Here is a 219,678-nt window from a genome sequence, read left to right as displayed (position 1 = left end):
TTTTAACTGTGTTTACCCTAGCTCTTACTTAGAAACCCAACCAGTTAATTTTTACCCCAGGGACAAGAATCTAGTAAGAGAACCATAACTGAATTAGGTACCCTGAATTAATCAGAAGTCACTACAGAAAAGGAGAGCATGTGCCCAACACACCTGCCACCTGCCCAGCGTGGCACCTGCCCTGCCACCTCCTCTGCTGAAGACAGAGAGCGGCCCACAGGCGCCTGCCAGGCCATCTGTCCTGTGACTGAGGGCTGAGCCAAGCCGAGAGGTGGGCACCCCAGGCTGAGCTCCGGTACAACTTCGCCCTCAGCAACCCTGTACCCACTGGCCTGGCACCAACATGTTACTGTTCAATAAATACGCTGAATGCAGAACATGAAGACACGCTGGTGCTCTCTGTCTTATCACTAGGCCAGCGGGCACCTCTGCTGCATTAACAGTTCGGTGTGAATTACTGTGTGACAAGGGGGTGGCCTGTAGGAATTTTAGATAATACTCTTTAGAGAGGGCAGAGGTTTCAACTGGGGTGATCGGGGATGTCATCCAAGGAGGTGCAAACCGTGTGCAGGACAAGCCCCCCAAAAGTGGGCAGTGTGAGACTGAGAAACTGAGCTACAGTAACCACCTGGGTAATCTAAGTTGTTATTACCCTAAATCCTTTAACAGAGCGGAGCACCTACCTTAGTCTGTGTCCTTCAGACTCATCTGTAAGAATCAACACTCAGACCGAGAGAACAGTCACAATGTCCTCATTCCTCTGATGTAGTAACAACATAAAGTGAGGCTCGAACTATCCAGAGGAAAGGGGGTACCACTGAAACTGTGCAGCTGCAATCTGAAATAAATGGAAGTATTAAAGCACCTACTCCACTTGGCAGGGTCCACTACTCTCTCGTGGAAGAGTCTGTTTCTAAACCACTACTTGGGATTCCTAGGAGGGTCTAATAAGCATTGTGTCAGGATGTAATTCAGGGTCTACTCACAGTGCAGCCTGATGGCGGCGCTCCACCGTCTACGGGGGGTCTTCGGCGCTCGTCCCCACGTCTGATTCCAGCTCTAGTGAAGGAGATGAGCAGCTTGTCAGGCCAGTGCAGTACTCACTAGCTCTGAGTCGTCAGGACACAAAAGACCGACAAGAGGGAGATGGTTTCCAGAGTTTGGCTTTATTTGCAGTACAGAAATCATTTGGAGACATCACTGAAGCAGAGGTTCTGTCAAATCAATACTGCGCTGCAGCTTGGTCCGTTGAAGAAGCCACACCTGGGATACAGAAGAAGCTCCTACATTTACCTGCTTTATGATGGGTTTCTTTCCCCTCTGCGCTCATCAGTTTTAATAGGTTAAAACACCGCACACAGGCTTCCTCCAAAAGACTCTCCAAGTCTGGAGTTTGGTTAGAACTGGAGGCCCACGTAAAACCAAGCTTGTGGGCTGGGCTGGGTGGGCACTGTCCTGACACATGACGTGAATGGAAAGGGGTGGAGAGGCGTGAGGGACGCTGTCCCCGGTTACAGACATTCAGTTCTGAACCTCCTTACCGTCAAGAGGACAAGATGGCACGCAAGCTGCACTGACCCAGCTCTTGAGCAGCGGAAGCTCATAACTGCAAAGGCTACACTGATTAAAAGATACAAATACTGTATCAAGTTCTCTGTATCAGTATCACAAGGTTTTAAAACTGATCCTTCACTAGAAAACACAAGCCAGTATTGGTTAAATTGAACAGAACATGGGAACCTGCCAATTCGGAAGAGCCACTCCATGAAAACAAGTTAATACATGATATTAGAAAGGGGAGGAATATTTACTGGTACAGTGTTCTGCAATCTCTCAGTTTTGATTACAAAAGCAGGCCTTACAATACTGATTTCATACAATATGCATCATTTGCCAAATTTTAAGTTTGTCCTAATTAGATGATAACATGTACTGCTGTTAGTCTTCCCCATAGATGTCATTTTTCTTGCGCTTCATTTCCTCAAAGTCAAACTCAGATCCCGTCATCCTCTTATAGATGTCCTTAATGTCATCACAGGTCGTCTCAAAGTGAGTTGTTGCATCATAGGTACGGGATATAAAGATCTGGAAATGAAAATCACAGAGACTTGAGACTTATCTGGTGACATCGCCCAATGAAGCCTGGTAATTACCCTTTTCAGATAGCCACTCACCTGGCTTTCTGTTCCCAAGTCTTTTGGTACAAGGAGGTCACTGATGCTAACGAATCTGGAGGGGAAGAGAGAACTCAATCAGCAAGGGAGCTGACACGCCCCTCACTGCTGGGCCTGACACTCAAAGCCCAGGCAAGGAGGCTGGGAAGAGCCGACGGCTGCACTCACTGTTCTCAAGGGTTCAGTTCACCAGAGAGCCAGGCGGTCCTGGGTGTGAGCTGGCATAAATAAACCCAGCACTTACTTCTGCTCAATTGGTTCCAAGAGCTCCAGGGCTGGTCTGATTTCCTTCTCGGGTTCCTTGGTCTCCACCGTTGTGCTGGCGATGGCAATGTACTTGCCCTGTGCGGCCACGTTGTGTGCTGAAGAGATCATGCAGACGTAGATATCTGGAAGCAAGCAAAGCCACTACTGTCAGGCCCTGTGGACATGGGGCCTGGGTGTGCACTCAGTTTCACCCCAACTTTAGCAAGCTGTGAGTTAACATTACTTGGGACAGACTATCTTCTGAGACAAGTTCTATATGGAGGCAAACACAGTCAGTTGTACACAGAGGATGCAAGTATTCAGCCACTTTGAGCCTGCTGGAGATGAAGGAAGGGGTCACGTGGCGGGGAGTGGTGGACGTGAACATGAGTCTGCCCGGCTGCCACAGCTCACTGTGGAAACCTGTCTCTCCTCTCTGAACCCTGCATTTAGAAAGGTTCTGACTAGCTAAGGTGGGGTTTAACTGATTTCTCATTTTTTTTAAGCAATATAAAACTGCAAACAGCATAAGCTACTCTTATGTTGACATAAGCTCATAATAATTCCATACTTGTCTGTGTAACACTAAAGTAACTACATAATTTCCAATACAGAGAACAATTACTAGGCTCCCCTTACTCTTTTTTTCTTATTTATTCTTTTGGCTGTGCTGGATCTTCACTGCTGTGCTCAGCCTTCTCAGAGGCTTCTCTTGTTGCTGAGCATGGGCTCAGTTGCTCTGCAGTATGTGGAATCTTCCCAGAGCAGGGATCAAACCCATGCCCCTGCATTGGCAGGGGGATTCTTAACCACTGCGCCAACACCAGGGAAGTCCTCGCCTTGACTCTCTCCCAGACCCTGAGATTTACTGGGAACCCTTGAAAGATTACTTTAATCCAAGTCCCTTTGTTTTAGTAATTAATAACCTGTGATTTGATTTCTTATATGGAAAAAAAGAATACAGTTGGCCATTTAAAGGTTAACAGTTCCTTTTAAGTTGAAGTTTTTATAAATAAAAGCTTCAGGGCTCTAACTGAAAGGAAGACGGGAAAAGCTACTAGATGAAAACAAATGGCTAAAGCAAACAGATGCAGAATTATGATTTCAGAGCTAAGCTGTGATCTTAGAGAAATCAAAGTTGTTTTCTAGCACACTGCTAAAGGCAAATACAAGTATAGATATTGACAAATCATGACATAAAAGTAGTGCTGTCATCAGCCTAAAAGTTACAGTGAAATCAGGTCAACTAATAAGCATAAACTCCCACAAGCATACAACGCTCAGACAAGAGTGACAGCACACTCATAGGGTCCAGCTCTCGATTCTACAGAGGAGGGAAGGGAGGCCCCAAGAGGTGGGTCCAAGTCAAGGCGGGGCTCCTGGCCTAACATATCCATTTCAAAGTGATGGTTTAGGAGTTCTATGAGCTAAAAGGGATCCATCACATTTTCCATGTGTAAACTAAAGTTTCTTCACTCTAATAGAACAGATAAAAGCTGCAATTTATGCAGACATTGCCTGACCGCCATAACGTACCTGACTTCCGGTTGACTTGGTTCTGTGGAATAATGATCTGGCAGGAGTTGGCATCGTTGGTGTTTTTGATGGGGTGGCTGAGGATACAGATGACTCTGATCACCTGGCCCACTTTTTCTACTCGATCTTTCACATAGCTGGGATCACAGATGAGCTGCTTACAGCGGGCAATCTGCAACAAAACATATTGAAGACTTTCTAATACTCAGTGTTCACCACTGTTTTTAGAAGGTATAATGATGCCACTATTCTCTGAACATCATCTGTTATCTTCATCAAGTTAACCACAGGTAATTAGTGAATTAGAGATAACTATTAAAACTAGCTTTGCTAACAATCCCTAAGTTCTCCTGGAGCAAATCTATGAATTTTAAATCTTATTCAAATAGAGAAAATGTGTTGCATGGTGTTCAGACATATAAGCTTTAGAACTAGGCAGAAGAGGGCTCACATACTGCTAGAATTAAATGAAACTGTTCAAGGAATGTCATTTTATGTGAATGGACCCAGTGAGAAATAAATGCTTTATAAATGGTACTAATATTACAAACAGACCATAATCACTCTCATTTTAAGACTGTAATTCCTAAGTAACATTTAAGTTGCAAGATAATTTATTATATTGCATTATTATATTACTGCATAATAACAGTATTGTATTATTATAGTTTTCCTCTTCATATCAAAGCACTGAAATGTCCTAAGAGGAAGCAGTTGCCTAAAACAAAGTAGAATGAATAAAAAGAACCTGAGATATCAGATTAAAATACTCACCCCTATTTCCTAAACATCTATGATGTGTATGCTGAAAGCACAAGATAGTTACAAAAGCTCTGCAACAATGAAGGGTCAGAGGGTCAACAGTGAGTACAGATTATATGGTCTGAACCCATGGAACACCATCAGGAATCCCAAAATATTTTTTTTAAACATAGTTTGAGTTTTTTTAATAATTCTATTTGTAAAAGTTGATGGTTCATGCAATATGGTCTGGTTTGCAGATCAACAGCAATGGCACCCCCTGAAAACTTGGAAGAAAATGAAAACCCACCACAGAACTACTGAAAAAGAAATGTACTTTAACGAAATTAACAATTTATATTCAAATTTGAGAAACACTGTTCAAAACTCCTGGCCAGTTCCATGGCTAAACCCCAAATAATAAATGTTCATGGTAATTATTATTGACATTATTAATTGTATTAATAATAAAACAATAAAACAGTATTGGCCAAGCCCCATTTAAACCAATAAATTGTAAGTGGCACAAATAAAGCTAAATTTAAATGAAAATTTGGGAGATAGGCCCCAACCCACACCATATAAATAAAACTTACCATTTAGAGTGCATTTGTAATTTCTGTTTTAGTATTAAGCAACAATCCACACAATAGAAAAAAATTTTTTTAAACAAAAGCACACCTGTAATTAGTTTTCAGTCATTATGAACACCCAGTTACCATAAAGAAAACATATGTGGTCTGAAATCCGGGATCAATGTCCATACCAAGTTAAGTACTTACTAGACAATAAAGTTTTCTTTATAAGAATATGATATTTTTTTAAATTGTAAAAGCTACTTACCTCTCCTTCAGATTTTACACCAATCACCTTTCCATTCTGCATAATTATTTCTTCAATTGGTTTATTCAGCATGTAGGTACCTCCATAAATAGCACTTAGCCTAGGGGGAAGAAAGTATTTACAATTAGTAATTTATAACTGTTTAAACTACTAGTCTCCTTTCTTAGACTTTCATGAATAATAGGCAATATTTGTTCAATTTCCTTCCAAAAAGCATTCGTTTAAGTCATTAAAGCATCACTTCTAAAACAGTCAAAACCATGTAAATGGTGTCTCACATTCAGTTATGAATGTAATAAAAAAAAATTAAAAAACCCACACTGACCAGTAACAAGAGAACAGCTTTATAAGTCTATTCCTCTTGCATATAAATAAAACTCTGAACAACCAAAAAACGATCAGGAAGCACTGGATACTGACTAAAAACAGGCAGAAACTAGACAAGAGACTTGAAAGGAAGCAACTGCATGAGATCTTCATGTGGTCTGTATGGCTCTTCCCCTGAAAGAACCAACCTCCCAGTCCACAGGCTTACTGATTTAAGTTGCCATAGACAGAATGTGGCCTGCACGAGGAGATAAAAATTGTGGGGAAAAAATCTTCCAAAATGGGAAGCAGCCAAATTACAAAATCTCTTCAAATCCTTAAGTAACTCCAGAAATGCTTATACACATGACAGACTCCCAAGGAATCCATTAAAAGCAACAGCTGAAAAGCAAAAAGACCTGAGCAGAGACCACAGCTACAGGCCATAAGGATAAATGAGTTTGATAATGCCATATTAGAAGAACTTGGTACATTTCTTGCACTTTCCAATGACATCACGAAAGGACCACAACTAACTATGTTAGGACTAAGGATTCAGCCAGATAAAAGATCCCCCCACCAACAAAGTATAAAATCAAGCCTCCAAAAGTTCAAGATGAATGGTCAATAATTTAACTGCAACTCAAAATCAACTCATCACAGAAAGAATACAGCATCTCTACAATGTATACCAATCAGTATGTGAAATATACATATTATAAAATATAACTTTTTTATATAAAGATTACTATACGCATGGAAAAAAGCAATCAAAACAGATGCCCAAAAAAAAAAAAAAAACAGATGCCCAAATTACCGATGTTAAAACATGCAGGGAGTTAAATGCAGCTACTTTAAAAATGTACAGGGACAAATATCCTTGTTCAAAGATCTGTTCAAGAATATTACATATTCATGAGTCAAAATAAATAAACAGAAAACCTCACCATAAAAATGAAAACTGTATTTTAAACATGGAAATTCTAGATCTATTGAAAAAACTTTAAAAAAATTTTTAAAATTCACTGTGATTAACAGCTAATCAGAAATAACAAGATGTGCAAAACAAATGAACCCACCACAAAATTACACAAAACAAGCTCATGAAAAAGTGATCAACATTAGTCCTCAGAAAATGCAAATTAAAATTATAATAAGATAGCATTTCACACCTGCTGAAAAAGACTGACAATACTGAACGCTGGCAGGGGTGTGGAGCAACCAGGACTCTCACACCGCTAAGTGTAAGCAAAGTGCTACAACCCCTCTGGAAAGTTGTTAGCAGTGTCTCATCAAATGAAACATATATATGCCATATCAACCAGCAATTCCACGCCTGGACATGTATGTACCCAGAAGTGGCAACTGAGGTCCACACACACAGTTACACAAAAGTTCATAGTAGTTTCATTCGTAACACCCCAAAGCTTTTTGAAAACTACGCAGACGTCCATTGACAGGACAATGTGGTACCTTCACACAGTTCACATAATGGAATACTACTCAGTATTTTTTAAACAACTACCAGCACATGCATCAATATGGATGAATCTCAAAAATACTGTTAAGCAAAAGCCAGGTAAAAGTGAGCACATATTCCTTTTATATAAACTAAAAGGAGACAAAAGCAATCCTTGGTGATAAAAATTACAAATGCAGCTGTTACAGTGGGGGTTGGGGTGACTATGAGGAGATACAAAGGAACCTCCTGAAGTCCCACACCTTGATGGGAGTTTCGGTTACACAGGTCTATGTATATGTCCAACTCTTTTTTTTTAAACCACAGATCTGTGGTTTCATTGTATTAAGTTTTACTGCACTAAAAATAAAAAGCACCTCCCTACCCACAGATACCTTGTCTCATTACTCACAACCATGTCTCGTAAGCTACCATTTAAGTTTAAGAGGCAGTTCAGGCTCAGAGGGGTTTCAGCACAAGGTTCTCTCACCGTGCAAATCCCTGTGGCAGTTCTCCAAGGCCGTAGAGTGGATAAAGGTATGGGCTTTTGCCATATCTTGCCAAAGATTCGCTGTAAAGTTTAATCCTATTAATGGTTTCACAACATGGCTGATCTAAATAGCTAGACAAAAGGAAATGAACGTTAGAAAAGTGCTCTGGTTTGCATTCCTCTGCTCAATTTAAAATCATTTTCTGAAAGGATTTCAATTCAATACTTCCATATTTTACTTAAAAGGCTCTAACACTAAACTGAAGTTAAAACTTCTTTTTCATAGTATAATATAGCTACGTACTTGTTTTGTTAGAATTTCCACTCTGCAGAATTGGGAAATTCAGTGAAAACTTTCAAGAAAAATATAAATCTAAAAACCAGAAGACTTACTCATCAGTTCTGTAAAGTGCCAGGGCATGACCAGTAAAATCTATAACATCTTGGCCCAAGTCGAATTTCTTATACACCTCTCGCATGGATGTCTTCTTAGGATCAATGCCCTCAAAAGTTCGAGGATCGTTCTCATCAAAGTTGGCAACATATACCAGGAATTTTCGGAATCGACGTTTTTCAAACAGCCCCATGAGGCCTAAAAAAGAATTTTTCAAAAAGACACACTCACAACAGGACACTGAGGAAAAGAAAGTGTGAGAGCAAAGTCTAAATATCCTATGTTGCTATCTTAGGCTCTTGCAATGCAATGTGTAATTTAAAATACAGGAGTTTGGAACCTTTAAAATAAACTGACAGTTTCATAACACTAAACTGTCATAATTAGTCCCTAAACTGTGTCCAACTCTTTTGTGACCCCATGGACTGTAGCCCACTGGGCTCCTCTGTCCATGGGATTCTTCAGGAAAGAATACTGGAGTGGGTAGCCATTTCCTCTTCCAGGGACTCTTCCCGACCCAGGGATAGAACTAGAGTCTCCTGCATTGGTGAGCGGATTCTTTACCACTGAGGCACCTGGGCTTCCCAAAATTACAACAGATCAGCTATTAAGTTTTCAATTCTACAATACAATTACAAGTAATTATAACCCATAATTAATTAAATGTAACAAGTTTAATTATATTTATTAGATACAAATACAACTTTGAAAAACTATTACTCGTGAAGTAATCTACCTGAATGTTCTTTTCCACAACTCTGATCTGTACTCCAACTGCCTAAAATTCTAAATGCTCATTTTTTTCTTTTTCTGTATGCTAAGATACACTCTGGCATTTAATAGAAAAGCAGCTTAGATACTGAGAACAAAATGACCTCAAAGAAATTCAGATGTTGGTTACACTTCCAGTCACTTTAATGAAGTCCTAGATAGATAGGCAGCTCACTGCTTTTTACACTAAAAAAGGTGAGGAGATAGCTATGAGCCACCATGTAAGAAGCCCTCAGCTCCTCCTACCAGTCAGGATTCCCACTGCTGTGAACAGCTGTTAGAAAGACAAGGTCAAAACAGAAGAAAGTTTCCTGGGTCCCTCTCCTGCTGCCCCTTTCTTAAACCATACAGCTACTTTAAAAACAACTGGAGCTTTACATAAAAATTCTTAACCATTTCTTTTATATCCACTGACAGTTGAATATTTTGATACTTTAAACATTTTCCCCCCAAGACAATAGTTGAAATCAACAAACCTGAAAATTAAAATGATCATGAGACAATTTATGACACCTGACTACATTTAACCTTTTTAATTAATACTTATAACTTAGCTTTTAAATTTTAAAAAATGGACAGAATGCATACACAGTAAAAAGCATAAGGCTAAAAAGAAATAGTCTATTAAGCTACTTAAGACACAAGTATAGCCGTCAGGGGAAGGCGTGAGAGCCAAAGAAAACACACGTCACCACGCCAACGCACTTACAACTCAGGAGTCACTCTGGTGGACGCATCTGTTGGAATCTAGAGCTCTTACCAATAGCTAACTGTGGAGTTACCGCACAGCATCTTTTAAAATAAAAATGAAAATCTACTGTGTTTCCCTCAGTTCCCCATTCTTTTCTTTTCTCTTCTTTCCTCTTGATTCCTCTCCCCGCCTCCTCCAAGCCTTGAGCCTGACAGGACCCTCTCCCAACACAAAGGAGCCTCTCTAAGCTGCTCCTCCAGTCCTCACGTCAGAACCAAATCCCCGTGTGATCGCCAACATCTGAGAGACCCGAGGCTCACTCTGAAAAGGTCCTAATTTAAAAGATTCATGTACTGTTTCCTACAATGTAATTTTTATAACAGCTCCTTCTATATGATGACGCCTTCACTGGTCACCCTATTTAAAACAGCAGACCTGCCCACACCCTCTCCTTTCATCTCCACCACCATCTGATACGCTTTTATATCTGATTATATCACCAGCTGAAATGCTTTTCCTTATCATGCACAGCCAGCCTCCCACTAATGGAAGCACAAACGGGAAAGCACTTGTTTACTTTATCTTCTCTGCTGCACCTTCCCTACCCCGGACCTTCTTAGTCAGGTACCTGCTGTGTAACAAGTGCCCAATAAATATTGACTCCAACTAACGTATGTCCAATGAGAGTGAATATAAAAGAAGTTGACATTCATATACTGGACACACAATATATAAAGAAAATACTCAAATTATATGATAAAGAGACTACAAAAACTCTTTTTCACAATTAGTCTGTTGAGTTGTGCATTCACTTCATTTCAAATGGGTTTACCTTCTCTCATGCACTTGCACACTGAGATTTATTTACCAAAACAGACAGCTATGTCAAGACAAAAGCTACAAAAATCTAGAGCAGTTAGTTTCAGTAAGAGAAAAGGAAAAAGCATTCCAATTAACAGGTGTAACATTTGACAAGAGAATTAAAAAATGGAGTAGAATGAATGTCACAGGAAAAGCACCGAGACACAGCACACGATGCGTCGTTCCAACGGTGGACTTCCACAGCTTCACCCCAGGTTGCAGCTGGCCCTGCGGCAGGCGTACCTCCTGACCACCAGGAGCCCCCAGTCACTTGGATCTGTGCTGTCAAAGGTGCCCCCGACAAACAGATGCCTCACAGCAGGAAGAGTGAGAATAAGCAAGCTAAAGATTCAACTGTGGACACGAGTTTCTGCTGGGCACATTTCAAAGCTATTCAGGAAAAAAATGTCTCAAACTTTTCTAAGTATCTGTGTTCAACATTACTCTAGAGGCCAAATATCTTTCTCGTTTACTTGATTAAAACATTTGACCAATGAACAAATACTTATTGGAACCTTGAGGTTTTAGTTGGCATCATGACCTACCACAAGAACCAACATTATATACAGCTCCTTAAAAACCCAACAAAAACTGAGGCTTCTTGTTGTTGTTCAGTCGCTCAGTCCTCCTTGACTCTCTGCAACCCCATGGACTACAGCATACCAGACTCCTCATCCTCCATTATCTCCACCTAGGCTATGTTAATGGAAATATATTGGCCAAGGAAAGTAAAAGTTCCACTGAAACTGAGTCGGCATACAACATTTGAAGCATCAGGTCTGGTCTGGCTCAATTCTGTCATATATATGGTAATCTTGGCAAGTCAGAATTTTCAAAGAAAAGTGGCCAAGAGAACTAGACAGCATATTATATGAGAAACAACCACAGGCACTGGAAATGTGCAGCACAGTGCAAAAAAGAATTCGAGGGTGTGTGCCAGTTATTAAAATATCTGAGAAACTATGTATTTACAAACTACATGGACTTCCCTGGTGGCTCAGATGGTAAAGAATGTGCCTGCAATGTGGGAGACCTGGGTTCAGTCCCTGGATCAAGCAGATTCCCTGGAGAAGGGCATGGCTACCTACTCCAACATTCTGGCCTGGAGAATTCCATGGACAGAGGGAGCCTGGCAGGCTACAGTCCATGGGGTCATACAGTCCATGGAGTGCAACACAGAGGAAAAAGAGAATTAAGAGGTTGAGCGGCAGCTGTTAAGATATCTGAAAAGCTATGTATTTACATACTACATAGTTCAGTGGTTAACTGTGGGGTTCCCGAGTCAGACAAATGTGGCTTCAAACTAGTTCTCACTAGTCATGAGCTATGAGATTCATGGGTTCTTTCACACCTGTATACCTCAGTGTCCCCTCATGTATATGCCAAGGATAGCACATCTCAGAGGGCTGCTATGAAAGGCTATGTAAAATCAACTTTGACAATACCCACAAATAATTAGTGCACAAGTGCCTGTACATAATGTTAGCTATTATTAAAGGATAAACAATGGTTTTATCTTTCTCTTCAACTTCCCACCATCTACACGTTTCCTATCCTGTTTATTCATTCTGCCTAGAACTGTCCTTCCTGTCATTCCACCTTCAAAATCCTATCCATTAATACAAACAGTTGACAAATAAGACAGCGATTTAGCAAAAATTCATAATAATCTATGTTGAAACAGGTAAATCCTAATTGTACGTAAATTAAACCTCAACAAATCTAACCTTAAAAATACACAGATGAAATAAAAAAACATATATATAGATGAAATACATTTGCTTATTTTTGCAAAAAGAAACACAAGGATAAGTCAGAATTAAGTAAAAATGACCACCTAACAAAGTGGAAAGAATGGAATAGCAAAGCTAATAACAAGACTCTAAATTTATCTTTTAATATAACTTTGACTTTCAAGTCATGTAATTGTTTTACATATTTGAAAATATTAAATCAAAAGGGAAAAATAAAACTCAAAAGGTTAAATCCTTCAACCTTTTTTAAATTAAGGAGGTGGCTGAAGCTATTAATATAGGTAAGAGCTCAAGAGAGTGTAAAACTTTTAAATAAAAAATCTTACCATAAACGGTGTTTAAAAGAATCTTCAAAGTCTTGGTCTGTGATTTCTATGAGGACAGTTTATTTACATCAGATGCGCGTCACTGACAAGACTGATTTCTAACCCAGGCTCACAGCAAGGACTCCGTCCACTCAACCAGGAGCCGCTCCTTCCTCACCACCTGTCACTCTCAACCCAGCTACCATCCTTAGTGCTAGTTTCTACTTTCTAGCTAGAGTGTCTTTCAACACTTTAAGCCCAATATTTTCTCCCCTAATAGTAAGAAGTAAATAAATGGAGTTAGAGGAACTGCCAAAAAAACAAGGTTTTTTAGGTGAGAAATCTTTCCCACTCTTAATGCCAAAATAATTCATGGAGAATTTACTGGCACTTTTCCTGTTCTCCAAATCTTTCCCTCCTCTGAACTCCTACAGCACTTAGAAAATTTATCTGCCCTTTAGTTATACACATTTATCCTTCCTCAAACTGCTCATTTCTCATGGCAACAAAATCACCTTAAAAGGACAGAAGGTCTTTTCTAGGGGTGTTTGCTATTTAATAAGACTCAGAACAGAAGATGTTAACTCGGAGTCTTTCAAGAGCCAGCAGAAGAAGTGATTTGGGGCAAGAAACAAAATCACTCCATCCTCACTGGGAACTCCTAGGAACAGAGGTGCTGGAAGAGGGGGCACAGTACCAGGGACGAGACATGCCCCCAGGACAGCAGGCGGGACAGCGGCACTGGCAGCCAGCACAGACAGCCATCAGCTCACGGGCTCTGCAGCATCCCACCAGGGTCCCTGTGCCTTTGGGCCTCTCACTTCCTACGTCACTTCAGGCCTGAGGTTTCTCACCTATAAACTGGAAACTCTACCTCACGAAGGCTTCACAAATCAATAAGAATGTGAAGTGTCTCCCACAGAGCCTAGCACACGGGAAACACTGCCAGCGATGCGTATGAACTCTTCATCTGAAGAAAGACCCTAAACCCAGGAAGGCCCAACTTCACCAGCAACAGGCTCCCAGATAAAAGCTCTCCAGGCTTCAAAGGAGAAGGCACTTTTGAACATCTTGTTTACGGACATATTGTCAACTGCTGAGAACAACATCTGGCACGTAACAGACATCCAATGACTGTGCTGACTGGGCGAGTGAGGGCATGGCCAATGCAGGAGACTGAATTTTCTCCCTAAGATCCCTTTCCATTATAAAGTCTTAATATTCTGTGAATATGAAATTACTTACTAGATGCCAGGGCTTCTGCTTCAGTGGAAGGAACCTTGTAGATCTTTCCTCCCTTATAAACAAAGCTCCCTTCAGTCACTTTGAAATCCAGATAGCGAGTGACCTCTGTAAAAAGCAGCATCTTAACCAGCTGACCTGTAGGAGTCACATAATTCAAACTGTTACTTACATCTTACTACTTTCAAAAGTTAGCAGAAAGAAAAGTAGTTTACTGATACTAATGGCTTTCCAATTTTTTCTTAGCATCGTCCATTAGCTCCTACAAAAGTCCCCAAAGCCATTTCTAATAGGACAATCAGAATGCAGACCTACTGTTTGGCAAATTTAGCCTTTTTTTTAAATGTTACAACTTCAAGATGAATAACTTTATCAACTTGCTTTTGTAAAAATTATACAATAATTATTAGAAGTATGAGGTTTAGAATTACAGTACTATTACAATTAGGTCTGGGTTTCTTTAAGGTTCCTACTGCATATTAGAGAGAGGCAACTCAGGCAAAGTTTTCCAGGAATTTGTGTTTTTCAGTTTCTAAGTCAATTTATATTTATTAAAATGAACACTAGTTTTGGATCAAGAAAAATCTAGGATAAACCAAAAAACATTTTGGTATACTAGAAGTAGTAAACTTCTTTGAGAAACCAAACAAAATTATTTTTAAACTCATTTGAAAGGATAAACACATAAGGACAATCAGAAAAATTTATTTGAGAATAAAAAAGAGTAATGAGGAGAACTTTATGCAGTCAGATGTTTCAATATACTGTAAATTAATTAGTCCATAAATCAGTATAAAACAGAGACTCAAATGTAAGAATTTAATACATGATGAACATTTCCTAATCAGAGTAGAAAAGATATATGATGCTGAGCGACAACTGATCAGTCAATTTGAAAAACAAATTTCTATCCCTACTTCTCAAATAACGGGGTAATAAATTTATTCATTCAGTAAAATAGATGAACTTATACAGTGGAAAAAAGAAACCATAATACCATTAGAAGTAGCTATCCAAATTTGAAATTTTAAAGATAGCCTTTCAAATCAAAACCAGTAACAGAATGATCAACCAATGACTGCATGAAAACTAAAAGATTTTGTACAGAAGTAAAACACAAGACTTATATGTAAGGCCAATGACAAACTGGAAAAGATACTTTCAACATACTTTAAAAGGGCATTTAACAACCTTTATAATGAGCTATTTTATGACATTAATAAAGAAAAACACAAAAATATCTATAGAAAAATGTGCAAAGCAGAAAGCACTAAAGGGCATGAAAGCCAATGAACTCTAGAAATCATTTTACTCTCCAGTAAGCAGATATATATTAAAAATCCATTATTCCATCTTTTAGTATGACAAAATTCACAAACCTAAAATGAATCACATCTGGGCATGGTAAAGGTACTGGAGAAGCGGCAGTCACAGTCTACCAGCGAAAAGTAAAATTTGGCAATATAAAGGAAATGTCTTAAAAGAGCCCTGCCTGAATCCCCATGCTATACTTCCTAGAGTGGACAATGAGACTTCTCTCTTTCATCCCCCCCACCATCCCACCCCACTTCCATCCCTCCCTCCCTCCCTCTCTCTCAAATATTCACAGTATAATGATTGAAAAAGATGTTAACTGGGAAAGGGGGAAAAAAAACTGGTGGATTATACACCAAAATATTAACCATGTTTCAAGATGATAAGATTTTGCTTATGCAAATTTTATTTCCTTTCTGCTAATCTGTGTTTTCTAATTTTAATTATTTAAGTAATAAACTTTTTGTATTTACAATTAACCTCAAGAAAATATTCAATTATTTAACTTTAAATTCAAGATTAAATTCAAATAAGATCTTTCCACTGAAACAAACTATAGAACACAAATTCCAAGGGGGAAAGGGTGGCACAAACATTTTCATGGGACATAGACTACAATTTGGCTTTTCAACCTCTTAGAAAAAGATGCTAAAATCACAGCAATTTATATATACTTAGCTGCTCTAATTAAAAATATCAACAATTAAAATGAAAAAATAACAGTGAAAGCCTACAAACTAGAAAAATATTAAAATGGATGTTTCTGAAGGCCCAGTTATCTAAGACTGTCACCAAGTATCAAAGGAAAGTCTGTTATAAACACAATTTTGACGGGTATGATGCCAGAGCATAATTTTGTTTCTCCAAAACGAATTACTGGTAAGTCAGTGCCTCCTCCCTCCATTCTTAACGTACTGACCCTTGAAGTCTTTAACAGCCCCTATTACTCACCATACTGTTCCATTCAACAAAATCCACTTCCACCTACCCGGAATAATACTCTCTTAAAGAGTCAACAGCTACTTTCTACTTTCAAATCAGAGCCAATGTCCTGTCACAAATTTAAGTTGGAATTCTTTACCATTTGCCATAAGGAACTTGGGGATTAAGTCAACATTCCAGTCTCTTCCTCTGCCCATGGATGCTGGTGGAGCTCCGGGTATCTTAAATCTTTTGTATAACTAAAACCAAAACAAAAACACCCATAATGTGACAAAATTTAGCTTTCATTATGCAATTATTTTTGATGAAGTGATTCTGATATAGCTAAATACCACCAACATGAGGTAAAGGACAACAAGGGCATTTCATTTTTAATCAGGCCACGTAGCCTGATTATTCTAACACATCCATAAATTAAATACATTACTAAACTAATAAATGGTAAAATAAATATTGCAGAGCTGGTGTGTGTCTGCTTTTTACTGGCAAGAATACAGAACAAACTGTTACTGAAGTATTGGTTCTGCAAAGTTTGAGGCTCTAGATAAAAAGCAGCTTGCAACTTAAAATTTAATATTCACTCAAACTCATGAATCCTATTGCTAAGGTGGAACAAAATAAACAAAAAAGTTTCACTCAATAAAAACCCCAAGTGAGGGTGGCGGGGCGGGGGGGAACCCAAGTTCTCACATGTATTACAAAAGAGAACAACTCAATCAAAAAATGGACAGAGGATATGAACAGACATTTCTCCAAAGACACAGATGGTCAAAATGTACATGATAAGATGTTCAACAATCAGAGAAATGCAAATCAAACCTACATGAGGTATCATCTCACACTGGTCAGAATGGCCATTATCAGTAAGTCTACAAACAATAAATGCTGGAGAGGGTGTGGAGAAAACAGATTCCTCCTACACTGCTGGTCAGACTGTAAATTGGTAAGGCCACTAGGGAGAACAGTATGGAAGTTCCTTAAAAAACTAAAAATAACTACCACAAGGTTCAACAATCCCGTTCCTGCCTTTTCTAAATCCAGCTTGTACATCTGAAGTTCTAGATTCTCGTACTATTGAAGCATAGAAAAATGTGGTTAGAAAGGATACATTCACCCCAAAGTTCCTTATACCATGACTTACAATAGCCAGGACCTGGAAACAAATGTCCATCAACAGAGGAAAGGATAAAGAAGATGTTTTACATATACCTGATGGGGTATTATGCAGCCATAAAAAATGTTGTTGCTAACTGTTTAGTCATTAAGCCATATCTGACTCTTTGCAACCCTATGAACTGCAGTAAGCCAGGCTTCCCTGTTCTTTACTATCTCCCAGAGTTTGTTCAAACTCATGTCCAATGAGTCAGGGATGCTATTGAACCATATTCTACCACCCGCTTCTGTTCTTGCCCTCAATCTTTTCCAGCATCAGGGTCTTTTCCAATGAGTCAGCTCTTCACATCAGGTGGCCAAAGTACTGGAGCTTCAGCTTCAGCGTCAGTTCTTCCAGAGTTGATTTCCTTTAGGATTACTGGTTTGATCTCCCTGCTGTCCAAGGGACTCTCTAGCATCACAACTGAAAAAGAATCAATTGTTTGGCACTCAGCCTTCTTTACAGTCCAACTCTCACATCCATACATGATTACTGGAAAAATCATAGCTTTGACTATATGGTCCTTTATCAGCAAAGTGATGGCTCTGATTTTAATATGCTGTCTAGGTTCATCATAGTTTTTCATCCAAGGAGCAAGCATCTTAATTATGTGGCTGCAGTCACCGTCCCCAGTGATTTTGGAGCCCAAGAAAATAAAATCTGTCATTATTTCCACTTTTTCCCCATCTATTCGCCATGAAGTTAGGACCAGATGCCATGATCTCACTTTCTGCATGTTGAGTATTAAGTCAGCTTTTTTATTCTCCTCTTTCACCTTCATCAAGAGGTTCTTTAGGGCCTCTTTGTTTTTATCATCAAGGTGATGTCATCTGCGTATCTAATGTTATTGATATTTCTCCCAGCAATCTTGATTCCAGTTTGTGCTTCATCTAGCCCAGCATTTTGCATGATGTACTCTGCACATAAATTACATAAGGCAGGTGATAACATACAGCCTTGAGTACTCCTTCCCCAATTTGGAATGTCGTTCTGTGTCTAGTTCTAACTGTTGTTTCTTGTCCTGCACACAGGTTTCTCAGGAGGCAGGTAAAGTAGTCTGGTATTCCCATCTCTAAGAATTTTCCAGTTTGTTGCGATCCACACAGTCTAAGGTTTTAGCGTAGTCAATGAAGCAGAAATAGATATTTTTCTGGAATTCTCTTGCTTTTTCTATGGTCCAATGGATGTTTGCAATTTGATCTCTGGTTTCTCTGCCTTTTCTAAATCCAGCTTGTACATCTGGAAGTTTTTGATTCTCGTACTGTTGAAGCGCAGTTTGAAGGATTTTGAGTATTACCTTGCTAGTATGTGAAATGAGGGCAATTATACAGTAGTTTGAATATTCTTTGGCATTGCCTTTCATTGGGACTGGAATGAAAACTGACCGTTTCCAGTCCCACGGCCACTGCTAAGTTTTCCAAATTGCTGGCACACTGAGTGCAGCATTTTAACAGCATCATCTTTTAGGATTTTAAATAGCTCAGCTGAAATTTAATGAAATTTGCAACAACATGGGATCAGCCAAAAAATAAAATAAAGAAAATATGAAAAAGAATATGTGCCTATGGATATAAACATATGTGTAACTGAATCATTCTGCTGTACAACATAAATTAACACAACATTGTAGATCAACTATATTTCAATAAAATAAAAGGGCACTAAGCTTTGGAGTCATATAACCTGGGTTCTCTCAGCCCAGCTCTGTGATTGAAAACCCACAGAAACTATTTGCCATCTGAAAACACAAGGATAAAATCTTTTGAGTGGCTGTGATCAGCACTGGTGTGTGTCAGGTCTTCATCAAGTAGTAGCCCCCATGCATCCCATCCAGTCTATACTCTATTACCTCCAAGAGACAACAGGTACCTGCTCTGACTGACAACAGAGGTGACTATGGAACATTTCTTCTACAAGCCCCAAATAAGGAGCTCCCAGAAATTATGACGCTACAGATAATCTATTAAAAAAACAGAACTGAAATCATCCATAGAAAGTAGAGATTCACGAGGAAAAGGCTCAAAGCGCAAAAGGCACCTTCATTCACTCTAGTACTTACATCTTCCAGCGGTGTTATAGATGCACTCTCTCCTCCATAATACGGGTTTCTATCCATGTGAAGAACTTTCTTCCCATTAACTGACATTATACCTGACAGGATACATTCCTACAGGGAAAGGATAAACATCTTCAAAGGAAGGAAAAGTGCTGTAGCATGTTTCAAACATAGTTTTTTTAATAACCCTGTCATTAAACATTCTTTTAGTAATTAATGCTTTTTGTACAGGCAATGTCTGATGTAACTTTAAGGACAAACCCCTAAAACAACCAGACTTCAAAGTGTGGTCAGTGGACTCCTCTGGGTCCCAAGGTTAAAACTACTTTCTTAGCAACACTAAGACATTATGCAGTTTTTCCCGCTGGGTTACATTTGCAAGAGCAATGGTGGATAAAATGAAGGCAGTGGCTCCAACTGCACTAGTCATTATATTCTTCACCACAAGGTACTCACAGTTTAAAAAAACAAAGTCTGTTTCACTTAAGACTATCCTTAAAAAAAAAAAACAAAAAAACAAAACTATCCTTGATGAAGCATAAAAAGTCACCTCTGTTAAACAACACCCTCAAACACCCATCTTTTAAATATCCTGTGTAGCAAAATGGGAAGTATATATAAAGCAATGCTGGGTCTAGGAAAGCCTTTTGGGTGACTGATTTATAAGTTGAACTAGCTATGTTTTTCATGGATCATCATTTTTACTTGGACAAATAACTGACTGACAAACTATGATTACTCAGACTTAAGTACTGGGCAGACATTTTCACAAAAATGAATGTCAAAGAAAATTAACTGATCATGTTTGCTGTCAAAAACAAAAGTCAAAAATCTTTATTGAAAATTTGAATTTTGGGAAACTTATATCCATACCACGGGCACGTCAGACCCTTTCAGACAACATCAGTGACACTGCATGCATCCATGCTAAGTCACTTCAGCCGTGTCTGACTCTTTGCGACCCCACGGACTATAGCCCACAAGGCTCATCTGTCCATGGGATTCTCCAGGTAAGAATACTGGAGTAGGTTGCCATGCCCTTCTCCAGGGTCAGTGACATTAACAAATATGAATTTTTGATATTGCACAATGAAATGTGTCAACAATTCAGAAGATCTGCAATACTTAGTAAACTAGTACTTTTCAAGTGACCAATGATGTTACAAAATCAAACAGTGGGCTAAAAGTGGAATTCAAAGTTCAAGCTAGATTAATGTATTTTAATCTAATAGAGTATACAATGTTCACTGATGTGGTTTCAAATTTCATATTGCAAATTAATCTTTAAAAAACTTGCCTCTCATGTTTTGGTATAAATCAAAGCATAGCCACAACAATCTGAATGGCTATTAAAATACTCCTCCTTCCAACAACACATCTGTCTAAAGCCTGATTCTGTTCATGTCTGTGAATGTTTAAGTCACTTCTGTTATGTCAGACTCTTTGTGACACCATGAACAAAAGCCCACCAGGCTCCTCTATCCATGGGATTCTCCAGGCAAGAATACTGAAGTGGGTTGCCATGCCCTCCTCCAGGTGATCTTCCTGACCCAGGGATTGAACCTGTGTCTCCCTGCATTGCAGGCAGATTCTTTACCACTGAGCCACCAGGGAGGCCAAATTTTCTTCCTATACTTTAACTAAGACAAAAACCATGAAAAGACTGAACACCGAAGCAGGTAAGACGTTTTTTTGTTTTAGAAAAGTTATACTTCAAAATACTGTTTTTCACATTAACATATGATGAGTTTATCTTTGCTATCTTTAAGTGAATTAATAAAAATTTTTTAACTTCTCAGCACTGATTTCTAATAGGATAAATACTGAGAGATACTCTTACAAACAAAAGCTCATCAGGGTCCTCAATTTTTAAGAGTAAGTAGATCCTGAGACCAAGAGTTTGAAAACTAGAGCTCTAAATGAAGCATCCAGGAACCATCCGATTGATTAAACGATCACTCTCAGAAAAAAAGGTAAATAAAGCATGAGTATACTGAGACATATCAAATCAAGATGGGGGGAGATAGATTGAGAAAGAATCCAATTAATGGATTAATGAGAAGAAACAGAGATGGGATACACATTCACTCAAAACCATTATACCAGAGTTTAGGTGACAATAGCTTTTTTTTTTTTTTTAAAGGACAAAGGTAATCCCCTGTAACTTTATAAATCCTAGTGCTTCTCAAATTTATCCAAGACTCCAGACAACAGGGAACAGTCTCTTCCCCCTAGAAGCCTGATTCAGAAACCTTTACCTTAAAAAAGTCATACACATTTCAAATTTTCCTCCATAATGTACTATTCATTTTACTATTTTTAAATATTTTAAATTAGTTACTATCAGGTTCAAATTTTACTCCAGGAGAGTGCATCTTTTTATATTTGGATCAAGAACCAATACATTTTGAGTACCGCAGTAGGCCACCTCTAGCCACAATCACTTCTCAGCCTCAGCCATGCTCATGACTTTTAAGAGCAAAGATTTGTTTTTCCAGAGTTTCTGAACTCTGAATAAATGAAATCTTGTAGTATACATCTTTTAGTCAACATCCATGATTTACCTGCAGTCTAAGTTTTCTTACTCTTGCTATACAGCAGGGGTCCCCCAGGACAGGAGCCAAACCCAGCCTGCAGGCTGTGTTTGTAAGTGAAGTCTTCCTTACACCCGCGGCCATTCCTTTATGTACTGGTTGCTTTCAGTGTACCACAACAGCACTGTAGTTGTGTTGAAAACCACAGGGCCAGATAACCTACAATTTGACTTTGTGGACTTACACAGGTTTGCCTAACTCCACCAGCAGGGGATCTCACAGCGTGCTCCTGACTTGGTCATCACCCGTGAATTTGTTAGAAATGTAAATTTGAAGCAGATTCTGAAAGTTCACTTTGCACCCATATCACCCTAAAGCTTGTTAAAAGACTGCAAGGCCCCCCACCCCCGCAGAGCTTCTGAGCCAGCAGGTCCTCATGGAGCCTGAGAATCTGCATTTCTCACCAGCTCCCAGGTAAGGTTAATACTGCTGCTCCAGGATCAATGTCAAGAATCCCGAGGAAAGCACTGCTGCTCAAACTTCATTATTAAACACCCAGGGATCATGTTAAACTATAGATTTTGAATCTATGTATTTCGGGTGAGGCCTAACCTTCTGCATCTCTAGTAAGTTCTCAGGGGCTGCAGCACGGAGCACGCTACGGTAACAGTCAGAGGATCTACTGAACGACTACTCCTCACAGACACGCTGCAACTACTCCTCCAGGCTACTACTGATGGACACTGGGACAGTTTCCAGTTTGGGGCTGTTACAAATAATGCTCTATCAACATTCTCAGTGTCTTTCTTATGCATGCACTTGTTGGATATGTATCAAGCAGAGTACAAATACTGCCAAACAGTTTTTCAAAATGGTTCTACTTGTGCAAACAACATATGAAAGTTCCTGTTGTTTCATATCTTGCCCAACACTTGTGTTAAGTGTCTATTCATATTATTTGCCCATTTTTAAAATGGGCTCTTTTTTACTGTTATATAAAAATTCCTTATATACTCTAGATAGTTATAAATGCTTTATTGGCTGCATGTACTGCAGATACCTTCATCCACAGATTGACTTTTAACTTTCTTAACTGAGGTCTTGATAAACAGAACTGAAGGTATTTTAACTGTAAAATTTAACTCCAGCATTATCCAAACCAAGTCCCTTGCTTAAAAATCGAAAGAAGCACTAAAATATGATTCAACATATTATATGAAAGTAGATGTAATATTTACAATCTCAGAAACAGATAGTAGCATCAACAGAGGAAAACCAAATAGTCACATTTCCAGTTGACAAAAGCAGACTTCATGGTTCAACTTTCGGAAGCAAAATCACAGCAGCAACTTTGAGAGTTGCAGAGCTTCTATATATAACTTTTCACACTCCACTGCAAGTAAGCATGACCCACTACCTGCACCATGGCTCTAAAACAACCTCCGGAGACTGAGGCCTAATAAAGAACCCAATAATATAAAGATTCCACAGTCCAAAGAGCTGATACTAATTACCTTTAAAGAGCCTTGGAGCAAACATGATAAAAGCTAATTAATAAATTTGCAGGTTCACTGATTCTACTAAACCATCAATAAAAGACTGCTTTACACTGCCAAGAGAATACATAGTAGCACAAATGTAATACTTTAAATTTTACAACATGGAATGAAATCATTAACTCATTGATAAAACATGAATCATATCTGAGTATAGGGTATATATTCAGTTCAGTTCAGTCGCTCAGTCGTGTCCGACTCTTTGCGACCCCATGAACTATACAGTCCATGAAATTCTCCAGGCCAGAATACTGGAGTGGGTAGCCTTTCCCTTCTCCAGGGGATCTTCCCCACTCAGGGATCAAACCAGGAGAATATACAGAGACTCATCCAAAATAACCAGAACTAAAAACCATCTTCAGAATCCAAGTTTTTGTTTTTTTGGTTTATTTGTTTTTTGCTATCATGCCTTGTTTATCTTTTACTTTTAGGGCTGAGAGCATGTCAAGTACTCAATATGCATAAGTGAATGAATGAAAGCATGCATGCACTAATGAGATGCACACGGCAATCTCAGGCAAGGTTATTCATCCAAACTGGGCTCAGGCCCAGAATCCAAGTTCTTTATGATAATGGCATCTTCATGCTGTCCTACATAAAGAAGTAACCAGATTAAACAAAATGGTTAAAGTTCAGCTGCAGCAAAATTCTAGTCTCTGTAGATGTGTGGGTGTGGTGATGGCCAAGAAGGACCAATTAGTTATACTGCACGCAACCCCCACCCCGGCCGCTTCCTACTTAAGGGCAACCTAGGCTTGAAGAGAATAGAGCCAGAATACATAATATTTTGATACAACTTCCAAGTGACCAAACTAAGCTCCATGAACACTCTAAATCCTCCTGCATTTTAAATTTCTGGTATAATTAAAGGGGAAAAAAAAAACAGAAAGTAAAAGCAAACAAAAATGTGACCTGGAAAACAAGGTACCTAACAACTCATGTTAAAGAAAAGTGCCTTTTGAAAACTACTTGTCTAGAAATACAAGGAAAATGTACTAACCAGAAAACTTAAATCAGTTCATCTCAGTGGTATGTATCTTACAGCAATAACATAATAAAAATGAATGCCAGTGTTTAACAGAATGTTTCTTCAAATGTCTGTAAAAAGTTAATTTATCTTGAAATTTGGTTCTAATTATATCATTCCTGCTCAAATCCTGTCTTACTGGCTAGAGGATGAAATTCAAACTTCTGAGCCTACTGTCTTCAACATCCTTGGTGACATGCCTTCTTCCCAACTCCCTCATCCCCTAAACATAGATTCTCTTCTAATACTGACTTACGCTGCTCTCTGCCTAGAAAAATCATTCCTTGTGTTCAAAGCTTACCAGTATTTTTAATTTTCCAGTATTGCTCTAATTGATTTACGACACTGTAAAGATATAAAGCATAATGCTCTAAATTACAAACATCTTGAATTGAATACCACAGTAGGCTTAGTGAACATCCATCACCTCATGTAGATACAACATCAAATAGAAAAAAATTTTTCCTTGTGATTAGAATGCTTAAAGATTTACTCTAACAGCTTTCACTTAACATGTACAGCTGTGGTCTCTTTATCATGTTACCCATTACATCCCTAATACTTAATTATCTTATAACTAAGTTTGTACCTTTTGATTACCTTCATCTAAACCCCCTCCCCACTCTGCTTATTATGTTTTAAAGTCAGTTTAAATACCTCCTTCTTTATGCAAGTTTTTTATTCCAGTATCAGTATTCTCCCACATTTGAACTCTCTTAACAGCACTTTCTCACATTAACTCGTATTATAGCTACCTCCCATATGACAAGAAGCTACTCACAGACAGGTGTGTTTGCCTTTATATTGACCAGAAATGAGCACAATGGTCATAGACATGTGAGCCACAGGTTTACCCAGCGGTCTTTCCAACCAATGTCTCACTACTGCCTCAAAATGCTGATATATGTCTGATTTACTTCTACTCTACTGGACCAGTATGCTTAAGGCTGATTTAAAATACAAACTGCCTACACAGTATTTATACCTTTCAAAAATAAGACAACTGCATATATTGGTCCTGTGATCATTACTGCAGTGGACAAAATGTCCTTTGTCCACAGAACTCTAACAGCAATGGCAAAGATTTTCAAGGAGCAAATACAAAACGGCAATTCAAGATTTTTTTTAAATCAGGTACAAAAACTCTTTGACATCACAAATTTTAACACAGAGGAAAGAGGAAAAGTATGTCTGGGATATAAAACAATGTTTTAAACAAATAATTCTGAGAATAACCTGGTTAGAGATCACTAAAGTGTCTTCTTTGATTCACAGGTCCTTACGAAAATTACCATGCAGAACAAAACACAAAATAGCGCTGGGAAGCACAAGCAGCTGTGGAGCTAGCTGCCCTTGTTTTATTATGTGTTACTATTTCTAAGACTAAGCACACAATTTCTAAGATTCATGAATTCATTGCCAAGCCCAAAGTCAATCAGATACAGCAAATTAGTGGTCAGAGGATATCCATGGTCCCCAGTCTACCCACCAAAGTAAGCAAAGAGGGGAAAAAAGGAAAAGCAGACTGTAGAACTAACTACCAAAGCCCAGCCATCTAAGAGGACTTAGTAAGAAGGCCAAAGTTCCCACAGAGCTCAGGAGGCCTCAATGGCTCCATTGTGTTACAGCAGTACTCAGTAATTAACCCTCCCGGTGTGAAATCTTGTTATCAGGTGTTCATTACATTCCCTAGTCTGTTAAAGAAGCTGTGATATCATTTGAAAGCTTTTTTCTAAAAATTATGGTTCAAGCACCTTCTTAGCGCAGTGGGCAGCGCATCAGTCTCATAATCTAAAAATTATGGTTCTTTTAATTTATCTTTAATCCCCAGATCAATTCAACTTTTCCACTGTGCTGTCTTTAAACTGCTTCGGCTGATTGGGGAAAGTGGTATTTCCCAACTGTTTTATGGACTCTGGTTCTGAAAAGGCGCTTCTATGATTCAGTACATTTACAAATAACATTCCTCACTTACTATACCTCAAAAAAAATAGTTACGGGTCTTTAAAGGGAAAATCATCAATTACTTAAAAAATTCAACTATATAAAACATTGCATTTCTTGAAGATTTTGCTCTAGTTTATAGCAAACTGTTTTAACCCTTCTTTAAAGTTACTGTCAATATTGGTGCACTAATATGACCTCATTTTAGACATAATCCATAAAAAACAATGGCCACATTAGAAAACCCCAAAACTTCCTTACACTTTAAAAATAACAAGTTAATTGCACTAAAAGTAATTAACACACAAGAATCACATAATATTTGGTATCCATAACTGATAACATACGCCTGTTTTCAGGTTCTTAAATCTCAGGCACTAAATATAAGTCTAAAATTAAGTAAATAAATGTTATGTTCACACCAAATACTCAAATTATAAATTGAGGGTTTTTAACGTTGGTGGTCTCAAGTAATCAAAGTTCTCCTATCAATAAAAATGAAGGTAAAAGATTTATCATTATTAAAATCATCCCATCATCACTACTACCAACGACTGTAATACAACAGTAATAATATGACTGCTCCGAATTGATACAATTCTCAAAGAATATCTCGCAACAACACTCTAGGAAGGTTCACAGGAAATATAGCTATCACAGCTATACAAATGACAACAGAAATTGCTCTGATTTCTAAGTATGCACCGACCATTCATCAAAAAGGTGACAATTAATCCAAATGAAAATGTAAATAAGGTGCAACTTGGTTGTTATACAGTAAGACTGTCTGCTTTGATACAAAGTGATCCTTCTGAGCTAGGTATGTAGAAACCAGCAGGAGGGGAAAAAAAGGAAGAGGAGAAAAAAAAAAAGAAACAAACCTGCATGAGGAAGGATTTGCACTCATTTGTCCATATTTAACTGACCTAATCAAGAGCAAATCTGAAAGACCAGCAGTTACGGTAGAAACACAGTGGAACTAACTGGCTCTAACAAAAGGCTGGTAGCAACAGTGCCCATTCCAATCGGCAAACTAAACTACTAAGCTCAGCTCAGAATCCCAATTAAGCACTTCGGAAGTGAGGGGGAGGGGGCGGGCGGGGAAACCAACCCTGCAGTGGGTAGGCCTACTCATTTAGGCATCCAACGCTCACCAAAGAAAGTCAACCCAATATCTCACATTCCATCACTCTCATCTACTTTGTACAATTTCCCAGCCAGTCCCGTCTTTTTCTGGACTGGTCAAACATAGTGAAGCATTCAGAAATGAGTATTACCCAACAATCATCATAAGTCACCATAAACAGAAAATAACATGCCAGCAAAGTATCACTGTAAGTTTCCAACAATTTTTTCATAAAAATACTAGCCAAATGCAAGTTTCACAATTTTCTCTTGTCCAGAGAAATCTAAAATAGTTATTCTGGAATGCTACCTGAAAAAAATTTTTAAATCCTGAGAGATTACAAAGCATTTCAACACATTTACATCAAATGACTCAGGACTTTGAGATCAGTTCATACGGAAAACACAAGATCAAAATCAGGGTTCATCTTCTAAAACGAAGCAGCCAGCCCATGTCAGTATTTCAAATTTCCAAAAACTTTTCATAAATGGAAAAACTTTTGATAAATGGAAGACATTTCCTGTCTTCAAATGGAATTCTTTTGCAAGATGAGCTGTCTTCATTTTCTTTTAAAAAGCACAGAAAAGAAGTACAACTCCTGCCTGCGTTATCTGCGGAATATCACCTGAAGTCCTCTGAGCAGACAGCTAGGAAAATACATTTACCACGGTGACAGGAACACCTGGCCTCTAGCAACCAACCAACTCATCACCAACTCCTTTTCTCAGGGGAAAAGGTTCAGAAGAGCCGAGGCGGGCAAGGACAGACCACACATAAGGCTGGCGAAAGCCAGGTGAGACCCATTTGAAGGAAAACTCATTTCCAATCCCGTGGTCGTTCAAGTGGGATTGGGAGAGTGATTACACAGGAATGGACAATGCTTCTCACTTGGGGTGGGGGAGGAAGCTAAGAAAACCAGTTTTCTAAAAAAAAAAAAAAAGTTTAAATTCACTGACATGAATTACCTACCTAACAGCGGTTACCTGTGACTGGTCACCGAAACTGACTAGCAGCGGGGCCTGGAGACTGAGGAGGAAACGCCACCGAGCTAGGCTTCACCCTCCCCCACTCCTTTCCGTCTCCAGAGGAGAGAGGCCCTCGACCGGCAAGGGAGGCACAGCGACGCCGCAACCGGGGCTTTCGCGGCCTCGCCTTCCCCAGCGACACTTGCTCGGCCGCCCCAACCCGTCCCGGCACCGGCCCGGGCCGGGCTTTTGCACACCGCGGTGTCCCCTCCCCGCAGGCCCCGCTGCAGGCCCGGCCCGCCCGGAAAGACCCCTCCGGGTGGAGACCCCCAGCCTCGCGGCGCGCGGCGGGGGGGGGGGGGCGGGAAGGACGAGGCTGAGCAGGGCGAGCGGCCGGCCCCCTCCCGGCTCCAGGCCTCCCGGCCCTCCCCGCCCCGGCCGCCGCCCCTCCTCACCGTCAGGCCAGTGCCCAGCACGATCACGTCGTACTCCTCATTCATGGCGGGGCCGGGCGCGGACGGAGACCCAGAGAAGGCTCAGAGCTCTAGGGATCTGGAGCTGCGGCTGCCCCGAGGAGGAGACGGAGGACAGGGGGGCGAGCGCTCAGGCCGGAAGGAGCCCGAGGGAAAAGGGAAGCGGGGGCAGAGGATACACGGAGCTGGCGAGCGGAGAGCCGGCCGCCACCTCAGACGGGAAGAGAAGAACGGAGCGGGGAGGGTAGGGAACGCTGCGAGGGAGAGAGAGGCGGGCTGCGACCGCGGCCTCCGCAGCCGGGGCGAGGCCGGGAGGAAGCCGTCGATCACGCCCTTCCCGCTCGCTCATTGGCTACGTCTCCGTCGCCCACCCGACCCGCTTCCCCTCCCACCTCTCGCGAGAAAAGGGCGGGCCGAGCCCCTGGTGGATTTCGGATCCGTTCCCAGAGTGCTGCCGCCGTGGTTGGGGGTGGGGGGGGCGGCCGCGCGCGGGCCTTCGAGGGCGGGGGCGGGGTCGAGCCTGTGGCCGACGCGGGGGCAGTTGTCCGGTTTTTCACTCCCGCTCTCCAGAGGGCTCTGGGGCGCGCCTGCCGCTGCCCTTGGACTTTGGGCCCGCAGCGACCACGTGGCTGGGACTGCCCCCCCCCCCACCCTGCCCCGGGACCGCGGGCGGCCTCCCGCAGCCCCGCAGACCCGGAGCTGACGCCATGCGGCCCAACTCCGGCTGCGTCTCGGCCCTCTGCTCGCCTAGCTGGTCCTCTGCAACTTGTCTTGGTTTTCTTTTTATTCAACCTCCATTTTCTGAAGGAAAAAAGACCCAGTGAATTTTAAGGAGTTCAACTTCCCTCCCAATGTCATTCTTGCTTGATGCATTGCCCCATGTGCAGCCTTTGGAAATAAGAATTAAAAAAAAAAAAAAGAAGACCTCTCCTTTTGAAAAGGAAACTTCAGCATATAGGGGAAGGGCAGATTTGATCGGAAGCAGGTCTGCGCCTACTGAGAGCTATAATCTAAAACAGCTGTAAAGATAGCTGACCAGCACGTGAACGGATTTAGGCCACAGAGTGTAGGAAAAGAAAAAGATTCCCTGGTTTTTGCCTTCCATACCCAAGCCGGCCCAGCCCTGCAAACACAGGTTTTTTCAGGTTTCTATTTGGCAATCTCCAGCCCTGGTGGCTTATGTTCTCAACCGAAAAGAGCAGATCCGGTGTTTTCAGCCTGAGTATGCAGACAAAAGAGTTGGTGTTTCCTTGAAGATTTATTCTCAAATAAGAGGTATTTAAAGTGAATCGTGGGAGACAGACCTACCTTCCTTCACGTTTAAATCACTCTGATTCATGACAGAATGCAACAGTTTTTTACAATGTTTCTTCATCCCTACAAAGAGTTTAAGAGGGTATATTATATAAGACAATGGGCCGTTTGGGGGGAGGGAAGAAGAAAACTGTTTCAATGTACATCAGTCTTAACTGGATTTGTATACATTAGTGGCTAAATGAGTTTCTGTTGTTCAGTGGCTAAGTTGCCTAGGTCTCTTTGTGACCCCAGGGACTGCAGCACTCCAGGCTCCTGTGTCTTCCACTATCTCCCAGAGTTTGCTTTAATTCAGAATGAATTTTTACAAGTAGACAAAAATCGAGTGCAAAGTTACCAGACTAGTGAACAGATTGTATAACCAACCATGTTAACTGACTTTGGCTAAACAGGTGATGCCTTAAGAAAGTCCTGCTGTTGCTAAGTAATTCAGTGTCATATATATCTAGTATGTTTACAAACAACAGAAATATATGTCTTACAGTTCTGGAATCTAGAAAATATAAGGTCAAAGTTTGTCTGTTGACAAACTTCCTGGTTCACCCTGTCTTTTCACTGTGCCCTCACATTAGGAAGGAGACAGGGATCTCTCTGGGGATGCTTTTATCAGTCGGTAAAGAATCTGCTTGCAATGGGAAGATCCTCTGGAGAAGGAAATGGCAACCCACTCCAGTATTCTCACCTGGAGAAGCCCATGTTCAGAGGAACCTAGCAGGCTACAGTCCATGGGATCGCAAGAGTCGGACACAACTTAGCAACTAAACCACCACCGCCACCACGTCTTTGAACTGACCAAAAATATTGACTCATTAAAAAACGAAAGAAAGAAAGAAAATGAAATCGCTCAGTCGTGTCCAACTCTTTGTGACCCCATGGACTGTAGATTGCCAGGCTCCTCTGTCCATGGGATTCTCCAGGCAATAATACTGGAGTGGGTTGCCATTTCCTTCTCCAGGAGATCTTCCCAACCCAGGGATCAAACCTGGGTCTCCCGCATTGCAGGCAGAAGCTTTATCCTCTGATCCACCAGGGAAGCCCCCTAGAACCTTTTTCATATATTGCCATCAGCCTCTACATATTGAAGAAGATTTTACACATATCTGCTGACTTGTGTTGCCATGCCTTATGTGAAGGAAAATTTATTGATATTCACATGGAGTTACTGAAAGACTCAAAGGTATTGGAGAAGGAAACAGTATTTAAGGCTAATAAGGTTCCTCAGTCTGATCCCTTATACTTTAGTTTTGTTGGTAGATAAGTCCTGTGGCCCTGCAGAAGACAAAAAGAAAAAGAAAAAAATGCTAACCTTCAACAGACTGAGTCCATTCAGATTCCACCTCACCTAATCCAGTTGCCAAGGAATTTGGGAGACAACAAATATCTATGGTGAAGTGGTTTAAAAGCCACTAATTGGTTCAGTGTCTCAGAGACCACAGTCGGCAGTTCCTGATGGCAGGAAACCTTAGGTTGGGGGAAGCAGGTTAGTGGAGAGGAGTGGAAAACACCATCAACCTTGAAAGTGTTTTCAAATCTTTACCCAAAGCAAGAGGAGTCCGGAGACAGTCTTATTTATTTATACTTGGTGCTTGGGAATCATTGTTTGCTGATTTCTGGTTCTGTTTCTCCAAGAAACAGAAACATTTTCATCATCTGTTTCTCCAAGCCCCTGCCTACACTTTGCAAAGGAAGAGATAAGAGTCCAAGGAAAGGAAAATTATAGAGTGAACCTTAGTCCAGGTCATCTTTCTCTGTCCAAAACCACAACAGTTTCTCACTCACTTTTCCCCCTCCTGAATATTCTGACGTTTACCTTCTTAAGACATGAATCAGCATGTCCATGCTTCTGCCTGTCTTTTGTACTTAGAATAAAATGCAAATCCTTGAATCGAACTAAAAGGTATCCTTTAATCTGCCTCTCACCTCTGTCCAACTGCATCTTGCTGTACTTCAGGCTCACTTCACTCCAAACACACTTGTCTTTCAGTTCCTAGAATCTGGGGTAGCTTTTAACCACCCGAGGGCCTTGCACTCTTGGCGGTCCTGTGGTTACCGACCCTCACTTCCCCCTCCTGCACCTCTTCCCATGGCTGTTCTTTCCACTTCCTTAAGTTTCAGCTTAAAAATCTTCCCTCGCCACTTTATTTAAAGCAGGTTCCCCTCAACTTTTATTCTCTATTGTCACTCTGCTTATTTCTTTCATTCCTTTTTTAAAATCAAATTGGTGACCATTTTCTTGTTTTTTGCCTGCCTGTCACTCAGAATGTAAACTCCATGAAGATGGGGACGTTATCTGTCTCGTGCGCAAGAGAATAGTGCTGAGTCCCTGGCAGGATAGGTAAATATTTGGCGAATGAATAGAGAGACCTGGAAGTCGATCCCTACATCTACAAGGACTAAATGTGATGAAATAGGTACAAGTTCCTCTTGAGACTTTTGAGAAGCACAGCTTTTCTTACAGCAGAAGATGCTAAAGTTCATGTTTTAGAGGGTCTTAAAGGTAGGGATCAGTAAAATATAAATCTATTTGAAGTCTGGATGGCTAATGGTGACGATAAAACACATCAGGGTCTAGAAAAAAAGAATTTCCTAAAATATATATTTTCTAGTATATGAGAGATCATTTACTCCCCCACCCCCACCCCCTACCCCCCAAACTGTTCATCTGCCCATGGTCTCCGTCTCAGCAGTGATGCCTCCACCTTGGCCCCAAACCAGAATTCTAGATTTTATCCTCATTCTGTCTTCTTTCTCCCCTTCCACACCTACTCCTGTTTTCTTTGGCTGTGTAACAAACCACCCTAAAATTTAGTGGCTATAAAACAAATAAACCTAGTAGCTTAAAGCAGCAATGTATTGATACTGTTATCTCTTATGGTTCTGTGGGTTGAATGGGCTCAGACATGTGAGAGTTGTTTGGGCCTGGGGCTGGGGTCATCTGAAGGCTCGAGTGTCCTGGACATCCACAATGGCACTCATGTGACTGACTGTTGACACCAGCTGCTGGCTGGGGGCTTAGCTGGAGCTGTCAACCAGAGCAGCATCATATGTGTGACTTCTCCATTTGGCTTGCACTTCTCAAAGTATGGCAGTTGCATTCTAAGAGTAGAAATTCCAAGAAGCTAGAAATTAAAAAGTAGAAGCTGCCGGCCTCTTAAGATCTGGACCTGGAAGCTGCCACCGTGTTCCTTCTGTTCAATTCTTTGGTCACAGTCATTATGGAGCACACCCAAATTCAAGAGGAGCAGCTAGAACCCAGCTGTAAGTGTCAATGAATCTGCAGCCACCTTTAGTTGGCACAATGCCCCATTATGTTCTGGCCATTCCACTTCATAAAGAGCCTTCCAGGAACTTCCCTGGTGGCTAAGTGGTTAAGACTCCATGCTCCCATTGCAGAGGGCCTGGGTTCAATCCCTGATCAGGGAGCAAGATCCCACATGCTCTAACCAAGAACCCGCCCTTGGCAACTGAGACCCGGCACAGCCAAATAATTGTTTAAAGTAATTTATTTATTTTAGCTGTGCTGGGTCTTCCTTGCTGCACGGGCTTTACTCTAGTTGTGGCAAGCAGGGGCTCCTCTCTAGTTGTAGTTCATGGACATCTCATTGCAGCGGCTTCTTTTGTTGCAGAGCACACAGGCTCTAGGGCACACGGGCTTCAGTATTTGCGACATGTAGGCTCTAGAGCACAGGCTCACTAGTTAGGTGCATGGGCCTAGTTTCTCCATGGCCTGTGAGATCTTCCCGGATCAGGGAAGATCTGTCTTCTACTTTGGCAGGCAGATTCTTTACCACCAAGCCACCAGGGAAGCCCCCCGAATGAAACTTTAGAAAAAACAAAGCCTTCCAGTCCCTTCTCTTCATCCTCATGGCCACTACCCTAGTACCAGCCACCATCAAATTCTCTCCTAGATAAATGCAAAAGCTTCCTTCAGTTCAGTGGTTTCTGTGTTATAACTCAAGTGATCTTCTTGGAAAGTGACTGAGTCAACCATGACTTCAAAATCTTTCACAGATCTCCATGGCTCTTAGCATAAAGTTCAAATGCCTGGTCATTTCCTAAGAGGAGGAGCCTGAGTAGCCTGGCCCTCAATTACCTGGTCAACCAAGTCATCACCCCAGCTCTCCTCAACCATCTTTTCTGCCCCATGGCTGTATCGGTCAGTTTCCAGTCACAAAGACAGAGTTGCTCTAGGTATTTTGAACAGAGGCAGTTAAATGTAGGGAACTAGTTTCAAAACTTATACAGACTGAAGGAGCAAAAAAAGGTTACCCAGAGGTGAGGAAGCGCCTGGAGCACTAGGCCGGAGCAGGAGGGGAGTGTGTCACCTGAGCCTGGCTCACGGTGGCCAGGCCATCTGGCTGACCCGCCACAGTTACTGATTATGACCGCTGCAGAGTCACTTTGCCACCTCTGCCCCAGGAGCCCAGGAGTCCTCTCCACTCACCGGTGCTGCTGCTGCCCTCCCCGCAACCAGAGATGCTCTAAATTCAGGGAACATGGCTCCTCCCTCCCTCCCTCCTGCCTCCAGTCTTCCCGCAGGCATCCCACGGCAGCACCTCCCCAGAAGCGCCAGAAGTGAGCTGGCACAGGGATCTGGTTGGTGTGATCAGTTGACTCAGCCTTTGGCAACACAGAGAAAAACAGACATACAGCTGGGAACCGAGAGATGGGGGTCAGAGCTGCTCTAAACACTTCCGCATTTCACGAGCTCATCAGGCTTTTTCCCTTCTGGACAAACATCCAGGCATTCCTTCTGTCTAGAATGTTCCTCCCTTCTCCTCCTACTTGACCTTGCTTGTTAGGATCCTCAGTGCAGATGTCACCTGCTCCAGGAATCCTTTCTTAATGCTCCTCTGGATTAAACTCCTCTATTCTGAGCTACCATGGTGTTATCACTTTCTCTTGGCACTTGTCACCTGGTCATAGATGGGTGTTTACTGCTCTGTGGTCCATGTTGTGTTCCTCTCAAGAGTACAACTCTCTCTTTTCATTCTCTCATTCCTTACATCTGAATCGTGTGTGTGTGTGTGTGTGTGTGTGTGTGCGCGCACATGTGTGTGTTACTCGCTCAGTCATGTCCAACTCTTTGCAACCCCAAGGACGGTATCATAGTAGGCACTAAATAAATATATAAGGCAGGTCTCATGATCTGAGGGGTAAGTATGAAGGCCTCTCAGTGGTCTGTGAACCCTCACATTTGTATGTAAAATATAGTGCCCATGTGCATTTTTCCAGAAAGAGGATCCACCATCAGATTTCCACAGGGGTCAATGATGCCTAAGAAACTGTATATGTGGATAAATGAATGAATTCATAGCTTTCCTAAAACATAAAGAAAAATATAGCTTCCAGGAAGAAACAGTTTCAAAGACCATCTCAGTGATTTAACCTAAATCATAATTTTTATTGAATTCCTATAGATAGAGAAGTAAAAATCAGTCCCAAGACTGATGATGGGCATGGAGATAACAAAAAAATATGCAAAATAGACCTCATTAGCAAGTGTAATCAGTAGCAGCTCTATGGAGCTGCTCCATGTACAGTGACTGGGAGTTGGTGGAACTGGGTGGGGCTCAGGGTGGGGCTCAGGTGTGGTGGCAGAGCAGGTAAGCCAGGTGTCCTGGTTCCCAAAAGACTCACAAGTACAGGGAAGGCACGTTGTAAATGCCATTGCCCTTTAGAAAGACTCACTGTAGCACCTAACTGTAGAAACCTCATGGGATGAAGTAATGATAGTTAGCCATTTCACTTTACATATTTGTTTCATTCTAAAAGACTGGAAAGATCTTTAAGCTACCCAAGCTTCAATGTTGCTTAGAGCATTTTAAAACCATTCACTTGAATGTTTCTTCTATTAACTTAAATTACTTTGATTTCAAGTATCAAAAACCATGTCAAGCTACCTTACGTATAAAAGGAGAATATATTGGGACTTCTGTGGTAGTCCAGTGGTTAAGACCGAGTTTCCAATGAAAGGGGGTGTGGGTTCAATCCCTGGTCAGGGAATTATGATCCCACACGCCACACAGCGTGGTGAGATATATATATATATATATATATATATATTTTTTTTTTAAAGGAGAATATATTAGAAAGACAAAGGGGCAAAAATGTAGTTAGGAGTCTGGAAGGAGCAGGAATCAGTAACTGGAAGGCTGTCTCTGAGCTCAGCTGCTCTCTGTCTGGCCTCTCTGCTGTCCTCTCCCGGTGGGTCGCCTCTCCCCTGGGATGTGCAAGGGAGATGCTGGCTGGCAGCCCTGGTCTCCTCAGTTGCCTGCTGCCTGTTCAGAGGTCATGGGAACAAGAGTTCTCCGCTACACGGTGTGGACTTTAGGCAGCTGATTCTTTGTGTTGGGGGTGGTTCTGGGCACTGGAGCATGTTTAGCTGCATCCCTGGCCTCTATGCCCTTGATGCTGGCAACATCCACCCTCTCCCCCAACCCCAGCTGTGACATCAGAATGTCTCCAGATATTGTCAGTGTTCCCAGGGGGTGAAAAACCGATGTGAGTGAGAACCTCCAAACCAACTAGACTATCTAGTTTTTCATAATTCAGTATCAGATTTCCAGAAGTAGAGAATCTGGTTGGCTCAGCTTGGGTCTCGGTCCAATTCGATCCAATTAACTATAGCCAGGGCTTCAGGTCACATGGCAGAATCTGGCTGCCAGGAGGAGGGGGTACATCCTGCTTCCAGATAAGAGGGATGGACAGATATTATAGGAGGGTCTTTCCACTTCCTTAACCCCAGCAAGCTATTCTGGTCTGACTCTCTGTACTGTATTTGTAGGAGGTTTAGGGGGAATTTTTCTCAGAGATATGTTTATGATATCTCTATACCTTTCATATTAACCCCAAATCTTCTACTAGAAGGCCTTTGAAATAAAAATACCTTAATTGTTTTCAATTTTCTCCTCTGAGGCAGGCGCTGTGTGAGGCCTCAGTGAGCTTAGATTGGTCCTGTCTACCCAGAGGTATATTTTAATTCCAGACTGATGTAATAGTAATAATAGTAGTAGTATAGTCCTACTTTGGCTTAGTATTGCTTTTTTTTTCAAAGCCGTTTAACCTTTGATATCTAATTATTATTTTAAATGTTAACATTTTAAAATCAGTTCTCTTCTTTATATGACTAGGGATTATCTGCATGTCAGACTGGAACATTGGACTGGGTCTTCTCAACAGGCATTCATGAACAGATGCCTGTGTTTTACTGGAATACTCACAGTTTGTCACAGTTTGACCACTGACTCTCAGATGCTCATCGTCCTGGGAAAAAATTCTGAGGTCAGTCTTGACTGCTACCAAAAGGAAAAAAAAAAAAAAAACTCTTAGGAAGAACAACTTGTTTTTTCTTAGATAACAGAAAAAGCAATTATTGGGTTATCTGGCAAATAAAGATCCACTATGCAGTGATAGCTATGTAGAGTAACTCTGTTAAGATTAAAAGTGAGCTGAGCTTACAGCTATTAATCTCTCCCCATCTCCCCAAACAGTGTACTGCTCCCCCAGTCCCTCCCAGTCTACATCAGCATCTCCCAATGATGCTGGAAACTCAAGATGCTTTCCCCGGAGAGAGGTCCTTATAAGTTAGAGAAGCACTGCCTTCATACCCTCTTTCAGGAGGGCTCAGAAGTTCTCACTGCCATAGCCATTTAGGAAAGAATACAACAGTATTTAATAAATTCAACATGCGGAAACACTATGTCCCAGCTTTCTACTCCTGAGTACATATCAAAAAGAAATATTCTGGTGTATGTGTCAAAATGTTCCTTGAATTCTAATATGTGGCAACAAAGAGTTAAAGGTAAGCTCCCAGCAGCAATCAGAAGGATTAAACTACAATGTAGCCAAGCCAAGGAGGCCAAAGACAGACTGAGCATCCCAGTACTATGCCTTGACTGTATTGTAAAATTGTAGAATATATGCATCTTATACATTGTTCCAAATATACTTGGGTTTAAATACTTGGATTGGAATTGTATGCATTGGAGAGCAGGTACATGTCAGAGATGTCACCCAGTCCAATCTCATGCTTCTCAGCGCATAAGAAGCCAAGACAAGAGAGACAATGTTTTGGGGCGAGGAACAGCGACTTTATTCGGAAAGCCAGCTGACAGAGAAAATGGTAGGCTAGCATCCCAAAGAATCATCTTCTTGTTGTTTTTCAGTCGATAAGTTGTGTTTGACTCTTTGCAGCCCCATGGACTGCAGCATGCCAGGCTCCTCTGTCCTTCACTATCTCCTGGAGTTTGCTCAAATTCATGTCCCTTGAGTCAGTGATGCTATCCAACCATTTCATCTTCTGCCTTCCCATCTTGTTTTGCCTTCAATCTTTACCAGCAGCAGGGTCTTTTCCAATGAGTTGACTCTTCACATCAAGTGGCCAAAGTATTGGAGATTCAGCTTTAGCATCAGTCCTTCCAGTGAGTATTCAAGGTTGATTTCCTTTAGGACCGGTTCGATCTCCTTGCAGTCCAAGGGACTCTCAAGAGTCTTCTCTAGTAACTTACTATCTTAGCCAAGTTAGAATTCATCCAGGGCTCCTTTTATACTAAAAAGGGCAGGGGACTTGCTGTGACTGGTTGTTGCTAACATCTTAGAGCCAGAATCCTTTGTTCTTGGAGCTGTCCATGTAGGTCTTGGTCACAATGTTGCTATAAACCTCCAATAAGACAAATGTTACTGTCTGTTCTGCAACTTCTTATCTATGAAAGGGAAGTGTTACACCTTTAAATGTCAGGACCTTGAGAATGAGCTATCCTACAAATTTCTGGCTACAGGCAACATCCTCTTAGCATCATGGACTCAATACACATGAATTTTGAGCAAACTCCTGGGAGACAGTGGAGGACAGAGGAGCCTGGCATGCTATAGTCCATGAAGTCGCAGAGTCAGACACGACTTAGCAAACGAGCAACAACAACAGGCAATGTTCTTTTACAAAGATGCAGAGCCAACATGGCTAAGTTCAGGCAACAAAGCACAGAGCTGGAGCTAAAGGAATAGATCTAATATGGAGTCAGGCTTGTTCTCTGTTACAGGGGAGCAGAGTGGGGGACACAATAATAAAATAGAAGGAGGAACCTGAGATGATATTTCACAGATTGAACACATGCCTTTAATTTGACTCCTTCCTCAAAGTTTGCTAAAAGGGCATTAAAGGAATAAAAAAGGATATAAACCCATAAGTTCAAAGAGAATAGAAAAAGAGATCAGCCATTGAAAGAAGCTGATGGAATTTTTGAAGAATGGAAAGCAGATGGGCAAACCTGACTGACTTAACAGTCCAGAGGAAGCCGAAGCTCTGTGTGTTAGGGACTGCACAGAGTTAAGGCATTAAGAAGCAAATTCATTCAGGCTAGAAGACTCCAGAAAAGACAAGAAGTTAGGGGAACCTCAAAGGCCAGGTTGTGAGCAGGGGTGAAAGCACAGCTGGCTGGAGGTCTCCCCGCTCCGTTGCACAAAGGCAGGCAGTTGAGTCAGAAAGGCCCTGGTTCTGGCACACCAGGCATACAAACATGCCACAGTCAAACAAAAGGGATTCTGGGCACGGTGCCCAGAGTGGGGGAAGTGAGGGGTATATGGGAAATCCCTGTATCTTCCACCCAATTTTTAAAAATTAATTATTTAAAAAAAAAAAAAGAAAAAAAAATGGATGGAACAGCAGATGGAACTGGGTAAGGTAATAAATCGGGTAACTAAGTTTGTACAAGAAAGGGTGCCGTTCCCCCTTGGGGAACAGATTCATGAGTTTACACTTGGTGACCAAGTATGGGTCAAAGATTGGGAACATGATTTGCTAGCCCTTTGGTGAAAGGGCCCTTATGTTATTCTAACTACCCCTACTGCAGTTAAAGTTGCAGGTATTGTCCCTTGATCCATCACACCAGAGCGAAGAAGGCATACCACGCTGACCCGGAAGACGCTGAGTGGACCACCCAGAAGGACCCCACCGACCCACGGGGAACCAAGATCATTCTGAAGAGGAAGAAGAGAAGGAGATCCCGGATGAGCCCTCTACAGGATGGAGCTGGGTAAACGACTCCTGCTGCTCGGCCTCTTCAACGCAATCCTGAACCTGACCAGTGTTCCTGCACAGGACAACGTCTTCATCTCGTGGGCACATTCTTATGCGAACTTCCACAACTCCTCCAACTGTTGGGTATGTGGGGCCATGCCCCTGTCAGTAATGGACGGACTCCCCTTGTGGGTATCGCCACTCCGTTATGGGGACTTTATACCACTGTGTTCCTTCTTAGAGCAACAGAAAGGAACTTTTCTCTCTCTCACCAACCATAACCTTTCTTTGCTCTCCTGGTGTAAGAGGAAGCCATCAATGGGCCAGGGACATAGGGTTACATTTAACATGAACACCAGCCTTATGGAGATAACAAAGGCTTATACCTCATATATGAAAATTAAAGAGGAAAAGGGCTCCCTTAACAAAAGGGGGACAGGCCTCCCGGTACCTTGAGCAATACTACCAGGTCTGGGATGAATATTTCTGGATGACTCCTGAGAAAGGACAGTTGATTACCCCTGCTACTATTTGCTGGGAACAAAAAAGAACAGAAACTTGTATTTGGAGACCACCCCCTAGACCCAAAAGAATTAAAATATATGGGTTATTTGCCCCCTGAACAATGTAAACAAATCTTGGAAGTTACCTATCACCCCAATCAGTCTGTTCAGTGGCCCGGTTCCGACTGGAAATATAATCCTGGAATCTGCTGGGTAGCCCCCAATGGGACCCAGTGGCTCTGTGGGCTTAACTTATGGCCATGGTTACCAGTTGGCTGGGTGGGGCGTTGCACATTAGGATTTGCTTTCGCCCATGGCAGAATTAAGCCTAGCCTACACCAGCCTCCAGTAAACCTGCCTTATATGCATGCAAGATGGACACGATCTGTGTTGCCTTGTTTATACCCTCTGTAGGGACAACGGATATCATGGTTAAGGTAGAGGCCTTAACTAATTTCATTAAACAGGCCCTCTTAGACAGTACTAAAGCCATTCAAGCTTTGAACGAAGAACAGATTCAGATGAGGAAGGCAGTAATTCAAATTAGGATGGCATTAGACATACTCACAGCAGCCCAAGGAGGGACTTTGGCGAATGGTGTGTACATCCCTGACCTGTCTGAAGATGTATCTGCTGCCTTGGAGGATATGCAAAATCAAGTGAAAGCCATGTCTAATGAATTGTTGTTATAGTAATCTCGATCATACTGCTCTGTGGACCTTGCTTCCTACAATGCCTTGTGAATTTTGTAACCCAGAGGTTGATAGCATTCTCTCATGTGGGTGGCAGGAGGGCTAAGGTACAATATATCTCAATAAATGATGCTCGTTATGGAAACTAAGAGCATCAAGAGGGGGGAATGAAGAAGGAATTCATAGGGCCTGGACTCCATCTCAGGCCTGTCTTGTGCTGATCGTGCACGGCCACCTCTCCAGTGGACTCTGAACTCTGTGCTTAGCGCCTGTGGGAATGACGATGGAAGGATAAGACCCCGCTCTGGGCAGGGCAATCTTGAAGAAGAGAAAACAGACACTAATCACCCCTGCCTCCGGACACTATCTATCAGAATGTAAGCACAGGCTTATCAGTTATTAACTGTCTGGAATGTAACTGGCTTATTGATTATTGACTGTTTGAACACATAACACGTGAATGATGGGGTTATTGTAGTTGTATTTACCCTTCCTTTGTTTATGTAAGTCTCAAGGGAATTGGGGTAATGGGTTTGGACACATGGGGTATAAAAGATTTTCACAAATGCTGGTCGGGGCCCTTGGCTAAGAGGAGACTCTGCCTTGGGCCCGCCGGTGTAATAAACTGCACTCCACTAAAAAAAAAAAAAAAGAAAAAAAAAATTAATTATTTATTTGGCTGTTCTGGGTCTTAGCTGTGGCATGTGGGATCTAGTCCCCTGACCAGGGATCAAACCTGAGCCCCCTGCACTGGGAGTATGGAGTCTTAGCCATTGGACCACCAGGGAAGTCCTCTTCCACCCAGTTTTGCTGTGAACCTGAAACTGCCCTAAAACATAAAGTATAATAAAAAACAATAGTAATAATAATAAAAAAGTTTTTTAAATGCTTTGGGATAGAGTATCATTTTACAAAAATAAAATGTAGCCTTTTCACTTTAGAACATAGAAAGAATCCGAACGGCATTTGTTGACTGAGAAAGCTGAGATTCAGGGAGGACCATCTCTTCGGTGATGCTCTGGGGGGATGGTAGATGCTTCCTGGGCCCCTCCCCTGCTCCACACAGCACTGCAGGTTCTAAGTGACCACCAATCACACGTCCTGGCAGCGATGGGGCCTACAGTGGTCTCACTGGTTCCTCTGGCTTTTATGGCCACAGGGGTTTACTGGCTATGGTTGCACATCGAAAAACAACTGGACCTTTCCTCTTCTGTGGAAATAAAAGCAGCTTCCAAACAAGGACAGGGGCCTGTGTTGATGTGTCCATCTGTGGATCTGAGCTGAAGTCATTTCACACTTGATCTTAGCCAAAAGGCCGAGAAGCGATGAAGTCATTTTATTCTTGTCATATTTCACACTCAGATGAGCTTGTCATCATGTTTATCTCATTTCTGTTCCGTCTTAAAGCTTTCAGGTCTCTGATGTTGAAGGCCCCACCCTCCTCAAACATTATAGAGTCGCTGGGTTCTAGAACAGATGCGAAAAGACTTGGGAGGGCCCACGAAAGCTCCCCATTCTATGGATGAAGAAACCCACACCTAAGAAAGTCTAGGTAGCTTGCACCTCTAACCACCATCTGTCAGTTAATTAAGTTAAATTTCTCTGGCAGTGGAATCCCATTAACATTGTGTGTGTGTTTTAATTTTTTTCCCATGAGACAAAAATAATATTATTTTCCTAGCATATGGATATTGATGTTGTATCTCCAAGCTTATTGTTTTTCAGATTTCAGGAGTAATATGGTGGAAGTTTGTAGAGCTGCAAGTAATAAGTGAAGTGTGCTGGGATATTAAAAATAGGGAATGATGAAGGTTAAGAAACTAGAGAGGCAGTGCTTGGCCTACAGGGGATGTGTGTGTTTTAAGCTTTTCTTTTTTTTGAAGTATGGTTAACTGTCTCTCTGTGTCTCTCTGTTTCCATTTCTGTTTCTTTCTCTGTCTCTCTGTCTCTCTCTGTCCTCCTAGCACTATCAGGTGGTGGGTTTCTCAGGGCTCTTCTCTTTGGGGTCTTCGTTCACTTCAAGATGCAGAGTACCAGGGCCTGGGATGTGGATAGAGGCCATGGACACAGAGAGGGAGCCCCTTCCTGTTGCTCACCCAGCTGCATCCTAGAAAACTGCTCTGAAGATAAGCATGTTGGTCAGACAGCTTTATGTGCACATTGAGGTCACAGGCACCAGTCCCCAGGTGGGAGGCACGGGGGGACCCTGTGTTGCACAAGGACTGTCCCTCTCTTCCTGTGACATGTGGACCTGGCCTTGACCAACTCTGCAGCTCAGCTGGTGGGCAGGAGAACTCCTCGGGTGTGGACCTTAGAGCCTAGCGTTTCTGTGGTGTCAGAACACTTACACTGCAGTTCACCCTTAAAAAGCCAGTGGTATATATTTTTATTAATTTTTTATTTAAAGATAACACACATAGTTTAAAAAACAGTCAAATAAGACGAGTATACAATGGAAAGTAGCATCTGTTCTTTCTGCCCCAGACCTCCACGCCCCTCTCTTAACTTTCTTATGCATCTTTCCAGAAACATTCTCTATATATACAGGTGTAAACTCATGTTATATGTTCATGGTAGTTTATTTAAGGTCCAGGAATTAGATAATTTTTTTTAAGGCATAGGCCCTGCTCTTCAGGTTCTCTCTACCTAGCAGAGGAGGCAAACAGGTAAGAGATTGAAATGTGTTAAGAGCAGCAATAAAGACATATGAATGCCTCCAGGGTGTGTAAAGAAATCTCTCCACTCAACAATAAAAAGACAGAAGACTCCGTTTTTAAAAAATGAGCAAAGGACTTACATAGACATTCTTCCAAAGGAGATATACATGGGGTTAACAAGCCCATGAAAAGATGCTTAGCATCACTAGTCATGAGGGCAATGCAAATCAAAATCGTGAGATACCAGAACACACCCCTGAGGATGGTTGCTGCATTGAAAAGCGAAACAACGGGGGTGGAGACACAGGAGCCCTCACACATCGCTGGCAGAAATGTAAGATGGTGCAGCCACTGTGGAAAACAACTTGGCAGGTCCTCAAAATGTAAACAGAATTAACCAGCAATTCTGCTCCCGGGTTTGATCCCTGGTCAGGGAACTAGATCTCACCTGCTGCAACTAAAGATCCCACGTGCTGCAACTAAGACTTGACACAGCCAAATAAACAAATATAAATAAATAAGATGCTTAATTTTACATAATGTGAATTTCACCTCTGTGAAAAACAAAAGAAAAACGCCTATGAAATTGTAGGTAAGTTAAACAACACGTAGAGGACTCAGGCCAGTGGAGGAGGAGGGGTGATTAAGTGTCAGGTAGGGTCTGGAGAGCCGTCTGGGCACAGATTTCCCCTGGGGAGATAGATGCTTTGTCTGAGCAATTGAGCTGAGTGCAGCTGTGTGCAGGGACCCATGGTTCCGTTTCCTTCCAGTTTACAAGAAGGCTGGGGCTGCTCACCAGGCAGACAGGCCTTCACTGCAGGGCCATCCGTGCTGCTGGAGCTGTTTAGAGCTTGCTTGTCCAGAGGCGGGAGGCGGGGCTGTGCTCCAAGGACCCTGCCCCATCAGGGAGGTTGCACAGCATCAGGGGAGGCAGTGCGATTCCTGGACAGGACAAAGCCACCCTTGGTGGGTGAAGCAGAGTGTACAAACTACATTCTCCTCTGGGGGTGAACTGCCACCCTGCGAGGTGTGAGGTTTCTTTCCATTGCACAAGCCACCTCATTTTGTGTCTGAGGGTCCCTGGGCAGTCCTGCTCATCAGGTCTGGGCTGAGTGCTGCAGAGGGTGGGGACGGGGGAGGCGAGGGGCCGCTGCCTGGATGTACCTGATGATGGAATCAAGCAGAACCTGATGGCAGGTGTGGCCCAGGAGTTAATGCAGGTGTGCTCCCTGAAGGTTCAGAACACATACAAAAGGTAAGGCATCGGCACCCCCCATTTCCCCTTGTGTTAGGCTTCCCTCCCCATTTAAGGCCCTTTTCTGAGGCCAACCAACGCCATGTGCTCAGTTGTGTCTGACTCTTTGTGACCCCATGGACTGCAGCCTGCCAGGATCCTCTGTCCATGGGATTCTCCAGGCAAAAATACTGGAGTGGGTTGCCATTTTCTGCTTCAGGGGATCTTCCTGACCCAGGAATTGAACCCACATCTCCTGTGTCTCCTGCATTGCATGCAGATTCTTTTCCCACTAAGCCACTGGAGAAGCCCCCATGCCAACCAGACCTTTCCTTTAATTAATAGCAGACCCCTGCTTCTCTTCCCCATGAATTCTCTTCCACCTGTCCATTCCTTCAAGGTCTCAGACAAAGATTCAAGCCACTGCTTTGTGCTTCTGCTTTGGCAGGGCACTGGCTAGTACTCACCATAAGCTGACTCATTTAGCCCTCATAATTACTACATAATGCAGGAATTACTAGGTCTGCTGTACTAATAAGGAAACAGACTTAGGGAGGTTGGTATTTGGCCAAGGTAAACACCTGGTTAGTGGCAGGATAGGATTCATCAGTTCAGTTCAGTACAGCCACTCAGTCGTGTCCGACTCTTTGCAACCCCATGTACTGCAGCACGCCAGGCCTCCCTGTCCATCACCAACTCCAGGAACTTACTCAAACTCATGTCCGTTGAGTCGGTGATGCCATCCAACCACCTCATCCTCTGTCGTCCTCTTCTCCTCCCGCCTTCAATCTTTCCCAGCATCAGGGTCTTTTCCAATGAGTCATTTCTTCACATCAGGTGGCCAAAGTATTGGAGTTTCAGCTCCAATGAATATTCAGGACTGATTTCCTTTAGGATGGACTAGTTGGATCTCCTTGCTGTCCAGGGGACTCTAAAGAGCCTTCTCCAACACCACAGTTCAAAAGCATCAATTCTTTGGCGCTCAGCTTTCTTTATAGTCCAAGAAAAACTATATATAAACTACACTGGAAAAACCATAGCTTTGACTAGATGGACCTTTGTTGGTAAAGTAACATCTACTTTTTAATATGCTGTCTAGGTTGGTCATAGCTTTTTTTCCAGGGAGTAAGTGTCTTTTAATTTCATGGTTGCAGTCACCATCTGCAGCGATTTTGGAGCCCCCAAAAATAAAGTCTCTCACTGTTTCCATTGTTTCCCCATGTATTTGGCATGAAGTGATGGGAGCGGATGCTATGATCTTGGTTTTTTGAATGTTGAATTTCAAGCCAACTTTTTCACTCTCCTCTTTCACTTTCATCAGGAGGCTCTTTATTTTATTTATTTATTTTTTTAGGAGGCTCTTTAGATCTTCTTTGCTTTCTGCATAAGGGTGGTGTCATCTGGGTATCTGAGGTTATTGATATTTCTCCTGGCAATCTTGATTCCAGCTTGTGCTTCATCCAGCCTGGCATTTTGAATCATGTATTCTGCATATAAGTTAAATAAGCAGGGTGACAATATATAGCCTTGACGTACTCCTTTCCCTATTTGGAACCAGTCTGTTGTTCCATGTCCAGTTCTTTTTTTTGATGTCCAGAAGTACCCCAGTCTGAAGAGGAGGTTGTCCAGTTCTAACTGTTGCTTCTTGACCTGCATACAGATTTCTCAGGAGGGAAGTCAGGTGGTCTGGTATTCCCATCTCTTGAAGAATTTTCCACAGTTTGTTGTGATCTATACAGTCAAAGGCTTCATACTCTAAATTTATTTATTTACTTTTTAGGTTTTAATATATGTTTATTCTTGTAAGATCAACACCCTAGTAACACGGCCATGGCTAAGCTGGTGCTGCTGGAGGCACCACCTAACCTCTGGGCTGCAGACCAGCTATAAAGGCCCCTGGGCCACAGGCCCGACCACCCCAAGGCCAAGAGACAGCAATTTGAATGTCACATGTTGGCAAAGTCTAATCTTTTTTCCTGCACCATGTGGTATGTGGGATCTAAGTTCCCCAACCATGGATTGAACCCATGACCCCTGCGTTGAATGCACAGAGAGTCTTAACCCTGGACCAACAGAAAAGCCTGGAAAAGTCTCATCTTGACCACACTTTCTGGTAGAACTTGATGTCCTTGGAGGGGACCCTAAACTTTTGAAGGCAGGCACCAGGGATGCATGATGCTGTTGATGTGGGTGATGCTATTGACATGCAAGGGTTCAGAAAGAGGAGGAAGGAGGCCACGGAGTCACTCCAGAACATCAGGGTGAGGCCTGTGAGTGTGACCTGGCTCCTGAAAAGGTCAGGAAACTCAGGAGCCCCACGAAGGAGAGGGCAAACGAGACGAGCACGAAGGTGGAGCCCACAGCCCACTTGTGCTGTGACAGGGGATCCCTGCACACCTGGGACACTATGAGGAGCTCCAGGCCAAAGATGGTGACCACCACTGCCAAGGTGGCCGCGATGCAGGCCACCAGCATGCCTGAGACCAGCCTGGGCACGTGGGCCTGACTTGGGTCTCAGAGGCAACGCAGCCCAGAAGTACCCCAGTCTGAAGAGGAGGTCGTCAGCCAGGAGCCACTGCCAGCACAGATGGAGACAAAGCAGAGGACCATGGCCCGGAGGCACACAGGATGATGAAAGCTCGGTGAAGGATTACAAGAAGGACTGGTGGGGCCTCCTTTGGCCAGCAACCTCTGTGTCTGGACACAGGGGGCTTGTCCAGAGGGCTCTTCATTCTATCCTGCCTTGCTGCCTCCATGCCCCCTCGCTCAGATCTGCTGGGTCTAAATTTAATGTTAATAAACTGCCCACTACTATAAACCAGTTATTGAAGAAATGACATATAATGTCATGTAATGAAAAATGACCCTCCTAAATGACGTAATGTCTCAACAGAGTAAAAATGAAATTTTTGCAGTAGCAACAGTGTGTTTACAGAAAGATGGGAGGTATTTGGGTGTGTATTTTCTATGGGGAGGAGATTTCAAATTAAAAAAAAAAAAAGAACATACCAGCAGGTACTTAGATTCAGGAAGGCCATGGCACCAGAGAAGGCAGTCTTAGCATCAAAGAAGGGCCAGCATTAGTCCCAGGAAGACGGGCATTTAATCTTTATTTTTATCATCGGTTGTCTTTATTTCTGATCAGTGTGTCCTTTTCTTTAATAACTAAAGCAGATGTACAATGTCAGTTTGATAGACCATAAGCAGGCTATTTTAGTTAGCATAAAATTCGAATTAACGCAGGGATAAGCCAAAATGACTTCCCCATACCCCAGCAGGTGAACATTTCTTTTATCAATCTGTTCTTGAGTTTTCTAAATATATAAACTATTTAATTCCTTAACATAGGACAAATACTTTCCCACAAAAGAATGAAACTTATTACCTGCTAGGAGTTTCACATCTCTGCTCTCATAATAATCCAAGTCCCTGATTCTATCTTTATTTATTTTTTAAATTAATTTTTACTGGGGTATAGTTGCTTTGGGGGGCTTCCCTGATGGCTCAGCAGGCAAGAATCTGCCTGTCAATGCAGGAGATACAGGTTTGATCGCTGGGTTGGGCAGATTCCCTGGAGAAGGGAATAGCAACCCACTCCAGTATTCTTGTTCTGGAAAATCCCATGGACAGATGAGCCTGGCGGGCTATACAGTCCACGGGGTCGCAGAGAGTTGGGCACAACTTAATGAGCAAACAACAACATAGTTGCTTTATAATATTGTGTTTGTTTCTACTGCACAGCAGTGAATCAGCTATATGTACATGTATTACCTCTTTTGGGGATTTCTTTCCCATCGAGGTCACCACAGAGCACTGAGAAGAGTTTCCTGTGCTATTCAATAGGTTCTCATTAGTTATCTATTTTATACATAGTATCAGTAGCATATATGCGTCGATCCCAATCTCCCAATTCCTCACCCCATCTTTATTTTTAAATAGTGATGTGTTTGTAGCATCTACACCTGACAAGTCTTGTAGGGTAGCAGTATCTCAGATGATCTGCAGGAAAAAACAGTTCACTTCCTGTCGGGCCCCAGAGGAATTGAGAGCACTGTGAGGTAATGTTTAGTTGCTCAATTGTGTCCAGCGCTTTGCAACCCCATGGACTGTACCCCACCAGGCTCCTCTGTCCATGGAGCCCATTCTCCAGGCAAGAATACTGGAATGGGTTGCCATGCCCTTCTCCAGGGGATCTTCCCAATCCAGGGATTGAATTTATGTCTCCTGCATTGTCAGGCAGAGTCTTTACCAGTGAGCCACCAGGAAACCCTGAAGTAAAGTTACCAGTTGGCTAAATGTTGTCACAAACCAACGGACACCACACCCAGCAGAGCCCTCCACACCCTTCCCCTGGGATTCCCAGATGCTGTGACAAAACAGTCCCAGGACAGAGAAAGGGAATTCTGCCTTTATAAAAGTATTTGACAGAAATGAAAGCCTTTTGCTTTTTCAGGAAGGTATTTAAAATGTGTACAAAAGGCCTACTTATATTTAACTGTAAGAGGGTTTTAACAATGACATGTTGTCTTGACACATTTGCTTGTTTAGTCATGCCCATTTCTTAGGACCTGGCAGCCCCCAGCAGCCCTCAGTAGCAAGGATTCCATGGGAAGTTCTGGGTTAAATGAACAAGTGATGAGAAGTGTGTGCAGATGGACAAAGGCAGGAAGGAAACAAGAATAAACGGCAAACACTGTATTTATGTAATGAGAGTACGATGACATTGAAGCCCTTGAAATCGCCTTTTGGTATGACTATAATGCTATTAGATAAATTTAGGGTTAAAGTATTCACCTGCAATTATACCTGCTCAGTGAAACCTTGTGTAGCAGTTATGTAGTATACAGTTTGTCTATAAAGAACTAGTATGAAAAAAAAAAAAAAAAAAAGAACTAGTATGGAAGGATGTCCAAGATGTAGTTATGAGAAAAAAGAAAGTGAATTCCCAAAAGGAAGTATTAAATCATGATCAGATTTTTGTAAAACTCCCCCCGCCCCACAAATGTATACCCTCCCTGGTGGCTCAGTTGGTAAAGAATCTGCCTGCAATGCAAGAGACCTGGGTTCAATCCCTGAGTCAGGAAGATCCCCTGGAGAAGGAAATGGCAACCCACTCTGGTATTCTTGTCCTGGGAAAGAAATCTCATGGACAGAGGAACCTCGTGGGCTACAGGCCATGGTGTCACAAGAGTTGGACATGACTTAGCAACTAAACCACATAAATGTATATATTTGATTTCACATATACAGAGAAAAATCTGGAAAACTGTCCACTAAATCATTTGCTCTGGTTGGTTCCAGGAAGGCTATCCGGGAACTTTCATTTTCTGTGTTTGTAGTTCTGTATTGTTTGCATTATTTCTGTGCATACACTTTATTTTCATAAACATTTAAAATCTTAAGCCTTTTCTTCTCTTTTATGTTTCCCTGCACTTGATCATGTCTTAATTTTGTAGTTAGGAATAAAAAATGCAAATCACCCATTTTATTTTTAGTGTCTTTTTTGAAATATAGTTTTTATTTTATAATAGAGCATAGCTGATTTATAACACTGTGCTAGTTTTAGGGTTTACAGTAAGGGATTCAGTTACACATATACATCCACTCTTTTTAGATTCTTTTCCCATACAGGTTACTACTACAGAGCATTGAGTAGAGTTCCCTGTGATACATAGTAGGTCCTTGTTGAATAAATCACCCATTTTAGCTATACCTTGTTTTTTGGTAACTGAATTAAAAAATAGTCTAACCCTTGGCACTTGGGCTCACGCTGAGGACAGCACAGACTTGATTCTAAACCAGCACTGTATTTAGCTTTTCACAAGTCACTGGGCTCTTGGGTGGGAAGAGCAGCTGTTCTTCCTCCTGCAGTGAAAATGTGGAATCACCAGCTATTTTCATCTGTGGAAGTACTAATTTCCTCCCATAGCTGCCTTCTCTCTCTCCTTTCTCCTTCCTGTTTATCTGGGTGGAAGCTGGCTGTGCTTGTCTAGCATGGACTCAGGAAGGATGGAGACCACCTCAGAGGGGATAAACTAGAGAAACTAGACCTCATCACTGGTCTTATCAACACTTATCTGTGAGATCTCCCTCCTTCTCTTTCTAAAAAATTGTTTTTAATTGAAGGATAATAGCTTTATTACCCAACAATATTGTGCTGTTTTCTGCCATACATCAGCATGAATCAGCCACAGGTATACATGTGTCCGCTCCCTCCCACTTCCCACCCCATCCTGTCCCTCTAGGTTGTCACAGAGCTCTGGTCTGAGTTCCCTGAGTCATATAGCAAATCCCCACTGGCTATTTGACAAGTGGTAGTGTGTACGTTTCCATGCTGCTCTCTCCATCTCTCCCCTCTCTCTTTCGCCTCTCCTCCAACCCGGATCCATATGTCTGTTCTCTATGTCTGCATCTCCATCCCCGCCCTGCAAATAAGTTCATCAGTACCATCCTTATAGATTCCATATACACGTGATTTTCCTCTTCACTGTGAGTCTTTGCTGGTCCAGGAATCCCACAATTCTGAGCCTGGGGGTTTGTTTCTCATCTCACACGCAGGTCAACCCAAAGGAGCCCCTGCCTCCAGCAGCCTCCTCTTCCCTCCTGGAGGCAGTAATGGCTTCTTTCTCGGGGAGCACCCTCTAAATCTCACATGAAACACACTAAATCACAGCCTCAGCATAGCCTCCTCTTACTTCACTCAGAGGTATTTTTCGAGTCTTCCTGCAGAACTGAGTATTTCACTTATAATGCAGCCTTGGACCTATCTACTCTTCAGCTCGCCGGGGGGACCATCTGTCTTGAGATTTGCTCTGGTGAAAATACCTAGAGAACTGAGTCTTGTTACTAATTTGAAAACCACTTGTAAAGAAGAACTGGTTCCAGGTGTTTTGTGGGTTGATCTTTTTTTTTTTCTTTTTCTGTCCCTCCTTTGTCCCTGCCCCTCACACTTCCTCAAGGGCTAATCCTTTCAAAGGATGTTACTTGCCTACAGATCCAGGAGATGAAGGACAGGGAAGCCTGGCGTGCTGCAGTCCATGGGGTCACAGTCAGACAGGACTGAGCGACTGAACAGCAGCTTGCCTACAGAGAGCACCACCCCATCTTTGGATTAAGAGAAGAAGGAAGATTATTGTTTATCCCTGAGCTCTGGGGACCCCTGTCCCATCTCTGGACTCTGGCGAGTGGGTGAACCAGCCCAGGCTGTTGCAGTGGGTTGCAAAGCTGCGACGTTTGAGAAGTGCAGTCACAAGCCGCTGCTTCTCTGCCCCTGCCCCCATGCTACCTTGACATCTGGAAAAAATATGACGAAGATCAATTAACCCCAGCGATGATGCGAGTGGTGGAAGAGTGCCAAGTACACGCCCTCAGGCTCTGCAGCTTCCCCTCCTGTGAGCGCCTTTGATTTGGAGAAATGACACTGAGGTGAAAACCAAAAGGCAAAAGCAGGGGAAGTGTGGCCGGGCTGCTAAACTGTCTTGTTGTTAGCAACCCACTTTCGGTCTAGATTGAAGCCTGGATAGTAAAAGTGTTTGCTTGTTATGTTCTATGTGCTGAAAAAAAAAAAAAAAAAAAAGAGTAAGATCTGTGTGTGTGTGTGAAATTCACCGCACCAGGAAGTCAAGCTCCTTACTGAGGCCAGTGAGAAGAGGTCAGATAATTTCTCAGGTTTTTCTTTCCCTGGATTATATTCAGGCAGCTGAAAGGGAAACTGAAGTTCCTGCCTTGGCACAATTCTCACTGATATTTATTTATTAAAACTTTTTACTTATTTATCTTGGCCGCACCAGGTCTTAGTTGCAGCATACAGGATCTAGTTCCCTGACCAGGGATTGAACTTGGGCCCCTTGCCTTGGGATGCAGTCTCTCAGCCACTGGACCAGCAGGGAAGTCCTTGTCACTGATGTTTAAAAGAGAGAAAACCTCTCGATTATTGGAAAGAAGCAGTGATGCACTCTGATGCCTTCAAGAGCTCGCGTCTGGCTGATTGGACATGCACGGAGCATCAAGCCTGTGACTTAAGAGGGCAGGGGGCCAGCTGGGTTTTCAGATGCTTGGCTGAAGAGCAGATAAGTTATTGAACTTTGCTGAGCCTTGACTGGACTGAATGGACTCTTAGACTTAAAATTCTAAGAAATTTTGATAATACTGTTCTCTGTTGCAATTGGGGAAACTGACACCACATGACAAGCAGTGGCAATGCTTTTAATGACAGGTTACAAAGCAAATAACGGATGTCAGAGAGCCAGGCCTTCACTTAGTGCTTCCAATGTGCCAGGTGCTGTACTCGGACCCTTCTGGCAGGTGGGCATCGTGGCCTTTCTACAGATGAGAACATTGAGTCACTTGGTCTGAATTCTCCTTAACGGGGAGATGCAGGGTTGTTTCTTAAACAGAGTTCTCTGCCGCCAAAGTCTGCTTCCTTCCTTTTATCTTACACACTTGCCCTGACTCAGCAGCGGTGAGCTTGGGGGCACCTGAAGACAGCATCACCAGGGCAGCAATGCCCAGAGGAGCCATGTGACTTTTCACGTGACAGGTCTCTGTCCCTGGCTTGTGAGATGGGAAACAAAGGCACCACTGTTCAGCAGAAACCCACTGGGAGAGGCAAGTATTCTCCATGAACTGGGGTCTCATTTAGGGTCGCCAGACCTGGCAAAATCTGGGACACCCAGTTAAATCTAAACTTCAGATAAGCCACTAATGCTTTTCAGTGGAATTACATCCTGTGAAATATTTGGGATGTATTTATAATAAAAAAGCATTCGTGGTTTATCTGAAATTCAAATGTAACTGCATCTTCTCTGGCAACCCTGACCTCGTTGTATCACATCCTCGCTGTTGACTCTGCTCAGGAAACCCTTGCCCACTGTCTCCAAAAATCAACATGATTTCCGCCTTTCCAGGCCCAGCCCAGATGCCATGTCTTCCAAGAAGCCATCTCCTCGCATGGCCCCACCACACAGAGCCCTGACGTAGTCACAGAACAAGCCCTGCTCCTGTTGCAGATGTCAGCTTCCTGAGGGCACAGTCTGGTCCCCTCTTCGCTGCCCCTCACTGACCCTTCACTCATTCCACAAAGACTTATGTGGGGCCCACCTATGCCACCTGGAGGAGGAAATGGCAACCCTCTCCAGCATTCTTGCCTGGAGAATCCCATGGACAGAGGAGCCTGGCAGGCTATAGTCCATGGGGTTGCAAAGAGTCAAACACAACTGTAGCGACTTAGCATGCATGCATGCACCTATGTCAAGTGCAAAGCAGGCGTGGACCCTGATCTTGTTGGTTTTCATTTTGCAGAAAAGCCTGGTGTTCTCAGGCCAGTTATGAGCAGTTGTGTGAAGAGATGGAACAGAGTGTGGCAGAGGGCTGCTCTGAGGCTGTCGGGGGCCAGGATGAACAGGAGGAACCCACAGGACAAGTCAAGAGAAATTTCCAGGAGACACTGAAGTGTAAGAAAGTCTGGTCAGTTTGGGGAACTGAAGGCAGGGAAGTGGGACCCAGAGAAGGTTTTCTATGTGGTGGGTGGGAGGCAGGGGCCCGCAGGCAGTGTGGGACTGTGAATGCTCCACCCCAAGTGGAGACGATGAGTCTGCAAGCAGGGGAAACCATCAGATGTGTTATCAGCTTTGGGGGCTGCTCATGAGAGTTACGTGAAGGGAAGCATAAAAGTGGAGGAAGCAGGAGCAGCCAGAGGCCGTTATAGGAATTCAGGCCAGATAGATGTAGGGGAGGTGGTGTGGACAGGGGCTCTCACAGCAGTTCCAGGCCCACCTGCTGTCCCACTTGGTCTGGAACTTGTCCACCCTCCCCAAACCCCTTCTCCCGAGGTAGAGGCTGTCTGCCTTGCCCGAAGCTGGGCAAGACTTCCCCAGCCAACCCTGACTGATGACAGATGGGGAAAGGCAGTGTGAACTCTCCCCTCTCTGGACACTCACCTCTGGGACCTCATCCCCCACCCCATGAAGATGCTCACACCAGCCCATAGTAAGAGGCCTCTGAGGGAGGCCCCTGCAAATACCTGAGCCGCCAACCAGCAGCATTGATGCCAGACGATCTCTGACCCACAGCGTCCATTTGACTCTGGCTACACTGCAGCCCTTCCTCAAAGGGGACATGACTCCCTTCATAGGCTGGAGAGCAGGCTTAGGGCCTGGACCACTGGCACCGGGGGTCTGCCTGTCCCCAGCTGTCCTAACTCACCCTGAGCTGGCTTTACCCAGGCTTTTACTTGGGGCAGAAATACATTTGTATGTATGCAACTGTTATTTTGGATCTTAACTGTGGGAGCAGAACTGATATCCTAACTAATGGAGGCAACAAGGGAGGTGTGGATAGAGTGGACGGAAGCTCTGAGAAGGAACAGTGATGTGTATGAACGTTTTATTGATCTGCCTTCCCCACGGGCACGTGTATAAGGTCAGGAAGAGGGAGGGTTTTGAGAGTATATGGGATCCACACTCACGGAGCAAATGGTTCCTTCTTTGCTTTTGGAGGACATGTTTTTCTTGACCTGCAGACTTTTTTTTTTAATTTATATTTTAATTGGAGAATAAATTGCTTTACAGTGCTGTGTTAGTTTCTGCCATACATCAACATGAATCAGCTGTATGAATACATATGTTCCCTCTCTCCTGAACCTCCCTCCTACCTCCCTCCCTAGCCCACCCTCTAGGTTATCACAGAGTACTGGATTTGAGTTCCCTGTGCTATATGGCAAATTCTCACTGGCTATCTATCTTATACATGCTAACATATATGTCTTAATGCTGCTGCTGCTGCTAAGTTGCTTCAGTCTCTCTGCATGTGCCCTGCCCTCTTCTTCACCTGCTGTGTCCACAAGTCTGCCCTGTCAGCTTGCAGACTTTTCTCACTGAGTGATTTTTGTTTCAGTCGGGACTAGATCTGATAGACAGAGAGCCTGATGAACTATGGACAGAGGTTCGTGACATCGTACAAGAGACAGGGATCAAGACCATCCCCATGGAAAAGAAATGCAAAAAGGCAAAATGGTTGCCTGAGCAGGCCTTACAAATAGCTGTGAAATGAAGAGAAGCCAAAAGCAAAGGAGAAAAGGAGAGATATTCCTATTTGAATGCAGAGTTCCAAAGAATAGCAAGGAGAGATAAGAAAGCCTTCCTTAGCAATCAATGCAAAGAAACAGAGGAAAACAACAGGATGGGAAAGACTAGAGATTTCTTTAAGAAAATTAGAGGTACCAAGGGAACATTTCATGCAAAAATGGGCTCAATAAAGGACAGAAATGGTATGGACCTAACAGAAGCAGAAGACATTAAGAAGAGGTGGCAAGAATACACAGAAGAACTGTACAAAAAAGATCTTCACGACTCAGATAATCACAATGGTATGATCACTCAACTAAAGCCAGACATCCTGGAATGTGAAGTCATGTGGGCCTTAGAAAGCATCACTATGAACAAAGCTAGTGGATGTGATGGAATTCCAGTTGAGCTATTTCAAATCCTGAAAGATGATGCTGTGAAAGTGCTGCACTCAATATGCCAGCAAATTTGGAAAACTCAGCAGTGGCCACAAGACTGAAAAAGGTCAGTTTTCATTCCAATCCCTAAGAAAGGCAATCCCAAAGAATGCTCAAACTACCGCACAATTCACTCATCTCACATGCTAGTAAGGGTCAAATTCTCCAAGCCAGGCTTCAGCAAAGTGAACTTCCAGATGTTCAGTTGTTCTTGATGGCTTTTAGAAGAGAGCGAAGATCAAATTGCAACATCTGCTGGATCATATCTAAAAAGCAAAGATCCTATGAAAAATAGTCTATTTTCCTTGCTTTATTGATATGCCAAAGCCTTCGACTTGTGTGGATCACAATAACTGGTGGAAAATTTTCTGAAACGAGATGGAATACCAGACGCTGACCTGCCCGTTGAGAACCTGATATGCAGGTCCGACTAACAGTTAGACGACATTGAAAACAGACTGATTCCAAATTTAGTGGAAAAGGAGTACGTCAAGGCTGTATATGGTCACCCTGCTTATTTAACTTATATGCAGAGTACATCATGAGAAACGCTGGGCTGGGAGAAGCACAAGCTGGAATCAAGATTGCCGGGAGAAATATCAATAACCTCAGATATGCAGATGACACCACCCTTATGGCAGAAAGTGAAGAGGAACTAAAAAGCCTCTGATGAAAGTGAAAGAGGAGAGTGAAAAAGTTGGCTTAAAGCTCAACATTCAGAAAACTAAGATCATGGCATCTGGTCCCATCACTTCATGGAAAATAGATGGGGAGACAGTGGAAACAGTGTCAGACTTCATTTTGGGGGGCTTCTAAATCACATGCAGATTGGTGATGCAGCCATTGAAATAAGAAGACGCATACTCTTGGTGAGGGTGAAGTATGACCAACCTAGATAGCATATTAAAAAGCAGAGACACTACTTTGCCAACAAAGGTCCATCTGGTCAAGGCTATGGTTTTTCCAGTGGTCATGTATGGATGTGAGAGTTGGACTGTGAAGAAAGCTGAGCACTGAAGAATTCATGCTTTTGAACTATGGTGTTGGAGAAGACTCTTGAGAGTCCCTTGGACTGCAAGGAGATCCAACCAGTCCATCCTGAAGGAGATAAGTCCTGGGTGCTCATTGGAAGGACTGATGCTGAAGCTGAAACTCCAATACTTTGGCCACCTCATGAGAAGAGTTGACTCGTTGGAAAAGACCCTGATGCTGAGAGGGATTGGGGGCAGGAGGAGAAGGGGCTGACAGAGGATGAGATAGCTAGATGGCATCACCGACTCGATGGGCATGAGTTTGAGTAAACTCCGGGAGTTGGTGATGGACAGGGAGGCCTGGCGTGCTGCAATTCATGGGTGGCAAAGAGTCGGACACAACTGAGCGACTTAACTGAATGTTAAATGATTAAACTAAGCTAGCTAAGCTCTTATCAGCAGGGAGAGCAGGGAGCATGTGAGAGACCCAGAGCTGTGGACTAAGGGACAAGGTAACCAGCAAGCTGGACTTTGTTCCTAGGTGTTTCATGTTCATCTGAATCTTGGTTGATGATGGATTTTTCAATGAAACGGGGAAAAATAAAGCCCATCCATGCTACAAGCTGGGATAGGAGAGTGCTCTAGAGCTCTGAGAGCTGCTCTGAAGTTATCAGAGACTAATCCAAACAGACATACTCCAGTGCATTCAGGCTGTATCTGTTCACTCAAGGCTTCTAGTTAGTCTCTTAACTGCTGGTGCTGCTGCTGCTGCTAAGTTGCTTCGGTTGTGTCCAACTCTGTGCGACCCCATAGACGGCTGCCCACCAGGCCCCCTGTCCCTGGGATTTCTCCAGGCAAGAACACTGGAGTGGGTTACTATTTCCTTCTCCAATGCATGAAAGTGAAAAGTGAAAGTGAAGTCGCTCAGTCATGTCCGACTCTTAGCAACCCCATGGACTGCAGCCTACCAGGCTTCTCCGTCCATGGGATTTTCCAGGCAAGAGTACTGGAGTGGTGTGCCATTGCCTTCTCTGAGTCTCTTAACCAGTGAACCTTAAAAAATCCTGGGAGAATAAATGCAATATTGCCCTGGCCCGCCACCTTCTGGTGGCTCTAGGAATAGCAAGCTGGATAAACTGCCACGGGCACAGTGCTCTCATTTTCTGGGTGTGAGTTTTGCACTTTCTTTTCCCTGTTGCAATCCCTTTAAACTTTTTTTTTGTTGTAAATACTATCTTGTATATATACATATACATATATATATTTTTACACATATATATGTAAAATGTGTGGAGTCCCGGCTATTTTCAAATGACAAAACTGTACCTCTTCCCAGCCTCCACCCTGAAATTTCACATGGGTCAACTGTGCTCTCAGAAGGACTGCCTGTGGCCTCAGGCTGCTGGTCATTGGTGGGGTGCTGAAAACCCCGGGGCAGGTGGCGGCATAGGGAGAAAAGCATCAGCGGTCAATGCACTGGGTCATGGCAGAGCTCCATGGGTGGGTCTGAGGGACTGTAGCAGCGTCAGTCAGGGTGCAAAGCTGAAGCCGGGACCAGGGAGTCACTGTGAGGTGGAGTCGACCAGACAGCCAGGCCTCCTTTCTAAGGAAGGCCCCAGGGAGGCCAGGGGAGGGGTGGTGTGCCGCCTCTGGAATGAATGTAGGGAGTTTGGGGGAGCACAGGTCTTCTTTTGTTTACTTTTTATGTTATACTGGGGTATAGTTGATTTAAATGTTTTCAAATTTTCTGATTTTATGGGTAGGCTAGGTTTTAAGTGAGCTGGATGTGGGGCCGACTTAGGACATCCATGCAAAAACGTACAGCCAGCAGCAGAGGCTCAGGGCTGGAGGGACTCGTTGGTCAGGGGCAGTGGGATGAGAGTGGGTGAGACATGGCCGTGAAGGACGGAGCAGGGACAGAGCCCTTACAGGTCAGGGCCTGATGGAGACGGGAAAGGAAACAGAGAGCAAAGCCCAGAAGCAGGTTGTTGGAGGTGACAGGAAACCAGCTTCCAGAAGGTGGGAGTGATTGCTCATTGAACTGAAAGCCTCAGGAACAGGAGGGCCAAAGGACGTCACCTGAATTGGCAGTTAGGTCCCTGTGAACTAGAGCAGCAGCTGGAAGCTGGTGGCAGGGACCAGCAGTGCCGATGAGCAGGGGACCAAGGGCAGGTCGGGATGAGAAAGGATGCTTGAGACCGAGGATGGTCAGGAGGGCTGCACTGCGGAAGAGCCAGGGAAGGACAAGGCTGGCTAGGAAGGGTGCTCAGTACAGCATCCAGGATGCAGTGCTCAGGACCATGGGAGTCATCCTCCACTCACTGACCGTATCCAGATCACACGTACCAGGGCTGTTCTGGGCCCTATAGATACAGTGAGTGAGCAAGTCACACAGAAACCTTGGCCAAGGAGCTTACCTTCTAGCTGAGGAGACAGAGGGTAGACAAAAGAAACAACTCAAGTTGTATGGTGTGTTCCTTAGTGGTCAGGGCTATGGAGAAAGCATAAACTAAGGGAAGAAGATATAACGTTAAAGGAGGGAAAGGAATTTTAGATCAGGTGGCCAGGGAAGGGCCTCATTCAGTGAAGACCCAAAGGAAGTGAGAAAAATACCTACAATTAGGAAGTGAGGGAATGATGCCAGTGATCACCACCCCTGTATTAGCATTCTCAGTGCATCACTATTGCAGGAACAGGTGTAATTGTATCATCGCCCTATCTTTGCCAGTGAATGGTACCACTATCACTGTCCTCTCTGGCTCCCCAGTGGTTTTGGCAGCACGTCTGACGGCCTGGGTCCAGCTACAGGGGCCTCTCCGATGGAGAGCCGCGTCCTGGGGAACCAAGTGCAGCCCCACAGACGAGCGTCACGGTGAGTGTGTACATCAGGGGCACAGCCCGGACGGGAAGGCCCCTGCCCCTGCGAGCAGTCACTGCAGAGGAGAAGCTGAGTCACGGGTGCACCGAGGGGTGTCGGGCAGCACCCGGCGGGCTTCCTGTCCCACCTGCAAGTAGGGGTCCTCCTCATAGGCCACCCTCAGACCAGTGTAGGTGACACAGAGACACCTCCGGGGCAACAGGAAAGGTGCAGCTCGAGGAGGTACAGGTGGAGAGTGTGTGACTCAGAGGTCACAGTCGTGTTCCTGTTGTTACTGTGTTAGTCACTCAGTCGTGTCCGACTCCGTGTGACCCCATGGACTGTATCCCGCCAGGCTCCTCTGTCCATGGATTTCCTAGGCAAGAATGCTGGAGTGGGTTGCCATTTCCTTCTCCATGGGATCTTCCATACCCAGGCATCAAAGCCACATCTCCTGCATTGGCAGGTAGATTCCTTACCACTGAGTGACGGGGGAAGCCTGTCATGTTTCTACCAGAGCAGGTATCTGGTTGCTAGAGATAAAAATCAGCCAGTGCCATCTGGGAAGAACGAAGAACTGGACATTCTTGCCACGTCTGTTAAGTTCCCACCACATTTACTCTGAACGAGGGGACTGAGTTGCTTGTGATTGACACATACATTTTTCTTTAACAGATTGGCTGGGACTGATAATTATTCTTTGCATTAAAAAAAAGAAAAAGATTCCAAATGCTGGAGGCCTCCTCCTCTCTTCAATCTAAGTTGCTACAGAATTTCTTAAAGTTATGATGTCAAGTGTCTCATTTATTGGAGACTTACAAATCACTTTCTGTGGGCAGGACACTCGACTTGTGGCTTCAAGAACACCATCCTTCAAACATGGTTATTAAAAAGGTTTGAAAATATCTTCGATGTATTTTTAGATGCATTTATTATCCAAAGCAAGCCACTACAGAATTGTCATTAAAAAAATAATAACCTCAGGATTAAAACATTAAAGTTTAATGTTTTAATTAAACTTTAAATGTTTAATTAAATGCTTTAGTGCACATTAAATGTTTTAATGTTTAACATTAAGAATCAGAGTTTAGAATACAGAAGCGTTTCCATTAACTGCTTGTAAACATCTATGTAAATAGATCCTAACATTTCCTTCCTGGCTTTAAAACCAAAAGCTAAACCGCTGTAATGACCAATGAAAAGCCTGTGAAAGAAGAAAGTAAACAGGCCGGTCATGTTTTGTGGCTCAAGGCAAAGGCAAGTTGCTACATTCTAAATATCATCATGGCCCTTCCACACGTGATTTATTATAAACTATCTCACACATAACAGTCTGCACACTGGATTTTCTTATTTAAAACAACTATTTTATTTTTGGCTGTACCTCGGGGTGGGCAGGGATTGAACCTGGGCCCCTGCAGTGGAAGCGCAGTCTTAACCACTGAACCACCAGGGAAGTCCCCACCCTGTATTTTCATGATTCTCTAAGGATTCCCAGTGCCGACATCATCCCCATCATCGACTCCACTCGAAGGTAGGAAAAGTGAATCAGAGACCCTGAAAAGAGTCCGACTGTGCAATGGGCTGTCATCAAGCCGGGAAGCCAGCCGCCTCATCCCAGAGGGGCAGTCCTCCACCCAAGGGGGCATGCGGAAAACACCGACTCCTGGCCTGTTTCACTGCACCTTCTGGCAACTGAAGTAGCAGCACACGTGTTCCCATGGATTCACTGTCTATCTCTGGAAACGCCCTCAGCCATCGCGCTGTGGTCGAAGCACTGAATGACGTCGGGTCTCCGTGTGAGATGCTGAGCCAGGGCGCCCGAGACGTCCAGAGAGTCCTGGAGCCCGGAGCTCAGGAGGAACTGGACACAGGCCGCATGCTGCCCCGCGCAGGCCAGGTGCAGGGCTGGGTGGGGACAGAGGACCCAGCTCAGGGCTTCACCCACAGCAGTACAGACAGGGGAGCCGGGCACCCCTGATAGAAACTCTGGTTCCTTCAGCTGCACAGATTTCATAGTCTTGTATTCATTCCTATGAGTCTGTCTATTCTAGATCTGAACATTTTTCCTTTTAACCTGATTTGGTCAGAAATGATTTTAAAAGTAACAGAACCAATTGGGGAGGATTTGAGACTTGTCTAAAACACAGAAGTAAGTTCATGAGTCATGTCTGACTCTTTTTCAACCCCACAAACTGTAGCCCGAGTCAGGCTCTCCTGTCCATGGGATTTTCCAGGCAAGAATACTGGAGTGGGGTCCCATATCCTTCTCCAGGGGGATCTTCCCAACCCAGGGATCAAACCTGGTCCTCCCACATTGCAGGCAGATTTTTCACCATGTGAGCCCCCAGGGAGCCCAGGTGGCCTAGTGGTAAAAAGAATCTGCCTGACAATGGAAGACCCACTGGAGACCCGGGTTCGATCCCTGGGTCAGGAAGATCCCCTGGAGGAGGACATGGCACCCCACTCCAGTATTCTTGCCTGGAGAATCCCATGGCCAGAGGAGCCTGGCTCGGGCTACAATCTAGGGGGTCACAAAGAGTCGGACACAATTGACACGCACACAGCAAATTAATGAGAACCAGGAGATTTTAAATGGTACAGAAGGCGTTTTCAAAGTTTTGTGAATTCACTAAGTTAAAAATATCACTATGAGTAAGAAAGATGTAACGGAAAGAAAAACTGCTGACACGCCTTCCCACTCTGGTTAGAAACTGGCACTGAGGGTTTGCAGTCTGCTTCCTGGGGGATGGAAGAGCCCAGGTCCTGCTCTCCTGCCATCAGGAGAAAGTTTGTGTGCCTGGACTCAGTGGCCTCCATCTGCAGCCCTGGAGTGAGGGGCGGGTTACCTGTGAGCCTTGAAGCATCACAGGTCAAACTAAACACTGGCAAGATGGTCAGTGGTGCACAGAATGCTACTGAGAAAATTTATTCCAAATCCCAAGGCTAAGGGGTTAGGTCTAAAAATATCTGAGCCTCAAATCTAAAAAATTACAGTGATTAAGGTTTTAAAACACATTCCAAGAGAGACGGCCTATGAGGAATCCACGTGACACCCTGGGGGCTGGTGTGATCACGGATTAACACAGAAAGTGCTCTGACACAGGGAACTCCGATCAGCGTTGTGCACCAGCCTGGATGGGGGAGGGGGGAGGTTTGGGGGACAATTGATGCATGTGTATGTATGGCTGAGTCCCTTCGCTGTTCACTGAAACCATCACAACATTGTTAATCGGCTATACCCCAAGACAAAACAAAAAGTTGAAAAAGAAAGTGCTTGGATGTCACATATGTTAAGTGGTTTAAGCTACTACGAACACAGTAATACTAGCCGCAGTAAAGTATGATTGCTGCCATGGTAATAGCAATAGTTCTATAGCTTTGCAAATGGATATGTTATTTGAATTAAAAGGTACTGAGCTATTAGAGGAATAATATTAAGACTAATTTTTCAAACATAAAAGTTCACTGTTAATTTTGTTTGGTGGTGGTTTCATCGCTCAGTCGTGACCAACTCTTGCGATCCCATGGACTGTAGCCTGCCAGGCTCCTCCATCCATGGGATTCTCCATGCAAGAAGACTGGAGTGGGTGCCATTTCCTTCTCCAGAGGATATTCCTGACCGAGGAATTGAACCTGGGTCTCCTGCATTGCAGGCAGATTCTTTACCAACTGAGCTGAGGAATAATATTTTAAGACTAATTTTTCTAACATAAAAGTTCACTGTTAATTTTGTTTACATTCAGCTTACTAGCAATTTTCAAAGTCCATGTAAAATGAGATCATACCTGATCGATTTCTTTCGTCCTTGGCGTTGATGTCAGCACCCAAGGATAAGAGCGTCTGGACTGTGCTCACGTGACCTTCCTGAGTGTTGAAATAAACGTGTTACCACTGCAGTGATGACAAAAGCAAGCCTTAAACACAAACTCTACTGCATATTAGGTGCTTTTTCTAAAGTTGTTGTTCAGTTGCTCAGTCATGTCCAATTCTTTGTGACCCATGGACTGCATCATGCCAGGATTCCCTGTCCTTCACTATCTCCTGAAGTTTGTTCAAACTCATGTCCATTGAGTCAGTGATGCCATCCAACCATCTCATCTTCTGTCACCCCCTTCTCCTCCTGCCTTCAATCTTTCCCAGCATCAGGCTGTTTTCCGATGAGTCAGTTCTTCACATCAGGTGGCCAAAGTACTGGAGCTTCAGCTTCAGCCTCAGTCCTTCCAATGAATATTCAGGGTTGATTTCCTTTGGGATTGACTGGTTGGATCTCCTTGCTGTTCAATGGACTCTCAAGAGTCTTCTCCAGCACCACAGTTTGAAAGCATCAAAAGTACTTACCTGCTAAAACTGAATTTTCATATCTAAAGGAAGGCTCATCACATTACTATCAAAATCCAGTGTCAATCATTAAATAAAGATGCAGGTGGTGTTTAGTTATTAGAAGAGAGACGATCACTTTGAAGCCAATTTATTGACCACTATCGTTGGGTTTCTGGGGAAGTAAATGGCAACCCACTCCAGGCTTCTTGCCTGGAGAATCCCATGAACAGAGGATCCTGGTGGGCTACAGTCCAGGGGGTCGCACAAGAATCTGATATGACTGAGCACACACACAGTGGCGCACAGCTGGGTTTCATCTCAGTGTAAGGAGTTCAAATCTTGTGATTTTCTTAGAAGACACAATTCTAAATCTTCCAAGCAAACACGCTCTTTGCTAACCCCTTAGGGGAGAAAATAGACTACACAATGTAACCTCCCCAGACAGGATTCTCACAGCTGGCACCATCCTTTGTGAAGCAACTGACACATCTTACGGCCGGCCAGTCAGCCCATCAGTACCTGCTGAGGTGGAAAGCGAGGCTGCTGGTTCAATCTTCCCACTCGCTTTTGTCCCCTTGTGGCCCCAGACCACACACTCAGCCCACTCTCAACTGTATACCCATGTTGTCAAAGGGGAACATAGGTAGGAGAGTGCAGGCCCCCAGAAGAACATCTGTTCCTGAGGTTAGAAAACAAGGAAAGGCAGGCAGCCAATAATGTTAAAGATTATACACAAAACACTCACACCTTGTGAAAAAAGAGGGTGTAAGCCAACTACTTTCCTAGCAAAAAGTTCTGGACTCCTTTAACACTTCATGCATCAGTTGTGGTTGTTTAGTCATTGTGTCTGACTCTATATGACCCTACGGACTGTAGCCCGCCAGGCTCCTCTGTCCATGGGGATTTCCCAGGCAACGATAATGGAGTGGGTGTCAACTACAAATTGGCACTTACCAAGAGCACTGACAATGAGTGAACAACAAAGACGTTTGCCATCTGTCTCTATGGAGATTGAACCCCATGTTGCTATAGCTATTGACCTTCAACAACCCGAGGGAGTTCAGAGTGGAGTGAGGCACTCTGTGCTCCAGGGAGTCTGGTGGGACAGGTCTTTATAGATAGTTGGATGTTTTTAGGAACAGATTTTATGATCTCAATCCTTGTATCTCCTCATATCTAGAGAAGCACTAAATCCCTTCATGGTGACATCAGATCTTCATGACTAACAGAAAAACCTTTTGTAAAATGAGTATTTTATGGTATGGAACTCCCCCTTCACCAAAACCTTATGTATATATTGGCCTTCCCCCACTGCTGCTCTGGAGCAGTCTCCCAGAGCTATCTGAGATGCTGCCTCCCGGGCTGTAGTCCTCATTTTGGCCCAAATAAAACTTAACTCGAAAGTCTCAAGTTGTACATCTTTTTCAGCTGACAGTAGCCATTTCCTTTCCCAGGGGATCTTCCTGACCCAGGGATTGAACTCGCATCTCCTTCGCTGGCAGGTGGGTTCTTTACCACTGAGTCGCCAGGAAAGCCCTTCATATATCAGAGAGCCCAGTAAATGCAATTCCCTCGCCTTAGCTAAAGAAATCTTCTGAAATCCAGTAAAAGGATAAAGAGCTAGGAATTTTCATACAATGGATTTTTATGGCTTCAAATAACATTATTCCTGAAAACAAAAAGGGTGGGAGGGAACACCTAGCGCGGGCATTACAGGGAGTAGAGGGCTTTTCTTTTTTACCTAGAAACAAATAGAGGCAGGTTTCTATGTAAAGGAACCCAGGGCTTCAGAATCAGGACTATTTCAAGAGTATGTTATGGGCAAATTCTTTCTTCCAAAGAGATGGAGCAGAAGAATCAGGATTACAGGTTACTCATCAACAGGGTTAGGCAAGCCCTTATGGAGCTGGAACACCATTCTGGAAAGAAACAAACCTTAGCTGCAAAGTGAAGTGCCGTAAGATGGGTGGATCCTGCTCTTGCATCAATGTTGACGCCAAGCTCCGAGACCAGGAATCGGATGGCTTCATCCTGCCCAGTGACCGCTGCCCAGTGGATCGCCTGGGCCCCCAGTGAGTCCTCAGCAGACACGCAAGCCTAGGAGGTGAGGAAGGACATGAGCAAAAGAAGCACAGACACTTGGGTCCACAGATCTTCTGACGTTTTGGCAAAACTCTGCCATCTACATATGTTTTTCTGTGTAGGTCATACAGAGCTTTTGTCGGATTCTCAAAGGATGCTCTAACCAAAGAAGTGCTTAAGATTCAAAGCTAAGGTGCCAAAAAAGTAGAGTCAATAGGGAGAGTCTGTTGTTATTATTACTATGACACAGCTGCTGTTTATTGAAGACATTTTGCTAACTGCTTTCTGTATATTTCATTATTTAATCCTTACAATAACCCTGTGAAAAAGTGAAACTTGTCTGTTTTACATATGGAAACACTGATGCTTAAAGAGGTAAAGGGGGCCTACAGTGGGGAAGGTGGCAGAGTTGAGATCTGAACCCACCATCTGAATCACCATGCTTCCTGTTTATCCCCTGGGCTAAAACTTGTAGGAACAACCGAAGGGAAAGAACCAAACCATTTCTCTACCTTGTGCTTTTCGAGGAGCAGCCTGGCCACGTCCGTGTGGCCACACTGAACGGCGTCCATGAAGGGCGTGAGGCCACACCTGTCTCTGCAGTCCGGTTCGTACTGGCACCTGGAGCCCAGACCCAAGGCAACAGCTGAGAACAGTCACCGCTTCAAACCCGACAGCGCTGACTCTGGCCCACCTGCCTTACAGAGGATCCATGAGGACCTGGTGTGCTTGCCCTGTGTCCCCGCCTCAGCGTCTGGGGAGCACGTTGGTGTCCCAGCAAACCTGCTCCTCCCCCAACTTCCCATCCCATTTTAGGGATCATCATCTTTCCAGATTCTTATGCAGAGCTTTATAGTCGCCCCTTATCACTCACAAAACCTCTCAATTCTCCAGCCAGCATGTGAAACAAATTGGTATCCTTCTTTCCAGCTTTGTCTTCACCCCTCAAGATGGAGGCAACAGACAACAACCTCCTACCTGTTTTTCTCTCTTTAGTTCTGCCCCAGCCATTTTGTTCTCACCACCAATGGAGTAATCTTTTCACCACATATTTAGGTTATGGCCACTCCTGGTTAAAATCTTTAACTGCTTCCTAATCACAAAGGACAAAGTCTACAAAGCTCAACATGACCTTGTAGGTCAGGACTACGTGGAACCTACTTACTTCTTCAGGTTCCTCGGGCCTCTCCTCCCTGTGCTTAAGGAGACCGCCTTCAGCCTGGTCTCACTTCTTGGTCCCACAGCCCATCTGTCCTCCTTCCATTCCTACCTTCTCTTCTTGTTTCTACTTTCTTCATGGTCCTACCTATCTCTCCTTCTTCTTGGCCCCACTGCCTACCAGTCCTACCTTCTTCCATTCCTACTTCTCTGCTCCCACCTTTTCTGTGGTCCTTCTTCTTGGCCCCACCTCCTACCTGTTCCACCTTCTTCCATTCCTACCTTCTCCTGTGTTCCTATCTTCGTGGTCCTACCTGTCTCCCTTTTTTCTCAGCCCCACCTCCTAGCTGTCCCATCTTCTTCTGTTCCTACCTTCTACTGTGTTCCTATCTTCTTTGTGGTCCTACCCAGTTCCCCTTTTTCTCAGCCCCATCTCCTACTTGTCCCATCTTCTTCTGTTCCTACCTCCAACAATCCTCCTGTCCCACCTCCTTCTGCTCCTCTAGCTACTGGCTCTTTGCTGCCTTTGCCCTTCCTGGACCCTCTGCCTGGAACATCCCAGTACCATTCTTCACCTTGCCACCTCCGAGGCATCCTTTGAATCGTAGCTTCAAGGAGACCTCACAGAGTTGTCTTCCCCCCAGATCTACAGGGACAACCCATGCTCCTGCACAGAACTGTGGACTTTCCCTTTGCAATATTATCACAATTTGTACTTTTATGACATTTCTGTGATGGTGTGTCTATACTCGGCTTCCGCACTAGCCTGCAGGCAGTCAGGGAAAGGACTGTGTTGGCTGCTTATCGCCTAGCGCCTAACACACAGGAGGCACTTAGAAAGCGCTGGTTGAATGAAGTATTTATGACTGCAGACAACACGTATGTCCCAACATGCAGCAGGTGAGCCCTACACAGCGACGCTCTCAGGGCACTGCATTCGGCCTCCTCTTCTTCACTCACCATCTCCTAGGTAACCTCTTCCATCCTCTGGATTCAATCGTCACTTCTACGCCAAAGAGGCCCACTCCTATATCTCGGCCACACCTATTCTCTGGGCCTAGATCTGTGTCTAACTGCCCGCTGGACAATTCTTCCTGGGTGTCTCACAGGTACATATAACTCAATGCATCCAAAACTGACGTGAAAGTGAGTGAACGACTGTTTGTTGGATGAACAGATAAACGGATAACTTCTCCCCAGGTTTGTTAGCTGTTTTTGCTTCACCTTCTTTATCTGCTTATGTCCTTTCTTCATTTCCCTCTTGGTACCTTAGATTCTTTCTGAACAATTTGCCTGAGCTCTTTATGCAGCAACTCTTTATGATACTCTGTCAGAATTAGCATATATTGTCCTCAATTTGCTGTATTGTTCTTACCTCTGAAGAAGCACCTCTACTGCCTCTAAACATCCATGCATTGCTGGGAGGAGAGAGTTGAGAATGAGAGCTTTTTAGTGCAAAATTAGAATGCCTCTTCCCTCCTGGCACCTCTCTCTGCCCTGGCCCTGTAGCTGCGCCTCCCAGGAAGGAGTATTAGGTTAGGCTTGCTGCTACCGCCCCCAGAAAAGGACAGATTCAGCCGGAGGAGTGGGGAAGAGTCCTATTTTCACCTAACGGGTACAAGGCCACCCCTTTATCATCCTGTCTTTATGAGACTTTCATGGCAAACATTTAACTCTAAACCTCCATCCTCATCCTCATGCTACAAATCCCTAGGGCCAGGCAGTTTTTGCCTGGGAAATGTAAAACATTGTAAGAGTAATCTATGACAAAATAACCAGGAATTTAATTCTGCTCCTAAAAATAACTATCCTCCATAACAAAGATTTTTGACTCTCTGTTCTCCACTGTTTTGTGTGAATGACTGGGTGCTGACTGCTCCTTCACAAGAGCGGGGGAGCTCATCAAACAGTTTATGAGCAGAGAAGCTTTTCCACTCATATGCAAAGTTTTTTTCTTTTTTTGGGGGGGGGTGGGGGGCTGTGTTGCAAGGCATGTGGAATTTTAGCTGTCCAACCAGGGATCGAACCCATGCCCCTTGCAGCGGAAGCATGGAGTCTAAACCACTGGATCATCAGGGAAGCCCCTATGTTCAAAGTTTTAAAAGGATACCTTGGTTCCTAACTGCCCCCAGTGACCAGAACAACTGTGTGCCTACCTCTCAATGATATCATGTCACTGGTCTTGACTTCCGAGAAGTCTAAAAGCCCTGTATTCAAGTTCAAGGTACTGCCCAGTAGGCTACCAATTACGGTCTAAACGTCTTTATTTGGATTCCTGGGCTGCTTAATGCCCCTTTCATCTTACACTGCTACACTTTCACTTTTAACTAATTTAAGATAATCTACAAATATTTAGTCCAGAGTTAAGGATAATTACTCCAAACAATCAAAACAGTGGCCCAGAATTATATTCGACCTTATCACTGGATGAGTCACAATCCACTGGGCTTCGGGATTTAATTATAAGCACCCGTGTGCTTCCCAGGTGGCGCTAGTGGTAGAGTCTGCCTGTCAATGCAGGAGGTGCAAGAGACATGGGTTCAATCCCTGGGTCGGGAAGATCCTCTGGAGGAGGAAACGGCAACCCACTCCAGTACTCTTGCCTGGAGAATCCCATAGACAGGGGAGCCTGGCTACAGTTGATGGGGTGGCAAAGAGTCAGACACGACTGAACAGACTCTCGTTTGTTATTTAAATGGACAGCACCATGGCAGGTGTAGCTGAAGATATGAGGGGACAGTCCCCTTTCCTTCTGCTTTTTTTTTTTCCTTCTGCTTTTAATAATCATCATCATCAAAATGATGTGAAAACAGCAGCTGTAGCCATCCTGAGCTCACTGTGTGTGGAGCGCTATGCTGAGTGATGTGTGTGCACCTTAATCCCCATGACCCTATGATATGGGCTTCATTGCTGCCATTATTCTGTGGCTAAGGAAACCTGCTCGAGAGATTAATTTCCTTGCCCAAGGTCAGAGACATAGTAAGGAACAGAAGCAGCCCACCATCTAACTTGTGGATGGCAATGGAAAGCCACTCCAGTGTTGTTGCCTAGAGAATTCCATGGACAGAGGAGCCTGGTGGGCTACAGTCCCTGGGGATCTCAAGAGTTGGACACAACTTAGTGACTAAACCACCACCACCACCATCACCATCTAACTAACTGGGGAGGAGAAGACAGAAGTGAAAAGTCACCTAAAACAAGAAAGACGTGCAAGCTGAGGACCGAGTGACATTGGCTTTGGAAACTGTTTGCCAAAACACCCCAAAGTAGCTTGTGTTCCCTGCCCCCTACTTCCCCTGTACCACCCCCGCCACAGGGGACATCCTGCAGGTCTGGACCACACCTGCCGTGTGCAGTGGGGTCCTCCCGATCTTGCTCTCTGTCCTCCAGGCAGAGGGGCAAACTGTGAGCAGGTACTGGAGGATCAGAGGGTCGCCTTCGCGGCTGGCGATGTGGAAACTGTTCCAGCCATCTTTGTTCTTCAGGAGCGGATTGGCACCGTGCTCCACGAGATCCCGGATCACCTCGAGGTTTCTCCTTGTGCAGGCCATCATCAGAGGAGTCCTAAGGCCGATGGGACAAGCTGTCAGGTGGAATAGCAGCTGAGACCCTGGAAGCCCGGGACCGGGGCTTCAGAAAAATGCACACCCATGGCGGAGACAGAAGACCTGGAGGACTCAGGGGGTCTGGGAAGCAGGCAAACAGCTTTGGCTGGCAACTTCCCTGCCTGCCGTGAGGAAGCTGGGAGAAATAACCAGGGAAAAACGACTGTGATATGGGTGCCCCTGCAAGTGGGAAACACAGAGCAGGCAAAAGTGCTTCTGAACTAGTTTTTAGTATAGCATTGAACTGGGACAGAACCCATCAAAGTTACAGTTTGTGCTGAATATCTGCAAAAGAGGCACTTTGCAAGATCATCCCATTCACTTCAATCTGTAACCCTTTATTAAACTGTGGTGAAAGAAACTTTAAAAAGAGCATTTGATGGAGAAGGAAATGGCAGGATTCTTGCTTGGTGAATCCCACTGACAGAGAAGCCTGGGGGGCTAAAGTCCATGGTGTTGCAGAGTCGGAAATGACTGAGAGATTAAGTATGCACACACAAGCAGGGCCAAATAAATATTTTAAAAATAAGTAAATAAAAGAAAAAAGGAGCACTTGACACAGCGCCTTGCTGAAAGGAGCCTACACTGGTAGAGCAGGTGGAACAGCGGTATATTTCGGTAAGTTCCTGACTTGATATGTGTCCACACTGGGGAGACTGAACTACATCACTGTTAACTCCTCTCCTCCCACCAAAGTGATTCTGTGCTTCTGCTTCTCATCTGCTCCTGTGTGTGTGCGTGCTCAGTCAGTCATGTCCAACTCTTTGACACCCCGTGGACTGTAGCCCACTGGGCTCCTCTGACCGTGGGATTCCCGGGGCAAGAATACTGGAGTGGGTTGCCATGTCCTCCTCTGGGGGATCTTCCTGACCCAGGAATCAAACTCATGTCTCTTGCATTGTCTGCATTGGCAGGGTATTCCCTGAGTGACCTGGGAACCCTCTCATGCCCATGACCCCTGGAAAGCAGGGTAGACCCTGGTTACCTCCTATCCCCAGGGTCTGGCCCAGCCGGAGCTCAACACAACTAGATGGGTCTCAGCCAGGATTTGTCCTGAGACTGCCTTGGTATTACCTAATCATCGACAATTTTGTTTTCATCTTTTATTTTGTATTGGGGCAGAGCAGATTAACAATGTTGTGATAGTTTTAGGTGAACAGTGAAGGGACTCAGCCATACATATACATGGACGCAATCTTCCCCAAACCTCCGCTCCCATCCAGGCTGCCACATAACATGGAGCAAAGTTCCCTGTTCTATACAGTATGTCCTTATTGGGACAGCTAGGGCATTTGAGATGGTCATGTACACACTGCTACATTTAAAATGTTTCATTTTTTTATTTCTGGTAATGTAGTAATGAGAGTGAATGAAAAATCAAGAGGGAGAAACCTGGATGAATGAAGGCTGGAATCTTCAAGAAGGGGCTTCACAGAGGGAATGACTCCAGGGAAGAAGGGACTTGAGAAAGCCAGCAAGGTGAGAACAGTCAAAAATGTCTCTCTGTAACTGCACTTTCTAAGCCCACAATCAAGTGAAACTTGCCCTTGTGATGGTTGTTTGGGGAGGCTGTTTCTTTATCCACAGTTCAGTTCAGTTCAGAGATCTCTAGTCTTTCCCATTCTATCATTTTCTTCTATTTCTTTGCATTGATCACTGAGGAAGGCTTTCTTATCTCTCCTTGCTATTCTTTATGCACAGAATTGTTTTAAAAGAGGTAATATGCCTCCACTATCTTTAGACCAACTTACTAGCAGCAGAAGAAAATGTCTTGTGCTTGCTGCTGCTAAGTCGCAGCCAAAGCGCAAACCTCAAAACATAAGGATGCCTATTCCCCCATGCCAGTGGGCAAGATGTACTTTATTAAGCTATATGGCTGTCTGATGCAATTCTTTTTTATATAAGATCAGGGATTCCTTGTGGATTCATTCAGGAACTTCATTATGTTATGAACCTTCAGGTGTTCAAACCTCTAAGCCCATGGACAGACATAGTGAGGATGGAAAACCATGTGGATCTATCAAGAGAATGCAACTACTTCATGTGATGGTTACAGGTGTGGTGTTGGAGAACTCTTGAGAGTCCCTTGGACTGCAAGAAGATCAAACCAGTCAATCCTAAAGGAAATCAGTCCTGAATATTCATTGGAAGGACTGATGCTGAAGCTGAAACTCCAATACTTTGGCCACCTGATGTGAAGAACTGACTCACTGGAAAAGACCCTGATGCTGGGAAAGACTGAAGGTGGGAGAAGGGGACGACAGAGGATGAGATGGTTGGATGGCATCACCGACTCAATGGATGTGAGTTTGAGCAAACTTTGGGAGTTGGTGATGGACAGGGAAGCCTGGTGTGCGGCAGTCCATGGGATCCCAAAGACTCGGACACGACTGAGTGACTGAACTGAACTGACAGACTAGAGGTGAGCACTGTGCCTGTGAAGGTGGTCATGTAATAAACCACATAGAGCACCCCACACACTTACCTGTGCTCACCTGTATAACTGTGAAATCTGAGTAAGTGTCCTGATTGTAGCAATGTCAGTTTCTCCTTTTTATTACTGTACTCCCCCTGTAAGATGTTAACTTTGGGGCAAGCCTGAGGGAAGGTGCATGGAATTTCCCACTTGTCTTTGGAAATTTCTGAGAAGCGATAATTAGGAATTTCATAACAGAAAGTTAAAAAGTGTCATGGGTGCAGTAATCATTTAGCTAGATGTTCCCAGAACATCCCATCTGGGGCCCATGCAACACGCAGTACCTACAGGCAAGTCGTAGTTCGAGTCTCTTCTATCTGAGCATGCTCCTTACTGCTCTCTGCTCTATCACGGGAGGCAGTCTGGAGCAGAAGGCTGCAACAGTTAACCTCACAAGGGCAGCAACGATGCTCTGCTCTGTAGGGGAAGGCTGACCGGCTACGGTGTGGAGGCCGACCAAGAGTAGGAATCTGCCATCAGCAGGGAGGGGAGGGAGTCTCTCTGCAAGGCCCACCACTTACCAGTCGGCCTTCTTCAGACAGTCAACCGCGGCCCCCCGGCCCAGCAGGTACCGCACGCAGTCCCGGTGGCCCATGGAGGCAGCCTCGTGCAGAGGCCGCTTGTAGTCCCGGTTGGCGGCTTCGATGTCCAGGTTCCAGGCCTCGACCAGATAGGCCAAGACGTCCCGGCGGCCGTGGCGGGCGGCGCAGTGCAGGAGGGTGTCCCCGGCCGGCCCCGCGCAGCCCGCGTGCCCCGCCGCCAGCAGCTCCCCGCGCAGGGCGCACAGTCGGCCGTCCTGCACCAGCCGGCACAGCCGCCGCGGGTCGGCGGGCGCGGCCATGGCCGCGGGCTCGGGCCAGCCGGGGACCACCCGGGACCCTCCTCCGGGCCCTCCCCGCCTCCGCCGGGGCCCGCCTTCGAGATCCTCCCCCGGGACCGTCTGGACCCTGGGGACCCTCTTCCGGACGACCCCAGCCTCCCAGACCCTCAGGTCTCTGGCTGACTACGCGCCCCGCGAGCCGCCGCGGACGCCGCCGCCCGCACTAGTTTCACTTTGGGGCGAACCCGCTGGACCGCCGCGGAAGGCCTGGGTCACACGCGCCTCCGGCCCGGGCCCCGCCCAGACCCCGCCCAGACCCCGCCCTCTGAATACAACCCCGCCCACAACCTCGACCCCCGCCCACCCGCGCCGGCCGCTGCCCTTCCTTGGGACCCAGAGCCTCGAGGAACTCTGGTAAAGTTTCTGCTCGCCTCTTCCGCGCTAGCGGAAGCTCGGACTGGACGAGGCCCGCTAGCGGGGTTGGGGGAGAGTGAGGATGCGCATTCCCATTGGCTGTTAGAGTCGTCCGTCAGCGCGCCCCCTCCGTATGCGCGCTATGATTGGCCGGGGATGCGTTCCGTCAGTGTCGCCGGCGGGCTCTTCTCCCGGCGGCTGCGGCGGTGGCGGAGGTGGCGGAGCTGGTGAAGGCGGTCGGGGGACTGCTCGGAGGGTAGCTCTTCTCGGGGACGCCTGTTGTGCCCACGGCCCGTGGGAGCGCGGCCCGAAGCGGAGGACGGTGTGCGGCGGCGCTCCGCGCAGCCTGGAGCTCCCGACCAGGAGGTGGAGGACATTGGTCGGGACACCGTTCCTAGCTCTCCCTGCGGGCTCCTTGGGGTCCTGCCCCGAGCCGCATCCGCAGCCCGCTCACATCTTTGCCTTTCCTGCGGGTGGAAGCCCTCTCCCGGAACCTGAGCGTGTGTGCCCCTCTGGAGGAGGGTCGTCAGTGATCCGCTGGTAAGGAGCGCGCTGCTTGTTGTCTGAAAGTGAAAGTGAAGTCGCTCAGTCGTGTCACCAGGCTTCTCCATCCATGGGATTTTCCAGGCAAGAGTACTGGAGTGGGTTGCCATTTCCTTCTCCAAGTTCTCTCTAAAAGTGCCCGGCGCCGCCTCGCTTAAAGCGTGCTCCTGACGGTGGCCTTTCCTCAGAAATTTTCCTCAGAAAATATTTCCTCAGAAATGTTCGTGTCCCGTTGTCCTCCGAAATCAGATCCCAACCCCTGGAAGCACCTGAGATCTTTCTGTGCGCGTCTCAGCGTGTTGTTTATTCTTCCCGACCATCCCTGTATTCTGTCCATGGCAAACGATGTGCTGCCTCCCGGCTGTGAACCGTATGGTACCTTCCTTAGCTTGGTCTGATCTGCACCCCACGTCCAACCAGCCCAAAGGGCCCCCTCATGTCTCTGTGGACGTCTCACCCCTTCCAGGCTCCACTCCCCGAGTAACTCCTCTGCTCCATCCCACGGACTTCACCCTGTCTCTCTTCCTTGTGCCGCTATAGCGATTTACACCTCTGTGGGCTTCCCTCATAACTCAGTTGGTAAAGAATCTGCCTGCAATGCAGGAGACCCCGGCTTGATCTCTGGGTTGGGAAGATCCCCTGGAGAAGGGATAGGCTACCCACTCCAGTATTCTTGGGCTTCCCTTGTGGCTCAGCTGGTAAAGAATCCCCCTGCAATACGGGAGACCTGGGTTCGATCTCTGAGTTGGGAAGATCCCCTGGAGAAGGGAAAGGCTACCCACTCCAGTATTCTGGCCTGGAGAATTACACGGACTGTGTAGTCCATGGGGTCTCAAAGAGTCGGACATGACTGAACGACTTTCACTTTAAAGCCTGTCACTTCAGGTGTGGTCTTAGAGAGGCTTCCTCCTTCATTTGAGCTATTAGAGCATGGCTGGAGGGCTGGTTGTCCTGTTTGTGCATTCTCCATTGGATCTCACGATATTTTGTTGTTAAATCGCTTCAGTCCTGTCCGACTCTTTGCGACCCTACAGACTATATCTTGTCAGGCTCCTCTGTCCATGGAATTCTCCAGGCAAGAATACTGGAGTGGGTTACCATGCCCTCCACCAGGGTCTTTTCCCCACCCAGGGATCAAACCCGCATCTCTGCTGTCTCCTGCATTGGCAGGCAGACCACCAGGGAGGCCCGATATTTTATATATATATTAATAGGAGGTGATTACTGAATGAATGTTGTGTGTAGTCTCAGGAGTACCTTCTGAGGATGACACAGGGGGCAGCCCCGTGCTCTCAGAAAGGATTTCCCAGTACCATTAGCCCACAGCCTATTTTTCCCTTAATCGTTATACTTACCAGGTTCACGTCTCCAGGAAGTCTGAAGTTGTGAGAATGTTCTGCTTAACTTGTATGTCCCTTAGACCAGCCATTGGCAATAATCCAGAGGTGCAGAATTTAACCCATTCTTCAAATGTATTGAAGTTTAAAACCTTAGAGATTGAGGGCAAGATGGGTATGTCAAGGCTCAGTACATTTCTCTTTCAAACCCAAAACATTTTGGAGGAAATTTCACATCGCGCTTGCTCCGTTCTTTGCTTGGGGTTTTGTCTCCTACCTTCAGAGAAATATTGTTCTGTTTTTAGTTGTGAACTTTGTTTTGGGTTAGTAAATCTACCCACTTAATTGAGATCTCTGATGGGAATGGGAATGTGTGAGGGTTCCCTCCACTCTGCTTGAGAACATTTTGGGAACATATCTCAGCTTATCTTTACCTCTTGAAATGTTAGAACAGTACTCTTTTTATCATTGTAGCAATGACATGATGGAGTTACTTTCAGTGACCTTGTCACAGCTCTCATTTTATTTCTTGTGGTGTCTTTGTCTGGCTTCAGTATAAGGTTATGCTGGCCTCAGAATAAGTCTGGAAGTGTTCCCTCCTCTTCAGTTTTTTTTGAAGAGTTTAAGGGGGATTGACATTAGTTCTTTAAATGTTCAGTAGACTTTTTCAGTGAAGCAATCTGTTTCTGGACTGTTCCTTTTTGGGAGGCTTTTAATGACTGATTCAATCTCCTTACTCATTATTGGTCTGTTCAGATTTTCTGTATCTCCATGATTCAGTCTTCGTAGGTTGTGTGTTCCTGAAGATTTATTCATTTCTTCTAGATTATCCATTTGATTGACCTGCAGTTGTTTGAAGTATTCTTACAACCCTTCTTATTTCTGTGACATCAGTTGTAATGTTTCCTTTTCATTTCTGATTTTAGTTATTCAGCTCTTCCCTTTTCCCATTATATATCTAAGAGTTGTCAATTTTGTTTTAAAAAAAGAAAACTTTTAGTTTTATTAATTTTTCCCCATATTTTTAAATTCTCTATTTATTTCTGCTCAATAGTCTTTATTGTTTCCTCCCTCCTGCTAGCTTTGGGTTTAGTTTGTTCTTTTTCTCTTTCTTTCAGGTGTAAAGTTAGCTTGCTGATGTGTGGTCTTTCTTATTTTTTAAAAATAAGTTTATTTATTTACGATCTGGCTACACAGTGTCTTAGTTGCAGCACATGGGATAGAGTTCCTTGACCAGGGATGGAACATTGGCCCCCTTCATTGGAAGCTTGGAGTCTTAGCCACTGGACCACCAGGGAAGTCCCTGTGATCTTTCTTATTTTTTAATGTAAGTGTTTATAGCTATTAACTTTTAGCATTGCTTGCATTTCATCCCATACATTTTGGTATCTGTGTTTTTATTTGTCTCAAGGTATTTTCTAATTTCTTTGTGATTTCCTTTTGACCCATTGGTTGCTTTAAAAATGATTTTGTTTTTAATTTTCACATATTTGTGAGTTTTCCAGTTTTCTTTCTACTACTGATTTCTTGTTTCATTCTTAGTGATTGAAAAACATACTTTATATAATTTCAGTCTTTTAAAATGTGTTAAGACTTCTTTCGTGGCCTTGCATGTGATCTATCCTGGAGAATGTTCTGTGTGTACTCGCAAAGATTATATACTGTTGGGTGGAGTGTTCATTATATGTCTGTTAGGTCCAGTTGGTCTAGTGTTGTTTGTTCTATCCATTCTTGAAAGTGGAGTATTGAAGTCTCCTGTTATTATCCTGTTGTCTGTTTCTCTCTTCAGTTCTGTCAGTGTTTGCTTCCTAGATTTAGGAGCTCTTCTATTTGGTATGTGCATATTTATAATTGTTATATCTTCTTGGTGAACTGATCTGTTTTATCATTTTATAATCTTCTTCTTTGTCTCTTGTAAAATTTTTGACTTAAAGTGTGTTTTGTTTAATGCTATTATAGCCACAGTTCTCATGTTGTTTAATCCTCTTTGAAACTCTGAGTCATTAGTGTCCCAACAGGAACTGGACACTGTTTCAGATAGGAAAATTGAAACACTAGCTCTTCACAGATTCTGTAATAAGTTGGTGTTGAAACCAAAAGTGAACCCCCACCCCTTTCCTAGTTTTCAACTAAAATTTGTGTAATGTTTCTGCCCTTTTCTCCAGCTTTTCAGTTGTTGGCTCTAGTTGTTTTTTAAACAACTATCTGTATGTTTGTAGCCTGATCTGTGCTCTAATAGCCATTGCCTGCATGCTCTTTTGGATTTCTTAAACATCTAGTTCATTCCTTAGAAAAAGTTGTATCGCCAATACCTGATGAATGAAGAGCAAAGTATCAGCAGGGTGCATGGCATCCTGCTAAGCTATGGCATAGAGGAGGAGTCAGACCTGTACATGCTGAACCTCATCTGGTAAGTCACCGTCTCCTGGGAGGAAGTTGGTTTCTGAAGTCCTTTCCGAGATGTCAGGATTTAATGGATCATCTTTCCCACGGACGCTGCTGTGAATGTCTTACAGCTACACAGACACCACGAAGTGCTCCCTGAGTGTAGACCCTGGACAGGTGTTGTGGAGTCTGACGGAGCACCTCCTTACCGAGGCAGAGGCCTACGTGCGCCAACACCTCCCTGACCTCTACGCTGCCCCTGCCGTATGTGAAGAGTCTGTGGGGAGGGCTGGGGAGGTGTCACCTTTTCTCTTTGGAAGAATGTGTCTTGGTGGTCAAGTTTGGCTAAAAGTTATTTTAGATTTATTTTCAAAATCTTCCTTCAGTCTCTGCTTTGAAGCCTTAATCTTTGTCATTGGTCCCTTAGAGAAATAAAAGGCCACAGATTCTTTAATTTGGAAGGAATTTTAAAAAGCATTTCACCCAATTTCCCCTTCTGTTGAGCAGTCCCAACAGAGGATGGTCATCTAGCTTCTGAACACTGATCAGTAAGGATAGCTTTACAAGGCAGACCACTGTATTGGTAACAACTTGGGTTATTTGAAAGGACCAGAGAAATGAAGGGCTTCATGCTGACACACGGTGAGTTAATGAGAAGCTGGAAATAGTCCTCTGTGTTCTGCCTCCATCTTGTAGAATCTGTCATCAGGGGTTCTTAAATGTTGTCTTGGAAGCCAGGAGCAACCCCAGCCTCATTTTGGTAGTTTATCATCTGATCTTTTCAATTTCTTGCTCTTTCCCTAATTTCTCTTCTGTAATGATTACAGCAAGAAAACTACCATCCAGCTGACATATGAACAAACAGCTGATCCTAAGCCACGAAGTGGAGCCTCTCCAGGTGGTGAGAATAATGACATTTGCAGGTAAGGGGCTGCCATTCCTGAAAGACTTCTCGTCACTGTGTCCCCATTCCTGCCACCTGCCGGAGTGTCTTTACCATAATCTATTATTGAACTGTTGCAATTAAATCACCCAAAAAACAGTTGTTAAGGAATAATTGCTTTTTCTTACCACTCCAGGGACCATCCACCCTGGATGGACAGATGGCCCCATCTGGTGGGGGTTGATCCAGCCTGTTACCTATCAACAGGTCTGCTCATACACGGATGGCTGTGGGGTGGCTTGTCATGTGACTTTCCTGTTCAGACAGTGTCAGGAGCTCTTGGGTATCTGTACAGTGAAGCCTAGAAGGGCCTCCCACTTTCTGGTCTGAACGTGCATCCCCAAATACAATGTCTAGTGTTCTGCCGGGGTTAGCTAGTTGTGTTGCCTGGCTCCTAAAGTGCTTAGTCACTCTTTGAGCTTTGCTTATACGGCGTGTTCTCCTTGTGTGTTACAGGCACATGGCTGAGGAGGAGACTGAAGCCCAGGGAGGTCAAGGGGCCCCTCGCTGGAGCTGCCAGGGCCTTGACACCAACCCAGGTGGCTCTGCCTCCACTCTGCTGTTCCCTTCACCACGTGGTGTTTAGTTCTCATTGGTACTAAGAGTGTGCCACTGTCGGGTGCCTGGCTGGCGGCGAGATGAGCATGGGCAGATCCTGATTAGGGCACCGTGGGAATGCATCTTCCTGTTCAGAGGTGACCCCCTTCCTCTTGGCATCTCCAGGCACTGGGAAGACCTCCACCCTGGTCACATATACCAAGAAGTGGTCTCAGAGCAGATTTCTGTACGTGACCTTCAATAAGATCATCACCAGGCAGCCAGAGCTCATCTTCCCAAGCCACGTCATCTTCAAGACATTCCACTCGGTGGCCTGTGGTCACGTCCACTCTGTGGCCTGCAATCACATCGGGCTCAAGTGAGCTTCCTGGTGCCGCTGTCACCATCATGTCCGGTTACTGCTTTTCACAGGAGAGAACTTAGTGCCTAATCTCCCTTCATAGGTAGGGAATATAACAAAAGATTTAATGATTTATATTTTTATCCCAGAGAGATACATTGTCACCCAGGGAGGCAGGCTTGTGTGTCTGGAGTTTAGGCACGGGTCAGATGACGTGTCTGCAGTCCTGGGCACCAATGGCTCGGTTGACCCGTTCAGATAAGACTCTCCTTGGATGCAGGAGGGGAGAGGACAAGGCTAAGAGGCACTTGACCTAGGCTCCTGGGGCCTCTGAGCTGTGTTCCCTGGGATAGGAAGGCTTCAGGGACCTTTGAGGTCGCCCTGGGGCCTCCTGAAGTCCTGTCTACACTGTGGAAGAGCGGTGTCTGTTGTGAGCCACTTTGTCTCCTGGGTTATTAGGTTTGAATTTTGGAAAGCCGAATGGAGCCCTTTCCAGTCCCATGTGGCCTGTAAGTACTCAGCCCTTTAGGCCTTTTTCCTCACCTAGATGAGCCGCTGCCAGGGACCTGGTGGTGTCATCAGACAGACGGGGGCAGGGCCTGGGGGACACAAGTCCCACATGACCAGGAAAGCCCACCCTGTGCCCTCGGGACATGCCTTCCAGATATCAGTTGAGAAAAAAGCTGAATCTCTTCAAGTTAACCCCCTTCACAGTCAGCTGTCTCCTTACTGAAGGGAAGGGCAGCTTCATTAGGGCCAACCTTGTGTGTAGCACTCGGGGTCGTCTTCACCTCAGCCGACGAGGACCTGATGATCGACCATGTGCCCATCTGGTGCAAGAATAGCCAGGGGCAGCAAGTCATGGTGGAACATAGCAAAAAGCTGGTGAGCAACTCAGTGCCCCTGGAGTCTGGGCTTGGGAGGGTGAAGGCGTGACCTGGGGCCCAAGTCTAAATTTTTGCTATTAGGGGGAGCCTAGGTTTTAAGTGAGCTGGATATGGGGCCGACTTAGGACATCCATACAAGAATGTACAGCCAGCATCAGAGGCTCAGGGCTGGAGGGACTCGTTGGTCAGGGGCAGTGGGATGAGAGTGGGTGAGACATGGCCGTGAAGGACGGAGCAGGGACAGAAGCCCTTACAGGTCAGGGCCTGACGGAGACGGGAAAGGAAACAGAGAGCAAAGCCCAGAAGCAGGTTGTTGGAGGTGACAGGAAACCAGCTTCCAGAAGGTGGGAGTGATCGCTCATTGAACTGAAAGCCTCAGGAACAGGAGGGCCAAAGGACGTCACCTGAATTGGCAGTTAGGTCCCTGTGAACTAGAGCAGCAGCTGGAAGCTGGTGGCAGGGACCAGCAGTGCCGATGAGCAGGGGACCAAAGGCAGGTCGGGATGAGAAAGGATGCTTGAGACCGAGGATGGTCAGGAGGGCTGCACTGCGGAAGAGCCAGGGAAGGACGAGGCTGGCTAGGAAGGGTGCTCAGTACAGTATCCAGGATGCAGTGCTCAGGACCATGGGAGTCATCCTCCACTCACTGACCGTATCCAGATCACACGTACCAGGGCTGTTCTGGGCCCTATAGATACAGTGAGTGAGCAAGTCACACAGAAACCTTGGCCAAGGAGCTTACCTTCTAGCTGAGGAGACAGAGGGTAGACAAAAGAAACAACTCAAGTTGTATGGTGTGTTCCTTAGTGGTCAGGGCTATGGAGAAAGCATAAACTAAGGGAAGAAGATATAACGTTAAAGGAGGGAAAGGAATTTTAGATCAGGTGGCCAGGGAAGGGCCTCATTCAGTGAAGACCCAAAGGAAGTGAGAAAAATACCTACAATTAGGAAGTGAGGGAATGATGCCAGTGATCACCACCCCTGTATTAGCATTCTCAGTGCATCACTATTGCAGGAACAGGTGTAATTGTATCATCGCCCTATCTTTGCCAGTGAATGGTACCACTATCACTGTCCTCTCTGGCTCCCCAGTGGTTTTGGCAGCACGTCTGACGGCCTGGGTCCAGCTACAGGGGCCTCTCCGATGGAGAGCCGCGTCCTGGGGAACCAAGTGCAGCCCCACAGACGAGCGTCACGGTGAGTGTGTACATCAGGGGCACAGCCCGGACGGGAAGGCCCCTGCCCCTGCGAGCAGTCACTGCAGAGGAGAAGCTGAGTCACGGGTGCACCGAGGGGTGTCGGGCAGCACCCGGCGGGCTTCCTGTCCCACCTGCAAGTAGGGGTCCTCCTCATAGGCCACCCTCAGACCAGAGTAGGTGACACAGAGACACCTCCGGGGCAACAGGAAAGGTGCAGCTCGAGGAGGTACAGGTGGAGAGTGTGTGACTCAGAGGTCACAGTCGTGTTCCTGTTGTTACTGTGTTAGTCACTCAGTCGTGTCCGACTCCGTGTGACCCCATGGACTGTATCCCGCCAGGCTCCTCTGTCCATGGATTTCCTAGGCAAGAATGCTGGAGTGGGTTGCCATTTCCTTCTCCATGGGATCTTCCATACCCAGGCATCAAAGCCACATCTCCTGCATTGGCAGGTAGATTCCTTACCACTGAGTGACGGGGGAAGCCTGTCATGTTTCTACCAGAGCAGGTATCTGGTTGCTAGAGATAAAAATCAGCCAGTGCCATCTGGGAAGAACGAAGAACTGGACATTCTTGCCACGTCTGTTAAGTTCCCACCACATTTACTCTGAACGAGGGGACTGAGTTGCTTGTGATTGACACATACATTTTTCTTTAACAGATTGGCTGGGACTGATAATTATTCTTTGCATTAAAAAAAAGAAAAAGATTCCAAATGCTGGAGGCCTCATCCTCTCTTCAATCTAAGTTGCTACAGAACTTCTTAAAGTTATGATGTCACGTGTCTCATTTATTGGAGACTTACAAATCACTTTCTGTGGGCAGGTGGGACAGGACACTCGACTTGTGACTTCAAGAACAAACACCATCCTTCAAACATGGTTATTAAAAAGGTTTGAAAATATCTTCGATGTATTTTTAGATGCATTTATTATCCAAAGTGAGCCAGTACAGAACTTGGCACTTAAAAAATAATCTCACAATTAAAACTTTATAGTCCAATGTTTCAACATTAAACATTAAATGTTTAATTACTTTAATGCACATTAAATGTTTTAATGTTTAACATTAAGAAGTAGAGCTTAGAATATAGAAGTGTTTCCATTAACTGCTTGTAAAGAAAGAAAGTGAAAGTGAAGTTGTGTCAGACACTTTGTGACCCAATAGACTGTAGCCCACCAGGCTCCTTCATCCATAGGATTCTCCAGGCAAGAGTACTGGAGTGGGTTGCCATTTCCTTCTCCAGAGGATATTCCCGACCCAGGGATTGAACCCAGGTATCCCACATTGTGGGCAGGTGCTTTACCATCTGAGCCACCAGGGAAGTCATGTCTATGTAAACATCCCAGCATTTCCTTCCTGGCTTTGAAACCAAAAGTTAAACTACTGTTGGCCAATGAAAAGCCTGTGAAAGAAGAAAGTAAACAGGCCAGTCATGTTTTGTGGCTCAAGGCAAAGGCAAGTTGCTATATCCTAAATGTTATTATCATGGCCTTGCCACAGGCGATTTATTACAAAACATCTCACACACATATAACAGTCTGCACACTGGATTTCTTATTTAAAATAACTGTTTTGTTTTTTGGCTGTACCTTGAGGCATGTGGGGAACTTAGTTCCCCAACCATGGATTGAACCTTGGCCCCTGCAGTGGAAGCACAGTCTTAACTTCTAAACCACCAGGGAAGTCCCCACCCTGTATTTTCATGATTCTCTAAGGATTTCAGATGCTGACTTCATCCCCATCATCGACTCCAGACTCCACTCGAAGGTAGAAGTGAATCAGAGACCCTAAAAAGAGTCCAAGTGTGCAATGGGCTGTCATCAAGCCAGGAAGCCAGCCGCCTCATCCTGGGTGGGGCGGGGACAGTCCTCCACCCAAGGGGGCATGCAGAAAACACCGACTCCTGGCCTGTTTCACTGCACCTTCTGGCAACTGAAGTAGCAGCACACGTGTTCCCATGGATTCACTGTCTATCTCTGGAAACGCCCTCAGCCATTGCGCTGTGGTCGAAGCACTGAATGACGTCGGGTCTCCGTGTGAGATGCCGAGCCAGGGCGCCCGAGACGTCCAGAGAGTCCTGGAGCCCGGAGCTCAGGAGGAACTGGACACAGGCCGCATGCTGCCTCGCGCAGGCCAGGTGCAGGGCTGGGTGGGGACAGAGGACCCAGCTCAGGGCTTCACCCACAGCAGTACAGACAGGGGAGCCGGGTGCCCCTGATAGAAACTCTGGTTCCTTCAGCTGCACAGATTTCATAGTCTTGTATTCATTCCTATGAGTCTGTCTATTCTAGATCCGAACATTTTTCCTTTTAACCTGATTTGGTCAGAAATGATTTTAAAAGTAATATAATCAATTGGGGAGGATTTGAGAGACTTGTCTAAAACACAGAAATCAGTAAATGAGAAATGGGAGACTTTAAATGATACAGAAGACGTTTTCAAAATTTTATGAATTCTCTGTGTAAGGAGAAAATATTACGATGAGTCAGAAAGATGTAACGAAAGAAGAACTGCTGACACAGCTTCCATTCTGGTTGGAAACTGACACTGAGGGTTTCCAGTATGCTTCCTGGGAGCCAGAAGATCCTGGGTGTCACTCCCTTGCCATCAGGGGAAAGTTTGTGTCCCTGAACTCAGTCGCTTCCCTCTGCAGCCCTGGAGTGAGGGACTGGTTGCCTGTGAGTGCTAAAGACATTTTGCTAACTGCTTTCTGTACATTACATTGTTCTATTATTGTTCTAGTAACCCTGTGAAAAAGTGAAACTTGTCTGTTTTACACATGGAAACACTGATGCTTAAAGAGGTAAAGTGAGCCTACATCAGGGAAGGTGGCAGATTTGAGATCTGAACCCACCATCTGAATCACCATGCTTCCTCTTTATCCCCTGGGCTAAAACTTGTAGGAATAACCGAAGGGACAGAACCAAACCGTTTCTCTATCTTGTGCTTTTCGAGGAGCAGTCTGGCCACGTCCATGTGGCCACACTGAACAGCGTCCATGAAGGGCGTGAAGCCACACCTGTCTCTGCAGTCCAGTTCATACTGGCACCTGGAGCCCAGACCCAAAGCAACAGCTGAGAATAGTCACTGCTTCAAACCTGACGGCACTGACTCTGGGTGTCCCAGGACTGTAATCTAAAGAACACCAGTATCTACATCTTTTCTTTGTCCTATTGTTGTTCCTTCGCTCAGTCGTGTCTGACTCTTTGTGACCCCATGGACTGCAGCATGCCAGGTCTCTGTCCCTCACCATCTCCCAGAGTTTGCCCAAGTTCATGGCCATTCAGTCGGTGATGCTGTCCAACCATCGCATCCTCTGCTGCCCTCTTTTCCTTTACCTTCAATCTTTCCCAGAGTCAGGGTCTTTTCCAAGGAGTTGACTGTTCTCATCAGGTGGCCAAAGTATTAGAACTTTGTCATAAACCTTTTCAATTTAAGACTCCAGGCCTGAGACTGACTTCTTTATCTTTGTGTTGGGGGTGGGGAGGGGTAATAGTACCTGCCTCTGAGGGGTTGTGATGGTTCATTATTCCTTCAGCAAGTATTTATGAAGTACCTATTCAGCACTGTTCTAGACACTGAAGATAAAGCAGCAGAGTCCTTGCTGTCAGAGCCTAAGATCTAGTGCGGGTAACAGTAAATACAGATATACTGATGACAAGTATATTTGTGAAAAGTGCTAAGAAGAATGTAAGTCAGTAAAGGTGAAAAATGACAGTGAGAGGGCCTGAAGGTTTCAACTTAGTGTTCAGAGAAGGCACAGACCTTAAGTAAATGGGAGTTCGCCATATGGATTTGACAACGCATGTACATGTCACCCATATCCTGGGGGACCCCTGTAGCAGCATGGAGGTAGTGATGCTGGAGCTGGGTGAGTGGGTGGCTGAGGCCAAGTCAGGTAGAGCCCTTGACCCATTTCGTGCTTTTCAGTTTTATTTTCATTGAGGTAGAGAGCCACTGAAGTATTTTGAGCACGTAACTGACAGAACTGAATCTAGAGTTTTTAAAAAAGCTTTGTGGCCACTGAATTAAGTAGACAAAAGTGAAGCAAGAGACCATTTAGGCTATTAAAATAATCCACCCCACTCCAAAAGTAGGGAATTTCCTAGCGGTTCATTGGTTAAGACTCCATGCTTCCACTGCAGGGGACATAGGTTTGATCCCTGGTCAGAGAACTAGGATCCTGCATGCCATGTAGCCCAGCAAAAAATGAAAAAATAAATAAAATAATCCAAGTGAGGTATAATGGGAATTTGGCCCATGGTGGAAGTAGTGAGAAATGGTCTACCCTGGACAGATTGTGAAAGGAGAGCTGACCAGGCTTGATGATAGACCTGCTATGTTATAAGCAGGGAGGAATCAAGTAGGATCCCAAGGTTTTGGCCTGAGAAACTACAAGCATGGACTTAGCATCCTGGAGGTGGGAAAGGTTATGGACGGAGTTGGGGTGGGAGAAGAGCTGAGAGCTCAGCTTTGAACATAATTTTAAGTGCCTATAGGATATCAGAGTGGACGAGTGAGACAAGGAGCATGGGGTTCAAGGAAGAGGTGTGGACTAGAAATACTAGTGTAGGTGTCACTATTGTGGGGTGACACTGGATAACATCAGAGCCTGGAAAAGATTACTTGGAGTGTGAACCAAGAGTTGAGGATTGGATGGGCTAGGCTTGATACTATCAAGAAAGATTCAGTAACCCTTACTCTATTTTTCTATTCCTCCCTTCCTAGCTTTTTTGTCTGTCTATTGATTGAAAAGAATTTAGTGAGTGATGGAGTAAAAATTGTTTTACACTTTAGTTTCTGGACTCCCAATCTATCAGTATATGCTTCTACATTATTTTAAAGAATTCACCAAAAGTATGTTTGGACAAATATGAATGCTGGTTGTGATATTTTAGTAATACGGTCAGTGAAATTCATTTGCAGTTTCTAACTGTTGAGGTCGGGGCGGTGGCTGAGAGGAGCTACCCCACCTCTGAGGTCAGGGGCGGCGGCTGGTGGAGAGGAGCTACCACACGCCCGAGCGCAGGGGCGGCGGCTGAGAGGAGCAACTCCACCTCCACGGAGCGGCTGCTACGGGGCGCAGGAGGGCTGAGAGGAGCTACTCCACGTTCAAGGTCAGGAGAGGCGGCCGTGAGAAGATACCCCTCATCCAAGGTAAGGAGCAGCGGCTGCGCTTTGCTAGAGCAGCTGTGAAGAAATACCCCATGTCTGAGGTAAGAGAAACCCAAGTAAGACGGTAGGTGTTGTGAGAGGGCATCAGAGGGCAGACACACTAAAACCATAATCACAGAAGACTAGCCAATCTGATCACAGGACCACAGTCGTGTCTAACTCAGTGAAACTAAGCCATGCTGTGTGGGGCCACCCAAGACGGTCGGGTCATGGTGGAGAGGTCTGACAGAATGTGGTCCACTGGAGAAGGGAATGGCAAACCACTTCAGTATTCTTGCTTTGAGAACCCCATGAACAGTATGAGAAGGCAAAATGATAGGATACTGAAAGAGGAACTCCCCAGGTCGGTAGGTGCCCAATATGCTACTGGAGATCAGAGGAGAAATAACTCCAGAAAGAATGAAGGAACAGAGCCAAAGCAAAAACAACACCCAGTTGTGGATGGGACTGGTGATAGAAGCAAGGTCCAATGCTGTAAAGAGCAATATTGCATGGGAACCTGGAATGTTAGGTCCATGAATCAAGGCAAATTGGAAGTGGTCAAACAGGAGATGGCAAGAGTGAATGTCGACATTCTAGGAATCGGCGAAGTAAAATGGACTGGAATGGGTGAACTTAATTCAGAGGGCCATTATATCTACTACTGTGGGCAGGAATCCCTTAGAAGAAATGGAGTAGCCATCACGGTCAACGAGAGAGTCCGAAATGCAGTACTTGGATGCAATCTCAAAAACGACAGAATGATCTCTCTTCATTTCCAAGGCAAACCATTCAATATCACGGTAATCCAAGCCTATGCCCCAACCAGTAACGCTGAAGAAGCTGAACGGTTCTATGAAGACCTACAGGACCTTTTAGAACTAACACCCAAAAAAGATGTCCTTTTCATTATAGGGGACTGGAATGCAAAAGTAAGAAGTCAAGAAACACCTGGAGTAACAGGCAAATTTGGCCTTGGAGTACGGAATGAAGCAGGGCAAAGGCTAACAGAGTTTTGCCAAGAGAATGCACTGGTCATAGCAAACACACTCTTCCAACAACACAAGAGAGGACTCTACACATGGACATCACCAGATGGTCAACACCGAAATCAGACTGATTATATTCTGTGCAGCCAATGATGGAGAAGCTCTATAGAGTCAGCAAAAACAAGACCAGGAGCTGACTGTGGCTCAGATCATGAACTCCTTATTGCCAAATTCAGACTTAAACTGAAGAAAGTAGGGAAAACCACTAGACCATTCAGGTATGACCTAAATCAAATCCCTTATGACTATACAGTGGAAGTAAGAAATAGATTTAAGGGACTAGATCTGATAGAGAGCCTGATGAACTATGGATGGAGGTTCGTGACATTATACAGGAGACAGGGATCAAGACCATCCCCATGGAAAAGAAATGCAAAAAGGCAAAATGGTTGTCTGAGGAGGACTTACTGTGAAAAGACGTGAAGCGAAAAGCAAAGGAGAAAAGGAAAGATATTCCCATTTGAATGCAGAGTTCCAAAGAATAGCCAGGAGAGAGAAGAAAGCCTTCCTCAGTGTCAATGCAAAGAAATAGAGGAAAACAACAGAAGGGAAAGACTAGAGATCTCCTCAAGAAAATTAGAGATATCAAGGGAACATTTCAGGCAAAGATGGGTTCAATAAAGGACCGAAATGGTATGGACCTAACAGAAGCAGAAGATATTAAGAAGAGGTGGCAAAAGTACACAGAAGAACTGTACAAAAAAGATCTTCTTGACCCAGATAATCACAATGGTGTTATCACGCACCTAGAGCCAGACATCCTGGAATGTGACGTCAAGTGGGCCTTAGAAAGCATCACTACGAACAAAGCTGGTGGATGTGATGGAATTCCAGTTGAGCTATTTCACATCCTGAAAGATGATGCTGTGAAAGTGCTGCACTCAATATGGCAGCAAATTTGGAAAACTCAGCAGTGGCCACAGGACTAGAAAAGGCCAGTTTTCATTCCAATCCCTAAGAAAGGCAATGCCAAAGAATGCTCAAACTACCACACAATTGCACTCATCTCACATGCTAGTAAGGTAATGCTCAAAATTCTCCAAGCCAGGCTTTAGCAATACATGAACCGAGAACTTCCAGATGTTCAAGCTGGTTTTAGAAAAGGCAAGAAAGGTTTTAGAAAAGGAACCAGAGATCAAATTGCCAATATCCGCTGGATCATCGAAAAAGCAAGAGAGTTCCAGAAAAACATCTATTTCTGCTTTACTGACTATGCCAAAGCTTCAACTGTGTGGATCACAATAAACTGTGGAAAATTCTGAAGGAGATGGGAATACCAGACCACCTAACCTGCCTCTTGAGAAACCTGTATGCAGGTCAGGAAGCAACAGTTAGAAGTGGACATTCCAAATAAGAAAAGGAGTATGTCAAGGCTGTATATTGTCACCCTGCTTATTTAACTTCTATGCAGAGTACATCATGAGAAATGCTGGGCTGGAAGAAGCACAAGCTGGAATCAAGATTGCCAGGAGAAATATCAATAACCTCAGATACGCAGATGACACCACCCTTATGGCAGAAAGTGAAGAGGAACTAAAAAGCCTCTTGATGAAAGTGAAAGAGGAGAGTGAAAAAGTTGGCTTAAAGCTTAACATTCAGAAAACTAAGATCATGGCATCTGGTCCCACCACCTCATGGGAAATAGATAGGGAGACAGTGGAAACAGTGTCAGACTTCATTTTTGGGGGCTCCAAAAGCACTGTGGATGGTGACTGCAGCCATGAAATTAAAAGACGCTTACTCCTTGGAAGGAAAGTTATGACCAACCTAGATAGCATATTAAAAAGCAGAGACATTACTTTGCCAACAAAGGTCCATCTGGTCAAGGCTATGGTTTTTCCAGTGGTCATGTATGGATGTGAGAGTTGGACTGTGAATAAAGCTGAGCACCGAAAAATTGATGCTTTTGAACTGTGGTGTTGGAGAAGACTCTTGAGAGTCCCTTGGACTGCAAGGAGATCCAACCAGTCCATCCTAAAGGAGATAAGTCCTGGGTGCTCATTGGAAGGACTGATGCTGAAGCTGAAACTCCAGTTCTTTGGCCACCTCATGCAAAGAGTTGACTCATTGGAAAAGACCCTGACGCTGGGAGGGATTGGGGGCAGGAGGAGAAGGGGACGACAGAGGATGAGATGGCTAGATGGCATCACCGACTCAATCGGCATGAGTTTGAGTAAAGTTCGGGAGTTTGTGATGGACAGGGAGGCCTGGCGTGCTGCGATTCGTGTGGTCGCAAAGAGTCGGACACGACTGAGCGACTGAACTGAACTGAAGTGTCATTAGAAAGCCAATATAAGGAGCTACTGAATTTCTAAAGACATTTCTAATTAATTTTAAATCATCAGTTATTAGTAGTTTTCACCGGCACAAATTTTGAAATTACAAGTTACTTTGTAATAAATAAGCAAATCTCTTGGTTGTAGCTCATTTGTACAAAAATAATGCCATATTAAAGATAGCCAAAGTTATAAAACTAATAGATGAAACTGCTTTCTTTTGTGTTTTAGGAGCTGTTGAATTGTTACTTTGTGTTTCACAACTGGGAATTTGTGAACGGATTCTTCCCTCATCGACTAGTTCTAATTGCTTTATAAAAAATCTAATACTGGTTTTTTAGCAGCTCGGTTTTCAGGTTTGGCCCAAAAGAAAAAAAAATATACATGTGTATTTCAAATTAAAAAACAAACCTACCTGATCGCATATTTTTTAAAGGCCTTGTGGGAAAATTTAATAGTTGTAAAGCATTATTAGGACAGACTTGTGATGTCACCTTTCTCTTTTCGTTGTGTAAACCCTTAAAAGACCCTTTCGGGGGTTTCTACTCTTGAGGGAAGTCAGAGAGCCTGGGACGGGGGCGCAGGGTCCCTTTCGGGCAGCTAAGCCAGCGGCCCCGGCTCGGACCTAGCGCGACCCCTACGGAGCGCAACTCCACCGCCCCGCCGCGGCGTCACGCCCGGACAGAGACGCCCGCGACGGCGTCTTCTGCCCGTCTCTAAGATGGCTGCGGGCGCCAGGAGGGGGCGGGCCTGGGAGGGCGGGGCGGGTTGGCGGCCTCCCGACGCTCATTGGCCAGCCCTGACCGGCTGTGGGCGGGCCCGCCGGCCGGCAGGGACGTCAGGGCGGCGGGCTCGCGGCGGCGGCTGCGGCGGCTCACCTCGGCGGTGGCTCCCCTCGGCGGCGGCGGGCGGCGCGGGCGAGACTGGCCGTGCTGGCCACGGAATGAGGAAGCGGACCGAGCCCGTCGCCCTGGAGCATGAACGCCGCGCCGCCTCAGGCTCGCCCTCCGCCGGCCCGGCCGCCGCGGCGCTGGACGCCGACTGCCGCCTGAAGCAGAACCTGTGCCTGGCGGGCCCGGGGCCGGCCGAGCCGCGCTGCGCCGCGGACGCGGGCATGAAGCGGGCGCTGGGCAGGTGAGGGGCGGCGGGGGCGGCCGGGGCCAGCGCCCCTTCGGAGCTGCCCGCCCCGCGCGCCCCGCCGGCCTCTCCGAGCCGGCCCATCCCTGGTGCCTCCCCGAGTGGGCCTGCGGGGCCCCCCCGGCACCCGGCTGGAGAGCGCCTCCCGACGAGGATGGGGGGCCCCTGGATGCCCGGCGGGGCCGGGGGAGCACGCGCGCGGCGCGGACCCAGCGTCCCTCCCACGGGGTGGGCAGCTCACCGGCCCCCGCGGGGCCCCTTGGGACGGTGGAGGGTCCGCAGTGTGCAGGCGCGGGGCTGCGCCGCCTTCTCCGGGAGGCTGAGGGCTCGGCGGGGTGCGAGGTAGCGGGGCGCTGCGCCCTCGAATGCAGAGGGCAGGTGGATGCCCGGCGATCGCGAGCCGCTGGCTTCTGGTGTGTGGAATGTGTCCACCCGAGTCGACCCCTTGGGAAGCGCTGTCCGGCCCGGAAGATGTTTTCGGCCTCCCTTTGGGGAGATGAACGCGTTGACGTTGAAATCATCTCACAGTTGAGAGAAGGGCGTTTTTTCACGCCGGCTGGACTCTCCCCGTAGGCTGGTGTGTTTATTGTCTGGCTGTTCGTGGAACTTATCACTCATGACAGTTTTGAAGTCTTGATCTTTCTTGGTGACTGAAAAAGTTAGTACGTAGTGTTCTCAGATGTTGTAGCAAGAGTCACTGCTTTTGAGATCCCCTGGAATGGCCTTAATTGACACAGGCCTCTGCAGTGTAAAATAGTTATCCAAAGAGCCCCTAAAAAATGTTAACTTCATTGCCTAAAGATCACGAGGTTAAACTATATACACATCTCAGTCAGTGGTTCCCCTTCCTGCTGGAAGTCCAGGGATCGACAGAATTTTTGTTTTTGTGTAAAATTATGTAGCAACTGATCAGCATCTCTTGTGAAGATAATCTCTTTTGTGGAAAGGTTTATCTGCACTAAAAACGCACAGTTGGCTTTAATGCACTTTTATTAACAGATTTGACATAACACTTAGGTTGTAAGCTCTTCCTTTGAAGAAGACAAATTGTGATGCACAGTAATGTTTGGGGAAACAATCTCCCTTGAAAGATCTACTGTATTGAAAGAGCCTGATTATTTTTATTTTTGAGTTGAGGACAAAGAGAGACATTCTAGTGGTGTCACTTCCTTTGGATAAACAAAAGGCTGTTATGAGAATAAAAAGAAAAGCAGATGGCAGGAAGGGCAAATTTGTGTTACCCCATGGTTCCTTCCCTATTGCCTGAAATACTCTCCTGGACCTTCCCCTCCTGAGTTTTCTCCTTCAGCCTGGCCTCTGCTGAGCTGTCACCTCTTCAAAGAGGCTTTCCCAGACTAGCACATCCAAAATAGCGCTTGGGCCCCCACCTGCCTCTTTCTGTTTACTTGTTTCTTCATCCCCCTTGATTGCTTGCACACTTGACTGGCTTTGTGCATAGTCTCCCACAGGAGAATGGAAGCCCTGTGAGAGCAGGGACATTGTTCTTGGGGCCTCTGTCTTCAGAGGCACATCTTAGGTGGGAGAAAGTATTTTGTTTAATGAATATCCAGAATAGATTCCTAGAAGTGGAATTGCTGAGCCAAGGGGTGTATGCTGATGACTGAAAGGAAAGACCGAAGTGCCCTGCCAAGAGCTTGTATGATTGGGACACCATCCACTAGTGTCAGTCTCCTCACCCAAATAGTGAATATTACCAGATATTTTGATCTTTTTCTACTTGGTTGCTGAAAATCGACATCTGATTTGTAACTTTAATTTGCCATTCTTAGTGGTTAGGTGGCAGTTTCTGTATGTTTTTGTAAGCTTATTATACATCTTTGGGATTATTTACATCTTGAACCATCCTTGTTTGGGTCCCCCTGCACATTTCTTTTAACTTTCTATTGTGCACATTTTCAATAGACAGAAGTAGAGGAGTCAGTATAATGAAGCTCCATGAGCCCGTCCCTTCATTTCAATAGTTTTCCATGTTTTGCCAGTCTTGAATCATCTCTTCCTCCTCTCCTCCATTTTTGATATGGTGGGGAGACTAGACTGTAAAACAACTGATTTCATCCATAAATATTTTCACAGTGTATCTTGAACAAATAAGGTTTTTGAAATATATATAACCCCAATACTACTACTGAATTGTATAAAAACTAGCAATTTATTATTTGTAATTAATTTAATATTATTTAGTATCCTGTCTGGGCTTCCCAGGTGGTACAGCGGTAAAGAATCTGCCTGCCAATGAAGGAAACAAAGAGATGTGGGTGGGGAAGATCCCCTGGAGTAGGAAATGGCAACCCACTCCAGTATTCCTACCTAGAAAATTCCATGGACAAAAGGAGCCTGGCAAGCTACAGTCCATGAGGTTGCAAAGAGTCAGACATGACTGAGCGACTGAGCATGAGTCTACATATACATTTCCCTGTCTTAGAAGTGTCTTTTTAAGTCAGTTTTAAAATCCTGTACATTTCTTAAGTGTACTTCTAGTTAATCTCTTGTTGTTATTTTCTTATACACTGTTACTAGTTGTATTTATTCTGTATCTAGCAATTTACGTAATCTTAGTTTCAAGTGGTTTTTGCAGTTCCTGAATTTTCCAGGTATGCTATCCTATCAGCTGCAAATATTAATAATAATTCTGTTTTCTACTTTTTATGTCTTTTGTTTCTCTTTTTTGATTACATTGTTTTTCCAGAACAAGGTTGAATAATAGGGGTGATACTGAGTATCCTTATCTTGTTCCTGACTTTAAGGAGAATTCTATTAGTGTTTATGCCAAGTTAGTTATTTTACTAAGGGGTGTGTTGCTGCTGTTTTGTCTTTTTTTTTAAGATCAAAAATGGTTGTTGAATTATATTAAATGCTGTTTTAGCATCTGTCAAATGATCATATGAATTTTGTCTCTTGACCTGTTAATATGCTGAGTCGTAGTAATAGATTTCATATCATTGAGTCATCATTTTATATTATTGAATCATCAATAATAACTCTTATTATGTAGACAGATTATGTTTATTAATATTTTACTAGGGAGTTTTACACCGTTAGTTGTATGACTAGTTTGTAATTTTCTTTTTTAATGCCATCTTTACCAAGTGATTTTAGTGTTTTTTATAGCTTTATTAGAAGTTTTCTCTTTCTCTTCATTAGCCAGTTTAAATATTGTACTTTTGAAATGATCTCTTTCTTTAAATTTTGGTAGAATTCACCTGTAAAACTTTCTGAACATGGTGCTTTTTTAGAATGTAGCATTTTTATAGCTGTTATAGTTTCTTAGATTTGCAGTCTCTTTCTGGATTCAGTTTTGGTGATTTATATGTCTATAGAAAATCATCTGTTACGTCTAGCTTTTCCTCTATACTTGGGGCTCTTCCCTAGTCTTGTTTCCTATTTCAGGTATTTACATGCCTTCCCCTCTTTTTTCTTGCTGTAGCACATGTGTGCACACACAGAAAAATTTTGGATTTTCTCCTGAATAAAAAAAAATATTTTGTGTGCATTTTTCTGGGACCCCAGGATGGCGCTGAGGCTGTGGAGAAGTGGAGAGAACATTCTCTCTCTGAAGAGGGCAGCAAGAGCTGCTTTCTTTCCTGTGACTGCCCAGCAGGAATGTGGCTCCAGGGCATCCAGATCTTCCAGTCTTTCCTGAAGAGCAGCTGAGTGTGTGTCCGTGACCTCTTAACTTTTTAGATAAACTTTTTAGACTAATATAGATAAAGACAACCACCTTGGAGGTAAAGCCAGGGGTGTTTTTTTTCAATTGATGTATAGTTGGTTTGCAATATGTTAATTTTATATATGTATATATATATATATTCTTTTTCAGATTCTTTTCCCTTCTAGGTTATTACAGAATATTGAGTGTAGCTCCCTTTGGGTTTGTTTTGGACTAAGTTGGACTAAAGGGTCATTTTGGAAGGCATCTGGCTTATAGGTTAGCCCTGCACTCTATGAAAGGAGGGACTGGATATTGCTTTTGCTTTGCACATGTCTGGTATGAGGAGGCAAATGAGGGATTCTGTGGGCCTTTGATCTTCTCTTCTGTAATCCTGGAGTTCTTGGCACTATTCAGTAAAGGCATCAAGACTCAAGACGAATGCTCAGTTGTGTCTGACTCTTTGTGATCCCATGGTCTGTAGCCCGCCAGGCTCCTTTGTCCATGGGTTCTCCAGATAAGAGTGCTGGAGTGGGTTGCCGTTTCCTCCTCCAGGGGAATCTTCCCGACCCAGGAATCAAACCTGTGGGTCTTGTGTCTCCTGGATTGGCAGGTGGGTTCTTTACCACTAGTGCCATCTGGGAAGCCCAGTGAGATGTATAGGTCTGTGTTTAAATGAACTAGACTGTCCAAATCTGCCAGATAATCAAGATCAGTGGACTGCCTGGGAGGTTTCATATCTGATGACCTTTGTGTGTAAATACAGAAGAATGCAGGCTTCACCCTTGTTTCCTCCTTGACCCAAAAGAAGGAACTTCATGCAGGGTTGCAGAAGGCTTTACCATAACCCAGAAAGCCGGGTGGTTCACCTTCCTGAGGGAGAATAGGGAGCTCACCAGACAAGGCTCTGTGCCTGGTATCTCTTTCTTTATATATGGAGAGAAGAGAGTGCTCTCAGAGCTAGCTTTTGTACTTAAAGTCTACTTTTCTCCACCTTCTTCTCCTCCCCCTCCCCAGAGTAGAGTTGGTTCCTGGACCATGACAAGCAGCCAGGGAGGCTATGTTATGGTGCTTCAAGTGGGGCTCCCAGCTGAGTCCCTCTCTTCCCACTTGTGGTTTATCTTAGCAGGGACACATTGCAGCCCTGGAACTCAGCACCCTGGAACTTGAGTCCTGTATCTCTGCTTACTTCCCAGTTCCTTTCAGCCAGTGGGTACTCTTCCCTTCTCAAGGGAGTGCCTGTCTTCTACAGTAATGTTGGGCATGGACTGCCCAAATGCAGGAGTTACTTTTTAGGTAGATTAAGAGCTCCAGAAGACACTGATCATAGAGGTAGTCTTGGAGAGAGGCTTAGATGGGTCATTGCCTCAGGGTTCTGCTGATAGCAGTGGAGATGGGACAAACCTTTCCAGACTCAAGGTCTTCCTCCTGCTCCTCCCACAAGAGCACTTTTCCTTCCAAAATGCAGTTTATAGGGAAAATTTAACTGTAATACAATCTTGGAAACTGACAGATTAAGTCAAATGCTTAACGTGATGCCATAGAACTTGAGTGTCCACATGGAGGGTGGACAGGTGTTTTGTTTCTTCCTGAACTGAGGGCCAGTGTCTGGAGTGTCAGGCTGCTGACACAAGGAAGTGTGATGCCCAGAAACCCACCCAAGATGTCCGGTTAGTAGAAAGACCTGTTATTTAGGCTTGGTGCCCATCTTAGTATCATTTGATATTTTGGAGGAAAGTTTGTATAGTCTCAAGTGAGTGTTCTCAGGTTTGTGTCTTGGGGAGAATTGCTTAACTTTCAGAGCTTATTTCTTCCTCGTGATGTGGGGATAAAAATCTCCCTTATAGAAGCAGGGTGAGGCTCCAGTATGAAAGAGCTGCTGGTGGCATGATGTCTCTGGGATTCAGAGACAGGTTAGGGATCCCCAAGGGTGCTGTGAAGTTGCAGGGAGGTGGTTAGTTGTGTGGGACAGCAGTGGAAGTTCTCTGGGTGCTTCTGTTTTCTCTGAAATAAGAGCGAAGCCCTCCACCCAGGGGAGAGGAGCTACCACAGGTATTTCTTTTTCAGCTTTCCACCTGGACCCAGTCTTAGCTCTCTCTCTTTGGCTTAATCGGATGTTTCCTACCATTTGCTAAAGTCTCATTATCAAGACAGTCAATCTCCTTGGCAGAGACTCACTTCTCCAACTTGTGGTGTTGCAACAATGGATGATGGAAATGGTTTTCATGGGAAGTCGTTGCAGCTGTGACTTGTGGTGTGTTCTGTATAGCTGAGTGCGACCTGGTCCTGGGAGGTCTGAGGGCAGCTCCCCTTGCACCCCCCACCTGAGGACTCCGCACACAGGCCAGTGAGGAGGGTGTTAAGCTGGATTTGAGGTGGAGAAAAGATCAACATGAACAGAGGGCAACATCAATGATCATATGGTTCATAAGCAGAATTCTTGCCCCTCAGGTTTTGCTAATACACAAATAGAGGTTTCTAGCAGAATTTGTCTTGAGATGGCACCTGTGGGCTTTGTTTTATGTGTATTCTGTTTTCCAGGTATGCCCTGGTTTACCAGGAAATGCCCTGAGAAGGTAAAAAGAGGAGGGGGTAGATGAGTGTCAGTGTGAGGAGTGGCATTTTGCAGAGATGAAGACAGAGAAGGAGTGTCAATGAAGAAATACAAGCACAGCTCAGGAATGCTGGAATTTAGGGTTTGTTCTTGAAACTTGAAAGTTGTCCTGAGCTTTGTTGTTGTTCAGTCGCTCAGTGGTGTCTGACTCTTTGCTACCCGATGGACTGCAGCATGCTGGGCTTCCCTGTCCTTCACCATCTCCTGGAGCTTGCTCAGACTCATGTTGATTGAGTTGGTTTTGCCATCCAACCATCTCATCCTCTGTCTCCCCCTTCTCCTCCTGCCTTCAGTCTTTCCCAGCATCAGGGTCTTTTCCGGTGAGTCAGCTCTTCGCATCAGATGGCCAAAGTGTTGGAGCTTCAGCATCAGTCCTTCCAATGAATATTCAGGGTTGATTTCCTTTAGGATTGACTGGTTTGAGCTTTAGGGTAAAGAAAAGAAAGCTGAAATTCTTTTCAGGTCTTAGCAAACTTGGATCTCCATGCAAGATTTAGATGAATTGACTGAATTCTTTGTAATGGGAAGGGAAAAATGTTCAGAGTGGAAGCAGGTCATTTGGATGCTGTAGTTCAGGGTCCTAAAATACATGTATGGCTTTTAACTTTCAGCTGTTTCTCTCTCCTAATAATGTGTATAGCATAGACTCTTTACTGTTTCATGCTTGACTTGTGCGATTCTTGGGCCTGGAACATCATTTTGTTCCTACCTGAAAGTGGCGTTGTCAGTGTTGCATGCTCATAGGTTTATTTTATTCAACCAACAGTTAACTTGCTTCTGTTTGTTTGAAATCATGTTAGGCACTGGGAAAGATGAAAGAAGGCAGTGCCAATCCTCAGGGAGTTTGTTGTCTGTCAGTTTTTATGTGTGACATTTTCATGATGTCTGTGGTAGAGACAATACAAGGATGGCTGGAGACAGATAGTCTGATCTCACATTTGTCCTTTGTTACTCTTGACATTTTTTTGTACTGGTTTATCTTCAGAATATCTCATCTTTTAGGCTTCCACTTCTCTGACAGAATGTAACTAATTTTTCGATGCATCCCTGGCATATCAAGCTATCTGTAGATAAAATAAATGTTCACAGTTTAGGGACAGAGCACACTTTGACAAGGCACGTCATGGCAGAACCTACAGGAAGGAAAATAAGACTGCCATCCTAGGACACTGGATGCTGGCTTTGGGCTCCAGAAGGAAGGGACGGTGTTGGCCAGCTGGGAACCTGCTGGTACAGCCCAGGGCTTCCTGAGGAAGCACCAGGGAGGTTCTGCAGGGACTGAGGAGGGATTCTGGTGTGAGGCCACTGTGAGAGATGGCAGTCGCCATGGTGAAAGGCAGCCCCAGAGGGATCTTGTCTGTTTCTCTCTGTTCCCCTCTCATTTTTTTTTTTCTTCTGATTGCAGAAATGAAAAGGATTTCCTAATACAGATTTAAAACAGAATATAATTGAGAAAGTAAAATTGTCCTGTGGATAATTCCTGTTAGCAGTGTGGCAGCTCTACAGAAGATTGCTAGCATGATTTTTCTTTTTTTCATCCATTGAGTATTTGTTGAAGACTTACTGTGTGCTGGAGGCTGTGAATAGAATGTTACAGTCAGACAGTTCCCAGTCCTTGTGTAACTCACATTCCCCTTTTGAGGGAGAAAGATAGCAAAAAAAAGGTAGATGTAAATATATAGTAAATTTCAAGGAGGTGGTAAAGTGCTGTGAAGAAAAATAGAGCAAGGTAGTTTTAAAAAGCAGACAGCATACCCAGAATGGAATTGCTTATGCTAAATAAGCCCCACATCACCAAACAGAAATTTTATTACAGTCTCGGCTCAAATTCTTAAACCAGTCAATTGGGAATCACCTGGTCAGCACTGATGAGGTCATCTGCCTGTTAGAACCTTGTCGTCTCCTAAAGGAAAGTGACCTTGGAATAAACCCAATTATTTTGTCTCGTAAAGCTTTCTTGTTCCTGCTCCCTTCTGCCTAGGAAAGTCTTTCATTTTGTATGGCTCTTTGGAGCTGTTTAGTATTTACTATGTGAGATGCTGCCCAGTTGATGAATTGTTGAATAAAGCCAGTAAGATCTTTTAAGATTTGCTCAGGTGAATTTTGTTTTTCAACAGTAAGTAATGCAATTATGTATAAAGCGCTTGAAAATAAGCTATGTTGTAGTGATAAAACATCCTTGTTACCGTCAGGAGAATAAGGCCTTTTCACAGTAGGACAATCAGCTTTAAACTCTGCCAACATCCTCATGACTTTTTGTTTTCTTCTTTGGGAAAATTTATGGATTGCTCTTGTGTATTAAGTTTTCAGTTCTGTTCAGTGAAATTACTCCCAATACTGTGTTTCAGTAAGAGTTTGAAGATTGTTCTTCAGGTTTCCACATATAAATTAGGTAGAATTTAGTCCAACTATTAGTTTTCAGACATGAATTTTGGATTTACTTTTTTGTTCCTTCTGAGAGAATATGAGAAAATATAATGGAATATATATATATTTGTATATACTCATATATGATAGAATATTTATTATAATAGAAAATGTGTCTTGGGATATACCTATTAATATAGCAAATAAAGCCAAAAACTCTTTCTTAATAATTTTGATTGTTGCAGTCATGGAGGAATTGATGAAGACTAAATATAGACACTTTTTAATAGAAATCTGATTCTTCCACATCTGGCCAAGATAGAGTAACAAGGGCTAAATTTACCCTGAAATAACTACAACAAAGCCCAGACAAAATGCATGAAACAAGCTTTCCAAACACTGGCCACTGGCAGTGAGAGACAGTGGTCTGTGAAAGGTGACAAAGTGAGTCCTACAACAGCTCCAGCTTCCCGCTGTGTATGTGAGAGTTTCTCCACTATAGCTCAGGGAAGGGGAAAGCGATGTGGAGGGCCTGGTTGACTCCCTGAGCCGTGGGTGAGGTGCTGAGAGCCTGGGGACACCTGCATGCCTACAGTTTACAGGACAGAGGACCAGGGAGAGACAGTGGCACAGAGAACTCTGGAGAGCCATCCAGAGTTGTATTCTGTATTCAGCAGAGTGCTGCTCAGCCCATGTGTGTGCTCAGCACGAATCATAAAAACAAACCCCGGAAGAATCAAACCGTCTCCAAGTAACTTCACTGCATCCTGAAACAAGGTTCAGTAATATTTATAGGAATATAAAAATAGCCAGTATGCAACAAAGTAAAATTCACAATGTCTAATATATCTAATCAAGGATTCAGTTCAGTTCAGTCACTCAGTTATGTCTGACTCTGCGATCCCATGGACCACAGCACGCCAGGCCTCCCTGTCCATCACCAACTCCTGAAATTTACCCAAAATCATGTCCATCGAGTCAGTGATGCCATCCAACCATCTCATCCTCTGTCATCCCCTTTTCCACCTGCCCTCAATCTTTCCCAGCATCAGGGTCTTTTCAAATGAGTCAGCTCTTCGCATCAGGTGGCCAAAATATTGGAGTTTCAGCTTCAACATCAGTCCTTCCAATTAACACTTAGGACTGATCTCTTTTAGGATGGACTGGTTGGACCTCCTTGCAGTCCACAGGACTCTCAAGAGTCTTCTCCAACACCACAGTTCAAAAGCATCAATTCTTCGGGGCTCAGCTTTCTTTATAGTCCAGCTCACAGTCATACCTGACTACCGGAAAAACCATAGCCTTGACTAGACAGACCTTTGTTGGCAAAGTAATGTCTCTGCTTTTTAAAATGCTGTCTGGGTTGGTCATAACTTTCCTTCCAAGGAGTATGCGTCTTTTAATTTCATGGCTGCAGTCATCATCTGCACTGATTTTGGAGTCCCCCAAAATAAAGTCAGCCACTGTTTCTACTGTTTCCACATCTATTTCCCATGAAGTGATGGGACCAGATGCCCTGATCTTAGTTTTCTGAATGTTGAGCTTTAAGCCAACTTTTTCACTCTCCTCTTTCACTTTCATCAAGAGGCTTTTTAGTTCTTCACTTTTTGCCATAAGAGTGGTGTCAGCTGCATATCTAAGGATACTGATATTTCTCCCAGCAATCTTGATTCCAGCTTGTGCTTCATCCAGCCCAGCGTTTCTCATGATGTACTCTGCATAGAAGTTAAATAAGCAGGGTGACAATATACAGCCTTGACATATTCCTTTTCCTATTTAGAACCAGTCTGTTGTTCCATGTCCAGTTCTAACTGTTGCTTCCTGACCTGCATACAGATTTCTCAAGAGGCAGGTCAGGTGGTCTGGTATTCCCATCTCTTTCAGAATTCTCCACAGTTTATTGTTATCCACACAGTCAAAGGCTTTGGCATAGTCAATAAAGCAGAAATAGATGTTTTTCTGGAACTCTCTTGCTTTTTCAATGATGCAACGGATGTTGGCTATTTGATATCTGGTTCCTCTGCCTTTTCTAAAACTAGCTTGAACATTTGGAAGTTCACAGTTCACGTAATGCTGTAACCTGGCTTGGAGAATTTTAAGCATTACTTTACTAGCATGTGAGATGAATACAATTGTGTGCTCATCTCCAAGTTGGTAGGTGCACAATATGCTACTGGAAATCAGTGGAGAAATAACTCCAGAAATAATGAAGGAACAGAGCCAGCAAAAACAACACCCTTTTGTGGATGGGACTGGTGATAGAAGCATGGTCTGAGCCTGTAAAGAGCAATATTGCATAGGAACCTGGAATGTTAGGTCCATGAATCAAGGCAAATTGGAAGTGGTCAAACAGGAGATGGCAAGAGTGAATGTCGACATTCTAGGAATCAGCGAACTAAAATGGACTAGAATGGGTGAATTTAACTCAGATGACCATTATATCTACTACTGTGGGCAGGAATCCCTTAGAAGAAGTGAAGTAGCTATTATAGTCAACAAAGGAGTCCAAAATGCAGTACTTGGATGCAATCTCAAAAACGACAGAATGATCTCTCTTCATTTCCAAGGCAAACCATTCAATATCAAGGTAATCCAAGCCTATGCCCCAACCAGTAACGCTGAAGAAGCTGAAGTTGAACGGTTCTATGAAGACCTACAAGATCTTTTAGAACTAACACCCAAAAAAGATGTCCTTTTCATTATAGGGGACTGGAATGCAAAAGTAAGAAGTCAAGAAACACTTGGAATAACAGGCAAATTTGGCCTCGGAGTACAGAATGAAGCACGGCAAAGGCTAATAGGGTTTTGCCAAGAGAACACACTGGTCATAGCAAACACCCTCTTCCAACAACACAAGAGAAGACTCTACACATGGACATCACCAGATGGCCAATGCTGAAATCAGATTGATTATATTCTTTGCAGCTAAAGATGGAGAGGCCCTATACAGTCAGCAAAAACAAGACCAGGAGCTGACTGTGGCTCAGATCATGAAGTCCTTATTGCCAAATTCGGACTTAAATTGAAGAAAGTGTGGAAAACCACTAGACCATTCAGGTATGACCTAAATCAAATCCCTTATGGTTATACAGTGAAAGTGACAAATAGATTTAAGGGACTAGATCTGATAGACAGAGTGCCTGATGAACTATGGACAGAGGTTTGTGACATTGTACAGGAGACAGGGATCAAGCCCATCCCCAAGAAAAAGAAATGCAAGAAAGCAAAATGGCTGTCTGAGGAGGCCTTACAAATAGCTGTGAAGAGAAGTGAACAGCAAAGGAGAAAAGGAAAGATATACCCATTTGAATGCAGAGTTCCAAAGAATCGCCAGGAGAGAGAAGAAAGCCTTCTTCAGTGATCAGTGCAAAGAAATAGAGGAAATTAATAGAATGGGAAAGACTAGAGATCTCTTCAAGATAATTAGAGATACCAAGGGAACATTTCATGCAAAGATGGGCTCAATAAAGGACAGAAATGGTATGGACCTAACAGAAGCAGAAGATATTCAGAAGAGGTGGCAAGAATACACAGAACTGTATAAAAAAGATCTTCACAACCCAGATAATCACAATGGTGTGATCACTCACCTAGAGCCAGACATCCTGGAATGTGAAGTCAAGTGGGCCTTAGGAAGCATCACTACAAACAAAGCTAGTGGAGGTGTTAGAATTCCAGTTGACCTATTTCACATCCTAAAAGATGATGCTGTGAAAGTGCTGCATGCAATATGCCAGCAAATTTGGAAAACTCAGCAGTGGCCACAGGACTGGAAAAGGTCAGTTTTCACTCCAATCCCAAAGAAAGGCAATCCCAAAGAATGCTCAAACTAACATACAGTTGCACTCATCTCACACGCTAGCAAAGTAATGCTCAAAATCAAGGATTACCAGATATAATCGTTTACTTGTGCAGCCATAGCAAAGTATTACAGACTGAGTCGCTAAAACAGTAAATTTTTAATGTACTTTATACATATACGCTAGAAGTCTGAGATCAGTGTATTGGCAGCGTTAGTTTCTTCTAGGGCCTCACTCCTCTTAGGTCATGTTTCCTTTTTCATGTCTGTCCAGGTTTCTTCTTATAAGGACACCAGATAAAATTTTAACCTCTTTAAAGACTCTGTTTCCAAATACAGTCATATTGTGAGCTACAGGATTGTTGTTGTTCAGTCACTAAGTTGTGTACAACTCTTGGCAACTCCATGGACCATAGCACGCCAGGCTTCCCTGTCCTTCACTATCTCCTGGAATTTGCTCAGATTCATGTCCGTTGAATTGGTGATGCTATCTAACTATATCATCTTCTGCTGCTTATTCTTCTTTTGCCTTCAATCTTTCCCAATATCAGGGTCTTTTCAACTGAGTTGGCTCTTCGCATCAGGTGACCATACACAGAAGAGCACATATGCAGGTGACAGCAGGTTTCTTGTCAGGTGAGAAAGAAGGCTGTGGGGCAGCGTCTTTAAAACGCTGAAGAAACAACAACAAAAACCCAGAAAACCACCAAGTAGAATTTATTCTCTTTTTTCTTTTCCTTTCATCTCCTTCCCTCTCCCTCCCCTCTCCCTTTTCTTCCTTCTTTCCTTGTAAATGAAGTATAATTGACTTACTACATTAGTTTTAGGTGTACAACATAGTGATGAATCGATAGTTTTATACATTACAGAAGGATCACCATGCTAAGTTGCTACCATCTGTCACTCTACAAAGTTATGAATTATTGACTCTATTTCCTGTGCTGTATTTTTCATCCCTATGGCTTACTTTATAACTGGAAGTACTTCTTCACCCCCCTTCACATATTTCATTTATCCCCCTACCTTCCCCGCCTCTGGTAGCTACCAATTTGTTCTCTGTCGATCTGTTTCTGTTTTATTATGTATGTTCTCTTTTTTTATATTCCATGTACAAGACAAATCATATGGTATTTGTCTTTCTCTGTCTGACTGACTTAGCATAAAACCTTCAGGTCCATCCAAGTTGTCACAAATGACAAGATTTCATTTTTTTTTAATGGCCGTGTCATATCCTATTGTGTCTGTGTGTGTATCACATCTTTGTTATGTTGAGGTGTGTTTCCCTGTACCCAATTGGTTGAAAGTTTTTATCATACATGGACGTTGGATTTTGTCAAAAGCTTTTTCTGCATCTGTTAAGATGATCATATGATTTTTATTTTTCCATTTATTGTATGGTGTATCACATTGGTTTCTGGATATTGAAACATCCTTGAAACCCTGGGATAAATCTCACTTGATCATGGTATATGATCTTTTTAATGTAATTGAATGTAATTTAATATTTTAAATTCATTTTGCTAACATTTTGTTGAGGATTTTTACATCAGTGTTCATCAGGGATGTTGGCCTATATTTTCCTTGTTTTGTGGTGTTCTCATCTGATTTCAGTACCAAGATGATGCTGGCCTTGTACAGTGAGTTTGGAAGCACACTTTCCTCTTCCTTTTTTGCTGTAGTTGGAGAAAGATAGATATTCTTTAAATTTTTGGTAGATTTCATCTGCAAATTCATTTGATCCTGGACTTTTGTTTGCTGGGAGTTTCTTTTTCACTGCTGATTGAGTTTCATGATTGATAATCCTTCTGTTTGTATCTTCTGTTTTTTCCTGTTTCAGTCTTAGGAGATTGAATGTTTCTAGGGATTTATCCATTTACTCTGGGTTGTCCATTTTATTGGTGTATAATTGTAGTAAGCAATTATGATCCTTTGTGTTTCTGTGGTGTCATTGATACCTTCTCTTTCATTTCTGGTTTTATTGGTTTGGATCTGCTCTTTTTTCTTGAGGAATCTGGGTAAGAGTTTGCCAGTTTTATCTTTTCAAAGAACTAGTTCTTAGTTTCATTGATCTTTTCTGTTGGTTATTTTAGCCTCCATTTATTTCTGCTCAAATCTTTATTGTTTCTTTCCTTCTACTAACTTTGAGTTTTGTTTGTTCTTCTATTTCTTGTTCCTTTAGATTTAAGGTTAGATAGTTAGATCTTTCTTGTTTCCTGAGGTAGGCTTGTGTTGCTATAAACTTCCCTCTTAGATTTGTTCTTGTCCCATAGATTTTGGTTTTGGATCATTGTATTTCCATTTTCATTTGTCTTCAGGTATTTTTAAGTTTCCTCTTTGATTTCTTCAGTGACCCAGCATTTGTTTAGAAGGAATATTGTTTAGTCTCCATGTGTGTTTGTGTTTTTTGCTTTTTTTGCCTGTAGTCCATTTCTACTCTATACCACTGTGGTTGGAAAAGATCCTTGGTATGCTTTCCATCTTAACTTTGTTGAGACTTGATATATCTGTTAAGTTCATCTGGTCTAATGGGTCATTTAAGGCCAATGTTTCTTTATTGATTTTTTCACTGAATGATGTGTCCATTGATGTAAGTGGGGTGTTAAAGACCCTTCTTATTATTGTGTTGTTGTTAGTTTTTCCCTTTATGTTTGTTAACACATTATTGACCAAAGATGTATTAATATATCTTTTGTTACATGAACATTATTGACCAGAGACATTTCAGTATTCATTTACATAACAAATCGCCGGCTACCGGCAATAGTTTCTGCAAAAATCCTCCAGTCAGAAATGTGATAATATTTGCTTTATGTATTTAGTTGCTGCTATGTTGGATGTGTATTTGTTTACAATTGTTATATCTTATTGGATTGATTCCTTGGTCATTATATAATGTCCTTCTTTGTCTCTTGTTATAGTCTACTTGAAAATCTGTTTTGTCTGGTACACATATTGCTGCCCCAGCTCTCTTTGTTTCCATTTGCATAGAATACCATTTTCCATTACCTCACTTTCAGTTTCTTTGTTTTCAGATCTGAAATGAGTCTCTTGTAGTCAGCATATAGATAGGTTGTGTTTTTACTTACCTGTTTAGCTGTTCTGTGTCTTTTTGAGTACAGTATTTAATCAATTTACTTTTAAAGTAATTGTTGATAGGTATATACTTATTGCCATTTTGTTAATTCTTGTCTGATTGTTTTTATAGTTCTTATTTGTTCCTTCTTTTGCTCTTTCCCCCCATCTGATTTGATGATATATTTGGGTTGCTTTCTCTTTGGGTGAGTACATGTGTGTGTGTGTGTTGTAGGGTTTTCTTTTGATTTATGGTTACCATGATATTCATAACCAAGATATTCATGGGCTTCCCTGATAGCTTAGTTAGTGAAGAATCTGCCTGCAATGCAGGAGACCCTGGTTCGATTCCTGGGTCTGGAAGATCAGTTGGAGAAGGGATAGGCTCCCCATTCCAGTATTATTCTTGGACTTCCCTTGTGGCTCAGCTGATGAAGAATCCACCTGCAATGCAGGAGACCTGGGTTCGATCCCTGGCTTGGGAAGATCCACTGGAGAAGGGAAGGGCTACCCATTTAAGTATTCTGACCTGGAGAATTCCATAGACTGTATAGTCCATGGGGTTGCAAAGAGTCAGATATGACTGAGCAACTTCCACTTTCACTTTTCATGATGCTCATATATAGCAATTACACACACACACATAAATATATGTAATATATATTAGTAATAACGTGTTATTATTTTAAGTTGATGATCTTTTAAGTTGAAATGCGCTCTAAAAACCGTGTGTTATTCCCCCACATTATTCAGTGTTTTTGATAGCATATTTTATGACTTTTTGTTTTGTATATGTCTTAACTGCTTATTGTGGATATAGATGATTTTGCTGCTTTTGTCTTTTACTCTTCCTACTAGCTTTATAAGTGGTTGATGCACTACTTTTACTGTGCGTTTGCCTTTACCAATGAGATTTTTCCTTTCATAATTTTCATATTTGTAGTTGTGAGGGTTTTTTTTTGTTTTCCCATTTTTTAAAATCCTGCTTAGAGAAGTCGCTTGAACATTTCTTGCAATGCCAGTGTCATGGTGTGGAATTCTTTTAGCTATTGCTTATATGTAAAGTAAAATATTTTTGGTTACAGGTATAGATTTTTTGTCCCTTTCATCACTGAGTATATCATGTCACTTCATTCTGATCTGTGAAATTTCTGCTGAAAAGTCAGCTTACGGAGTTTTCTTGCACATAACTAATTGCTTTTTTTTCTTGCTACTTTTAAGATTCTTTATCTTTAATTTTGCTATTTTAATTGTAATTTGTCTTGGTTTAGACCTCTTTGAGAGGAGGGCATGACAACCCCAGTATTCTTGCCTAGAGAATCCCATGGACAGAGGAACCTGGCAGGGAGAAACCTAGGGAAGCTGAGGATCAAGTTTCGTTCTCAATTTTTTTTTTATTTCTGACAATGCAATTTAATTCATTTCAAATGAAAATTTGGTGGAATGGAAAGAAGGGAGCAGACTGAGAGTCCCAGGACAAGAACTCATTCTCAGATGAGGCCTTACCTTGAGTAAATGAATTCATACTGTGAGCCTGGTTTCCATATCTCTAAAAGAGGAGTGTTAACTGTTTTACCAGCTTCACGGAGTTGTACTAAGATTTCAGCAAGGTCATAGCAGCATTATATATCATTATAGAGTGAGGGGTATAGTGCTTTTTTCATGTCCACTCACTCCATCTACTTTTTGTGTTTAAAAGACGTTCACAAGAGACACCTATTTTACATGTTAATTTGTTTCCCTAGTTTTTATGCTTTTGGGGGAGATAATTGAATTACCTGTATTGTTGGTTGTGTTTTTGTTTATTTTTGGCTGCTCTGGGTCTTCATTGCAGCACGCGGGCCATGTCATTGTGGTGCAACGGGTTAGTTGCCCTGTGGCAGGTGGGATCTTAATTCCCTGACCAGTGATTGAACCTGCATCCCTCAGTGTTAGAAGGCAGTTAGTTTCTTAACCACAGGACCATCAGGGAAGTCCCACCTGTACTGTTAAGTCCTTATTTTTTTGCTTTGTATTGCAAAGTTTCAGAACTTTCTCAGATACTTTTTTGCTATGAAACTAGCCCTGGAGAGCAGGTAGTTTCTATTAATAGTTGGTAGGGTGGGTACTGCCTTGTTTAGAGACTTGTACTGTCCCTTATTGACAGTTCTAGTGTTGGACAAATACTGCTTCTTGAATGAAAGGGGGGTTATAATAATTTATTTATTTATTTATTGCACCATGTGGTTTGCAGAATCTTAGTTCCCCAACTAAGGCTTGAACTCAGTCATAACCACTGGACTGCCAGGGAATCCCCTGTATTGACTTAAATGCTTACAGCTATCTCGAAAGGTACTGTAATCCCATTTCACAGATGAGGAAATCAAGGTACAGATAGTTAGGCATTGTAGCTTGTCCAGGGTGACACAGGCACTGGAGGCAGAGCCCGAGTGCTCCTGCCTCTATTAGGGCTGCAACACAGCCTGACTGTTAGAGCAAGGAAATGGCATGGGTTGAAAATATTGGGCAGATGTCAGTTGAGGGAAACTAATGAGTTAGCCAGGATGTTCCTTTCCTTTTCTGACCACATTAGTGACACAGTGAGGTGCTGAGGAGTGGGCTTTTAAGCTCACAGACCTGGTGCAGAGCCTTCTCTCTGGTGGTTGTCACCCTTTAGGACCTCCTGGTCGGTTTGGCACCCCCTCCTTGTGGAAGTTGTGGAGTGGCTGGCATGGCCTGCACATCTGTGGCAGGTGCTAGAGGAAGCCAGGAGTCTGGGGGCAATGTCCCCGGAGCCAGCCTCATTGGCCCCTGTGGCTTTCTGATGAGCCAGTGTTATCTGGGACTCCCACGTCATCAATACTGGGCACTTTGGCTGTTGGAGGTAGCACATGTCCCGGGCATCTGTAATGAGGTTAAGTAGGGGTTTTTGCAATGCCTGTGTGCACTCTTCTAATAGAGTAAAGAGCCCAGAAGCGCAAGGCTTCTCAGATAAGAAAACAAAAGCGAGAAGGCAGGTTCACTTGCATCTAAAAATAGCCCTTTGTTAAAAAATTTACTCAGGGCTCCTTTAACGAGCAAGTTTTTCCAATGTGAAATTGTGAAGTAGCTCACTTTATCTGCTTGTGACTGCTGTGCTCGCAGTCGTAGCTCTTCCACCCTGTGGGCACGTCCCTGCCACTCCCTGAATTTCCAGTTCCAGGCCTTGCCCATTTGAAGCAGAGATGTGGTCCTGTGGTCTGTAGAAAGTGACATGTGATTCTAGGTAGAAGTGTTTCACAGCCAGTTCTTGGTTCTCCGTGCCATCCTTCCTAACACCGTCTGTGGAGTTGATGATGTCATGAAGCGATGGTGCTTCCTGAGCAACGAGGACTAGCGAAGCCCCTGCTGACCTGTGCTGTATGTGCAGCCAGAGCGAGAAGTGTGAGCTGTTGTTCATGCTGCTGGATTTGGGGGTGGTCGTTACTGCCGTGAGATGTAGCCTGTTCATGCTTATACAGTCCCTTCATTTTTGAAATCTTTTATTATATACAAGAAACATATTTAAAAATTTTAAAAATACTGAAGCATGAGTGGTAAATTCTCTACTCCTGTCTCCCCTGCCATGAACAGATTCTCCCCCCATCATTGCATGCCACCCCCGGTGTGTGGGTGCATGGTCCCCTGTGTGGGAGGCAGAAGGTTAAGGTGCTGGGACCATAGCTTTAATTGATAAAAGCAACAAAAATTGGTTGTGAGATGTAGTGGAAGAGAAGACCAAAAACACCAGTAACCAAAAATACCTATAAGGAATAATGCCCTGGAAAGATATATACAAAATCTGTAAGAGGAAAATAGCTCTGCCCTAAGAAAGGGCGAGTACAAACTTCTGGTGATGTGTTAGCCACTGAGCATGAGTTTGATTAAACTCCAGGAGTTTGTGATGAGTTCCTGGTGTGCTGCGATTCATGGGGTCGCAAAGAGTCAGACACGACTGAGCGACTGAACTGAACTGAACTGAACTGAACCCCAGATCCAGCTTTCTCTAGCGGCGAGCAAGGGCTGGTCTGTTGCAGTCCGCAGGCCTCTCACTGCCATGGCTTCTCCCGTTGCAGAGCCTGGGCTCTAGGTGCATGGGCTCTGTAGTTGTGGTGCAGGAGCTTAGTTGCGTTGCAGCATGTGGAATCTTCCTGGACCAGGGATCCAACCCATGTCCCCTGCATTGCCAGGCAGATTTGTGACCACTGGATCACCAGGGAAGTCCAAAGATGGTGTTTCTTTCCCAAATAGATTTAATGCAGTTCTGTTTGGGATCAGTCTGCCTCAGTTTCCCTGTAGGGACAGCAGAGTGCACGGTCATGAGTAGGTCCTGGGAACACAGATTGTCCACAGTTGCAAACAGCAAGCCAGGGACTAGCGACCAGGGACTAGGTGGTAAGCAGAGGGTGGTCAGAGTGGGGAGGCTGCCCTTGAGCTCACCGCTTCTCAGGGAGCTGAGGAAGAAGGCTGAGATTTTCAGCATCCTTTTCTAAATTTGCATGCATTTCAATAAGGACAGAAAAGACGTTAGAAGTTCTCTTATAAATATTCCCAGTTAAAAAGACAAATGGTAGAGGAAAATATTTTAAAATAATAATGTCAGACAGAGGGGTAATATTCTTAATATATAATGATTGTAAGAGGAATTAGAATAAACAGCCAAGGAGACCTTGGAGCAAATAGCCTTGAAGCTGAAACCTGGAGGGAACACAGGGCTGGGGATGTGGACAGGTCTCAGAAGTGGAGAAGCAACTAAACCCATGCCCGAGACATAGCTGGAAGGTCCGAGGCAGTGGGGAAGCACTAGGCCTGTGCTGGAGACTGAGGGCTGAAAGGTCAGAGGTGCACAGTGTTCCTGGGACCTGTTTCAGATGCTCTTGCATCTTATTGTTTACGGGGGGCAGTGCTATGACCAAGTCTCCTTTTGAGGAGACTCAAAGGCTCTCTCTGGCTATGTAGCAGGCAGGTGGAGGTTGGGGGTGGTTCCATTTAAGAAGTCTCTTCCAAAGGCCAAGGCATTGATCTCCAGAAGCGGGTGGGTTCACCCAGGAGGTGGGTGAGACAGTCATTAAGATATGGGAAGGAAATATTGGGACTTCTAATTATGTTCATATTCAGATATTAACCACCCAGTTATACATGTGCATAATTTAATATGTACATATATATTGAGGGCATGCTTCAGAAATGTTACTGATTGAATGTGTAATCGAAAAAGTTTAGGGCTGCTGGTTTAGGCAAGATATGTGGTTGGCCTGGACAGAGAGGCAGCAGGCAAGGGAACTAGAGGTGGACAGATTTGAAATGTTCTGGAGACTTGGTGGCGTTGGAAGTGGAGGTAGGGCAAGAAGAAGGGTCAGGAATGACTGCTAAGGGTTTGCCGTGGGCACAGGTTATCTGCTGAGATGGAAAACTGGAGGGGAAGCAGAGCCGAAGGAGAGGTCATTTAGCTCTGGACGTGTTAGTTTGGTTTGCCTGGGAGATTCTACCTGGAGACACATAAGACACACAGATTGGGAGCTCAGTCCTTTCAGGCTTGCATATTGTTGATCTGACCCGAGTGTTGTCAGGGCAGACCAGGTCATGGAGCAGAACCCTCAGCTCACTGGTGATTCTTACCCGCTGGGGGTCCGGCGTGGACTCTTCTCGCCGGCGTTGCCGAGGAGCCAGGCCGGCAGGCCTTCTGCTCCACACATTCTCGCTCTGCTTTGTGGGCTGTTGCTGCTGCTGAAGCATCCACCCAGAAGGGACGTATCTCTCCACTCGTGTTTCCTGAGCCAAAGCAAGTCACTAGGCCGCCCCTAACTGCAGGGGACAGTTGTGGCCTAGGAAGGCCCAGAGCCAGAGATAACAGTGCTCACGTCTGATGACTGCCACGTAGTTCTGGGCACGAGCTGACAGCAACGGCCTTTCTGAGCTGGTGACAGTCAAGGAGCCCCAGGCCTGGGTAGCACTGAGCTCAGAGCGCCGTGACCCGCCTCCCTTCCTTGGGACTTGTCCTTGGGGGCCGGGAGCGGAACACCACTTAAGCTGAACAGGTAGGTCCTGTGACTGCTAGGAGAGTGCATGTGGGCTGGGGCCCGAGGGCTTTAGGGTGAGGTGGGTCTGACTCTGAGCTGCCAGGCCTGGGTGGGGTCCACCCTGGGCAGGCTGGCCGCCCCACCACTGCCCGGTGCCTGAGTTCCACTTCGCTTCCCTTCTGACGCTGCACAGAGTTCACGGTCATTTCTGAAGTGTTAGACTACTGCTTTTACGCACTAATGTGGTGACAGAGACGCTTTTGATTCATCTCGGGGCCCCCACGGCCTGAGGGGGTGTTTTACTGGAGGGGGCCTTGCTCTGAGTCTTCACCCAGCACTCTGTTCCCTCTGCTGGCAGAGAGATTGGGCAGGTGGTTGGAGCATCTGCCTGGGGAGCAGTAAGTCGGGAAAGCAAGTCACGATCTAGTCGGGAAATTGGAGGGGAGCAAGTGCCGCTGCGGCACCTGCCTCCTGGTCTTCACACGTTTTCCCAGAACTGCAGCCTGTCTGCCTATTTGGGTGCATCTGAGAGTGGCTCACCCGGCCCATGGAGGTGGAGGCAGTCCCTGGGTTGGTGCCTGGAGGGCTCCAGTCTTGGGGCTGAAGAGCTGGGCGCACTCATCTCAGCAGTAGCTATACTGCCTGAGATTACACTGCCAAGAAAGAGAGGGTGGCCAGTTCCCAACAGCTGTCAGCCACTGGGTGTCAGAGCCGCGCATGGGAATTGTCCGTCTGGAAGCAGACAGGCTGGGTTGCACAGGGAATGTTGCAGGTGCCAAGCCTTTATTGCCTAGGGAACTCTGAGGACTTGTGCCAGCAGCCCTGCAGAGGGCCTGTGGGAAGTGAAGCCTCAGGTTCTGGGAGCAGCTGAACCATGTGCAGGCTTGTCTCTTGTCTTGTTGGAAGAGGGTGTTTGCTATAACTAGTGCGTTCTCTTGGCAAAACTCTTGTTAGCCTTTGCCCTGCTTTGTTTTGTACTGCAAGGCCAAACTTACCTATTACTCCAGGTTTCTCTTAACTTCCTACTTTTGCATTTGAATCCCCTATGGTGAAAAGGACGTCTTTTTTTTGGTGTTAGTTCTAGGTGGTCTTACAGGTCTTCAGTAGTACCAGTCAACTTAAGCTCCTTCGGCATTAGTAGTTGGGACATAGACTTGGATTACTGTGATGTTGAATGGTTTGCCTTGGAAAAGAACAGAGAGCATTCTGTTGTTAATGAGATTGCAGCCAAGTACTGCAGTTCAGAGCTTTTTGTTGTCTATGAGGGGTACTCATTTCCTCCAAGGGATTCTTGCCCACAGTAGTAGATATAATGGTCATCTAAATTAAATTTGCCCATTTCCGTCCATTTTAGTTTGCTGATTTCTAAAATGTCAACATTCACTCTTGCCATCTCCTGATTGACCACGTTTCAATTTTACTTGATTCCTGTACCTAACATTCCAGGTTCATATGCAATATTGTTCTTTACAGTATTGGACTTTCACTACCAGACCCGTCCACAACTGAGTGTCATTTCCCCTTTTGCCCAGCCTTTTTCATGGCCTTCCTCTGATGGAGCTATTTCTCTGCTGTTCCTCAGTAGTGTATTGGACACCTTCCGACCTGGGGGGCCCATCTTCTGGTGTCATATCTTTTTGTCTCTTCATAGTGTTGAGGGGTTCTTGAGGCAAGAATATTGGGGTGGTTTGCCATTGCTTTTTCCAGTGGACTATGTTTTGTCAGAACTCTCCACCATGACCCGTCTATCTTGTGTGGCCCTGCATAGTATGGCTCATAGCTTCACTGAGTTACACAAGGCTGTGATCATTTTGGTTAGTTTGCTGTGTTTGTGGTTTTCATTCTTGAGGCTGTGGGATTGTAGGTCCTGCTTCTTCTGTCTGCCCTCTGATGGATGAGGACAAGAGGCTAGCGCAAGCTTCCTAACGGGAGGGACTGGCTATGGGGAAGACTGGGGTCTTACTCTGGCGGGCAGGGCCATGCTCAAGGAATCTTTAATCGAATTTTCTTCTTATGAGTGGGGCTGTGCTCCCTCCCTGTTGTTTGGCCTGAGGCGACCCAGTCCTGGAGTTTACGGGCTCTATGGTAAGCAAGGGTGAAGTGAAGTCGCTCAGTCGTGTCCAACTCTTTGCGATCCCATGGACTGTAGCCTACCAAGTTCCTCCATCCATGGGATTTTCCAGGCAAGAATACTGGAGTGAGTTGCCGTTTCCTTCTCCAGGAGATCTTCCCGACCCAGGGATTGAACCCGGGTTTCCCACATCGTAGGCAGACGCTTTACTGTCTGAGCCACCAGGGAAGTCCCATAAGTAAGGATAAAGGCGAACAAAGAGGCACATGCCAACATGTGCCTCCCAGGATTGCTGCTGCCAGTGCCCCTGTCCCTGTGGTAGGCCGCTGCTGGCCCACATCTCGGCAGAAGGCCCTCAAACACTCACAGGCAGGTCTGGGTCAGTTTCTTGTGATGTCACTGCTCCTTCCCCTGGGTCCTGGTGTGCACAAGGTTTTGTTTGTGACCCCCACAAATCTCTGTTTCCCCCAGTCCTGTGGAAGTTCTGTAATCAACTCCTGTTGTCCTTGCAAGTCAGATTCCCTGGGGATTCCCAGTCCCTTTGCTGGATTCCCAGGTTGGGAAGTCTGATGTGGGGTCTAGAACCTTCAAAACAGTGCGAGAACTTCTTCGGTATTATTTGTTCTTCAGTTTGTGGGTCTCCCAGCCTTCCGTATGGGATTTGATTTTAATGTGATTGCACCCCTCCTACCATCTCTTTGTGGCTTCTTTGTCCCTGGACACAGAGTATCTTTTTTTTTTTTTTGATGGGTTCCAGTGCCTTCCTGTTGAAAGTTGTTTGGCAACTAGTTGCAATTTTGTTGTTCTCTCAGAAGATGAGAGTATTGACCCACCCTCACCAGAAGCTCTAATTGCAAGATTTATTTACCTTTGACTACAGATTGATCAAATAGATGGGGAAACAATGCAAACAGTGAGAGACTTTATTTTCCTGGGCTCCAAAATCAATGCAGATGGTGACTGCAGCCATGAAATTAAAAGACGCTCCTTGGAGGAAAAGCTGTGACCAAACTAGACAGCATATTAAAATGCAGAGACGTTACTTTGCCAACAAAGGTCTATCTAGTCAAAGCAATAATTTTCCATGTATGGATGACAGAGTTGGACTATAAAGAGAGCTGAGCGCCAAAGATTTGATGCTTTTGAACTGTGGTACTGGAGAAGACTCTTGAGAGTTCCTTGGACTGCAAGGAGGTCCAACCAGTCCATCCTAAAAGAGATCAGTCCTGAGTGTTCATTGGAAGGACTGATGTTGAAGCTGAAACTACAATTCTTTGACCACCTGATGCAAAGAGCTGACTCATTTGAAAAGACCCTGATGCTGGGAAAGATTGAGGGCAGGCGAAGAAGGGGATGACAGATGAGATGAGATGAGATGGTTGGAAAGCATGAACAACTCGATGGACATGAGTTTGGGTAAACTCCGGGAGTTGGTGATGGACAGGGAAGCCTGGCATGCTGCAGTCCATGGAGTCACAAAGAGTCGGACACGACTGAGCGACTGAACTGAACTGAAAGATTGGTCAAGTCTTCCCTGGGCTTCCCTGGTGGCTCAGACAGTGAAGAACCTGGCTGCCAATGCAGGAGACCAGGCTTTGATCCCTGGGTCTGGAAGATCCCCTGGAGAAGGGAATGGCTATCCATCCCAGTATTCTTGCCTGGAGAATTCCATGGACAGAGGAGCCTAGCAGGCTGTAGTCCATGGGTTTGCAAAGAGTCAGACAGGACTGAGAAGCTAACACTTTCACTTTCAAAGGTTGGTCAACCCAAGATGTCAAGGAAAAGTCGTGCTGTTAACTTCTAGGAGAACACATTGCAGCCTGGGGTGGGGATGTGTTAATCTCTTCTTTCTTACAGCCATTCACAGGTGGGCAGGGTCAGATTATCTCCCTGTGAGCTAAATAAAGGCATTTTTTGTTTAATTGTAAGGCAGAGAGGCAGAGTCCCCTGAGGCAAGCCATTATGTATGGTTATAATACCAAAAACAACAGAAAGCAAAGAAACAGATCTATCATGGAGTCAGAATTGGCTTTTTCCTGCATCAGGTAGAAAATTAGAAATGTTAGTTAGGGGGGTTGTAACCAGACTTTGAAGGAAAACCAAAGAATTGAGAGTTTGGTAAAGACTGATAAAATGTGTAAGAGGGCAGGATCTAGGCCAGTTTACAGACAGATCATAAAAGGTCAAAGATAATGAACAAGACTAGAATCCAAATAACCCACTAGGCTGTGTTAGTTTTCTGTTGAAACATTAAATTTCTTTGTACAGTCATGTCCTTCTTTGAGCAAAGATACTCAAATTCAGATTTTTTTTAAAAATTGGCCTAATTTACACAGGTGCATCAAGAATGCCAGTTGACCACATAAGCCTTTTAAAAGTTTCCTTTGCTAGAACATTTCATAAGGAATCTCAGATTCGACTTTTAAGTCTTTTGAAGCTAGAGAGCCAAGCCAAGATCAGTATCAGTTCAGTCACTCAGTCATGTCCGACTCTGCGACCCCATGGACTGCAGAACGCCAGGCTTCCCTGTCCATCACCAACTCCCAGAACTTGCTCAGACTCATGTCCATCAAGTTGGTGATGCCATCCAACCATCTCATCCTCTGTCATCCCCTTCTCCTCCTGCCTTCAATCTTTCCCAGCAACAGGTCTTTTCCAATGAGTCAGTTCTCACATCAGGTGGCCAAAGTATTGGAGCTTCAGCTTCAACATCAGTCCTTCCAATGAATATTCAGGATTGATTTCGTTTAGAATTGACTGGTTTGATCTCCTTGCAGTCCAAGGGACTCTTAAGACTCTTCTTCAACACTGCAGTTCAAAAGCATCAATACTTCAACGCTCAGCCTTCTTTGTGGTCCAGATCTCACATCCATACATGACTACTGGAAAAGCCATAGTTTTGACTATACAGACCTTTGTCTCTGCAGTACATACAGATTCTGAACTCAAAGATATCCCTTGAGGCGGAACCAGGACCCTGTCCCAAGGCTGCACTATTCTTAACTGCCCCTCCACTGTTTCTGCTTTGGCTCCATTCCCTGAGTAGGAACTGTCTGAATCTGCCCTTTGGAAATCAGAGAAAGTCAAAGAGGCTGAGTGAAGCCTGTTTCCTAGGAACAGAAGATGCAGAAAGGCTTTTGTGTCCTGGGCGGGGGGGGGGGTCAACAGTTGTTGAAAAATCCATTCATACAATTTCTATTTCACTTATATCAACCTAACACACTGGTTCTTAACAGTTATACTTGGATTGTTCATGAAATTGCCATAAGCTAACCATTGTCAGGTTATTTCCCTATTTATTATTTTTATAACACGTGTGTTAGGCAGATTTCAAAAAAATTAGAAGGTAAAAAACCTTAGAAAGTTAAATTCATTTTTTTAATTGTTTTATTGCTGTGCTTAATATATATGAAATAATGGATTTCAAGCAATTTCACTGCAGATCTACTTATACTTTTAGGTTGAATTTATAATTTTTAAAATCTGTTAATAGTAGATTATATTAGGTTGTTACTCTACCTGGGTTTCTTTGTCAAATAAAGTGTGCTCATGTTATACTTAATGCTAATAACTCAGGGTGGAGATGTGCACCACAGATGGGACTTGAACTAAAGTGAGGGAGTCAGACCCGGTCAAGAACCACTCTCTTTTCACTGAGGTCACACACTTGGTGTCAGGTCGTAATGAAGCCCAGGTTCTTTATGTCTCTTTGCAGAAAGAATTCGGTGAGAGACAAAGTAATAGGTAAGAAGTGAATTAACTAAGAAAGAAACACACTTCTCAGAGTGTGGGCCATCAAGAGGCCCCAAAATATAATGTGGTTTTTGTGGGCCGGGTAAACTCGTAAGCTAACAGTGGGGGGAAGCTAATGAAACTAAAGCTCCAGTACTTTGGCCACCTGTTGCAAAGAGCTGACTCGTTGGAAAAGACCCCTGTACTGGGAAAGATTGAGGGCAGGAGGAGAAGAGGGTGACAGAGGATGAGATGGTTGGATGGCATCACTGGCTCAATGGACATGATTTTGAGCAAACTCTGGGAGATGGTGTAGGACAGGGAAGCCTGGAATGCTGCAGTCCTAGGGGTTGCAAAGAGTCACAGGACTGAGCAACTGAACAACAACAATGAGGGGGAGGATTATTCCATTTATTTCAGGGAAGGGGTGGGGATTTCCTCCAATTGGGCCACCACCCACTTTTGGCCTTTTTGGTCAGCCTCAAAAGTGTGGTGCTGGCTGGTGTGTCATTTAGCTAATGTATTACAATGGGCATATAATGAGGCTCAAGGTCTACTGAAAGTTGAATCTCCTGCTATCTTGGGTCTACTTGGTTCTAACCAGTTTTGTCATGTCCTATGGCCTTGTCATTCTTTTAAAGGTTGTGCCCTGCCCGCTTCCCTCCATTTCAAGAGGACAACTGCTTTTATTAAAGTGACACTACTAAACTGGTTTTATTTATACATGAACTTGAAAAATATTTGGTTTCTTATGTGTCTGGGAGTTTTAGGAATATTTAATTTAGCACTTATTTCTCTTTAAGTCATTTGGAGCAGAGCTCCTTTAAGGGATTTTGTAAATTAACTTGGTAATACCACCCAGGGGCTAGGAAAACATCACAAATACTGTGGCACCTTGAACAACATGGGTCTGAATAGTGTGGGTTCACTCATACACGGATTGGTTTTTTCACCAAAGATGCCAGTACCACGTGATCCACAGTTACTTGAATCTGCACATGTGGAATAGCAAAAATGGAGGACCAGCTCTAAGTTACACTCACATTTTCAATTGCATGGAGGGTTGGCACCCCTACTTCCCTCACTTTTCAAGGGTCAGCTATAGGTTACACACACACACACACACACACAGACATGTTACTGCACTTGTCCTAACAGCTGAGCCACCAGTCAGCATAACCATAGTCAAACCAGGCTCACCAGATTAGGTAACATAAGAGTTGGTTCTCATCTTTGCCCTGCTTTAATTGTCTTTTTATCTGAATTTAGTTTGGGCCAAATGGAACAATTTAAGATTACCTGCCCAAGATGAGGACTAATGCTTTTATACAATATTTAATTTTTAAGATTTTCATTTCCCATAATTTGTAATCTGTGGAGGCAATGGACTAAATTTCAGGTCAGGGACTTCTTAAAAATACCAAGCAGGGGAGTTCCCTGGTGGTCCAGTGGCTAAGACTCTGCACTCCTGATATAGGGGGGCTGGGTTCGATCCCTGGTCAGGGAAGTAGATCCCACATGCCACAACTAAGATTCTATGCAGCCAAATAAATAAAAATAAAATGTTTAAAAAAAAAAATAAAAACTCATCCTGGAGACTATGTGTACATTTAAAAAAAAAAAAAAAATACCAAGCAGCAGTCTGGGTGTTTCCATAGCTCAGCTGAGTGGGTAAAATATCCAACTTGTTTCCCGTGTGTCATTTTTTCCCTTTTCATACTCAATAGAGGCTGTGTGAAGTCCCTGAGTCCCTTAACAGCACCCCAGGGAGGCAGAGGCCTAAAACTCTAGTGAGAGTTTTCCCCCACTTCTGTGGAAGGTGGGGAAAGACCGGCAGGATGGACAGAGAAGTCAGTAGAAAGGTCAGTCTCGCATGCAGTCCTGTCTGGAGTGCCTTCTGAGAAGACAGCTTGGGATTTCCAGACAGAAAGTAGAGTTAGGGGGTCAGTGGATGGAAACAGTTGAGATGTCAAGGGTAGGGAGGCTCTTGTAAACGCAGGTCAGTGGTTTGGACATCAAAGGTGGGGATGAGGGGCTTGATGAGATATCAATATGGGGTGACTTAACAGAATTCTTACTAAAGCAGGTCAAGGTCAAGGCGCAGCGGAAGAGAGGGCTCAGTTCTTGGTAAAAGCTGAGAAACTAAGTGACTATCTAATGACTGCATAAAATGGTAAAAGTCCAGTGGTGTCAAATTCTTAGCTGTCAACAAAAATGAAAAAGGGCTTGAGTATTTTTCACTGTGTGCTTTTTGGCATATAACCCTTAAAAATTGGTAATACTAGTAAACTTCCTTTCCCTTTTACTGATGTGAATAAGTTCTCAATATTTATATTTTTCAAAAACCAAAAAAACAGAACTAGAATTAATGTTCAGTTCAGTTCAGTCACTCAGTCGTGTCCAACTCTGCGACCCCATGGACTGCAGCACACCAGGCCTCCCTGTCCATCACCAACTCCCGGAGTTTACTCAGACTCATGTCTATTGAGTCGGTGATGCCATTCAACCATCTCGTCCTCTGTCATCCCCTTTTCCTCCTGCCTTAATTAATGTTAACCCTTCCCTTTTCTATATCAATAAGTGATATATAGAGAGAGACATGATGCATCTGGGAAAGAGGTGGAATCCATCTCATTTAGAGATGCGTTTTCAGTAAAAGCTTACTTTCCATGCTTAATAATAATTTATCAAAAATGAAACGTTTGTCATTTTGATTCATGTGTATGGTAATAATCATAACTCAATCCAGAAGAAAATGACTTTCATGTAGAAGAGCTTCACTGCTGCAGATACATAGTTTTTTGAAATTTCTATCTATATATGTATTTCTTGTTCAAGAAGGGTATGACAGTAGTGAGTGGCACACTGGGTATTGGCCCAGATCACCTTAACTCCACAGCCTCCATTTAACCACCGCATCGTATGCCTTTTGTTAGTGAAAGCGTAGATTGCGCATGGACTTTAAGTGCCCTTTTAATATGTGTTTATTTCTTTGTCGGGTCTTAGTTGCATCATGCAGGATCTTTTCCTGGGGCGTGCAGACTCAGTAGGTGTGGTGTGGGCGCTTCAGAGCTCACGGTCTCAGTTGCTGCAGCTGACATGTGGGCACTCTAGTTTTTGCGCGCGTGGGTTTAGTTGCTCCACAGCATGTGGGATCTTAGTTTCCCAACCAGGGATGGAACCCACGTCCCCTCTTGCAAGGCGGATCTTAACCACTGGACCACTAGGGAAGTCCCAAGATGCCCTTTTGAACTTCTCCTGCGCCACCTGGCTAACTCCTATATTCCTGACTCAGTGTTTCCACCAGTGGCCCTTCCCTGGCAGCCCGGACTAGGTCAGATCACCCTGTGCAGGTGTGCTGTCACAGCCCTTCGTCTGCCCTGCTGAGCTGAGAGCACAGCACAGAGGCAGATGCATCCTCTTCTGCCCTTATTGTCCACTGCCCACGGAGTACCTGGTGCTCAGTAACAACTGGAGGATGAGCCAGGTGATTGAGTGAAAGGATTACATTGTCAAATATGTGTATTTGTCATCAGCTGTACTGAAGTATTATTTATATCAGTCCGCTTTGTTGAGTGTTGATTTACATGTGATAAAATCTACCAGTGTATGCATTCATGTGTCCACAACCACAGTCCAGATAACGAACCTTTCCATCACTGCAAGAGTTGCCTCGCACCCCTTGTAATCTCTCCTTCCCTCTCCTCCCGGCCCTGGAGATCACTATTCTGCTGTTTTGCCTGTTGTTGTTGTTGTTCAGTCACTTAGTCACGTCCAACTTTCTGTGACCGCTTAAGCCTCAGCATGCCAGGCTTCCTTGCCCTCTGTAGTTTTGCCTTTTCTGGAATTTTTAACAAATGGGATTATACAGTGTGTAGTCTTTTGTATCCGTCTTATTTAACTTAGCCTGATGCTTTTATAGCCTTCTGTATTGTTGCATGTGATGAGTTCACATACCTAGAACTGATGAGCTCTAGGTATATTTTTTAAACCACCTTGAATACTTTTTTGAAATAGCGCAGATGTAAGTATCCCCATTGAGGTTGATCCTTGATGTCAGAGAGATTTCGTGGTAGCACTGGTTGCCTTTTTCACTTTTGATCTCTCGTGGGGTCCCAGGAGCTTTTCGGGTGCTACGTGATGTGTCATACTGCAGCAGATTGAATGCAGAAGCACGTACCGGAACCCATCTGTCTTCTGCTAAGCTGTTTGTCTTGAAGAAATTTGTAAAAAATTTTCTCACTAAAATTTTTCCTTTTGGAAAATTTAATCTTTTTTAAATAACAGATGTTAATTATATTAACTTGTCATGGGTTATTTATTATTATTGAATGACTTAGTATCATAGATATTTAAAATTTTTCTTTAATGTCTCATAAAACAAATAGTGATAAACACAAATCATATGAAGGTCTTTTGGGCCCTCAGTTTTTCAGTTGTCAAGAGGCCCATAGTCCAAGTTTGAGGATCTCTGGGCTAGGAACCCATTTTTTTTTTTTTTTTTTTTTTTTTTTTTTTTTTTTTTTCAGTGGGTTTTGTCATACATTGATATGAATCAGCCATGGATTTACATGTATTCCCAATCCCGATCCCCCCTCCCACCTCCCTCTCCACCCGATTCCTCTGGGTCTTCCCAGTGCACCAGGCCGGAGCACTTGTCTCATGCATCCCACCTGGGCTGGTGATCTGTTTCACCATAGATAGTATACATGCTGTTCTTTTGAAATATCCCACCCTCACATTCTCCCACAAAGTTCAAAAGTCTGTTCTGTATTTCTGTGTCTCTTTTTCTGTTTTGCATATAGGGTTATCGTTACCATCTTTCTAAATTCCATATTATGTGTTAGTATACTGTATTGGTCTTTATCTTTCTGGCTTACTTCACTCTGTATAATGGGCTCCAGTTTCATCCATCTCATTAGAACTGATTCAAATGAATTCTTTTTAATGGCGAGTAATATTCCATGGTGTATATGTACCACAGCTTCCTTATCCATTCATCTGCTGATGGGCATCTAGGTTGCTTCCATGTCCTGGCTATTATAAACAGTGCTGCTAAAAATATGGAACGCTTCACGAATTTGCGTGTCATCCTTGCGCAGGGGCCATGCTAATCTTCTCTGTATCGTTCCAATTTTAGTATATGTGCTGCCGAAGCGAGCACTAGGAACCCATTTTAACAGGGTGTCAGGACCAGAGTGAGGAAAGTCTTAGAGCTGGTTGTGGATTAGAGAGGGTTTTGAGACCTGGGCTGATGACCTGGTCTGAGGCTTCCGGAACAGGGGCCTCCGGAAGGTATGCAGGCAGAAATATGAGAACATGGAGTTGTGGCCACTGTCCTGTCCTTGGCCCCCTGCTCCCTCCTGGGATCTGGTTTGACAGGTTCTGTGCGTAGGTGCTTCCTCTGTTGGGGAGCCCATGCCCACTTGCTGGAAGGGAATCAGAGGCCCAGAGGCAGCCTCTCTCCTGAGGGGAAGTTGCAGCCACAGTCTGACATGAGGTTGGGCACTTTCTGAAGATCTGAAGGATCCCAGGGCTCCCATAGGAAATCAGAAGGACTGTTTTTTTGGCTTTCAGGAAGCAAATTTTACCCTTCTGGTAGAGTTCTGAGCAAATGACAAGGCACACGCAGGTGGAAGGCTGCTCTCGCCCTCGGTGATATTCTTGTTGGGCACAGTAGGTGTGGGTCTTGGTGAGTGATTTTTGACGATACTGTTACTAAACCGTAGTGGACTCACTCCTGTGCACTGCTTTTCTCTTGCAGGCGAAAGGGCCTGTGCTTCCGACTGAGGAAGATACTCTTCTGTGTCCTGGGATTGTACGTGGCCATTCCGTTTCTCATCAAACTATGTCCTGGGATACAGGCCAAACTGATTTTCTTGAATTTCGGTAAGTGCTGTGTGTCCATTTTCATTTTAGTTTTAGTAAGAATTCATGTTCATAGTGATTTATGTATTTATATCTTTACCACTCAGCTCGGGAAGTAGGGCTTCCCTGGTGGCTCAGTTGGTAAAGAATCCACCTGCAATGCAAGAGACTTGGGTTTGATCCCTGGATTGGGAAGATCCCCTGGAGAAGGGAAAGGCTACCCACTGCAGTATTCTGGCCTGGGGAATTCCATGGACTGTATAGTCCATGGGGTCACAAAGAGTTGGACACGACTGAGTGACTTTCACTTTTAGGAAGTAGAGCCTTTCTACTGTCCAGAAGGTTCCCTGTGCCCCTTCCCAGTTAAGGGTTGTTTGTAATGAGGGCATTTCTCTTAGGGCTGGCGTTTGTGTGCATAGATGATGGCTGCATGGCTGGGGGTCTTTCTTCACTGAGGTGGGTAGAAGTGTTGATGACACGTAGAGTCTTCTGAAGCTGTCATACTGGGGGTGCTCTGTCTGTAGTGCAGTCTAGGAGGTTAGCTGTCCTTGGAAAAGGTGATCACTGAAACTGTAGTGACTGAAAAAATAATCTGGTCTTTTTTCTTTAACACACACACACAAATCTGGTCTTTTTTCTTTAAAATACACACACACACACACACACACACACACACCCCTACACAAATCTGGTCTTTTTTCTTTAAAACACACACACACGCACACACCCCTAACACCTTTTTTTCTCCCCTTAAAAAACCCTAGCATGCTGCTTTGTTTCCTATGAAATTGTATGCTGGCTTTAGAGGTAAGGGTTAGAAGTTAGATTATAATCCCCTTCAGTTAACTTGGACCTGGTGTGTTCCAAAGTTGTTTTTTTTGTTTTTGTTTTTATTTTTCATGCTATATGTTTACTTTTGGACAAGTGGGAGGAAAAAGGGTAGAAGTATCTGGTTTATGAAGTGGAAAGTGTATAGTTGCCAGGAATAATCATTATAAGGAACATCTTTTTACACCCACAAGATGAGGCCAGGAGGGAAGGGACCGCACCTGCAGTGTTGGGGGTCGGTGGATAGAACCTGGTGCTTGGCACACAGCAGTGCCCCGTGAGTGATGGCCTTGCCATTGGGTGTAGGGAGTATTTGGGGCAGGTAAAGCGGTCTCTATGTTCTTGCAGCTGTGCCAGTTTGCAAAGAGTGGGTTTGGACTTCTGTGTGTGGGAACTGGAGGCTTGGGAAACCAGGCTGGTGCTCTGAGGCAGCAGGGGAGCTGGTGAAGGGGAGGGAGAGGAGAGGACAGACTAGAGGTATTGAGGTGTCCTGTGTGATGACTGGCCTGGGGCAGCAGGGCGGGGCTGGGTGGCCCCTCCCCTTAAGTAACACCAGTGTAGGCTCTGCAGGGCATTGGGATATATGAGTTTGGGGTGTTAAGTCTGCAGGAGACTTGATCACAGAAAAGTGGATGTCACTGCTGAAAAGGAATTTGTGCTCTAAAGAGGAGCAGGATGGGACTTCCCTGGCTGCCTAGTGGTTAAGACTCTGCACTTCCAATGTAGGGGCCTGGGTTCCATCCCTGGTCCAGGAACTAAGATCCCATGTGCTGCCTGGGGCAGCCAAGAAATCAAGAGGAGCCAGAGGAGGAAGAGGAACAGAGATAGTAAGGTGGATAATAAAATATAATAAATATATAATAGAAGATTTTATTTGGATGTCTGGAAGTAAGTGTAAAACACATGTCAGTATACTAAGAAAGATTTGATTTTTCTAACAGAAACATGGCTAAACTTCTAGGAATTTATTATCTCTGAGTTTTCATTGCTTGTGAGAAGCCCGAACTTGGAAGGAGCTCACAACATACTAAAATCAAGAAAGTTCTGTTTTTCTGACTGTAATGCCCTTTAAGTGTCCAGTCAGCCTAGTGTGGAAGAGAGTCTGGGTTACATGCAAACATGAGGCCACAGGCTGCAGGTTTCCTGATAGCAGATCTTAGAGTCAGCCCTGCCCAGCTGTCCCGCAGGGCAGGCCTCCGGGCACCTCCAGGCACCTTGGGCAGGTGTCTTGGCAGGCAGTGGCCTGCTGCCCTCTGGGCTGCTGCACTGTGGGTCCCAGCAGCTCTCTGAATTGAGTTGGTTTCCTTTAGCTCCATCATTGGGGTCACTTTAGATGCAGCTCATGAATTTTGCCCTGTTGATTTCCTAATGAAACGGCAGGATGTTCCTGGATTCTCCTGTTCGGGCTCCGGGCACAGAAGAGAAGGGGTTGGCAGGGCCGCCCTGCACCCCCGCAGAGAGACGCCTGTCCCCAGCTGCTCGTTACCCTGTGCCTGCTGCGTGGGGGGTAGCTGTCAGGGCCCCTGCCCTCCCGTGTGGAGATGGGGTCTTCTGGGCAGTAACGTGGTAGTTTCACCTCGCTCTGCTGGAGGGCCTGTGTGTTCTGGGGCAGCTTCCTTCTTCTCAGGGTGTGATTCGTGAGCTGTCGCTTTCTATCTGGATGTTGAAGGAAGTGGAACCATCTTTTGAGCCCCAAAACATGATTATTCTTAACTTCGTAACAAATCTATCTGAAACTAAATCTATAAATCAGATAAATAAGCATTAGACAAAGGGATAGCATCTATGATTTAAGGCTTTATTCTTCTTTAAATATATTTTTTCCTAAACAAAAAAATAGATGACTTTTGTAAAAACAAAAAATTAACTGATAAGTTCTGAATGGCATGAAGAAGAAAATGAAACTTGCTGAGAGAAAATTGCTGTCACATTGTTGTCTATTTCCTGTTGGTCTTTTGTGTGTGTGTCTGTACAATTAAACGTAAATATACATGCTTTTCAAAACCTACACTCAAAAGTCAGCTCCCCCGCCCCCAGCAATGTCAGGGTGATAACAGCTGGTTCTCGAAGTCTTTCCCCTGGAATCCAGAACTGTCTCCTGGTGGGAAGGAGTGTTTCATTTCAGAGGCTGGTGTAGAAATGCTCTTCTCTACATATCGCTCTGGGCCTTTTTTGGAGATTAAGAGTTAATATCTGAATTACTTAGTTGTTAATGCAACAGCCTGTCCACTACAGCTTTCAAGGGATGGCCATCCTTCAGTCTCCTCTTTTTCCTTCCCCTTGGCCATTCTGGTGACCCCTGATTGCTTTCCTTATCTCTTCCTTCTCTGGAAGCCCAGAGTCCATGGGGCAGCTGGAGTTTGATAAAACCCTGCTGGGAGAGCCCTTCCCTTGTTGGCGCCCCACCTCTTTGCTCTTGCTCTTTACTCAGTGCCTGGGATAGGCCGTGGCCCCAGTGTTTATAGTTCTCAGGTGGTTGGATATGTCCCCTGCAGCCCAGGAGTTCTGGCCTCCCACCCTACCAGCATCTAAAGGACGGCCAACTCAGTTGTTTTCTGTTCGTTCATGTATTTACTCACTGTTTACCGAGCATGTCTGTGCAGAGGCCTTTCTTAGTCACCCCCATGACATTTGTGGTTGCTGATAAATGACAGCATGCTCAGTGGATAACACAGCTGGGAAAGCAGGGAACCCCAGAGGGCCTGGCTCTGGAAGCTGCCTGGGCCTGTGTGCTGGCTCGCTGGCTGTGCACCGACCTCTGTGTGCGGCAGAGCTTGTAACTGACAGTGATGCGGAGCTGGGTCACCCTGCCGGCTCCTGCCCTGCCACCTCGGGCTGCTGGCATGCTCAGTGCTCTGTCCTTGGCGGACGCAGGGGCTGGATGTGTGGGTTCCAGCCGGCATCCTAGAGTCACAAGCTGAGGGCTGAGGCCACAGGGAGGCTCGCAGGATCGAGCCAAGTTCCAGCCCAGGCAGATCCTAGAGCTGCCTCAGGCCAGCCTGGGGCCCTGCACCCCTTGACCCCATTTCCTTCCCTTGCAGCAATCCTACTGACTTTTACCAGTAGTGGCCAGGTGGTTCCTCTGGCCTGGCCACCACTGTCTGGGCTGTCTCACCCTAGCACTGACCAGACGCCTCTTGTTAGCCAGCTGGGAGGCATACAGGGGCACCTCTGCACTAATCTGCACCCTTTTCCCTGTTTTTTTTTTTTTTTTTTAATTTTGTTTATTTATTTTTGACTGTGCTGCGTGTTTGTTGCTACTCAGCCTTTTTCTCTAGTTGTGGCGTGTGGAGTCTACTCCCTAGTTGCGGTGTGCGGGCTTCTCATTGTGCTGGCTTCTCTTGTTGCAGAGCACAGGCTGTAGGTACATGGACTCCAGTAGTTGTGGCTCACAGTCTAAAGAGCACAGGCTCAATAGTTGTGGTGCACAGGCTTAGTTGCTCCATGGCATGTGGAATCTTCCCAGATCAGGGATGGAACCCACATCTCCTCCATTGACAGGCAGAGTCTTCATCACTGAACTCCCAGGGAAGCCCCTCCATGGTTATTTCTAAAATAGAAATGGAAGTGAACTGGAGGATGAGCCTTGTGGAATGAGCCTGTCCTAGAGCAGAATCGAGTATCTTGGTTCTAGATTTCTCGGCCGTGGAAGCTTTCAGGATTAACTGCTGATCCCGGGAAGACATTCTTCACTGGTGGGGAGCCCTTGGAGCTTTGGGGTGGCACTAAACCACGTGGCCACCTTTTGTGGGACAGAACTCGCCAGACCTGACAGCGGTGCCTTCGGCAGCACCGTCTCCTCTGTGGCATGGAATCTGCAGCCTCGGGGGTAGAGTTGATTGAATCTGTGTTCGTTGGGCATATTCAGAGTTTTATTGATTTCCCCTCAGTCATTTCCCCTCAGTCATACACGATGCTGCAGCCTTGGCTTGCCCAGCGGGAGCAGTCAGGGTGTGGCAAGAGCGGGCGCCTGCATCTGAAAGAGATGCGTCCAGGGAGACCTTTCCAGGCCTGCTGGTCCCTTCACAGCATAACGAACACCACAGATGGGGGAGCTTAAAACCACAGAAATATATTCTCTCCCAGTTCTGGAGCTTTGAAATTCTGGGCTCCCTCTTGCCAGCCTCTGGTGGTGGCTGGCGTTCCTTGGCTTGTAGCTGCATCACTGCTGCCCCTGCCTCCATCACAGGACCGCCTTCTCCCTGGGACTTCATGTTGTCTTCCCTCTGTCCGTCCCTGTGTCCAGATTCCCTCTATTGACAAGGACACCAGTCGTGTTAGATCAGGTCCACCAAATGACCTTACTTAAGCTTGATTATCTCTGTGAATACCCTATTTCCAGCTGAGGTCCCCTTCTGATGTGCTGGGATTAGGACTTTACTGTCCTTCGAGGGGACCCAATTGGAGAGCATTCAGGGTCCACCAGGACCAGAATCGGTTTACTGTTCCGACTTCCTATTGAGTAGTCAAGATTGTGGTCTTCTGGGTGCAGATCCCAGAGTCACCCCATGTGCATCATGCTTGAGCAAGCGCTATGGTCATGGTTGTACCTGCCTATTTCGGGGATGGTATTTGGAATACAGCGAACGTGCGCCAGCAAGTAAGATGCCACCTCCTTTGAGTGTCAGTTTCCTTTTTAAGTTTTTAGAATGTAGCCTGCTTCTTGGGAAAGAGATGGATAAAGAAGTTGGAGGTTCAAAAGCAGCCCCAGGGGAAGGAGTGTGTAGGTGTTCCCATGGCCTCACCAGTTGGCTGTTTCATTTCTTCAGTGAACGTTTTCTGAGCCATGGGGACATGTGAGGAATTGAGAGTTGGAATGTGGGTATGTGGGGACAGAGCATCCAGGGCAGCCAATGTAGAGGCCCTGGAGTGGGAGTTGGGCTCTGGAGGCGACAGTGTGGCAGGTGGGCATGCTGGGCCTCGGTGCCACGTGGCCATGTAGGTTACTCAAGGACACTACTCCCTTCACCAGAGAAAACCTGCGTGACTTCCTTATTGAAGGTGAGACTGGCTGGAAGTCATGGCCACACTCCATTGTCCCTACCCCTTCTGAGAATTGCTATTTTATAATGTGAGTGAATCCCATCTCAAGGTTTGAGTTGTTTTGTTTTTGTTTTTCAACTAAATAAAACTTGAAAGATGTTGTTCACCTCAAGGACTAAAAGTGCAGTGGTATACAAGGGATTCTTGGGCTTCCCTCGTGGCCCAGCTGGTAAAGAATCTGCCTGCAATACGGGAGACCTGGGTTCAATCCCTGGGTTGGGAAGATCCCCTGGAGAAGGGAAAGGCTACCCACTGCAGTATTCTGGCCTGGAGAATTCCATGGACTATACAGTCCATGGGATCACAAAGAGTCAGACAGGACTGAGTGACTTTCACTTTCACTTTTTCATACAAGAAGGATATGCTCCACCCCACACACACCTTTAAACTCTCACTCACAGCCTGGAGTGTGTCTCTGTGTTTTCCAGGCCGCACTCGGTGTTGATGCTGGTATGGCCTGTTTATTCACTGAAGACCTGGGATCACGTAGCAGCATCACAGTAATCTTACTGTCCTTCCCTGTTCTTCTCACCTACTTGTAACTCACAGAGGTTCCTCCAGATCTGTGGGTATCGGTTGCCTCTGTGTGAAGGCCCGGGGCCTCCTATCGGTGGGTACACCGCAGTCCCTCAGTCATTGCCCTATTGGCAGGTCCCCTGTAAATTCAGGGCTCAATGAGTAGCTGCCATCTCGTCCCCATAACTTCTCTCCACTCTTCCTGGGCTCTGGGTCCTGTGGATTCCTCCACATCCTGCACCCACACTTCATCTTGGGCCTCACTCTGTCAGTGGCAGCACTAGAAACCTCAGCGTCCCCCTCGCCTGGCCACACCCACATTCTGGTGGTCATCAAGCCCGTGGCCGCAGGTCCAAAAAACACATCCCTCTGTCACCTTTCCCATAGTCCCTCCCCCAGCACCCTGGTCCCAGCCTTCAGTTCTCAGCCTTCTTTTCTCCAGCCTCTCATGGCCCCGCCAATCCTCAGGTCCCCCAAGGATCTTTTCTTCCCTCCTTTGTGTCCTCTCACACCTTGAACAACCTTCAGTGGGTCTCTGCTTGGACCTCACCCTTGCTGAAGGATCTGTAGATATACCTGCCCACACCTGCTCCTGAGGCTGCAGGGCCCAGTACCCCAGGCATTAGGGTTCGAGAAAGTATTTGAGAGGTTCAGCTCTGCTGTATACAGGGTGGTCTGTTCAGTCAGTTCAGTTCAGTCGCTCAGTCACGTCGGACTCTTTGTGACCCCATGGATTACAGCACGCCAGGCCTCCCTGTCCATCACCAACTCCCGGAGTTTACTCAAACTCATGTCCACTGAGTCAGTGATGCCATCCAACCATCTCATCCTCTGTCATCCCTTTCTCCTCCCACCTTCAATCTTTCCCAGAATCAGGGTCTTTTCCAAAGAGGCAGTTCTTCACATAAGGTGACCAAAGTATTGGAATGTCAACTTCAGCATCAGTCCTTCCAATGAATATTCAGGGCTGATTTTCTTTAGGATGGACTCGTTGGATCTCCTTGCAGTCCAAGGGACTCTCAAGAGTCTTCTCCAACACCACAGTTCAAAAGCATCAATTCTTCTGCACTCAGCTTTCTTTATGGTCCAACTCTCACATCCATACATGACTACTGGAAAAACCGTAGCTTTGACTAGACAGACCTTTGTTGGCAAAGTAACACCCCCCCTAATCCTTGTTTCCATCTCTTTGTCTCCTACAGTGCGGGTTCCCTATTTCATTGATTTGAAAAAACCGCAGGATCAAGGTTTGAATCACACCTGTAATTACTACCTCCAGCCAGAGGAAGACGTGACCATTGGAGTCTGGTGAGTGTTGGCCCCAGGACTACAGGGTCAAGCGGTGTGGCCTCAAGGCAGCAGGGCCTGTGAGGCGTGGCCAGTATTGTTCTGACAGCAGGCTCTGATACTGTTGTTGCTTGTCGATTTTTATCTTTATCTGTTTCCAAAGGAAAAATCTCCACTAGATTCCATGATAATGGAGCGCTAGACAGCTACATCAACTCTGTTCTCAGGTTTTCAAACAGCAAAGGGTTTGTAAACCAGATTGCTTTTGTTGCAGGAAGGGGGACCCCTTCCAGGGCCCAAGAGTGGGCTCTTGTCTAACACTCGGAAATGAATTGTCTGAGGAGACTCATGAGCTGACAAAGCAAGAGACTTGATTGAAAGGGAACCCGGGAGGACTGCTTTGCCACGTGGCTTGCAGTCTTGGGTTTTATGGTGATGGGGTTAGTTTCCCGGTTGTCTCTGACCAATCACTCTGACTGAGAGTCCTTCCTGGGGGTTGCACTCATTGCTTAACCAAGATGGATGCCAGCATGAAGGGTTCTGGGTGGTGGTTGGACACGTGGTTTAGACCTTTCCCGAACTCTTCTGGTTAGTGGTGGCTTATTAGTTCCATGTTTCTTACCAGAACCTCCTGTCATAAAATAACTCACACAAATGGTTACTGTGGTGCCTGGCCAGGGTGGGCGGTTTCAGTCAGCATGCTTCCCCTGGCAGTTTTTGCAGAAAGCCATATTTCCAGGGGGAAAGAAAGCCAGAAAAGAGACTGTATCACAGAATCATGAGCACAGGCTTGAGCCACACCTGTCTTTCAGAGAAGTGAGAGAGTCATTTCCTAGGCAGGTTGATGAGAAGTCCAGGGGTCCCCAAGGAGAGAGGGGTCTGGAATTCTCAAGGAGGAAGAAAGGACAAACTTTTTTTCCTCTACATTCTTTAGGATTATATAACAATAATGTATCCTGCTTAAGGACAGTCTCAGGAAAAAACCTTCTGGGTAATTCTGTTATCTTAAAATGTAAATTATGGGAGTAGGTCTAGTGAGGAATTTACAACCTTCAGACATTCTTTTGATTCATTGTATTAACTAATTGGAGAGTATATAACTCCATTGCTAACACTAGCAAGGCGGTACTCTTTCTGCCCCCTTCTGTTGCCTATGTCAGAAGCTTTCTCTATCCCTTTTATACTTAAACTCTATTGCACAAAAGCTCTGAGTGATCAAGCCTTGTCTCTGACCCCAGATTGAATTCTTCTCCAGAGGCCAAGAATCCTGGTGTCTTTTCGTGGTTCAGCAACAACCTTTCAGAAGGGCCCATCCAGGTGTTGAAAACAGTTGCATCTCTTTCACACACAGCTCTTTCAGGCCCTGACAGTGGTGGTGGCGTTTGCTCTTTTCTTAGTATTTACTTTTTTTTAGCCATAAATTTAGGTTTGGATCTAAGCTCTGTGACTTGGCTTTTCTTCAGAGTACGATTTAGTGTTTTTTCCATGGACGAGTGGGTGTTTCCAAATCAATGGAACCAGAACGGACCAACTTTCCTGTGGCGGCGTCTCTTTGTCTCAGGAGTGGCTTCGAGTTGCTCCTTGGACTCAGGAGAACTGTTGTGCCCAGGAGGAGCTTCTGAGGGAAGTACTCTGAACCACTCCCCTGTGCAAGGCCAGGGCATCCTGGGTGAAGACCCAAAAATGAGAGGGAGGCTCTGGTTTGAGTGGCTGAGGCAGGGATTGCCTGTGGCCGTTTCTGGTGTGGTTCAGTGGAGCACTCAGGGCCAGCGTGTGCATGTAGGCTGCTCTGCATGTCCGTCTTCAGTCAAGCTTGCACGTCTTGTTCAGAGCTGTCTGGGGGACTTGGCGGCTCTCCTGATGGTTACTAGGATCTGTGCTTTGAAGACGTGGGTTCAACCAGGCTTTTTCCTCAAACAGAGCAGTCGTGTGACGGGATGGGTATCTGGGCAGTTACCTGTGAAGGTCGTGTTGGTGATGACCATGTGGGTCTCCAGGAACGACAAGCTCTGTGTGCAGGTGGGTGCCTCTGCCCACCCACGTCTACACCCAGTGCCATCCTGACGGCAGCGTGGACCTTGGGGCGGCAGCCGCTCTGCTCACCAACTGCCCTCCCTGGCGCCCCGCCAGGTCTTCCCATGGCCAAGGAGCGGGGAGAGCAGCTCCTTCTCTGCCTGGCAGGGGCGGAGCCCAGGGACAGAGAGCTGCCAGGGCCTTTTCCAGAGCTCCGAGTTTCGGGTAGGCTGGCTCCTGGAGGCATGTCAGCTCCCAGCATCTGCCAAGTGCACCTTTCTGTCTCACAGGTTTGTAACTATGGGAGAGTGGTAATTGCAGTGGTCAGAACCACCCAAAATGCGATCCTGTGAAATGGTCAGACACACATCAGAAACGAGATGCTGGCACTTAGACCTGGAGAAGAAGAAATCAGCCATGCAGTGTTTTTAAGGCTTCCCACAAACGAATACGTTTACAGAAAAAAATGTGTTAAATCGACCCTCCCCTGTGATGAACAGTGACTTTGATGTGTCCTGAGTTAAGGGTAACCAGAGCACCTCTCTGAAGGAGGATTTGGCCACATAGACCAAGTGTCTGTATGCCTGGCCAGGTGTACAAGAATCCGGGCTGCCCGCAAGGGCCTGTGACGCCTCCTGCAGAGGTGAGTTTAATGCCAAGATGGCTTGTGGACAGGCTCTGTGTTAGAAATGGTGCTTTAAGGACAGCCAGGCTTCGAGTCAGCCTGTAAAGACCAGTATTTAACTGAATTAGCACGTGTGACAGACAATAGTGTCCCATGTGCTCATGGGTGCAGTTCCATGTAGCTTATAAACATGGGCGAGTGTGAGGGGATGTGGGACAGCCTCAGTGCCCGTTCCGTGTTCTGACCCAGCTGGAGGGGGTCTTACCTCACATAGCTTCCCCTTTCTACGGACGGAGTCACTGCTGCCGGGGCGAGCTACTGGGGCCAAGAGGGGGCCCTTCTGCGAGTCAGACAGTGTCCTCAGCTGCCAGACGGTGCCCTCACAGCATGGGGTCTGCCCCCCCAGCCTCCTGCTCTCTGCTCAGCTGTCCCCAGCCACAGGCATCCTGCCTGCGGGCGTGTCACCTGCTGCTCCCCTCTGCTGCTGCTTCCAGGCACACGGTCCCTGCTGTCTGGTGGAAGAATGCCCAGGGGAAGGACCAGATGTGGTACGAGGATGCCCTGTCTTCCAGCCACCCGATCATCCTGTACCTGCATGGGAATGCGGGCACCAGGTGAGCAGGGGCCCGCTGCAGGGAGAGAGGGCGCACCTGGGCACGGGCGTCCCGAGAGCTCGGAGAAAGCCAGGGCTCGTGTGGGCTTTGGGAGAGGCAGTTGGGAACCCTTGTTCCCACAGGCCCAGAGCAGGGCAGGGCTGCGTGCCAGGTGGGCCGGGCCTGTTTGCTTGGGAACCACCAGCTGAGTGGAGGTTGGCAGCTGTGTCCAGAAAGGCCTGGTCAGAAGCGCGTGCCTGGGGTGACAATGGAGGTGGCTGTGTCCGCCTGAGCAGCCCAGAGCCTCAGCCAGGGGGACTCGCTCTTCCTGGGTTAGGGACCCAGGCTCCTCAGTGGACAGGAAGCGCAGCCCCTTGGGAGGCTTTGAGACCCTCCAAGGCCGTGATGTGCCCGGGAAGTCGCCCCTGCGCATCCAGCATCTGCCATCCTGGAGTGAGGACACGTTCTCACTGGCAAGCGTGCCCTGCTGTAAGGGGAGGCACACTTCCTGGGGGGCACACGAAGAGACCCCAGCCGAGCAGTCAGGGACAAGCTTGTTCCGGGGGGCACCCTGCCACGCTGCCAGGCCAGGTACCTCCAGTCCTGAGCCGGCAATGCCAGCACGTCCCACTGGGCCATCGAGGAAGCGCGTCCCCGTGTAGCCGTCCTTACCCACGGTCATCCCGGGAGCTTTTCAGAGGCAGATTCAGTGGTCATCTTTCAGACTTGCGGGTTTGGATCCCGTTGTTCAAACAGGGCTCCTTCCAGTCCTGTCTGCGGCCTTGTTGAGAGGAATCTGCATGAGAGCCAGCGGGGAAGGGGAAGAAGGGCGTTACCTGAGCAAGCGTTGCCTGAAACCCCTTGGGGCGCCCCTGCGGCTGCAGGAGTCCGGGCTCCATGGGGCTGGGCTGGGGCCTGTCAGTTCACAGGCAGAGCCAGCGAGGGGGACGGAGCAGGCCTCAGTGGGTGTCTAGGCAGAGGGGCTGCACAGAGGGTCAGCAGGATGTCTGGGACGTGGCCCCCAGGGCGCCCTGAGCCCAGAGAGCTGAGCTGCTGACTCAGCACGCACTTGGCAGCCCGCTTCCCCGTTGTCCAGGACAAGCTGTGGCAGGTTTCTCTTCCGCTTTTCAAAGAGCAAATGACTGCAAACAGCTCCTGTAGCCTCTTTCTATAAATGAGGGAAGTTGGGTGTTCTTACCAGTCACGTGGTAAAGAAGACAAAGTCTGTCTGTAGCTTCAGGATGGAAGGCATCTTGTGACCCTGAAGGTTTGCTGCCCCCCTCTCCCCACGTCCCCAAGGACAGCACAGTGTGCAGTTCTTGGTGGCCGCCCCGTCCGGGCGGTATGGCAGCAGCCATGGCTCCCTGAGGCCTGGACTCCAAGGATTCTCTGAGACCCCATTTTGCTCTGAACCCCTCTTCTTGCTCAGGGTAGGGTACTGGAGATCTTACAAAAGAACTGTGACAAAGTCTTGCAAAGATAACTGAAAACATTTTGCATTATTTCTCTCCAATCTTGAAACTCAGCCCTTTGATGTTTGTTTCTGGGTTATTTTGGCTTTCTTCCTCCATCTTTTTCTCACCTCCCCCAAGGACACTTTCCCGACACACACACCCTAAATGGCCCAAATGCTCGTTATGAGAAAGGGAAAGAGCAGCGAAGTCTGTCAAGGGTGAGCCTGCCCACTGATGCGCTTCCCACTCATCAGGCAGCCCTGTCCCCCTTGGGGTGTCTGCAGGGAACAGCTGGACAGCTTCTGGGCAGGAAGTGGGAGGCAGAGGCAGACAGGCCTCGCCCAGAGAGGGGCGGGCATTAGGCAGCCCGTGAGGGCCTGGGAGGCTCTCCGCGGCTGTCGGATCACGATGGTGCCTCTGACCCAGCGTCTGCCTGCGGGCACACGTGTGTGGAAGGACAGCAGGATGGGAGGTGCAGCAGCAGACCGTGAGGAGCAGATGGGGAAGAGCCAGATGACCTGGTGGTGGGGGCGTGAACAGCCAAGGAGGAGCGCCCTGAGGGTCGGTGGTGGCTCCGTGGGTGAGGAGGTTGAGGCGGGAGGTGCCTGTGGCCCGTCCCCCTGGTGTGTGTGCCAGCGAGGATGTGCTTCCCTTCTGTTCACCTGTGGTCCTGGACATTGGGGAGCTGAGGGGCCTTTGTGTTTCCTAGGTTCTGCCACCTAGTCAAACCAGAGGTGAGGTAATAATTAAGAAACATCCCCACAATGCTCAGATGGTCCCTTGCCTGGCACCATACTGTGGAGTCCAGCTGGGAACCACATAGGTGCCCTGTCAATTACCCTCCCACATGGATTTGGGGACCAGGCTCTAAGTGCCCAGATGCTGCAGTGTTCATCCCAGGCCTCCTTTCTGAGAAAATGCACTAACAGCTGTTCTTATTTCCTTTCCCTGACGATCTAGAGGTGGTGACCACCGGGTGGAGCTTTATAAGGTAGGTGAGGTTGGCTCATGGCGTCCGATGGCGAGCAGTGCCCTTAGCTTATGGCACACAGAAGAGGCCATGCAGTGGACAGATGGACGGAGCAGTGCCCACCCTCACTGTGTGGACAGAGAGAGCCTTGCTCGCCTACTGCCTCTGGCCTTTCCAGTAGTCATGAACAGAACGGAGTTCCTCCTAATAGTCTGAGTTAATCACTGTCGGTCTTTTTCATCTTGCTTTTTACGGACATCTCTGCATGGAGTGCTTCCCATTTTGCTGCCTCTGGGGATAGTTTCCAAGATCAGGGTGAATGGACTTTGTGGCTTGTATGCCAGAAATTAACAAGTTAACATAAAGTGATTTGCAATTGTTTGTAAAGTTACTTACTCATATAGGGAATGGTGGGAGAACACCGAGGGGCCCAGGAGCTACACTGTCCTCTGGGCTGTGTCTCAGGAATTCTGCCAGCACTGGGGTTTCTTGTGTCCACCAGGCACAGGGCACCATTGACGCAGGTTCCCAGCCAACGTGGTGGTGCGGGGCCCCAGGGGGCGCGCAAACCCTCCTTGCCATGTGGCTGTCGTCAGAGGGTGTGTGGGTCTTCGAGCTGACACGTGCTGCTGATGCAGCGTCTGGGGCCACCACGCCTGTCGCGCTCCTTGTGGGTGGATCTGTGTTTGGAAACAGGGCCAAAGGGACAAGGCAGACATGTGGGCACTGCGGCCGTCCAGCACCCCGTGGACGGCTCTGGGCTGTGGGAGGGCTAGTTCCCTGGAGCGACTTGGATCCAGGCGGGGGTGGGGTGGGTGACTGAACAGCTGTGGCTCCAGAGGGTGCAGGTCCTGTGGGGGCTGGGAGTCCCTGGGCTCCTCGGGGATGGGAGCGCACCTCAGGGTGGTGTCACTGGTGTTGGTGGCAGCTTCCTCGTGGCTCTGAGCACACCCAGCCAGGGCTTGGGTGGGACTGTGAATAGTGACTTCATGAATGCAGTCACCTAATCCTCAGAGATTTTTTCTTTTAAATGAGAAAAATTCAACGGAAGCTTAAATCTGAACAATGCTAGGATGCATTAAGGGTTACCAGGTGTGGACTCCACACTGCAGGGTCCTTCCTCCTGGGTCTCTGGGTGGTCAGAGCCCCTGGCAACCCCTGGACAGCCATCAGCCTGCAAGCCCCTCAGAGTGCAGGGGTGCTGCTCGGGCCGGCCTCCACCTTCCTGAGTGTCCCACAGTGGCTGATGTAGGTTTGGGAGGTCCCGTCAGGATGGGGCGGTGAGGTGACGGCCTTCACTAAGTCCCCTCGAGTGAGGTTGGGTGGGTTAGTCAGAGCTGCGTTGTTCAGTTTTTGTTTTTCACTTCCAGGTGCTGAGTTCCCTCGGCTACCACGTGGTCACCTTTGACTACAGAGGTGAGGGTTCCTTGCTCACCCTGCCTCTTCGAGGTTGGTGTGGGGGGGCGCCAGGTGTCACTCTGAAAGGCTGGCAGCTCTGCCGTGACCTGCAGTCCTTGTGAGATTGTCAGCATGTGGAGGTAGTGGAGGGTCTGGGTCCTTGGAAGTGCGTCCTGCGTGCATCCTCCCCCAGATGGGAGGCACGGGCGCCTGGAACCCCGGCATGTGCCCACTGCCGGCCCCTTTCACGTGTCAAAGGTGCTGTCTCCTCTTCATGGGACTCAGACTTTCCCCACAGCTGGGTATTGGGCCTGTTTCATGCTCAGCAGAGCTTGTCTTGTTGAAATTACGGAGACAGGAAAGAGGGACTCTTCTTCTTGTCCCTCCGTGTTTCTCCTTGCCTCCCGCAGTTTGCTGCGTGAGAAAGATGCTTTGTGTCAGTGGGGAGCCGCAGTAGCAGCGATGTGTGCCTCAGACAGTCCCTGCCTGGAGAGGATGTAGGGCTGAGGCCTCTCGTCCAGCTCACCCTTGCTGGGGGAGGTGGGGCTTCACCCCCGCAGACCCAGCCGCTGTTGGCATCGCCTGGGTGTGCACGTTGGGAGAGTCTCCCCTTGCTGATGCCACAGTTGCCATGAGTGTAATGTCCCAAAGCAGCACGGATGTACTGTCTTGAAGCACTGGAGGTCAAGGTTCCAAGTCTTTAGTCACTGGGATGAGTCAAGGTATGGGCACGATGGAGGCTCCAGGAGAGTCAGGTTCCTGGCCTCTTGCAGCTTCTCTAGGCCACACTGGTTCCTTGCTTGTGGCCCCTTGAATCTGCGTTACTCTGGCCCTGACTCTGTCCCTTCTGCTCGTAAAGACCCGGGATTGCCTGGGGCTCATGCTGACCAGGACACTGTCCTGTCTCGGGGGCCCCTGCTTGGCAGCCTCTTTCCTTCTGCACCCTTCACTGCCCTTGCTGTGTGAGGTTCCAGAGGCACGGGTTTCCAGGTGTGGACGTGCACGTCTTTGAGGGCCATTATTCCACTGGCCTAGGGTGCAGGGTGGTTCTTTTGTGAGTGTTCCGTTAGGAGGAAGGTGCTGGGTTGAAGAAACTCCGAAAGGAGGCATATCCTTCCCTCCTGCCTCTGCTGCCTCAGGGCAGTGAGGGGGCAACCCTCTCCCTTGTTCACCTTCCTGCGCGTCTAACAGAAATAAGGTCCCATCTAACACTTCCTCTCTTCAGTTCCTGTTGAGTCTCTTCCTTTCTAAGCTGTACAAGAGACCAAAGTTCTGCCTGTGGCTCCTTGTCCCCGTCTCGTTCTCTCATTTCTGTCTCCCCCTGTCTCCGTCTCTCTTGTTTCTCCCTGTCTCTGTCCCTGCCCCGGCTCGGGCTCTGAGCCCTCACTCTGGCCTTGTTCCTGGCACTGGCTTCTCCTCTAATCTGGGTCTGGGACGCCCTGGGGAGGTGGCCTGTGGTGCCCCTGCCTCTAGGTTTTGCTTGTGTTGCAGGACTTGCTCTCTATGAGCCTTGTGGTGCTTTCAGATCATTTGATGATGACTCACTGCTGAGCTGCTGGAAATGACAGTCACATTTGACTTTTCCAGAATCTGGAGGGGAGGGCCCTTGGGAGGTCAGAGTTTAGTTGGCTTTGCTCTGTGATGCAAACAGGATGCTAGGAGCTCCTTCCTTTGTGGGTCAGCGTTACCTTGAGCCTGGAATCTGCCCATCCTGAAGCCTCTTCACAGCTGGTTCACAGCTGGGCCACGGAGCCAGGGCTGGGCTCAAGGCTGGGGCGGGCTGGACTGTCAATGGCTGAGCCTGGCCAAGCCCCGGTTGTCGGTGCCGGGGGTCTGTGGTCCGACCACCCTGTCTGCTTCTACTTGTTGAGACTCAGGTGAGGGTGGTGGTTGGGTTCAGAGATTGCGACAACTGAGGAGATGGGAGAAACAAGCCGGCCTGGCTGAGACTTGAGGCCCCAGATGGCCTGGGCCTTCTGCTGAGAAGGGGGCGGAGGGGGGCTTGCCCCTTGCAGTCCCATGACGTCCTCTTTGATGCTGCTTTCCTAGGTTGGGGTGACTCAGTGGGAACGCCGTCGGAGCGGGGCATGACATATGATGCACTCCATGTTTTTGACTGGATCAAAGTGCGAAGTGGAGACAACCCCGTGTACATCTGGGGCCACTCTCTCGGCACCGGGTGAGAGTTCCCAGCGTGGTGGTGGTGGGAGCAGGTCTGCACGGCGACTCTCCAGCCCCGGCTGCCGGAGGGGCCCCTGGTGTCCTGGAGCCTCCATCACGGCCCTGCTGGGGGCCGGGGATGAAGCCCCACAGTGCAGGGCACTCGGGCTCCCCAGGCCTGGCCGACCGTGGTTGTGCTACGCAGCGCATCCAGGAGCACCTGGAGCACCCAGGATCCAGGGTGTCATTGGCCCACAAGTGGTGTCATTACTTAAAAACTTGGGGAGGCAGCAGTTGGGGTTCCCTTGTTCCATCTGCTGAAAGAGGAAGCGCTCTGATGTTCCATGTGGGCCAGTGTAAAGGCGCCCCAGACCTTCAGCAACTCTATTTTCCTGCTGCCTTTTCTTTGGACACATTGGCTGCAGGCTGGGCGGTGTCTGGGACTGGCCCCCCTGCCCCGTCCTTGTGGGTGGAGTGAGCCCTGGCCAGAGGGGAGCAGGCCATCCCGCCGTGGGTGTTTGCCTGGACCTGCCCAGCTTGGTCCTGGGAAGGCAGGAGGCCTAGGCTGGGCAGAGTGCAGGTGCTGCCCCCTTCAGGGGCCGCCTCCCCACCGCCAGGGCTTCCTGGGTCCTGCAGTGCTCTGGGCCCCTCCCATCTGCGTCTGTAGGACCAGGTGTGAGCTGGGGCGTCGCTGTGCAGCCTGCAGGGGCAGCTCCAGGTGAGGCGCAGCACGTGCCTCGGGGCCGTGGAGGTGCCATCGCGGAGTCCTGTTGGAGGGGCTGGCCACCGGGCCCCTGTGCACCCCCACCCAAAACCCCACCCGTCACCACGCCGGTCCTAGCTTCCCCAGGAACAGTCTTGTCTGCAATAGTTTTTGTCATGATCCAACTGAACTTTTCCCTCTTTCCAGAGTGGCCACAAACCTGGTGCGGCGCCTCTGTGAGCGAGGTAGGCGCTTGCGTGGGGTCCTCTGCCACGGGCGTGGCCTGGCTCCCACGCAGGAGGGCTCTTCGGGCACCGGCTGTGCTCCAGGCCCTGCCGGCTTCTTGTGAAGAGGGTGGTGGTGGATGAGCGGGGTGGTGAGACGAGAGCCAGGGGTTGAAATGGGGGCCTGAGCAGACCCCCCGAGGGCCTGACCCTGTTCCCCAGATTCTCTGGCAACTGGCAGAGCCTTGACTGGGGCTGGGCTCCAGACAGGCAGCCTCAGCAGACGTGGCTCTCAGGGTCTCCTGAGACCACTTCCCTCACGTGACCCCAGGGGAGGACTTGAGGGGCAGGGCCAGCCACGTGGGCACCTGGGGTCTGTGGTCCTGTTGAGGGGGTGGTGGCATGAGGAGTGTCCCGCTGGGGCTTCTTGCTCACCTCCCAGTTCCCTGTTGGTCTTATTTATCTAGAGACTCCTCCAGATGCCCTCATCTTGGAATCTCCATTCACTAATATCCGTGAAGAAGCCAAGAGCCATCCGTTCTCAGTGGCAAGTACAGAGCTTATTAAAGACAGACTTATTTATATAATGGAAATAATAGCTATAACATATAAAAATGATTCTGAGTAAATATGCATATAAGTAAATTAAAATGTCATAAAAATAATTTAAGTATTCTAATAAATATAGACATTATTGAAAGTTAATTCTCATTTAATTCTGGGCACTGGCCTGACTGCAGAGCCACTCACGATGTTTATAGCTTCGTGCCAGGTAGAAGGGTGTGGTCACAGTCAGGTTGTCTGAGGGAGGCTAGACCCACAGGAGGCCTTGCCCCATGGCACAGGTTGCCCACCTGGCATTGTTGCCCCTGGGGCCCAGTGCGGGCTGGGAGTGGAGCTGCCGTGCACCCCAGAGAACCCTTGGTGGGAATCCCGTGCTGTTGGGTCCTCACTGGCTAGCCTCAAGGCCTGAGACCCTCCGTTTACAGGCTGGGTCCAGGGGGGGCCCCTCTGTGTCCTGTTGCTTCCTCCTCCTCCTCCCACTGCTTCTGTGTGTCCAGGGGCACCATGTCGGCCCTGCCTGACCTCACGCTGCCTGCTGCAGGCAGAAGAGTCCTTTGTTGGGTGTTCTTTGATATTGCTCTTCTCCCGAATCACACGGTCCGCCATATTCTTGGGCATTGTGGCCTGTTGTGTGTGGCAAGCCTGGTCCCTGAGTCTCGGGTGTGGGAGCCCTGTTTGTGGGCAATCCCCCGCAGCCAGTCTGGGGCCTCTTGAGCCGGGTGTCTGAAGGTGGGGGGAGGGATAGCAGGACCGCCATCCACCCCCAACCCACCCCCAGCTCTGGGGCCACCAGTCAGCCTGATTGGAAGCAGGGGTGACACTGGCCCTACAGGGGTATAGTTCCACCCATCCCCCCAGCTCTGGGGCAGCAGTCAGCCTGATTGGAAGCAGGGGTGACCCCGGCCCCTATGGGGGTATATTACCGCCCATCCCCCCCCAGCTCTGGGGCCACCTAATTGGAAGCAGGGGTGACCCTGGCTACCACCCATCCAGCTCTGGGTCCACCAGTCAGCCTGATTGGAAGCAGGGGTGACCCCAGCCCCACGGCAGTGTAGTAATTGAATCTCTCCTTGTCAACATGTCACCTCCAGATCTATCGATACTTCCCTGGGTTTGACTGGTTCTTCCTTGATCCCATCACAAGCAGTGGAATTCAGTTTGCAAATGATGAAAAGTGAGTACTGTGGGAGAGAATTTAGAAGAACCCCAAGAACCCTCAGAATAAGCGTCTTGAGTCATGTTAACCAAGGAGGGTGGGATTCTGGACATGTAGGGGTCTTTTCTAAGCAACACATCTCCATTAAGGGAACGTCAGGTAGAGAAAGGGAAGTAGGAAGGTGGAAAGACTGTAGAGTTAAAGAAATAGGAAAACAGCATATTCTTTGGTCCATAGAACTGTTTTACTTGAAAATTATTTGTCAAAACCAGACCTCCTGAACAGGTGTTAAAGCAGCAAGAGTAACCGTTGTTCAAAAAATGACTTTGCCTTAGCCATTTGATTTGTGTTTAGTTATGGAAAGATGTTCTGAAGGTTAATATTAAGAATATTTCTGTTAAGTAAACCAGAAGTTACATATTCTATTTTTAGGACTCTCTTTGAACAACGTTCAAGTTCAAGTAACATTATCTTTGTGATATCTTTATTTCATGGCCTTAATTTATTCTAAAAAAAGAAAATTTTTATCTGAATATTCAGTGGGCATTTAAAAATCTACATTTTAAAAGAAGAATTACCTGAATAAACTGGATTTCCTCTAAAAGTGATGACAATGAGAAAGTCACCCTGTGGCTGCCCCCCAGCTGAGCCAGTATGAATGCTGGGGGGGCTGGCCATCCTCATCCCCTGGAAGTCAGGAGCCCCTGCTTGGTGGGCAGGTCTGTTCCCAAATACTTGCCAAGGTGACTGCATGTGAGCTAGACCTCAAGAGTTGGAGAAACAAAGGACCAGCTTGGCAGGTGGAACTTATGAAAAGATGTAGGATGTCAAAGCATGTCTTGCACACTGGCAAGCACTTCGCCGTGGGAGTAAAATGTGGTGCGTGGGTGATCTGTGTGCCACTAGCAGCAGTGCAGCCTGCCAGACAGCCGGGCACACACCCAGGCCTGGTCCTGCCAGGGGGCTGCCAGCCCTGGGGCTGCCCGCACGAAGCCCCACATCAGCCCCCCTGCCAGGGGGCTGCCAGCCCTGGGGCTGCCCGCACGAAGCCCCAGATCAGCATGAGATCGCCAGTAGCAGGTGTCTGCTGAGTCCACCAGCTCCCCGGGAGGCCTCAGTGAGGGGCAGCTAGGCTCGCCCAGGGCCTACCAGTCCTGCAGCCTGTCCTTCGGTAGGCAGTTTGCTGAAGGGTTTGGATTCAGTGACCATTTTGAGAATGTTCCTTTATTTGAAACGTTCAGGAATTAAATGCTATATACACAAAAGAGAAATAGAGGGTGGCTCTTTTGCCAGCCGATGTCCAGTAATGTTCATTTGCGGTAAGTTTCCTGGCCCACCCATTACTCAGTTTGTAAATATCATTTTGTAACTTTTTAAGAATAGTGTACTGGCAAAGTTTGTTTATTTTGTTTTTACATTTCCAGGAAATATTCAGGGACCTGATTTGGTGAATGAATTTATCTCTAGATTTGATTGACACTTGTCACCTAGAACAGATACTGATGGAAACATCTAAGAAATCAGTTGCTAGTTCTGTATTAAAAGTGCCTGGCAATTTGAGCCCTTCCGCACCATGGTGAAGTGCTCCCTCACTGGGCCCTGCTGCCGGCAGTTTGGGAACCCGGGAGGCCCAGCCCGTCCTGGCCATCCAGTGCCTTTCTCCCTCCCCCCTCCCACAGTGTGAAGCACATCTCCTGCTCCCTGCTCATCCTGCACGCTGAGGACGACCCGGTCGTGCCCTTCCAGCTCGGCAGAAAGGTGGGCATCAGGCAGACTCATGTTCAGGCCAGGCAGGTGTGGAAGAGGGTCCCGCTGCCGGCCGGGCCCCTTGTGAGGGAGAAGGTAGGGGAGGTTGGTGGTTCAGAACTCTCACGTACTCTCTTGCCTCTGGAATGGGGCTGACATCCTCAGACGTCCTCTTGTTGTGGGGCCTCTACGTCTGCTTGCTTTTGCTGCATCTGCCTTTGTTGCCAGGCAGCAGGATTAGATTTGTAGGTAGGGAGTAGGGTGGGAGGGAGCACCTCTGACCGTGGCAGTGGTGAGGGGCAGGGGCAGGCTAGAGGGCAGGGGGCCCAGGCTGCCTCCGAACAGGTCTGTGCCTAGGACCTGGCCATCTAGGGCTGGAAGGAGGGGCTGAGGTGCCACAGACCCCTAGCCAGCTTGTAGATGGGCCTTGACCCAGGCATACGACCCACCCAGCCCTGGGACAGAGCCGTCAGGCTGCCCTGGGCACTCAGGCCACCATGGCATCCCGGGGCAGGTGGCCTGAGGGTTCTGAGGGCCCCTGAGGAAGGCTGGTCTCGAGACGGGGTGAGGACAGAGAGGGTCTTGAGGGGTGGCCCAAGGGTCCTGTGGCTGAGGCAGGTCACCCTAGGCCCCGGGCGCCGACCCTCTCCCTCCCCCAGCTCTACAACATCGCCGCGCCATCACGCAGCTTCCGGGACTTCAAGGTTCAGTTCATCCCCTTCCACTCGGACCTTGGCTACAGACACAAGTACATCTACAAGAGCCCTGAGCTCCCGCGGATCCTGAGGTGAGGCGCTACCCTCATCCGCCACACAGGATGGCATGTGGGAGCTGGGCAAGGCCCTGCGGCCACAGCTGGGACAGTCATGCCGGGCTAGTCAAGGGGGTCTGGTGTCAGCACGTGTGGCCTGCTGGGCTGCGGTCCCCTGTGTGTAGTCGGGCAGTGAGGACACCACGGCTGCTGTGCTCAGGCCCCCCTGTCCCCTCCCACAGGCCCGTCAGGTCACTGCCCCTGCATGGGGTTTGTGTGGTAGGGGTGATGCAGGTCTGGGCCAGCTCCCCTAAAGCCTGTTGGTCCCCAGCTGCCTCAGGGAGGGAGGCCGGCACGTGGGCTGCAGCCCAGCCACCTGTCCCAAGCCTGGGAACGAGGGTGCCCGGATGGCAGAGGGAAGGGTTTCGATGGACCAGACGCTCCCTGCCTCCCACTCGGGGTGCAGGCTGTCCCCACGTCCCGGCTGCAGGGCCTCTGCTGAGCCCAGGCTGCTGGAATCAGCCCTTGGAGAAATGTGTGCTGGGGAACTCCACTGGTATGTGAGGCCCTCGAAGTCCCGGGGGCACAGCTCTCTGGTTTTGACATTTCTTGGCACATGGAATTGTGTTGCTGAGAGGGGATGGTAAGAGAATGGCATTGCTCTGGGACTATGGTTTTTCCCTGTAAAAGGCACACATCACAGAAAATGTAGACCAGAGAGCCGCTCCAGCATCGGGGTGCAGTGACCTGTCCTCACTCCCTGTCAGGACTTGACTTGGCACTGCCCTTGGCGCCCTGCCCCTTTGCCTCGCAGGGTGTGGTCCTTGGAGCTTCTTTGCAGCCTCCCGGGTAGGCTGTGGGAGGACGATGGGAGGCGGGATCTCTGATCTGGCCCGGAGGGGTTTGGCTGACAGGTGTTCTCTGCTCCAGGGAGTTCCTGGGGAAGTCGGAACCAGGACGCCAGCACTGAGTTGCTCGCCGCCTGGGAACATGAAGGCCTCTGCCCTCATCCCCCTTTCCTCCTGCCAGCCCGGCCCCCCAGAGATGCGCCTGGAGAGGGAACACGGATGCCAGGAGAGGCCCTGGCAGACCTGAGGCACTGTCCCGAGTGGCGGGGAGCAGGGGTCTCTCTGGACCACGCGGAGGCGGCATGTGACCCTCTCCCCCTCATGCTGCCCCTCAGCCCAAGGGCTTGTTGGGAAGACAGTGACAGAACTTTCTGGCCATCGGCTAGTCGATCCCATACCTCCTGAGCCAGGCACGGGGAGCCTGGGACAGGAGGTGAGGGGTCTTGGGACCACGCTGAGCTTTCTGGCACCACCCTTGAGAACGTGGGCAAATGTGGGTTCTTTCTGTTCCCTCCAGAATGGACGCTCATGGCTCCACCAGCCCCTCCTGCCCTGCCCACCCTGCTTGCCTTCCTCGGTGTCCCTGCCTCCCTGGGCCGCCCCGCTGCTCCCCACTGGGGAGGGGCCGGCGACCTGCCTTCCTCTGATGTCCACCCACTTGTCTGCCTAACCAGGCCTTAGACTGAGCATTTATTTAAGAATAAAATCGTGGTGGTGGTCTATCTGTTTTCTCACTGCTGCCTCCAGCGGTGTCCAGGCTGTGCCCACAGCCCCAGGCCACTCTCTGAACCCAGCCATGTGAGGAGGGGGTGGCTCTGTAAGGCCAAGGATTGCGGGCTTTCTTCCTGCTCCTGCAGACACTGAGGTCCCGTGGGGAGGGGTGTTGTGTCGGAGGCATGTTCATGGGGAGGTTGTCTTCTCCGGTGGGGCAGATGGCCTTTTCCTAAAACCAGGTCTTTGTGGGTGAGCCTTTCAACCTCATTGACGGATGGGCAGTGGGGTTTCCCTCAGAGACCCGGGACGAGCCCCTGGCCACTCGTGAAAGGACTCAGGCTGCTGGAGTCCACGTACTCCCGTTCTGCCCTGGGAGTGTCAGCTTCTTCACTCACTGTTCATGGCGTTTGGCCAAGCCCACCTCCCATGCACAACGCCAGTGCCCACTCACCACCCTCCTCTCACCCCCAGAGGGAGATGGTGTGTGTCTTTCTAAGGGGGCTGCATGCCGTACAGTACAGGGCTGGTCTCAGGGCAGAGGACTTTGGTTCACTCTCCTTGGGCTTCCCTTGGGGCTCAGCTGGTAGAGAATCCTGCCTGTAATGCAGACCTGGGTTTGATCCTTGTTGGGAAGATCCCCTGAAGAAGGGAAAGGCTACCCACTCCAGTATTCTGGCCTGGAGAATTCCATGGGCTGTACAAAGAGTCACAAAGAGTCGGACACAACTGAGTAACTTTCACCTTCTCCTAAAGGCAGGTCTTCCTCCCCTAGATCCTTAGGCTCTGACACTTTCGAGTGAGTGCAGAAATTCCCCGGGGTGGGGAGGAGCTTATTTGCCTTCTCTCCCCTACTGCCCTTGGCCCGTGAGCAGCTGTGAACTGGCTGGAGGCCCAGAAACAGGAGATTACACCCTCTTCAAAACACCTTAGAGCTGCCCATGGCAATTCTCAGCCACCTGGTCCTCAGCTTCACGTCCCCTTGGCTTTCTGGGATGCCTATCCTGATCTGACACTGCCTTCATGTAACTAAAGCACAAAGCCCATGTGGGCAGGGCGGCCCCCTGGGGCTTCTCGGGCTTTGTCACTGGGGCTCCTGGCAGCCCCGCAGCCCAGAGCCACATCCCCTGTTCGTCCTGACCAGCAAGGCCATCTGAGACTGTCTACACTTCGCTTGCTCTGCCTGGGCTCAAGCCTTCATCCTGTTTTTCTTTAAATTTTGTCTGTGTAGGTTGCCTCAGATTTTACGGTGGGGGGTGGGTGGGGAGGATAAAGTAAGATATAAAGTAAAAATACAAGCTGTTAGTGTTTTTACAGGTCTGACAGCTTGAAGATAAAGCATAACAAGGTTGCGGAGCAGGTAGCTCCCGCCCTCGACACCTTTCGGGTAATTAGGTCTACATGTCTCTGCCTGGGGGTGTCTCTGCTTATTACCTCAGTCCAAGAAGCTCAGCTTAAACTGTGGAGTAGGACTGACCCTTTGTTGAGTCACAAAGTCAGTTTGTGGTCAAGAACAGCTCGAGATGCCCACATTGATCTGTGGTCACAGCCTGTGGAAGCAAGTGTCCTGGGAGCCGCCCCAGACCCGAGACCAGGTGCCCCTCCCCCAACACTTGGGTTCTCTGGGTAACACTGAGCCCTGAGCTCACATCTCACTGGGTTTTTTTATTTAACTTGCAGCCATATAGTTTGGGGAGGGGAATGATTTGGTCCCCAGGAGTTCCACTTCCCAGGACCAGGAGTGGGTGGCGAAAGACAGGTGCAAAAGAGCAGTACAATTCACACCCAAAACGCCAACACCCAGCTGACGTTTTCCCAATGCTGGGTTTGATGACTCAGGCTCATGGGGCTCCGAGTGCCACAGCAGCTGGGTGAGAGAACGTTCTGTCCCCAGTCCCGGAGCGGTGGGCCATAGTGTATCCAGGCTGGGACACGCAGCGCCCTGGGTGCAGAGACACACAGAGGCCAGAGCATCTGAGCACAAGCAGGTTTAATCGCTTTCTCACACAAGGCAGTGACAGCGAGGGGCACAGTGACGGTCACACTTGGCCTAAAGAGCGGGCAGCAATGGGTGCTGGGGGCACGACTGCAGACCCCCCAGTTCTGGTGGGGTGAGGGCAGAGCCCCGAGCCACCCAGGTCCAGCATGTGAGAGTGCAGAGCCTCCACAAGCTTCTGTCCCCAGCTCCCGCCTGCTCCCAGGCTTCATCCTTCCCACCGTTCAGCTGCCATCCCTGGTGCCAGCCTGCCGTCTGGGTAGAATGGAGGGTGGGCTCCCCTCTGGGCCCACCAGTCCTTTTCCAGACCAGGTTGTCCTGCTGCCTCCTGCCTGACGGGCAGAGGGAGGGTGCAGGCCTAGCACAGGGCTGGGCATTCAGCCTTATCCAGCTAGGTGGGGACCCCAAGTGAAAACACCCCAGCATTGCCTCCCGAGGCATAAACTTCAAAAGTGCTATTTTCCATTGCTAAAACAAGGAAAACCTCAGCTAGTTTCATTTCCTTGTGAAAGATCTTTTGAAAAAGCAAAATTGAACCAATTCTGCACCAGCCAGCCTTGTCCTAACCGAAGCCTCTGGTTCTGGACACAGGTGTCCTCACCAGTGTCACCCTCGGTTCCCCTGGGGCCCTGCTACCTGCTCAATCTGGAAACCCCGGGTCGGGTGCACACATGGCCGCTATTAGGACACGGCCCGGTGCCCTGGACCCTCCCAGCAGGGCCAGGAGGCAGAGCTGGGCTGGGAGAGACTGGATGGCCAGCCTGCGTGCTGCAGAAACACACGCTTGCCCAAGCTTTGTCATGGCTACCTGACTGGACCCCAGAGTGCAGAGGCTCAAAATTGAATACGAGCTCACACAGGTCTGTACAAGGCCGTGGGGAAGCTGAGTGGGCATCTTGGGGGGTGGGGGTGTGTGGGGGGCGAGCCCTGTCAGTGCTTGGGACCTGCTCTCCGGCAGGCAGTGAAGGGGCATCTCCACACCCCAGCACCTCAAAGCCACCGCCACGATTCCCCCAACCCTCCTGGAAGTGGCAGGGTGCTAGCAAAATGCTTGGAGACAACGGGCAGAATCAGCAAGGGGATGAAAGCTGGTCCCGAGGCTGGGGCCTAGTCCCTGGGGAGGCTGGGCGGTGGGGCCTGCAGGGCAGGCGGCTCTGCTCCCCAGATGTCACGGGCGTACTCCGTGATGGTCCGGTCACTGGAAAACTTGCCCGAGCAGGCAATGTTCCTGATGACCTTCTTGGTCCACTCCTTGGGGTTCTGCAGAGGGAGGTGGGTGCTCAGTGACCTCAGTCTGTTCCCAGATGCACTCAGCCCTGGGCAGCCTGACGGAAGGCAGGCCCTCACAGCTAGAGCTCACTGGGAAGGGGGCCCACCCACCAGGAAAGCTTCCAGGTGAACAGACGGCCTGGAGCCCAAGGGGTCCCGCCAGGGCAGAGTGTACACAATGCAGACACCCCGCCAGGAGGGGATTCGCCCCCTGACTGCAGCCAGCGCCAGGAGGGCACTCCTCGAAGGGAGGTCAGGGTACCTCCTTGAGCCCGGGGTCACCTGGCCTCCCAGGCCCCCTCCTGTCCTGTCTCAGGAGGAGACTTCAGGAGCTGTGTCCTGAGTTGAGGGGGATGGTGAGATACAAGCCCCTCAGGCTGTGTCCAAAAAGCTGCTTTACCGATCTGGGCAGCGACTACACAGCCATGCCCCTGTCGCCAGTGTCCCCTCCTGCGGCCAAGCCTGGCCAGGTGCATGGGCTATGACACCCCGTCACCTCCCTAGGCTCAGGAGCTGAGTCTTCCCGGGAGGCTCCCCTGGCTGTGCCCGCTCCCTGCAGGCGGGACCTGGGGCGGCAGTGGAGAGCCGGCTCCAGCGTGCCCGCCCTAGAGCTGCAGGTCCTCACCCTGCTCGCTGGTGACCCGTCCACTGCCTGAGAAACCATTCACCTCCCTTTAAGCACAAAGGTCTTCGCTGCCCACAAGCCGCGTCTCCTGCCTCGGACCTCATGCCCCTCATGTCCTCCTCACACGCGCGCAGGCGGTCAGACTGAGCCAGCTCTGTGGCGGCGCCCAGGCTGCAGGGGCATGTGTGCTGGTGTGGACAGCAGCCTGGCCCCAAGGGTCCCAGGTGATAGCCCAGGCAGCTGCCCAGCTGAGGCAGTCCTTGAGCAAGAGAGGAAGAAGCCCGACCTGCTCTGGGCCACTAGGTCAGCTGTGAGCTCCCAGGAGTGGCCTGAGACAGCAGGACACGGTCCCACCCTGCAACTTCCCTGCCAGGGCCCAAGAGCCTCACCCGGTACAGCTGGTCCACCCGGGCCTGGCACGCCACGTACGCTTCATAATCCGCAAACACCTTGAACCTGAAATGGGAGACAGGAAGCTGGGCTGGGCGGGTGGCAAATGGGAGGTCAGGAAAAGGGCCCCCAGATTTGGCTGGCTGCGTCCTTGTGCTCCACAGGACAGGGGTGGCCACAGTGGCTGCTCTCTCAGCAACAGTGTTGTCCTGGAGACACTACTCTAGAAAAACCTTATAGCCCCATGCTGTTGAAAGAAACCTTGCCCTTGGGCTAGAGGAACACAGACTAAGGTCCCCTCCACCTCCAGGGGGGCCCAGGGGATGTAGGCTCCACCTCTCAGTTCTCATCAGCTGACAACTGGTGGTACAGGATTTATGACACATAAATGTGTTTTGTTTACAATTGATTCAGGATCACAATTCATAGAACCCTGTTAAGTCTCTCCTGGATCCCAGAATCTGCAGGGCTGAGCGCCCAGCCCCAGATGTGCATGATCGGGTTTGACAGAAGCCAGCAGATGACATTCACTGGAACACAACAGACTAACCCACAGGAACCGAAAGTGGAATAAAGGTCGATTCTCGGCCTTCAGCAGACCCGCCTTTTACCAGGGTGGAGCAGAGGCCTGTGGTCAAGGCAGATGCCACTGTCGACCTGTGACAAATGAGCAAGGCTGTGCCCAGAGGAGCGTCACCCTGTGTCAGTGGCCTTGTCATAAAACACCAACCACGTGGAGACTTGTAGCCTCACAAGTTCTTTCCACCTGAACCACTCCTAGACTCCCAGGAGTAGTTAACACCCAGGCTCCCTGTATCCCAGGCACGTCACCTCCATCCACCCACAGACGTGACATCACCTCCTGCTTGTCATGCAATCCCATCACCAGGCTCCGAGGCTCGCCAAGCATGGTCAGAGGCCCCACAAGCCCGAGTGCCTGGATGTGGCCATGCCTCTGGCCGTGGGCTGAGGTGGGGTTGAGCCTCACCAAAGCCCAGGCTTCGCCCCAAATGATGTGTGGTCTTGAGCCAGCAGTGGGGAGGGACGAGGGTCCTATCCCACCTGTCATGGTTCAGCAGCATGTCGACAACGTCCTTAAAGCAGTCGGGCTCCCTGGGGGAGAAGAAGCCGCTGTTAATCTGGTCCACGGCCTGCCGCAGCTCGGGCAGACGGTCGTAGTACTCGCGGGCGTTGTACCTGCAGGAGATGGCGGACTCGTGAGCAGGCAGAGCCGGAGCCAGCCAGGCTGGGCTGGCCACGGAGGGCACATCACCTCCACCTCCTCCTGGTACAAACATGTGGTAGCTGAGATGGTCCTCCAGGAGGGGCTGCTCAAAGGGTCCCACAGAGCCCCCACCCCCAGTCCGTGCCAGGACCTTGCAGAAGAAAATGACATGTGAAGTCGGACCTGAGAGCCATCAGGGAATCTGGGGAAAGGGAGGCGTGTGGCAGACACGGGGCAAGGCCGAAAGGGGCAGTGCTTGCAGGCTGACAAAGTTCCCACCATTTGGGTTCAGGCCCTGGTGCCTGCGGCCTCCCCGGGTCCCCTGAGGGATTTCAGGCAACTAGGTTGAGCCGGGACCCCCTCAAGGTATCCACAGGTGTGAGGACACTTAGAGGAGACAGAGGCCTCAAGAAGAACCCACCCTTTCTGGTCCAGGGCCTCCACGTCCTCCACCCTCAGGCCAAAGATGAAGAGGTTCTCGGCCCCGGCCTCCTCGGCCATCTCCACGTTGGCCCCGTCCATGGTGCCGATGGTGAGGGCCCCGTTGAGCATGAACTTCATGTTGCCTGTGCCTGAGGCCTCGGTGCCCGCAGTGGAGATTTGCTGCGACAGGTCGGCGGCGGGGATGACTGCGGGGAGCGGGGCACAGACAAGACCCGTCAGTCAGGAGGCACAAGAGCAACAGGAACGGCCAGGGGACACCACGCACTGCCCCCCACCCCACACAGCTCCCCTTCCCGACCAAGGGCAGCCCGAGGCAGTGGGTCCACGTGGAGACGCCGAGAAGCCCTGCAGGCAGCAGAGGACCACTGTCCTAGAACTTGTGGACCAGGGCCATACCAGAGCTGGGTTGGGTATTCTTTCCCTTGTATCCTGACATCACTGCTGTCTTAGTCCATCAGCCCATAGGCTCCTTAAACGACTTTGAAAGGAATCGACTCTCACAGGAGCAGAGGACCGGGGACAGTCTTCCCATGGCCTTATGCCTGGGAGTCCCTCTGTACAGCCTGGGCATAGCAGCCGAGTCACAACCCCCCAGCAGCTGGGCGGCTTCTCCCACACGCGGGTTTCTGTGTCTCGCCATGGCGGCAGGAGCACGGCTTCCATCCTGCCTGCCTCGGCGACCCTGCTCCCGCATCCTCAGCAGGTCCTCAGGGCTGACGGATGCTGCTTCCCTGACCCGGCTGGTGGCCACTCGGGGTCAGCCAAGTCCAGAGTCCAGCCCCATCTTCATGGTCAGGGCCAGGTGCTGGGATGGAGACACAGACACCCCCGGTCCCTCGGGCAGAGGGACACGGGCAGACAGGATGGTGGACACATGACCATAGCAAGTCCAAGAGCTGGGGAGCATGAGGCCTGACCCCAGGCTGTCCCCAAGGTCAGTTCTAGGAAGTGCAGGAGCTAGCCTGGGAGTTCCAGGCGGCATAGGGCCTGAGACGTTGTGAGAAGCTCAGTGAAGCACGAACCACAACCCAACCCTGGAGCCACAGATGGTCCAGGGCAGTGGTGGGACCACAGGGATGATGTTGGTGACCCGGCCACACTGGAGGGGGAAGGAGTGTGAGAGCCTGCCCTCCACCGACGCTGGAGGGCAGCGTACAGTCCCCTGGACCAGAGGGGCTGCAACTTGGGCCACGATTCCAGGCTCAGGTTTCCTAGCACTTCCTGCCAGGTCTCCAGAAGCGGCTGCCTTAGAAAGGCCAGTCCAGCTCAGAAGAACCCTGCTCTGAGCCACATGTGGCTGCAGGCCCTTCTCTTGGTGGCAACACATACCTAGGACCCCCACAGTGGAGGGCCCCAGCTAGACGCCCCCAGAGCAGATGCAGGCCAGAGTGAACAGGTGGGGACAAGCAGAAGCATCACTGGGGCAGGGGAAGGGTGTGGGGCATGGGCCACCAAGAGCGAGCCCAGGGGCAGGAAGGCCAAGCTGAGGGGCAGAGGCACGAGGAGGGGAGGGCAGGAAGTACAGAGACCAGGGCCTTGGCTACCAGACCGGGGCCCCTCTAGCTGGGGAATGTGGTGTCAGGGCCATTAATCTGCCTGAAGGCAAGACAGGCCCTGACCAGCAAGGACCACCCGCTGCATCCAGGTAGGGCAGGCTCACCTTTCTCGGCCAAAGACACCCGGTAGTTTTCCAGGAAGATCACTTTGAGCCTGTCGCCCACAATCGGATCATGGTTGACGATATCACCAATGGACGTGACCAGCTTGATGATCTTCTTAGCCATGTGGTAGCCGGGCGCTGCCTGCAACAGGGAAAGGGGCACACAGCACATACCCTGTGCTCAGGGCAGGGTCGCTGGAGCCCGGCTTGGATGCGCCCAGCTGAGTGGCTCAGCTGGTGGGAGGAGGCCCCACGGGGGCTGAGGTCACGGCATCCTTGTGTGTCTTTCAACCTGACAGACGGGCCCACAGGGCACAGCACCCCAGCCGCCCCCTGGGTGCCGACTGAGCGCCTCTCGTGACAGCCCTTTACCCACATGCACAGATCAGTCAGCCTCAAGCTTGGTTTCCTGATTCTAGTTTGTTTTTTAGAAATGGAGAGAGGGAACAAGGACCCCTGAGAACTGACTACCAACCTACAGGAAACACGGGGAACCCATGAAGGTTCTGGGAGATACCAGAGGGACATGGTCTGGGGGAGACAACCCAATTTCTGTAAAAAACTGCAGAGGAAAAAAGGGGGGATGTGGACGAAAACCTATGGATGAGACACAGCTGCCCAGCGCCATGTGAGAACTTCACTGGATCCTGATTCAAACAAACTCAAGATTTCTAATAAGACAGCCAGGCATGTGGCCCTGGCTGGATATTTAATGATGTGGAGGAATTCTTGTCAAGTGTTGTAACTGTGATGGTGGTGTTGTGTGGTTTTGCAGGAAAACGTCATGGGGAAGACAACTAATCAAGTTCTTAGGGGTGAAATGTTCCAGTGTTTGTAATCTACTTCGAAAAGGTTTAGCAAAAGTCAGGCAACAGGTTTGCAGATGTTCTACGATTCTTTTTTTCTCTAGATTCTCATTTCTAAAAAACATTTTAAAACTTTTTGACAGTCCCCATCTCTGAGAAATGCGTATGGAAATACTGACAAATGAAACAGAGTACTGTCCAGAATCTGTTTCAGGAACAGCAGGAGTCGGGGGTGGGGGGCGGGGGCTGAGACAGAAAAAGGCAGGTGTGAGCTGCTGTCTGAGCTGGGGGAGCCCACAGGGTGCCTCCATCTGCGGAGGTGCTCAAGTCGCAGGAGAGAACAAACCTGGGCCCGCCTGCAGCCCCCATGAAGCAGCCGTGCCCAGGCTCCTTGGAAAAGTGGCGGAGGGTGGGGACATGGGGCCTAGAGTCCAGAGACCTGTGGTGGGACCTGCCGACACCCCCTGGCGACACACTGGGACTCTGTGATCACATGTCCTAAAGCACATGCCGTGGTAAATAAAATGCGTGAGGCCAGGCTGAGAGCAGGCCCACATCTAGCTGATGAAGCAGCCAGTGACCGGTGTCCACTCAGCACAAAAGTGCATGGGATGTGTGGAACGCTGGTAATCACAATGAGGAATGGTGCTTCCCCACTGGAGGTTGGCCCTGAGGACCCCACTGCCCTGGGCAGGCAGGGGCCCCATCCAGCTCCCGTCCTGTGGCCGAGCTGATGAGACACCTGAACGTCCTGGCCCAGAGGCATCACTGGGGCAGGGACCTCTGGGCTTTGTGTGCAGGTCGGTGCCTAGCCACCCGCAGCGTCCAGCCCAGATACAGGGACACTGCGGAAAAGCATGGTGGTTTGTATGTTCCCACCCAACACCAAGCAAGAGCAAAGAAGCCGTCACCTCACCTTGCCCCCAATCATGACAGTCCTGGGCACAAAGGCCTGGGTCGGGTCCTTCTTTATTCCTGTAAGACAAACAGAAGACAGCCAAGTAAGGCAACTAGAGCCAGACATGCCTGAGCCCTGTGCTTGCTGCGTCCAGGTTGGTGCCAAAGGCTAACCAGGAGCAGATTCTTCCAGAAGGTTCAGTGGAAAAGCTGCGCGTTTGTGTCCAGAGCAGCCCAAGACAGGAGCTCTTTTGGGTCTGGTGACCAGGACTGAAGGCCCTTGCATGTGACGGGCACTTGAAAATGGGTTGACCTTGGGACAGTGGTGATTAACTGTCAGCCTGTGCGGGGTGTCAGTGAGAGACCAAGCCCCCTCCCTGCTGGGACAGAGGGTGAGAAGCCCCCCAGAGCTTTCCTGCACAGGAGCAGACAGCTCGCCTCCAGCCCCAGCCGAATGAGCTGTCCTTGCCAGGCCACTGGGTCTTCAGATTTCATCAGGGTGGTGGTGTCTACAGAGGTGCGGGGCTGCCCTGAACAGTATTCACCAGGGTCAGGAATCAGCCACGAGATTTACAGTATCCACTAAGAGGCATGGCTGATCTTTAACCTTTGACCTCAGGTTCCTGTAGTCCCTGAGTTTTGAACCTTCCTGCTTCCAGATAGCGGACAGAGTGACCTAGAGAACAAGAGAAAAAAAAAAGCCCCAAACCACAAACTACATTGTAAAGAGGAAAAATATGCGAATGCCGGATCACTGAGCAAGTCCTGCCGGGTCACAAGATGGGTGGGAGATAGGGCTGTGAGCGCAGGGTCTCAGGAATCCTGACCTCTTGGGGAGGGAAGGGAGGAGGCAGGCAAAGAGCCCCTGAGGGCTGGGTGGGCGGACTATGTCAGCCCCTCTCCCACAGGGAAACCTCAGAGAGGGGCCTGGACATCCTGGTAGGCAGAGGCCCACAGGCCACGACGCCTCCTGAGCCAGCCTGGACTTGGAGCCACAGAGTGGGGGACACAGCCACAGCGAGGGAACATGGCTTCAGAGAGGGGACATGGCCTCGGAGGGGGACACGGCCTCGGAGAGGGGACACAGCCTCGGAGGGGGACACGGCCTCGGAGAGGGGACACGGTCACAGAGAGGGGACACGGTCACAGAGAGGGGACACGGCCTCAGAGAGGGGACACGGCCTCAGAGAGGGGACACGGCCTCGGAGATGGGACACGGCCTTGGAGAGGGGACACGGCCTCGGAGAGGGGACACGGCCACAGAGAGAGGACACAGCCTCAGAGAGACGTCTGGAGCTGGGAGGCCTGCAGCTGCCCTGAGCTCATGAGGCTCCGGCCAGGGTCTTGATGCAACTCTTCCAACCCCAACACACAGCTTTGCCACAGATGAGGGAAGTAGAAGCTGCCCCCCTAAGTCTCCAGCCTGTGAGGATGGTCAACGCAGACGGGAGACCACGGCCCGAAACGCAACACCAAGATGGGGAAAACATGGGCCACAAGGTAGAACGGCCCCATGAGGTGAGACCCGATCACAGAAACCACAGGGAGGAGAGACGGGCAGAGAATAGCACAGAGCATGGAGCAGGACCAGCAGACAGCAGGGAGCAGAAAAGCAGAGAGCGCACCCTCGACAGGCAAAAAGAAGGTGGGAGAAGCACCAACCACACAGGTCACTGGAGCCCCGGGAGGAGGAAGCCGAATCCAGGTTTCCAGGTATTTCAAGGAACTTCTTAGCCGGGATAGAAGACACCAACCAACACGCTCAGAGGGCCGTGAGCATGGAGAGAACTGACCGCGGTGGCCAGCGGCCGACACAGCTGAGCCGGATGAGCACCAGCCCAGAGAGTTGCCCCCCGAGGACCACCCTCCTGCTGCCCAAGGAGAGAGGGAGGCGGAGGATGTCGCCTCAGCCCAGCTACCCTTCCTGGGAAAGGCCACTGATGCTGCGGACACAGAAGACCTTGGGTTGCAGGAACCAAGCAGGAGGGTGACCGGACGGCCCTCAGAGCAGACGGGGACCCAAGTCAGGGCACAGCGAGGGGGCTGCCCGTGGGGAGACCACACACCCACCCTGAGCGTGCGCACACACACAGGCGGATGAGTGGGCGGGCGGTGCACGCCCTGCCAGCCCCGTCGGAACGCTGCCAAGGCCCCAAGCAGATGTGGCGCAGGGAGGGCAGTAGGCGGCCCGGGCCACCAGAGGGGGCAGGGACAGAGGGCCGCCAGGGGACCCGCCCCGCTGCTTGGGAGCAGGGGACTCGAGGGCACCGCTGGGGCAATGACAAAGAAAATGCAGAAAATCACAATGGTGAAAGCAAACCACGGCACAAAACAAGGTCTCCAGGAACTGCCGTCTCTGACCCAGGAGATGCCTGAGTCACATGCACAGGAGGGCGCTCCCCTGAGCCTTTTCTGAGCGTTGGGTCAGAGCTGCTCAACGGAAATGGGAATCTGAACTGTCTCATGAGTGATCGGGTGGGGCCTTCGGGACCAAGTCTCCCTCATGGGAACTGGGGAGCTGACAGTCTCCAGAGGAGCTGTATTTGTGGTTCCTTTGTTTTCAAAGTTAGGATCCACTTTGCTATTTTACTATTAATATTACTATGTTACTATTGCTCCTACTATGTTACTATTACTATGTTACAAAAATTAAAAAACCATGCCGGTTTCCTTGAGGTTTTATTACCTCATTTATAGAACTAGAAAATGTTCATAGCGACTTTGTGGTTGGGGAGGTTCTTTGATTCACATTTGCTTCAAAATTAAATGCCACTTAAATGTTACTGAGGTGTAGAGATGTAACATACTATTTCATCTTTCAAGAGCGCAACTTAAATGCCTCCCTTGCTGAGTAAAGTGTCTCCAGGTAACTTTAAACAAGTCTAATAACAATAATAACTAAATGTGAAAGGCTACACCGAACCTACAACCCAGCCTCCAGGGACCGGAAGGCCCCACCCCAGAGGCAGGGCATCCCCTGGGCCTCAAGCTCCCCAACCTCTGAGTTCACATCTCACTCCTTGTAGCTGCTCTGCTCTGAACACAGAAAACCAGAAGCCGCTGCTTAAAGTGAACGCGTCACGTCAGATCAAGCGCGTGAGAAAAAGGTCTGGTCCACGGGGGGTGCGGGCAGGGCACTCACGGTTGTACAAGGTGACCACGTGCAGGCAGTTGAGCAGCTGCCGCTTGTACTCATGGATCCGCTTCACGTGCACGTCGAACATGGATGAGGGGTTGACCTTCACCCCGTACTGCTTCTCCAGGAAGGCGGAGAACTTGACCTTGTTTTCCTGGGAGAACAGCGGTAAGGACAGTGGGGTGTTCACAGGGCTGAGTCTGTGAGCCCGTCAGAGATGCAGCAGGGAGGGGCCATCCCAGGGAGGACACGGAGGGCCGGGGGTCCACGTGGGCAGAAGCGGGGAAGCGTGGCCCTGAGGGTGGATCTGCACGAGAGCTCAGAGCTGAGCGAGAAACCAGACCAACAGGCAAACCCTGGGGGAGAAGCGAGGGTGAGAAAAGCAGAAAAAGGAGACGAGAAGACAGGGACAGAGACCCTGAAGCGAACACTATTTCTGGGCCCCCAGGGCCAGGCCACTGGCGCAACAGAGGGTCAGTCTCGGTCTTCAGAGGCTGTCCAGAAAGCCTGGCTGTGAGACAGCTGCGGGGGGCCTGGGGATGTACACAGCACCTCGAGTGGCTATGTGGGGCCTGAGTTGATTCCCATGCGCTTCCCCTCCAGGCAAGCTCTCCCTGAGGACCTGGGGCCCCTCCACAGGGCTGAGTGGGGGCTAAGCCCCTGGCCCCATGCCAGGCCTACCTGCTTGACCTGGGCCACGTCCCTGATGAGCGCCTCGTCCCCGACCAGCGGCAACAGCTTCTTCAGTTGGCTCAGGTCTGTCAGGAAACCCTCCCCGATCCTCTGCGGAACCGTGAGGGCGACACAGCTTCTGCGCTCTGCATCCCCTTTGGCCGCTCCTCTCCACCACATCCCCTCCCAGGAGATCCTGCACACTGGAGCCGCTCGAGAACACGGGAACCAGTCAACAGTGACCACATCCCCAGCTCACACATCTCGTCAGGACTCACAAGCTGGACCTGAAGCCCAGGACCCCCTCTGAACTCCTGCACAGACCGCCAGAGCTGCCGACCAACTGCCAGGCTGGTCACATCTGTAGGCGGCAGTGCCCACCCCCTTGTCCAGGAGCCCCCACTCTCCACACGCAAGGGGGTGGGTCGTGCCCACACAGCCCCAGGCGGGCTGGGGGGCACCAGCCTCACCTCCACAATGGTCTCTGCCAGCCCCGGGTTACACAGGAGCAGCCAGCGGCGGGGCGTGATGCCATTTGTTTTATTCTGGAACTTCTCCGGCTCCAGCTCGTAAAAGTCCTTAAAGCTAAACACACAGACCACAGGCAACTCGGCAAACACTGGTTGGAACAAGGTGGGCAAAGGGCACAGGGCCCTCTGGAGGGGCCCCGGACCCAGCCTGCTGTTCTGCCTCCCCAGGAACCCGACCACCCCGGCAGGTGGCTGGAGCCTGGCCTCCTCCCGGTGGTCCTGACAGCAGGCTGCGGACAGACAGCGGGGATAAAACGGCATATCACACAAAGCCTCAGGCCAGCACTGGGGACACAGGCCACCGGGCGCGCTCATGGCAGGTGTCCCACACGAGGACTGGGACGAGGACTGAAAGACGGAATTCTGAGATCCTGTCCCACGGAGAGGGGCTGGAGCAGGGAACCTGCCCTCGGAATCCCTCCTTCCTCTCGGAGACGAGCCCCAGGCCTGACCTCTGCCCTGACCTCCCCCAGTCTGGCCCGGGCCTCTCATCCCCAGGCATGTGCTCCAGGAGCAGACCTTCTGCCTGGACAGACGGAGAATACCGACAGCCAGAGGGGCTCCTGGTGACAAGAGGGCTCAGCCCCCAGCGTTGTCCATCGAGCCAGAGGCTCACCCTCCCACCACTGAGCTCTGGGCGCTTATCAGCCTCAGTCACCGCACTGCGGGTGGCGGGGGTGGGATGGGAGCTGAAGGGCGCCCCCCACTCACACTGACTGCCTCACGATCTCCGAGTGGATCCTCGCCACGCCGTTGACAGCGTGGGACCCGATGACACACAGGTGCGCCATGTTGATCCGCTTGCAGTCCCCTTCCTCGATCACCGACATCCTCCGCAGGCGGTCCACGTCCCCAGGGAACAGGGCGGCCACATGCTGCAAGGACAGAGCTGTGAGTGGGAGGGCGGGAGCTGCTCCCCCAGGGTGGCTGCAGTCCAGGCTGGCTAGCCCTGAGCCGCGGGCTCAGCCTGTGGACTTGGTGGAGCTGAGCAGGTGCCATGTGACCCACAGGAAGAGATGAAGATGCTGTGCCCGGTGGCCCAGGCAGGATGTACCCACAGTCTACCAGTGAGAACAGCCACTCTTTCCACCGAAAGATCAAAAAGAGGAAAATCATCACACCTGAATCCTAAGTTCCCCCATTCCTATACCAGCAGGATGCTCTATGCATGACAGAGAAAAGACACAGGTGACTTTTCCCCCAAGCGTTTCCACCCAAACGCTGCAGTGATGTCTCAGCGGTGACTTTATCCCCATCACCCAAATGCTGCAGTGATGTCTCAGGACAAAGGCCTCTGGCGTGCCAGGAACAGACACTTACGTCTGAACCTCCTCAGATATGGGAAAAAGGGCTCCCTCAAACCCCGAAAGCAGGGCTCCCAGTGTGGGGACCAGCCAACAGCTCTGCCAAGGGCCAGCCCTCAGGCCCCAAGTCCTCTGTGAGCAGAGGCTATTCTGTTCAAGAAGCACCTGTCCCAGGCCTGACGGTGCGATGGAGAGTGAAGAGGAGGGCCCAGGGAAGTAGGCGCAGTCCTCCTCCCCCCATCACGATAGGACAGGCGGGCCCTGCAGGTGCACCCCTGCTGCCCCGCCGTGCTCACGTCCAGGTGCCTCTGATTGATGGCGTAGATGATGTCCAGGTGCCGTGGCAGCAGCTTCTCAAACATGGACACCGGCCAGCGCTCCAAGGCCTCAGGCAGCACCGTGTGGTTGGTGTATGCACAAGTCTTCTTTGTGATTTCCCAGGCCTGTGATAATCCAGAAACCGCACAGTGTCAGAGACCAGCTCACAACACTCCAGAACACCCTACAGTGTTCAGAGAAGACCAACTCACAACATTCCAGAAACCCTACAGTGTTCAGAGACCAGCTCACAACACTCCAGAACACCCCACAAGGCTTAGAGAAGACTAGCTCACAACATTCCAGGACACCCCACAGTGAACAGAGAAGACCAGCTCACAACACCCCAGAAACCCCACAGTGAACAGAGAAGACCAGCTCCCAAAACTCCAGAACACCCCACAGTGCTCAGAGAAGACCAGCTCCCAACACTCCAGAAACCCCACAGTGAATAGAGAAGACCAGCTGCCGGACACCAAGCCGAGAGGCATGTGTAGGGTCAGAGGCAGGTGCTCAGATGCCACTGGGAAGGGCCCTGCCAGCTGCACGCCTCTGCTCTGGGGCCTGGAGCTTCCCAGACCCGGTGAGTGCTTTGCCCTTCACTCTCCTGCTGTGACCCAGCACATACACCGAACCAATTCACTCTCCTGACATGACCCAGGACATACATGGAACCGAGCACCTCTTCACTACCTGGGAATCACCCCAGTTTCCTCTGCAAACGTAACAGAGCTCCAGGCAGCTTTATTTCCACTAAACTGACTTCACACCCGTGGTCCAGGGACAGCTGGTTAAGTGCGCAGCCCCGCCCTCTGCTGGCCAGAGGTGAACTCCACCAGCTTAGCCCCACCCACAGGTGCACCCCGAACCAGAAAGGGGCTCTGGCACTAAAAAAGAGGGAAAAATGGCTTTATATGTTGACTTAGTGATATCAAGAAAACCCCACTAAAGAGTCTAGGACCAAAATAAGTGAAGTGAGGAGAACAAGCCCATAAATAAACGATGTATCTGTAAGGTGAACACCTCTGGGTCTTTGGCCACAGCTCTAAGATGACAAAGCAAACGTGAGAAGCTCCAACAAGTGTCAGAATCCTTTTCTTGTCCAGAAAACTGCTCTTCTCTGGCCTTTGCCCTGCTGCCTGTACTCAGCATTCTGCCCTCGGGAGAAACCCCAGACCCACTCCTTTACGCACTCCTACCCCTGGGCCTGTCTTTCCAGGGACAGAGTCCTTCTCTTCTCCTGAGGCCCTCAGGGAGGCCCTGCTCCATTTCTCAGGACCAGCCCAATCCTCAGCCCTGCCGTCGGGGCAGGGCGCGGAGCTCACCCCGTGCCAGGCCCTCAGGCTCGGTGCTCACCTTGTCCCAGTCCACCTTCTCCACGTCCACCAGGATCCGCATGAGTTCGGGGATGGCGAGGGCCGGGTGGGTGTCGTTCAGCTGGATGGCCACCTGCATTGACACAGAGCGACCCCTTCAGTCCTCCCAACTGCTTGTGCAGAACTGGGGTCCTCAGCTGCCCACCTGCGGAGCCTGGTCACAGGGCCGGCCGCGGCCAGTGGACAGCGCGGCATGGGCTCCGGGTCCCAGTATGGAGGAGCAGGGAGCAGGTCCCTGGCCGAGGAGCAGGGAGCAGGTCACCTCAGAACGCTGCTCCTGCCTGGTGGATGCGGGTAGCTGGCCTCTCCACTGAGCCTGCCATCTGGTTGCTCTGCCCGACGGGGCCCTTCACAGCATCCCAGGCCCAGTCCCCGGGGACATGGAGACCCAGGCTGCCAAGCTGCTGCCCGCCCGGCCCGGCCCGGCCCACCACGGCTGTAAGGAGGAGGCCCCGCCCAGAAATGGCCCAGCTTTGGCTCCCCATTTGGCCCTCTGTACACGCACCTTGTCTGGGAACGTCTCGAAGGAGGTCCTCACAGGGTCGCGGCAGCCAAACTTCGACGACTTGAAGCGCCGTATGATGTCCTGCAGGGTGGCGGCCACCACGAAGTACTCCTGCTTCAGCCGCAGCTCCTTCCCTTCAAAGAACTGCGGACACGCCCGGAGGACATGTCTGGGCTCAGTCTTGGCCTCGGGCCCTGGGGCCCCCAACCCAGGGTGGGGCCAGGCTGGGGTCCAGCCCAGATCTGGGGCCAAGGCCAGGTGACCCTCAGACATGGAGGGAGTGCACGGGCAGCCAGGATGGGGTCACAGCGCCTTGCCAGGGGCCAAGGCCAGGAACACAACCTCCAGGGTGTGGGCCTCTGTAGGCCTCATGCCTGAAGTGGGAGCCTCTGCTTGCAATCTTGGGGGGTGGGATGGGGAGTGGGGGCATTAGACTGTGGGCCCTTCAGCCCAGGGCCTTGTGCTGCTGCGTGCACATATTTCGCTGGTAAAATAAGAAACCACACCCACTGAGCTGGGCAAACCCTAAGGGCTCGTCTGCTAAGAATCTGCCATGGAGCATGTGGCTGAGATCCCCATCTCGCATGTGGGGAAACGCCTACAAAGAGCTTTTCAAACCATGACCATGTGGGTCTCAAGGCATCACTGCATGACAGGCACTGCCGGCCCCACCCGACAAGTGCACCCCCTGCTTCTTAGGGAGCCACACCAGGCGCTGAAGAGCAGACTCTGGCAGCAGGTGAGGTCCGAGGGCTCCGCGGCCCTGTCTTTACGGGGAGGACTGGAGGTGTGAGGCCAGGGGCTCCTGGGCGCCGTCGGGGATGCCGTGTCTATCCTCACTCTCGGGAGGTCAGCTGAGACCACTGTGAGGCGCACGGGGGCCCTGATGGAGCCCAGCTTCCCGCACTGAGAGGCAGCACAGATGAGAGCCCCCTTCCCCCCGGTGCCATAGCAGCTGCTCACGTTGTCGTTGGGATACAGGACTCTGGAGATGTTCTCGGCCAGGTTCCGGTCCAGGACCGCCTCGATGTAGCCGCCCACGTTGACTGAGGGCAGAGAGCAGGGTCAGGATCTGCGAGCCTGTCAGGCTCCCAAGCGCCCTGATGGGTCTGAGGACAAGCGCTCCCGAGCAGAAGGCGCCCCACGGTTGCTCTGCTGCCTGGCCTCTCCCAGCCCCAGGCCCTGGCTCTTTCGGGAGGACGCAGGGTCCCTGGGAAGCCTAAGGCTCACGGGGAAACCCGCCTTCAGTCCTCCCGCGCTGGGGAGCCCCATGGGCTGTGAGTGCAGCCAGGGTCGGTGTGGGATCAGGCCCCAGGTGGGGACAGGAAGGGACGCACAGTCGTGGAGCTTGAAGTCGTTGGGCGCCTTGGCAGACCACAGCCTCATGGTGTTGACGGTGTCGTTCTTGTAGCCCGGCACTGGGGTGTCATACGGCATGGCCAGCACCACCTGCCAAGGGAAAGCGTGGTCCCCAACCTGGGCAGTGCCCCCCAAGGCTGGGGTGGCTCCCTCACAGAAGCAGCCGCCCGCTGGTGGCTGCCGCCCGCCCGCCTCTGGCTTCTCTCCTCCTGGCCCGAACACCACCGACCGCTCTCTAGGCCTCCTCCAGCTCTACCTTCCACGCCGGTGTCCACGGTCACCGGGTCCTGGGCAGCCCCTCCTCCTGCGTTCCCGGCCTCCGCCCTCCACGCCCACCCTCTCGTCCCTCAACTCTGCGTGGGCGACTTCGATTTCAGGACTCACTTAGCCTCTCCCCACACATAGCCGCTGTTTCTGACCACGCCCCACGTCTATGGAGACTCCTCCTGTGGCCTTGGCCTCGAACTTCAGCAAACCAAGGCAGCCTGCATGCTCCCCTCTCCCCATCCCCGTGTGCCCGGAAGCACCAGTTTGCTCTAGCTGACAGAGGCGCCCCTGCCTTGGGTCCCCGCTGCCCTTGGGCCCTCCTGTGGGGCTGCTCACACTCAGGTCCACTTCCAAGGGTGGCTTCAGGGTGTGAAGGCAGCTCCCAGAGCCACAAAGGACTGGGTGGGGGGCTATTCCCCAGCCTCATCCTTCCTTTCCATCTCCCCCCAACCCTGTCCCCGACCCTGGCCTTGACCAATCCTGCGAAGCATCTGCAAACTGCTCCAGCCCTCTCCACGGCCCAGGCCCACGGGAAGGCCCTCATCGCATCCCGCTGGGGTCTCCAGGCCTTCGTCCACTCATCTTCTACAGACACACACACCTAGAAGACCAGACCCCTTCCCCACTTTTTAAAATTAAATACAACTTATTTTGGCATCTTGGGCTGCCAGCCTGCCTGGCCTGAGTCCCAGTTCAGACTCAAATCTGGACAGCCCACAAGAATACCTGTGACTCACAGGCTTGCCCTATTTTTGCTCATCTGCCCAGATCACTGGACAGTGGACTCTTTCTTACTCACTGCAAACTATCCCCCCCTCCGCCCCCCACAAAGCCCTCCTCTGACCCTCCCATCTCTGAGCCGGGGGAACTCAGTGTGTGTGCCCACCGGGGCCAGCACCATGCTCCTCCAGCGCCTGGTGTTCCTGCCCTGGTCCCCCTACCAGGGCCCAGCTGGGTGGGGGTGCTCCGTTCTGCGACATCCACCCAGGGCTCCCTGCCCAGGGCGCTGATGGCTCCAAATAATCGGTAAGCTGCACCGGGAGACCCTACTGAGAGCCAGGGCTACATGGTGAGCGAGTCCCGGCCTCCGGGATGCGGAGCTGTTCTCACCCCACCCCCACCCCCCCGCAGTGCCCAGCCCCTCCCAGCACCAACCTCCTCACCACAAAACACCCTGAAACATGGCTCCTGTTAAACGGCAGAGGTAGCTTCACGGTCGGGGTCTGAACCATCCCGACCAAGTATGTGGGGAGGCAGCTCCCACAGGGAAGCCCCAACGGAAGCCCCCGACACGAGGTAAGTCGAGGGTCCCTGTGCTCAGCCCCCAACCCCGGGAAGTGTCTGTGGTACCTGCGTGTCCAGCCAGCGCACGCCTTCGGGGCTGTGCTCCACGCGCCCATAGAAGTGCACGGGCAGCATGTACTCCGGCCGCGCCTTCTCCCAGGGGTTCCCGTAGCGCAACCAGTCATCGGCCTCCTCCACCTGAAGGGGTGGCAGGTGAGGTGGGAACAACAGGTTGGGGGGCAGCAGGTGGGGGGGGGCGACAGGTGAGGGCAGGTGGCAGGTGAGGGCAGGGGCGGCGGACCTGGGCACCAGTGGACCCCGCCCTCCACCTGCACCACCACGCCACCCAGACGATGAGCCCCAGCATGGAAACACAACTGCAGTTGATTTACAAGGTAAAGATTCCCAATTCTGGTCAAGGCTCTCGTTTAAAAGTGAATGTTTCAAAAAAAAAAACAAAAAGTCAATGCTTCGGATTATTAGGGCTTCCCTGGTAGCTCAGCTGGTAAAGAATCTGCCTGCAATGCAGGAGACCCTGGTTTGATCCCTGGGTGGGGAAGATCCACTGGAGAAGGGATGGACTACCCACTCCAGTATTCTTGGGCTTTCCTTGTGGCTCAGCTGGTAAAGAATCCACCCGCAATGCAGGAGACCTGGGTTCAATCCCTGGGTTGGGAAGATCCCCTGGAGAAGGGAAAGGCTACCCACTTCAGTATTCTGGCCTGGAGAATTCTAGGGACTGTATAGTCCATGGGGTTGCAAAGAGTCAGACACGACTAAGCAACATTCACTTTCACTTTTGGACTATTAAAAAAATTCATATAAAATGCAGAATAGATCTAAATAAAAAGACATTAAGAATGGCTTGAATTCAGCAGTAAAAGGGAGAAGTCCTGAGGCACACTGACAAACCTCAAGATGTTACTCAGAGTCCACGCACCATGTGACTCCATCTACACGACATGACCAGGACAGTCAGGGCACAAAAGAAAGACGGCTCTGTCTACACCACACGTCCAGGACAGCCAAGTCACAGAGACAGAAAGGAAGGAAGTCCCAAGAAGGAGCATTTGAGTTGTGGTTGGGGACAGTGACGTGGCTCAGGTTACTGCTTCCCGAGTCCCTCTCTCAGGACTCCACAGAAGGTGAGACCCTTCTGCCTAGAGCAGGCAGACACTCATCACAGAACTGGTCCTGCCTTTGACTTCCTGGTGGCAGGAAGGTGTTCCTTTCCTGTACATCAGTGAGATTCAAATGTCAGAGCCTTGTCCCCTCTGCGGAGGACCACAAGCTATCTGCAGAAGCAGCATCTTCCCAAATACAAGAGGCCCAGCCAGGCTCTGGCCCGAGCCCTTCAGATGTCCTGTCGCCACACAGAAGCCACGTGCAATGAGAACGCACAGGTGACAGGCCCTGCTGACCGAGGGGACAGCACGCAGAGCATGGAGCGCCCGGGGCCCTCAGCACTGACCCCCTGCCTCCTCCACTCTGCCCAGGGCCGGAACACAGCCTCCCTGGAGGAGCAGAAAGTCCAGAAGCAGATCCGACAGTGCCTGGTTACTTTCTTGTGTGCCCGAGGGCCACAAGTGAGCGGAGGAAGAAAACCACACCCACCTGCCAGCCATTGACAATCTTCTGGTTGAAAATCCCAAACTCATAGCGGATCCCATAGCCGTACGCCGCCAGGCCCAGGGTGGCCATCGAGTCAAGGAAGCAGGCTGGAAGTCCAAACACAGGGACAGTCAGCAGATCCGAGGCCTCTGAGCCCAGGCCCGGACACCGAGGCAAGCAGACCCCCGTGGTGGAGGGGCAGCCCCCAGGGTGGCAGGCAGTGGCTCCGTGGGGACCTGTTGGCCTCAGGTCTCATGAAAAGGAAAGGCTGAGGCTGCTGGGCCACTGCTGAGGCTCTTCGACCTGAGAGCCTACGGCCAAAACAGCATCAGTGTGGGGACTACTTAAGGGCGTGGGAAGGGGGACGAACACAAAGGACACGGCCAAACTCAGCCCATCTCCAAACACCGTTGCTGCCCTCAAGTGGGGTGCACAGGGCCTTTCCCCGGATGTGGGGCAGACCCGGCCAAGGGTGAAGATCTGTGGGATGTTTCATCTGCCAGAAACATATGCTGCACTTATAATGTCTGCAGAATTTAACTTGGATTCTGAAAACATAAACACACACACACACACAGATCAATGTTAGGGCATTTGCTCCCTTCACAGGAGGATGCCTCTCAGAAGGGGCAGGCGGGGCCATCGCATGGTACTGTAAACTCTGGGGCCCCACACACTCCAGGGTGGCACAGAATCGGTCCTTTCTGCTCCAGAAGCTCTGGGCCCAAGAGCCCAGCAGGACACAGTGCGATCCAGCCTCACTGGGACTGCTGCTTCCACTTCCGAGTTCTTAACCCAGCTCCTTCACCCCATAAAGGTCAGCAAAAATAATTAAAACAAGGGGGGAAAAATACCCCAAACGAAAAAACCACCAAACTGAGGCTGCTCTCAAATTGGGTGAGAAGAGAGCGACAGCTACGAGAGGAACAGCTCTGCCTCTTCAGGGCAGTCAGCTCATTGCAATAAGGCAGGAGCAGGTGCTTTAAGTTGGGCTGCGTTCGTAAATGTGTGTGATTCTATCCCTCTGTCTTCCTCCCAATCAGGAAGGTGGTAGGTATGTCAGAAACCTCTCTGCACCAGGTCCCCAGGATTGGCAAGTCTGGTCTCCATAATTATGAAGCACCCCTTGTATGAAAGAGAATAGCATAAGCTGCATTTTTTTCTTCCTACTGGTGGCAAAGATTTCGACTTGGAGGACACACTGTCCCATCCACTCTGAGGGACCAGTCTGCCCCGACAGGCCAGCGCTGGGAGCACGGCTGACCTTGGCCTCGCTGTGTGCTGCTCACTGACCAAGCACTGTGTCAGGAAAAGCCTGTTCTGGACAGGGGCCGGGGTTACCTGCCAGCCTCCCCAAGCCCCCATTCCCCAGGCCAGCGTCCTCTTCTATTTCCTCCAGTTCTTCCAAGTCCAGTCCCAACTGTGAATAGAAACAGAGGTAACATTTTAATAGTACTTCATATTTTCCCTCAAGTAATAGGTAGAAAGATATTTAAACCCTGTGAGCTTATAGCAATCAGAGGTTAGAGTCTGCTTTCTATTAGACTTGAGAATGCAACATTAAAATTTGCAGTTAGCCCATGGCTGATTCATGTCAATGTATGGCAAAAACCACTACAATATTGTAAAGTAATTAGCCTCCAATTAAAATAAAAAAAATAACAAAGTGGTTGAAAAAGTAAAAAAAAAAATTTGGTGTTAGGATGTGGGGAGAAGGGAACGCTCCTACACTGCTGGTGAGAATGTAAATTGGTACAGCCATTGGGATAGTACAGAGGTTTCTCAAAAAATTAAAAAGGGAACTATCATATGATCCCACAATCCTACTCCTAGGCATATATCAATCAGAAGAAAACTCTAACTTGAAAAGGCACATGCACCCCCTGATGTTTGTTGCAGCACTCTTCACAATAGCAAAGACATGGAAACAACAACCTAAATGTCCATGGAAAGATGAATGGATGGAGAAGATGTGGTGTGTATCTGTGGAATATTACTCACCCATAAAAAAGAACAAAATAGTGCCATTTGCAGCAACATGGATGCAACTAGAGATTATCATACTAAACAAAATAAGCCAGATGAGAAAGACAACTACTATGTGATATTGCTTATATGTGGAAACCAAAAAATAGTACAAATGAACTTATTTATAAAATAGGAACTTCAGCTACTTGATGCTAAGAGCTGACTCACTGGAGAAGACCCTGATGCTGGGAAAGACTTAGGGCAGGAGGAGAAAGGAGATGACAGAGGATGAGATGGTTGGATGGCATCACCAACTCAATGGACATGAGTTTGTGCAAACTCTGGGAGATAGTGAGGGATACAGGAGTTTGGCAAAGCTGTGCAGCTTGGCCAAAGACAAAGAAAAGAAACATCGAGTGAAATATTTACATGTGAACTATTACGACATTTGATATTAGCTCTTAAACAACTTGGGAGTGGTGGGGTTATACGGGAAATAAGACCAGCCATGACTTGGGCTTGAGGACTGGGGAAGCCAGGTGATGATGGTGTGTGAAGACATTCATCATAGCAGTCAATTTCCATGTATATTTAAACTTTCCTATAATTTTAAGTATGTCCTTGATAGCACACTCAGGAGAGAGTGGCTTCTTCTGAATTTCTAGTTTTTAGCGGAACCCGCTCTGGAACTGGAGCCTGGGGTGATGGAGCACTGGGATGTTTTTTTCTTTTTTTGAACATTTTAAAAAAGTCTTTATTGAACGTGTTACAATATTGCTTCTGTTTTATGCTTTTTTGGCCATGAGGCATGTGGGATCTTAGCTCCTGGTACCTCCTGCATTGGAAGGTCAAGTCTTAACCTGTGGAAGTCTCGCGTGTTTTATTTTCACACTGCATTGTAACTGGGGAGCCTGGGGAGGAGGCCGTCCAGCCCTGCACCATCAACACTCCAGCTCACAGCCTCTGGTACCCACGTCCTGCCTAAAAGGCAGACACTGCCAACATGTGCCTGAGATTCTCAAGTTCCACCATCACGGAAATCTCCCCAACACAAGCTTAACTAAAAGCTAAGCAGCAAGTGAAACAGCATTTTAGGGGGAAAAAATGTACAATGTTTAAGAAGACCCATGCCTCCCTGTATTTTCTATTGCTTGTATTCGTCACTCAGTCGTGTCCCATTCTTTGCGACTCCATAGACTATAGCCCACCAGGCCCCTCTGTCCATGGAAGCTCTAATACTTCGGCCACCTGATGCAAAGAGTCAACTCATTGGAAAAGACCCTGATATTGGGAAAGACTGAGGGCAGGAGGAAAAGGCAACGACAGAGGATGAGATGATAGGATGCCATCACCAACTTGATCGACATGAGTTTGAGTGAGCTCCAGGAGTTGGTGATGGACAGGGAAGCTTGGCGTGCTGCAGCCCATGGGGTTGCAAAGAGTTGTCAATGACTTAGCGACTGAACAACAACAATTCCGAGTAGGAGAGAAGGTCAATTTTACAAGCAGGTGCAGGACAAGTGTCTTTAGGGTGGGAGAGTGGAGCTGGAGGTGGGCCACCAGCTCAATAAAGTAAAGAGAAATGGAACGATATCAGGCATTTCTGCCATGTGGGGTGGGCATGTGATGTGCAATGGTCTAGAAGCTTCGAGTTTCAGCATCAAAACCTGCCCCCGTCTCTGCCCTCCACGCATTAGCTCCCATCTAGGCCTCACTTTCTCTCCTTGAAAAGGCGCGTCACCCACCACCCATCCTCCTTCATGCCCGAGCGTTCGGTCCCAGACGGCAGCACTCGCCTCCGCAGGGCCTGGATTAAGGCTAGGTGCCGACAGGAGGCCACCCCAGCAGCCCGGCCCCAAGGACCACACCTGATAGATGGCTTCATCGCAGGCATTCTGGAGGCCCAGGTTCACCATCGTGTTCTGTAGGGTGCGGCCCATGTAGAATTCCAGGGACAGATAGTAGATGCGCTAAGGGAGCAAGAGGAGGCATCTGAGACAGCTGGTTCAGCCCCACGTACGTGAAGATCCCAGTGCAGAGCGGACCTTCTGAGAGGCTGCACTCAGCCAACACTGCACTTACCTGCACCCCTAAAATGGGCTCCCTCCCTTCGGCCTTGGCCAACCTCACCTTTCCAGGGGCTGCCCCCCAGGGAGGGTCCTTCAAAAGCAGATTCTGTGCACTGCCCTTCTGGAGGCCCCCAGGGGACAAAAAGGAACCTCCCCCGAGGGCAGGGAGGTGGGACAGGGCGGTGGTGGGGAACTGACCCCCAGGACAGACGAAGTCCTGTCTGCGCTTGGCTCCTGACACCTGCACTGGGCACTCAGCGCCAACAGCACGGCCAACACAGTGGGACAGACAGATGGACATGTCTGCCTATTTCCACCTGCTGCCTATTTGCTGGCTTTGGGGGACTGAGAGATAAACTTTTGTATATAAGAAAAGATGACCACCAACACTTGCTGGGGATCATGCAGGATTCCAATGCTTCCCGTGCCTGGGGCTGTCTGCCCCCGCTACAACCACCCAATGGGCCACGGAAGGCAGCGGCAGAGTCGAGATCCGGCCCACAGAGTCCTGTTCCTATACGGGACCTCCATGCTGCTTCCTGTCATCCAGAGTAAGGCCTTGGGGGGACTTCCCTGGTGGTCCAGTGGTTAAGGCTCCACGCTCCCAATGCAGGGGGCCCAGGTTTGATCCCTGGTTAGGGAACCACATCCCACAGGCCACAATTAAAAAGATCCTGAATGCCACAACTAAGACCCAGTGGAGCCAAATAAAGAAACGTACTTTTAAAAAATATAATTTAAAAAAACTTTCCATACATATCAAATCTACAAATCAAAAGAACATGCATGCATACAAAAAAAAAAAAAAACAGATTTCAGTCTCAGACAGCCTTCCACGTTTTTTGATTATATGAATGCCTGGCTTCAATATTCCCATCCACATTCCTGTGTCCTTTAAATCACAGACTCATCATGGTGTAACAAGCTCCTCTCTACCCACCACGGCCATCACTGCTGTTCACGGCCCATTGCCTCTTCCTGACCTTTCATTGTCCTGGACAGTATTTACCCTACACTTGAACTGATTTATTAGTATATGGGTTCCCACGGGGCTTGGTAACCAATAGGCAAACACACCGAGATGACAGCATCTAGCGGTCTGAGCGAGTGAACATTCTCCCAGGCACACACAAGGGGCATTTTCCCCCACCGAACTCCTTCTGGGGTTCTCCCGAGAGGTTTTATAAGAAGTTGGCAGGTCAGGGATATGGTTGAGATGCTTTCATTTTGCCTGTAACTATTCATACAAATATGTATTTTTAAAGTTGTAGTTTGATCTTTCCAACTTTTAACCAGCACTAGGAAAATAGCTTGATTATCTCTTTTCCTAAGAGATGGGTGCTGAGGCATAAAATGTTGCAATCAGACTTAAAATCTTTGAATCTCTTCCACTTTCCTCCCAAGTTGAACACAGGTGTCCAGGGTTCATCAGCGTACTTAGTTCTGCAAACAGGCCCGGGAGAGTCTCCTGTGGCCCCCTGCACAAAAGGACAGCAGGGACAGCATGGCATTGGGGTCCCCCAAGCACTGTCCCCACTCAGAAGGGACCGACCAGGGTCAGCCCTGTGCCAGGCACCTCCGAAGGCACCTCCGAAGGCCCCGCCTGGCCGGAGCTCTGGTCTCAGGGGCGGTGCCTTGTTTTCTGCTGCTGTTTCTGCCTGAGTGAGGAGTACTTTTATAACTTCACCACACATGTTGATTTTGCTTTCCCCAGTTTCCTTAAGATAGTCTGGCGTGAAACCATTAAAACTGAAGGCTCTTGAGAAGCTGGTTGATGGCATTTGAACCACACAGACTGGGTCCCATCCTGGCTCCTTCCCCGGCAGATGGGGTGACCTGGTCCCTTTATGTCCCTGAGAGCACCATGTCCACCCTGGACTCAGCAATGCTGGGCCCCTCACCAGGCCAGATTTTCGGGGAGGGGTGTGGAACCTGTAGAACAGGTGGTAATTCTGGAAAAAACAAACAAAAAACAGCTGAGGGCACAGGCTTGGTCCAAGAAAAAGCCTGGGGGCTCACCTGCAAAAGGCCAATACTTGCTGGCCCCAAACTCTGCTGCTGTGAGCCCACAGCCCTCCAGGCCCAGCCCAGTGTCCTGGCACCATCTTTGCAACCCTGGAAAGGGCCTCCCAGCTCAGGGGTGCTGACTGAGGACCAGACACTCATCTCCTGGAGCCTGAGAACAGCAGGAACCCCTTAACCTTGCCACACACCTCTGGGGGGTCACCTTCGGGGTTGAACTAGGTCACTGAACCTTTTGGCTGCATTCCTTCTCTGCAATACGGCTGTAACAAGTGTTATATGGCCTAGAGGCAGCCTTGATTTTTTTATCAATTGGGTTTATTTATTACATGCTGAGCCCACCCCAACAGGTAACATCAGAGAAAAGCATCAACAAAGCTCTTCGACAAAAACAGATGAAAACATGATCAATGCAAATATTATATAGCATATTAATCTGCTAAAGGGTCTTAGGGGGTTTCCCTGGTGGCTCAGATGGTAAAGCATCTGCCTGCAATGCGGGAGACCCGGGTTCAATCCCTGGGTTGGGAAGATCCCCTGGAGAAGGAAATGGCAACTCACTGTAGTACTCTTGCCTGGAAAATTCCATGGACGGAGTAGTCTGGTAGGCTACAGTCCATGGGGTCACAAAGAGTCGGACACTATGGAGTAACTTCACAAAGAGTCTTAGGAGTTAATGAACTCTATGAACATGGAGTTTAATGTAAATAGGTACAGCCTCATTTTGCTCTCTATAGAACTGAGATTAATAACAATAGAACTGGGCTTTCTGAGATCTCCAATTTCTTCTCCCTCTCCTAAAAGTGTGTTCAGAGCCCTTGTTTAACAGCAGGGTCTGAACGCTCTGCAGGAGAAGAAACAAAGAACTTTCTCAACACTCAGGGCAATGAAGCTGGGTACAAACTGGGGCAATCCACTTCTCCACCACCAAGAACCCGATTCTATCTGTGCCAGGAACATGCAGCCGCAGTCTCCTGTCACCTCAACTCACCAGCTGCCCTCTCCCAGCACAGAGAGGCTGCTGCCAGACAGAACTGGCCCTGACATGACACAGGGACACTGATCACTGACCCAACACACAGGTCAGCTCCAGTGGGCACCCCCCCGGCCTCTCCAAAGCCACTGAGGCCCCCTCGTGTTTGTTATCCCACTGCAAGAGGAGAGCTGCTGTGGAGGGGGGTGGCCCCCCAACTGGCCAGAGAGCTGAGGCTCACTCCTGTCCTGAGCACATCTCCACGTCCACACCACTGCGTCCCAGGGGCTTTCTGGAGGAAACGGCTTTCTATATAAAACCACAACTCTGCTCGCATGAGGAGGAAGGGTGGTATCTACCAGACGTCTTAGGGTCCAACCTACAAAGTCACACTCAGCACACTCCTTTGGAGTGAAATCCCAAGGACTCTTGGTTTCCCCTAACTGGTAGGCTGTGTCTCAATGTAGACCACAAACTTCTTCTTCTTTTTTTTTTTTTTTTTCACTTTAGGTACTGTTACCTAGGATTAGAACGCAGGTCTGTTTGCTCAAAGTAAATCTGGGAAATGTAAAATAGGATAAAATTACAGGATATGAGAACCTGCAGGGATCTTAGAGATCATTTAGTTCTGCAGGGAACAGATTCTCTTTGCGCTCCATGATGTCAATTTTATAGTCCTGGGCCGTCTACCTCACACGCTGCTAAGCCCTATCTACGAAGTGTCCACTCAGCCCATCCCAGAGCCAGACAGTCACGGAGGCCTCCTTGTCACTGACTGATAGCCAGAGCCTGATCAATTTATCTTAAGTGATCTGGACCACGTCAAGCTCCACCTGTGACTCAGCGTTATGACTCAGTATTGTGAACAGAGCTGTGTGTGCCTGCTAAGTCACTTCAGTCGTGTCCGACTCTTTGCGACCCTATGGCTCCTCTGTCCATAGGATTCTCCAGGCATGAATACTGGAGTGGGTTGAAATGCCCTCCTCCAGGGAATCTTCCCGACCCAGGAATCAAACCCATGTCTCTTATGTCTCCTGCATTGGCAGGCAGGTTCTTTACCACTAGCAACACCTGGGAAGCCCGGTAAACAGAGCTACTTTCACCTTGAAGTGATGTTTCAAGGCTGAGAAAAGACACTCAGCTAAAACTGAGATTATATGTAATTCCCACTCCAGAAGATCTAGCGAAACCTTTCTGTCATCCAATCACCTTTCTAAATTTCTGTATTCATTTCTCCTGCCCTTTCACCATAGTCTAAGAACCCCCTTCTCTACAAGGTAGAAAAAGCTAACCATCTATTGCCTGCTGCTTACCTGCTTCGGGTCTTAAAATATATGGGATTCCATATGGGTTAGAGCCTGCTCTGCTTAATGAGGGGGTGGGGGTAGGGTGGGGAAGGCCGTATATCTGAAAAGATGCATAAAGTCCTCTCAGTCTTCTTACTTGTATTTCTTATCAGTGGGACAACCAACAAAGCTGAGTAAGGTCTGCAGGTGACAACACTGTGATGGTGTGAACACCCCAAGTTTTTTCTAAGTCCTCTGCTAGTATGAGGGAGTCCCCTGATTTTTTTCCAATCACATATTTGAGTTTTTAGAGGGAAAGGTTGGTTATCAAGTCTAAAACTTACTTTCAAATGGTTCACAGGAAAAAAAAATGTATGTATAAAAAGAGAAGGATATAACAAACAAGTTAAAAATGGGGAATTCGGATAAAGACCATATGGGAATTCTCACATCATTCTTGCAACTTTTGAAAGTCTCAAATCATGTAAAATAAACATTTAAAAAATCATCAAGGATTTCTCTGGGTGTCCAGTGATGCAGACTCTACCTTCCCAATGTAGGGCACAGATGTTCGATCCCTGGTGGGGGGTCTAACATCCCGTATGTCATGGGATGCAATCAAAAAATAAATTTAAAAAAATCATCTAAAAAGGGATGGGATGCAGAAGTGAGATGGGTTACAACATTTCATAAGAATATAAGGGGCCTGCCATCCACAGCAGCTTGGGCTCTCCAGAGAAACAGAATCTACAGGACATACACACAGAGACTTATTTTAAGGAGCTGGGTCACATAATCACGGAGGTCCAAGACCGAAATCTGGCGAGGTGAGGCATGGAGGAGTGGCATTTGGACTCAAAATGGGGTGTCAGTCTTTGCTCTGTTCAGGCCTTCAAGTGAATAGAGGCCCACCTACATTACAGAAGATACCATTTTCCTCAAAATCCACTGACCAAACGTTACTCTCACATTTAGTCAGAAAACACCTTCAAACAAACATCCACATTAACACTGGACCAAATATCTGGGCACCATAGCCCAGCCAAGCTGACACAGAAAATGAACCATCACAGCCTGCAGGAGCAGAGGTTAGGCGGCCTTCTATGAGAAATCGTGGCACACACACAGAGTTTCCCCATCTCATAGACAATGGCTTCACCCGACCTTCTGCTCTGCAAGCTGTCAGGGTAATCAGCAACACGAACCGCCTGCCCCTCCCCAGCTTCTGGCCACAGAAAATAACTCTGAGCTCTCTGCTATCAGGGAGGCTTGTCCACAGGATACAAGATCAAGTTCACACAGATGAGTGCAAACACATCAGAACACCACAGCCACAACCAGAACCACAGAGTGCAAACACAGCAAACACATCAGAACCGCTGCCTGGGTCAAAAAGATCTCAGTGCTGGTCCCACTCCTGCCTTATTAGGACAGAAGTTCAGAAGTGGGGCTTGTGGGCAGCCAAGGGTATAAAACACTGCTCCAGATTATCTTCCTTCAATTCCCAAATCCAGTAAAACCATAAGATTGACTGTATTCTTTATGATTATCTTACTAGAAACATTTAAGACAGGAGCTTGGGCCCAGTGGTAGAGCGCCTTTTCTTAGTCTACCATGATGGTTATGCCAAGAGCTCATGAGGAAGGAGCCATGGGAAACTGACCAGTCCATCCACTGCAGGGGTGCCATCAGGCCAGCTGTCCACCTTGTACAATGTCTTCTCTAGATATCCATGGAAGAAATCTCCCACCTGCCCATTCCAGAATCTCTAGTAGAGACTGAGGACTCCCATAACTAGGCATAACCTGCCATGTGCTCTGGTTGCCAGAACTTAGGTTGGCATTTTGTGTCCTGACTTTACACCTGAACTTAATCCACTTTCCTACCCTTACTGTCTTTTGCCCCAACTTTCTCTTTGAGGTCTTCTATGAAGGTGAGCCTTTTGTATCGTATCTTTTTTAGAAAATTATTTATTTGTTGTTTTTAGCTGTGCTGGGTCTTTTTTGTTGTGGTGTTCAGGCTTCTCGTTGCAGTGGCTTCTCTTGTAGAGCACAGGCTTTAGGGAATTTGGGCTTCAGCAGTTGCTGCACATGAGCTCAGTTGTTGTGGTACATAGGCTTAGCTGCTCAGAAGCATGTGGAATCTTCCTAGACCAGGGATCAAATTTGTGTCCCTTGCATTGGCAGGCGAATTCTTAACCACTGGACTGCCAGGGAAGCCCCTGTGTCATGTCTTGCTCAAGCATTCTCAAATTCTTTTTGGACGGAATGTCAATGTAAAATGGAAACATTTTACCAGCAAACACAAAACTATGATGTTTTAGAAAGGAAAGGGACTCAGAAATGGATTCCCTAGCTTGACCTTCCTCATTTTAAAGATGAAAAAACTGAGACCAAGAAAGAAACCTACCCCAGCCCAGGGTGGAACAATCTGAGTGGTAAAGCCAGGCCTTGAGGGGCTTGGATCTGTGTGAGCCATCCCTTACCACCCAGCTCCTTTCCGTCCCCGAGTCTGGAGTGGAGTCCTGACCTCCCCATCTCCTCAGTCTCTTGGAGTCTCTTTAGAATTAAGCGCTGAGTCCTGCCAAGTACAGACCTCTTAAATTTTAGCCAGATATTTTGACTTGCTGCTTGGCCAGGCAGCTTATTTGAAAACTCTTCCTCTGAGCACTGAGCTTCAATTGTTTCTACTATTACCAAAAATAGAATGCTTGAAAGAGTTACGAAACAATAGGTGCAGCATGGCACTGCACTATTTTGTGTAATAAAAACAAGTGTCTCTACCTGCCCAGAAAAAGAGATGTGGAACACAAGCTATCTGTAGCATTTACACTGTTATCACTAGGGGGTGAGATTACAGTTAAATGTATCCTTTTGGCTTATCTGTGTTTTCAAATTTTTGTCTCCAGTAATCACAAGGACCTGCATAACTGTTTTTAAGTAAATAAAAATATTAAATAAAAGCAGTCTGATTCTTGTTTAGATCATCAGGCTGCCAAAGCCCTCCCACCTTCCCTCATGCTCTGATCCTCCTGGGATCAGAGGTATAGCAGTGATAAGCTACATCTCTGCCAGCACACTCAAGGGCATTTCCCTGCAGCTGAACCAGAATGTACCATAGCACCGTAGGGACCCGTTAGAGTCTTTATTCTATGTTTAGATCCATAAAAGGCTGGTGATGGGCTCAGGGATTGCGGAAGTAACCTTTTCTGAACAGGATTAAATTCCTCTAACAAAACAGGGTTTCTTATCCTTTCCAACAGGGTTCCCTAACCTCTGAGATCTAATGCCTGAGGGTCTGAGGCGGAGCTAATGTAATAATAATAGAAACAAAGTGCACAATAAATGTAACGTGCTTGAATCATCCAGAAACCATCCCCTCCCACCCCACCAGGGGCTGTGGAAAAACTGTCTTCCATGAAAGCGGACCCTGGTCCCTAAACGGTTGGGGACCCCAGCTTTATAAGCAAACATGTAACTTTTGCAGGAAAAGGAGATGATGAGCCTATTTTCAACATGGATCAGACAGATCAAAGCAGTTAAATTAGAAGTTTCCACTTTCAAAGGACCTTCCTATCCAGGAGAGGCAAACAACCTTCCATTTACAGGCTGTATAGTTTCCTTAAAAGAGGAATGTTTATGCCTATGGCCACCGTAGCCATCAGTGAGAATCAGCAAACCTGTTTTGTTAGAGGAATTTAATCCTGTTCAGGAAAGGTTATTTCCGCAATCCCTGAGCCCATTACCAGTCTTTTTTGGATCTAAACATAGAATAAAGACTCTTAACAGGTCCCTTGGGTGCTGTGGTACATTCTGGTTCAGCTGCCCGGAAATGCCCTTGAGTGTGCAGGCAGAGATGTCGCTTGTCACCTGCTGCATGAATAACAATGATATTGCAAAGTGGAGCTCTGCCACCAACAGGGAATTCTGGGGGAGTCCTGCCTCTTGGCCAGCTTCCCTGGCAAAGTCGACCCAAGCCCTTATTGAAATAACCTGTTTTAGCCATTTGGTGTGACTTCACTGTCTTGCATACTAAACACCAAGAGGCTGCTTAGTATTCTAACAAATCTGTCTTTTTTACCACTATTCTTAGAAAAAGGAGTGCCCCAGAAAAAGCTTGGAAAAGCAACCGATCTCAGACTTAGCAATTATTAAACATTTCTTAACGCCCTACAAAAATACTATCAACAAAGCAACTGCCCAGTGCCCAGGTGTCCACTGCAAATCAAACTTTGCAAACTGGTGTTAGGTCTACAGGTGTGTCCTTCCCTCATCAGTTTTCACTCTACAGTAGTATAAAAGAAAGGGTAAAACGCTCCATGGTCAAGAGGTAAGAAACAAAACCAAAAAACCAAGCAAACAAACTGGCAGCAGGGGCCTGGCCAAGCCTATGACATATGCATCAGACTGAAAACTATCAATGATACTGAAGAATCATATTTACTTGGAAAGCTGTTGAAAAAGCTACAAGTGTTACAAATGTTGATGAATGAAACAGAAGAGCCACAAAACCGTACACTCAATATGCTTTTGAAAGGTGTGCATATTTATTTAAGAACAGGAGAAGATGCAGGACAGACACCTGCATTCTTAACACGGTTAGTAATGGACGTGATGAACAAGTTCTCTCTTGTGCACCTTGTACTCGTCTACCATAAACCTATGCTTGTATAAAATGTAAAAAGAATCAACAGTTTCTTACTGTCTACCAACCTTCAGCTAAAACAAGTTCTCCAGAGCAGGTGTGTGCTCCTGGAAGGCAGGGCCCATCCCTGAGGGCCTCAGTCTCAGAGGCTTCCCAGTGACCCCAACTCCACCACAGGACAGCAGGCCCCCCGCTCGACTTCAGGCGCTTAGCGTGTGGTGTGCAGGTGCAGACGAAGCTGTGTGCAGGGCCACCTCACCCAGGGGGTGTGTGTGTGTGTGCGTGTGCAGGGCCACCTCACCCAGGTGTGTGTGTGTGTGTGTGCGCACGCGTGCAGGGCCACCTTACCCAGGGTGTGTGTGTGTGTGCATGTGCAGGGCCACCTAACCTGGGTGTGTGTGTGTGTGTGTGTGTGTGTGTGTGCAAGGCCACCTCACCTGGGTGTGTGTGTGCGTGTGCAGGGTTGCCTCACCAGGGTGTGTGTGTGTGTGTGTGTGCGTGCGCGCACGTGCGTGCAGGGCTGCCTTACCCAGGGTGTGTGTGTGTGTATGTGCAAGGCCACCTCACCTGGGGGTGTGTGTGTGTGTGCAGGGCCACCTCACCTGGGTGTGTGTGTCTGTGTGTGTCTGTGTGTCTTCACCCCAGCGGTCCCTCCTTACCCAGTCTCTTCACCAGGGATCTCTCCTCACCCAGGGGTCCCCTCTTACCCGGGGCAGGGGGTGGGGACGGTCTCCCCCCATCTCAAGGGTGGTCGATCCCTCCTCACTGGGGTCTCTTCTCACCAGAGGTCCTTCTCCGCCCTGTGAGTCTCTCACCACCCCAGCGATCTCTCCTCACCTGGGGGTGCGGGGTTTCTCCCCATCTCGGGGGGGGGGTCCCTTCTCACCTGGGGGTCTCTCCCCCCGACCCCGGAGGTCCCTCCTCACCGAGGTCTCTCCAGCCGGGACAGACACAAAGACAGAGATTCGCTCAGTCATGCCCGACTCTCTGCGACCCCGCGGACCGCAGCCCGCCAGGCTCGTGTGTCCATGGGATTCTCCAGGCAGGAACACCGGACTAGGCTGCCGTGCCCTCCTCCAGAGGGTCTTCCCCACCCGGGGACCGAGCCCGCGTCTCCCGCATTGCAGGCGGACGCTTCCCCGTCCGAGCCACCCTGCAGCCGTCTCCCCGCGGGCGCCCTCTTCCCCGGCGCGCCTCACCTTGGGGTCGCGCTCGTAGTAGCGCTGCTGCGTGCGGATCCAGCGGCCCACCAGGTGGTCCCGCACGGTGTGCGCCAGCGCCAGGTAGTAGTCGCGGCGCGTGGCGACATTGCGGTCCTTGACGAGCGTGAAGTGCAGGTGCCGGTTGAAGCTCTTCCGCACCTCTGCCACGTCGCCCAGCCCCGCCAGCCCGCGCACGCTGATCTGCTTCCGCCTCTCGCCGTCCGTCAGCGGCTTTGCCATCGCGCCGGCCGCCCGGGAGGACGAGGACGAGGAGGACGGCGAGAAGGAGGAGGACGAGGAGAGCCGCTGGGACACGCCCGCGCCAGGGATGCTGCGGCTTCACCAGCTGCCAGGCCGCGCCTGCGCAGTGCGCCGCGCCGGCGAGGAGGGGAGGGGCCGCGGGCGCGACTGCGCGCAGCGCCGGGGCCGCGGGTGGGGCGGGGCCTGCTGGAGGGCGGGGCCGCAGAAGGGGCGGAGTACCTATGCCTGCGGGAAGGAGTACTGTTGAGTTTCTCCACGCGCAAAGCTGAGCGTGAGGTCCTGGGCTTGTGGCCCATTCCTGCCAGCATCTCTCTCCTGTCCACGCCCCCGAGACGGCATCTCCTCCTGCTCCTCACCCTCTCTAAAGCCACTCAGCTAGTTCCTACCTGCAGGTCCTGGGCTGGGACCGCCTCACTCACTCTCACCACACTACCTGCTGCTGTCCCCCAGGGCCATCTTCCGGCCCTTGGCTTCAATCTTGCTCCCGCAGCTCCTCCTTGATCATATCTTAGCCTCTGTGATTTCTGCATCAACAAGAGTCCTGCAGGTAGGTGGAACGTGGAAAAACTGGTAGCATTCACTGAAGCTAAACAACCACCTACCTCTGACCCAGCAATACTACTCCAAAGAAAATACCCAACAGAAATGAATGCTTAGGCCGACCAAAAGGCATGTACAGAAATGCCCGTAACATTCAAATATTCGCAACAGTCCCAAACGAAACCACACAAGTGCCCACCAGTGCTGGGCTGCTAAATAAATTGTGGCATATCCCCATGGTTGCATAGCCCAGAGCCGTGAGAACGATGGCCCACATCCAACAGCACAGAGGAACAATGCTGCCTGAGAGAAGGCAGCACTTCAGGACTCCACTCACATGAGGGTGTAGGACTGGCCAGTCTCTGGGCCTGCAGACCTAAGGCTGGTGCTGAGCCTTAGGGATGGACATAGCTGGGGTGGGGGGTGTCTCCATGGCACTCTCTCTCTCTCTAGAGCTGGTCCTCCAAAAGGAAGTCTGGTGCCTCCAGCCATTTGTGCCCAGTGTTTCTAGTCTCTTTATCCATCCTCAGCTACTCCTTTGGGTCCTCTTGCCAGGATTCCCATGGTAGTTTCCTCATGGGCTCCCCTGCCTCCCAGACACTCCCCAGAACCATCCCTCCCACAAGGTGGACTGGCCAGTCCCTCAGCAGAAGGTTGAGCTCAGCACAGCTTCTGCAAACCATGACCCTGGCCAGGTGAGCTTGCTAAACCAGTGTCAGTCCCTCCCGAGCAGGTCCAGGCTGACCTGGGGGAGTTGAGATGACAGGTGAGAGCAGGCCCCCCTGTAGCTAATGGGCAGGCATTCTGAGGTGACCAGGCCAAAGTAGAAGCAGTCAGAGCCGGGGTCAGTGAGAGAGCTGGGGGTGGAGAGAGAGAAGCAGTGCCCAAATGGTGGAGCTTGGGGTCTGCCTGGGGGGCTGTGAGAGGAGGTGAAGGATACACAGCCGACATCCACAGGCCTCCCTGGTCTGGTTCTCACCCTCCACAGCCCTCGCCCTTGGGGAGCCTCTTCCTGGTGGGGCAGATTTGCTGTGAAGGCTGCCGGCCTGGCTTCAAGCTGCATCTCAGGGCACTGCCTCTGTCTACCCTTGGCCCGGGCTGGCCCACCACCTGTTTTGGTATGGCCGTCAAGTTAGGAACACTTTCTACATTTTTAAATGATTGAAACGAATCAGAAGAAGGGTAATTTTCATGACATATGAAAATTACATGAAATCCAAACTTCACTGCCTACAAATAAAGTGACACTCATTCCTCTGCATTTTGTCTAGGCTGCTTTCACATGTCCACGACAGAGCTGAGCATCGTGACTGATGTCAGCTGTGGGCCCCGAATCTGCCCTTTACAGAGGTTGCTGCCCCTGGCCTAGAACATGTGCTCCTCTGAGAGGGTCCCATGTCCCCAGCATGGCCTGCCACGCTAGGCTCCGTGATTATACTCCAGATAGAGCACATCCCTGTGGTTCTACCTGCCGCATGCAAGGCAAGGGTACACTGGGCGGGAGAGGTGGCTGGCCTGGGCAGGATTCTTGAAGCCTCTTTAAAATTCACTAGGTCACATCAGGGAGACACACATAAAAACCCCAGCAGGCCCCAGGACTCACCTGTTACAATGCTCAACATGTAAGTGACCAACAGCATGGAGAGACTGAAGCATAGGACTCAAGGGAGAGTAACCTTTAGAGCCACACTGGAAACAGTGTGGCAGGTTCTTATCAAATTGTCAAATGGACACTTAGCATGTGGCCGGACCATTCCACTTTTAGGTATTCATCCAAGAGAAATAAAAAATGTATGTCTACAAAAAATGCAAGGAGGTTCACAGGAGCCTTATCACTACTACCCCAAAGTGGAAATAGCCTATGTGACTGTCAACAGGATATTGAAATAGTGAAATATTAACTCAACTGTAAAAAGGAATGAATCGACACCAGTGAATCTTACAAACATGATGCCAAACAGAAGGCCAGACACAAAAGAGCACACACTGTACCATTTCATTTACATGAAGTTCCAGAATTGGCAAAAGGAATGTGTTGGGATGGAATTCAGAACAGTCCCCTAAGGGCCAAGGTTAGGGGGATTGTCTGGGGACTTTCTGGGGTGACAGACTAAGGTAGGCTACAGGTTGTATTTGTCAAAATTGTTTGAACTCTATACTTAGACCGGTACATTTTACTATGGGAGAATACCTCAATAAAGATATTCTTAAAAAAAAAAAATTCCCTAGGTCAGCAGTAAAAGCTAGAAAGAGCTTAAGTACAAAAAACAGGCTCCGTCAAACAGGCAGCTTTTGAATATCCAGGCCTCTAGGAAGCGACACTGAGTTTCTTCTGAGATTCATTCAGTGCAGAGAAATTCCAGCCTAGGTTATGAGTGAGAAGAGTCCACCCAACAGGGAAGCGAAGGAAGGTTTCTTGCTGAAACCTTATTTGCTTTGCTAACCCTTTAGCCCTGCTGTTTGCTTTGGGTGGAGTCCTACCAGGCACTCTCACTGGGAAAACAAGAGAATCCTTGGTTCCAGAAGGAAATTTGAGGGGCAGGGAGGTAAGGTCAGTATCCCTCTTTCTCTGGATTTTCAAATCTCCTGCTTTCTTTTAGGTAATCTTCTATGACTCAGGAGGGCAGCTGAGTGCCCCTCCCCATGAGTCCAACCCCTGCAGGATCCAGGGCTTCACCAGGAAAGAGCTGACCTGACCTCTCACCCCAACTGGGAGGGGATCTTCTCAGTCCCCAGGCCTGAGGGGAGACCACAAGGAGACTGAAAAAAGTCTAGGGGTTGCCTTTTCAGATAATTGCTAGTTCTGTTTGCTGTGCAGAAGCTTTTTCCTGTTTAGTGTTTATTTTTGCTTTCATGACCTTTGCTTTTGGAGTCAGATAAAAAAAAATTAATTGCCAAGACTAACGTCAGTGAGTTTCTACCTATGTTTTCTTCTAGGAGTTTTACAGTTTCAGGTTTCAAGTTCAAGTCTTTAATCCAGTTTGAGTTAATTTTTGTGTGTAGTGGAAGACTGTGGTTCAGTTTCATTCTTTTTTTTTTGGCTCTCCAGTTTTTCCAGCACCATTTATTGAAAGGACTATTCATTTTCCATTGTATATTCTTGACTCCTTAGTTGTAAATTAACTGGCCACATATGCATGTATTTATTTTTGGACTTGTTATTCTGGTCCATTAATCTATGTATCTGTTTTTATGCCCATCCCACATTTTGATTATCATATTATTGTTATTATAGCTCACAATACCTCTGGCTTTGTGTTTTCTCAAGATTGCTTTGGCTATTCAGAGTCTTTTGTGTCTCCATACAAAGTTAGGACTCTTCTATTTCTGTGAAAAATACCATTGGAATTTTGATAGGGATTGCAGTGAATCTTTAGATTGCTTTGGATAGTATGAACATTTTAACAATATTAATTCTTCCAATCCATAAACGTGAAATACCTTTCCATTTACTTGTGTCTTCTTCAATTTCTTTCATCAATGTCTTACAATTTCCAGTGTACAAGATTTTGAAAAGCTTCCGCACAGCAAAGGAAACCATCAACAACAAAATGCAACCTATTGAATGGAAGAAGACACTTGCAAATCACATATCTTATAATATTAAAAATATATAAAGAACTCCTACAACTCAATAGCAAAGCAAAAACAGAAACAAAAATGAAGCAAACAACTTGATTAAAAAATGGGCAAAGAATCTGAACAGACGATTCCCAAGGAAGACATGCAGATGGCCCACCTCATGAAAAGAAGTGTTGGTGAGGATGTGGAAAAAAGGAAAACCTGAGTACTGTTGCTGGGAATGTGCAGCCACTATGGGAAACAGTATAGAGTTTCCTTAAAAAATAAAAATAGAACTAATGTTTGAGCCAGCAATTCCACTCCTGAGTATTTATCCAGAAAAACAAAAACACTAATTCAAAGACATATGCATCTCTATGTTTATTGCAGCATTATTCACAATAGCCAAGATATGGAAGCAGCCTAAGTATCCACTGATGGATGAATGAATAAAGATGTGGTATATGTATACAATGGAATACTACTTAGCCAGAAAAAAGAAGGTATCTTCTTGCCACTTGTGACCACACGGATGGACCTAGAAGATGTTATGCTAAGTGAAATAACTCAGACAGAGAACGATAAGTACTGCATGAATTCACTTACATGTGAAATCTAAACAACAAAGCAAACTAACAAAAAAAACCAATCTCATAGATACAGATTTGGTGGCTGCCAGAGGTAGGGGATTGAGGGTGGGTGAGATGTGTGAAAAGGTGCAAACTTCTGGACTTCCCCAGTGGTTAAGAGCCCACCTTCCAATGCTGCAGGGCTGCACAAGCTCCCACATGCTGCAAGGCAAGCAAACCCATGAGTCTCAACCAGAGAGAAGCCTGCAGGCTGCAACGAAGACCCGATACAGCCATAAAGAAAGAAATTTTTAGAAAACAGTCCTGAGAATGTAACATACAGTAGGAACTATAGCTACTAATGTTGCATTGCATATTTGAAAGTGGCTAAGAGAGTAGATCTTGGCTCTTCCCAGGTGCATGCATGTGTGCAAAGTCACTATAGTTGTGTCCGACTCTCTGTGACCCCATGGACTGTGGCCCGCCAGGTTCCTCTGTCCTTAGGATTCTCCAGGCAAGAATATGGGAGTGGGTTGCCATTCCCTTCTCCCCCAAGTAGCTCAGTGGTAAAGAATCCGCTTGCCAGGACGGGAGACACAGAGATTCAGGTTTCATCCCTATTGGAAAGATCCCCTGGAGGAGGGCATGGCAACTCACTCCAATATTCTTGCCTGGAGAATCCCATGGACAGCGGAGCCTGGTGGGCTACCGTCCATAGGGTTACAAAGAGTAACCTGACTGAGGTTACAAAGACATGACTGAGTAACTGAGTGTGCACCCACGCAAGAGAGTAGATCTTAAAGTTGTCATCACAAGGAAAAAAAAATAAAATTTTTAAAAGATTTATTTATTTATCTTTTGACCGTGGTGGGTCTTTGTCTTTGTGGAGGGCTTTCTCTAGCTGCAGAGAGCATGGCTACTCTTTGTCATCGTGTGGGGGCTTCTCCTTGTGGTGGCTTCTCTTGTTGCTGAACACAGGCTCTAGGCTTGCAGGCTTCAGTAGTTGCAGCTCACCAGCTTAGTTGCTCTGGGGCATGTGGGATCTTCCTGGATCATGGACTGAACCCATGTCCCCTGAATTGCAAGGCAGGTTCTTAACCACTGGACCACCAGGGAAACCCCAGGGTAAAATCTTCTAACTATGTGAGGTGGTGGATGGTAACTAGAGATGTGGTGATCATTTTGCAATATATTCAAGTATTGAATCATTACTTTGTACTGCCGTTCTACTGCTGTTTAGTCGCTTAGTTGTGTCCGACTCTATGTGGTCTGTAGTCCGTCGGACTCCTCTGTCCATGGGATTCTCCGGGCAAGAATACTAGAGTGGGTTGCCATTTCCTTCTCCAGGGGGTCTTCCTGACTCAGGGATCAAACCCAGGTCTCCTGCATTGTAGGCAGTTTCTTTACCATCTGAGCCACTAGGGAAGCCCACCTTGTACACACTGAACTAATACAGTGTTATATGTCTATTAAATTAAAAGTAAGTAAACTTAGAGAAATCAATTTTTTAAAAAATGCCTAGGAGCTGAAAAAGGAAGAAAGGACCTTGTGCTTTCAGACTGGGACAAAATGATAAGATGTGGTTAACCACAAAGGGAACTGTCTAGAGGAAATGTGCAGTTCTAGGTAGCTGCCTTCCCAGAGTGCTAGTCTTCATTTTTCAAACTGCTTTATTTTGGCGCAGTGGTAAAGAAACCTCCTGCCAATGCAGGAGACACGAGAGACTAAGATTCTATCCCTGGGTCAGGAAGATCCCCTGGAGGAGGAAATGGCAACTCACTCCAGTATTCTTGCCTGGAAAATTCCATGGACAGAGGAGCCTGGTGGGCTATAGTCCACGGGGTCACAAAGAGTTGTACATGACTGAGCAACTGGGCACTCAGCACACTGAACTATTGAGATATTATATATGGTATATTAAATACCATCTTATAATTATATTCCATAAGTTGCCCTCTTAAAGAGCCTGATTCAGTACTGTTTAACAGTGTTTAATATTTTAGAGTCATGCAACCATCACCATAATCTACATTTAGAACCTTCTCATCAACCCCCCAAAACCCTGTACCCCACCAATTAGGAGCCATTCCCAGTTCTCCCCCAACCCCCTCCCCGAGCCCTAGGCAACCCCCTGTCTGCTTGCTGTCTCTATGGATTTGCTTATTCTGGACGTTTTGTGTAAACAGAATCATGCACTATGTGATCTCATGTCTAGCTTCTTTCACTTGGCCTCATGTTTTCAAGGTTCATCCATGTTATAGATAATGCTATTTTTACTGCCAAATAATATTCCAAATGCATGGAGAGTCATTTTAAAAATTCTTTGAAATCTCTTCTCTAAAGAGAAGAGAAAGCTGAAAACCCTGGTTTATATTCCTCTCTCCCCTTGTTGCTTTAGAACAAGGATCTGCAGGCCCTGAACTCCAGCATTTTCCTGTGCAAACCCGTTCAATCTGGAGCTGCTTTCCAGTGGGTCTGGAGAACCATCAGCTGCATATGCTGACCACCTCTCACCCTGGAAGGTATCTTTGGAGCCATCTCACTGCCTGTGTTCTATACCACAAATGCACCACTCTGGCGCCCTCCTGACCTTCAGAGAAGCTTCCGGAGAGAGTGTCATACTGGAGATGTCTGCTTCTTAGCCACATCCACCCGAGGCAGACACTAAGGTTTACAGGCTGCACCCAGGCTCTTAAAGAGAAGCTTGTATCCACCAGTTAATAATGCGGCAAAGCAAGACATCTGGACTACCAAAGTGACAGAGGCAGTAAAGCCTGGAGCTGGGTTTTTTCTTTTATTTTTTATTTTTTTAATGTGATTCTTAAAAAAATTTTTTTTTTTATTTGGCAGACCTGGGTCATCACTGCTGTGTGTGGGCTTTCTCTAACTGTGGAGTGGGGGCCAACTCTCCATTTGTGGTGTACGGGCCTCTTATTGCCGTGGCTCCTCTCGTTGTGGTGCAGACTCGGCAGTTGCAGAATGAGGGCTCAGCAATTGTGGCTCATATGCTTAGTTGCCCCACTGCATGTGGAATCTTCCCGGACCAGGAATCGAACCTGAGTCCCCTGCATTGGCAGGCGGATTCTTAACCACTGGACTACCAGGGAAGTCCTGGAGCTAATTTAAAAAATTTTCTCTTGATTCTTTATTTTTCTAAATATTCCATGCTCATGAGTATCGTAATGATTGATTCTCCAGCAGGGAAACCCACTTTTGATAAATAGCTACATGCAAGGCCTGATGTGATGAAAACTTCATCAGGAGACACTCTTAACTTGGGAGGCACACCAGTTTGGGGTTTGGAAACCTGCAGACCTGGGTGCAAGGGACCCCTTCATCTCCTGTCACTGACCTTCAGCTCAGACATCCCAGCCTCTGAGCTGCATGATGGACTGTTGGCTCCATGCCTGACACCCGGTAAGCGCTGCGTCAACACAGGCCATAGTTGTTATTGTAGCTCAGAACCGAGGGACGCAGCACATGGTTTGCTTATCTGGCCACACGCTCAACATAATTTTCAAGGTGAATCCAAGGAAGTGGGAAGTATGAAGCAGCCAGGGAGGCAACCGAAGCTGACCTCTCATCCCCCAGCAGGGAGCCCTTTTTGGGTACCCATGAATGCTGACCCTTGAATCAAGAGCCATCTTCTCTCAGGACATCTTTCCCCATTACCAGCTTCTCTGTGAGTCTGAATTCTGGCCTCTGGAGCCACACAGGCGGGGCCAGGCTCTGATAAACCTTTCAGGTTGTTTTATTTACTTTTTTAGACTGTGCCACTTGGCTTGCCAGCTCCTAGTTCCCTACCCAGGGACTGAACTTGCACCCTGGGCAATGAAAGCATGGAGTCCCAACCACTGAACCACCAGGGAAGTCCCAACCCTTACAGTATTGAAGATGGGGCTGTTGGATCCCCGCCCATCTAAAGCCTCTTTCCAGGACTGTGATGTCATGATTTATAGAACAAAATATATGTTTGGTCTTCGTCCTGTTCCTGGCTCACAGGTCCCCAAACTCTGGGGAGTTCATAAGCATAGGAGCAGTGGGAGCATCTTTTGTTGTATTTGGTCTCTTATCCTCAGTCCTGTTAGCCCCTTCAATCATACTTGAACTTGGGTTAGTGAGGTGATTTTTGGCAAGCCTCCAGGTAACCACCTGGGTGGTGGCTGGTTGCTGGGGCAACCAACCAAGGGATTAGAGTGCTCAGGGAGTCCGCCTCTTTTAGGCCCAACCTCTGGGGTGGGGATGGGGACTGGAAATCAGTGACTTAGTCAACCAAACCCATATAATGAAGCCTCCATAAAAATCCGCAGAGTTCAGGGTTCGGAGAGCTCCCAGGGTGATGAGGTGCCAGGAGGGTGGTGTGCCCAGGGAGCGTGGGTGCTCCACACCCTCCCCCATGCCCTCCCCTCCTGTCCCTTCCATCTGCCTGTTGGTTTGTATCCTGTGTGATGAACTGGCAATAAGGAGTAAACTGTTCTCCTGAATTCTGTGAGCCTCTCTAGCGAATTATAGAATCTGAGGGGGGTGTTGTAGGGACCTCTGACTTACAGCTGGTCGATCGGAAGCACAGGGCCGATCCCAAGTACCTGGACTTGAGAAGGGCCTCTGAAGGGCGGGTGGTCGTGTAGGACTGAGCCCTTACCTGCGGCATCTGGCACCGTCTCCGGGTGGATGGTGTCAGATAGAGTTGAACTGCAGGACACCCAGCTGGGCTTGGAGAACTGCCTGGTGGGAAAATGCCCACACGTCTGGTTTCAGCGTGAGGCACTGACAGCAGATCGAGGGGTGAGAGGAGTGGTAGAAAACAGTTTCCTTTATGAGGATGAACCCTCTTCACAGTTCATGGTCTCCAAACAAGGCATTTAAAAACAGCTTTATCAGAAATTGCACACCCAAGTGTGGCTTCTCACAGTGCTTACCTTGGGAGATGCAGTGTTTATATTACTGACCTGTGATGATTCTAGACACTTTCTGAAAATTCCTTTAGGGAATCGCCTCATGACTTTATTGCATCCTTGATTTCATCCCCCAAATGGTATTATCCATTTGTCTCCAACAATTATGAAATTGTTCTAAAAATCAAATCCACCCTAAAACAATGATTTGTTTTCCTTGAGAGTATTCCAAAGCATGTGCAGGGATACTGAAAGTAATGTAAAAATGAAAACTATATCTTAAAAAAAACTGCTTTGTTAACTTCTAAAACTCTTTCAGTGGGGGACCCTTTCTAATGATGACAAAAAACCCGGAATTCAACAAGTAAGATAAATTGTACAAAAACTGTCATAAATTAGACAAATTTAGGGAATTCCCTGGTGGTCCAGTGGTTAAGACTTGGTGCTTTCATTGACAGGGCCTGGGTTCAATCCCTGGTCAAGGAACTAAGACCCCCCACAAGCCGTGCAGTATGGCCACAAAAGGAGACAGGGAGAAATTGGATTCATTTGAATACATTAAAATAGTAAAACTGTGTATTGAAAAAATACTGTAAAGTAAAAATGTAGTAATATTAATAAAATGGGGAAATTTGCAACATATTCTGTCACAATAGCTAATTTCCTTGGTATATAAAAGTTTCCTAAAAATCAGCAAGAAAATGACCATACTCTTATAGAAAAATTGTCAAGGGACATGAACAGATGTTTCACAGAAAAGGAAATACTCCTAGACATACACATACAAGATGAATTAGAATGGTGCCTAGTAAAATCATCAGTTATCATTTTTACCTGCTAGAATGGCAGAGCAAACAGCCTGACCAGAGCTGTGTTGGTGAGAGCTCAGGAAGCTGGCACCTGACTGCCACTGGAGTTGTAGGGAAATTTGGCAAAATAGTCACAATTTGAAATGTTCTCACCCTGCATAGCAAAGCAAACCATCCACAAAACAAAATGGCAGCCTACGGAAGGGAAGAAAGTATTTATAAATCATATATCTGATAAGGGGCAAATACCCAAATTACACAAAGAATTTTTGCTCAATAGCAAAAAACCAAGCAATCTGATTAAAAATGGGCTGAGGATCTGAATAGACATTTTGCCAAAGAAGACATACAGACAGCCAACAGACACAGAAAAAGATGCTCAGTATCACTCACCATCAGGAAAATGCAAATCAAAACTACAATGAGACATCATCTCATGCTTGTCAGAAAGGCTATCATCAAAAGCCAAGAATTAAGTGTTGGTGAGGATGTGGAAAAGGGGAACTTTTGGGCCCTGTTGGTGGAAATATAAATTGGTGCATTCACCATGGAAAATAATATGGAGTTTCCTTTTAAGGAACCACCATATGATGTAGCAATTCCACTTTGGGGACTATATCCAAAGGAAATGAAATCACTAATTAGAAAAGATACATGCACCCTGACATTCATAGCATTATTTACAATAGTCAAGATATGAAAGCAACCTAGATGTCCATCAACAGATGAATGGATAAAGATGTGATTTATGTATGTAATGGAATATCACTCAGCCATAAGAAAGAATTAAATCTTGCCATTTTCAACATGGATGAACCTAAAGGACATTATGCTAAGTGAAATAAGTCAGACAGAGAAAGACAAGTACTGTATGATCACACAAAATGAAGGTTGCTCAGCTGTGTCTGACTCTTTGCGACCCTATGGACTATACAGTCCATGGAATTCTTCAGGCCAGAATACGGGAATGGGTAGCCTTTCCCTTCTCCAGGGGATCTTCCTAACGCAGGGATCAAACCCAGGTCTCCTGCATTGCAGGCCAATTCTTTACCAGCTGAGCCCCAAGGGAAGTCCAAGAATACTGGAGTGGGTAGCCTATCTCTTCTCCAGGGGATCTTCCTGACCCAGGAATCAAACCGGGGTCTCCTGCATTACAGGCAGATTCTTTACCAACTGAGGTATCCATACACATGGAATCTAAAAAACAGAAGTCATTGAAACAGACATCAGAATGCTGGTTTCCAGAGGTGGGGCATGGTGGGGGGCGTGAAATAGATCAGAAGGTAGATTTCCAGTTATAAAAGTCCTGGGGATGTAGTATACAGAATGGTGACCATAGTTAACAATACTGCATTGCTTGTTTGAAAGCTGCTAAGAGGGTAGGTATCACAAGAAAAGGTATTCTGTAACTGTGTATGGTGACTATTATGTTAACTAGACTTATGTATGTTATGTATGTTAACTAGACTTACTGTGATCATCCCATGACATATACTTTGTCGTAGAGAGAAGCTAACCCAGTTATAAGTCAACTAAACCTCAATTAAGAAAAGAACAGTTTAAGACTGTCTTGGCTGAGGAACTCGTTCCTACATGAGGTGGGGAAAGAGTGGTAGGCAAGCCCTTGAGAGCATTTTGAGTGAAGTCCTTCCCAGAGCTCTTCTAGGGGTTCTCAGAACTGACTTCTGGAGAAAGTGTAGCTTCTTAAAGGACTTGGCTCCCAACAGGGCCCTGATCTTCACGGGTGCTTGTCACTCGGGCGGGTCTCTGGATTGACAAGGCTGCCCCTTCAACCACAACGTTAATCTCTCTCAAGACTCGTCCCACCTCTTCACGAGGGTGGGGAAGATAGATTCCCAACTCCACACAACAGCCTCTCAGAACCCGACCCCAGAGGTCAACCCCTCAGTGAGCCCCCTAAGACCACAGAGCTCGAGGCATATTTCCTATTTTCTCGATGTTTGACCCCATGAAGATGAAGGGGAAGTAAGTTGAGTGATTCTGAGTATTCAGAGGGTACATTTCATGTTAGGGAGAAAGATTCAGCTTAATTCCATTTTTTTCTAATTTCTGTCAATCCACACCTCTCCACCACTTCAATTTAAGCAGCAATTTAACTTAGATTTTAAACTCCTTATTAAAATACGCTTCTGAGAAGCACCCTGAAACAAAGCACATTCGCATGTTGCTGCCGTTGGGTCTGCAGTGTCAGGCTGGTGCACGCACGTGTGCAGGAGTGCAAGCTGGATAGCACGGGGTCTTGTCATACATACGGGGTGGCTACTCTGAGTGAGCGTGGGAAGGTGGGCGCAGGACCCATGGGGCAGGGCACGTGGGTGGGAACCTCTTGCCCGTGTGCATCACCCACAACGTGCTGGGATGTGCATTGTCTGGCTATTTTTGAAAAAACAAGAGCCTGCTTTATTATCACAAAGACAGTGAATGACTTGCATAGTCTGCTCGCTTAAAAATGTTCCATGACTTATTTGGGACTCTCTTGGGCGACGTCCAGTTGTTTACTTTTTCAGACGTGAGATCACCGACCTATAAATGGACCAAATCAATTTTCACTTTGGCCTTCACGCATTTTTGATTCCTGGCCTCTGGAGTCTGCACAGTAGCTAAGCTTCTAGCTATCGTGGAAGGAAGGGGCTGGGAGGCCCGCCAAGGTAGGGGTGCAGGATGCGGGGAGCCAGTTTTCATTTCCTTGTCAAGTGGATCCTCAGGCTTCAGTGCTGAGGTGGCTTTCTGTCTGGGGAAAGCATCTCCCCACTGTCTTTTCCTGCCGTGTCAAACGCAGACCTATACGTCTCCCAGCTCAAGGCTGACACTTTGGGGAACCCGCTGGGCAGAGGGCTGTTGGCTCTGGTTTTCAGCATCTGTGTCCTGATGGCCTGCCCCCAGCCCTCTGGAGGTGGGGATGTGGTAACCCCCACCTAGTCAGGCCCCCCGGGGGACGGTGCAGACTCCCCGTGTCTGTCCGGCAGGCTCAGGTGTTCTTGGGTTTCACACCTGTCTCTCTCTCCTGGTCCTGCACACTCAGAGGTCAGGGCTCCGTCCCTGCAGGCCTGACATGTGGGCTTATGCAGCAGTCATGCCACTCTGGACCCCTTCAGCCGTAGGGGTCTGAAGCCTACACCTTCAGCCGTAGGAAGGGTCTGTCTGGTCTTTGTCCTGGCTGTGACCCCCTTCTGCTGGTCCTTGATTAAAACCAGATCCTCACAAGACACACTGCAGCTGGAGGTCAGTGCCCGCTCCAGACCACTCGGCCCTGGAGGTGATGAGCCTGCAGATGTCACAGTCCAGAGGGGGGCTCTGCTCTGCTGGACCCCAGAAAAGCCTAGACCTCCACAGGCCCACCCCGGACAGGGGACACCAGGAGTTCCCTGTGGAGCCTCTGTGTGTCCTGCTGCTGCTGTCTCCCCAAGAGGCACTGACAGGACTTTAATCCTGCCATCACACATCACCCACGGGGGCAGGTTTTTGTTTCAACTTCGGTGAATGGGAACGTAAGGTGCCCAACGTGGGCGCTGGGGTGGAGGGACAGTGCTGATGCTCACCGAGAGGAATCAGAGGAGCAGAAACCCTGGAAAACCCTTTATTTCAAGTGGAACACATGAGGTTCAGCTTATTTCGAGAACTGTACATTCACCACAGGAGCAACTGTGGGCCTGGGGCCCACAGAGCCCTGTGTCCGGCTCGGCCAGCACCCCGCGAGTCCGTGGGGGCCGGGCCGCCAGAGGGTGGATCCGCGGCTGTGGCCGGGTGGACACTGCTTGGCGGCCAACGGCTCAGGCAGCGATACATCCAGTGGGCTCAGGACACAGCTTCTGTGCGAGCACTCAGCACCACACAGACGTCACCCTCTCACACACACACGCGCGCGGCTCAGAACACAGCTTCTGAACGAGTGCTTGGCACCACAGACGTCACACACAGACACACACACATACTCTTCACAGCAGCGCACACTCACATTCAGACACATACACGGCTCAGGACACAGCTTCTGCACGAGTGCTTGGCACCACACAGACGCCACACACAGACACACACACTCTTCACAGCAGTGCACACTCAGACACACACACACACACACCCATACACAGCTCAGGACACAGCTTCTGCGTGAGTGTTTGGCACCACACAGACGTCACACACAGACATACACACTCTTCACAGCAGCGCACATTCACATTCAGACTCCTCGGGGAGCCCAGGCAGGTGGGCCACGGAGAGACATCCCCTCCAGCCCTCCTCCCACACTCAGTGCCAACCCAGCAGCTGAGCCTGAGCCCCCTGAGGACGCGGCTTCTGGATGACATCACAGTCCACACCCCCGGGGATGCCAAGCCCACCGGTCCAGGGGGACGCCCGCTGGAGAGCAGCACAGAACAAGACTCCTGTCATAGGACGCGTGTCACGGCCGTCCCAGGCCTGAGATGGGACAGTGTGGATGGCAGCGGGGCCGCCCTGGCCTCAGTCTGTGCCCCCTGCCCCATCTGGACACCGTCCACCTGGAGCCAAAGCCTGGGCTGCGTTCCAGCGCACCCAGGGGCTGGCGTGTGTGGCCGTGGGGAGGAGGGTCCCGGCCGGCACCATGGCCCCCATCCTGCAAGTCAGGGTTCCCAAAGGGGCCTTCTTTCGCAGAGCCTGCGCTTCTGCAAGGACGGCCGGCAACTTGGCAGCTACGCGGCGGGGCTCTTGTGTCTCCTCAGGGAGTCGATGTAATGAAAAGTGGCGCCCAGAGCCCAGCTGGTCTCCACATTGTCGATCTTCCGGGTCAGCTTGAAGAGACCAGCGGGGAGAGGAGCACAGGTGTGGGAAAGGCAGGCACGTGCTCCTGAGGGGCAGGGAAGGGGCACCCCACGGTCCCTACCTTCAGCACTTTGTCCCCCGGGAAGCCGAGCTCCTGGAGCAGCAAGCTGACGTAGGTGAGGTCCAGGCACAGGAAGGGGCTGGGTGGCGGCCGGGTCTCCGCCGTCCGGCACACTGCGGGGGACACGGCTCCTGGGTGGGGGCTGGGCTCAGGCCGCCAGCTCCACCCACGCGGGGCACCACCCCCCAGGCCCTGCGCCACCCAGGGCCTCCCTGCTGGTCAGAGCCCAGCACCAGCAGGGACTCGAGGTCAGCCTGGGGTCCACCACCCACCCCGGCCCTGTCTCCACCTGGTGACCCCAGCCACCTCTCCTGGGTGTGGACCCCAACCTCCTGAGGGCTGGAAACACCCTTGAAGCTGGTGAGAGAGAGCAATCCACCCCTCTTCACGAGGACAAACCACCCACAGCCTCTGCTCAGAGCCTTCTCCCGCTGGTGTCCAGGAGACAAACCCAGAAGTGAGGAGGACGATGGAAAAGCAGCCTTTCTGGGGGCAGGGGGAGGGGAAGGAGGTCTTTTGATGGAGAAATACAGAGTTTAACTCCTTGGACCTGCAACTGGGAAAGGGACTCAGGGCGGAACCGCTGCAAGCGGCCTGCACATGTGCTGGTGGGGAGTGAGGAGGGAGGGGTGGGCAACCCGCCCCCGGCCACACCCCAGGGGGACGGATCTCGGTTCCCCCTCTTTGGGCTCTGCTGTGCAGGGGTCCCTGGCAACTGTGAATCTGCTGGGACACTTTGGGGGCTTGAGGTTACCCTAGCCAAACAGAATCAGAAAAAGTGAAATCAGGGGAGTCCATGCCTCACACCCCAGGACTAAAACCCCTGCCCCCACCACCCAGGCCACACAGGGCACAGCGGGCTGGGGTCCAGCCAGCTCGGGGGCCCCTCACACACTCACACCCCTGAAGGCTTGTCTGGGCAACAGGCAGGAGCTGAAGAGCAATTCCGGGGCCAGGGCCTGCCTCGAGCCCGGGACGGTGTCCTGCCTCCAGGCCACTCACCATACTTGGCCGCGACCTCGAAGTCCTTGACGACAAGGCTGCCTCCCTTCTCCGCATCTGTGGATGAGACCAAGCGCCCCGTTGGCACCAGGGCTGCGGAGCAGGTGGCACCGAGGCCCATGCACCCTGGGAGAGGGGTCCAGAGGTGGACGGCTGCGTGTCTGGGCATCGGAGAATGAGGACGACGTGCCCTGGCTCCAGCTGAGGGGAGCCTGCAGGCAGGGCAGCTGCTCAGATGCCCCAGAGAGAGGGACCTGGGCCCAGGGCCCACCTTCCCCTATCCCAGCCTCGTCCTGCTGGCCGTCGTCCACATGAGACCTGACAGCATAGCCAACCTGATGGCCTCTGTCTCTAGCGTGATTTTCTATGTACACTAATGTTTCATTTTCGCCATGGACAACGTTCTGACACCCTTAATCTATCTCATCAAAAGACATTTCCAGTCCTGACCCAGTGAAGCGACCTCATGACCCTCTCGAGACTTTTTAGTGGGTCTGACGTGCACCAGTCCCAGACTCCCAATGCCGTCTTCTGCCCTGATGGCACGCGTGGGTCGGGAAGGGGTCAGGGTGACACACATAAGCTCCTGAGGGTGGTCTGAGGAGTGGGTGCCAGCCTGGGTGCCAGCAGCTGAGGGTTTGAGAATCACAACAAGTGAGAGAATGAACCAACAGCCAGGAAGCCTTCTTGCACTAAGCGGCTCAGAGAACTGAATTATTTATAAAAGAGAGGCCTAGTACTCTCTACTCATGACAGGTCCCTGCCCTCCCACCACCCTGATGTGACTGACAGGCCCTCTGCCTGAGGTCCCACACCCCAGGCCCCTATATAGCAAACCCGGCTCCACCCTTACCTATGAGGCCCACATTTGCGGCAAGGTCGTAATAGTAGGAAAAGGCATAGAACTCCACGTCCTTCACTTCCTCCGTCTTGCGCACTTTGTTTCGAAGGATCTCGGACACTCGGCGGGCACACAGCTGGTAGAGGCTCCCCGCTGGGGTGAAGGGAAAGCAGACTCAGCAGTCACGGGGCTCTGGGCACCTGACCACGAGGCCCAAGGTGGCCACAACCTGGGGGTGCTCACCAGCAACCTTTCAGGGGCCACACGCTGGGGCCAGGTCAAGGGGAGAAACTGCGAGCACAAAGGTGGCCGGAAGGTGGCCCCGACCCTGAAGGCCAGCAGCCTCAGGCTGGGCTCCTGGTGCTGCCCTCATGCAGCCCAGTGGGTCCACCCCACGCTCGCCCTGCCTGCCCTGCGCTCAGCTCAAGTGTGCAGCGTCACATCCACTTCACCAGCCACCTGGGTGGGGCCTGCACCCCCTCCTGTCACAGAGGAGGGGGGCTGGGCCTCAGAGGCAGCTTGCCAAGCTCACGAGACTGGTCATGACACTTGCTCAGAAGTGTGACAAACACAGACTGAGTTAGTGGACGTGGATGGCCCACAGCCCATGCCCAGACCCATTTCTGATCTTGCCCCAGCCCTGCTCCACGTCTGATGGCACCTCCGTCCAGCTGCCCCGTGGTCCCTGAAGCCTCCCCCTCGCCCTCTGGATCTCATTTCCCTGCCTTCTCCCTGCTCTGACCCTCACACTGCCTCCTCCTTGCTCCTTAAATGCAGCAGCCAGCTCAGGGCCTTTGGTAAGCTGCCCCCCTCAGCTTGGAGCTCATTGCCCAGCACATCACGTCTTGTCTATTCATGCCATGAGGCCTTCCCTGGTTGTCCTTAAACCACGACCCCCCTTCCCAGTCCCCTCCTGTTTATTGCCGGATAATAAAGAATAGGAATTTGCTCTCCGTCCTTGGTCCCTGACACAGAGCTTGTAAAGACTTGTAAGGCCCTGAGTGGTGAGGGTGAGAGGGGTGTCCTGTTATTCTCAGTAAGCCCTAATTTTGTGCTAATGAGGTCACTCCCAGCGGGACCGTCGAGGGCTTCAGGATGGGGGCTGATGGTTAGAGGAGTCGGACATTCAGCACCCCCTGGAGGGCATGGGCAGAGGGCAGGAGACTGAGTCAGTCACCACCGGCCACTGAATTGATCAGTCCCTCTGCAAGAAGCCTCGTAAAACGCCTTCACGAAGGGGCTCAGAGAACTTCTGGGTTGGAGATGTGTGTGTGGGGGGGAGTACCCTTAGGCAGGGGGCTCCAGGCACCCTCCCCACACGCGTGCCTTGTGCCTCTTTCCCATTTGTTTCCCAGCTGTGTCCTTTAGAAGGAACCAGCGACAGGAACGTGTTTCCCAGAGATCTGTGATCCCTCCCAGCAAATTACTGGATTTGAGGACGGGGTCATGGGAACCCCTGATTTATAACAGGTCGGTCAGAGGAATGGGGGCCCAGCACTTGCAAAGGGTGTCTGAGTAGGGGGGCTCAACCTGAGGGGTCTCTGCCCTGACTCTGTAAGTGTCAGAACTGAGCTGAATCACAAGATACCCACTGGTGGCAGAGAGCTGGATGGGCAGGGGAAAACCCCACATTTGAGGTCAGAAGTGATGTCTATGGAAACAGTCCCATCAGTGGCATGTCCAGGTTGGACACGGTACCTCAGTAACCGTTTCAGAAGAAAACTCAGAGCACAGAGCAATGGGGCGCTGTGGGTGAGACAGGCCAAGGGCTCCTTGGCCTCTCCTGTCCTTGCTGGATCACGGGCCAGGGTGGCACGGTCCACAGCTGGGCTTGGCTGTCAGCTTGAGCCTGGGGGTCGTCCAGGCCCTTCCTCACTGGAGGCCTGCTAGGAAACCTGGCCTCTGGAGGAGCATCTGGTGGCAGACAGGGAGGCCCGTGCAGGGAGCCAGTGGGAGGCAGGAGCTCCAGAGCTGAGTTTATCTCACGGGCAAGTACAGGCCAGTCTGTGAAGGAGGCTGGACAGGCCCCCTGCTTCTCTCAGGTGCTGGGGGATAAGGGGCTGCTGTTGACCCTCCTGAGCCGCCCTCCTCCATGCCATACCTGTCTCCTGTCCGGCAATCCTGTACGTCACCTCAGCATGCTCCCACTCTCCTCTGAAACCGGCAGACAGACAAGGGCTGACCAGCTCCTGTCCGTCCTCAGCTGAAAGAAGAGAAGAGGTGAAGAGTGATGAGTCCCATGGAGGGCAGCCCACGGCACCAAGAGCCTCAGAGGGTCAAGGGAACATGCTTCCTTCCTGCCATGATGCTGGACCTCTGGGAGTACCCCAGGTCAGCAGCAGGGGGGCAGAAACCCCAGCAGAGCCATTCCCAGCTCACTGCCAAGGAGGGGCTTCGAGGTTGAGGTGATGGAGCAGAAACCCCAGCAGAGCCATTCCCAGCTCACTGCCAAGGAGGGGCTTCGAGGTTGAGGTGATGGAGCAGGGGATGGTACCCGAAGCGGGTACCTGCTCACCAGGAGCCTGTGCAGCTGGGCCCACAACTGGCAGAGGAAGGGCGGTGGCTGGCCTCCAGGACCCCAGCCCTCGGGGTCCTGCTGGCCTCCCACTGAGCGCGTCCCCATCCTTGCTGATTCTGGTCAGGGCCCTCCCGCACCAGCGGAACAGCCCCCACGGGACCCCAGGAACCTCAGCAGGGATGCCACTGCCTGTGAAGGCAGGAGATAACAAGGACTGTTGTCTGCAACCGCTCAGTCTGGTGTGTGGTCTGCTGAGTGACGACAGCTCATAAGGCAGGAGGTGCCATCACACTTCGGGGAGAAACATGGCTCCCCCGCTGCTCTGATGGGGCGCAGGAGGGGTGCAGGAGGGACAGGACCCCAAGGCTGGGGCAGACGGGTGAGTGGGTGCCTGCCATCCTCCGCTGACTAACGGATGTTTTCTAGACCAGAACGAGGCTGCAGGTGTTTGTGAGACACGGACACGGTTTTGATTTGCAACAAAGGGGACACTGTTAGAAGTTTAAATGGCAGGATCTGAAATAAAAGTGCTGAAGCGGGACGTGTGTGAAAGAGGACTCCAGAGGAACACGCATGGGCTTGTGCATGTCTGACCAAGGCCTCTGGGGGGACAGGCTGAGGTGGCCTCAGAGCAGAGCCCTGGCCTGCCTTGGGTACACGGTTCCCTAAATATCCCAGGAGCTCAAGCCCCTGCCGGCAACGTCTGGCTTGTCTGAGCCAAGTGCGTCAGAATGGGACAGCATACAGAGGGCCTGGGAGCAGACACAGGCTTTGTCCCCAGATGCCACACCTGGAGGAAGGTCAGGCCACTTCCAAGTTCCCTCCAGTGCAGGAGAACACAGGGCATGACCTCAGGAGCTGCCCCATGGTAAATCCTGATAAACAAGCCGATGCTGATGGTGTTGTTTCTTAGGTTCCTAAGACATTCTCCCTTAGTGATTCAGAAACCACTTCACTAGCCATCTTTCTTTAAAAAGTAACTGGGGAGGTCCTCAGGGGCCCCCAGCAAGGTCTACGGGCACACTCTCCGAGGCTCCCAAATCCTGTTGGCCAGAAGGGCTCTGGACACTGCACCCCACTCACCAGGCTTCCCCTCCTCGCCTCCCAGGACTGCCAGTCTCGCCGACATCAAGCCAAGCCCCAGGTAGCTGTGGAGAGAGTGCCCTGGTGAGGAGAGGCCGCCCGGAGGTCCAGGTGCCGCTCTGCATGCGCCTGGGACTGTCCACTGGACCCAAGGCGCCAGGGGGGCCGGGGCTGGGCAGGGCAGCGGCCTCCTGCTTTTCCCAGGAGCTCCTCGGCTCAACAAGCCAAGACCCTTCCTTGGTGGAGCTCAATCAGGAGCTGTGGACACCGCAGAGAGTGACAGGCAGGCCTCCACCTTCATGGTGCGGACAGGCCTCGTGGAAAGAAGCTACTTAAGGTGCCAGTGGCAAGAAGGTGACCCAGAAAACCCCTGCACAATCCATGGGCTCTTCCCCACTTCCCCAAAAGCCTCTTCCGAGGCAGAAGAGAACACATACAAAAGAAGAAGTACTGCAGGTGAATTTTAAAAGGAGGAAAAGGGAAGAGGAAGGGGGAGGGCGTGGGCTCAGGGGGAGGGGGAGGGCAGGAGGAGGGGGAGGCCGCAGAGCGGTCCACGGCAGGGTCCGGGGACTGAATCTGTGGACGGTGCTCTGGTCACTCCCCAGGGGAGGCCTGCGGTGGAAAGCTGAGCCCTTGTCCACCCTCAGTCCTGAGGACGCACCTGTAGGAGTAGAGTCTGTAGGTCCTGTTAAACACCTGGAGGGACGTGAGGAAGCTGGGCGGCGAGGCCTGAAGGGTGCCCTGGGAAGAACACAGGATTAGCGCTCCTTTCCTGCTGGCCTTTCTAGAAAACCATCCCCCACCTCCCTCAATTCATTTGAGAGAACAGGGATATGCACAGATGTATTCAATTAGCTTTTCATCAAATCACAAGCCATGAAACCGCTTAGACCAAGCAATGAAGCACTTGGATTTTTCCTTTTTTGGGGGTTTGATCTCAGCTCCCTGACCAGGGGTGGAACCCTCGTCCCCGGCAGTGGAAGCGTGGAGTCTTAACACTGGACTGCTTGGGAAGTCCCATGTCTCCCCTCTTTTTGAGTGATATTTATCCATTCTGAGAAATATGGCCCAACCAGAACAGTTTTGAGTGTATTTAAGGCTCTTCCATTAAAACTAAAAAAATAAAATAAAAATAAAAAGTGGTGGATCAGGAAAGTACTTTTTAAAAACACCATGCAATCTTAACTGGAAATGTGTCCATCCTGAAAAGGATTATGACCCTGTCCCATATGAGTCAGACTGATGGCCCCTCCCTGGAAGCCCTTGGGGGGCAGGGAGGAACCCACCCCACGCTCTCTGCCCAAAGGGCTCCAGGTAGTATCTGCTGATAGTTTATCACCCCAGCAAAGAGCAAATTCCTATGTTTTTTTCTAGGCAGAGTTAAAATCAAACTAAGCAGGATTCACTGTGTGTGATGACCCTCAGGAGGGAAGCTGAGCTCACAGGTCTCCAGGGGGCTATGGCTCCCCAACAAGGCAGGCAGCTTTGGGGGTGGGGGCTGGTTACCTCGAGTCTCGGGAGGAAGGTGATCTGGGTGGACCCCCCGCCCAGGTCCAGCATGCCCACGCTGCCCCTCCCGGAGGTCTTCAGGCTGCCTGCAGCACCGGAAGTAAAATCCACACGGCAATGACAGTTAATAAACAGAACAGCAAAAAAAGAAAAAAGGGGGAGGTCAGAAGCTAGGCCCTTCCGTGGAAAGAACAACAAGACAGAAGAGGCTGCAGCCACTTAAAAATCTCCATGTTTGGGGGAGGGCAGGAAGAGCAGCTGCCTGTTGGGGCCTTCATCTGAGCTTTCACCTGGGCTCTGGGCCTGCCCCTGGCACGGCTCTCCACTCCCGGGTGACAGAGCCTGCAGGCAACTTCCCTCCCTCTCGTCCGGTGTCAGACACGCAGGGCGTGTCCATAATTACCACAAAGGGACAGAAACCCACATCCAGAGAGTCATCTGAGAAAAATGACTCCTGTTTCCAAGGACCTATGTTCCTGGTCCCTGGTCTTCCTCCAGCGGGACTTCAATTATAAGCTAATCGGCACTTGCCTCACGTTCGACATTGCCTGGGGTGACTCAGGGCTTCTCTCAGGAATGAGGATGGTGCTGCCGCAGGCCACAACCACCCCCCGTACCTGCATCCACAAACTCGGGGCCCGCCCCACGCTGGGGTCAGTAACACTGCAAAACCCTGGGGGGTTATTTTAAAGAGCAGAAATGAGGCTCCTGCTCTCAAGACCAGGGTCTGTGAACAGTGCGCTCTGTGATGAAGGGAACCCACCTGTTAAGAAGTTCACGGTGATCCACGCAGAAACACCTGCAGGATAGGGTCACAAAGGGCACCTGAATCACCTGAGAGGCTATAATTACAGCACCGGGGGCTCAGGGGCACGAGGAGACCATTTCCCCACTACTCTCAGCCTCTGGATTGGCTATGGGAACAGGCGTCACTCAGAGCCAACAGCGGCTTCTAGCAGACTGCTCTAAAAGACACCACACTAAAAGCTGGAATGCTTGGCCAAATGTCCTATCCCGCGCTCCCACTCTTTATTAACTGCCTCTTTTCAGAAGAGAAGGGACGAGAACCAAATGTTCTCTTTCCTTCCACCCACACAAACTCTTAAGGTCACATTTAGAGTCGGGGCTGGTAAGGAACCTTATTAAGCGATGCTCTTGGAAATAAGGCAACAGCAATGTACTCACACAGCAACTGGGGATTCTCTCTAAATGTTCTAAGAAGAGAGGATTTGTTTTCAGGACTCTGATCTGTGCCAGGCTGGCAGCCAGTCACGAGGAGAACCTAACACTGGCCCCAAAAAGGAGGCTCTGAGACGGTCAGACTGTGGACAGGGGGGTGGGGCAGGGCTGTCACTCCGGTGTCTATGCCTCCGGCCAGGGAAGGCTTCAGCGAGATGCTGACGGCAGGGCTGCATGCAGCCCGCCTTGAGGGATGGACTCGTGGCACTTTCAGTAACTACCTTCGTCTGTCCCGTTCATGATGGAAACACAGTCGTCCCCCACCAGGAATGGCGACGCCTCAAACACTTCTTTGACCTAAGTGTAAAGAAAGACGCGTCTTTAACCTTGAGAGTCTAAACTCCCAGACCCCAGTCACTGCCCCGCGTTAGGACAGGACAGGAGGGGTGGCAGGAAGCCCCATGGGGCAGATCCCAGCCCTGGGCCCCCACGCAGACTGGCAGGCATGTGCCCAGGGGATGGCCTGGCACAGGGGAGGTGGACGCTGGGAGCAGCTGCATTAGGCTGTAGCTCCTTCTCCATGTTTTAGCCGTAACAGATAAACAGAAACATCAGTATGTCTGCACTTGTGTCCCACAATCTGACTTGAGCGCATGAAGGTAGTTTCTATAAAGGGACCTTGACAGGCTTGCAACAACGTCATTTAGTAGCTGACAGGTGCAGAAACAGCTTGGAGCAGGACCATTTTGCTGAGAACACTTTCCCTGATTCCTGATGGTTAAGACTTCTACAAGCCCCTGTCAAAGACAGGCTCCAGGGCCACCTTCGGGAGGTGTAGCGCCTGGGTACATGCCAACAGCTTCCTGAGCTGTCCCATCTGAGCGTCAGACCAAGAGAGGGGCCTGCGCTTCCTGCGAGGGTGACCAGCTTGAGCCGAAATTTCAAGAATTCAGGTCCCACTGCCTCAGACACACAGCAAGTCCTTGGATGGAAGGAAGCCCTTCAAACATATTATTTTTCACACAAACTTGTTCTTTTTATAAAACAGGTTCATTCCAGAAAACATGAATGGCTTTAAACATCTTGAGGAAGAAAGCATCATTCATCCACAAGCCCTCCACCTAAGGTGACACTGTGAATATGTTGACATGTTTCCTTCCTGTGAGACCTTCTCCAGGGCCCTGCTTGGACGTGGATGGATGCTCCACGGTCTCAGTTATCATCAGCCAACCCTTGGGGGAAATGGAGGTGCTCACCTTCCGCAGCAACTTCTGAGCCTTTTCTCCTGGCAACAGGCGCAGACCAGCTGTGGCCTTGAGGACCAAGGGGGTGGCCTTCCAGAAGTCAAAAGGGATGTCCTGTTTGGCCACGTCCAGTAGCTCCTGGATCCCCGGCGTGCTCTGTGGACGTGGTGGGTAAAGCAGGGTTGGTCTACCCGCAGCGTGGTCATGGTTGCTCCCCACCCTTTAGGCTTTAAATATCTGTAAATGTATTTTTTCCTGATTTTACAAATTGACAGAAACAGTGACTCAAGTGGAGCTGGCGGGGGCATGGGGTGGACCGGGGTTCTACACTCCGGCCCGGCCACCTCGGGCAGTGCCAGGTGAGCTGCAAGGCCTCGGCACACCATGAGAGAATTCCAGGGTCCCTTATGGCCCTAAAATCCACGAAGAGCGACACCAAAGATTCACCTGCACCTGCTGGTATGCTGAGCGCCACACACTGGACCAGGGCCCATGTGTGTGTGTCTGTGTATATACACGTGTGGGGCGGTGTGTGGTTGCGTGTATGTGTATATATATATGGTGTGTGTGGCTGTATATATGGTGTGGTATATGTATGTGGTGTGTGTATACACGTGTGGGGTAGTGTGTGGTTGTGTATGTGTGTATGTGTCTGTGCATATACACATGTGGGGTAGTGTGGTTGTATGTGTGTGTGTATATGTATGCTGTGTGTCACTGTATACCAGTGTCCTCCATAGACCCCCTACACTATGGAGCATCCCAGGTGAGCACAGCAGAGATGCTGCCCTGGGTGGACCACTCTGCATCTGAGAGGAAGGGAGTCACTGTAATAAGGCTACAAAAGACAAACTTGATGAACAAAGAGACAAGAGAGAAAACTATTACCTTTTCAACGTCATCAGCATAAGCAGAAAGACCTGGCTTCAGTGCCTTGAAGGTTTCATGGGTCAAGGTGGGAGTTTCTAAAGGAAAATCATATTTTATACAAGGTACAAGTGTGAATATAAACACAAATCCAGGAATCTCTACAACTATGATGAGCCACACTTTTAAGGCAGACATCTGAAAACAGACCTTCGCTGTTTCTTGTCTAAACTCTGCCTCTTTAGTCTGGCTAAATGAGGAATATTATACTTAGTGTTTCAGCTAGAACTTTTCCTCTTAAAAAAAAATGAACCTTATTTATTTACTTAGGCCACACTACAAGGCATGTGGGATCTTAGTTCCCCAACCAGGGATTGAACCCCTGTCCCCTGCATTGGAAGCATAGAGTCCAATGCATGCTTAACCACTGGACCACCAGGGAATCCCCCAAATCAACTTTTCTGAGGTATAATTTACATACAAAAAACCTATCCATTTAAAGTGGTTAAAGTTTAACACAGTTAATTCTTGCTGATTCAACAAGCAGAGGAGCAGGGCAAATGATTTCAAACTAGAAAAGTAAAATAATTTTCTTGATTCTAGCATGAACACATTACAGGTTCTAAAGAATATTTCATTCTTTTTAAAAAATTCAGTGTCTTAAATTCTCACGTGCTTACACCAGGGGAGAGTGTTCCCAGGCATGCCGAAGCAGAGCAGTGTTGTCAAAATACAGACACAAGGAAAGGTCAGGGACAAACTTTTTGTAACGGCATCTCTCCAAAGAAACCACACTGGAACATGGCTACTAAAGGGTTATACGCTGACACGTGTTGCCTTAAACTTAGCTTCAAATCAATTCTGGAGGTAGGCAAAGTCCAGCATACAAACATTTAACTATTGTTAACAAGTTTAAAAATAAAGCAGATGAAAAGTGGAAAAATGTGCCACAAGAGCCTTGCAGGGGCCTCCTGAAGGCGCCCAGCACCTCCAGGTCAGCTAAACGCATAGAAGGGTCAGCACAGAAGCAGAGAAGAGGGACCCCAGATGTGAGAACGGACTCCCCAAGGTGGGGGGGACTGGGCAACACTGTGGGTTTCCCCATGGGAGAATAAAGCAGGTAAAGATGCCCAGCTCTACCCTCATCCCTCCCCAGCCCCCACCTGGGAAGCAGGCCCCTGGGTGATGGCCACAGTTCCCCTTTCACTGAGGCCATGGCCATCGGCACCCCCTTGCTGTCTAGCCCCAGTGGGCAGCTCCGTGTCTTTGCTCATGTACCTGACTTTCTTGAACTCTCGGCTCCCACGGGCCTAAACCTGGGGCTACCAGCTGCCTTGAACTCAGCCCATGTGACTTCTGGCCTAAGTCATGGTCCCAGCCACCAACCCGCTGGGGACGCTGGGAGGGGACAGGACACCCCCACACCCTCTGAGATCTCAGCTGCCCTTAGCTGGTCACCAGACACCAGTGTGAGTGAGGACATCGGGGACTCCCGAGAACCAGCCCTGTCGACAAGCTCCCCGGGGAGTCCCGGGCAGGAGGTCCGGTCCACCCCGAGGGCCTGTGCACTGCTGTGAAATGGAGGGCAGGGGATGCGGTTGGGGCTTTCTGCCCAGTACCTCCAGGCTGCCGGCTGAACTGGAAGACGTGCACACGGGTGCCGGTGCTGCCCGCGTCAAACATGATGCCGTAGGAGACCTCAGGTCCGTGGGTGCCTGGCCCCGGGGGACTGTGGGCCTGCTGGCCCCTCCGGCCCCCCGTGGCCGCCTCGGGGATGCCGAGGAAGGCCTGGGTGGCGGAGGCCCAGTGCCACTTGATGTAGGCGACGTAGATGAACAGGCACACGAACAGCCCCAGCGGGTACGCCACCTTCGTCATCCTCAGGTTCCCATTGTTTGGTATTTTTCTCATTTCCTCGTGTGTGGAAGATGGTGCTAGAGCAGCTGGTGGGAGGGAGAGGGGCAGGAAAAACACGCTAGGCTGTGAGGTTCCAGGGCCAGTGGGAAATTCCTGTGTTCAGGGACAAAATCTGCTCAACCACAATTCTTTCCACAGGGACTTCCCTCGCGGTCCAGTGGCTAAGACGCTGCGCTCCCAATGTGGGGGAGCCCAGGTTCGATCCTCGGTCAGGGAACTAGAATCCACATGCCGTAACTAAGACCTGGTACAGCCAAATAAATAATAATCAATAAATATTAATTCCCTCCCCACCGATCTGCATTTTTCCTGTGAAATCAGAAGCTTCATTTGCTTCTCAGAATGATTCTGGAAGGTGGGATCCCCATGGAACAGAAGAGGAACTGAGATTTGTAAAGACTAGACAACCTGTCCAAGACCGTCCATCGTTCCTGCTGGTGCCGACCAGGGCCACAGCCCCCAGGCCCATGGTGCCCTCCAGGGGCTGGTCCAGGCAGATGGCTCTAGACTTGGTGCTATTTTAAAAGCCAAGTGCACACGGTGTCCCTGGACTTTTCAAGGGAACAGACATATATCCAGTTCATTCTCCCCAGTCTCACTTTTCCTCCCACGTTGGTAATTTACTTTCCAAAGGTTTAAACTCTGGTCCCTTAGGGACTGCTGCGGCTGCTGCTGCCAAGTCGCTTCAGTCGTGTCCAACTCTGTGTGACTCCATAGATGGCAACCCACCAGGCTCCCCCGTCCCTGAGATTCTCCAGGCAAGAACACTGGAGTGGGTTGCCATTTCCTTTTCCAATGCATGAAAGTGAAAAGTGAAAGTGAAGTCACTTAGTCGTGTCCGACTCTTACCGACCCCATGGACTGCAGCCCACCCAGGCTCCTCCGTCTATGGGATTTTCCAGGCAAGAGTCCTGGAGTGGGTTGCCACTGCCTTCTCCTTGGGGACTCCAGAGCCATACAAGATCAGAGAAACAGCTCGTTCTGGGAGTTTCATAGCAGATACCCCCTTTCATTCACTTGCATGTTCCTGCCGAGAAGGAAATCACACCCATGAGCTTTCAAAGCCCCTGACAAATTGATTCGGCCCCACTATTTTTGGTTCAGCGCACCTCAAAATGGAGGCCTTTGCTCAATGGAGGCACCAGGCGGGAACCAGAGGCTCAGAGGATGAGAAGGGAGGCACCTGGTTGTCTGGGCTCCCCCTGTCCTCAGGGACGTCCGCCATCTGTCCACCTTCACTGTCAGTTGTGGGAGGTGGAGTGGACACCCCAGGGGAGGGAAGACAGCAGTGCTGGCTGGGTGGGAAGCAGGGTGCATGCCCATGGGTGAGCCCCTGGTCAGGGAGCTGGTCTCACCTGTAAGTGGTGGGGCTTGGTGCTCAGGACACAAAAGACAGTGTGGGAGGAGGGCTGGAGAACAGCATGACTGCACTTTCCGGGGAGGGGGAGTGGAGGCCAGGTCTGGACAGCAGGGAGCAATCTTGGGTGGATTCATGATAACCCCAGGCTGTCTGGGGGAGGACAGACAAAACAGTAGGGGATCTAGTCCTTCAGCCACACCTGGATGCCCGCAGCCCCTGGAGCATGGCCCAAATCTTGGGGGTCCCTGTGCCCCTGCTGGGGGGGCCTGCCTGGAGGCCTGGGGATGGAGGGGAGATAGCACACCCCTCCCTGAGCTTCTGCAGCTGGGATCCAGGCTCCTTGGTGCTCTCCCCGCCCACTCTCAAGCAAGCTGCGGTTCCTTTGTGCCTTCCTGCCCTCTGGAGAGAAGGTTCCTCTCTGGAAGCAGGGACCAGCCCACTCATCCTAATTTCCCGACCACGACACAAGGCCAGAAACCAGCAGCTGCTCAGCCAACACCTGCAGGTGAGGAAGGCTAGCTGATGACGCAGCAATTCACCGGGAGGCATGGAGGATGCTTCAGGACCCCGGTGATGGCCATCTGAGATGGGAATATTTCGGCAGGATATGGCAGTGACCAGGTTTTCCACATGTGGAGTTTGAAATGATGGCAGGACTCCATTTGGACACAGAATTGAGCCTTGTGAGAGATTCTAGGTTTGGGGTTGGTACTTGAGCAGCCATCCCCCAGCAGCCAGCTCCACCCAGGAACAGGCCTTTTCAGAGGCTTCCTGTTTTTAGGTTACAGTAACCCAAAGTTTCCCATGGCTAAGTGATCTCTGAAAAAGGTACTTACAGTGAAAGTTCTAAAGCAGCTATTTCCAAGGATAGTTAGCAAGGACACAGAAGCAAAACTAACATCTTACAACTCTGAAAGTGTTTTACTTTTACATAATCAGTTTTTTGGTTTTTTTTTAAGATAAGAAGGGATTTATTAGAATGCAACTTGTGAAGCTTATAAGCGGGTGGGCGAGAAATGCCATGCCCTGAGAACTTACTGGGCTACAGTTTTCTAATCAAAGGAAAAGTGGGAAGGCGGAGAACTTCCTGGTCTTTCTTGAGTAGATGTGATGCTTCCATCATCAGTTCCTCCTTCAGGTTGGGCAGGGGAGCTTTCTTGTCCCTACACGGTCAGGCTAGGTCCAGAAATTATTGTTTTTCTCTGTGTGCAGAGAGCATGTCGTAGGGATAATTAACTTACTGAGCTCACTGTTTTATAGTTTATGAGCAAATTTCATCATGTCCTATGTTAGCCTGAGAGCCATAATACACATAATCAGATTAACAAGTAGAATATTACATTTTGAGGCAAAGGCTGCTCTTAATTAAATTTGTCTACCCATTTTAAAAACACCACTTTAAACACGCTATGAATATATCCTGTTACCAGAGCCCACAGTGCGGGCACCTATATACCACATGATGACTGATTTCCATACAACAGGACCAATGCCCAGGAATGTCTGTAAACAGACTTGCCTGGGATCACACGGCTGGCACACCGCAAGGCCGAGGAGCTTCAGGCTTCTGAATCCAAATCAAACGTGCTTCATTCATCACTTCCCTGTCCCTGTGAATACAAGACTACTTCAGATGACCAAAAAACATGTGAAGTTACATACATAATCATTAAAGTTACAGGGGGCATCCCAGGTGGCTCAGTGGTAAAGAATCCACCTGCCAATGCAGGAGACGAGGGTTCGATGATCTCTGGGTGGGGAAAATCCTCTGGAGGAGGAAATGGCAACCTACTCCAGTGTTCTTGCCTGGAAAAATCCCATGGACAGAGAAGCCTGGTGGGCTGCAGGCCATGGGGTCGCAAAGGGTTAGACATGACTGAGCACAATCATTCAAGTTACACAGCAAGTTCAGGGTGGCATAAACAGAGGTCAAACAGAGCATAACTCTGAGGGGGACCGAGCCAGGAACAGCCATGTCCCTGAGGCTGGAGCCTAAAAGCCAGTTTCATTCCTTGGGGTAAGGGGCTTGTCCAGAGCTAAGACAGTCGCAGGAGGGGTGGGTCACATTTCGGTGACACTACCGACACCTCTCCAGAGGATCGCCAAAGAAAATAATTTTCATTCAGTTTTGCTCTTTAAAGGAGAGTCTAGAACAGCGCTGTTAAGGCAAGGTGGTGGGGAATGAGGACTCGGCCGGTGGTGCGGCAGGATGTAGCTGCACAAAGGCAAACAGAGGTTTGGCTGAGCTAACCTGTCTCCCAGTTGGCTACGGCAGTGGGGTGGGGCTGCCTCCCCCCGTCCTAGGTCAGAGAGGAGAGTCTCGTTGTGGAGCAGCGGCAGTGATGTCCCGCCCCACCCCCCGGGCAAGCTTTCTAGGAGCTGGGGACCGGCAGGTCGGCTCGCGAAATACAAGCTCTATCCGATTTAGATCTGTAGGCCAGTTTCTTCAAGGGTAAAGTCCCCCAAAGGACCGTGCGCGCAAATGACTGCCCAGATGCTGAAAACCTATCCAAAAATTACAGCGCATAACCAAACACGAATCCCCCTGGTAGGTGTCAATAGGCTTTCCTCCCCTGCTGATCAGGACCCTGTAGGGTCTTCTGCGCCCGGGCTGGGAGCGGGTCGGCAGATGCCGGCTTAATGAATGAGGCAGACTCCGGGCTCCCCGGGGTGGACACCCGGGCGGTCTTGTCCAGCCCCGTGCCAGAACACAGACTGCGGCCCCCAGACATCAGCGGAGCCCTGGGTGCCAGTGACCCTGAGGCCACCTCCAGGCGCTACCGCCCGGAGACGGGAGTAGCCGGGCTCCGGGTTTGCACCCCGGAGGCTCCAGATCTGCCCCGTCCCCCGGGGCGAAGCGCACAGTGCCCGGAGAGGGGGGGGAGGGGGCGGGGAACGTGCATCCGCACCCCGGGGCCGGCGGGACCCGCCGCTTACCCTTCAGCGCCCTGCGCCCCACCCGCGGAGCGGAGTGCTGGTCCCCGGGGAGCTCGCAGGCCTCCGAGGCCGCTTCCCCGCGGTCCTGCCACACCGGTGTCGGCACGGCCTCCACCCCCGGCGTCCGCGGGCAGTGGACCCGGGAGCCTCGGCCCCGCCCCCTTGTGCCCCGCGTCAGCCCAGTGCGCAGGCGCAGCGTGGCGGCGGGGGGCGGGGCGGCAAAGTACGCAGGCGCAGCATGGAGGCGGGGGCGGGGGCGGGGGCGGGGGCGGGGGCGGCCCAGCGCGCAGGCGCCGTGGTCCCGGCTGGTGTAGTCCTGGATGGTGCGGTCTCGGTTGTGTGGCTCCATCTCCTAGCTCTCCTCCGCGGCATGGCGGAGCAGGCCTGCGTCTTGCTTGGCGGGTGTCAGCCCTGCAGTCTCACAACCTTGGCCAGCGTTGGAAGTTTTGATTTTTCTCGGGTTCCCCCCCACGACATCTAAAGTCCCTCTTTTCCCTTAAGGTAATTCACAGTAGAAAATGCCACCACGACAGGCCAGGCAGTGCCGTGGCCCCCATGTTCTTGTCTCTTCCTGGAAGCGGCCCCGGTTCCCTGCTCCTGGTCAGGGCAGTCGTTCACGCAGCCCTGTTTCCTCAGGGTCCTGCTGGCAGGGCTGCCCACGTGTCCCCTCGGCCACAGCCTCCTCTCTTGGCCACAGTGCGGCCGGCCTTCCAGCATCTCTTACTGTGGATGCGCCCACGTGACAGACGGCACCCGGCCAATGGGGTGTCGGTGCGCCCCTTGCAGACCTGGTCCTGGGAGAATTTGGTGGTTCCTGAATCCCGGGGTCTTCCTGAGTTTGTTGTTGAGACATGGGCAGTTGAGAGTGAGTGGGTGCTGACAGTTGGATGTAGGTACAAAAGTACTGAGGCCAGGCGTGGGCAAGGGGGTGGTTTCCTCACTGCCAGCACCTGGTGGGACACTGGCCTCATTTACCAGGTTGTGTGGCTTAACACTGACTCTGTTTGATCAGCTCCACCTTGGGCTCACACTGCTACCGCTTCCCTGTTCTGGGTGACTTAACTTTAGCTGGCTCACAAGTAACGAATGCCAGCCAGGTAAGCTCCCATCAGTGTTTTGCCAGGCCTTCAACTGCTGTGAACCCTGGAAGAGCGCCTTTTGTGTAGATGGTTAAAGGTCACTGAGACCCTCCTCCCCAGGGGAGAAAGAACCTCTGGTTGCCATCAGTAACACTACTTCTCCCCACAGTCAGATTCTATTTTTAGCTTTGGTCCCTTTCAGTTCCCCTGTACCCCTTTGGCAGCAAAGAGTGCAGCTTCGAATGCCTGTGTATGTCACCCACAATAAACTTCGTCTAAACTTCCTCATTGCTCTATCAAGTTGCTGCTTTCTCTTTCAGTCTCGTGGTTCCATCTCAGGTCAGAAAATATTATTCACTGTCTCAGACACCCAACACAGGCCAAGCCAGGAGATGTGGTTTTTCAGGCAACACTTAACCGGCACTGTCTCTTGTTCTACGAGTTTGCTGTCATGATTAATACTACAGGATCCCAAGGACTATCTCTGTGTACATGTGTAGGTATATCTGTGGGGGAAATGCCCAGAAAAGAAATTGCAATGGTAGAGGATGTGTCCTTTGCCTTTTTTTCTTTTAAATATTTGGATCCATATGGCTAAATTGGGCTTCCCAGGTGGTGCTATTGGTAAAGAACCTGCTTGCCAATGCAGGAGACTAAG

General features: G+C 48.4%; 5 protein-coding genes and 1 non-coding gene across 30 annotated transcripts; 2 read left to right on the top strand and 4 right to left on the bottom strand.

Annotated features, from left to right (window-relative positions):
* Positions 1 to 1,147: 1,147 nt before the first annotated feature.
* GDI2 (GDP dissociation inhibitor 2) lies at positions 1,148 to 75,321 on the bottom strand. Of its 10 annotated transcripts, none has more exons than XM_043479200.1 (17): positions 74,815 to 75,321; positions 71,556 to 71,776; positions 69,588 to 69,630; positions 67,567 to 67,675; positions 66,908 to 67,069; positions 64,438 to 64,516; positions 37,358 to 37,515; positions 19,282 to 19,389; positions 16,209 to 16,308; positions 13,817 to 13,951; positions 8,189 to 8,387; positions 7,796 to 7,927; positions 5,541 to 5,640; positions 3,957 to 4,128; positions 2,419 to 2,563; positions 2,175 to 2,229; positions 1,148 to 2,085 (listed from the first exon to the last, which is right to left on the bottom strand). In XM_043479200.1, exons 1-17 carry the CDS (start codon positions 75,132 to 75,134, stop codon positions 1,939 to 1,941), a joined length of 2,385 nt encoding a protein of 794 aa, XP_043335135.1. In that variant the 5' UTR covers positions 75,135 to 75,321; the 3' UTR covers positions 1,148 to 1,938. The 10 variants fall into 10 exon arrangements, with proteins under 10 accessions (XP_043335135.1, XP_043335136.1, XP_043335137.1 ...); XM_043479201.1 differs by having other exon boundaries at positions 37,358 to 37,512; XM_043479202.1 differs by lacking the exons at positions 37,358 to 37,515; positions 64,438 to 64,516; positions 66,908 to 67,069; ... (2 more) ...; positions 71,556 to 71,776; positions 74,815 to 75,321 and adding an exon at positions 28,886 to 29,473.
* Positions 75,322 to 76,817: 1,496 nt separating this feature from the next.
* Positions 76,818 to 87,126, top strand: LOC122448150 (F-box DNA helicase 1-like). 14 transcript variants are annotated; one of them, XR_006271521.1, is made up of 8 exons: positions 76,818 to 79,817; positions 79,924 to 80,056; positions 80,620 to 80,715; positions 80,872 to 80,942; positions 81,192 to 81,736; positions 82,093 to 82,142; positions 82,298 to 82,518; positions 83,574 to 83,609. XR_006271521.1 is itself a non-coding variant. In XM_043479211.1 (8 exons), the coding sequence occupies exons 4-8, from the start codon at positions 81,196 to 81,198 to the stop codon at positions 83,631 to 83,633; spliced, it is 456 nt and encodes a 151-aa protein (XP_043335146.1). In that variant the 5' UTR covers positions 76,818 to 79,817; positions 79,924 to 80,056; positions 80,620 to 80,715; positions 81,192 to 81,195; the 3' UTR covers positions 83,634 to 84,352. The 14 variants fall into 14 exon arrangements, 2 of the variants coding, with proteins under 2 accessions (XP_043335146.1, XP_043335147.1); XM_043479211.1 differs by lacking the exons at positions 80,872 to 80,942; positions 83,574 to 83,609 and adding an exon at positions 83,613 to 84,352 and having other exon boundaries at positions 81,192 to 81,274; positions 81,459 to 81,651; positions 82,406 to 82,518; XM_043479212.1 differs by lacking the exon at positions 80,872 to 80,942 and having other exon boundaries at positions 81,192 to 81,274; positions 81,459 to 81,651; positions 82,406 to 82,518; positions 83,574 to 83,706.
* A 5,897-nt stretch (positions 87,127 to 93,023) lies between these two features.
* Positions 93,024 to 150,141, top strand: ABHD12 (abhydrolase domain containing 12, lysophospholipase). Its single transcript, XM_043478444.1, has 13 exons — positions 93,024 to 93,332; positions 126,439 to 126,563; positions 134,132 to 134,237; positions 137,349 to 137,468; positions 139,862 to 139,892; positions 141,242 to 141,287; positions 143,319 to 143,448; positions 144,340 to 144,377; positions 144,824 to 144,903; positions 146,012 to 146,094; positions 147,756 to 147,834; positions 148,482 to 148,609; positions 149,504 to 150,141. Exons 1-13 carry the CDS (start codon positions 93,142 to 93,144, stop codon positions 149,541 to 149,543), a joined length of 1,197 nt encoding a protein of 398 aa, XP_043334379.1. The 5' UTR covers positions 93,024 to 93,141; the 3' UTR covers positions 149,544 to 150,141.
* On the bottom strand, positions 125,732 to 125,838 carry LOC122449097. Its single transcript, XR_006271900.1, has one exon. It is a non-coding gene; the product is annotated as a U6 spliceosomal RNA (small nuclear RNA).
* Positions 150,142 to 152,105: 1,964 nt separating the features above from the next.
* On the bottom strand, positions 152,106 to 186,337 carry PYGB (glycogen phosphorylase B). Its single transcript, XM_043478443.1, has 20 exons — positions 185,968 to 186,337; positions 175,643 to 175,744; positions 173,148 to 173,226; positions 171,810 to 171,913; positions 170,262 to 170,393; positions 168,623 to 168,734; positions 168,249 to 168,331; positions 167,286 to 167,429; positions 166,761 to 166,853; positions 165,383 to 165,529; positions 164,494 to 164,657; positions 163,723 to 163,837; positions 163,262 to 163,363; positions 162,587 to 162,734; positions 159,464 to 159,522; positions 157,742 to 157,883; positions 156,059 to 156,266; positions 155,475 to 155,609; positions 154,412 to 154,478; positions 152,106 to 153,388 (listed from the first exon to the last, which is right to left on the bottom strand). The coding sequence occupies exons 1-20, from the start codon at positions 186,208 to 186,210 to the stop codon at positions 153,236 to 153,238; spliced, it is 2,532 nt and encodes an 843-aa protein (XP_043334378.1). The 5' UTR covers positions 186,211 to 186,337; the 3' UTR covers positions 152,106 to 153,235.
* Positions 186,338 to 200,189: 13,852 nt separating this feature from the next.
* Positions 200,190 to 218,116, bottom strand: ENTPD6 (ectonucleoside triphosphate diphosphohydrolase 6). Of its 3 annotated transcripts, none has more exons than XM_043479640.1 (15): positions 217,942 to 218,116; positions 216,524 to 216,614; positions 213,347 to 213,670; positions 211,749 to 211,825; positions 210,873 to 211,016; positions 209,898 to 209,973; positions 209,201 to 209,236; positions 208,435 to 208,523; positions 207,590 to 207,669; positions 206,929 to 206,993; positions 205,429 to 205,530; positions 203,340 to 203,480; positions 202,487 to 202,543; positions 201,485 to 201,597; positions 200,190 to 201,392 (listed from the first exon to the last, which is right to left on the bottom strand). In XM_043479640.1, exons 3-15 carry the CDS (start codon positions 213,636 to 213,638, stop codon positions 201,294 to 201,296), a joined length of 1,371 nt encoding a protein of 456 aa, XP_043335575.1. In that variant the 5' UTR covers positions 213,639 to 213,670; positions 216,524 to 216,614; positions 217,942 to 218,116; the 3' UTR covers positions 200,190 to 201,293. The 3 variants fall into 3 exon arrangements, with proteins under 3 accessions (XP_043335575.1, XP_043335574.1, XP_043335576.1); XM_043479639.1 differs by lacking the exons at positions 216,524 to 216,614; positions 217,942 to 218,116 and adding exons at positions 215,000 to 215,154; positions 216,043 to 216,203; XM_043479641.1 differs by lacking the exons at positions 216,524 to 216,614; positions 217,942 to 218,116 and adding an exon at positions 216,043 to 216,203.
* Between the last annotated feature and the right edge of the window lie 1,562 nt (positions 218,117 to 219,678).

This window comes from Cervus canadensis, chromosome 10 (genome assembly GCF_019320065.1).
Source record: "Cervus canadensis isolate Bull #8, Minnesota chromosome 10, ASM1932006v1, whole genome shotgun sequence".
NCBI lineage: Eukaryota > Metazoa > Chordata > Mammalia > Artiodactyla > Cervidae > Cervus > Cervus canadensis.
This window is presented reverse-complemented; position numbering and strand designations above follow the sequence as displayed.

Excerpts from the sequence above, each read along its gene's own strand:
- GDI2 (XM_043479200.1), bottom strand. The coding sequence starts at position 75,134 with ATGGCCGCGCCCGCCGACCCGCGGCGGCTGTGCCGGCTGGTGCAGGAC. Across the intron at positions 64,517-66,907 it reads CACTTCACTTTGCAGCTAAG|GAAGGTCACGTGAGCACAGT; the intron begins GTTTGTTTCTTT and ends TTCAACACTCAG. Across the intron at positions 16,309-19,281 it reads CTATAACACCGCTGGAAGAT|TTATACAAAAGATTTAAGAT; the intron begins GTAAGTACTAGA and ends TTTTGGTTTTAG.
- LOC122448150 (XM_043479211.1), top strand. The coding sequence starts at position 81,196 with ATGGCTGAGGAGGAGACTGAAGCCCAGGGAGGTCAAGGGGCCCCTCGC. Across the intron at positions 81,275-81,458 it reads GGGCCTTGACACCAACCCAG|GCACTGGGAAGACCTCCACC; the intron begins GTGGCTCTGCCT and ends TGGCATCTCCAG. Across the intron at positions 81,652-82,092 it reads TGCAATCACATCGGGCTCAA|GTTTGAATTTTGGAAAGCCG; the intron begins GTGAGCTTCCTG and ends CTGGGTTATTAG.
- ABHD12 (XM_043478444.1), top strand. The coding sequence starts at position 93,142 with ATGAGGAAGCGGACCGAGCCCGTCGCCCTGGAGCATGAACGCCGCGCC. Across the intron at positions 93,333-126,438 it reads ATGAAGCGGGCGCTGGGCAG|GCGAAAGGGCCTGTGCTTCC; the intron begins GTGAGGGGCGGC and ends TTTCTCTTGCAG. Across the intron at positions 148,610-149,503 it reads GAGCTCCCGCGGATCCTGAG|GGAGTTCCTGGGGAAGTCGG; the intron begins GTGAGGCGCTAC and ends TCTCTGCTCCAG.
- PYGB (XM_043478443.1), bottom strand. The coding sequence starts at position 186,210 with ATGGCAAAGCCGCTGACGGACGGCGAGAGGCGGAAGCAGATCAGCGTG. Across the intron at positions 159,523-162,586 it reads CGTGGTCACCTTGTACAACC|GAATAAAGAAGGACCCGACC; the intron begins GTGAGTGCCCTG and ends TTTGTCTTACAG. Across the intron at positions 153,389-154,411 it reads GGGTGGACCAGCTGTACCGG|AACCCCAAGGAGTGGACCAA; the intron begins GTGAGGCTCTTG and ends CTCCCTCTGCAG.
- ENTPD6 (XM_043479639.1), bottom strand. The coding sequence starts at position 215,138 with ATGAATCCACCCAAGATTGCTCCCTGCTGTCCAGACCTGGCCTCCACT. Across the intron at positions 209,237-209,897 it reads CATGAACGGGACAGACGAAG|GTGTTTCTGCGTGGATCACC; the intron begins GTAGTTACTGAA and ends CCTATCCTGCAG. Across the intron at positions 206,994-207,589 it reads TACAGACTCTACTCCTACAG|CTACCTGGGGCTTGGCTTGA; the intron begins GTGCGTCCTCAG and ends CTCTCTCCACAG.